Source organism: Macrobrachium rosenbergii, chromosome 21 (genome assembly GCF_040412425.1).
Source record: "Macrobrachium rosenbergii isolate ZJJX-2024 chromosome 21, ASM4041242v1, whole genome shotgun sequence".
NCBI classification, from domain to species: domain Eukaryota; kingdom Metazoa; phylum Arthropoda; class Malacostraca; order Decapoda; family Palaemonidae; genus Macrobrachium; species Macrobrachium rosenbergii.
This window is the reverse complement of record NC_089761.1, coordinates 60,607,682-60,896,039: the sequence shown is the minus strand read 5'-3', so window position 1 is coordinate 60,896,039 and position 288,358 is coordinate 60,607,682. Positions and strand designations below refer to the sequence as shown.

The window sequence follows — 288,358 nt, the reverse complement described above, 5'->3', positions numbered from 1 at the left end:
TATATATATATATACATGAGAGAGAGAGAGAGAGAGAGAGAGAGAGAGAGAGAGAGAAACAAATTTTGATCCACGGGTGGGATGGTATATATTGAGGGAAATTCCCTGCACAACAGTCTTTTCATAATATTTTTGTGTTAACATATTTTCATAGGACCTATTTCTTACTGTAGAGTTATTAGTAGCGTTTGTTGTCATAAGAAAATTACTGATTTTATTTTACGTTGTGACTGATTAATTGTGGGTTATCTGGCGTCACAACTACCAGGGTCACTGACGCCGATTTTACGTTGTGAATTGCCTTCTGTTAGGTAACCGACAGACGAGAACCGTGTTATTCACATCTGTTATTAAAGTGAATTAAATCCAAATGTATTTACATGTTTATGAATTTAGTAGAAATAAGTACGCCTCTATTGCATGTCATGATAATAAGAGTGAAAGAACCACATCTATTCGAGAATGACGCTCTCACATCATTTTGTTTGCATTTTGCTACGATTCTAGCACGCAGTATCTGTGGTGCGGTGAGCACCGAAGGATGTTTTTACACACATGCACGTCAGTAGACGTTTTAGTAACAAAGTCTAGAGCACTGTTTTAGTTATAGTAATTCATTTATACTTACATATAAGTAAGTGCTCTTGATGACCGTATTGCAAATAATACGTATGGTAATAGATGAAGGTGTTATTACACCGTGCTTATATCTCTCGTCAGTGAAGCCATCAGGAGAGGTCAAGAGGCAGGAGGGTGGAATTTAAAGAAAGGGTAGATGTTTGCGCCATAGATATAGAGGGCTTGCGCCTCCGTGTGTGTGTGTGTGTGTGTGCGTGTATGTATGCTTGCGTGTACTGTATTGGCACGACATCGCCTAAAATTATGTTGTCGCACACCAACAATTAATTCATTACATTTGACAAATATGTTGAAATTTCCTAAGTGTTATGTTTTAAATTTCTTTTTGATAACGAACTTGAGAATCATCTTAAAGTATTTTATGTTAATATGAACTTTATAATTCAGCTCTGTATTCGTGGTAATTGTATAACTTCTCTTTTTCCCCAATAAAATCCGAATGCAGAAAGGAATGAACAGCTTCTTGGCTCGTTTTTTGAGGTGATTCTTATCTGGTGTCGTGTAGTGATGTGTGTATGGGCTTGGAAAGGGCGATTTCCCCTATTCATTGAACCTTATTGTAACTGGTTCGTTTGAGTCACTGAACTGAGTAATTCATTTTCATTTATTCTCTTATATAATTACCCATTTGATACGTTTAACCTTTAGTTACTAGGAAATTTTAAGTTTAAATTCAGTAAGTGCGTTTCAATATCCCTCCAAATTTTTTCATGTTTCCTATGTTCCAAGTTTAGTGAATGATGAATATAATTTGATCTGATAAACTTTCTAGTGTTCATACTTTGAAGACATATAGCGAGTCTTCTAAGGTCTGAAAATCAACTCACGGTAGAAACAAGGTGACATAGCGAGCCCTTGTTAATACTGTTGGGTTGAGAGATATCTCCCCGTAATTTAGAAACCGCAAAGGGAGCGTGGTGCTGTAGCTACGTAAGGCTTTTAGCGGTTTTTGACCAAGTAACAACATTAAGTATACGGTCCACTTTGTCTCTACAGTTGCCTGAAAAGGTCCCACAATTAGCAAAACTGGACATACTGAGCCATATCGAGAAGGGCTGCGACAAAGTAATGATATGAAAATCATCTTGGAACGGCATTGTAGTTCCTTCCATTCTGTATGATATTAATGTAATAAATTTGGCAGAATTAGAAACTGAAAGGTTCCAAAGGGTGGAAAATGGGGTGAACGGGAAAGCTGTAGGTGCCGCAAAACGTTACATCACTGTCTCACCAAGGAAGTCTTTTCAGAATTCAGAAATTCAGATTTTGATTTGGAAAAGTTAAAGCACTTCAGGCATATCAGTCCTAAAGAAACGTTTCCAGAATAATGGTGATAACACTTAACATCGTTTACAGTGTATGTGGAAATATGAAAAGTAGGAAGAAGCAAAAGTGGAGGAATCCAGAGTGAGAGATTCAAATCTCTTTCCTCCGAGGAATTTGATTGATCGCTCCAGGTTTATGTGATACTTACCCGTAGTCGTGTCTCTCTTGCTTAGCATTGTCTTCGGTAGCCTTCCCAACAGAAAAGTCTGTTTCTTTCAGCTAAGGCACCATGTTTCCTTCTTTGATAAACTTAATGGTGCCTTCTTAGCCTGTTACCCTCAAGAGGCTACTCGGAATAAACACTTTCTTTTCCTTATATCAATAATTGATTCCTTTACCTGTCCTTGTCGTGCGTGTTTATGTTCGGACGCCTCCTTATCAAGTGACTGACCACCTTTCGGTTCACTTTGGTTTTATGCAGATTCATTTTTTTGTATCTAAAAATTTGTTAGCAAACCAACGTTTTTGTCTTTCCTTATGTTGCCGAAAAAGAAATCGGATAAGAACATGACAGGTGTCCTTATAAAAGACCAGCCAGCAAAACTTGAGGGTGCATTGCTAGGAAAAATAGAAGTGAAAGGCAAAGTAGTTCATGTTTCTAAAAATGAGAATATATACATGCTTTAAAACAAAAGAGACAGTCAAGCGAAAATATGCGTTGCAAAGTGTATACCTGTGTGAATTCATTTTTTATGTGTGTAAAGAAAGAAACTTCTTAAAATTGATAAGGCGAAAATCAAAACACTGCAACAAAATCACACACATAGAACTGAATGTACTGATGAAATGACGGTGAGATATGAAAAAGTGACATATGAAACATCATACTGGGAATAAAGATAGACAGAAGTAATATGAGCATTAAACCTAATACAGAAGTGTATGGTGCACAAAGGGAGATTTGATAATATGAGACTGAGAATAAGACTCCGAAGGAATTAAGGGACCACTCACAATGCAAGCAAACTACGAGATGTTAGCAAAGATAAAAATGCCGCTAACTTGCAAAATGCAAAACTGTATTTCGGCATAAGATTTTCAATCCAATTAAGATAAATAATTTTGGAAAAAATTACAATAAACTTATTAAGTGGTGAAGTACAGGGAAATTACTAGATAGAATATAAAACAAAGTATGTCTGAGATAGCTGAAAGATTTTTTGAAACGGTGTTCCTATGGAAATGGAAAACAGTTATATAAGTCCTGATCACAACAATTATAGGCCAATCTTAACCCACCCAGTATTCTCAGAGTTCCTTAAAAGTTTATCTTTTAGCCCTGACATAAATACATTGGTAAAATCAAAGGTGCTTACTTCCTAACCTCGTATGTCTGACGGGAAAAGTAGACACCTGTGATACCCTTCCAGATCTGATTGCCTACAGACAAGACAGCATTCACGACTTGTTCAAGCTGATTTAAGTGCTGACTTTGATATGGGTAGTGTTCATAGACTTTTGCATCTTTAGTGGTCATTAGTGTCATAATTACTCTAGATTATAAAGTGTCATAGAATGCAGACGATGCTACTCTTGATATACTTATTGCCTTCCCGAATATTAAATGAAGTTGCTGTTTACCCTAACAGAGGTCTGGAAAGGGCCATTAAGTGGAATAACCAATGGAATGTGAGGTTGAATTCCAGCAAAACTGAGGTTTTACTGATTAGCCAACCTCGCTTCATGTTCCTACCCCTTGACTCACGTTTAATTAATCTGATCATCTAATAATACTTTGCTTTCCTTCCGACCTGACACTTTCTTTCCCGACGCCTTGAACATCTGAGGATGCCAGAACCATGGTCTCACCAACATCCCCACCCAAACGTTCCCCTTTCTATATGGAAATACTTCATCACGTGCCCTGTCGAGTCCTGAAAGATCCATCTTTCCCGGAAGACCTTAACCTAAGAACCAGAGGGACTGAATCTAATCATTCAACGATAATTGGTTATCAAGTTTTCAAGTCTCTGAAACCACAACTCTTAATGTATGGTTTTGGAAACCTGTCGTTATTATTATTATTATTATTATTTGCTGTGAAAATATGCTTTTTTCTTCCTTGAATTAAATTGCAAGTGAATGCACCTTTTAGTCATGCGCAACTTGTAACAACTATATAAAAGATGTATCATTTTTAATTTGTTCCATATACACCTATTTTCAAAAGTGAGATTTATAAGTTTAGAATTAGCTATTCATGTGAGATAGATATTTGGTAGGTCAGTGAACTTTTATAGCTGTGTTCTATTTGCCTGTCAGGCCACATCCGTAAAAATACTTTTGAGAATGGGAAATTCATTATTGTTTGAAATAACGTATTTTCCACTCGACTTCAGCCGCACAATGAAATGATTTGTTTTACTGTAAACCATGCAATATAAGACTCAGTTTCTTCTTATGATGCCCACAAAACCTTCACACATTAATCAAGCGAAGTGCTCGCAAATACCAATTCTGCAGAAGGTCATTTTTGAAGCATACAGGGAGAGTGAGTGTAAGGAAAGTAATCGAAAGTATGTAAGAGATAAAGGAAAGATGTCTGTGCGGACGTGCTTAAAGAAGAGAAAACAAGCACAGAGGAGGAAAATCCTCGGAGGACAGACTAATATTAGACTGACAATAAGTAGTGAGAAGGGGAGCAAGAGAAGCAAAGTGTAACTGAAAAGCAAGAATATGCAAGATAGTTAGCCAATGAGCAATAGAGCAATAAAAATAAATGACGGGGAGGTATCACAAGAGTAAGAAAGTATTAATAATTGATACAGAGGAGGTGGCCATAACCCCGGAAGAGGAGAATAAAATAGGGAATTTCACCAGTAAACAAATCGGCATTAAGTACAGTAAATTTGGATACCAGAGGAGGGGTTTTCATAATAAATACAATACAAAGTTTTTGAAGTATTAAGGTTGGAAAAAATTAAAGTAGGAATGAATGAAAAGATGAGGGAAATCAACAACAGATCATTTTGTTTACACTTAACGCTATGACTGATTACAAGAGGCACTCAGCGGTATCTAGGGGATCTCTCCCTGATTGTGACCCCCCATGGGTTTTCGGTGGTCGTTATCTAGGACTAATATTTCTTGGGGTCATTATCTTTATGATATTTAATCTTTTATGTTTTTTTTTTTACGGTAGGCTACTCCTCAACGGACTTGTATTAAATACGCCGCAAAGGTGGGAGTCACTATCTGGGAAAGATCCGTATCTAGGTTTGTATTAATTGGATGCACCCTCAAGTTCTTCGAAAAAACTTAGCCTGATAGGAAAAGCCAAGTAAGGTGCAATATTTGGACCAAAGCTGTGCTCAGTAGCTACTATCAAGATAAACACTATGCCAAAGAGGCCTCACACTCATTGAAGACAGATAGAAAAGTGATGCTATTGTGAGAGAGGTGCGAAATAATGAGCAGGAAGACAAGTACTGCTGGTTTATTGTTGTTGTTGTTGTTTCAGATTTAGCTGGCCTTGTGCCAGCACGGGCTCTTGCTCCTAGAGCAGCCCATAACTGGTTTATTGATGAAGTGACCTGCTTATAAAGCGGCATGCAGACGTCTGCGTATAATGCAGAGACCGTGGGTACAAAGATTTACAGGTGACCTGAGGTCAAACTATTTCTCTACAAAAACAGGACAGGCACATACAGAAAACGTAATGATTAACAATGTCTGGTCTGTTATAAAAATACTCTGTTACATATACATAATGCATGGTCACTCGAACAGACAATAAAATATACAATTCACAATAATAATTTGTGTTCGTCCGACCCTAGGTCGAATGTGAAGACACTGCAGAAAACAGGATGTTCATTACAGAGAACGCGTTGAGCGGCGACTTAACAATGCATTCAGACGTTGCTGAAGTCAGGAGTGCTAGGTATAGAAAATATGAAGAAACGGGAAAAAGTGGAAGGTATGGTAAAAATTTGTGAAATACACAGTAGCAAAATAAGAATGCCTGGGGGAATGGCACTGATAAAAATAATCATAAACTAAGTTTTAAAAAATGGAATTCATGATTCATAAAAATATGAAATTTGGAAATGTATTAATAGCAATAGCTATGGCCCTAGAAATAATTATTATTATATGAAGCTGTGGTAACCCTTACTAACTTTATTAGCGTAAAAAACCTACATATTTTGGGAGTTGATTCGAGTAGCTGGAACGGGTATATTCTTAAAGAAGTAAAACATTAAAACAAAAGTTTAAAATGGAAATGAAAGATGTGGTTGTCAAGGAATTTGCAAGATATTTGTTAAAGAATGAGGTACAAGGGAGGTATAGCAAAATCCATGGACTATAAAGGAAATATTTATACTCTAGGCAATAGATGGCGTTAAGGGCTGAGTAGTTAGTTGCTTCTCCTGTTGGTGGACTAGGAGATCCATGTTATGGGAACTATTGGGAGAATTGTGTTTTGGGAATTGTGCGTTCTGGATTCTGGTTGACCAACCCACCTGGCCTACTTTATGCAGTAAGTAAAAGTTTTATTAATATTAAAGTGGTAATCTGGTAATCTCGAAATTGGTGGTATTTTGGTTACAAATTATGATAATCAGATTAAAAATGTATTGTTTCTTGTTCAATTTGAATATAATGTGTCATTTCAAATTGTAAGAGTGATGTTTCCTTTTTGGCAGCTAGCCCAATGTGTGATGCCCAGCATAGTGCTTGTGTGCTGCAGTAGCACCATTGCAGGCTGTAATTAGCCAGAGGTGCCTGAAGTAGGAAGTATTTTACTGAAAGGGATATACCACTAGTCTACTAGTTGATGATACGACATGTTAAGTTTTTTTTTTTATAACGAGCTGAGGTGGTTTTTTTTTAAATTGCAGATGGAAGGTTTTGGCCTAGGGTATTAAGATCATTGATTTAAATTATATTTTCCTTATGTAATTATGATAAGTGGTGAAGGGTATTTAAAAATTCGGTAGATCAAGGTAATAGATACACAGCGGGTATTTAGCGAGAAATGGCAGTTTATAGTATTTTGGTTGCTTATTTACAACTTAACATTATTTTTGGGGGGTCGGCTGTAATTAACCCCTTTAGTCCATCCAACAAGGGGTTTCCATATGCGATCTTCACAAGACAGAGCACGGCTACGTCTGTTTCGAACAGTTCATATCCCGTCCGGCAAGTGCAATAACTTGTTAACGTATTGGTACTGGCCCCCCTGGGCCAAATGGAATGTCCCTTCGCCGTGTTTAGTACTGGCCCCCCTGGGCCAGTACTAAACACGGCGAAGGGACGTTCCATTTGGCCGACAACAAACAAATGCACTGCCAGTGTCAGAAGCCATAAAAGTGGAGAAAAAACCAGTTTCCAAGGTATTGCACTTGCCAGACGGGATATGAACCCTTTGAAACAGACGTAGCCGTGCTCTGTCTTGTGAAGATCGCATATGGAAACCCCTTGTTGAATGGACTTCAGGGGTTAATTACAGGTTAATTACATCCAACCCCCCAAAAATAACATTAAATTGTAAATAAGCAACCAAAATACTATAAGAAACTGCCATTTTTCGCTAAATACCAGCTGTGTATCTATTACTTAGAAATACCAAAAATTCATATGAAAATTATTGTAATGTATTTTAAGGTGGTTATATCTATCCCTCATCCAACTTACTTGAAAACTGATTTTGTTAATTAAATATCCCTGACATATTGTGGCGACCTTGCCAGGATTTGAACCTCACTGAGTAGGTAAACAAATATATAATAATTATGTACAAATTTAGTCTCGACTCAGCAAGCCAGCAATGTGGTTGTTGATACCTGATACATGAACCACCTGAAAATTAAAAGGCTGCAATGACAGTGACCATCTCATTAACCGACTGTTAGAACCCTTTAAACTTTCAATATACTTTAGAGGCTTATGATCTGTCTCCAAGACAAACTTCCTTGCATAAAGATAGTACATGAAATGCTTCATACCCCGGACTATTGCAAGATATGTGAGGTTGGCCGACATGGGCTAGCCTAGCCTAGCCTAAACACGTGTGAACATAGCATAAATTAACTCTCACCTGCCGAAGGAGAAATATCTTCATTATTGATACTGTCTTATCATACGCTATTAATGGTTTGATGTATTCAGTTAGCATAACTCAGGCTATCCCATCTTCATTTATTCGAGGTGAGAACGATACGACAACATGCTCAGCATGTCCTTTATTCTTGCTAGCTGTTTACAGAGTGCGCGGGAATTCATCCTGCACGAGTAAAATTCACAACATTACAAAACAGAACCATACCTTTTTTGATACATATGTACTATAAAAGTTATTTTTACAGAAGTGTGAAAATACAAAAATACACAAATACAAACTATCACATTCGTGAGCAATAACTGAATACTGAAACAAAACAATTATTAAAGAACTTCACTCCTACCATGGCATGGAACCACAGAAAGGAAGCTCACTGCTGATACGTAACAATATTCTAGCTCTATAGCAGAGTATTTTCACTCATGTTCCAATAGTTTCTTACTAGCATAGGCCACTGGCACGGTGTAACCACATAGTACTGGAAAAAAACCGCTCCTAGTCAAGTAGAAAATGCATCTGTCCTTAAATTCTATTAGAATCAGGAATCTTAAGGACTGGAGGTTTAATTAACATATACTTCAAATTTTCAAATTCTACTTTAGCAGTGTCTGACAGTTCAAAAGGTTCTTTTACTTGTTTAGTGAGGCAACTTGTTAAAGTTTTATCTGCCAATTATGGTAAAAATCTACGAAAAAAATTTACAGATCCTAAAAACTTCTTTACAATTTTTTATGTGGACAAGAATTTTTTTTTTATATCCATTAGTTTATCACTGAGTGGCGTAATATTATCACCAATCTTTAAACCTAAATAGCAAATTTCCTCAAAACCTAGAAAACATTTACCAGTTTAGCTGTTAAACCATGGTTTCTGAGACTTAACAAAACTGACCTTACATCCTTCAAATGATTATACCAATCTTTGGAAACTACAAAAATATTATCAAAATAAAATACATTCTCATTCCTTGCTAGAACATTGTTAGGACGAGCATAATTAAATACAGGGCCGGATACAAGGTTTATTGTGAATCCGTTACAACAACTTGCCGCCAAGGACCAGCACACCGGCCGCATGACAACACAACCCCGGAACCGAGAACTCAAAAACAAAAGACGTTCACAGCAGGGAATAGAATCAGAATTAACAAAGGATTACTTTTTTTTGCTCCAGTCAAAATATCTTTTGAAGGGACCGTGACTGGAGCGAGAGCGGACCGTGAGCACCAGTGTGAATGCTTCCATTGAAATTCACGTAACATTATTGGACCGGAACGAGAGCGGAGCGCGACCGAACCTATAGTGTCAAAAATTGCCATTTATTCCCCTTGAATAAAATTTGCTAGTTTTCTTGAATACTTATTTTTGATGTATTTCCCAGTTTCTATGAAAAAATACGTTGATGTGATTGTTTTGCTCCACAGAAGAAGTTTTTTATTGTATTAACTATAGTAATGAAGTTTGTATAAATTAGTACATTAATATTTAAAGTAGTAAAACACCTTTTTCGCAAATTTTATCCATCTCTATAAAATTAAATGACGTCTGATTGCAGTGTTGTCAAACTTCTTCCTGTGGAGAATGTATATGTTATTTTCTTGTTGTAAGGGCACATGCCAGTAGTTTAAGCTTGCCTTCTGGACGAAACCCCCTTTTTTTTTTTTTGTATGTTGGGTTACGATTAAACAACTTAATGTTTGTGTTTTAGTTGATGGTTTGTTACGTAACCGTAGTTTTACTAATAGATGTGACAACTGTACTATCAATGTACTGCTCCGAGTTTTCTTCCAGGGTGAGAACGCAAGCTCTGCACTGTTTCGCAGCAAACTCCAGAAAGGCAAGTTATGAAGAAATTCTCGTAAAATCCAGCCCCATCACCTCACGTGAACTGTCGTCGTCATTGCAGTAATTCCTTCATAAGAATATTCTGAAATTCGCCTTTTTTTAGCTATTATGTTTTCCTCTATCAGAAGTAACGTAACGTTTGTCAAATTTGCAGTAATATGTTAATGTTTTCTTGCTTCTTAATGTAACTTGGATGATTGTTATTGTCCTTTAAGTATTAATTATATGTATTAAACTTTTTAGTGCGTATTTGTGAACCGTGTGGCATCACCCAAAAAGAATTAGTGCAGGAAATATAGTTGAATTGTTTCTCAACTGCACTTTGTTGGAAAGAATATAATGTTTCTTGACTTCTGAGTACATTAAGTAAGTTAGTGAAACTCCTCCGCACTGTAACTTGGTCTCATTCAGAAGCTAGGGCAGGAGGGCTTAGGTTGAATGAAAACGTGCGAATGGGCCTAAAACTTTCAAAGTTTCACCACATTCTTTGCTAGTTATATTAGTATTTTTGCTTTGGTCCTTCGAACGAACCGGATGCCATAACGATTCACAAAGGATTTTTTTGGATGTTAAAGATAATTTACGATAAAGTTCACGTTGGTGATGGATGGCTATTAAGTCATTTTAGTGTAGCTGGCACGTGTCCAAAGTTATTTGGTGAGCAGGGTAAGGTATTGAATTACTTGGAGTGTTTTGCCCAGAAGTAATCTATTGTTATGGAACATTGACATTCGTATTTAGTGATCCTCTCTGTGAAGAAATTCTTGTTGAATTTCGTAGCCATTTGAACTTAGTTTTTCGTGACCAGATGTATTTTGTGAAGTGATGATTACATGGAGTGTTTTGCCAACTAATCTATTGTTTATGGAACATTATTGTTCGTATTTAGTGATTACTCTGTGAAGAAATTCTTGTTGAATTTCGTAGCTATTTTGAACTTAGGTTTTCGTGACCAGATTTATTTTGTGAAGTGATGAAAGAGCACGTGGTCCATTATATCATTCGATGAATGTTATTCGACCTATGAATAAGATTAGTTATATTTTCAATCGAGTTAGATAATTTGCCATACATTTTTGATATTTGAGCAAGTTTCTTATTGATCCATTAACGAAAATGGATTCCAAGATTGGGAGTAGTTATTAGAAAGGAAATTATTTCCTTACAAGATTTGTGATGGACAGATAACGCATTGGTGATACTGATACACAAAATCGACCCTTGCTGTAATGTATGAACGTTGTCTTATTGAGGTCTACGACGTTTGAAGATAGTTGGTCACAGATGTGACGATTATTTCACAGGATAGTGAATATGATAGTTTATGTAGAAGTTATAGAGCAACTAACTAGATGTGTAAGGAAAGCTATTGCTACTGCACAGAAAACTATGAGCAGTTGGCTTTGGGAGATATAAATCAACAGCCCGCTTTGCCTCCTTCGGCTCCCATTAACCCTCTCCCTCCCCCTAAACTCCCAGCAATTAAGATACCCGAATTTAGCGGTGGGGAAGAACAATGGCTTGCATTTTGGGATATATTTAACAGTTTAGTTCACGATCATGGGATATTTCCAATGTGATTAGTTTTCTACCCTCAGAGCTAGTTTAAGGATAACATAACTAAAGCCATAGAAGGTTTGCCTGTCACTAATGCCAGTGTTCAATGCTATTCAGACCCTTAAGAGAGTATGATAATGAGACAAATTGAAACGTAGACTTATGTCCAAATTAACGCATTTAGTCCCTCAGTCATACAATGAGGATTTGAACACGTTCAAATTGGAATATGAAAGATTATTTTACAAATGAACACAATGAATTTAGATGTAGGGCCATGAACCCCATTTTTCTCTAGTATAATATGCAGAAATTATCACCTGAAACACATGGAGGCTATAGCTAATAAACATAATAGTATGTCTCTTGATTTTAAAGCAAATTTCCTCCAGGTTTGAAATATGTTTGTGAATTAATGGAATTTTTATTTACGAGGTGAGAATTCTAATAAGAGAAAACGTGATCAGGGTAACTATTCTAAAGTGATTCCCTCAAATGTGCAAAACGTGCAGAGAGCACAACAAAGTAACAGTAAGCCTAGTAATAGTAGTTCTTGCTGGTGTGTGTTTTGCTCATCCGAACTCACATGCCTCTCGCGATTGTAAGACTTTCAAACCATTGATAGTAGAAGGGACGGAGTTAAATATTTAAGATTGTGCTTTGCTTGCCTCAAAGAGAGTCATTTTATTCTCTGAATGTAAGAAACAAACCGAAATGTAATATATGTGATGAGCCTCATTGCCCGATGATTTGTAAGAAAACAGAAAACCCTGTTAATCCTGCTCACAAGAAGTTGAGTGTAAATAGTACTAATGTTAGTAAGTCAAATATTAATTCCTGGGAAATCTCATAATGATTCTAAAGTGCTGTAGTAAAGGTGATTCCCCAGTAAGTTATGACTGCTTCTTTGGGTATTGATCATTCTCAGACTAATAAGATTTCTGTTTCGACTGCTCTTCTACTGCTAATGTAATTGTGTCGAGGAATGGACATCCGTTCCTTTGGGAGAGCACTCTTTGATTCTGGTGCACAAGAATTTATTGCAACGGAATTAGCTGTAAGCTTAGTCTACCGTCCATAGCAACAGTAGCCTTAAAAGGTAAAACCATTTGGCAGTGAATGCCATGAGTTAATTGTAATATAGTAAGAGTTGTGGGTGAGACTAGGTAAGATTCGTACTGTCATTAATGCCATTGCATTCGATAAGAGTTAATTCCAGAATTTATTCTCAGGTTTAAGTAAAGTCAGCTGCGTTCTTGACGAGTAAAGGCATAAAATTAGCAGATAATGATTTAAATTCAGATGAAGTGAATGGTATAGAATTAGTCATTGGAGCTGATTACTGGAAAGTGTTCACAACAGTCAAATTGCTCTGGAATACAGATATTGAATAATTTCTGGTGGTGCACTAATTTTGGACCTCTTCCTAGTTGGTCTTATGACAACGTAGAATCTAATGAGATTACTACATCAAATGTATGTTGTTCAAGAATAGAAGTAGAAGAAATCCCTATTAATTCTTGTTGTGAAGTTAGAAAATTATGGGATTTAGAAAGTGTTGGCATTCGTCAATCTGAAATTAGTCCTGAAGAAAGAGAATCAGTTAAGTGTTTTAAGGATAAAGTAAAGGAGTTGACAATAGAGTATGATGTCATACCATTTTAAAGATGAAAATAGACCGCCTGTCAACTATAGAATAGCCATTGGTCAATTAAATTCCTCGCTACATAGATTCGAATCAGCCCCTCCTTGTATACTCATTATGATAAGATTATCAAAGATTGTTGGTCAGGTTTATAAATTGTTCCTCAGACTCCTATTATAGGGCATTATTTACCCCACCATGCTGTATTGAAGGATTCAGAAACAACTCCCATTCGAATAGTTTTTAATGCTTCTTCCAAGGCTAAAGGAGAACTTTCCTTAAATGATTGTTTATTAACTGGTCCCTCATTAACTACTAAACTTTTTGATGCCCTGTTGAGTTTCCGTACAAACCCAGTAGCTGTGATTTCAGATATCAGTAAAGCCTTTTTAAGGATAGGCATTTCACCTGACTGTCATTGATTGTACCCAGATTTCTATGGATAACTGATCCCTCGATTTGAAGTCTACTGTAACTTACCGGTTTTGTGTAGTTTTGTTTGGAGCTACATGCTCCCCCTTTCTCTTGCAGCAAACCCTTTTACATCATTTATCTTTACATGACAATCCCCTTGCATCATCTCTGATAGAAGAATTTCTATGTAGATAATTTTAGTAAAACTTACAAGGATGTGTCAGTCTTGATGGATGAGTATCCAGTAATAAATGAGATTCTTGAAGATGCTAATATGCCTCTACAAGAATGGGTCAGTAATGATTCAGAGTTTAACAGAACCATAGATGTTATCAAAGAAAGAGTGAACGTTTTGGGTTTAGAGTGGTATCTAACACAAGATGAGATGTCACTGAAGTAAATTGTGAGTATGAAGGACCTTTAACCAAGCGAAAGGTTTATCAGTAATAGCTCGAAATGTTTATTCCTCTGGGATTATTGTCACCAATACAGGTGAGAAGTAAATATTTTCTTAAATGTTTGTGGAGTAACTACGGGTGGGATGACCCTTTGCCAGAATCATTATGTTCAAGGTTTGATGAAATTTGCAAATGTATTAGAAATGTAGAAAGTTTAAAGTTTCCTAGGTTTGTTGTACATCCTGAAGGTTCCCACTTACATGTATTTTGTGATGCCTCTAACAAGGCATATGGAGCTGCTGCCTATGTGATTGATTTCAGGAGAAGTGTAAGCAGTTTACTGGTCAGTAAGTGTAAAGTTACTGCAAACCTAAACGACTATTCACTGTTTGGAATTGACAGCCTTGTCCTTGGGTGCAGAAGAAACTTGCTGGAGAAGATTAATGCAGAATGATGATTTGAGATTGAGTTCTTGCACTCTCTGGAGTGACTCCATAGTTTCTATTTGTTGGGTGAAGAACAATAATAGTAAAATTCCTAATATGCAGAAACAGAGTCACTGAAATTAATGAATTCAAGTTTCCTCTACAGTATACCCCCTCTAAGGATAATCCAGCTGATATTCTATCCAGAGGTAGTACTAGTAAAGATTTAGCGCAAAATTCCTTATGGTGGAATGGCCCTAAATGGCCTTTAACTGGTGATTATCCCCAATCTTGCTTCTAGAAACTGTGCATGTTAATGAAATTCTTTCCAGAACCTAAGTTTGTGCTCCCTCCAACCCATTAATTGACATCCCACGTTACAGTAATTTAAGTAAGCTTAAACGTATCATGAGGTCAATATTGCTTTTTCTTAATAAATGCAGTAAAGGTTCTAAGTTTGTTAACGAAATGAAAGCACTTGTCCTCCTTGAACAGAAGCAACATTTTTCTACTACCAGAATGTACTTCTGAAGTAAGGTACATGCAGTGTCCATGGATATTAAGAATTTCTGTAATCAGTTGAACTTATTTGTTGATGAGGAAAATCTAATTAGGTCTCAGGGTCGCATGAAAAACCTTCCATGTCTTATGATACTCAGTGCCCAATGTTATTGCCTTCAGAAGTTATTTAACAGTGTTGATAGTTAAACATTTGCATAGACATCATCACCATTGTGGTGTCAATTCTGTGGTATTGTTGAGGAGAAACTTTTTGGGTACCGAAAGCACGACAAGTTATCAAATCAATTCTATCAAGGTGTGTTTTTGTGTCAGAAGTTAACCAAGAAACAGTTGTGTTTGCCTCCTCCTCCACCATTACCCACACAAAGAGTGAGATATGATGATAGATCTTTCCAATCAGTAGGAGTTGATTATACTGGTGCTATTAATGTTTTTGATCATGAGACTGGCTTGGAGGAGAAGGTCTTTGTATGTCTATTTACCTGTACTACGAGCAGGGCAGTTCATTTTGAATTGACTCATTCCATGACTGCTTCCGATTTCCTACTGGCTTTTCGACTCTGCCGAGTCTGATTATATCTGACAATGGTAGGAATTTTGTTAGTTAATCATTCCTGAAGGAAATTATGGATGTACTCTAAAATGTATGTTTGATTTAAATTTGATGTGTTAAGATGGTCACAGCTGCATAGCGTTATTCAATTGAATTCGCTCTGGGTGCAGTTGTGATTACTTCTAATTATATGATTTCACCGAAGACTCCTTGAAGACTCCTTGAAAACTCTTTCTTCAGCAGTATAACAGGTGTCATTTTTCAATTTCAAGGGTAATTTCTACCATTAATATAGCTGGTAGCCTTTCATCATTGGCACTCTGTTGTAGTATTCCATGTGTCATTTTTCAGTTTCAAGGTTCCTGTAGCCTTGTAGGTAATGCTGGTGTCATTTTGAAATTTCAAGGTTAATATGTAAAATTAACAAAAAACACCTACTTTGAGGTCCCATAGCCGAGAGGGAACCCTGCCACGGACACGAGGCTCCAATTAGAGCCCCTTTATTTTTGTCTGTTCTATGAAAAATTCATACAAAACATCAATACGTTCAGGCCTTGCTGAGTTTGAATTTTTATTGTATAAATTAAAAGGCGACTTTGAGGCCCTGTAGCTAAGAGGGAACCCTGCCACTGAGATGAGGCCCAAATACACCGCCAGTATTTTGGTCCGTTCTAATAAAAAATTCAAACCGCACATCAATACGTCGCCGACTTCTTGAGTTATGGACGCCTGAATTTCTATTATAAAAATTAAAAAAAGCGACTTTGAGGCCCCATACCTAAGAGGGAAACCTGCCACGGACATGAGACTCTAACCACCCCAGTATATTTGAAATCCCCCTCTTTGGCCATTTATGTTTTCCTCTATCGAAGTAACGTAACGTTTTGTCAGTTTTTTGCAGTAATATGTTAATGTTTTCTTTGCTTCTTAATGTAACTTGGATGATTGTTGTGTCTTTAAATATTAATTATATGTGTTAAACTTTAATTGCGTATTTGTGAACCCGTGGGCATCACCCAAAAGAATTGGTGCAGGAAATATAGTTGTTTCTCAACTGCACTTTGTTGGAAAGAATATAATGTTTCTTGACTTCATGGTACTTTAAGTAAGTTAGTAAACTCCTCAGCACTGTAACTTGGTCTCATTCAAAGCTAGGCAGGAGGGCTTAAGGTTGAATGAAATCGTACTGAATGTACCTAAAACTTTAAGTTTCACCCACATGCCTTATGCAATTAGCCAGCATGTGATGTGGGGAAGACGTGATCTGTGATAGCCTCAAGGATATAATCCACCTTCTGGTAGAACCTGTGACGTAAATCTTTTATGTTTTTGCTAACTTTAGAAACCTTGATTTGGATGAGTATTTATGGCTGCTTGCCTACCAAAATGGCAACAGATCGGGATTCTGACTCAGAGGCTTGTTTCAGTTTTTGTTGGTGATTACAGTGCTCATCCCGCTGAGTGGCTGAGTTCAGTTGCTGTCACAGATGATCATGATGTTGCTGCTTAATGTTTTTCCACTGTTTCTAGTTGTGAGCACTTAATAGATGAACCCAAACATCGGTCTGACAACAGTCTTGACCTTGTATTCACAGATGTTACAGGGATTGTACCTTGTGGACTAGGTTGGCCGGTGGGCTCATCTGATCATCGTTTGATTAAAGTTAATGTGGAGATGGACCAGGTTGTTCCTGATGTTAGCTTTTCAAGAAAGGTATACTTGAAATCCAAGACCAGTTGGAATGGTATTCACCACGAGCTTCTTGAGCTCTGATGGAGCAGCGTCTAAAGAAGTCCAATATTACTGAATGTTTAAATGATCATCTTAGCTCTAATATCTTTAAGATAAGCCGTGGTTTAATGCTGCATGTAAGCTTGCCTACCATGAAAAACGAGAAGCTTATCACTTATGAATGAACTATCGATCAGAGTTTTTGTGGTGTAATTTCAGCTATCTTAGAAGCCAAGCTCAGGCTGTCTATGAGAGAGCTAAGAGAGTTTATGATCTTGTTCTCCGGTGATGATGATCATAAACTGTGGTATAACCTTAGGTCATCACTCTCTGGAGTTGATTCTATCATGCCTTCCTCTGTAGGGCTGACAGAACTTCAGTATATTGCTCTTTACAGAAGGCAGAACTTTTGACTTGAGTCTTTGTGAGCAAACAGTGTGGTGAGTCCTTGGTGTTGCCTCAGTCATGCTCTCCAGAGCGTAAGTTGTGTTCAGTGACCTTCAGACCCAGGGAAATCAAAACTTTGCTTCTGGAGGTGACACTTACATTGCCATAGACCCAAATAGGGTTTTTTTCAAAAATAATTTTAAATATTTCTGATTCCACTGCTCCTAAGATTACTACCATTTTCAGAAAGTTACTTGGGATTGCAAGTTTCCTTCCTGTTTGGAGGAAAGAAAACGTTACTGCAGCCTACCTAAGGGACTAGGTTCGTCCTCGTGCTCCTAAGAATATGGGCCAGTTCCAATTACCCCTCTTTTACCTAAGGTTTATGAGAAGCTAACCTCTGCGCATCTTTGTAGGTCTGCTGAAGATAATAACTTTGTAGAGTTTTAGATAAAAAAAAAGGTAATCCTTTGTTAATTCTGATTCTATTCCCTGCTGTGAACGTCTTTTGTTTTTGAGTTCTCGGTTCCGGGGTTGTGTTGTCATGCGGCCGGTGTGCTGGTCCTTGGCGGCAAGTTGTTGTAACGGATTCACAATAAACCTTGTAAACGGCCCTATATTTAATTATGCTCGTCCTAACAAATGGCGACGAGAATCCATGCAGAGGAGCATAGGGTCTACAAGAACTTCATGTGGATGTAAGGATTTTCCAGGAGTTTTGATGAGTTCAGCATAGCCTACCGGCTCTGAGGACACTTCCGTAAGGCCAGTTGATTGACGGCGATGGTGCGGAGGTTAGGCAGAGGTCGCCTATGCTAGGGGTGAGGATTTTCAATTCCCAAGCTGTACTAGTTGATGCTTCGATTTATTGTGGTTTTACCCTGCCTTACCTGGCAGTTATGGCTGCTACCTACAGTTTTGCTTCATCTTGCAGTTTTGTTCACGATGGCGACGACTACTCAGATTAAGATTGATCCTTTTAATTCTTCTCAGATAACCCTGGATCTTTGGCTTAGTTTATTAGAAGCTAATTTTAGTAATCTTGGAATTGAGGAAGATAACAAAAAGAAAAATGTTTTGCTAGTGTCGATTGGAACTGATGTTTTTAGTGTACTGGGTAATTTGTGTGCTCCTGATTTACCCCATACAAAGACTTGATGACCTTGTAGCTGTATTGAAATCACATTACATTGTGAAACCTTCTTATCATCGTAGCCTAATAGCTTTCAACAAAAAAAAAGGAGGGATGAGACAGTGAATAGTTTGTATGCTGACCTCAAGGCTTTAGCAAAAGATTGCAATTTTGGTAATCATTTCGATTCAAGAGTCAGAGATCAGTTGTTTATGGCAGTGGACAATGAAGTATATTTTCCAATTTAGTTGCTTTGAATATTGATCTCAAGCTATGACCTCTAGTGTGAAGAATTTTAGAACATGGAAAAGCTTTTGTGGGTGAGAGGAACGAATCACAGCCACAGGTTAGTTCAGTGAGAAAAGAAAAGTCATCTTGTAAGCATTGTGGTTTTTCTCATGAGAGTATAGACTGTTGGTTTAAAGATCTGACTTGTAACATTTGTAAAAGGAAAGGTCATCTAAAAGGGTGTGTGTAGAGGCAAACAAAGATTTGTCTCTTCATAGGCCTAGTAGTGTTAAACCTAGGTATAAGGCTTCCAATAGTAGGGCTGAAGGTAAGAAGGCTGTAAAACTATTGATGATTATGAAGACAACAATGATGATAGATTGTTAATGGTTAAAGGAAAGATTTTGCTCTTAATTCTGATGAATTTTATTTCAGTATTAATCAAATTTAGTTCCATTTGAGATTGACAGTGGCGCTGCTGTGTCTACTATAACCAAAGAGTGGTACATAGGTTAAAACTAAATATGGAACAATGCAATAAAAAGCTAAGAGGTTATGATAATATGAAAATTGATGTCTTGGGCAAAGTGTTAGCTCCTGTACTTTATAATAGCACAAAGGTTTCTCAGGTATTTTATGTTGTTGATTCTTGTAATACAAATTTGTGTGGTAAAGATTTAATGCAGCAAGTAGGTATTTATCTGGCTGGAATAGATGAAGGTACTAGAGTAATAAAGGTTGCTAATGTGAGTGCAGAAAAGCTGCTAGATAATTACTTGGTAGATTCAAGTAAACCTATTGCTGGTGTTTTTTGGCTAAGATTCATTTAAAAGGTAATGCTACCCCAAAGTTTATGAAAGCACGCACAGTTCCTTTTTATTACAAGAAAATGATTGAAGATGCCTTAGATAAGCTAGTAGCGGATGAAATGATGGAACCCATATCACATAGTGAATGGGCAGTTCCTATTGTACCTGTATTGAAAGAAAATAAGGTTGAAATGAGGATTTGTGGAGATTTTAAAATTTTGAATAAACAAATTCATTGTGACAGACCCGTTACCAAGATAGAATTGTTATCTGTTGTTGGTAAGGGAAAGTTTTTTCCAAAATTGATTTAAAGAATGCTTATCTTCAAATACCTGTTGATGAGAAAAGTCAAAGTATTTAGTAATTAATACTCATAAAGGATTGTTTAAATATAAGCGTTTACCTTTTGGCTTGTCCTCATCTCCTGGTATTTTCCAAAGGTTTATTTCTCAACTGTTGGCAAATGTGGAGGGTGTAGCTGCTTATTTAGATGATATTATTGTAAGTGGTGCTACAAAAGGAGCATGATCACCGATTAAGAAAGGTTTTGGAACTTTTGCAAGCACATAATGTACAAATAAATAAGACTAAGACTGTTTTGGAGGCTGAATCTATTGAATATTTAGGATACCACATCTCAGGTGAAGGAGTCAAGCCATCTTCAAAGGGACTGAAAGCTATTTTAGATTGCCCATGTCCTACTTCTGTTGAAGAGAGTTCAATCTTTTTAGGTATGATTACTTACTATTGCAAGGTTGTAAGAATTTTTCTTCTAAGCTAGCTCCCTTGTATGATTTGTTGAAGAAAAATGTAAAATTTAGATGGACTTCAGTACAGCAGTAGGCGTTTGAAGGCATTAAAGAGATTTTTCCGAGTCCAAAGTGCTGACTAGTTTTGATGGGAATAGTCCTTTAATCATTGAAGTGGATGCGTCTCCTGTAGGTGTGGGGTGTGTTTTGTTGCAAAAGGTTGGTGACCAAGAAAAACAATTTATTTTGCAAGTAAAAACTGTCTAAAGCAGAAAGGAACTACTCTCAGTTAGATAAAGAAGGATTAGCTCTTATTTTTGCTGTGAAACGTTTTAGATATTTTTTGCTTGGCAGGAATTTTGTTGCTAGAACTGATCATAAACCATTACTGGGACTTTTTGGAAGAGGGAAACAGATTCCATGTAATGCTAATTCTAGAATACAAAGATGGGCTTTGTTGTTATCTCAGTATGATTATGAATTAGTTCACAAACCTGGGAAGGAAAATGTAATTGCTGATGCCTTAAGCAGATTGCCACTTGATGATGATTTTCATTCTGGTACACCAGCTGAGTATGTTAAATTGGTTGAATTACTTGATTTTGATGACATCTCTTTTCAGGCAGTTAAACATTTCACCAATAAGGATGCTGTATTGTCTCAGTTGAAAAATTGTTTGAAGCTGGGATGGTCAAGGAACATAATATGTCACTTCTGGAATATGCCTCTGTAAAAGATTATTTATCTCTCCATAATGGTGTAATATTGTATAGAAATAGGGTTTTGATTCCTGTTGAGTTAAGATGTAAGATTTTGAACCATTTGCATTGTGGGCATAATGGTATAAATGCTATGAAAGCAGAGGCAAGGAATTGGGTATGGTGGCCAAAGATAGACCAGGACATAGGAGAAGTCACAAAGAATTGTAGCATTTGTTTTAAGAATTTTACAAATCCTCGAGCTCCTACATTGTCTTGGCCTATTGTTGGTAAATCATGGTCTCGACTGCACATAGATTATGCAGGACCAATGGATGGTAAATATTTTTGATAATTGTAGATTCTCATAGTAAATTTTTGGATATTCATTTTTCTAGTTCCACTACGTCAGCTGTTACCATTGGTCATTTGAGGAAGACATTCTGTAATTTTTGGTATACCTGATATCATTGTATCAGATAATGCTCCAAATTTTGTTTCTCAAGAGATGGAGGAGTTCTTGTGTAAAAATAGTATTAAGCATGTAACACCAGCTCCTTATCATCCATCCTCAATGGTCTGGCTGAAAGGGCGAGAGAAATTCAAGGAGAGCCTGGGAAAAATTTAAGAAGGGAGATATTCAGACCAGAATTTGTAGATTTTTGTATAACTATAGGAGGACTGTGAATTCTTCCACGGGTAAGGCCCCAGCAGAAATGATGTTTGGAAGTTGTGGGGACTCAGGTCCTAGACTCACCTGTTCAAACTTCCGAAACCATTGCCTCCTCTGTTTTGCTCACCAGTTCTGGAGCCTTTAGCGTGGGCAACCAATGCCATGCTTCAGGACTGGTCAAACAGTCATCTTTATGCATTTCTCCCCTTTAGCATGATAAGACAGGTGATCAACAAATTCCAAACTCACTGTGGCGGGAATTTTAACCCACAAACAAAACAACACCCTGATCTTCGGTTGCTGGAGATGGGTAAAGGTCCACGGTCGCCAATCACAGCACACAGAAACCACAAACAAAATTTCGCTCTGACAAACCTCCACCAACAACGAACGAAAAAAAGAGACACATGCACAAAAAAAAAGAGACACATGCACCATCAATATCGGTACCGGTATCCAAAACAAAGCCAGACAACTCCGTTCACTTTCAAGGTTGGACCTCAACTGCCCAAGACCTCCCCAAAAACGAAAAACTCCCGACAGACAGAGAGACAGCCATAAAAACCAACTCCAACAACCGAACCACACTCTCAACGACAATTACACACTCTCTCTCTCTCTCTCAAAACGTTGGGAAATGCTAAATAAAACAAATTTCTTCATCCTCTATATCACCAAAATCTGTCAATGATCCTAGTGGCCCCGTTTTGGCCAACAAAGAAATGGTTCCTGGATCTTCTTGACCTCCTGCAGACTTTCTGAGGCTACTACCTCAAAAATCTCATCTACTAAAACAACCCCACTTCTGGCATTTTCATCAGGGATTGTCTACTCTGGCCCTGACAGGATACAGACTGTCAGGAAACTTCTTAGAAAGAAGGGGTTTTCAAGATCGGCTTCACAAGCTATTGCCAAATGCAGGTGACAGTCTTCTGTTAGAGTATATCAGGCTAAGTGGACAATTTTTAGAGAATGGTGCAGGGAAGCTCAGGCTGTCATCTTCTCAGACATCTATAGCTGACATAGCAGACTTTCTATATCTTAAGACCGACAGGAACCTGTCATCCTTGATGATCAAGGGTTATAGGGCCATGTTAAGCTCTGTCTTCAGACATAGGGGAGTGGACCTTTCCTCTAATCACGACTTATCTGATCTAATTACATCGTTTGACACTATGAGACAGAAAGAGGTAGCAGTGGTGCCATGGAACCTGGACGCGGTCCTTAAATGGCTTTCTGGTCCCCAATTTGAGCCTGTGCATTCGGTTTCCCTGAGAGATCTAACTAGAAAGACCCTCTTTCTAGTCACTTTAGCGACCTCAAAATGAATCAGTGAGGTCCATGTAATAGACAAAAGAGTGGGTTTTTCCCCAAGAGAATGCTGTCTGTTCCTTCTCTTTGGGTTTTCTAGCCAAGAATGAGTCCAGCTCCAATCTATGACCTCATTCCTATGCAATTAAAAGCTTGTCTGAGACTGTAGGCCCAAATGAGGAAGAGAGAGTATTGTGTCCTGTGAGAGCTCTGTTTTATCTTCACAAACAAAGAAGATTTGTGTCCTTCAAACGTCTTATGGTGTTCTGTTAGAATCCTTCTCGGCTACTTTCAAAGAATGCCCTGGTATTCTTTTTTTCAAAGACCTCATCTTGGAAGCCCATTCCTCTGTTGAAGATGAGGTTTTTCCATTGTGTAAAGCAAGAGCTCAAGAAATTAGGGCTGTAGCCACTTCATTGGCGTTCAAGCGTAATTTGTCTCTCTCCTCAATATTGCAAGTGACTTTTTGGATATGTAAGTTGGTCTTTGCAACTCAAATGAAGGAAATTGAAACAGTTTACGATAATTGTAGTACTTTGGGTCCATTTTCGGTGGTTGACATGGTGTTTGGGGAAGAAGCGTAGGAAGCAATCCTTCCTTCCTTCCTTTCTTCATCTTGATTTGAGGTTGTTGAGTTTTTTAAGGGAGCCTGGGGATACAGTGTACCGAGAGCCCTCCAGTCCTTCGTAGTTGGGCAGTGGTTTTTAACTTTTACGGTATTAGTGACATTTATTTCATTGTCGATTTTTCTGTACTGCACCCGGGCAGGGGCAACATTATTACCTTTGTCAGCAATTGAACTATGCTTGCTACAAGGTACCCACTAATATAGTAGGTGAGCCTCGGCTATACCGCTGTGCCACTATACAATAAGGAGAGCGCCAATAGAGGCAGTACCTTCCTGCAGCAGCCCTATCAGTTAAAGAAACAACAGGCATTTTTAAGGCTAGCAATCCTTTCTATTCTCAAATTCATTACCACTGTTAATGTTTTGGGGTAGATATGTTAATGCATCCCACCTCCTGTCCATGTGGGAATCAGCAATGTCATTACTTGGCAAGCTACTTACATAAAAATTACATTTTTATGATAAAATAAAATAAAGTTATATGGATACTTACCAAGTAATTACATGATTGGAGCCCTCCCTCCTCCCCTCACATGAACAATATGGCACAAACAAATTGAATACTTTTGCTAGTGGTTCCTCTCTTACCCCAAAAGTCGGTAGGGTTAGTCACCTAGCCAAACAAAATAGCGCGACCCGTGAATTCGAAAATTTTTAGCTGCCGGTCAATAGAAACTATAGCAATGTAATTACTCTAAGTATATACAAAACTTTATTTTATCATAAAAATGTCATTTTTATCCTTTCTCGACATTGAAGTACACCAATCAGGTAATCAGTTCGCATTTAATGTACTGCATATAGGAAGGCCACCCAGTCAGAGAGATATACATGCATTACTTTTCAGATCACTCAACCTTTGTTAAGTAAAGTGTAATTTCAGGATTGTTCCTTCGAGCTTATAGAATTGTGACCCTCAGTTTTAAGAGAGAGATTAATCACATATAATACATTTAGTCAGGTTAGGATATCCAAAACATTTCATTTCCATAGCCTTATCTACCACTAAAAGGTCATTCTACAACAACAGGAACAAAACCCAGGCGAACTTCAAAAACACTTTAAAACTACCTTACTCCAAAGAATTAATATTGTTAAAAAGAAAAACAAGGAAGATTTTGATCAACAGAAAATTCATATATTTTCACCTTTAAAAACTCGTTAAACAGAAGCTCTGCAAGAATTCAATTACGAATTTCTGAATTAAATTCTGATGTCTACATTATGTCTTCCTGGTGAAGATTGTGCCCTAGTCTATGTCAGGAAGACTGTAAGAGACTGCTCAATCAGATCAGCTGAGCATAAAATACATGTAGGGTTGGTGCCAGTAGCAGCGCCATCGCCAACCATCGTCTTGATTTGGGTCATCAAATTTCTTTTGACAAGGCATAATGCACAATACCAATAAAAGAAGAATAGTAGAGGGAGCATTTCCTTTGTAAAGTATCAAGGCCTTCACCTCCGAAGAGTTTTTCGCAGTCTGGTTAATATGCCTGGCAGCCAATCTACAATTATATGTTTGGGAGGAAATTGCTCCTTCAGCCAGCAAATGGCTCGATTACTTACACAAAAACAAGAAGACGCCTTCAAGATATGATGATACTCAAGGAAAACCCCCCGGACTGATAGTTTCCATTTTAATTGTTCTTTTAAGTGCTTTGTATTTTTCTTTTTATTTCTTTGTAAACTTTGTCTTAGTATATTTATTCACTTAAACTTGATTGTCTACACAGGCTTTTTAACCATTCAAAACAAAACACAAAGAATGTGTTTTTATTGCCAGAGGGTATGGTTGATGTCAGGATTAATCACTCTTTTGTTATATATTTGTGAAAAAAATTCTGTATACAAGTTTGAAACTACTAATCACACCACCCAGTTTTGATGTTAGCCTAGTATCCTGTACAGCTGCCATCATACACCTTCAAGTAGACTCTTGTGGTTAATATGTTGCTAAACAGAGTGTACCACTGGGGATATAAGTCAGGCTAATTGCACTGCTGACATAGATGTAGCCTGTGGCACTGCACTGGTTAGGCTGTATCAGTGTTATTCTGCAGTATGTAAATTTTAAATGAATCTTATTTCTCTCTTATGATAGCTATGTGTCTTGCTAGCAGCAGGAGACGACAGTGTAAAAACAAAAATTTTACCTACATCATCTAGTTATACCATTTATTGACCCCCATGGTGAACTATGGTTCATGCATCTCTTGTCCTCAGTTTTGATTCTGTCATTACAGGAAGAGGATTGATAGACAGTATTGTTTAACCCTTTCACTGCGAGCCTGTTTCCACCATTAGTGATGAGATCAGTGTCTTGCTAATTGTGTAACTGACTAATTTTAAACATCTAACTTACCTGGTAAAGTTATATATATAGCTTAAGTCCCTGACGTCACGGCAGAATTTCTCAAAACTCGCGGCAATCGCCGATCGGTAGTCAGAACCACCTGTGCGCCCTCTACCCAGGTACCTGGAACCATTCCAACTATTCCCCAGATCTTCCTGCCGCTGTGTCGGTAATATCGATGGAATTTCGCTCGTAGCCTGTGTTTTTTCGCAACTTATTTTGGTGAAGTACACTTGGTTTGGCTTTCGCTTGTTCGCTTTGGATTTCCTTCTTTCTTTTATGTAACATATCTGACTTCATCGAGTGTGAAAATATGCGGTGTGGGGATGCAAGTAATGCTGTGCCCTGGATCCCCACTAGTATGTCTGAAGAACGGAATGAAAGACCGGCTCAGAAGAGCCAAGAGTACTGTTTCACTCTTCGATATAACCAGGAATAGTTCATTCTTTTCCATAACTATCCTATTGGATCCCTTTCTCCCCAGTGCGGTAGTCTCTGAACCCCTACTGAAACACGCACAGCCGGAATTTTAAGAAACTTTTCGAAAATGGACGCCAACACGCCAGGCGTCAAGAGACGGACGCCAGGACGCCAGGCGTCAAGATGATATTTTCACCGAAAGACGTCGCTACTTCCGTCTTCATAAAATCGCGAAGAAGAGAATGGTGGCAGAGCACGTATTCACCAACGAATACCTATTGTAGAGATTTCTGACGAAGACAATATAAAAGGCCATCAGCCCATCGACTTGAAAAGTGCTTATAAGATATTTTCGGAAATTTTTCCCAGAGGCTAGTCAATGCCTAATAATACCACAGCTCCCAAGACATACACAACGTGAAGCAACATGGACAACCTAGCTGAAATGCGTCAATTATAGCTATAGTAAGTACGGATAGGTAGAAATGTTACAGTCATTGAATATGTGCAGGCATGTTATTGCTGGCAGATTGCAATGATTGCTGCAAAGCACTTAGAGGAGAAAAAATGAAAAGAGGGTGTGGCGTTTTCCTCAGAAAAAGGATGGGAGCAAGTCACATGGACAACCTGATGGAGTTGTCAACCGAAGCCCCAGACCTGGTACAGAAATTTTACTCGGAAGACAAGGACCCATTTTCAATGAAATTGTTGAACGGGGTCACACCAATCAAATTCAGAAGAAAGTGACATTCTGGAGGAAACCCATTGAGCCAGGCTTACTCTCTCAACCCTATGCTTCCTTGCTGGTGATTCATACAAGAGTCTGCAATATTCATTCTTGGTAGCCCACAAAACCATTAGTCTAATCGTCTAAAAGACCAAGAGGGCCATTGTTGTTGCCTTTGGGGATGAAGAAAGAGGTGCCACAAACACCTGTGTTTCAGAGGTATTTAGGGTTTTGAGGAACGGTGGAACTTCCTAGACGTTAACTGGAGCCATAGATGAATGACAAGGCTCCAACCTCTACAAGGGCGGTACGCATTACTTCAACTCCAAGGCAGTTTTACTCCAGGTAGCCGGACTTGCAGCCTGATGGCTTTGCCACAAAGTTCCTGACCTTTCGCCAAAATGCATTGGGTCAGAGCCAAGGCAAATTTGCAGCCCAACAAGTGTCTGCTGTTGCAAGAGGAAGCAAATCTTCCCCAACCGGATGCCCAGGTCAATTCCCAGGATCATTCCCAGTGATCCCTACTATTTGGGGGGCTATGATGCCTTCTTCCCTGGAGGAATTACCCAACTTTTTTGTGCCCTAAAAGAGGATCTCTCTAGTAAGGAAACGGATTTAAATCAGGTTAAGTAGGGCACGCAGGACGGTGGAGAACGCCTTGGGATTCTGGCAAACTAGATTCCAGAGTATTCCACACTGCCTATGCTTGAAGTCTGACCAATTTTCTGAGACATTAGTGTGATGTCCACATGTGTTCTGCACAATATGATCATAAGAAGAAATGCACGAAGACAAGAAGGAGATCTCAGGAGCAGGTGGGTGATGGATCGTCATGATAACACTTCATAGAGTGACAGATTGTAGCCTTGGGAGCAGCCCTTCCAACCTTCCAACTGCAACGAGGGATGACCGGCAACAAACATGCAACGAATACTTATTCAGTCAGGATGCAGCAAGACTCTCATGCATACCTGATTGTTGCCTTAAATGTCTGTTCCTGCATTTATTTTGGACTTATTTAAAAATTCAATAATGTATCAATTCAGGATTATTTTGCCCTGTGCATTTGTGTACTTCCGTTTATTTTAGTTGATTTAATAAAAAGATATTGCTCAAATCCATGATATATTACTCTCATCAATACTTGGTAAATGGGAAGAGGATAGGGCGGGCCATGACATTTGCAAATGTATGTTTAATAAATATGAAACAAACATATATATAAATAAAAGGAAGAAGATGTTTATTTTGCCCTTTTTAATAATTTCTTAACATGGAATCTATTCTGATATGATAATTCTATCATTTTTGAAAGTATTCTTTCTCTTAACATTGTTTCTATTCTGATTTTAGTTGATAATTCTATCATTTTTGAAAGTACCTTCTCTTAACATTGTTTTAATTCTAACATGGTGATAATTCTATCATTTTTGAAAGTTCTCTTAACATTGAAAGTACCTTTTTGCTTTAACATTGTTTTTATTCTGAGACAGTTTACATTGTTGATATTCTGATATTCTGATGAAAATTCTATCTTTTTGAAACTACCTTCTCCCCGATATTTTTGACATTTTATATGACTTGCTAATATTTTGCCTGTTGTCATTTTCTTCTGTGCACATATGTTACATAAAGTATTTTGAACTTATTTCAAAGTCAATAATGAAATGTTAGTGTATTCAGGTTCATTTGCCTTCTTTATTTGTGTACTTGTATTATAGCTACTTCATTGAATACATGATATTTGAGCAGAGATAGAGCTAGACATGATATTGCAAAATATATTTATTTAATATAAAATAAAAACATACACATACATAACAGCAAAGGAAATACAACAGTATATAAATTAGCCCTGCAAATTGTTGAGGAATGTCGTGTCAAGCGACAGGTTGCTGAGGTCTTTTGGTGTGGATGTCACCAACTGTGCTTGCAGGAGCGCCAGCTGCTGTGCAGTGGTGCCCGCTGCTGCTGCGATGCCGACAGGCTGGCAGGAACTGCAGGTGCCTGACACTCTGTTGTCACTGCCATGGTGTGGGTCATCATGGCCCTCGACAGCACCGTGGAGCCCTTTGGTGGCATCGGATGTATCTCTTGAATGGCACCGAGCACCTCCATTTTCAGGTGCAGGTTCAGCTGTTCTGACACCTGCGCGCACTCATCCTCGACCTCTTGAAAAATGTCCAGTAGAGGATCAGGGGGTTACCTAGGGTGCACAGTGGTCAGCATATCCCCGGTGGGCCTTGTCCCTCGTGTGAAGGCGAAGTCGAACGCTCGCGAAACTTGGTGTTTCCTCCTTGGTTGTCTGCTGATCAATCCCGAGAGGGTTTAGGCGTCGGTGTGGGGCCTCGAAGAAACAGGGCAGCAGGCGCTGCCTGAGCTTGGGCACCAGGGCAGCAGCATTCAGGAGCCTGTAAAAAGAGGGCAACTCAAATATGAGAACCTGGTATAAAACCTACATTGAATGCATGGGTCCTATGGCATAACATTATATTGCTGCAGTTATGCATGGAAACACTGAGCGCATAACATGCTGGCCAGAAGTCCCAACATCTGACCTTTGACGCACAATGTGCCTGCCCCTTTTAGGAAGGGAAAATGTTGAGAACATTTTCTCCCGGTCTGTCAGCCGTCTGCCAACCCTTGGCCACACTCTCTCCACGCCATGGAAACCAAACGACTCCTGAGGACGAAACCACGTCCTCAGTTCATGTGCCCCCATGGAGGAACAAGTGACAGGCCCTTCTCTGAAGGGGCTCCACACCTTGGCCTTGTCGCTTTGGGGTCGGGCCACGCTACCTGAACTTGACCTGGCTCAGCCACTCGCCAACAAGCCTCTCGTTTCCCCTCCGCAAGGATCACTGAAAGGTTCCTGCCCTGACCAAATGAATACCATCAGGCCCATCTCCTTCAGGTGTGTCCGTAACGGTGTCGGGGCGGCATCCCCCGCATGGGCGTTATCGTCCGGTACGGCGGCGGGGCCGCATTTACGTTGTGTTTGCGTTGTCTTCCTCCTCCTCTGGCTCGCTCCCGTTCAAAAAGCCGTGCGTCAAGATGCAGCACCACAGCATCGCTGCCTGAAGGGGGACCATCAGCAAAGGCTTTGCGTTTTGTTTGCTCCAGCTGCCAGGGCTCCTGGAGTTCTCAGGGCCCCTTCCTGGTCCTCTTCAGCATGGGTCCTTTGGGCATCTTGGCTACGGACGACGAAGACGGAGGCACTGGCACTCAATTTAACAGGATGCTGGCCGGAGAAGCACTGACCTAAAAAGCGGTTTGCCTAAATTTATCCCAGGTCAAAGCGTTGTCACATCTCCGCGGTTGAGGGGTGCGCAGCGTTGCCACATCTCCCATCTCCATTCTGACAGACTCGCTTACCTTGAATTGGGCCCCAGGTCTGGAGCTGCGCAGTCAACCCGCGGGATGGCGCCTGTGCGCGGGTCGGGCCAGGCTACCTGACAGCTGACCGGCCACCCCGCAGGGTTGACAGCAGGTCGAAATTTGTAACCCCTGCGCATGGCCAGGTGGTCCGTAATGAATGCCGCATGCTGACCTTGACACAGTACTGGTACAAAATCGTTGCAATTCGTTGTGTTTACGTACTTAAATGGCTCCAGCCCCGTTCGTGGCCGTGCTTGGGCATGCGTGAATGATACAAAATGTCTTGGAACATATCATATTTTTAATTGTCCCGCCATAAAGCACGAATCCATTTCTCAGAAATAAATTGCAACTTGTTTCATGTCACGGAATTAATATCAGAATTTCAAAAAAGTCATTTCTTTATTTCTGTTCATATAATTAATCAAATTTTATGAAATTTTTGACGACCGTGTGTTATCAAAATAACCGCCGATGATTGCTTATCATGAAATAATTTTAATTAATTTTCTAATTACATATCTATTATCTTTATAATGTTTATTTTCATATCAAAGTTTCTCTTGCTCCTAAACAGTTCTCTTGTACCGCAAATTCAACGCCCTATGAAAATATTCTTTTACGTTACCAACCAGAGGATCTGGACCTCTACGATTCATTCTAAACGATAATAAAGGAATAACAATTGTAATCACTCTTGCAAATCTCATAAATTAACCAGTCACAAACAATAAATGGTTGACTGGTACCCTCAACAGGGCAACACTAATCGCTTTAAAAAACACAATGGTGTAGAAATCAAGTCATACTACAAAATCCACTGAAACAAATGATTTTAACTTTACTGTGTCCTTGCAAAAACCAAAGATGCCTTAAATTCCAAAAGTATCTATCTTAAACTTCTTATTTTTAATGACGTACAAATAACTGTAACTGCCATTTTTTTTGTAACGTTCAGCCCTATAACTCCGGAATGTTAGGCTTATATTTCAGATTTGTTATGAACAAACTGGTTAGTATTTCAACAATTTCTTCAAATGTCCCTAAATCTTTAAAATGAATAAGCAGTTTGGACTTTCACGAAATCATTCTCAGTTGAAGAAACATATGTCAATTCCCAGTGAACTGTAACCGAAACCTGTGGATTTTCATTTATGATCCGTTTGCACGACAGAGGTATACACTTAAATGGAGATTTTTTGATTTAAACACTTTTTCACTTTACCAAAAAAAAAAGAAACAATCTAAAAAAAAAATTTGAATTTACAGCATGTACGGGAAAATTCCATTAAGTTTAATGATTGTCAAAATCTTTTGAGCGAAATCAATTCCAGTTCAACAGTTCTTTTTACCTAAATAATGGAAAAAAAGTATGGAAATGAACTGGTAATCTGCCCCAAAATGATAAAGAGTTTTTCGTTAACGATACCGAAAATCACATGCATGTTTAATTATAATGGTTAAAACTTAATTACTGAAAAATGAGACAGTTTTGAAATGTACTATATGATATGCCATCCGAGCTGGGGGTATACCATCATCCTATATATATATATATCGAAATTGTAACACAAGAGTGGAACTATATACTCATAAATATCGCGCGTTATCGGGTTTATTATTTATATAAATATATATATATTTATATATATATATCTATATATCGATAATATCCTATCATATATATATATTAGCTGACCAACCTGGTGCTGCCGGTAAAACTGGAAAGGACTCAGAAAGAATTTATGGCCCAGACTCCTTAACGTTCTGACTGCTCCCGTTTTAAGTCAAGATTCAATTTGTGGACTCGACTTTCCTTTTAACCAGAAATAACTCTGGAAAGATTTAACACTATCCAAATTCAGGACTGTAACTGACTGTCCCACTTAAGTCTCATGTCTAACACAAACATTATTGTCCAAGGACAAAATGCAGGAAAATTCTGTCAAAACTGTCCATTTTATCCAGTAACAGTTATATAGACAATGCTGTACTGACTTTAATCCCTAAATATAGGTATTACTGTAATGAGTCCCATTTATCCAGTTATTACTGTAGAAATGAATTTTGCATAGGTAATTAATGTGGTGACTGTACCCTTTTAAAGCCAGGTGAATTACTCTACTGACTTAACCCATTTATGAAATAGTTATTACTGTATGACATGACTGTATACACATTTTGTCAGTAATGTATTACTGCGGTGATTGTCCCATTCATCCATTTATTACTGATAACTGTCCCAATCATTATATGCTGACTGTATATTATATCAAATATTAATGTACTGTTTTATATTATTATCCAGATATAAATTTACTGTGCTTACTATAACTCCTTTTATCCAGGATTACTGAGGTAACTGTAAATTTAAATGGATTGGTACTGAGGTGACTGTCCCCGACAGAAAATTACTGTAGGCCATTGTCCCTTTTTACCTCAACCACTGTCGTTCTGTCTGTCCCTTTTATCCAGGTTTTGTTTTGAAAACGTCAAATTTTTTCCAGGTATTACTAATGTCAGTGTAAAAAAATAAACCTTAAATACAAAAGGCTGCTAATCACAGGAAAGAAAAATATTTTTTCAATAATAAATTTCTATGGTAAGCCAAGTAAACATGAATGAATCAAAATGATAAATCATTTTCAAAACTGTATTTACCCCAAAGAAATAACCTGTGATAAGAAACAGAGGATCCCTTTGGGGTTTACCACATAAGTTACAAAGGGACGAGGGATGGGAGAGGCCTACGGGTAACCAATTTTGTCTAGAAGAAAAAGGAAGCAAATAATCAAAGAGGTTATTAACTATAAGACTTAAAAACGTTACAGACATATCAACCATTTACAAATATACAAAAAATCAAAGTAAAAGCAAATGCAGTAAAATGGATAAATATATTTTATATGAACAATTTAGAAGAATATATTTATATAACAGGTACATTAACTATTCACGTTGTCATATATATATATATTTTTCTTTCCTGGAACTAATTTATTCTTGTATCACTTAAATCAACTGTCACCGACTCGTTATCACCTGGAAAAATGGACATTCATCAAACGGTCTGGATAAAAACATCCAACAGTAATTAAACTAAACCCATTAAATTTCCTATCTTAGCAGTAATACCGCCACTAAATAAAAGGCCAAACAGTCACCACAGTTATACTGATGATAAAATCTAAGGCAAGACATAACATCGTCTTCAAACCATTGAGAAATCTTCATAATGTATTCCTGGATAAATCGGAACAGATAATAAATACATATGGGATATATATATATAGATGATATATATATATTTATAGGACCAATTATATATAGGATATAAATATTTATCCTATTAAAATATATATATATACATATACACTGAGGAGAAATACGGTATAGGTTTCGAAGTAACTCACTTGTTTTATGTTTTCCATTTACATAGCAGAGAATTAGCTCATATAATTGTCAATTTTATTAGCCTAAAAACGGTTTAATCGTGACATTGAATTATCATTTAAAAACAATAATAATTAAATAATTTTAATAATAATTATTCCACAAAAGAATAATAATTTAAATTAAAATGCATATAATAATAACCCAAGAAATGAACGAAACCCAAAAACAAAGAAAATAAAAAAAAATCACAAGCAGAAGAACAACACACAACACACGTGAGAAAAATAGACTAAAGGAACACCATCTAAATTTATTGGCATAGAGCAACATTCGAAAAAACATGGTAAAATTCTTGCTCCCGCAAGAAAGTCAGCCAGCAAAAACAAATGGTACAAACGTAAGAGAGATATTATGATTAATGGCATTGTCAGTCAAATGAAATGAAATGGTAGCTTAAACAAATGCATCCTGAAAGTAGTGATGAGCTAAATTTCGATTAACCCACTGTGACCGAAAAGGAGGATAAATTTCTTCCATTGAATAGCGAAATGTACATGAAGAGATGACAGTCCATTGGTAAATAGATCACTTTCACTTAAAAGAGATGGTGTCCGAGAATGCTCAAAACGCAAATTCTGAAATTAGTTTCATTTACAATGTAACATGTAAAAATTCAAGGTATGGAATCAAATTATCAAAAATATATTTCGAACGAAACAATTCCAGTTCAAAAATTTTACATTAATCGCAAAAAATTTAGATAAACGGACTGGAATCTGCCGGCCAGTAGTAACCGTTTTTCAAGAACTGCCACAAATACAAAAAAAAAAAGTGACCTTCAAACAGACTGTTTTGAAATTATTTATGTATGAAATGATGCATCTTGCTGTACGTTTTTTACTTGAATAGAGATACAAGATTGTAATCGCAAAGAAATCTAAAAGAATCTACAGCATGACGAGGATAGATGACATTGTGATAAATGCATATCTTAAATATATTTTCCAAATAATTTATCGATAAATCAAATATGTAATTTACGTACATGGATGCTGCTTTCATAAGCGAATAGAGCAAGGGAATATATGTTGAATGCTCAATAAAGCCGTTTACCGATAATAAAAATATCCTTTTCAGAAAAAAAACAAAAATATCCTCAGAATAAGGCTGGAAGTAATAAAATGAAGACACATCCTTCTTTACCTTTATCATGCAATAATTTCAGGACATACCTAAGATATTCGTGTTTCGTACCAAATACAAAAAGAAACTGTATCATAATTATTGCTTTATGAATACAAATGTCTATATATAAAAAGCTTTCCAATATAATCTGAAATTCATAATGCACAAAAAAATCCCGGTAAAAAAAAAAAAGTTAATGAAAAGATGGATCATTGCAGAAAAAAAACGTGCTCAAAAATTATCGTATATATTGTAATTACATGTAAATGATTGGATCATACATATGAAACAGTTCGTATTTAGACCTTCCCCTATATTATATATATATATATAAGGTATATATATCGTATATAAATATATATATATATACATTATTAAAAAATATATACATACAAGGCATAGTCATATATTATATAATGGGCAACTATACTAGAGGCGGTTCCATTATATACACATATATATACATATATTCCTATGCCATATACATATTCATAACGATATAATAATATATAGTATAATAGGTTGGCAAGCTATATTGGTCTGCATATATTGTTGAAAGAACACTGATTCTTTTTTTATATTCACACTATTACGCTTCTAAAATGAATTCAACCGAGTTCACTGTTGTTCCTTGGGGATTAACTTACATCGAAGGAGAATTATAATTGATGGACCTTTCTTCAAAAACTCAATTACTGTATTTGTTTTAGAAGGTAAAGATAGACAGGGATAATAATACCAGCTCTCTAGAGTTAATATTTGACATCTGGTATCTTCAAACCACTGTTGAATTTTAGGGGCATGTACAGGGACGAGGCACTCAAGCGTTATGATTCCTCGTTTTGTTGAAGCTTGGTAATAGATCATATATTAAACCTTTGTATATGTTATATATATATATATATATATATATCTATATATATATCTATATATATATATATTTGTATATATATATATATATATATATATATATATATATATATATATATATTTATTTATTTATATGTGTGTGTGCTTGTGCGTGTGTTTTGTACGTATATATAACTTGGAAATATAAAACTGAATTCACGTGACAAAATATTTGCTCCCCTGACCATGTGTGAAGTAAATGTGTGTGTCTGTAGGCAAAGAGCGTGAATAGATAGGGGTGTCCCTGACCATGGACAGCTTCAGGGAATTCATGTGATAATATCATTAAGCACACCTGTCAACTAATTGTTACAACGAATATGTCAAACTTCGTGGATTAAAATTACTCCACATCGTGCGAACATTTGCATATCTGCGCCATGATTTAGAAACAGGATCATCTAAAGGTGGAGATGAAATCATGAAGAATAGAAATTAGACTGGAAAGTAGTTATGATTACAAATCCATTTTGTCGACTGGTATTTTGTTATAGAGAAACCAGGTAAATGAATCCCCAAAGTGCTTCTTGAGGGATACGACTTAATTTGCACCAGAGAACACTTCATTGTTTCTTGCACTTTCCATGTTAACCGCGCCATAAGATTGGTTAGTAATCAAACGCGGTTTTTGTTAGAGAATGTATGTTTCTTCATGACACCCCATACTCTTATCAGATTTACATGTAGTGATTACTTTGGTAAATTTATTTAGGTATTCTTACAAACCTGGGGTGGGGTGGGATGGAATGGACATTTAAAAGTCAATTTTCTTAAAATTGGTTATTACAGGTGTTCTGTTTGAAATTTTGATGAGTCTTGGATAAAGAGAAGACGACATAGGTTTTGTTTTTAATTTATTGCAACGCAACCTCATGTTTGTTTAAAACTTTTACAGCATGTAAGAATACTGCACCGATGGATTAGGTAAAGACATTTAGTTATCGGCATGTCACTGGAACGAAACCTTGACACAATCCAGCATTGCCATATGTACAATAATCATCTGTCAGAAGGAGAGATGGCTATAGAAAAAAACAAATGTCGTGTAGAAAGATTTTTTTTTTGTAACTATGAATAAAAAGAGTTTGATTTACATACCAAACCTTTTAAGAAGTAAATACAGGAAACCGACCAGTATGATTTTCTGTTAATGAGGTGGACTTATAGAAAAAACGATACTTATGATGGAACTGATGAGAGATGATTTAAACTAAAGCTGAAAGACACTGGTTGAAGGAAAGATTCTGAGGGAGTGAGTAAGCATGATAGCTGTTTCATCAGTGTAAGAGATCCCAACTTTGGGACTCATAGAGCATAACATCGCAAATATACTAAAGGAAGTGTTTGGCAGGACCTATTAAATTTCAGCTGTTTTGTTAAAAGACGGATCGAAAAGAAATGCATTGATTTAGAGAAGAACCGGAAGGGGGATCTAAATGTTAATAATTTGACATTTATTTGAGAAGTATGAAAGAAAATAAAAGCTGTATGTTGAAAGCATGAAATTATAACGTTCCCCTGAGAGGGTACCGAGGGTTTGTTGTTTAGAAGACGAGAGATATTAAAAATTTTTATTGAAAGATTTTTTTGGGGGGCCAGGTGACGTTTTGAGTAGGTTGGTGGCAATTCATGTGTAGTTGTCTACTAAAAATGAGGTCCTATGATTTTTATGTCAATATAATGTTCGATTTACTTCCTTTATACCATCCCGTGTTCCTAGGAACTCAGTCAGGGAAAACATTTTCATAATAATTTTTAAACCTGAAAAGACTTACTTCATTTTTGCATAAGTACAATAATATTATAAAACAAAACATGATTTATTCTAGTAGTATAATTCAAAGTATATATATATATATATATATATATATGTATATATATATATATAATATATATTATACTGATATATATAACTATATATATATATATATAAACTTTGATTATACTGATATATATATATATATATTATATATATGCATATGATTGTTCTATATATTAGTAGAATTGTATATATATATATATATATATTAACTTTATCATTCAGACTGCGCATTAGTAGAATATAAAACGACCTCAGACTGTGTGGTATCCCTGTTTGAATGAGGCCCTTTAGTATATAATATATATATATATATACATATATATATATATATATATATATATATGTAGATATATATATATATATATATATATAAATATAAAATACATATATATATGTATTATTATATATATATATATATATATATATATTTATTTATATATATATATTTATGTATATATATACATTTTTATCACATCACCGTGATTCATATACAATCAGTAAACTACAAACGTCCTTTAATATCAATTCGCTCTACCTCGGAAATAATATATTTTTCATATAACCCCTGTTACCGAAGGGGAATTTCTTTTAGTTGATAATAAGTTCGTCGTCACGTGCCTGAACCAGCTCAGGACAAGAACTCAGACTATGGTACGCATTTAACCCACCAACTTACAATAGACCAACTTCTTTTTTCTCCATCTCTTTATTCCATCTTTTAGTTAAAAAGTAAGAGAATGATAAAAGTATTGTTAGTAACCTTATACTCTTGCAAAAATGCATACAGCCATAAACAACCGAACGAGAAACCGTTGTTTTGCCAATAACCGAATCGGATAACAACTGTTTTGCTTGTATTTCAACCATCGTATTTGGTTAAACAATTATTGTAGTTATGTTAAAATGACGTTAAGTAATTGATATGTTTTACACTACCCTTATCCGCTTTGGAGAAAAGATCAGCAAGGAAATATACTACAGTAAATTTAAGCTGCAAGTTGTAGTAGTTGAAGCTGAGAAAAGAATATTCAGGCTGCTAATGACAATAAATTCATCGCGGCATCGGGCAACATGGATGCCAAACTCGACATCAAATAAATGGAAAGTATTTCAATCAAAACTACTGGGCATGAAAGAACACATATTACTGCTGTTTTCACGCCGATAAAAGATAAATACGAACTGAACTAAATGCCTTACTGACATATGCTATCACTCTATCTCTTTCAATCCATTCACCACTTGCTTCTGCATCAAACATCCACCCGTCAACACTCCACTCCCCTCGCATCTGTACACACTTCCAACTTACTGGCATCTGTACTATACTCAGGGTAAGCCAACTCCACATCCTTTACTATTTCATCTTTCAATTTCTCAAATGCTTTCACCATCCTTTCATCCCACCTTACAGCTGTGTTCTTACAGCCTGTCCATTCTGACAACGGCTTTGCAATCCCCTAACAATCTTCCACAAATTTTCTACCAAACTCAATCAATTCCAAAAATCCATGCAACTCTCACACAGTCCTGGGTCGAGGGAAATTTCTCACTTTCTCCACAAACTTTCCCGCCTTTCGTACCCCAGACTCACTCACCTTATGGCCCAAAAACTCCACCTCTTCCATGAACCACTCACACTTACTCACCTTGACTTTCACCCCAACTTCCTCTAACTTCTTCAACACTACCCGCACCAACCTCTTGTCCTCTTCTATTGTCTTACTCATCACCAAAATGTCATCAAGAAACACCAACACATTTTCGCAGAAAAAACCACTCAGTACCACATTCATTGCTCTCGGAAATGCAGCTGAGGCATTAGCCAATCCAAAACTGAGATTGCAGAACTGATACTGTTTTTTCATAGTCAAAACATGGGCGTCATCTGCGGGCGGACAGGGGTTCATATCCCCCACTTTTAATTCAAGGGAAGGATGACATTTCAATTGTCCCCCCCCTTTTTTCCTCCAAGTTTTATATAACAGATGCTGGAAATGAAGCTATTGATGATAATATGAAATATATACTCAACACAAACATATGTAAAATATTAAAATAGTAAAGATAGTTGGTAATTTTCAGTAGGTTCTACTGTGATCAGATTAATTGTATCATTTAAACTTTCACTGCTCACATCCATTGTTTTTTAAGAAGTCGGCAAATGTTGGGGCTCTGCATCAGCTGCCTGTGAGTTTATTATTATTTTCCTGCATCTAAGTCCTTTGATTTTCCTATTAAACGGTTTTTTCTACAAAGCTCATTATGTTTTAAAGTTAAAACTAGCAAAATGGTAGACCTGAAATTGGAATGGCTCAGTTTGGAAGCTACACTATCGCTAGGTTATAGGCTGTAAGCGGTACGCTGCTGGACAAGCCTCTTCCAACATACAGTAAAACATTCACCATAATTTCAGTCAGGAACCACCTTGCTAATTGATTGCTGGTATTTCACCTATCATTCTGGTCTACTCCTAATGGCCGTATGACTGACTATTATTGATAAATCAGTTATCCTTTTCCCTTAATATCATCCATATATTCTTATTTATATGGCATTAAAATACACCAAATCATGTTCATTTTCAGAATGTCCCCCCTACTTTTAGAGACCAGGTGATGCCCCTGATTTGAGAAAGCAGTTACTGGCCTATAATCCTCTGCCACTGGCATCTGATAATACCCCCTTACCAGATCCATTTTGCTAAACACTTTCATCCCATGCATACTGTACACAGTCAGACACCACACACACACACACACACACAATCTTTCTTTCACTGTCACTTCATTTACTGTCTGATAATTGACACACATTCTAAGTCTCCCATCAGCCTTTCTTAACCCTGGACAGGTAGCCTTGTGCCATTTTAGAGCACAGGTTCCTCCAAAACCCATTTTTTTATGGCGTCCATACACCCTTCAAGTAGGTGGACTCATTTTTCTGGAATAGCTAGTCTTTGTCAGCTGACATTTCAACAACGTTCCAACACAATCTGAAGTCCGCCACAAACACAGTATTTTCTCCCCAAAAAGTTTCTTTTTGTGTATATTTCAGCACTACCTTACCTTCCACGTAAGTAAAAGTGATTTTCAATACTTTTGTAAAATTTATTGCTGCATCATTGTTATTTGGACTATAGTGATAATTTTCGGTGGAAATCTTAACGGATGGTTGCTCTACAAGGCCAACTGCCATTTTGGAGATTGCTCATGGCCAAGATGGTTTTTTGGTACTTTTTCTAATTTTCCATTTTTTCATGTTTGCAGGTTTCGCATGTCGAGAAGAAATTTCGTGAAGGAGGAGGACTACAATAAGCTGCTTTTTCTGAGGATGACACCAGTGATGTGGAGGACCCTCTGAGATTGTTATCGAAGCAGACAGGGTGTTTGATGACCTGCCACAGCGCCACACGTGGGAGGATGAGGAAGCAGAAGAAGTCACTCATGAAGACTTGGAAGATCACTAGTTGAATGCCTCATTCTTATCTGAGGACGAGCCTTCTCACATTCGAGGGCTGCAACAGCTTTTGCCCTTCCTAGCCCCTCTGAGTTCTGAAGCAGGAAGAGGAGGAGAGGACCACACATCCTGCAGCTGGTGAAGCCCTCAAGAAGTTACCACAAGACATATACAGAGGAAGGGACAAAACAGTGTGGCACTGCCCAGAGCCAAACCCTGCCATGCCATCTATTTCAAGGAGTGACAACATTGAGGAGGGTGCTCTACTACAAACACACTAACTGCTAAGACACCCTTGGAGGTGTTTTAGTTGTTCATGAACGACCCCTTGCTGGCAGAAGTGTTTATGTATACAGGTGACAAAATCACGTCTTTGCGTGATAAAGTGAAACGCCAAAACAACCCCACCTTCAAAGACCTCCAACTCATGGAACTGAAGGCACTACTTGGTGTGCTTATCATGGCAGGGGCACGCAAGGACAACCACCTCACTACAGAAGAGATGTTCTCCCCAGCATTAGGATGCCCCTTCTACAGGAGTGCCATGAGCGAGAGCGGCGCTTTGCATTCCTCATGAGGTCCTTCACGGTTTGATAATGCTGGCACAAGGACAGACCGTCTGAAGACGGACAAACCCGCCCATATCAGGAAGTTTGGAATACTGTCATCCACACTGCATAGGCAACTACTCTCCAGGGCCTCATCTTACTGTAGATGAACAACTCTAGCCTTCAGGGACGTTGCCCTTCCCATGTTTATTCCAAACAAACCAGCAAAGTAAGTAAATGTTTTCTTCTGTGAATATTTGTAAATATTTTGTATCATTAATTATCATTATCAGTAATACTTTTTGTTTTACAATTTTTCAACATTTCTGTTATTTCATTATAACAAATCTTTCAAGTTTTGATTTATAACTAATGTTAGTTTTCTTCTTTCCTCTTTAGGTATGGTATCAAATTGGTCATGGCTTCTCGATGCAGAAACACATTATATGTGCAATTCAATCCCCTACTGTGGCAAGACCACTGGTGCTGACAGGGTCATATCGCTGGGGAGTTTTTACTACAGAGTTGGTCAAGCCCTTCAGGACGTCGGGGCGTGTTGTTACCACGACAACTGGTTTACATCCCTGCCCTTAGCAAAGAGCCTGCAGAAATATGGGATGCACTTGGTAGGCACTATTCGTCCAAACCCTACATGCCTCTGGAATTGCTAACATTTCCAATGGAGTTGGGACAGTCGGTTGCTGTCTACAACTATGAAGATAAAGCAACCCTGATGTGCCAGCGTGTGAAGTCAACCAAGAGGATGCAGATTTTATCCACAGTCCACCATCACCCACAAACTTGTGGAACTCCAAGAATACGCACATCCACATGTACTATAATGCAACTAAGGTTGGGTCGACACTTTTCGACCAGCTGTGTGCTGCCATGACCTGCAGCAGGAAGACCAGATGTCAGGTGAACTTGTGTGTCTTCTTTGGCCTACTCAACATCGTGGTCAATAACGCCTTCATAATATATCAGCACCAAACAGAAAATGCCAAAGTTTCCCGAAGAAAATTTGCTATGGATTTGGCAGTTGAACTTTGTCGTAACCCTGGGCATTCAACCGCCTGCAGCAGAAGAGATATCTTCCAAGGGATGTCTCATCCCTGATTTGTTCTGTGTTTGAGGTGGAAGACATCACCGTTATCAAAAATGAAGGCCAGGGACGCTCTCAACAGCGGCAGAGATGCCATCTTTGCCCTTCCTCCTCTAATGCGAGATCAAAAATTTCCAAAGCAACTGCAGGAAGACAACCTGTGCCCACCACCTGACGTACACCTTTGAAAAGTGCTCCAATTCCTGGTAAGTGTTCCCAAATTATTATTATTATTGTCTATTGTTTATTTTTATTATATATTACATTTAAAAACATTTAACATAAAAATAAAACCTTTTAAGCCATGTCATACTCATTTTTACATGAAAAATATTTTGGCACTGGATGGCAGTGTGGTGCCATCCAAATGTACCTGTTTTGACCCATTTATAGCTTTCAAATTATTTTATTTTATTTTTCCCATGATTTTAGATGCTTGCAGAATACTTTATAAAAATTTCATCCAAATCCATAAAGATTTAGTGGTAGAAAAAAATATTTTTTATGCAAAGTTTTCTCTTGATTAAAAAAAAAAAAAATGTACATATATTTCTCCTCTTTCCAGATTTTGCAGTTTTTGAGCTATCACAGCCTGACTAGTCTCAAAATGGTGCTCAACCCTTCGTATTTCAAGCCTGCCTCGTATTTCTCAAGAATTCTGAACCTCAGGATACTCTTTTGTAGTATAAATGTATGTAATTTAATTTTGATACTTATTGTCAGATTTTGAATAAATAGGGTATTGTTTTTATTACTAGAGTTTTTTTCTCCTACACCAGTAGAAAGAAGAATACTTGCTCAGTAGTTTAAAAAAAAAAAAAAAAAAAAAAAAAAATTGGTCCCATACTGTGAGTAGTCGATTGCCAAAGTTCGTGTGTCTAAAAGTACACTACATTTACCTGTCGTGTGACAGGTTTCGAGAACTACCTGTCCAGGGTTAACAGCACAGTTGGACTGTTCCAAGCACTTTTACTGGGTTCAGTTACTCCTATCCTTTCTAATTCCTCACATTGCTCTTTGATTTCTCTCGTTACTGGAGTCAGGAAATGTCAGGGTCTCTGATAAATCGGTGTGTCGCCTGTCAGCCAAATACGGAATTCTGGCAACCTAGCTGTCCCAAAGTCCTCATTTCTTTGACTCAACACCCTTTCTTTCCCACAACAACTCACACCTGCTCTTTCTTTTTCTTGCTCAACTTCTCATTCAATCTCACCTTTACATAAGATCTTCTTGCCCAATCCTCTAGGCGACCTAAGGAGGTGCCCGCTCATACCTCCAGGACAGTCTTCCCACTGCAGACTCGGCCCTTTCATGGCAGCAGACAAAGATCCCTTTCTAGATCCCGTTCGTCCAGCAGATTCGTCTCCAGAGCCATTAAGAGATCCTCATCCCGTACTGCCTCTCACAAGTGAGAATTTCGTCCTCTGAACTTCTGTAGGAGCCAGGCTCCTTCTCTTCTGGGAGGAGTGGAGAGAGAAGGGGCCAGAGCCTTGGATTGTCAACATTCTGAGGGAAGGCTATTCTATTCCCTTCAAAGAAAAGCCACCTTTAAACAGCTCTCCAATAACATTGTCAGCATACTACAAAGGCTTGAAGAACTCTTTGGCCCTCTCAGAAGAAGTGTCGTCCCTTCTCAAGAAGGAGGCGATACAATTAGTAGAGAATGTGGGCTCCCTGGGGTTCTACAATCATCTTTTTGTGGTGCCCAAAGCTTCAAGGGGCTGGAGGCCCATCCTTGACATCAGTGCGTCGAATGTCTTTGTTTAGAAGACAGCGTTCAAGATGGAGACAAATCGAACCGTCATGTCATCCATTCACCAGGGAGACTGGATGATGTCTGTAGACATGCAGTATGTGTACTTCCACGTCCCAATACATCGGGAATCGAGGGAGTTTCTGAGGTTCATGTTTGGGAACAAAGTGTTCCAGTTCTGCACTCTATGTTTCAGGTTATCGATGGCGCCTCAAGTGTTTACCAGAGTGCTCGCTCCCTTAGCAAAATGGCTCCATCTGATGGGAATCAAGATCTCCCTTTACTTGGACTGTTGGCTACTTCAGGCCCAATCGAAAGAGAAATGTTCGGAGGACCTTCAAAAGACTTTTCTCCTAGCCCAGGAGCTGGAATTAATGATCAGCATTCAGAAGTCTCGGTTGATTCTGTCACAATGGATTCTTTATTTAGGAATGATGATAGGCTCTGAGAGTTTTCAGGTTTTTCCCTCACCGAAGAGAATACAGTCTTGCTCAAGATAGTGCACCGATTTCTTCTTCTGGAACAATGCTCCGCCAACGAATGGATGAGTTTTCTTTGGACGTTATCGTCCGTAGAACCATTCGTGCTCCTGGGCAGACTTCATATGAGACCGCTCCAATTCTTCTTAAGAATCAGTTGGAACAGGAAAAAATACCCAGACTCTTTCGTGTTCCGAGTAACTCCAGAGATAAAAGAGGATCTGCGTTGGTGAAGCTTAGAAGGAAGGTGGTCGCAAGGGAAATCTCTCCGTCTGTTGAACCCCAACCTAGACTTCTCAGATGTGTCAAACCTAGGTTGGGGAGCTCTGTTGTGAGACAAGGAGATTTCAGGGACCTGGTCTCCGGAACAAAGAAATTGGCAAATAAACGTCAAGGAGTTGAAGGCAGTTCATCTGGGGTTACAATTTTTCAAAGAAGTGTACAAGACAATCACAGTGCACTCCGACAGTAAGACTTCCCTGGCGTACATCAAAAACCAAAGGGGGACACACTGTTTCTCCCTTTATGAGACAGCAAGGGGTCTTCTGCTTTAGGCAGAGCAATTTCAAGTCAAGCTTCTTACTCACTTCATTCAGGGGAAGCTCAATGTTCTGGTGGACAAGCTAAGTCACCGAAGACAGGTGTTACTCACGGAGTGGACTCTGGATCCTCATGTTTGGTCGGATCTTTGGAAGTTTTGGGGACTCAGGTCCTAGACCTGTTCGCAACTTCCGGAAACCATTGCCTCCCTCTGTTTTGCTCACCAGTTCTGGAGCCTTTAGCGTGGGCAACCAATGCCATGCTTCAGGACTGGTCAAACAGTCATCTTTATGCATTTCTCCCCTTTAGCATGATAAGACAGGTGATCAACAAATTCCAAACTCACCAAAATCTGTCAATGATCCTAGTGGCCCCGTTTTGGCCAACAAAGGAATGGTTCCTGGATCTTCTTGACCTCCTGCAGACTTTCTGAGGCTACTACCTCAAAAATCTCATCTACTAAAACAACCCCACTTCTGGCATTTTCATCAGGGATTGTCTACTCTGGCCCTGACAGGATACAGACTGTCAGGAAACTTCTTAGAAAGAAGGGGTTTTCAAGATCAGCTTCACAAGCTATTGCCAAATGCAGGTGACAGTCTTCTGTTAGAGTATATCAGGCTAAGTGGACAATTTTTAGAGAATGGTGCAGGAAGCTCAGGCTGTCATCTTCTCAGACATCTATAGCTGACATAGCAGACTTTCTACTATATCTTAAGACCGACAGGAACCTGTCATCCTCGATGATCAAGGGTTATAGGGCCATGTTAAGCTCTGTCTTCAGACATAGGGGAGTGGACCTTTCCTCTAATCACGACTTATCTGATCTAATTACATCGTTTGACACTATGAGACAGAAAGAGGTAGCAGTGGTGCCATGGAACCTGGACGCGGTCCTTAAATGGCTTTCTGGTCCCCAATTTGAGCCTGTGCATTCGGTTTCCCTGAGAGATCTAACTAGAAAGACCCTCTTTCTAGCACTTTAGCGACCTCAAAATGAATCAGTGAGGTCCATGTAATAGACAAAAGAGTGGGTTTTTCCCCAAGAGAATGCTGTCTGTTCCTTCTCTTTGGGTTTTCTAGCCAAGAATGAGTCCAGCTCCAATCTATGACCTCATTCCTATGCAATTAAAAGCTTGTCTGAGACTGTAGGCCCAAATGAGGAAGAGAGAGTATTGTGTCCTGTGAGAGCTCTAAGGTTTTATCTTCACAAAACAAAGAAGATTTGTGGTCCTTCAAACGTCTTATGGTGTTCTGTTAGGAATCCTTCTCGGCTACTTTCAAAGAATGCCCTGGTATTCTTTTTCAAAGACCTCATCTTGGAAGCCCATTCCTCTGTTGAAGATGAGGTTTTTCCATTGTGTAAAGCAAGAGCTCAAGAAATTAGGGCTGTAGCCACTTCATTGGCGTTCAAGCGTAATTTGTCTCTCTCCTCAATATTGCAAGTGACTTTTTGGATATGTAAGTTGGTCTTTGCAACTCAAATGAAGGAAATTGAAACAGTTTACGATAATTGTAGTACTTTGGGTCCATTTTCGGTGGTTGACATGGTGTTTGGGGAAGAAGCGTAGGAAGCAATTGAAACTTCCTTCCTTTCTTCATCTTGATTTGAGGTTGTTGAGTTTTTAAGGAGCCTGGGGATACAGTGTACCAGAGAGCCCTCCAGTCCTTCGTAGTTGGGCAGTGGTTTTTAACTTTTTACGGTATTAGGTGACATTTATTTCATTGTCGATTTTTCTGTACTGCACCTGGGGCAGGGGCAACATTATTACCTTTGTCAGCAATTGGAACTATGCTTGCTACAAGGTACCCACTAATATAGTAGGCGAGCCTCGGCTATACCGCTGTGCCACTATACAATAAGGAGAACGCCAATAGAGGCAGTACCTTCCTGCAGCAGCTCCCTTATCAGTTAAGGAAACAACAGGCATTTTTTAAGGCTAGCAATCCTTTCTATTCTCAAATTCATTACCACTGTTAATGTTTTGGGGTAGATATGTTAATGCATCCCACCTCCTGTCCATGTGGGAATCAGCAATGTCATTAGCCTTTTGGCAAATTACTTACATAAAAAGGGATTTTGACAGAGGAAAATCTATTTCTGAGGAAGGTCCCGTGTCACCCGGTGAAATTCCATTACAGCACGAATTTCTAGGTATAACAATGCTAGATATACCAGAGAAAAAGAGCTTTCAGGAAAGCTGGGGTTACTACCCCCAGTCGACCGTCTTTTAGAAGACGTCGGTATAATGAAGGGTGAGTGAAATACCACTACCACGGAAATATACTCGAAAGATCTCTCCTTATCAAAACCCCCGTAAAAGAGCGGTGAGCCGTTACAGCTCCCACACTCAACACCCGCCAGGACGGCGACACCAGCGCCACCTACTTCATTCCATGCTAGCACTAACCCCAGACTTGGCATGTGCAAGAAGGGGAGGGAGTACTAGACTAGACAGGGAGGGTCACCGGGTGACACGGGACCTTCCTCAGAAATAGATTTTTCCTCTGTCAAAATCCCTTTTCTGAGTCCAGTCCCGTGTCAGCCGGTGAAATAGTGATAGAGAATCATGCCAAGACTGCTACTACTGGAAAACAAGGGGGGGTAACCTGAAGAAAAGGCAAAATTGTAACGAAAATAATTTTAATTAAAGAATCTCTTCCATGAAGCCAGAATACTTAAAAATAAGGCAACTTAATTTTAAGGCACACCAATAAACTTAACACTACAAAACACTGGAGGTCCCCTGACTGATGGGGAGAAAACCTCAAAAATCTTAAAATTACTTAAAAGTAGTGAAACATGAAATGTGCACAGAACAAGAAATACAACTTTAAAACTATATATGTAAACTTAGGCTTAAACATGTAAGAGGCAAGACTAATGAAAATAACACACACAAATATCCGGTACGTGGAGCCAACAAAAACTGTCCAGTACCCATAAACGAAACAATTATGGCTAATCAGGTTACAGTTTTCCATCATAAAAACACAAACATATCAACATGAAGAGCTAGGCAGTGAGGCATAAACTACCAGGAAAACAAGCAGAAAAGCAAATGAGGTAGGCGGGCGGGGGAAAAGGAAAGGATATAATTATTTAATGTGGGGAGATGACACTTCCCACTGCTACAGTAGAATATTTCAGGGCTTGAGTGATTTTAAATAGTGGCGTTTAAACACTAGAGGTGATTTCCAACCCGTATATTTTGATAACTCTGAAAAGTCCACATTATGAAAATAAAAATAATTAGAATATCATGAACTTTAGGAACTGAGTCTGGGTTGGCTTGTTTAATGAAATACAGAATTTGTTGTCTTATAGCAGGAAAGAAAGAGTACCACCTTTCTCCCTGATAAAAAGAGGACCCGACTTACTCTGTGGAGTTCTTGAGAGATAAGATTTAAGTGTATGGACTGGACATAAAGATTGATCTTGAGGAAGGGCACCACCTTCCAGGGAGACCACCTGTCCTGTGGGTCTTCGTTTTTAGCTAAAAAACTAGGGTCAGGGGAGAGGAGGACTTCTCCGGATGGGAGGAAGTTAACAAAATTATCACCTCTAGTGAGAACTGACAGCTCTGAAATTCTAGCACCTGAAGCCAAACTAAGTAAAAATAAGGTTTTCCTTAACAGATCTTGATAAGAGCAATTTAAGTTATCCAACTCTGACGCTAATTTAAGGACGTCGTTGAGAAACCAAGTAACCGAATGTGGACGTGAAACTGGTCTCAGACGAGCACATGCTCTGGGGATGGATGAAAAATAAGAATCTGTAAGGTCAATTTTAAAGCCGTAAAGAAATACTTTCTTCAATGCCGACTTGACTGTGGTAATAGTGGCGGAGCCAGGCCTTTCTCAAACAGTGACCTAAAGAAGGAAACTCCTAAATTAGTCGTCATAATTTTGGCTTCAGATGCTTTCAGGAAGGAGGCTAACTTTTTGACTGCTGAGTCATATTGCCTAATAGTAGAATCTCTTTTATCTGATTCTAAAAACAGAGTGTTGACAGGGTCAATGTTTGCTCCTTTTGAGCTGCGAACTTTATAAAGTCCATAAAGCTAGGGCATCTTGAATCCTTGAGGAAGCTGACACAGTCTTGGTTTGTACTGTCTGGGTCAGAATGGGCTTGGGAATCCGAAGACTCCATAAGCCCAGTTCCTGAAGGAGAGGGAACCAATTGCTCTTCGGCCAATGGGGGCTACCAGAGCTGGTTGACCTTTGAATGTCCTCAGTTTGTGTAAAACTTTCAGCAGCAAATTTATTGGAGGGAACAGATAAATTCTCTCCCAACTGTTCCAATCTACTGTCATTGCTCTGTGGCGAACGCCTGAGGGTCCAGGTTGGGGCTACGTAACAGGGGAGCTTGAAGTTGCTCTCTGTTGCGAACAGATCCACTTGGAGTCCCGGGACCCGGCGGCAAATCCACTGAAAGATTCCCGTCCAGGGACCACTCCGTCTCCAACGGAGTAGTCCTGGACAGAGAATCCGCCACCACGTTCCGGACACCTGCCAGGTGGGTGGCTGACAGGTGCCAACCGTGCTTGTTCGCCAGGGAGAAGATAGCTACCATTACTTGGTTTACTCGACCTGATTTGGAGCCGCCCCTGTTGATGCAATGAACCACCACTGCGCTGTCTAGCACCAACCTGATATGAATCCGATTGGGAGGGCGGATTTTCTTCAGCGTCAGAAAGACCGCCATGGCTTCCAGGGTGTTTATATGGAACTGCTGAAACATTGTGGACCACGTTCCTGTACTTTTTGTTTTGGTGAATATCCCCCAGCCGCTTAGAGAAGCGTCTGTGTGGATAACTAGTGCCGGAGGGGGAAACTGAAGTGGGACTGTTTTGGACAGGCCCTTGACTGTGGTCCAAGGTCGAAGCCTTGTCTTTAAGATCCGAGGAATAGAGGAGACCCTGTCCCTGAGCTTGGTGTTTGCTCGGCTCCGCCACACCCTGTTTATGTCCTTTTAACTTGGCTTTCAAGAGCAGGTCTGTTACTGAGGCAAACTGGAGAGACCGAGGACCCTTTCCTGGGACCGGCGGGATGCTGACTGATTTTTGAGAAACCTCTTGGTGAGAGATGCTATCTCTTTCCTCTTGGAAGGAGGGAGAGACAACGTGTGGGAGGACAGGTCCCACTGAAGACCCAGCCATTGAAACCGAGACTCGAGTCAGGCGGGACTTCTCCCTGTTCAGCTGAAAACCCAATGACTCTAGGAAATTGGTGACTATGGACGTGGCTTTCTGACACTCCGGCACAGTTGGAGCCCAGATTATCCAGTCGTCCAGGTAGCTGCTAGGGAGATTCCTTTGGGACCGGAGCTGCTGTACTACCGTATCCGCCAGCTTGGTGAATATCCTGGGTGCAATGTTCAGACCGAAGGGCATGACCCTGAAGGAGTAGGCTTGGTTCCCGAGTCTGAAACCGAGGAACTGAGAGAAGTTCTGCGCAACTGGGACGTGATAATAAGCGTCTGAAAGATCGATAGAGGTGGTGACGGCTCCACGCGAAGTAGAGTCCGGACCTGAGCTACCGTAAGCATGCGAAACTTGTCGCATTTTATGTAGAGATTTAGACGCGACAGATCCAGGATCACTCTTAGCTGATCGAGCCTTTTTGGGAACAGTGAATAGCCTGCCTTGAAATTTTAGGTGCCTTGCTTTCTTTATTGCTCGTTTGTTGAGCAATTCTTTTACATAATCCTGTAGGATTGATGTGGGTGGCTGGTAAAATCTGTTTGGAGGGGGAGGATTCTTGATCCAGCTCCACCCCAGTCCCTTGGACACAATGCTGTGTGCCCAAGGGCTGAAGGTCCACTGGTCCCTGAACCAATACAGGCGACCGCCTACCTGTGTTTTCTCAGTGGGAGGGGCGGGTTTGTTCCCTCTACCACGCCCTCTCCCCCTTGGGGTGGTGTTAGATTTTCCTCTGTAGGGGCCTTGCCCCTTCCCCCCTTTGCAACCCTGTTGAGGCCGTGAAAAAATCCACGACCTTCATATGTAGGGTTGTATGCTGGTGAGGATACATAGGAGGGCGCCGCTGGTTGAACCAAAACATACTGCTGGGGTTGGGACTTAGAGGTAGATGGCTGGGCCACTGCCGAGACCGGGACGGCTTGAACCATCGCCTGATGAGGCCTCTTATGCCTCCTGAACCTTTTTCCTCCTCTCGTCTGGGGCCGGCCGATTCTGGGGTCTTGCGCTTATAAGTGGGAATTCCCCACCGAGCGAAGACTCTGATTGGCCCGTGTAGCCTCGGACATGACGGATGTAACCTCTCCTTCAGGGAAGAGGTTAGGTCCCCAGATTGAACTTTTAATGAGCTTGTTAGGCTCGTGGCGGATTGTGGCGTCAGCAAAAATAAATTTTCTACATTCCAGCCTAGCCATAACAAACTCATGCAAGTCTAACTGGAAGGTCGCCAGGAAAGACTTAGCCAGGACCTGGAAAAAGGGTTCGTCCGAGCCGGAGACGGCAGTAGCCTCGGTAAGACAGCCGGAGCTCAAGGACCAGGCTAACTTAGTCCGGGTCTCAAACTCCGATTTTAACAAAGATTCCGGCAGCTTAGGAGTTGCTCACTAAACTGCGTGGAAGCGCAAAGAGGGTCCAGCTTGCCTACAGTGAAAGTGGACGGGCGCCCACCCAGAACTCGTTACTTCCTGGGAATACCAGGGAAGTAGGGTCTGTTTCCCTCAATTGAGGAAAGGGGTTCCCATCGAGGCATGCTCGGTCGTGGCCAGAGCAATTTTATCCATACAAGGAGTGGGAAGATCTTCACCCAGGGTGAACATCGTGAAATTGCCCTTGAAAGGGGTCAATTTTGTGTTCACTGCCTGCCACTCCGTCAGAGTGCGCAGGAGAGCCGACTGGGCTTGGTCTCTAGGGATGATGACAGTTTCCTAGGAACCTTGTCTGACCGAATCCAGGCTTCTTGGTAAGCCTCACGAAGCCAGGATAAGGGGGCAAGAGATCGGGGGGAAGAACTCCAACTCCTCCAACCGCCTCGTGCCCAGACCGTCTAAGGTGAGTTTGCCATCATGTTGGATGGCCCGGAGTGCGAACCGCCAAGGGTTTCCAACATAAAACGGCGGGAGGTCCGCAGTGTCGGGGATAGAGTACTGCGGTTCGGCTTTAGGTTGGCGAGCCAAACCTTCCAGTACACTGTCATAAGTGGCAAACTTTTCGGAGATCTTCTCAAACCTCGAGTCTAGATCCTCCGTGAACTGTTTGTACAGTTCAGTGGCCAGGGCTTGTGCGTCAAAAGAGGCTGGGGAGGAGGGCTTGGTTTGCAGCCCTCTTACTCGCGCCCTTGCCGGAGGAGCTAGACTTACTCCCGGAGGCTACCGGTCCTGGGACCTTAGCCTTCGACGGGGGGAAGGGCAATGCCTTCTTAGAAGTCGAGGACTTATAGCCCTTCGCCTTCCATGAAGTCTTCAACTTGGGGATAGCAGACGGAGCTCTATCACCCAAAGAAGAAGACTTCACAAAACCTGAAAAAGATGACACAGATGAATCAGGGGAGTTAAACAAAGAGGGGCCCGCCCCAACCTCCTCACTTACCTCTCCACTTACCACCTGGTCCTGCTCCGTATTCATAGGTTCCAAGTCGAGATTTAGTGCGGCAACATCCTCCGAGACCTCGGCGTACAAAATGTCCACTTGAGGTGGCTGGGTCGCATCGAGGATCTGCTGGATAATAGGGGTGGCAAGTTCTTCCGAACTGCTGCGCCACCCGTGCGCCGGGTAAAGCAGATCCTCAACCTGGCGTCGAGGACGTAGGGCTTCCCTGACGGAACATTTCTGCGAACCCAGCCACCCAGGCCCGGAGGGATTCCAAGGCAGACTTCTTGGAATTTTCATCCGCCTGCAAGGAAACCTGTGGTTAGTCAGGAATGCAAAGACCGACGGAAGATATAATCAACGAACGTATGAGGAGCATGGACCGGAGGAAAGAAGACTTTCACTTACCGACTCGTCTTGGATGGTTGAGGAGAGAGCGAAGCAAACCTCACAGCCATCGGGTGCCAAACAACCAGGTCGTCTAGCCGGACCGCACAACCAGCGTGGGTCCGACACACCACGTGCCCGTAGGGTTGTTGAAGGGAGGCGGTACACCCGGCTCCTCACAAGCGAACAGTCTGTAAAGGTAACAGTACATGAACCTCACACTCTAAGCAAAATAAAGCCGGCAAGGCCGGGAAACTCAACTACAACCGGAATACTCCGATTGTAGAAGAACTACCAAATAAAAATTGGGCCAATAAGCTTTAAATGCAACAGAGTGGAAGTTTAAGATTCATACCCCGGAGGACTCCGGGAATGAAGGAACGAGAAACCAGGAACCAACCATAAGGGCTGCCAGAAAGTGCTTGGCGGAGCCCCAGGTGTGGGACCGGAATCACGTAAATGGTAAAACAAAATAATAATAATAATAACAATAAATTATAATAATAATGACAATAAACAAAAAATAATGATGGTAACCCGAGACGGAGGTCCGAATACTAGCATTACATGGAACCACCTCACACCTATCTCCCGCCGGAGAAGCGAATGGGTAAAGGAACAATGTTCATAATATACGGCAGGGCCACACCTAAACCCAAACTTCGTGAGCTCGATGGGGAGACGAGAGGCGAGACAGGATCCGAACACGCTCGAGCAAACGAACCACCCACCCCACCACAGCAGAAGCTGGGGACGACATGGGAGGAGCGAATCTCTCAACCAATAGGAGAAGTCCCTGACTCGGAGAAAACGCCATCTAGCGTCACCCGCATGAGTCGCAAGGCTGAGGGGGTAGTGGAGAGGAGTAGGCTACCAGAAGGGGAGAGGAGACAAGGAGAACATGATACCCGCTCAACTGCAACCTTCCTTCCCAAGGAACTTGGAAGGGAAGCCTACTCCAGGAGCTACACAGCCCAAAGCCCAACATCTCCCTAGGCGTAGCCTAATAAATCCAAACCTAGCATAGGTTAGGAGGGAGAGAGGGGTGCAAAAGGAGAGGAGTAACCAACAGGGAGAGAAATTTTGTGCCGAGAGCCAGCAGGGAACGAGCAGGGGATAAGAAGGCGACTAGCCTAGAGGAACACGTCCAAAGAACTCGATTCCCCGAAATTGGGGAAGAGGACAAGGGGCTCACTCTGACCCACAAACGGACCCTGAGGAACAGCAACAAAACTCCCTCAACCTGATCTCCACACCCAGGGCAAGGGATGGAGCCTACACTACGACCCATCACAAAAAATAAAATAAAATTACGTTCACAGGAAGTGTAGCCTACCACGAGAGTAATTCAAAACATTTTATAGGGCTCATCAGAGGCAAACTACACAACAAAAACAAAAAACAAATAAAACTAAAAACATTAACTCAATTTAAGAGCACCATCTTCAAGAATAACATAATAGCCTATGAGAGACTAAATGAAAAGGAACCCAACCTGGTGGGGTACAAGATGGGGCAACTCCTATGCAAAACAAAAATAAAGTGGAGGGAGAGCCACCGCACGGAACCACCAGGAAGGAATTCAAGGGCAAAAATCTAAATATATATAGCGACTGGGAGAAAACTCCGACCGAAAAGAACAGAAGGAGTCGCCTCGCATCTCGCCATGGCTGATAGGGGACGCCGTGGCGTCATACGAAGATCTCAATATTTATGAAAATACGAGACCAAAACAGCCAACAATAGATCAAAAGCCCCACAAGAAGATGGTACTTAACTTAGAGATGGAAAAGGTGCTCGAAGCCATCGTAGATGAAGAAAAATAAATCCAAAATAGGGACGAGCACACAAAAGAAGCGAACGGATCACGTGCTAGAAAATGGAATGAAGTAGGTGGCGCTGGTGTCGCCGTCCTGGCGGGTGTTGAGTGTGGGAGCTGTAACGGCTCACCGCTCTTTTACGGGGGTTTTGATAAGGAGAGATCTTTCGAGTATATTTCCGTGGTAGTGGTATTTCACTCACCCTTCATTATACCGACGTCTTCTAAAAGACGATCGACTGGGGTAGTAACCCCAGCTTTCCTGAAAGCTCTTTTTCTCTGGTATATCTAGCATTGTTATACCTAGAAATTCGTGCTGTAATGGAATTTCACCGGTTGACATGGGACTGGACTCAGAAATTACATTTTTATGATAAAATAAAATAAAGTTATATGGATACTTACCAAGTAATTACATGATTGGAGCCCTCCCTCCTCCCCTCACATGAACAATATGGCACAAACAAATTGAATACTTTTGCTAGTGGTTCCTCTCTTACCCCAAAAGTCGGTAGGGTTAGTCAACTAGCCAAAACAAAATATTCCTTCTTCCATTTCTGAAAATTTTTAGCTGCCGGTTAATAGAAACTATAGCAATGTAATTACTCTAAGTATATACAAAACTTTATTTTATCATAAAAATGTCATTTTTATCCTTTCTCGACATTGAAGTACACCAATCAGGTAATCAGTTCGCATTTAATGTACTGCATATAGGAAGGCCACCCAGTCAGAGAGATATACATGCATTACTTTTCAGATCACTCAACCTTTGTTAAGTAAAGTGTAATTTCAGGATTGTTCCTTCGAGCTTATAGAATTTGTGACCCTCAGTTTTTAGAGAGAGAGATTAATCACATATAATACATTTAGTCAGTTAGGATATCCAAAACATTTCATTTCCATAGCCTTATTTAATGCTAAAAGGTCATTCTACAATGATAGTAACAAAACCTGGTAAACTTCAATATCGTTTTAAAATTGCCTTCTTCTAAAGAATTAGTTCCGCTAAAAAAAGAAAACAAGGAAGATTTTTGATCAACAGAAAATTCATGTAGTTTTCACCTTTAAAAACTCGTTAAACAGAAGCTCTGCAAGAATTCGATTAAGATTTCTGAATTAAGTTCTGATGTCTACATTATTCTCTGTAAAGATTGTGCTCAGGTGTATGTCAGGGAGACTGGAAGAGACTGCACAATTGGATTAGCCAAGCATAAAAGTGCATGTAGGACTGGTGCCAGTAGGAGTGCCGTCACCAACCACTATCTTGATTCAGATCATCAAATTTCTTTTGACAAGGAGAAGATTATCTGCAAGATATTTAATACATACCAATAAAAGAAGAATGGTAGAAGGAGTACTCATCAGGCAGTTGGATATTTTCCAAGGAAACAAGGCCTTCACCTCTGGAGACATTTTCACAGACTGGTTCACATGCCTGAAAGCCAATCTACAGTTAGATGTTTTGGAGGAAATTGCTCCTTCGGCCAGCAAACAACAATTACTTATAAAAAACAAGAAGACGCCTTCAGGAAATGATTATACTCAAGGAAGACCCCCCCAGACTGATGGTTTCCATTTTAATTGTTCTTTTAAATACTTTGTATTTTTGCTTTGTATTTCTTTGTAAACTTTGTGGTATATTTATTCACTTAAACTTGATTGTCTACACAGGCTTTTTCTTAACCATTCAAAACAAACACAAAGAATGTGTTTTTATTGCCAGAGGGTATGGTTGATGTCAGGATTAATCACTCTTTGTGTTATATTTGTGAAAAAAAATTCTGTATACAAGTTTGAAACTACTAATCACACCACCCAGTTTTGATGTTAGCCTAGTATCCTGTACAGCTGCCATCATACACCTTCAAGTAGACTCTTGTGGTTAATATGTTGCTAAACAGAGTGTACCACTGGGGATATAAGTCAGGGCTAATTGCACTGCTGACATAGATGTAGCCTGTGGCACTGCACTGGGTTAGGCTGTATCAGTGTTATTCTGCAGTATGTAAATTTTAAATGAATCTTATTTCTCTCTTATGATAGCTATGTAGTCTTGCGCTAGCAGGAGGACGACAGTGTAAAAACAAAAAATTTTACCTACATCATCTAGTTATACCATTTATTGACCCCCCCCATGGTGAACTATGGTTCATGCATCTCTTGTCCTCAGTTTTGATTCTGTCATTACAGGAAGAGGATTGATAGACAGTATTGTTTAACCCTTTCACTGCGAGCCTGTTTCCACCATTAGTGATGAGATCAGTGTCTTGCTAATTGTGTAACTGACTAATTTTATTCCATTTATATTTTTACTTTGATTCTTTGTTATTTTCATTACTGTTATATTATTACACTGTACTACCCCCTCAAATTGGGACCACCTTGACGTGGTGAGGGGGCTCTCGAACCTAGGGATCTATTTTCCCTAAGTTTGATCCCAAGTGTCCCACATATATATAAATACGCTTCAGGAATAATTTCGTGGATTTTTCCACTTTTTTCAAAATTACCAAAATTAATAAACAGGAAAACATATCATGGCATGGAGTGAAGTTGAATCTGAAGCTAAATAGTGGGAACTGTGGTAGAACCATCATCTACCTGATAATGTTGGACCTGGTTTTTCAGCTGGAACTATTCTGTGGAGCTGGACCACGGATTCCAGGGGGCCTGGTTCTAGGAATAGGACTCTCGGCTTTCTGTCCGTTTTAGCCCATATTGTGATTAGGATGGGGATGACTGTATTATTACAATACACTCAATCCCTTGCCAAGCGGGTTTTGCTTACACTTGGGCCATACTAATCATGATGTGCCTTCCCAGTGTTTGGGGTAGGGTAGGGACACGGACATTTGGGAGTCAGTTCCCACTTGTGCCATTAGTGGAACATCCAACTTCATAAAAGCCAATGATATCTTTTCAAGATTTATTAAATTTTTAAATATTTATATATATATATATATATATATATATATATATATTATATATATATATATAGGATATATATATTATATATATATATATTATATATATATATATATATATATATATATCTTTTATTCAAAGTAGTCTTGAGGATGTTAGTACCCCTGGACCCCATGATGGTAAAATTCTGGCAGTGTTGTGATGACTAATGGAACGTCACTGATGAATCTCTTAACATAGATAGAAATGCTAAATCAGAACATCCTTTTCCAAGTAAAATATCAATCACTAAAGACTGAAGAGTCTAGAAAGTCAAAAAGAAAAAGAAACAAATAATAACAAATTGGTAAACTCCAGTATTGTAACACTGGAACCATACATTAAGGACAATAACTCTAAAATAGAAACAAGTAATCCCCTAAAACCCCATCAACACAAGACAGCTCATCACCTGATGAATGTGAAAAAATTAAAAGAAATAACTATCGACTAAATCCAACACTAGTTCATTTTGAACATATTTTTGGACCAGACAATTGGTCCAGATTTTTAATATTAAAAGCAGAAAAACAGATCTCACCAGCCATTTTAGAGAACAGATTATTAAATATACACCCCACACAAGACATGGAATGTAGACATATCAAAAACAATGAATGGCTAATACAAAAACAACAAAAGCCCAATCAACAATTATTTCTACAAATAACCAACATAAATGAAATAAAAGTAACAGTAAACAGCCAGTTGAAACACTTAATTATACACAAGGAAACAGTAATGCTCCCAGACAATGATGAAAAGAGCTACCATCAAAACAAATCTTAATTGACTCCCTTAAACTAAGATACAATAACATACATGATTGGAATTATATGCTGTCCCAAGTAGAAGGGATGCAAATAAACATATTAAAATAGTCAAAATAAAATTTACAAACCGGGAACTACTGTGAAAAATAAAAATTCTGGGACTGAATAGAGAGTTTCATCCCCCTTTGTCCCTAAACCTCTCAATTTCTAACTGTCAAAAATATGGCCATTCAACCAAAAGATGTAGAAATAACTGCTATATGCGCTGTATGTTCTGAAAACCACACAACAAATTGGAAATGCAAAACCTTCAAATGTGTAAATTGCAAATTAAATCATCATGCTAAATCTAAAGACTGTATATTTTATCAATATTATACAGAATTACAAATGTTAATGGACAGAACTGGTATGCCCGTTATGAAAGCCAAACTCGAACTGAAGGTGAGAGGAATCAATGACCCAGCAAAACTCCATTCATATTCAAATATTGTAACAACTCATAATAAACATAAAGAATCTCAACACAGAATAGACGTAACACATCTCTCCCCCTCCTCTACTATTCATAAAAGCCCAAGAGTACAGTTGCAACAGGCCTTCCCAGTAACATGCCTTAAAGTTAATCGTTCAGAAATTGAATTCCAATGATATGGAAAAATCAACAGAGGTTAATAATCCAGATCTGGAAACTCATAATGCATTAACATCATCCACAGAAAACTTAATTGACAAAAATAACCATAATAAAAAAAGGAAAGTAATTGATAGAACTCCCCCTAAGGGAAAAAACCTAACATTCCATTCATAGATCGATCTAGCAAAATCCCAGTCTCACCCATTAATCACAAAAACAGATTACATTAACTGCATCACAAGTGGAAATCCATAGTGTTCCACAATCCAAGACAAATATAAATAACGATTCCCCAAATATGGATAAATCAACTAACTCTTCTGCACTCTTATCACCGAAATCAATGCAGAAACTTTCAGTTAAACATCCCACTGAAGAACCAAAAACCCATAAAATTAATCAAATTACAACCACATCAAATCAACCCTCAACAAGACCAAAGAATAGTAATAATAATAAACCTAAAAATTCAAATCAAAATTTTGTACCAGCACATCGGAGATCCAGTATGCCTATACCAGAAATTCCTAACAAAAATATTACAACATCCAGTTTGGAGCATAGATGGGACCCAGAGATTAGAACCATTCCTTCAACACTGGAACATGATTTATCTTCTGGATGTCAAGAGTGTTTCATCATTAATACAATCGTTTACCTAACAAAAATGAAAATATAAATGAAATTTCATAAATAACTTTACTAGGTTCCGAAAATGTTGTTTTAACATGCCATCAAGATGGCGAACCCTCAGAATCCTTAAAACTAAAGAAAAACATGATCAAAACTCAAATAGATTTCCTAATAAGGAAATATGAAGAAGAACCGATCAATGCATCAAATATTCAGCAATCAAACCTAGCTGCAAAGAAACCACAAAGCAACACAAACTCTTAAAATGTTATGGGATGTAGCTAAATCATCAATTAACTTACAAAATCTAACGCCAATCCCCCAAACAATGACCAATAAAATAATTCAGTGGAACATGAATGGATTTTTCTTGCATTGTTAGGTGAAATCCAGAGAATACTAAAGGAACATAAACCAGTTTGCATATGTCTACAGCATATTGGTACAACTCTAAGGACTTTAGAAACTATAAATTAGCTTGCCACTCACCAATAGTGGATGGCAAGCTAGGAACAGCTATATATGTTCATATTGGATTCAACTTATGAAGTTTGTTTAAATATTACATCACTGTCATATCAAATAACTGCAATCAAATTGCATATGCCAGACAATCAAATTATCTCTATAATAAATCTATATAATCAGCCAAATTTTAACTCAAACTTTAGTGATTTTTACAAATAGTAAATAATGTAAATGGCCCCTACTAATAGTAAAAGATTTTAATGCCAGTTTCATTGTGGGACAGCGCACATGCTAGTAACTTGCCAGCTCAAACATTGAGAATTGCAGTATGTTCAGAATTTACATTGCCTGAATGAAAGTGATTCACCAACAACTTCTCAAAAACTCATTTAACCTTCTCCTCAATAGATATTTCATTATGCTCACTGGAATTTAGTTGAGAGACTGGAATGGAATGTCCTAGACGACTCATATACTAGTGATCACTTTCCAATTGTTTTGAATTATTTGAACAACAAAAAACAATCATTTCCCATAAAATATAACTTAATGAAAGCTGACTGGGATAAATACAATTTACAAACTAGAAATATCCCTCCCTTCCCATTAAATCAAAACAATAATGTCACAAATGATTTCTTTTCCAGTTTTGTAATCAGTGCTGCAGATAAATGCATCCCCAAAACTTCTTCAACCCCTAATATATCCCCCGTTCCATGGTGGTCTAATAATTTATCTCTCTTAAATAGAACCAAACACACACTGGCACGTAATTTGGTAGACTAAAGTCCAGATTAAACACCCTTAATAAAGGCCCTTTGTAATATAAACAAACTAAACAAGATAATAGTTATAAGTATAACTATTGATCACATTAAACCACTTTTCAATAAATATAATGCAAAATTTCGAAAAAACAATAACAAGAAAAAGCTCAGTCGTGGAAAAATTATATATCGGAATTGTCACCAAATACTTCAATTAAGGAAATATGGCACAAAAATCCGTAAAACCAATGGTAAACATGTAAGACCACCTAGAAGCCCAATACTATATAATGGCAAACTAAATCATAACCTACAAGATATTTCAAATATATTAGCCAAACATATAGAAGATATTAGTGCTTATTCTAATTTAGATGAACACTTCAAAAGAATTAGAACACAAAAAATAAATCATACACTTAATTTTGAAACTGATGAGGACCTTGATTATAACCAAGAATTCAATATGAACGAACTTAATTTTGCCCTAAAATCATGTCGATCATCAGCTACGGGGCATGATATGATTTCTTTTGAAATGATCAGAATTTAGCCACACTAGCTAAAGAATTCATATTAAAATTATATAATAGCATATGCTCTTGCATGTCTTCCCAACTAAATGGAGACATGCAATAATCATACCCATCAGTAAACCAGGAAAAGACCCTAGCAACCCCACTAATTATAGGCCAATATCTCTAACAAGTTGCTTTGCAAACTGTTGGAGAAAATGGTTAGTTTGAGATTAACAAGTGTCATAACAAAACACTCAATTTTATCACCTACCCAATCGGGATCAATAGCTGGTAGATCTACACTAGACCCGTTAACTCAAATAGAAGATCATATTAAAAAGGATTTGAAAAGAAAAAAGCTGACAGTGGCTATTTTCTTTGATATAGAAAAAGCATATGATACCACATGGAGATACAATATTATGCACAAACTCACAGGTCCAATATTCGAGGTCACCTTACCAATATTTATCAATAATTTTCTAACAAATCGTACATTTCAAGTACTGCATAGAAAATACATATTCAAATTGTTTGCTCTGCATCAGAGGAGGGTATCCCCCAAGGCAGTGTTTTGAGCTGCATCTTATTTGCCCTGGCAATAGATGACATTACTATGAACCTGCCTGAGGGTGTACAAAATAGTTTGTATGTGGATGATTTTGTAATTTATTATTCAAGTTATTCTTTGAGACATGCTGAAAAGAATGGTTTAATATAACAAAAAAAAATATAACCACTTGGACCAATTCCGTTTTTTCAAGTTGTCGGTAAATAAAACAAATGGCATTGTCTTCTACAAAGACAAAAGATGGTTGAAACAACAACTTTTAAGTTATATCTTTATAATGAAGAGATAAACATGTGCAATAGTGTTAAATATTTGGGTATAATTTTTGACCAACATTTAAATTGGAAAGATCATTCAAATATATCAAAGCCAAAGGATCTAAAGCCCTTACTTTATTAAAGAAAATCTCACACACCAAATGGGTGCAGGACAGACACAATGTTAATGTTATACAATGCAACAGTACTATCAGTTATAAATTATAGCTGTCCAATTTATTCAGTGTGGGGTTCAGAAACAACTTTAAAATCTCTAGATGCATTACATCTTTCTCACTATATATGTACAGGAGCCTTCCGCTCATCTTCAACTGTGTCTATCCTAGCAGAGGCAGGCCAGCTGCCTTTAAAATATTACAGAGATCTAATTACTTTAAGAAGAGGCTTATCCCTTCAAGCAGGCACATCTCTGCATCAAATAAATTTCTCAATCAATCAAAATACAAATAATAACCCAAATCAAAACTCATTTACTAAAAAAACTAATCATCTATTGAATTTACATAACATGATACCCAAATTTACCCAAGAAATAAATCCGGTCACACCATGGACACTAAAAAGGGCAAAACTATGCACATATTTATCATATCTTTCAAAGAAATATATGTCCAACACAGAAATGTACCATCAACATGCCATGGAACACATAAGACGGAAGGGTAATCCCTTCATAATCTACAGATGGATCCAAAAATGAAGGTGGAGTGGGCTCATCAGCCTATTCAAGTGATAAAACTATCCAAATGGGCCTTCCTCTAATATCATCAGTATTTACAGCAGAATTAACAGCCATACAATTGGCTCTCAAGATTATAACAAAAAAGGAATTCCTTCAGCACTCATATTGAGTGACTCAAGAAGTGCAATTGAAGCAATAGGATCATTTAAATCAAATAATGACCTTGTCCAAAATATACAACGGGAAATACATCAGTTAATTACAAACGGCCTTCAAATTCAAATTTGTTGATCCCAGCCCATGTAGGCATTGAGGGTAATGAGAAAGCAGATAAAGCTGCAAAAAATTGGCTTGTACAATCCCCCAACTACTATGAAAGCACCCATATCAGACTGGCTAGCATCAGTTAAACCCTTAATTTATAGGGATTGGCAAAATGATTGGACAAATATACCCCCACAAAACAAACTAAAACAAATTAAGAACGAAGTTAAAAATGGCATTCTTCTACCCAAAAGCAAAGAATCAATGAGGTTATTTTAACAAGACTCAGAATAGGACACTCCAGACTCACACATGGTCATCTGATGTCAACTCCGCACACAAACCCAATAACTTGTGAAAGATGTAACATCCCAGTAACAATCAAACACATCTTGATTGACTGTCCCAGATGGCGTCATGAAAGAAAGACTTATTTACAAAATAAATCAATAAAGGATATTCTAGCTGAAGGTAATAACTTTTCAATTAATAATATCATTCTCTTCTTACACAAAATTAAATTGATAAGTAAAATATAATCTTCCCCCTTTTTTTCTATTTTTTCTCGATTGTTTTTTCTAATTCCCCCTTTTTATTATTTATTTATTTAGTTAACTAACTTTTTTTTTATGTACTCTTTCCCCCATTCTTTTCCCAGCCCGAGAAGAACCCTAAAAGAGTTCAGAGGTCTGGTTAAACAAATCATTTATAACTAACTACACTGTACTATTATGTTATTATAATGGTTTATTAAAGAAAAGTGATAAAAAATGCAAATGATATGTAGGTAATAATGCAGATACTGTACCGTACTCAAATATGTAGCTTTTATTGTTGATTCATTTCAGTGTGATGCCTCTCAAAGCATGGAGTAAAGTAACGCCATTTTCAGGATTCAGTATGAAAATGTTTATTGCAAACTGAATGCTTGCTTTTGGTGAAAAATTTCATCTGGAAAAACCTCACCAAAAAAAATAGACTTGGCATTCTGTAGAAAATGAGAATTTATTATCTCCAATAGTATCAAAGCACCAATTTTTATGATGTGAATATTTAGTGGTCTTCTATTCGCATATTTTATCACGTTTTCATTGTTTACCAACACCACCTTTGGTGCTCGACAAAAATGCTTCCTCCTCTGTCATTTCCTCAGATTAACCCTTTAACGCCAAAGCCCTATTTACAAAAACGTCTCCCGTATGCCGGCGGCGTTCGGTGAGTTAGCGCCAAAGCGGAAAAAAAGTTTTTTTCAAAAAATCACAGCACGCTTAGTTTTTAAGATTAAGAGTTCATTTTTGGCTCATTGTTTTTGTCATTGCCTGAAGTTTAGTATGCAACGATCAGAAATGAAAAAAAATATCATTACCATATATAAATATTGGAATATATGACAGTAAAAAAAAAAACTCGTATATAATTGTATACAAATCGCTGTAAGCAAAACGGTTAAAGCTAATGAGTTAATTTTTTTAGTTGTATTGTACACTAAATTGCGATGATTTTGGTATATAACAAATTTTAAAACGATCAAAGCAACACAGAGAAAATATTATCACAAAATGATGCATGAATTAAGTAACGCTCAGGCGTAAAAAAATGTTTTTTCAAAAATTCACCATAAATCGAAATATTGTGCTAGAGACTTCCCGTTTGTTGAAAAATGAAGCTAATTGATTGAATATTACTAGAATGTAAGTGTTTTAGCTTACAATTGCAGTTTTTGACCATTTCGGTCGAGTTAAAGTTGACCGAAAGTCAAATTTTTTCTATTTATCGTGATTTATATGGAAATATTTCAAAACTGATAAAAGCTAAAACCATGAGTTATTTTTTTTTGTATTGTACATGAAATTGCGCACATTTTCATATATAAAACTTTATGTAACGACTAATATAAAGTGGTGCAAATATTACGACAACGAGACAAAAGAATTTCTGAGATGTTCGCCGAGTTACCAGCAAGAGACATAAGGAAAATGTTTTTTCAAAAAAATTCACCATAAATCGAAATATTGTGCTAGAGACTTCCAATTTATTGCAAAATGAAGTTAAACGATTGAATTTTACTAGAATGTAAGAGTTTTAGCTTACAATTGCGTTTTTACCATTTCGGTCGAGTTAAAGTTGACCGAAGGTTGAAATTTTGGCAGTTATCGTGATTTATGTGAAAATATTTCAAAACTGATAAAAGCTACAACCATGAGCTATTTTCTGTTGTATTCTACATGAAATTGCGCACATTTTCAAATATAAAAGTTTATGTACCGACTAATGTAAAACGATGCAAACATTACGACAACATGACGAAAGAATTTCTGAGATGTTCGGCTGAGTTACAGCGCAAGAGCGTAAGGAAAAAATTTTTTTTTTCAGAAATTCACCATAAATCGAAATATTGTGCTAGAGACTTCCAGTGTGTTGCAAAATGAAGGTACATGATTGAATATTACTAGAATGTAAGAGTTTTAGCTTATAATTGCGTTTTTTACCATTTCGGTCGAGTTAAAGTTGACCTGAAGCTTGAAATTTTGGCAGTTATCGTGATTTATATGAAAATATTTCAAAACTGATAAAAGCTACAACCATGAGTTATTTTCTGTTGTATTCTACATGAAATTGCGCACATTTCCATATATAAAACTTCATGTAATGACTAATATAAAACAGTGTAAACATTACGACAACGTGATTTAAAGAATTTCTGGCGCGGACGTAAGGAAAAAGTTTTTTTCAGAAATTCACCATAAATCGAAATATTGTGCTAGAGACTTCCAATTGGTTGCAAAATGAAGGTAAATGATTGAATATTACTAGATCGTAAGAGTTTTAGCTTAAAATTGCGTTTTTTGACCATTTCGGTCGAGTCAAAGTTGACCGAAGGTTGAAATTTTGGCAGTTATCGTGGTTTATATGAAAATATTTCCAAACTGATAAAAGCTACAACCATGGGTTGTATTTTGCTGTATTGTACATGAAATTGTGCACATTTTCATATATAAAACTTGATGTAACGGCTAATATAGAATAGTGCAAAAATTACGACAAAATGACGAAAGAAGTTATGAAATTTTCAGCTGAGTTACCACCCGTGCGTAAGAAAAAAGTTTTTTTCAAAAATTCACCATAAATCGAAATATTGTGCTAGAGACTTCCAATTTGTTGCAAAATGAAGGTACATGATTGAATATTACTAGAATGTAAGAGTTTTAGCTTACAATTGCGTTTTTCGACCATTTCGGTCGAGTCAAAGTTGACCGAAGGTTGAAATTTTTTGTAGTCGACGTACAGTACGTCCACTCGGCACCCAACAGACAATTTTAGTCGACGTATGATACGTCCAATAGGCGTTTAAGGGTTAATGATCGTCTCTCATAAAACCTTTAGCCAAAAATGATCTAAGGTAGGTTTGTCCATGACTATGATATAATAAACATCAATATATTCACTGCTGTCACTATCAGAACTATCTGATAGTTCAGGTCTACTACTGTCATTTCCGAATAAAAATCTCTGTACTATCTTATTATCGAGAGGAGCCTCCTTCCTTTGTAGCATTTTGATGGTTACTGAGGGTCTAGCATTTATCCTGAGATTATCCTGTAAGTTGGAAATCAAATGTTGCCATTTGTTGCTAGAATATAGAAAAAAATCTCCTTTAAATGACAAGAGAAATGGGTTATCTATTACAAGCTGCATAACTAGAACCAAAAGAATGAGGACTGAGGAGTTCAATCCTATGTCATGGACGGGACCTTTCAGTGACTGAGATCAGTTCCACGCAGCGACAGGGTTAATTTGACTTTCTGTTGCTGAATCAAATTGTTTTGGGATAGTGGTTTGATATTGGTTAACTTTGTTGACTCTGTAGGATATCTACTAAAGAACTGATTGATAAATCCTGTACAGCAGTTACTACTTCTGCTTTTCAGAAACTTCTTTGTCTCTGCATCTAAGGTCCTAATGTTTTCGAGGTCCTGGTAACCAGGACTACAGGTCACTTAGGGCGGCCAGGTTGGGCTAAGGGCTGATCCCATGCCATCTCCTAAGCTAGCCAAGTTGGTGCTTAATATGTTGGACTCTGCCACAAAATTACTTCTGAAGAAAGTTTCTCTGTCTTTCTCAACCTTATTCAGTTTTCAGTTCTTCATTAAGAGAAGGAGAGCTTTATCGCATAAGATGAAGCAGTTTCTTTGGCTGTCTCCTCCTTTTAAGGATTTGAGGATTTTTTCTTTCCAAAATCCCAACAAGAAGAAGGCTGTCTCTTGGAAAAGTGGTGTAAGTCCTGCAGAACTGGAATTTTTTGTTAAATCAGCTTTCCACGCACTAAAAATCATGTCATTTACCAAACTGTCAATTGCAGCTACTGATGTGGTTGCCAGGGAAATAGTTTCAGCTCCTCCTCTGGAGCAGCAACAGTTGGGTAATGATCTCATAGACTTTTTTTTGAGTGTATAGACAAGGCTATATTTGCTGCTCTTGGAGAGTCTGTTCATTCTAGGCATCCAAGAAGGATATTAAACTTCCTGGAAAGAATCTGCCTTTTGGAAGGAAATGGTTTGACCTATCAGGATCAAATCCCAACCCTCTTTTATTCAGTTTAGGAGGATCTGGAGGTAGATCCCAGGGTGGTGAAAATATTGAGGAAAGATTACGAACTTCCCCTTCTACCGGCTACTCTGGTGGTTCCCTCTGTTATGTACACAATGAGAAGAAGCTCCAGACCCTACAGCAAGAAGTGGACTCTGTTGACAAAATGGGTCAGTAAATATAGTCTCAAGTTCTTCCCCAGAGTTTTACAGTCATTTGTTTCTTGCACCCATAGGCCTTTGGAAGATCAAGACCAGTCTTGGACATCACCAGGATGAACCTTTTCATCAATGAGACTCCTTTCACAGTGGAGTCAATGACCTCAGTTCTTGTTGCCATACAGAATGAAGATTGGATGATAACGGTAGCTGTGTTGGATGCATACTTCCTTATACCAATTCATCATAGCTCAAGGAAATATCTTCACTTTATCTTCAAAGGAAAGTTTTATCAATTTCCTCCATTTCCATGGGCACTTGCACCTGGAATGAATCAGGATACACCCACTTGTCCCAATGCTTCATGAGGTGAAATTGGATGGGTCTTAACCTGGCTCCAGGCAGGCTTCAGGGAAGCCATGTAACCTAGGCTGGTAAGGGAGCAAAGAACAAAAATTGTACAAGATTGACAAAGTTGTCTACTCTCTTTTTGGTTAGAGAACCCATGAAATTCTTGGTATCCAAGATCATCCCTAGTTAAGTAATTCTGTATTTTGAGCCACAGTGAGGGATGACTTCTGGAAGTTTATCATTATTTCTGGTACCTTTTACAATTTCAGTATGAAATGTTTTGCTGCTAGGGTACCCTCTAGCCTGGACAAGAGAAGCAGCCAGTTTTCTAGATAGCATAACATTTGAATGCCCGGAAGGTTAGTCCATTTTCCCAACTGGGACAGGACTTGTGTGAAAACTTTAGGGTTGGGACTGAGACCAAAGCACATGTGCTGGGCATCTGACAGTACCATAATACCTCTACCTCATTCTAGCTGAAGGATATCACCCACATGCCCTTGGACATCTATTCTTTAGGACCTGTGGTCATTGCTCAACAGATTGTGCAATCATCAAAGCTTCTCTTAGACCAAAAAAGTATAATACTGTATGTATCTAATGCTGGATTGTCTGGGAGGTTACTGAAGTCATCTGTCCCTGACTTATTATTATGATCGAGAACATAGTGAGTCTCTTATATGAAAGGCAGTGGTTTCAATTTTTATAGGAATAATATGAAATTTATGAAGTAATTTGTATTCTACCCAAATATACAAACCCAAACCTTTTACTAGCACGCCTCCTTCCTAGAAGTTACCTATGAAATGCTTAAAAAAGTATTAATGACATATGCATTAAGAAATTTGTCTTGTTATTCTTTGTAAAATTGTTTTGATGCCCATTAAGTTACTACTTTATTGCAGGTGTAATCATGCTGAGTTTGTGGAGAAAAAGGATGCAACGTTACTTGCATAGGGTTGTTAATCTGCCTCAGACAGTTAGGTAAATATAAGAGATCCACTTTGATAATATGGTAGGAAGTTACTGTATAACTGTTCTTTAGCAAGTAATTCTTTATCTTGTTTGATGTACGTGTTATCGTAATTTTTTTTTTTTTTTTTTTGTGGAATTTGTTACTCATGATGGAACCCTGTATGTATTTGAAAATGAACATTTTTGGAGAAAACGCTTGTTTGTTCTGACACGATATACAAACCATCAGTACTTTACATTAGGAATTACTTACGGCGAGGCTCGACACGGCCATTAAACTCTTGAACAAGGTGGTTAGGCAGCACCTACCATCATGTAGGCAGGAATACCCGCCTGCCCAGATGTAAACTTTCCAGTTTGCTTTCGGCCATCATGCGTTGCAGACATGTTTTCGGATCACTTTGCCTGACTGTCGTTAAGCTCTTTATTCATCCCAGTGGGATCTTCCTGTATTTTTTGTATATATTGTGTTTTTGATATTTATTAATACAAACCCATGTTGTTCCGACACAATATACAAACCCTCGGTCTTTTACATCAGGGATTACTTTCAGGTGTAGGCTGGAAACGGCCGTTGAACTTCAAACAAGGTAGTTAGGCAGTTAACTACTGTCTGGGAGGCGGGAGTACCGCCTGCCCGGATGTAAACATTCCAGTTTGCTTTCGGCCGTCGTAGCGCACGGACGTTGTTCTTCGCCGCTCTCTGCCTGACAGCTTTCTTTTCTTCATCATTTGGTGGGAATATTACCTTTTCTTGTTATGGATAAACCAACCAAGCCTTCCTATCCCCAGCGTGTATGTCCTGGGGTAGGGGGGAAAAAATGTAACTCTTTTCGGTCTAGAGTCGACGTGGACCCACACGCCCTCTGTACATCTTGCAGGGGATGTGTGTGTTCACGCGAAGACCCTTGTAGTGAGTGTTGCTCTTGGTCCCCCGAGCAATGGGGGAAGTTCGAGGGGAGGAGACGTTACCGTCGTAAGCCTACCAAGGAGTCGTCCGAGGGAAACACGCCCCCAACGACTCCAGTGGTGGCGAATGTGTCGGGCTCGTTTCTCCCTCCCGGCGAACTTCCCCTTCTTGCTCCCTCTCCCTCGGGTGAGGACTCCCCCTCCCCTTCCTCTTTCGTTTCATCGTTTGTGGAAGGGCGTGGGGAGAGTTGGACCAGGACATCCTCTCGGAGGTCTCTTCCCGTTCCGGAGGGGAGTTTTTTCCTTCGGAGCGGGTAGAGGCTTCTTGTACTAACCCGACTCTCGCTTCAGGTCTCGGGCTGGATAGCCAGGCTACGAACCCAACCTCAACCTGGCTACACCTGGGCCTACCTGGCACGTCACTGGAGGGATTGGCTCCACTGCCCCCCGCTCCAGTTACCACTCACTCGGCAACGACAGCCACTACTACGACCATCACCATGTCCAGGTTTGCACAGCTCCCAGTGTCAGTAGCATCACACCTTGACACCCAGGTATCGGCGTCCCCTGCGTTGCAACACGCTGTACCGCTGCCGCCTGGCTTCCTGGCCCCGTTCACGCGAGCTGGCCCTGCCTACATGGTGACGGCATCATACCCGTATGTGACTGTCGCTGCCCCCGTTGCTGACCCTGGCCTGTCTACATCCACTGTTCCTCACCTTACGTTCCAGCCCGGCCCTTCGTCTGTTCCTGTTCCCATCCCATCGACTCTGGCGCGGCCTGACACAACTATCCATGTGGGAGGGGGCGGCGCCTGCATTCCTGGCCCCCCCACTTTTGTTCCTGGCCGACGCACGGCTGCCTCCACCCAGGCAAATGCTGGCTCGAGCTCCGCGGTCTATACCCGGGATGTACCTTCTGCTGCAGCCCCTCCTGCTGTTCCTGAGTCTTCGGCCACGCTCTCCTGGCTTGGGGACCTGACAGCGTTCCTGAAGCAGATGGTGAAGAAGAAGAAGAAGAAGAGGTCTAGGAAGGTGTCATCATCTTCATCTTCGTCTTTGTCATCATCGTCGTCTTCATCTGCTGCCTCTTCCGCTTCTCCTTCCGAGGCTTTGCAGCCAAAGAAGAAGAAGCCTGCCTCTCCCCCCTCTAAGAAGCCTCACACCGAGGCTTCCAAGGGTCTGCCTCCTTCCACAGGGAAGGCAGTGGGATCTGTCGTCGACTCTTCCCGATCCTCAGATCAGGGAACCACTGCCCTGGCCTCCGGGTCAGTGTCATCGGGAGCCAAAGGTGTGCAGACCAAGGCCTGCACCGCCCCGCTGCGCCTAAGAAAATTCCTGCTTCGAAGGCCAGCGAGTCCGCGTCGGACACTCGTTCGCGAGTTGCTCCAGTACCGGGTCCCCAAGGAGACCGGGTACCCCAGTCTGATCGGGAGAAACTTTTCGCCCGTACAGACCAGGGCGTGGGTGAGAGAAAGAGCCGGGGCATACAGGTGCTCCGGCTCTTCCTGCTGGCACTCCTTTAAGTGCAAAGTCAGGTTCCCGGGATAGTGCTTCGGCCCCGCGGGGCTGAACGCAAGGAGAGGTGGAGAAGAGGTCCCCTGCTCAGTCTTCCCGAGAGGCTATGGCCTCGAAGAAGACTGGGGCGCGTCCAGAGGACAGCACAAGCTCGCGCCAGCCAGCCGCACGCTCGACTCCTCCCAGTCCCCGGCCACGTCCACGTGGCCAGCCTGGCTCAGGGGAGGCAAGCGCGCGGCTCGGCTCTCGCGAGCCGCTCCACTCTCCTCGGGAGATTGCTTCGCTAAGGCTACAGCAGTCTCCTCGACCCGGGAGCTCGTCATCACCGCTGGTTGGTGACCACTCTTGGCCCACTGCCTCTGCTGGTTCTGGAAGTACAGGCAGTCCCCGATTATTGGCAGGGGTTCCATTCTGATAGTGTGACGATAAGTAAAAATCTGCGATTTTCTGCGCGTATCAGCACCGATAACCGGAGATCAGCGTCATTACCTGATTATCGGCACCGGTAAGTGGAAATCAGTGCGTATCGGCACTGAAAATCGCAGATTTTTGTCATTAGACAAGCACCATAAAACCAGATCACCGATAACTAGGGACTGCTTGTATCTGCGGTTCGTATTCCAGGGCAGGGTCCTTCAGCTCAGGGCCCCTGTTTCAGCCTCTCTACAGCTCCGCAAGTATTCACCCCGTGTTCTCGCCCCTTTAGCAAGATGGCTCCATCTCATGGGGATCAACATCTGTTTATATCTGGATGACTGGCTGCTACGCTCCCATGGAGGACAAGGTTCATGGAGGACCTTCAAAAGACTCTGGTACTGGCCCAAGATTTGGGTCTTTTAATCAATGTTCAGAAATCCCAGTTTACTCTGACAGTTGATTATGTATTTGGAGGAGGGGATCGATGCTCTGACCTTTTGGGCTTTTCTGTCCCACCAAAGGATTCAAGACTTCCTGAAGAAAGTAAGGAACTTCATATCACCCATCGTGCACAGCCAAAGAGTGGATGAGTCTGCTAGGCACTCTCTCGTCCATTGAGAAGTTCTTGCCTTTAGGAAGGTTACACACAAGAGTCCTGCAATACTTCCTGAAGGCCAATTGGCAGAGGAAAACTCTCCCAGATGCCTTCATTTTCCACATCACTCCTGAGATCAAGGAGGATCTTCAGTGGTGGCTTGCAGAGGAGTAGGTTCTTGGTCATTGCACCCGCTGAGCCCCGACCTAACTTTGTACTCAGACATGTTGGATGTGGGTTGGGGGCGCTTTTGAACAACATGGAAATATCCGGGAAGTGGTCATTAGAAGAAAAAAGATTACATATAAATGTAAGGGAACTGAAGGTTATTCACTTGGCCCTTCAGCATTTTGCAAGAGACATGCTGCAAGGCAATCACAGTCCACCTGGACAACACGACCGCATTGGCCTACATAAAAAATCAGGGAGGGACTCATTCCTTTTCCCTTTACGAAGCAGCCAAGGATCTTCTTCTCTGGGCAGAGATCAACCATACCAGGATAATAACTTGCTTCATCCAGGGAAAGTTAAACGTTCTTGCGGATGAGTTAAGTCGCTGCAAACAGGTCCTTCTGACGGAATGAACGCTGAATCCACAGGTGTGCACTGACCTGTGGAAATGGTGGGGAATACCTTCGCTAGACCTGTTTGTGACATGGAGGAACCATCGCCTCCCTGTCTACTGATCTCCAGCCCTGGACCCTTGGGCATGGGCGATGGATGCCATGCTCCAGGACTGGTTGGATTTGGATGTCCATGCCTTCCCACCGTTCAGAATGGTGAGAGAAGTCCTAAACAAGTTCATGACCCACACCGTGTCCATGACACTTGTAGCTCCGCTTTGGCCACAGGAGTGGTTTCCAGACCTTCTCAGTCTCTTAATAGACTTCCCCAGACTTCTCCATCAGAAGAGAAGCCTTCTAAAGGAGCCTCACTTCCATCACTTCCATCTAGGCTTATCCACCCTCACTCTGACAGGCTTCAGACTGTCAGCGAGCTTGTCAGAGTGCAGGGCTTTTCAAGAAAAACTGCAGAAACTGTTGCCAAGTGCAGACGTCAGTCTTCCACTAATGTCTACCAGGCGAAGTGGACAGTCTTTCGTGGCTGGTGCCAAAGACATGGCATATCGCCTTCTAAAACCTTTGTAGCACAGATCACTGATGTTTTAATATTTCTGAGGTCCTCCCGCAGCTTGGCCACCTCTACAATCAGAGGTTATAGGTCTATACTAAACTCTGTGTTTAGACATACAGGTCTCGATTTGTCTGCTAATCAAGACATAAGTGATCCAATAAGTGATCTCATTAAGTCCCTAGACAATTCCAAGCAAGGGAAGTCTACATCAGTCACCTGGAATCTAGACATCATCCTCAAATGGCTCTCTGGCCCTCCATTTGAGCCCCTTCATGCTGTATCACTGAAAAATTTAACCAAGAAGACTCTTTTTAGTTGCTTTAGCTACAGCAGGATCAACGAATTACACACCTTCAGTAAGCAAGGAGGTTTTTCACAAGATGTGGTCAGCTCATCATACTTGGATTCCTGGCAAAGAACGAAACCCCGTCCAACTCTTGGCCTCGTTCATTCACGATCAAGAGTTTGTTAGATATCCTTGGGCCAGCAGACCAGGAGAGAACTCTTTGCCCAGTGAGAGCACTTAAGTACTTCTTGGATAGGCCCAAAGGGATTAGAGGTCCCTCTCAGAATCTGTGGTGTTCGGTAAAAAACCCCCTCTCGACCATTATCTGAGAATGCCTTGGCCTTCTTTTTACAGTGTTATTTCCAAGTCACACTCGAAGATTCAAGAAGATGACCTAGTTGTTTTTAAAATAAAAGCTCATGAGATCAGATAAGTCACCACTTTGTTGGTTTCTAAGAAGAACTTGTCTCTCTCCACGATTCTCCAATCAACTTACTGGAAGTCAAAATCAGTGTTCGCCTCCCATTATTTGCTCGATGTGGAGACAGTCTATAATAATTGCAATATGTTAGGCCCATTGGCCTTGGCTGGCATGGTATTGGGGGAGAAGGATGGGAGATATCCCTTCCAATCCTCTATCTTGTTGCCTTGGTAAAGGATGCTGAGTTTTGGGATGCCTGGTGGTGCTGTGTACCAGGAGTACCCACAAGTTGTTTTTTTTAATGGTTGGGTTATGGTTTTAATGTTGTGGTAACGAATTTCTGGTTGTATTCATTGTACTGTGTGCAGGGCAAGGGCATTTATTTTGTAATGCCCTGTCAGTCTTCGGAGTACCTTTGACTGCAAGGTTCTCCCACTGAAGTAGAGACGACTCTCAGCTTTACTGCCACTTCACTACAGGTCAAGATGAGTGCCAACCAGAGGCAGTATCTTCTTGCTGCAGTTCTCTCACCAGGTAAGGTTACAACAAGCATTATACCAATGCTAGATACCTTTCTATTTCAAATTCATCTCCTTTAATGAGTGTTTATGGATGGAAAATGTCCTTGCTTCCAACCTCCTGTCAACGTGGGATTCAGGTATGTAGTTACTTGGTAAGTTACGTATATAAAAATGACATTTTTATGGTAAAATAAAGTTTTACAGTATATATACTTACCAAGTAACTACATGATCAAAGCCCTCCCACCTCCCCTCTCATGGACATAAGGCACAAACGAATTGGGCTCTTCAGCACTGTTTTGCCTATTCTTCCCAGGTAGTGGGCGGGGTGTAATTACCTACACTAAAACAATTGCATGTTACCGCGAATTTCAAATTTAGAACTGTCGCTGTTAAGTGAAACTAATAGTTACTTGGTAAGTACATATAAAACTTTATTTATCATAAAAATGTCATGTTTGTTTACTAAGTTTGTGCAGTGTTTCATTTATTTAAATTAGGTATTGTATAAGTGAAAAAGCCAGGTTGTGTCTTGTTGACTTATTGTAAGCATCCTGATCTATTGATTTGTTTTGTATAATTGAATCATGGCATTTTCTTTGCTTTGGTGTGTAATTCAAGGATTCTCTTTAATTTTGCTGTTTTTGCTTATACTGTTTTATGTTACCATCCATTATTAATGTCTGCAATGTATCCTTGTCTTTCTGCAGTAAAAGTGCATGTTCTTTATTTCACTTACATTGTAGCTTGGTGTCTATGGTATTACTGTATGTCACTTGTGTTGTACTTTGTGTTGCAGAGTTAGTGAAGTGTTGTGTTTGTGTACAAAGTTTTGTGCTGTGTTTCATTTATTTAACCCAAGAGATGCTAGGGGGATGCCACTTAAGGATGACGGCAGTATTATGCATTTGCAACTTCAGTAATGGAACCAATATTTTCTTGCTCATTTTTTAACTTATCACCTAATGTTATACATGGTTGTAATTGCCTTGTGTTGCAGATTAATAATCAAAAATAAAATATAAGATACTTTTAAAAACTTATATTCAAAAAGAATATTTTTGGAAAGAAAACATTTTTTCAAAAGCCACTTTTTAGTTTTGGAATGCTTCATGCAGTATTTTCTGAGACAATTTCCAATTTTTTCATGACAATCTTACTCCTTAGCTATTCAAGAAACACCTATAAAAGTAAAAAAAATATGCAACAGTTATTAATTGGTTGAATTTGCGTATGTGTGGGTATGTTAACTATCCTATGCACACTAACTTTAAAACCAATATTACTGTCATCACTGTCATTGTAATTATCTATCTCAACATCACTATTTGATGAAAATTAATATGCATCATCATCAGAAGCCATTATCTCCAAAATTCACAAAATAAACAAAGATTTATAAAAATTTTCGACTGTCGTTCAACTTCAAGATACAAAAGCCTCCCTGGCCCTGCCCCCCTGGCTGACGGAAGGTTTACAATTTTGCTATTTTGATACCTATGATTAAGAGAAATCTGGCATCTTTTATGTTCAGTAGTGAGCTGAATGGCTGGTGAGACTGTTGACATCACTCAAACAGAGCCAAGGGGAGGGACTAAATTTACCGCGATATTTGTAAATAAAGCATCGATAATATCAACGTCGTCCTTACACAGCATATAAAGCAACGATTTTAGTGACGCGCCGCACCTTGTGGGTTAAATTAGGTATAAGTGAACAAGCTGGATTGTTCCAGATAGGGTCTGCCATATCTTTATGATTTCCTTTGCAGTACTTGTTGAGGCCAGTGCTGCTTTACCAGAGTCACTTGAAACATTTAGTCATCTTACCAGTGGGCTTACTTCAAGAAGAGGAGGGCTTATCAGGCAAAAATGACGAATGCTCTGCTTTTAAATTGTTAGTGTTATGGTTAGCCTTGGGATCTCTGAATTTCATTGTTAAGGTCAAGTAATGCTAATCTTCTAGTGACATCCTGTTTCCTGCTGCTTATTATTCTTAGTGCTTTAACCAGGCCACTGAGCTACTTTAGCTATCACAGAGCTGGCCTGTAGGATTTGCACAGATCTGCTTGAGAACTTGGATCCTTGTGTGGACCCGAATGCTGATGTTACCACTTCTCAGCCACATGGAAGGAGATTGTCCTCCCCCAGATGAGTTTGAGGTGCACAAGACTTTGGTGGAGGTGCATGCAATTCCAGCTACAGTTTGTGGAACTCCAAGGATCCTAGGTTTTTATTATTTTGTGGCAGTTCTTCACAGGATTTAATGCTGTCTGTTGACGTGACAATTGATGTTGGTGATGAGTCATTCACTTCCCCTACCTCTGCTCCCTTGAGAATTAATGAAAACTTGGGAGAGATCTTAGCTTTATCAGAAAAAAAAAGGATTCCAGGGGTGCTCAGTCAAGAGTTTTTTCCTACATGATATACAAACTTTTCAGTCTTTATTATAGAAATTACTATCAGCGTAGCTGGAACTGGCCATTAAACTTTTTAACAAGGAGGTATGGTAGTTAACTACCGAAGGACCGGTGGGAGTCCTGCCTGCCCAATCAGCAGAGCGTCACTTTATTTTCGGCTGCGCTTGTTAGTGGTTGTGCTCCACTGCCTTCTGCCCTGCTTGCCGTTGCTCACGCCATGTTTGTATGGAACATCGCTTCTTTCCTGTTGGGATTTTTTCTTCTTGTTTGAGTGAATTTATGTGTTTGTGTGTTTGCCTGACATGGATCACCAAACCCACAAGTTGTATGACCTTTGGAGCATAAGCCAATTACCACATGCAAATGCCCAGGTACCGCAGGTAAGGCATGTAGCCATCATTGCTCCTCTGTTGATGTAGATTCTCATTTCCTTTGCACATCGTGCAGGGGATTTGAGTGTAACCCTGGCTCTGTTTGTGAGGAGTGCCCTGACTGGACTCCAGAGCAACGGACTGTGTATTCGTTGAGGAGGAAGTATCGGAATAAACTTCCCTAGTCATCATCTGAGGGTAATACGCCCCTGATAACTCTCTTGGTGAGTAATCCTTTGGATGCTTTTATTCTGCCAGTGAAACTTCCATGCCTTGCTTCCTCTCCTTCGGGAGAGGTTTCCTCTTTGTTGTCTTCACTCACCTTGTCGGGAGGAGATTGTTGTTGGGGAACTGGAAGCTGGGACAACCTCCCTGTGGTAGCCTCCATTCACCCCGGGGGAGGGGGGGGGAGAAGCATCTCCTTCAGTGCGAATGGAGGTGTCCCTCCTGACCCGACTTTGTTTCCAGGCGTGGAGGTGGAAGACCTCCTAGAGACCTGGCAGTCTCTTGGTCTCCAAGGAGTTCCTTGGATGCGGGGCATTCTGAGTCACCTTTGAGCCACGCACACTCCTGCCCTCTCTCCTCTGACTCGTGCCTCTGCGACAGTCATTAAGTCGACTGCCAAGGTGACCACCAATTACTAAAATGCCCGTGGCGGTATCTGTGCATGCCACACTAACAACCCTGGCAGTAGTTCACCATTGCTTCTGCTGTGGCCTCTGTGGTGCCCATTCCTGCTCCCCAGATGTATGTTCCTGAGACTTCCACCAACCTCGGAGAGCAGATCCTTCACGCCCTCTTGAATAAGAAGAAGAAGAGGAAGAAGTCCAAGAAATCCAAGAAAAGAGCAAGGAGAGTGTCTTCTTCATTGTTGTCTTTGTCTGCTCCCACCTCCTCCCCTCCCTCTTCCAAAGCCCACAAGGGGAGGAAGAAGGAGGTCGCTTCTTCCTCCCAGAAGCCCTGAACTGGGTCTTCCGAAGGGGTGTCTGTCTCCCTGAGAGAGACAGAGGGATCTCTTGCTGGCTCTCCCAGGTCTCCAGACTCAGGGACCGTGTCATGAGTCTCTTCAAGACCTGCTGATTTAGGAGCCAAGGGTGTGTGGACCTCCGAGGAGAGCCAAGCACCCAGCACTTCTGCTCAGAGCTCTGTCTCTAAGTGTAGTGCTGTGCCTGCCTCTCCTTGAATCTCCCCGGACTTTTAGGCAGAGAGGTCTTCTGTGGAACCTCTGCGTACCGTGGAAGCTTCAAGTACACGGACCGCCAAGAAGGCGAGTATATACCAAAGGGCTCAGGTTTCTGTGAAATCTCAAGTCCCATCTGTAAGGGCGTTGGTTTGTTAACCATCAAGATGATACCCAAAATATATATTGATACTAATTCTTTCCTCACCCCTTAACCATCTCTCAATGGGACAAATGTCCATATAAACTTAAGTGACAGGTTAGGTAAGATAAAGAAACAGAAATTTTATGCACTTTTGCTAGGCTGCCACCAGCTGTGGTGTTTGTAGCACACCAGCAGCAAAAAGAAACAATACAAAATAGTAAAAAGCAATAAGTGCACTGAAATGTACAGTAACATATTCTAAGGAGATGTTGGTAGGTAATGATTTGCAACATAGGTTTGTACTAATACCACCTCGTTACTGCTTGTGGGTGACAAATGAAACTGGCTTTCATACAAAATTACAAAAAAATCTTTATTACCACTAAAGGTACAACACAGCATTCACGAAGTAAAAATATACATGGTCTCAACCACTGAATAGCCAAAAGAACTCAAAAATAACCCTAACACTACAATGGCTTCCGACACAAAATACACCTATACAGTACAAGTGAGAAATTAGTGAGGTAGCACAAAAAAATAAAGTTTTGCCAAGGTTAGGGTAACGCCAAAATAACTTAACCTAGCTACACAGACATGAGATTTGGCTTGCCTTAGCCTACAGCACCAGGTACCCTTATAACCACCAATTCTCAAGATTCCATTTGGACCACAGAAAATATTCTCTCATACTGACACCTTTGAGAATACAGGGTATAATATACAGTACTTGGAGAGATGCTTTCTTGTCGTACGGCAGTCCTACTGCACTGGCGGTTCTCCCCAGACAAAATATTACGAGTCTTGGATTTTCTTTTAAATAAAGGACTAGACTTGATTTCACCCTTAGACGTGATTGGGAACATCACTTTCAGAACTCGTATTTCACCCCAGAACTTGTTATTTCACCCTGGAACTTGTTGCCTGAGAGGGAAAAGAAAACTCTCTTTTCTCTTATAGATAAATTTAACTAGGCCAGCACAAGGGGCCTACAGTAGGGTATGACTCTTATAACAATGACGAGGCGGAAACGCGATTAATAGTTAAAAAATTACATTACAGTATCAGGTTGTAACAGCTTCCCATTTAATTGTTTCAAGCTCCATTAAACAAACTTTCATTATCTTCAACGTATGTTATGGCATAATTTTGCGTGGTTATAAATGAAACAGCCAGTTATTGCCCTTGCTACTGGCGTGAACAAAAGGACACTGTTAACCCCTAGTGGCTCGTTTTTGTTGCTTCATCTCCCTCACTACCTCTCAGATTAGGAGTGGGAGTCATGCTTCTTATTTTTTTCCCCACTAGGAAACACAACAAACAACTTGACAAAACAACTACATCATGCAGACATCTCGAGCACACCCCCGAACTCAGTTCTTACTACCAAGGCACAAGCGTGGTATTCCTCAGCGTGGGTAGTACAGGCAGTCCCTGGTTATCAGTGGGGGTTCCGTTCCGACAGCGTGACAATAAGTGAAAATCACCGATAATCGAAAATCAGCTGTTTTCGGCTCATGCGGCGATAACTGGGTATCAGTGCTGATAACCAGAGATTGGCACCTCTGTTAGGTATGTATTGGTGCCAATACCTGATTATTGGCGCCAGTAAGCGGAAATCAGCGATTTTCAGCCCCGAAAATTGCTGATTTTCTTCGGTAGACAAGTGCTGTAAAACAGGGTTGCCGACAACCAGGGACTTCCTGTACTATGCAATTTTCCAAGAGACTCGAAACACTTTAAAGTTCAATGCCACCTTCTAATTTAATGGATGGGCAAAACTCGATGAATTTTGGTGTTGCTTATGTTACAAGTAAAATCACATAAGGTTCCTGTCCGCTCTAGCCTGCGGCACACCCACATCGACCAGTAATGTGGACTCAATTCCACGGTCTGGTTCAGGCACACGAGAGAGGACGGGGTCCAAGCATGCAGGTGCTTCCCCTCCCCCTTCTGCTGTTGCCGGAGTACATATCCAGGGTCCTGTGAGGGTGTTGCTGACTCGAGAGTCCACTCACTGGGAGTTGTGTCGAGGAGGTCCCCCTTACAATTGTCTTCTCACCAGGAGGCCTCAGCCTCAAAGATGATTGGAGTCCGCCGTGAGGACGGTGCAAGCTCACACCCAAAGTGCGCAACCGCTCTCCCCAGGCCGCCTCCCGAGAGCCTTCGTGGATGTTCGCGTGAGCCTCTGCTGTCTCCTTGTTCGCACGACAGGAGGAGCTGTCTTAGACCCGTGAAGCCATCACCACCCCAGGTTGGTGATTGCTTTTGGCCTGCCTCCCCTGTCGGAACCTCCCCCTTTCTTTCCCCTCGACTTCCTGGGGGGTCTACTCAGAAAATACGAGTCGAACAGAAGGGCCTGCGATTCGGACTCAGTATCCAGTCATAGCCCTACCATGAGGACTTACGAAGCGGGCAAGGTTCTTGGACCTGCCCATTCATACACTCAAGTGGTTGAGCAGGGAGCCTGGGATTCAGGTGAGATTCTCCCACCTGCAGGGAGAGTATCGAGGGAGCTGCAGATCAGAAGGACCCGAGGGTCCCCTCCCTCGAGAGACAGATTCTCTTGAGATGCAAAGGACTTTTTCAGAGATCGTTGCCTTGATTTGTCAACACAACGATCTCGGAGAAGGGACCATAGCAACGTTCATTGATCGTCCTTCTGGCCTTGAAGTCTACTGGGGCCCAAAAAAGGAGAATGCAGCGATGCTGAGGGAACCTACTGTAGAAGTCGTGACAGATTGGCCCCCAGGCTTTTACAGCTGATTCTTTCCTGTCAAGAAAGAATCAGAGGGGTGAAGGCCAGTTATCTATCTCTCCCCCTTGAACCGGTTTATTCGCCAGACCCTGTTCAAGATGGAAACAACCCATTCAATGCTCGCTTCCACCAGGGAGAACGACTTCATGCTTACAGTTGACCTAAAGGATGCATATTTTCAAATACCCATTCATCAGTCCTCTTGTAAGTACCTTCGCATTGTCCTCGGGAAGATGGCATTCCAATTCAGGGTACTTCGTTTCTGGCTCTTGACCACTTCCCAGGTGTTCACGTGAGTGTTCACCCTTGTGTCAACTTGGGCCAATTCACGTGGGATATGTCTTGAGGTAACTCGGCGATTGGCTAGTCTTGGCGAAGTCTCGTCTACAGTTGTTCCAAGAGAGGGATCTCCTTCTCGAGTTTTGCCGTCACCTTGGGCTTGTAGTAAATCTCGAGAAGAATGATCTTGTGCTCAAGCAGAGGATAAGGTACCTGGACATGCTGATGGATATGGCAGCAGTAAGAGTCTACCCTTCATACTTTTGTATCAGCAGGTTCAGGGAAACAGCGCAAACATTCCTGTCCCGGCAGGAACAACCAGCACGGCAGTGGCAGGTCATTCTCAGTCACCTGTCATCCTTGGAGAAGCTGGCCCCTCATGGGCAGCTTCACCTTCGTTCTGTCCAATGGAGAATGAAGGAGTTCTGGTTGACGGCATGGGCTCTCCCATCTTTTTCCATCCCTCTCTTGCGGAGGGTGAGACAGGACTTAGCCTGGTGGCTGGATGACAGAACCTCGTAATAGGAGTGTTCCTACACACTCCCCCTTCCGAGATGTTCCTGTTCTCAGACACTTCGTTTGAGGGATGGGACCCACACCTGGAGGAGTTGCTGATCTCAGGTGTGTGGAACTGAGAGGACAAGCACCTTTACATCAGTATTCTAGGGCTCAAGGCGGCCTTCCTGGCCCTTCAAGAGTTTTGGGATTTAGTGATGGGACACTCGTTGGTTTTGATGAATGACAACAGTACAGTAGTGGCATATGTCAACAAACAAGGAGGCGTAGTGTCTTTTTCATTACATTACACCAGTTTACAATGCAGGTGCATGAGTGAGCGGTAGCCCACTCGGTGGAGCTGTCAGCCAGATACATTCCAGGCAAGAGGAATGTAGTGGCAGGCATGCTCAGTCACCAGGGATAAGTGATAGGGACAGAGTTGTCCCTCCACATGGACGTCATGGAAAGGCTATTCGACCTTTGGGGGCTCCCATCGATCAACCTGTTCGCCACCTGGCATGCCTGGAAGCTCCAGGTGTTTTGCTCCATTGTTCCCAACCCATGGGCAGCAGCAAAGTACGCCTTCTGACACCCATGGGACAACCTGGACGCTTACCCCTTCCCACCATTCTGTCTGTTCCGTTCTGTGATCGATAGGGCAATGATGACCAAGAATCTCAGGATGACCTTGGTGGCTCCCAAATAGCCACATGCCCCATGGTATCTGGACCTGCTAGCTCCTCTTGTCGAGGCACCCAGAAAGATTCCCTCCTGGTACAACCTCCTGCATCAACCACACATAGAACGGTTCCACCAGTCCGTGGAGTCGCTCGCACTTCAGGGCTGGAGACTATCCAGCATCTCCTGCGAGTGAGAGGCTTTTCTCGCCATGCAGCAGTAGAGATGTTTGGCTATCTGTGAAAGTCCTCTGCCACAGTCTACCAAGGGAAATGGGCCATCTTCTGTGGTTGATGTCGTGGACGGGGTCTCTCTCCAGTCAGAGCCACTGTTCAGCAGGTAGCAGACTTCTTCGTCTTCCTTCGCTGAGAGAAGCTCCTCTCTGTTTCAGCTGTTAAGGGCTATAGGGCCTTAACAGCCCTGGGCTTAGTCCCCTGCCTGAGGGTTGTGGATATCGCCTCCTCGCTGGAGATATCATTGCTGATGAAGAGTTTCAAAAGGCCTTTCCCTCCCAGGGAACAAAGGTCCCCCATGTGGAATGTGATTCTTGTACATAGAAGCCTGACTTGTGCACTGTGCAAGCCCTTACGAGAGTCATTAGACAAGGATCTGACCCTCAAGACCGTTTTCCTGCTAGCCCTGGTATCAGTGAAGAGAGTAGCCGAACTACACAAACTTTCCTTCGACATAAAACATTCGAGGGGATGGGGATTGGCTACGCTCGATTTCATCCTTGATTTCATAGCGAAAACTCAGAATCCGTCGGTCGCTGACACCAGATTCGAGTCCTTTATAATGCCCTCCGTAGAGGACTTTGTTGATAATGATCCAGACGAGATGTTACTATACTGAGTCCTGTTAGAGTGCTGCGGTGCTATCTGAAGAAGACTAGACATCTCCAGCCTGAGTGTTGACAGCTCTTTGTTAGCACTGGCTCGACCAAGAAAGAGATGTCCAGGAACACTATATCTTTCTGGCTTCGTGAGACAATCAAACGGGCGTACTCTGTGTCAGGCAAGGAGAACTCCAGTACGTTCCGTGCGAGAGCTCACAAAGTTAGGGGCATTGGTCCGTCCCTTGCGTTCAGGAAGAATCTCAGTTCCTCAGGTTCTGACAGACCACTTTCACCTCCTTCAACCTTCAGGATCCACAAGTCCCTGGACACATTTTTCTTGGGTCCTGTGGTGGCTGCTCAACAAGTTGTGTAGTTTACCCGGCTCCTTTAAGAGGACAGGTAGCATCTCGCCTAAGGTGTACAGTTGCAGATGAGAGAGTGTGTGTTGAGTGACTGGTCCTCTCCCCCTCCCTCTTCCTTTAACATTACCCTCCCCTCCTGGCAGAGAGTAGGTTATCGAGGCGTCACCAGCTGGAATGGGCATCGATGCAGGTGAGTGTATATAACTGAGCATCCTTTCTATAATTGCTCAGATGTATAGAAGCAGATCCTCCCCTCTCTCTAGCAAGGGCAGTGAGGGACAGACAATGTGAACCCATTGCTCATACATGGCCGTATCATTGTCTCCAACACAAAGATTCAACTTAGCCTTTCTTCTCAAATGATGTTGCCTTTATGCCCATCTATTTTAGAAAGTACCCAAAAGTCTGACAATTGAACATACAGTTCCTATACTTCGTTCATTTTGTCAGAAGCAAGGTCCTCTTCCTCAATCTGTCGACCAAGAAGAATACCTGAGCATGGTGAACTACCAGTCAGTTCAAAGACTTACCCAGCATCCTCCCTCCAAGAAGTAAGTCTTCCTATAATAAAGACCAAAAGGTTTGTATATCGTGTAGGACCAAATGACAAATTTAAAAATAATTTGTATTTTTCCTAACTATATTAACCTGAGGTCTTTATAGTTTAATGCCCACCTCGTGTCACCCCTCAAGCTGACACAAGTTGACCTGGGCATAAAGTGAAGTGACACTCTGCCGACGGGGCGGGCGGGACTCCCACCTGGTCGTTCAGTAGTTAACTACCATACCACCTTGTCAAAAGTTTAATGGCCGGTTCCAGTTATGCTGATGGTAACTCCTATAATGGAGACCTCAGGTTTATATAGTTAGGAAAAATACAAATTACTTTTAAATTTGTCATTTTTGAAGTCTTTAACTTTGAGAAGCAACTACTGCAGTGCCTTTCTGTTTCCATGGGAGAAGAATGTGATGGCATATTGGCACTTCTTAGACTTTGAACTCCCAGCAGCTGATTCAGTGGGAACTGCACTGGATTATTCAAATGAATGGGTGGAAAGGAAGGTACTAAGTCAAGCTAAGATAATCACTTGATATAAGTGGGCCAGGTGCTCTACTTCTGCAGGGCAGTGAGAGAGAGGCAGGTTATTGCTAACTAGCAGAAGCATGTCTAGGGTATCATTAGTAGATTAATAGACTATGTCTGTAAGAGCCCTAATGACCTGTCTAAGACTAGAAGATTCATTGCCTAGTGAGGGAGTTTTGATTTAGAATAATCATATCATGGTGAATACCATAGTGAAGTAGTCTTCAAGAAAAGAGATGTAGACCTTAGAATCTTCTCAACCTCCTGTCATCCTCATATTTTAAGAGCATAAGGATGGCAGACATCATGAGTCAGCTTCTTTCCTCAGGAACTGATTAGGAAGAGTACAGAGAGGCTTGATACTTCTATATCAAGTGGTAATGAGGTGTTGTAGCAGCTTAAGACCTTTAATGCCCAGCCAGACTCCAGCTAACCATCCTTTCAGTGACTTTTGTTTACAAGTCACATTCTTTTCCTTCACTTTCTTAAACTTAGCAGCAGTGTGGGACTCCTGGGACCCCAGTCAGAAGACCTTACCAGTTTATGCCTAATAAGCCAGCAACTCCTTAGAGGCAGCATGCTCTGTTTGGTCAGAATAGGGAAAGAGGGGCTGGGTAGCCCCCTTCTTTTCCAGATAGAAGATGAAGTTCACAACATATCCAGTGGGACTTGTCTCCACAGCTTCTGGGTCTCTTGGGTAGTACAAACCATGAGAAAAGATTACAAACTTTCTAGGATTCGTGATAGACTCTCTATGGGTCCTTCCACTTTAGGACAAGCTGATGCATCATCCTCACTTCAGACAATTCCATCAGAATCTAGTGGGTTTGTATTAGAAAATTAATTTTATGATTTTCTAAAAAAAAATTTCATTTTTAAAGGAATGGTGTGTTTCCAAAATGTGTAATTTGTTAAAATAGATTTATTTTGTAGCCATTCAAGTACTTTATTGTGCAATATCTTGTAAACTGATAATTTCACATGTTTTTATGGTACAATTTTTACATATTTCATATAACTGTCTGCATGTGAGTGTATGAGAATTGGTTTTACTTATTTGGGCAGTAGCTTTAAGTTCATCGTTGAATAAATTATTTCTGCAATTTTTCAGAAAGTGGCTTCGATGGAAATATGACTTAGTTGTACTCACATTCCAAGTAACATTTTATAATGAGTTTATGAATGGCAGCTATATGCTGGAAGTATTCATGGAACCTATGGTCTGGGTTGTCGATCATTTCACCAAAGCTTTGGGCCCTGTGAGTAATAATAGTACTGTACAATACTATTTTTGTAATACAGTATATCCTGTATAAGAGCTGAATGAACAAGTGTTAATAGTCTGGCTTAATTATGTATCCCAGCTATAGCTACACAATGGCAACTTTTTTATGCAAAATCCTTTCTTAGACATTTTGATTTTATAGGTGAACTACAGGACACGTGAATAAAAAGCTTGTAGTGTGAAAACAACATATTCTACCAAGCTCCAATACTTAGGGTTTTTTTACAGTTTGACTTTGCTCTTTACAGATATTGGTTGGTGGAGTGATAGTCTTGACAAGTACGGTTGTCTTCATTGTTTACTGGGTTGGATTACCTTACTACTGGAACAAGTCAAAGTTACTTACATCATTTCTCATAGTTTTAGGTCATTGGTTGTTGATAAATGTTGTCTTCCACTTCTTTATGGCAGCCTACACAGATCCTGGTACACCTCCTCAGGTAAGAGGTTGCAGTTTGTATCACTCATTTTCTTGATTTGAAGGGCCAAAACATATTTTTAAAATGAACCTTACCCTATCATTATATAGATTTTACTTCCACATCAGCAGGAGTTTGACAGATTGCAAAAGAAAAATGAGAACCCTCGGTTTACTGTGAATATGCGTTCTATATCCATCTACTTCCCCCATCCCCACCAGGGGACCAATAGGTACAAACACTTGTTGCCATTATGCCCACTTCTGTCGCTGGTTTTGATAGGAGGTATAGTCAAGCCAAATGAAAGTGGTGCGTGAGAGACTGAATGTATCGTGATGAAATCTAAAGAGTTCGTTCATTTTACCTGGAGAGCGCTGTTTAGAGAAGTCCTGAAACCGAAGATGCATTAAGGTCTTAAAGGTGGGAGGGTTGCTTTGGTCATAATCCCGGATGTATTTTCCTTTTCGACTTTTTTTTCCAGGTGGTCAGTAGAAAACAATTAGGAACCTTGGGAGAATTGTCATCCCAGTTCAATCAAAGTCACACAGGGAGCACTTTAATAGATTATAAGTGTTTTCTTCCTTCAAAAATACATGTATCCTTAAGACCCACATGTCTTCCGTATAGGACTGTTTCTCCCTCTTTAATTTGTGTGTGTATATATATATATATATATATATATATATATATATATATATATATATATATATATATATATATATATATATATATATATATATATATATATATATATATATATATATATATACATATATATATATATATATATATATATATATATATATATATATACATATACACACACACACACACACACACACATACATATACACACACACACACACACACACACACACACACACACACACACAGATTAAACTGCCCATTGACTCGGTACCAGAATACCTCAAAGATGAATTGCATAAACTTTATTTTCATTGAGGAATATTTTAAACAAAGATTTGGTATAGCAGTGGGAAACCCACTTTCACCTGTTCTTTCAAATTTATATATGGAATTTTTTGAATGCCTGTACATCCCCAAGATTTTCCATTTTCCTGTAACATGGTACTGTTATGTTGATGATATTTCAGCCATCATACCCAAGGATTTGGATGTAAATAGCATATTGGTTCAAACTCGAGGGAACCTTTTAATTGTAAACGTAGTATTTATTTATAAGAAAAGACAAATAATTTGACGTGTGTACAGCATTATTCAGGGCATCATATAAATAGAAGGATTTCATGTAATATTACGAAGTAATGAAACAATTTTCAGGAACTTGTTTGAATCTGTTATGATTCAGTTGACATGGCAGAAGAACTGAATATAAGCCAAGGATTATTTTATTTTGACCCTGTAATAAAACATATGTTCCAGAAGGATCTGAAAAACTAAAATAAATAGGATTACCAATAGGTAGATTTTCAATGTTAATCCATTGGCATTTGTGTGACCTCCCAACCCATTTTTATTCCCTTAGGACGTATACCCTCCATATACTGTATACTGTATATACATCCTTGCCAAGATTTTTATTTTCTTTTGACCCTGTAATAAAACACATAAGTTCCAGAAAGATTTGAAAGACAAAATAAAGAGGAATACCAATAGGTAAAATTTGATGTTAATCAGTTGACAGTTGTGTGACCTCCCAACCATTTTGTATTCCCTTAGAACTTATACTCACCATAATACACTTTTCCTTCATGCTTTAAATATATATATATATATATATATATATATATATATATATATATATATATATATATATATATATATATATATATATATATATATATATAATATATATATATATATATATATATATATATATATATATATATATATCAATATATATTTTCAATATATATATAAATTTCTGACTCACATCAGGATCAAACCCAGTTTTTCAATTGAAAGGCAAGGGTGCTGCCTACTAGGCCATACAAGTCTAAAAGAAGTTGGAACCTGATAGCAACTGCACCCAAGGAATTACCTGGGCAAGCTAACTGCTTGCATACCAGCGAGTTTTCCCCAACTTCCCGACTCAGCAATGACCCAATTGACAGCATTTCATTCGAATTATCCCTTCTGAGTGAATAAGATAGAAATAATCGACACTCAATCACGTGTGGAACAGAAATAAATTTCTGACTCCCATCAGGATCGAACCCAGGTCTTTCAATTGAAAGGCAAGGACACTGCTCACTAGGCCATACAAGTCTAAAAGAAGTTGAAATCTGAGAACACCTGCACGTAAGGAATTACCTGGGCAAGCTAACTGCTTGTATACCAGCGTGTTTTCTCCAACTTCCCGACTCAGCAATGACCCAGTTGACAGCATTTCATTCGAATTATCCTTCTGAGTGAATAAGATAGAAATAATCAACACACAAGTCATGTTTGGAACAGAAGTAAATTTCTGATGTGAATCAGGATCGAACCCAGGTCTTTCAGTTGAAAGGCAAGGGCGCTGCTCACAGGCCATACGAGTCTAAAAGAAATTGGAACCTGAGAGCAACTGCACCCAAGGAATTACCTGGGCAAGCTAATTGCTTGCATGGAGGAAAAAAGGAGGAAGGAGTAAGGAGGAAGGAAGAGGAGGAGGAAGAATCGTTGTGAATCATAGTCAAACAATATTGTGCAGAATTGAATGTTCACTGGGCATAAGTTTTGCATTTTTTTTTTTTTTTTTTTTTTTTTTTTTTTTTTTGCCTATGCTACCCTCCCTTGGGTCTCTTAAGTTTGGGTATTTCCCTGCTTCAGAGGAAGGTTTAGATGACGACTTCTTGGAGTACTTGCAGAAGTTGTGGTTCTCCCTCAGTACTCCAGCGAGCCCATCTTTTGAGCTTTCCTGGACCGCTTAGCTTAGGCTAAGCATTCTGTAACTTTGTCTGCTGTTGGTGTGCCACTGCTGAGTCGCTAAAGGCTGTAAAGCCTCCTGTAGTGGTCATCATCCTTGTGGTGGGATGTCTACCATAAGTAGGGTTTACATGGAGGATCCTAAGTGTTTCTGTGGTTTCTTGGATAGGGTGACTGCTCCAGACTCTTACCCCTGTACCTCTGCAGAGATACGGGGAGTGGCGTCAGCATAATCGTGCATCCCTTGGTTCACAGTTTGTCCAGAGCCTCCTATGTGCACATGCATGGTAGCACTGGCTGGGTGTCCTATAGCCTCTACTCTTTGGCTTTGGTTGATCATAGGTAGTCCTCTGAGAGGGATGACAACAGTTTGGACTCTTCAATCAGTACTGTTGGAATTGATCATGCACCCGTTCCCTTGAGTGATCACTGGGGCAGGCTAGAGTGTCGTTCTCTCTTGGGAAGGGATCCTTCTGAAGTTCTTGGGGATCTGATGGGACCAGAGGGTCCAAGGGTAGGTGACATGACACTCCATCTGAGCCCAGTCTTATCTATTGAACTTACCACGGTGCACTCTTGAAGAAAGAGTTTCATTTAGTTTGCCTTGGTCATACCTTGCTTTTGGTTTCTTGGACCAGGTGAATGGTTTGATCTCTGGATCGGAAGGTTTCCTATTTCAAGTAGATTGAATAAGTGCCTCCCTCTGCTGTTGACATGCAAGAGGAGATTCTACATGCTGCAGAATTCAGACTACTCCTCATCTGTGGGATTCATCTGTCTGCAGACTGACGAATGATCTCATCTGGAGAGACTCCAATAATAAGGCCATTTTATTCATGGAATCAGTTGCCATGGCTCCCTTCCAGGCAGCATCTTGACTTGACCTATGGTTGAAAACACTTGCTAACTTTATCGTTACTGGTTTCTCATCCGAGGATTATAAGGAAACGTTCCGGAGGTTGTTAGTGCTGGGAGGAAAGACACTGACTTCCAGAGTGCCAACCTTTTGGCAACAATGTTTTGAGAAGGTGTGGCACAATGTCCTCTTTCTTCTCCAGACAAGGTTTTTGACTGAGATTAGTCTTTTGTTACAGAATTGTTTGATTCTTAAAACCTCCTTACTCCTTCCAATTGGTCAGGTAGTGATGGCTCTGGAAAAAAGGCGTACTGACAACTGAGACTCATTGATCCTCTGTGCAGTCTCCTTTATCCTGTGAGGTGACAAAGGGAATAATAGCCAGACTAAGATGAAAGAATTGGATGTCTCTAGATTTAAATACTTAATGTGAATAGTGTGGAGGTCAGAATTGGGGAAATTAGTGTTCTAATACTGTCTTCTTAATTTATCTTAAGCTCTTTAAGCTCAAGATAAATTAAGAATAGTTCTTTAAGTTTTATATAATTTCCCAAGTTTCATATTTTACAAAGTAAAATAACTTTTTTCCTTTTACTGAAAGCTCTCTAAGCACATGATAAACTGAGAAAATTGGATTTGTCCAACTATGCCCACCAAATTGTTTCAGTTCTTTTATATTTAAAGATAAATACTCCTTGACTTCCTTCAGTTTTGTCTTACACAGCTTTTGCCCTCGCCTCAAATAATGAATTGTAGCCATCTGTCTGCTGCTTTACTTGACTTTGAATTCATTGTTCTTATTAATAAATATATTGCAATACACTCCCTGAACACCTGAATTAGCCCTGGTTACCTACCAGCCCGAACTATATCCCCAACTCATTACCCACTAAGTGGGTAATTAACTGTCAGCGTTACCAACGCTTACAGGAAATTCTTGTCAAATGAGTTACCTAGTGTACCGTTGGCAACGCTGCTGCAAGTCCCGGCTGTGTATGGCTGAGGTCCCCAATTGCTTTTTGTTCGCCGTGCTGCTAGGACTTGTCCTACATCAGGTGAATTTTTGGTTATAAGCCCGACCCCCATATTTTCGTTTTTTGGATTGGATAACGACTTGGACTGGTTTTGATCGCCCCTTTCTCTCCTAGATTGTTCTTTTCTCTGGATTTTTGGACCTTCTCTCCCGTTTTGACTTGGCCTGGTTTTGGATTTTTGAAATGGATAAAATGGATAAGACACCACCCTTGGACAACACCTCGGCTTCCACATCTGCTTCTGCCGTGACGACGGAGATCGCTACCGCTGGAGAAACTGCAGCCCATCGTTCGTGCACCACCTGCAAGAAAAGGATGAGTACCCTTAAAAACGACAGACATTCGTTTTGCATAAATTGCAGGAAGGTACAATGTAGCGTCACATTGCGATGTGACAAGTGTAGGTCTTGGTCGACAGCACAGATGGAGGATTATCTCAAGTATAGGAAATCATTAGCTTCTAAGAGTAAACGTAAGAATTCAGCGGTAGAGACTCAGGGTTTTGACAAAGAGGCTTTAGAGTCAGAATTATTTAGGAAATTAGAAGACAAATTGTCAGCCAGCATGTCTAGTTTGTTTTCCAGTTTCATGTCAAAACTAACAGAGATAAAAGATCAGGATAAAGGTAATAGGGACACAGAACCCAATCGCTCTTTTTCAGCTCCCCTGCCTGTTCCAGAACCAGCCCTAATGGGTGCCGGGGGTCATGGAGAACCGCAAACCTGAAAGGTAGGATCTACCGGCCCCCCCGGCGCGGAGCAGGCAGTGTCAGCAACAGATTTCCCCTTTCACCCTGGTAACGTAAGTCCTAAGGTAATATCAAATTTAGGATTGACGCAGACAGTCAGGGATAGGACGGTAGTAGAGAATCAGGAAGATAGGTTGAAGGTGCAGTTGGAGTCAGGTGTCATTAAGGTTGTGGCTCCCTTGTTGGATCCAACAGCGGTTCTTTTTCCCGCAGTAGGCTCTCTGCAACAAAAGGTTGCGAAATCGGTAGAGGATGATTCAATTTTGGTTCCTAGCTCTTCTGGTTTGGATAGGTTGGAAAGTATCCCTTCCTCTTCTTCAAAGTTTCTGTTTCCCCCTGGGGACAAACCTTCGTCCCTTTCAGAGTCTAATTCAGTAGATCAGTTGCTGAACATTGCAGAGTATAATGCTGATCTGTTGGGACTCTCTAAAGGCTACAGATCTTTGGTTAGAAATTGTTTTAATATTGGTTTTTCCAACATTTTTGAGCATGTTTTGAAAAATCTACCGGAATTCACAAATGATGCTTTACAGGATTATCAGGGGGGAACAGATTCAGTCTATTTTCTTTCCTTAAAATCTATGGCCTCTTCTGTATCTACAGACATCTCTTCCCCTATGGTTTCAAAATCTTCTATGGCTTTTTCTCAACCTTCCGTTGCAGGTCATTCTTCGGGGAGACTTTCGGTTTCTTCTCTCGCTCATCCGAGCTCTGTACCATTAACGGACTTGCCTTCGGGACAATCTTCCACAAATCATATGACTTCTCATCCTCCGGAGATAGTTGCTGCGGCATCTGGCAGTGCGACTCTTCCCGTGTTCAGTGTTTCGGCTCCGGTAGTCTCAACAATCACTCCGGTAGCTAGGTTTACTGGCAACCTATCATCCACAATCGCTTCGGGTTCGGTACCTTGCAGTTTCCCATGCGAAACTCCTGTGAGTTCCAGCCCGTCTGGTACGTTCTCCACATGTGTGACGTCATCGGCAGGGTCTCCGGTGGTTACCCTGAGTGTGGCTTCTTCTCTCTTCCCTCCTACTGTACCTTCCTTCTCTACCTTTCCAACAGGTTTCCCTGTTCCTCCGGTTAGGACGGTTTTTGTAGGTTCGGGTTTGGTTGCGGGTCAGCAGGGTTTTTTCCCACCTTGTTCTGCTTCCGCAAATAGCGGAGTGTCTGCTGCTGCGGTTCCTCATCCGCATGCTTCTGTTATTCAGCCTAGTTCGGGGTTGGTGAGTGTTGCAGCTTCTCCGTTTTCTGAGGTGGGCGTGGTTCGCCCAGGTGTGTCTGGCTCAAACGTAGCTCCACCGTTGTTGGAGAGTGCGGGTTTTGCGCAACCCTTCTCAGCTGCCCACAACATGATTGCGACTGATCCCTCAGGTGTTCGTCTTGCGCACTCAGGTATTTCATGTTCCGGGTTAACTGATCCAGCGTTTTCTAGGGGTCAGCCTGTCTCTGTTCCTGTCTCGACTCGGTCGGATCTTTCTGATAAGGATTTCTCTTGCGAGGAAGAGGATCTGGTACCGGAAGCCTGTTCTCCTTCAGCGAACGAGAACGAGTACAAGCGGATGGTGGACTTCATTCATGCTCTTTATCCACAGTCCAAGGCTCCGGAAGAACCTTTTCAACCTAATCAGGCGATATTTGAGTCACTGTCTGTCACGAAACCAGTGGTGGCTCATGCACCAAAGAATCTAGTTTGGTTTGGCCGTGTCGAGCAGGTATTGAGGGAGGCGGACGGTAGGTTAGCGGCATTAATTGGGTCGGGTAGACAGGATTCCACCTTGCTTCCTTCTCGTAAGGGTTTTTACAAGGTTGCGGGTAACCCGTCTGCGGGTGTTAGGGTCCCCCTTAATGAATCAGTGGAAGCTCTTCTATCTAGGGTCCCTTCTTCGAATCGTTTGGTTTCTGTCACGGCAAGAGAAGCGGGTATTTTGGAAGACACTTTTCGTACTCAGTCGGAGGCTCTATCTCATTCGATGTGGATGTTATCTGGTTTAATGGTGTTCCTTAAACAGGACGGTTATTCTCCCTCGGACCCAGCTTTGTTTGACAACCTCATCACTTCGGTGTCAATGGGACTGGCCTATCAGGCAAACATTTCGGCCGGTTGTACAACCTTCTTCGGTAAGAAAAGAAGGGATTTCTTTCTGAACCATCTACCTCCGCATTATCCAGATATTCACAAGAGGGCTCTGTTGAGAGCTCCTTTGGCGCTCAGCAACAGTCTTTTCAGGGAGGAAGATGTAGCGTCGATGGTAAATTTCGTTTCCTCTTCTTCAGCTGTCGAGTCACAGCAAGCCATGATTCGGGTGGCAGCACAGTCCGCTAGATCACGGAGAGGTTCCAGGATGACATCACCAGCCAAGCGTTATGTCAGCCAAGCGGAAGCGTTCCAAATCACCAACCAGGTCCCCTAAGAAAGTCCGCTTCTCATCCAAGACTTCAGCTTCTACTTCAGATCCGAAACCTTCTGTCCTTAAGAAGGGTTTTCGGAAATAGGAGACACTTCCCTCGTCTGCACCGGTAGGAGGTTGCCTAGCTCCATTCTGGGAGACCTGGAAGGAGTGTGGCGCAGAGAGTTGGGTAGTGGAGGTGTTAAGGAGGGGGTACAGAGTCCCTTTTCGTTCTCTTCCTCCGCTATCCAGCTCACCGGTTCATCTTCCCAGTTATTCCCCTATCTCCATCAGGGGAATAGCTTTAGCAGCAGAAGTCCGAGCCCTCTTGGAGAAGGGAGCATTAGAACCCGCTCCTTCTTCCCCAGGCTTTTACAGTCGGATTTTTGTGGCTCCAAAGTCGGGAGGATCTCTGAGACCCATCATAGATCTCTCGAGTCTCAGCCGGTTCATCATCTCCCCGAAGTTTCATATGGAAACTTCTCAGTCGGTGCTGCGGTCGGTCCGGAGAGACGACTGGATGATTTCAGTGGACCTCAAGGGCGCTTATCTCCAGGTTCCAGTCCATCCTGGAATCTCGGAAGTTCCTTCGATTCTCCGGTCCAACTGGAACATTTCAGTTCAGAGTCCTCTGCTTCGGTCTGACCACAGACCTCAAGTCTTTACGAGGGTGATGTCTCCTATTTCAGAGATAATGCATCGTCGGGGTTTCAGGATGAGGCGATACCTCGACGATTGGTTAGTTCAGGCTTCGTCAGTAGAGGAAGTTTTGCAGGCGAGGGACTTCTTACTGAATTTGTGTCAAAAGTTGGGAATACGCATCAACTTGGAAAAGAGTTCTTTGATTCCAGCTCAGACAAAACCGTATTTAGGAATAACGATTCAGACGCGTCGTTTGACGGCTTTCCCAACGGAGGAACGAGTTTTGGCAATTCTGAGCCAACTAGAAACATTCAGATCGAACAGAGCGCAACCTGTGAGCCTATGGAAGAGCTTGCTGGGCAGGATGGCCTCCGTCTCTCCCCTAATTCCAGGGTCTCGTCTCCGGATGCGTTCTCTTCAGGCATGTCTTAGGAATCACTGGGACTTTCGGGAAGAGAACGCGTTCATAGTCTGGGACGATTCTTGCCTGAAGGATCTTCGGTGGTGGTCAGAAGAATATCATCTGACCATCGGCGAAGATTGACTCCCCATTCCAGATTTCCATCTGTACACAGATGCCTCGGATCAGGTTGGGTAGCAACCCTGGAGGAATGTCAGGCCAGAGGCCTTTGGACGAATCTGGATCGGAGGGAGTCCATCAACCACAGGGAACTACGAGCAGTAGAAGAGGCTCTAGGTTGCTTCGCAGATCAGATAAGCAACAGGACGGTAGCGCTCTTTTGCAACAACATAACTGCTGTGTCATACCTCAAGAAAGAGGGGGGGACAAAATTGCAAATTTTGAATCAAGTCGCCCAGAGAATTCTCCGCTGGTGCGAGTGCCACAGGACTACTCTCGTTCCTCAATTCGTGTCGGGAAAACTCAACGTTTTGGCGGACGCCCTAAGCCGATCGCAAGAGGTTCTAGGGGGGGAATGGACGCTAGTGCAGGAGGAAGTTCAACTTCTATTGAAGAAATGGCTAGCAACCATAGACCTATTCGCTACAAGACTAAACTTTCGCCTCCCAGTATACTTCTCCCCAATAGAAGATCCCATGTCGTTCGGGACGGATGCCATGTTGCACTCTTGGAACGACATGCAAACATATGCATTCCCTCCATTCGGAATGATTCAACAAGTGTTGATGAAACTCAGGAACTCCTACAACGCCGAGATGACGTTAATTTGCCCTTTCTGGCCTCAAAGACCTTGGTTCCTGGACCTTCTCGATTTACTGATAGATGTTCCGGTTTTCCTTCCAGAGAGGAAAGATCTTCTCAGACAGCCGCACTTCCACCGTAACCTCCGCGTGCTGAAGCTAGCTGCGTGGAGACTATCCAGCGAGCAGCACGTCATGCCGGACTCTCTAAGGCAGTGGCTCGCCAACTGTCTTTCTGTCTGAGAAGATCATCCAGAAAACTATATCAGGCCAAGTGGGCGGTTTATCACAGTTGGTGCCGGAACCAAGGTCATCGTATTTCACTTCCAACGGTAGCGAAAATAGCGGATTTTCTACTTTTTCTGAGGAAAGAAAAGAAATTATCGTACTCTACGATCGCCGGTTACAGATCAATGCTTAGTAGTACTTTCCGTTTCCATCTTCCGGAATTGGCGACCAGTAGAATACTTCACGATCTCTTAAGGTCTTTTAAGATAGAACGTCCAGTTCTTCCTCTTCGGGCGCCATTGTGGGATTTAGCGGCGGTATTGACTCTCCTTAGGTCATCAGAATACAAGCCATTAGAAGCACTGTCATTAAGACAGTTAACGAAAAAGGTATTATTTCTAGTTGCTCTGGCCACAGCTAGAAGAGTAGGAGAGATTCAGGCTGTCTCAAGAACTGTATCTTTCTCAGGGAAAGATATTTTTCTGTCATATTTGCCAGAATTCATAGCTAAATCGGAATTGGAATCGAATCCTTTACCCAGAGCATTTAGAGTAACATCTTTAGAAGATTTCGTAGGAGGTGACGCTTCAGAAATGCTATTATGTCCAGTCAGGGCACTGAAGGCTTATTTATTACGCACAGAAAAGATGTTGCCTCGCCCGAGAACGCTATTCGTTTCTCCCAGACGTCCTTCACACTCGATCTCGAAGAATGCTATTAGTTTTTTCTTAAGAGAGGTGATACAACAAGCGTCGGCAAATTCTTCGACTCTTTCGGAACCATCAAACTCCTCTGAGCGCCCAAGAGCTCATAGTATTAGAGGGGTGGCGACATCGTCGGCATTTCTCAAGAATTTCTCGGTGTCGGCAATCTTAGAAGCAGCTACTTGGAAATCAGTATCAGTTTTCACTTCTTTCTACCTTAAGGACATTCAATTCTCATCGGAAAAGGGTTACTCGCTGGGTCCTTTTGTGGCGGCCAATTCAATTCTTTAGTAAAGGGTAGACTAAGGGTGGGGGTGGGGAGAGTAGGGGCAAGGTTAGACAGCATAAGATAGGTGAGTAGAACTGTCAGTGAATCGGAATTCATTTACGGAACACAAGATGTTTTTACAATTAAATGAGGTTAGGTATATCCAGGTGGTTTTCAGCTCGATTTATTCACCCTCTCGGCACAGCATCGATGGCAACGGACGGCAATGATTCGGAAGCTCCGACTGCACACTCAACTTATCCTCCGTACATGAGAGGCTACAATAGCCACATGGGAGGCTTGTCGTTCCCCTCCATACATGAGAGGCTACCAATAGCCACGTGGGAGGTTCGCCAGACTCCGCTACATGCGAGGCTTTGATTAGCCACATGAGTTAGTTTCCCTTCTTCCGTGGGAGGTTTTCTTTGAATACCACATGGGAAGGAGCTCGACCCAGACAGTACCGTGACTCGAGACTGACGTTAAGGGTACTCTCTCCTTTCAGGCATCCCCACCTGCCGAGTAGACAACCAGGTGAGGTTTGTTTTTTTTTATGCATAGTAGACGATAATGAGTTACCTGCTTTACTTGTTGGTAGGTCGGTCTGACTTAATTGAACCCACCTCCACTAAATTTTGTTAATCGGGCTAATTCAGGTGTTCAGGGAGTGTATTGCAATATGAAGTTTTCATAATAAAACTAATATTGTAATACTTACCTGAACACCTGAATGATTCCCACCCTCCTCCCCACTTCAATCTGATTAATGAATAACGCAATTGGGGACCTCGGCCATACACAGCCGGGACTTGCAGCAGCGTTGCCAACGGTACGCTAGGTAACTCATTTGACAAGATTTTCCTGTAAGCGTTGGTAACGCTGACAGTTAATTACCCACTTAGTGGGTAATGAGTTGGGGATATAGTTCGGGCTGGTAGGTAACCAGGGCTAATTCAGGTGTTCAGGTAAGTATTACAATATTAGTTTTACTATGAAAACTTCATATCCTTTCAATTATTTTTTCATTAGTACAAGTTTATTATGTTTATTAATGTTTGTTCCTTTAAGTTTATGAAAAGTACTTTCAAGAGAGGCAGTCATCAAAGGGATAATTAATAATAATAATAATAATAATAATAATAATAATAATAATAGCAAAGTGTCTTTGGATCATAACAAATCCAGATCAGTAAAGTTTTACTGATAGTTTAAAATTAGCATTGTCAGTAAAAGAAAATTATGTTTATTTTGCAGGGTATTCTTATAAGTGAAGCAGTTAGTGTATGCAAGAAATGCATAGCTCCTAAACCTCCACGAACACATCATTGTTCTGTGTGCAACCGCTGTGTTCTTAAAATGGATCATCATTGTCGTATCCTTTTATAAGATTAATATGTTGATCATTGTAAGTGTTTAAAAGTATAATGTCCAATAATTGCTACTGTATAAATGTTTTCAATATTTGTGCATGCATTAGGTCTATAGTGTACAGATATATTATTACCATAAATTTTACCTTAATTGTATGTAGCGTGGCTCAATAATTGTGTTGGCCATTATAATCATCGGTACTTCTTCAAGTACATGGTGTATATGACTGCTGGAACTATTTTCATCATGTCCCTTGGCTTTGAAATTGCATACCAGGAAATATGGATTGGCGGAGAGAGTGGCCCTGGTCTTAGTGAAGCATTTGATTATGTGATGGAAGAGGAAGAGGAAGTCCTTGAAGGCTACCCAGCAAGAGTCAATGGCACTCACATGATCCCAGTGGTGTGTATAGAGTATTACAGTTTTTCTTAAGGTTACTGCTATTGTTATAATTAATTATTAGTGTCTATTCTGGTAGAACTACTGCACAATTTACATATTCCTTTTCTAGTTTTGTTCCTTAGCAAGCTAACACTTATAGTGTGCGGTACATGACTCACTAGGGACTTTACCAAAGATTTCTTTGCAATATCCTTTCAGCCCAATTCTAATGCTTTCTGCCATTTTCTTTTCTCCATTTCTGTTGGTCTGCTCTCACTTATCCATCTAACATCTTTAACTAAACCTCCTTCAGTTTTTGTTTCTCATTTATGAGGAACTCCTTAGAGAAACTTGTATGAAAATGTAGTATGTGAATTGGTCTCAAAGTATTTTAATCAAATTTTTCAAATATTGAAAGATATTGCAACATTGCTTTCAGAGTCTCTGTATTAAGTCTCCTGGATTATATTTTGAGTTAAAAACAACAAAGACAATTAATATTGTATTATTCATATTGTAACTCTATTGTTATTGTTGACTTCCAGCTTGCTACTTAACAGTCATATAGTCTTTGATAACTTAAATTCTGTATAAAAACTTAGTGGTCATTCTGACATGGAGACAGTCTTCCCACAGTGAGACCGAAGCTCGTTCCCGATTTTGATTGCTCATGGATGGGAGGCAGGGATTGTAGAAGAAAACTTCTCATTTTTTCCTCAAGCAGCTGAGGGCCAGGGAATCCATATCTTAGTTGGGGTAGAAATGAGGTGAATATTGAGACTTGGATACATGAAGCTAATAAAATTCTTTGCTATAGACAAAGGAAAGGGGAGAGCTAGCTTGTTCCTTTTCCCCAAGAGTGCATTATCTTTAGCCAAAAAAAAACCCATCATGAAAATTTTTCAAGAGGCAGCTTGAAATTGCCATAGTCATTGGTTTTGTGAATAGAGTGAGTTTCTGGTTAAACTACTAAATAATAGCAATTGATAATTATTTTACAAATTAATAGAAAATCAATGACAAAGCTAATCAGCTAAGCATTTTTAGAGAAGTAGGAAGTTGAATGATGATAGTGAGACAGCAACTCCTGAGATTGAGTTTCTGTATCAAGTGAAGAGAGCTAAACATGGCCTGCTGTATAAATCACCAACTGCTTTAAAACAGCAGGAAGAAATCTGTGGTAATGCTTGGTATCAGGACCCCAAAAGAAATGGAAGCCTTCTGGAAGAGTTACAAATATGATTCTTCAAAGAAAAGACAAGGGAATCAGACCCACAGATTCATGAGGTGACCCCTAAAGGAAGATGGACTGGAGTGATACATGTTGTATTTGCAGATGTTTTGAACAGAAAACAAGAGCAACAAATAAAATACAGTTAAGAAATCGTAGGGTGTGTGACTAGGACCTTCTACATCCAAGACAAATCCTGGAGCTTGAAGGAAATGTTTGAGAGGCTCTTCTTGCTGAAAGAAAGATACAGTTGCTAGTAAAGAACTGCTAGCACTGGAGCTAGCACGAACTCTTGAGTGGCATCTGTTACCACTTATGTAGGTTGATTATATTTTGATCCAAGGGCAAAACCCCTATCCAGATAGCAAGGAAGGCATGCCAATAAACAAAAACAGTTCAAAGTCAGCAGAAACAAAGTTACAGTGAGTACTTGACAGATTGCTGCATAGCCTTCCTGAAGTCTTTGTTGGTTCGTGATAAGTCAAGGCAAGTAGAGGAATGTAGAAGGATATTTGGACGAGAACATACATACAGAGACAGGCTTGTGAAAGCTATACAGTTTTTATGCAGATAGGAAGAGCTTGACAGGAAAATAGATCCCAAGCTTGTTGGTTTAAGGCAAGAACTTGAAGAATCACTTCCCATAGGGTTGTGCCATCAGTATACTTCATGTGGTGTACTGTAGGCATTACTAAAGGGTGTTTGCAGTGTCCCTCTGGTCCCAAGCTGCACCTGCATTTTAGCCATTTACTTTACCTCCAATCCAGCTTCCTTGCTTCAGTCTTGCTGTCCAACATCTCTGACTATGACTTCCAAGTGCACCTGTGGGGTTTTCCCCCAGCTCCACTTCTTAACTCTTGCATTTCAACTCCTTCGTTTTCTTGATCTTTATTTTGCTGTCTTGTTTTTCTTTGTTTTGATCTTTACCTTGCTGTCTTATTTTTATGTTTTAAAATTTTCAGTGAGTTCTACATTGTTTATGTATTAGCTGTTTACTGCAATCCAGATATTGACAATTCTGTGTATGACTGTCTGTTGGAAAGGATTAGTATGACCCAGTCACAGTATTCAAAAGCTTCAGTTGTTATTTGTGGAGACTGTATTGCAAAGCACAGCGAGTGGCTAAATTCAAATTCCACAGATCAACATGGCTGGTCTGCTCTTGAGTTCTGTGTATCCTCCAGTTTTGTCCATCCTCCAATTTTGTCCAGCTATTTAAGGAACCCATGCTTATATCTGGTAATAGATTAGACCTCATATTCATAGATGTTCCAGCAAGTGTCAAGCCCAAGGTCTGCGAATGTATAGGCACTTCTGATCATTGTGCCATTGAGATGGACATATCTGTCAATAAGAGTCACATCCCACGCAGGGGGGCCTGAGGTCCCTGAGTGGGCAAGACCTCTCGAAGCTTCTCATCAGTAGAGATATCTCAAAGGATGAGGAGATATCTATCCCTTACAGCTGCAAGACTAGGCCGAGTGCGGCCCAATAGCCTTTTACAGCTGAACAATTGCTCTGACCAGAGAGATACCCTGTCCACGATACCAACCACAGAAGACAGACCACTTTCCCTGGTATACGGTGTGGAGGATCAGCTGAGGTACCCAGCCATCGCCACTGCTGTGCGACGCGAAAAGCCTCTCGCTCACAGATGGTGGATAACATCCAGCCGTGAAGACACAGGGACTGCACTGCCAGGTGATACTGCTTGACGTGGGGTTGACACAGCAGGTTGGACCCCGGGGGGGGGGAAAGACTTTCGCTGCTACCATATCTATCAGCATGCCCAGGTACTTTATCCTCTGCTTGGGGGCAAGATCCAACTTCTCGAGATTTACTACGATCCCAAGATTGCAGCAAAACTCGAGGAGTCGATCCCTGTCCTGTAGCAACGGTGAGCTGGAGCTCACCAGAACCAGCCAGTCGTTGAGACACCTCAATAGACGTATCCCGTGCGAATGGGCACAGGCTGACACCAAAGAAAACACTTTTGAGAACACCAGGGGAGCTGTCGAGAGCCCAAAACAGAGTGTCCTGAATTGGAAGACCATCTCCCCAAGGATAAAGTGGAGGTACTTGCAAGAGGATGGATGAATGGGTATTTGAAAATACACATCTCTCAAGTCCACTGTAAGCATGAAGTCATTCTCCCTGATGGAGGCGAGCACGGATCCCGCCGTCTCCATGTGAACTGAGTCTGACGAACAAAACGGTTTAGGGGAGAGAGGTCTGTAACCGGTCTCCAACCCCCTATGGCTTTCTCTACAAGAAAGATTCGGTTGTAAAAGCATGGGGACTGATCCGACGCAACTTCTACAGCACCTTTGCTCAGCATGGCTTGCACTTCTTGCATTAGTGCGATGTCCTTTGGAGATCCAGGAACATAGGTGCAGAGACGGACCGGTGTGATGGTGGGGGGTGGCTGAGACTCAAAGGGTAGTAGATATCCCTCCCTAAGGACATCCACTATCCAGGTCTCGGCTCCATGTCACTGCCATGTTGCCCAATGGCTCAATAGGCACCCCCTCACCTTCAGCGGCAGTTGGAGGGGAACGCCGCCCCTAATGTTTCCCCCTCCTCTTCTTCTTCCCCTTGCCCCCCTTTACCAGACTGGAAAGCAGGCTGAAAGGGGCACGAAAACCCACCCTTTCTGGAGGAAGAAGAAGGCTGGGTGTTCCTGCGGGATCCCTTCGAAGACTGGGACTTCTTAGGGGCTGAGAAAGTGCTAGCCTGGCCTGAAGGCTGGGTCACAGTGGAACGCGAAGACCCAGAGGTCTTAGCCACTGCCTGGTGGACAAGGCAGTCGCTGTCATCGGCCCAACGCTTGTCCACCACAGCATCTACCAATTCTCTAAGGAAGAGCGAGGCAGAACCCAACAACAGTCCGTTCCACAGGGTCATTGCCGACTTGGGTCCCGCAGACCTGACGAAGCGAGAAAGAACAGCGTCTCTTCACTTAAGAACCAGGTTGGCCCACAGGTTTGCCATCTGGTGGGTGAGGTAGGAGATGGTTCTAACTCCAGACTGGCACAGTCTCCTGAAAGCGGAGTCTTCCCCGGGTACAATAGTGCCCGACGAGGCAGCCACTTTGGGTACTGTGAACAATCACAGATCCAACTAGGAGACTGCCTGGAAAGCTGCCGTGGTGGTGGCTTCCAGGGTTGCTGCCTCTTGCTACGAAAGAGAAATACCCTCCGCAGTAAGTTGCTACTACAACGAGAGACCCAGGCCTAGACGAACCAGGTCCGGGTCAACCTGCTTAGGTGGCAATGCCCCCTTCTGAGGACGTGTAGAATTGTTTCTGTCGAGGCAGAGGAGGGGGAAGCAGCTTGTCCAAGTGGTTCAAACAAAGCGAATTGTCTTGCCCAGACACAAGACTATTTACTTGGTCGAGAAACCCCCCCCCCATCAAGCGTGGACTACACGGCAGCCCCACTGAAACCTTGGGTTCCTTTTTCAGACCCCAGAAGGATTCGAGGTGCGAAGGACAATCCACAGACGAGGCTGCGGTCCCTTCCCCAGTGGTGTCTGCGTCCTGGGGAAGAGGACCCTCAAGTCCTTCCAGGGTGCGGTCCTCCCGATCTACTCTCCCTGCAGGAGGAAGAACCTCGGCAGGCCCTTGTGATCCTACCTGAACCATGCAGGCATACGATCTGGTCAGTCCAAGAACCGTGCCAGAAACGTAAGCCCTCGCAGTTGAACTCTGGGGAGACGACTCACCGGAGTTCCTCCTGTCCAACTCGCACCTCCTAGGGGGAGCCCAAGGAGGTTGAGGGGACAGGTGAGGAGGATTGGGTACCCCAGCCAGTCTTGCTGGCGGAACCAGCAGGAGCAGTGGGCCAAGAGCGGTCACCAACCCGCGGTAATGACGGCAACTCAGGTCGAGGAGAACGCTTTCGCCTCGACGAAGCATTGTCCCAAGGAGAGCGGGGCAGTTCATGCAAGTCGAGCTGGGTGCTTGCTCTGCTGAACCAGGCTGGCCACGTGAACATGGCTGGGGACTGGGCAGAGTCGAACATGCAGCTGGCTGGCAAGAACTTGGGTGTTCCTGTAGACAGGCTCCAGACTTCTTCGAGGCCGAAACCTCACGAGAAGACTGAACAGGGGACCTCTTCTCCATCTTTCCAGGTGTCCGGACTCGAGAGGCCAAAGCATCTTCCCAGGAACCTTGCTTGGCAATTGTGGAAGTGGCATCAGGAAGAGCTAGGACACCTGCTTGTCTGGACTCTTTCTCCCATCCTGTGCCCGAGTCGGTACGGAGAGAGGTCTCTCTGGTAGCAGTCCAGGACTAGAGACCCGGGTACTTACCGCAGCTCGAGAACGGGTGTCTGACACAGTGCCAGTCTTAGAAGCAGACCTCTTCGGCATGGCAATGGGAGTGCAAACCGAAGTCTGCATGCCCTTGGCTCCTGAGACGACTGACCTAGGGGTCAACGAATTGGTTCCCTGACCCGCGGACCGGGAAGAGCCGATGAGAGATCCCACTGCCTTCCCTGTGGAAGGAGGCAGCCCCTTAGAAATCAGGGTGAGACTTCTTAGAGGGGGAGAGACAGCCTTCTTCTTCTTTGTCTGACAAGCCTCAGAAGAAGAAGAGGTAGCAGACAGCGAAGACGAAGACAGTAAAGACAACGACACCTTCCTAGACCTCTTCTTCAACTTCTTCCTTGTCATCTTCTTCAGGATGGCAGTCAGGTCCCCCATCCAGGAGGGAGCAATAGAAGACACAGGAGCAGCCAGGAGTGCCAGGGAAACAGGAGCAACCCAGGCAGTGGAGACGTCAGCGATCAGGCCAGTAACAACCTGGGTAGGTGGAGGAGTGCGGGAGCCAGGTAAGCCAGGAGCCGGGACATGGGTAGTCGGCACGGGTAGAGCAGGAGCAGAAGCCAGGCCGGGCCGAGAGTCAGGAAAGCTAGGAGCCGGGACCAGAGTGGGGAACGAGCAAAGGTCTACAACAGCAGGAACAGCAGGAGCAGGCACTGTGATGTAAGGCACCGATGCTGTAACCATACTGGCGGGGCCAGGTAGGGATAACAGGACCAGGAAGACAGTTGGCAGTGGCACAGCATGGAGAGAGGCAGGCACAGCTGATACCTGGGTACCTAGGTGCAAGGCGACAGTCACAGGTAGCTTGGTGAAGGACATCATGGTGACTGTTGAGGTGGTGGAAGTGGCCGTGGCGTGGGTGGTCACAGGAGCACCGGACAGATGGGAGATCAGGCCTTCCAATGACGGAACACCAAGTAGACCCAGGTGAAGCCAGGTAGAGGTGAGATCTGCAACCTGCCCACCAAGAGAAGTCTCCACTGCCAAACCTGAAGGGAAAGTCGGGTCAAAGGAGGAAGCCTTTGCTCGCTCTGGGGGGAAAAATTCCAGCCTGGAGTGAGGAGAGACCCCGAGAGGATGTCCTGATTGTCCACTGTCCCGTGGCCTTCCACACCCGATGAAGCAAGTGAAGAAGATGAGAGGGAGTCCTCACCCAAAGGAGAGGCAGCAAGAAGGGGAAGCTTGCTGGGATGGAGAAATGATCCCAACGGGTCAGCCACCAAGGGAGTCATTGGGGCCGTATAACCCTCAGATGATGCCTTGGCAGACTTCCTTCGGTACTGTCTCCTCCCTTCAAACTTCACCCATTGCTCAGCAGACCAGGAACAACACTCTGAACAAGGTGAAACGAGAACACACACGTCCCCTGCAAGTGGAGTAAAGGGTGTGTGGGTCTATATCAACGTGAACGGAAACTATTGCACTCCTTACCCCCTACCCCAGGGCATACATGCTGGGCGAAGGAGGGCTTACGAGGCTTATCAACATTCATAGCAAAAACAAGAAAGATCCCACCGGGAAAACAGTTCAACAGCAGTCAGGGCAGAGAGCGAGAAACACGTCTGCACCGCATGACAGCTGAAAACAAATTGGAATGTTTATATCTGGGCAGGTGGTACCCCCGCCTCCCAGACGGTAGTTAACTGCCTAACCACCTTGTTTGAAAGTTCAACGGCTGTTTCCAGCTTCGCTGAAAGTACTGTAGTTCCTAATGTAAAGGACCGACGGTTTGTATATCGTGTTGGAACAAACACAGATACACATGAAAACAGTTACAGTATGTCATAAAAAATCTCTCTGAAAAGGGTTTCTTTAAGTGAATGGATAAATGAGTTCATTGTAGGAAAATACAAAACTTTCATGCATTAAAAACAATGTACTTTACTGTGTAAATAAAAAGTATAATTCATGAAAAGTCTTACAGAATTATTACATCTGAAGCGGACTGATTAGCAGAGATACAGAAATAAACGTGAGGAGGACCCAAACAGCTTATGAGCTCATTAACAACCCTGGTAGTTGTGACGCCAGATAACTCTCAATTAATCAATCAATCAATCCAACACAAAATTTGCTATAGATAAGTTAGGCAAGAACGTATCATTGAACCCTAGCAGAGAAATTAATTAACACTCCACACTTCACAAGTAAATATTGGAAATAACATATTAGATAAAACCCTCTGCACTATTTGTTAGACAAAACTAACTAGTCAGTAACTTGAAACAAAAGCACCAACTAGCCAGAAGTCACCTGCTAGTTAGACACAAACTAACATTTATTAGAAAATAAGAAAAATTAAACCAACAAATATTACAGAAGCAAAGCAACAAAGAGACTTTAGAGTTCATCACTGGTGAGTGAAAGTAGTAAAGTGCAGTAGTCCCCTCTTCCATACAGATGACCTTAGGCAGACCACTTGTGTTGCATGATTTTTGTGTATATTCATATGCTAAAGGTTAATCAGTAAATGAACATTTTACTTTATCATTCAACATTAGCACAAGACTTTTCCTTATATTTTAGCAGTTCATGAATCAAAGATTCATTCTTGTCACACTTCATGGCAGCCTCCACATACAAATTATTTTGTATTCCAGTCATGTCAAGAGTTTATTCTAACTAAAAGGAAGCAGTTCATGCTTTTCCTTGGGCTTTAAGCATTGTCTTCATTGCAGCACTTATGTTTTGGGGCCGTATTGACTGGATACAGTTTGTGGGGAACAGGCAAGTGTGTGCATAGTTATAAGTGTGGCATTACCCAAAAAATTTCCAACTTGCCTTTTGGGTGGATGGGAATTTATGTAATGTTTACTTTTCTTCTGGAATATTCCATTTCAATTTTTTCAGGCCATGAAAAACCATGGGTGAGTGAAACCGTGGATATTGGAATTGCTGACCTTTTTTGTTGGGGGTACTACTGTATTGACAGAACTTTCAGTTTAGAGAACCAGGAAAGTACCAGTGTTGTTCACAAGCTGAGCATGGGTTGACTAACTTGATTGAAAATCTTTGTAATGTAATTAAAGTAATCAACAGCACAAGAAAAATAATTTTAAAAGGATATTGAATTTAATGAAGATTAGAGGACAGTACAATGATCCTAAATGGTTCCCAAGGCCTAGGAGTTAACCCTTAAACGCCGAGCCTCTATTTACAAAAGTGTCTGCCGTATGCCGGTGGCGTTCGGGAGTTAGCGCTGAAGCGGAAAAAAAGTTTTTTTTTTTAAATCACAGCACGCTTAGTTTCTAAGATTAAGAGTTCATTTTTGGCTCCTTTTTTGCCATTGCCTGAAGTTTAGTATGCAACCATCAGAAATTATAAAAAATATCATTATCATATATAAATATTGAAATATATGACAGCGCGAAAAAAAAATGTCATAATTGTATACAAATCGCACTGTGAGCAAAACGGTTAAAGCTAATGAGTTATTTTTTTCTTTGTATTGTACTCTAAATTGCAATGATTTTGGTATATAACAAATTGTAAAACGATCAAAGCAACACAGAGAAAATATTATCACAAAATGATGCATGACTTCGTAATGTGCGGACGTAAAAAAAAGTTTTTTTAAAAAATTCACCATAAATCGAAATATTGTGCAAAATGAAGGTAATTGATTGAATATTACTAGACTGTAAGTGTTTTAGCTTAAAATTGCAGTTTTCGACCATTTCAGTCAAGTTAAAGTTGACCGAAGGTCAAATTTTTTCTATTTATCATGATTTATATGAAAATATTTCAAAACTGATAAAAGCTACAACCATGAATTATTTTGTTGTATTCTACATGAAATTGCACACATTTTCATATATAAAACGTTATGTAACGACTAATATAAAATGGTGCAAACATTACGACAAAGTGACGAAAGAATTTCTGGGATGTTTTCCTCTGAGTTACCGCGCGCGGACGTAAGGAAAAAGTTTTTTTCAAAAATTCACCATAAATCAAAATATTGTGCTAGAGACTTCCAATTTGTTGCAAAATGAAGGTAAATGATTGAATATTACTAGACTGTAAGAGGTTTAGCTTACAATTGCATTTTTCAACCATTTCGGTCGAGTCAAAGTTGACCGAAGGTTGAAATTTTGGCACTTATCTTGATTTATATGAAAATATTTCAAAACTGATAGAAGCTACAACCATGAATTATTTTTTGTTGTATTCTACATGAAATTGAGCACATTTTAATATATAAAACTTTAAGTAACGACTAATATAAATTGGTGCAAACATTATGACAAAGTGATGAAAGAATTTCTGAGATGTTCGGCCAAGTTACCGCGCGCGGATGTAAGGAAAAAGTTTTTTCAAAAATTCACCATAAATCGAAATTTTGTGCTAGAGACTTCCAATTTGTTGCAAAATGAAGGTAAATGATTGAATATTACTAGAATGTAAGCGTTTTAGCTTACAATTGCGTTTTTTCACCAATTTGGTCGAGTCAAAGTTGACCGAAGGTTGAAATTTTGGCACTTATCGTGATTTATATGAAAATATTTCCAAACTGATAAAAGCTACAACCATGGGTTGTTTTTTGTTGTATTTTACATGAAATTGCACATATTTTCATATATAAAACTTTATGTAACAGCTAGTATAAAACGGTGCAAAAATTACGACAAAATGACGAAAGAATTTCTGAGATGTTCGGCCGAGTTACCGCACGGACGTAAGAAAAAAGTTTTTTTCAAAAATTCACCATAAATCGAAATATTGTGCTAGAGACTTCCAATTTGTTGCAAAATGAAGGTAAATGATTGAATATTACCAGAATGTAAGAGTTTTAGCTTACAATTGCATTTTTTTACCATTTCGGTCGAGTCAAAAGTTGACCGAAGGTTGAAATTTTTTGTAGTCGACGTACAGTACATCCACTCGTCACCCAACAATCAATTTTAGTCGACTTACGATACGTCCAGTCGGCATTTAAGGGTTAATGGGGTTTTTCACTCATCAGCAGAACTATATAGTAAGATTCAGTTAGGTACCTATGACCCAAGGGGCCATATTCACATCTGCTAAATTACCTGAGCTGCACAGTAAGGCATGAGAAAGTAATGGGTGTGTGATAAAGTACAGGCAGTCCCAAGTTATCGGCAGGGGTTACGTTCTGAGGGTGTGATGATAACCGAAAATTGGTGATTTTCGGGGCTTATTGGCATGAAAAGCTCCGATTTTCGGTTATCGGTACCTCTGTTAGGTATGTATCGACACCAGTACCCAATTATTGGCGCCAAAAAGTGGAAATCAGCGATTTTCTGCACCAAAAGTTGCCGATTTTCGTCGCTAGACAAGTGTCATAAAGCCAAATCGCCATTAACTGATCCCGCCGTTAACTGGGGACTGCCTGTAGTGTGAAAATGTGGTTGATTTTTACTATTAAGTGAAAATCATCCAGATTTTCACATTGAATCAAAATACTGTAGTTAATTCTCATAGGACTGGTCATTGGCAATGTGTATGGCAGCTAGGTTGTTGTAGTGTGATACTACACAGGATCCTTCTCAATGATGGCTACAGTTACACTGTAGATTTCTGTATATTGTATTCAGTATCAAATCATTTCCCATGAGTTGGCTCCTGAGAAAAGCAGACATTGATCACTACCTCATTCATACTTTAGCTGCTTAATTGCAGATGAAACTCATGTGCATGAAACTTTTATAACACCACATGTTTTATATACTTACGCAGAAGGTTCACCAGCAGTGTGTCAAACCCTCATACATGAGCAGTGCCCCATGTGTCTCTGTCTTGCATTGGCTCTCTTGCTTCTGGGTGTTGTGGCCCATTCTTTATCAGTACTTCCTCCACCATCTCTCATCCCTTACTAGGTCTTCCTCTCCTTCCTCCCAATATTTCAGAATCGTATACTCTTTCCACCAACCTTTCATCTTCCATTCTTTCCACTTGACTAAACCACCTCAAAACAAACTGATCCATCCTTTCACCTATGCTAACTATTTTACCACTCTTATATTATATTGCTCCACCTTTCTTTTCCTTTTCTACTTCCTTTCTTTACCTTTTGTACTTCTTATAACGATGTAATACTGTATATAGTCCTTTACATTTACCCCTTCTTCCTTTCTCTTGCATTCAACATCCACAATTCAGTTCTGTTGAGGAGCTTTGGTTCAAAATCACTTTTTACATTCTAATCTTGGCTTCCATAAGACTTAATTTTTTTCTCATCATATGATTATTCAAAATATTTGCTTCCAAATATCTGTAAGGTTATACAGCTTCCAGTCTTTCACTCTCCATATTAACATTCATTATTGCAACTTCCTGGTTCCCGTTTACGGGTACATTTACCCTCATAATCTTACCCTGCTCTTGTTTACTCTCAACATGTCCCTCTTGTAAAGACTTTTCAGTTCTTCTACTAGTCTGTGCAATTCTCTTCACTATCCCCATATAATTAAGCATCATAATACATGTACCTGTGATCATCAGACATTCCACACTCCATTTACAACCCTTTTCTTATCCCATAATATTATAACACATCTAGTGTCCTTTCTCAGCACTTCATGCATCACTTCACTGATAAAGATATTAAGCACCCGTGGAGACATACAGGTATTATGCCTTTTCTGATCCCCATTTTTACACTAAATCAGTCAGTCGCCCTTCTACATACTCTAACACATGCTTCACTTCCATTACAAAAAGTTTTATTGCCCACAGCAAATTACTGTTCATGCTATATGTCATCAACACCCTCCTTATTGCCTCGTATCATTTCTGTCATGAACATTTTCTTAGTCCATGCATGCCACTTACAACTCTTTCCACATAAAATTCTTACATTACTGTTTCATGAGCATTTGGTCAGCCATATGTTTTAACTTCTTAACGAGAATCCTGTAATACACCTTCCATGTTATACTAAGTACAGTTATGACTGTATAATTCTTGCAGTTTCCTGCATCACCTTTACCCTTACACTGGGGAACAATTATTCCTCTTACCCCGTTTCTTTAGAACCTTTACCTCATCCAGACACACATTAAACACCTAGTCTGTCACTCAGTCAGTCACTTCCACCACTGCATTGCAGCATACCACTTGTAACCCCATCACCTCATGGAGTCTTTCCATTTTCAGGCTCTTAATGTCTTTCCTTATGTCTTAAACTGTAACTTTCACAATCCTTTTCAAACTTTCCCCTACACTTTATGTCGTGAGTCAGTGTTATAGGCTTCTTATCAACATTTAACAAATCCTCAAAATACTCAATGCACACTATCCTTTTACATGTTTTATTCTGAAATACATTTGCTTAATAACTACTCTCTTTTGTATTTAGTATTTCTTTGTAGAACATCTTATTCTCCATGATGTCTTTGCTTACTGTCTTCCCTCCCCCTTCCTTTTTTTTATTACTTGCTTTCTTTTTCTCTCAGATCCCACTTGATTACCTTATTTACCTTTCTGTATTTGTGCACACAATCTTCCCCTCTGTCTTGCAGTTACACCACAAATAATCTTTTCTTTTCTTCACTAAACTAATAATTTTCTCATCCCACCAATCAGTGTTGTTATTCCTTCTTCCCACCCTCTTAAACTGACGAACACCCCATTCTGACTGTATGACGCCATCCTGAAATTTTACATCATTCATGTAATCCTTCAGCCTGTGTGTATTAACACTAGCCTGTTTGTCATCCATTTCTTCCTTATACGCCACCCTTACTTCTTCCTTATCAAATTCACTGGTCTTGATTATCTTTATAAATTCATTTTCATCCTTTTGTCTCCGGCATAATTTTCTGTCTATATTAACTTTTAACCTACAGCCACAGCCTCTTCTTACTGTGACTTCCATCAGCTTGCTCCTGTGTCTACTCTGAACTCTGAACTCAAACCCTGCAAGAGATAGATGCAAACCCTTCCAAGTATAACCCTTTGCTCTCATCTTTTCCCAATCCTGGACCGCCCACACTCGCTATCTCAACATCTTCTTGTGCCTTGTTCAATCTTAATCCTACAATATTTGAACCAACACATTTACATTCATTCTTCATCCTTCAAGTTTTCTTGATAACAAAAATGCCATACTGGACAAAACCAACCTATGTCCTTCTCATTTCTGCATCTGTTGCACCTTCATCTCTGTCCTGCTTAGTGCCAAAACATCCAGTTTTCAGGATTACACAGTATACTGTATAGATAAAGTTACCTTATATAAGGTAACAGCAAAAATAATTGTAAATATTTTTTATTGTTATCTAACTTGAATTTCAGTATGGTGGGACAACTGGCAGTCCTGTTCCCTTTGAGCCATCTGCAGAAGAGACAGAAAAAGAGAGAATTCATTACTGGTATCGATTTTCCATCATGTATTGCGGCATGCTTACTACAGGTAATATTGTTTTAGAATATTTTTTTTTATAAAACATGTCCTTTAAATTTGTAGTCATGCCCTGTGGTCTTTATTTGCACTCAGTTGTATGATTTCTTTCTAGTATGTTTAATTTGCCTGTGTTTATGAATGCACAAGGTAGTCCCTGAGTTATGGCTGTCTCAACCTACAGCATTCTGTACTTACAGTGCTTTTTCAAATACAGTATATTCATAAAAAAATCAGGCACCTTATTGGCGCCATAAGTGCCATAACTCGCTGGCACTCTAACAAGGTGATGTGGCGGAATTCAAACCCACAAACAAAACAACAAACAACACTCACCCTGATCTTCGGTTGCTAGAGATGGATAAAGGTCGCCGTAACAACCACAACCACAAACAACCACAAACACAACAAGGAAATACAAAAAAAAGAAACAGAACACACACACAAATAAACAGCACACCAACAAGAAAACCAACAACTCCCGGAAAAGCATACGACAAAACTGTCCCACACAAGAACCACTGACCGGCACTAGCTCTGACTAAAGACTCACTCAAAACCGAAAAAAAACTCCCTCGACATTTGCACAGACAGACAGCACCGTAAACAAACTCGAACTAAAGACCCTCATCCCTCTTCCAACAACCAAAGCACTCACTAACGACAATTACACTCGCTCTCTCTCTCTCTCTCTCTCTCACAAAACGTTGGGAAATGCTAAATACAAACAAATTTATTCATCCCTCTATAGTGAGAAAACCAGTTTAGGGAGCTGTAGCCACCAGGAGGGTTCACTATAAGGAGGTCCCTCCTATGGGAAGGTTCACTGTAAGGAGGGGAGAAAACCAGTTTATTTCTAGCGCAAAGCTTACAAACCTTACATAAGTCTCTCTCTCTCTCTCTCCCTCATTTTCATACATTTTCCTTATGATGCTCCAGGTTACGGTGATTTCCAACTTACAGCAGGCCGCTGGAACAGAACCCCCTCTGTAACCCAGGGACTGCCTAGTTTAATGTTTACAATGTTTAGGAGGCTAAATTTAATATTTGAAATGAACTTTACCTCTGCAGTATATAGCTTTTACTTCTGCGCTAGTGGTAGTTCAACAGATTGAAACAAAAAACGATGAGAACACTTCGTTTTCTTTGAATATCCATCTTCTTCCCCCACCCCCACAACAGGGTACTGATAGGTACAAACACTTGTGTTGTAGCTGGTCAACCTACCTCTGTTGCTGGATTCAGTAGGAGGTTGGGAGATTGTTAAATGTACTCGGGTTTTCTGTTGGTTTGTTTTTGGATGTTCTTTTATTTTATTTTGATTATTCGTTCGGTAAGAACCTGTAAGGTAAGAGTTACTGTAACATGCATTATTCGAGTTTTATTGACCCTCATGATATGTTTTTGCTGAGGGAAGGGTTATGATTGTGACTCATAGTTTAACAAAATGCAGAAATTGATTGTGAGTGAAGAGAGCTTGTTAGACTGTATACAGTTGACTGCCAGTAGTTGCATGGGTTAGGGACCACAACCACTCGCAAATGGCGAAAATCCGCAATATGTTGGAACCTCCCTCTAAAATTGCTTATAACTGCCTATTTTAATAGCTCAAACACCAAATAAACCTTAAACTAAAATACTTGTGACCACCTATTTTACTAGTTAAAACACCATATATACCTTAAACTATCATCCTAAAACACCATAACATCATTTTAATATTTCAATATTGCTTTAATATCATTTTAATATTTCAATATCAGTTTAACATAATTTCAGTATCATTTCTGAGCAGCATAGCTGTAGGCATTATAACGAGGTGAGAAAACCTGTTTAGGAACCTGTAGCACTGGGAGGGTTCACTATAAGGAGGTCTCTCGTATGGGAAGGTTCACTATAAGGAGGGGAGAAAACCAGTTCATTACCAGCACAAAGCTTAAAGCCTGTTTATTTCCCCAGGTTTACGTAAGTCTCTCTCTCTCTCTCTCTCTCTCTCTCTCTCTCTCTCTCTCTCTCTCTCTCTCTCTCAGTTGAGTACTTTAACTAAATATTTAAATATACATTAAAAATACATTTTATTGATATTTTGCTGTTACATTAATATTAATATTTAAAAATTAGTAAATATTTTTTTTATCATAAAAAGAGTATGTATTCACAAAAATAAAATGAAAATATAGAAATTAGTGAATATTGCTTCATGAAAAAAAGGGATTTTGACAAAGGAAAAATCTATTTCTGAGCTCGGCCCGTGTCACCCGGTGAAATTCCATACTAACACGAATTTCTAGGTATAAATATTGCTAAATATACCAGAGAAAAAGCTTTCAGGAATGCTGGAGTTACTACCCCAGATCGAGCGTCTTCTATATTGAAGACGTCGGTATAACCAAGGGTGAGTGAAAGAATCACAACCACAGAGCCACACTCGAAAGACATCCCCATGTCAAAACCCCGGGAAGAGCGGGAGCCGCACCAGCTCCCACACTCACCCGCCCGCCAAGCGGCGACTCCAGCGCCATCTGAACTCATTCCATTTCTAGCACGTGATTTTTGTGCACTCATTATTTTTGTGCTCGTGCTTTTGGCTGTTTTTCCTGCTTATCAGCATGTCTTCCAGCAAGTTTACCGTCACCAAGTTAAGTACCATCTTATTGTGGGGTTTTTATGATAAGTTTGGCTGTTTCAACCGTATCTTAATATTATTCGTGGTTGTTGTTATGATGCCGTGGTGTCCCCTCTGTCAGCCATGTCCATCATGAGATTCACCCACCCAGCTTGTTCTGTTTGGGGCTTCTCCTTGTCGTTTACATTTCTTATCATTATTCCCCTAGAATTCATCCTGGTGGCGTTTCCTGGGCGGGTTGTTTTGGTGTTCCTCTGCATTATTTTTGTCGAACCGCATATCGGGGTTCCTCCATTTGGGTTCCCGTCATTTTCCCGCTTAGGTTTCTCCCCAGGATGTTTTCCGCTTTGACAGTCTTAGCTACATTATTATTTTAGTGTGACGTGCTGGTGCTATCAGTCTTTTATTGCTTTGATTTAGTTATGTGGGGGAGCGCCAGGTACAGTTTTATTGTTTACTTACCCTGTCGCTCCTCTCAGTTAGGCTATGCGCCTTGCACGAGCACAAGCTTATATTATTGTTTTATGTATATATATTATTCTTAGTGATGGTGATTTATTTTTATCTGGTTAAGTTGTGTGGGGTTCCCCTAGCCTGCCTATGTCACGTTAGGCTTGTAATTTGCTTCCTTTGGCCTCCCGCTCTCCCTTTTACCCTGAGTTAGGTTAGGTGTGAGGAGGGGTTCAGCAGGTAGAGAGAGTTTCTGTTGTTGTTCCTTCCACTGGCCGTTGTTTGGATTGTAGAGTGAGACCCCATTGTCCTAAAAAATATGCAAATTACTGAATTTTCCTTGATTCATTGAAAAATACGTTCCACACAAAGATCTGTGAATAACTGAATCCACAAATGCTTAACTGCAAATAAGTGGGGGTCCACTTTACAGGATGGACCTTGTAAGACTTGAGTTAAAGAGATGCATGTTTTGTATGCTGCCCCTTTTGGTAACTGGTTAGGTCCTCTGCCGCTTCTCTTTGATCTGTTACTCTACTCGAGCTTCCCATTGATTCAGGATATTAGATTTGATAGGATAGAGTCAATTTTGATAGTACAGTCGCTTGTTTCACCCTCTAGGAGGTACCTTCCATGGGTCTGTCAGAGCTCCATGGTGACCAAGCTAATATCAGAGAATTCTTTTAGTTGGTCTTGTGGCCAGGTATTGTGTTGTAATGATAAACGCTATAACACGTGATGAAGTATGTAATGAACTCAAAGATAAGAGAGCTCTTTCCCTTAACCCATTCCTGTCCAATTGACGTAATATTACGCAATAACCCCCTACCCCCCTTCTTTTCTGACTGACGTAATTTTACGTAAAATTTACCAACATTTTTCGTACGTGTGGTAGGGGTAAATTCTTTTTATTTTCGGACAGTTGGTGGTTTCCATAGGCTAAAGCATACCTTGGACCGTGTAACTCAGGCATCGATACGCCAGGCAAGCAGTCCCTATACTACGCATGCGCAATTCCCTGGCATAGTAAATTTCTCACAATGAAATCAGCTGATCCTACCCACGTTTCTCTCTCGTATCTTACATTTTTTTTTATAAAATGTAGGATTACATTATTGGAAACACTCTGTTTCGTATCCTCTATTTTCTATAAATTTTTTAGTTCCTCTACTGTGCATGCGCAAATCCATGGCGTAGTAAAATTCTCACAATGACATCAGCTGATCGCACCCACGCAGGCCTGGCAGGCCACACTTCTGTCAGAGACCATGCGTACGAGGTTGGGTGAACACGTGTGGCTGTTTACATACAGCGACGTCAATCGAGAACAGTTTCCAACATGCTTTCGCAAAGTTTTTACGGTAAAACTAGCGGAAAACGTGTTAGTGCATCACATAAGAGACGTCTGGATTTTAGGCAGGGCTCTGAATCTCATTTTTCATTATCATATATATCGATATTTAGAGAATTTTGTTGGCTTTCTCATAAAAAATAATTCATTCACGTAACTGTTATAGCTTTTGAGCTACGAACGATAATGTTGACAACGGTAACATTTTTTTTCGTTTCGAACAGCTTATAACGTCAAAATGAAACTGTTGCTGTTACCAAAGCCATTTTTCTTGACTCTCACTTTATTCCTCAACCTTTCCTCTACATTTTTGTATTTTTACAAAGTAATTTCTATGAAAAAATCCGAGCTAGGGCTCTTCAAAAAAAATGTCTAGCAATAATTCTCACCGTATGCTGGGCAGCGTGCTCTGTTTCTTACCCACTCTTCTATCAATTTTTCACCAACTGGACTTATTCGTTTTTCATTGTTTTATATGTCGATATTTAGAGAATTTTCTTGGCTTTCTCATAAAAAATAATTCATTCGCCTAACTGTTATAGTTTTTGAGCTACGAACAATAATGTTGACAACGGTAACTTTTTTTTGTTTCGATCAATTTATAACGTCAAAATGAAACTGTTGCCGTTACCAAAGCCATTTTTCTTGACTTTCACTTTATTCTTCAACTTTTCCTCTACTTTTTCGTATATTTACAAAGTAATTTCTATGAAAAATAACCGAGATAGGGCTCTTCAAAAAAAAATTTTTTCTAGCGATAATTCTCACCATAGGCCAGGCAGAGCGCTCTGTTTCTCACCCTCTTTTCTATCAATTTTTCACCAACTGGACTTATTCGTTTTCCATTGTTTTATATGTCAATATTTAGGAATTTTATTGGCTTTCTCATAAAAAATAATTCATTCACCTAACTGTTATAGTTTTTGAGCTACTGAACAATAATGTTGACAACGGTAACGGTTTTTTTTTTTGTTTCGATCAATTTATAACGTCAAAATGAAACTGTTGCCGTTACCAAAGCCATTTTTCTTGACTTTCCCTTTATTCTTCAACTTTTCCTCTACTTTTTCGTATATTTACAAAATAATTTCTATGAAAAATAACCGAGATAGGGTTCTTCAAAAAAATTTTTCTAGCGATAATTCTCACCATAGGCCAGGCAGAGCGCTCTGTTTCTCACCTCTTTTCTATCAATTTTTTCACCAACTGGACTTATTCGTTTTCCATTGTTTTATATGTCAATATTTAGGAATTTTATTGGCTTTCTCATAAAAAATAATTAATTCGCCTAACTGTTATAGTTTTTGAGCTACGAACAATAATGTTGACAAGGTAACTTTTTTTTTTTGTTTCGATCAATTTATAACGTCAAAATGAAACTGTTGCCGTTACCAAAGCCATTTTTCTTGACTTTCCCTTTATTCTTCAACTTTCTTCTACTTTTTCGTATATTTACAAAGTAATTTCTATGAAAAATAACCGAGATAGGGCTCTTCAAAAAAAATTTTTTCTAGCGATAATTCTCACCATAGGCCGGGCAGAGTGCTCTGTTTCTCACCCTCTTTTCTATCAATTTTTCACCAACTGACTTATTCATTTTCCATGGTTTTATATGTCAATATTTAGGGAATTTTATTGGCTTTCTCATAAAAATAATTAATTGTCTGACTTTCATAGTTTTTGGGTTACTGAACGAAAATATAAAAATAAGTAAAGAATTTTTTTTTTTTCGTTAAATAACTCACATTTTTTCGTATTTAGAGGGCTGGGACTCTTATTCTGACTATTTCACTATAAAATGTAAACATTTAGAAAAAAAGGACAGCAAAATGAACGTTGTTGGCATAAAATTTCTATTTTTGCTGAATTTTTGAAATAATTATTTTTTCGCACTGTCGAGCGCTCCCAGACACATCGGGGCTCATGTACCCTCAGTGATGTGATAACTATACAGATATGAAAGGGTTAACTTACAATGAAGCTGTACCCTGGTTCTTTCCTTCGTCAAACCTGCTAGAAGAGGAAGTGATTATTGCACATGTGCAGTCTGCCATATTGTCGACAACAGACTGGCAAGAGACCAGGAAGCCATTACCTTTCTTTGGTCGATTTAGGATGGATTCATTTGTCTTCAGCACTCCAAAATTCAGTAATTATGGAACACCTAACAAAGAAGCAAATTAAGTGCTTAGTTGTTCCCACACAATACACAAACCCTCAGTCCTTCACATTAGGAATTACTTTCAGCAAAGCTGTAAATGGCTGTTAAACTTTTGAACAAGGTGGTTAGGCAGTTAATTACCATCTGGTAGGCGGGAGTCCCGCCTGCCTGGATGTAAACATTCCAGTATGCTTTCGGCCACCGTGCAATGCAGACGTGTTTGCTAGCTCTCTGCCCTGATTGCTGTTTCGATGTTTTTCCGGTGGGATCTTTCTTGTTTTTGCTTGTTCTTGTGTGTATTTGTGTGTTTGATATTAATTCTGAATTATGCAAACCCACAAATCATCTAATCCTGTTCGGAAGGCCGTCACCCAGCGTGTATGCCCTGGTGATGGCAGCAAGGGTTGTTCCCGCTTCCGATTACCAATCGATGTTGACCCTCATGTCCTCTGCACTACTTGCAGGGGACATGATTGTAACCCTCAATCTACTTGTGCTGAGTGTTGTTCTTGGTTGCCTGCACAGTGGGCAAAGTTTCTGGGAGGAAACAGTATATGAGGAAGGCTGCCAAGGTGTTGTCGGAAGGATATATGCTTCTAACTACTCCCTTGATAGCTAACCCTCTTCCTTGTTTCTCTCACCTAGTGAACTTCCCTTTCTGGCTGTCTCTCCTTTGGGAGCAATCTCTCCCTCATCATCTTCACTTGCTTTGTCAGGTGGAGATCGTGGGGGAGGGGGGGCAATTGGGACGATCTCTTCTCGGGCCTCCGCTCGCTCCGAGGGGGAAACTTTTCCCTCAGAGTGAGAGGAGTCTCTTTCTACTCACCCAACTTTGCTTGCTTCTTCAGGTTTGGCGGCTGAGCACTGTGAGGCAGCTGAACTCCAGAAAACGTGGATCTCCTTGGGACTCTTAGGCACTCCATCTGTGCAGGGTATCTTGGCATACCTGAGCCATTTTGCAGCCGAGCTCTAGGAAATGTGGATCTCCTTGGGGCTCTTAGGCACTCCATCCGTGCAGGGTATCTTGGTATACCTGAGCCGTTTCCTGGTGGTCACCCATGCTGTGACCACACTGATGACGACCACGGTAACCATGACGGCATTTGCGAAGGTCCCCCTGTTGGTGTCAACACACTTTCCAACTCTGATGTCCCCATGTCCCCAATGGTGGTGGACCAGACTGCCGTTCATGCTCTGGCACCCCAGTATGCAGTCTATGTCTCCTGTTGTACCCTTGGTCCCGACTGCTCCTGCTGTGCTTCCTGTCCTGATTGTTCCTGTTATCCCAGTGGCTCCTGCTGTTCCTGTCGCCTGGGCCGCTTCTGCTGTGCCTCCTACCCCAGCTACCCTGGTTTCTCTTATTGCTGCTCCTGCTGCCCAGCTGCCGTGGCTGTTCCTGTGGTTTCTGCTACTCCCTCTTGGATGGGGGACCTGGCCTCCATCCTGATGAAGATGTCGAGGAAGAAATCGAAGAAGAGGTCCCGTAAGGTGTCATCGTCTTTTTTGGCTTCGTCTTCGACTTCGTCATTTGCTGTCTCCTCCCCTTCTTCTGAGGCTTGTCATGCCGAAGAAGAAAAAGGCTGCCTCTCTCTTCCCCCCTCTAAGAAGTCCCACCTCAGGCTTGTGATCTGGTTCACATACCCTGCCAGGGTCTCTTGTCTCCGGAGCCTTGGGTGCACGGGTCTCCCAAGGCAGCATTCCTGATACCAGTTTGAAGAAGTCCACTTCTAAGAGCAGTCAAAGAGGGATCCCAGGGGTCTGCCAAAGTTCTCTCTCCTGCAGGGAGAGTAGGTTGGAAGGACCACACCCTGGAAGGACTTGAGGGTCCTCTTCCTCAGGATGCAGACTGTGCCTGTCTCTTCCCAAGTTTCTTTGGACACTCTAAGAGGAGGTCGCTTCCGTTGATCGTTCTGTACAAGATTTCGGAGTACCAGGCACTTGGCTGAGCCAAGTCACACTGAGTGCTCGGGATTTTGTGGAATCCTGTGCACCCCAAACCAGCACTGGTGAGTCCACTCCCCAGTCTGGTTTAGGCACAAGTGCTTGGCTAGATTTCCAACCCGGTGTCTCGGACCCGAGGGTCCGAGCACTCTGAGATGCAGAGAGGAGGTCCCTTGTTCAGTCATCTTCTTGGGAGGTTTTGGCGTTGAAGAAAACTGGAGCACATCGAGAGGACAGCGCAAGTTCACGTCGGGCACCTCCCGAGCACTTGACTCCAGTTAGCCCCCGATTGTGTTCTCATGATCGGCCTCGCTCACCAGAGGCGGTTGCTTGGATGCACTCGGGTGAACCTCTTCGCTCTCCTTGGGACAGTATTTCGCCAAGGTATAGGCAATCTCCTAGATTCATGCTGCCATCACCACTGAGAGTTGGTGACTGCCCATGGCCTACCTCTCCTGCTGGTTCTTTTGGCAGGACAGGCAGGAGTGCTTGATCCCCCTCACCTGTCCCCTCAGCCTCATGGGGCTTTACTGGGAGGTGCAAGTCAGACAGGAGGGACTCCGATCAGATTGCTTCTTCTTGGAGTTCGGCTGCGAGGGCCTACGCCCCGGGTTCAGTTCTCGGACCGGCTTGGTCGTACGCTCGAGCAGTTGAAGAGGGATTTTTGTTTTTTTTTTTATTTGACACAATTGGTGCAGAATGATGGGAACAGATTCAGAGGTTAAAGAAAACTCTTTTCACCTATCCTAATTTATTAACCTTAATATTACAGTGGCCTGAAGACCTTCAAACAGAACCTTATCCTAATTTTATTTACATTTGCCACAGTTTAGCAATTATCATCTTATAATACTTAACCTAACGTATTTCCCACTTACCACTAAAGTTTACCAAAACAACACTAAAGTTTACCAAAACAATCTTCCTATGCTTAACTTAGCCTTACTTAATACTATCAATAGTCAAAATTATTATCAACAAATAATCCAACTCTGGCGTATATTCCATTCAAGTTCCTTATCTTTCTCAGCACTTCATCTCAGAATAATCCAAGATAATCATGAAAGTCAACACACAATTTGGGGATCACTATGGAGTTTATTTCAGCTGTGACATCCAAGCTGAGGGCAGAAATTACTTTTGAATTTCTTCATGCCATCTTTTTCTACAGAAAAGCCATTTTTTCCTTCCAAACGAGAATCTGAGATCTCATTCACACTAAAATCATTCTGCAGATATTTAGGCATTTTCTGTAACCCTGATCCCATTTGGGACAGTCACTGTCTTTAGTAACTGACATATGAAAACTTCATACTAAGGCACTTGAAAATGGTTCGGTGTCACCAACTGTTCAACTACTTTCTTAGTTGCCAATGTCAATTTCCTCTTTCAGGTAAAGCTTCTTCTGGTTCAGGTGAAGGGAAACCAATTACTCTACCCTATCACACTCAAGCAAACTGCAAATAAAAAAGAAAAGAAAAAAAACATGGAAACATACATCAGACATTCATAACAAAGACACAAAATAAACATAATAAAAATCACAACAACAAAAATTAATCAATCAATTCGTACAAATCACTTTTCGTCATACAAACCCAAACTAGCCTACCACAGGATCCCAGGGGTCTACCGAGGTTCTCTCTCCTGCAGGGAGAGTAGGTTGGGAGGACCTCACCCTGGAAGGACTCAAGGGTCCTCTTCCTCAGTATGCAGACACCCCTGAGATACAAAGGACCTTTGCAGAGATCATTACGCTGATTCGTCAGAACAGTGATCTCAGGGAGGGGACCACGGCCTCTTCTGTGGAGCATCCTTCGCGCCTCAGGTTTTTTGGGGTCCCAAGAAGGAACCAAAGGCTTTGTTGGGGCTGCTGTGGTCTGCACTTGTCAAAGGGATACTCAATCAGGTGAATAACCTTGTCTCTGGGCAGGAAAATTCACTTCATTTGAACTGCTCTGACAAGCTCCTTCCCCCTCCTCTGCCTCAACAGAAGTGATTCTACAGTACATGCCCTCGCAGGGGTCTTTGCCGACTAAGCAGGTCGACCTGGACCTGGTTCTTTTAGTTCCGGGTCTCTCGCTGCAGCACCTTGCCGTGGAAGGGGTCTCCTTCTTGCAGCAAGAGGTAGAGAACCTGGAGGCCACTGCTATGGCGGCTCTCCAGGCAGTCTCCTGGTTGGATCTGTGGTCATTCACAGCTTCCAAGGCTGCTGCGCACTCGGGTGTGATCATCCCTGGAGAGGACTCTGTGTTCAGGAGACTGTGCCAGTCTGGAGGTAGGGCTATCTCCTACCTAGCCCACTAGACAGCAAAGCTGTGGGCAAACCTGGTTCTGAAGAGGAGGGACACTGTCCTGAATTGGATCTCCAGGTTTGTAGGTCTGGAATCGGCATTGGCCCTTGGGAACAGACCATTGCTGGGTTCTGCCTCTCTCTTCCCCAGCGAGTGGTAGATGCTGCATTGTACAAGAGACGTGCCGAAGACAACGATTGCCTTTTTCACCAGGCAGTGGCCAAGACCTCCGGGTCTTCGCATGCCGCTGCGGCCCGACCCTTGGGTCAGGCTAGCACTTCTTCGGCCTTTAAGAAGACCCAGGCTTTGAAGGGTGCTTGTGGGAACACCCAGCCTTCTTCTTCCTTTGCCAAGAAAGGCGCACAAGCACATCCCTTTCAACCCTCTTTCCAGTTGGGAAAAGGGGGCGAAGGTAAGAAGAAGGGAGGACGCTAGGGGTGGCGTTACCTTCCAGCTGCTGCCATTGGTGGGGTGGTTGCCTGTCGAGCCATTGGACAACATGGCAGCGACATCGAGCCAAACCTGGGTAGTCGATGACCTTCGGGAGGGATATCTACTTCCCTTCGAGTCTCAGCCACCTCTCACCAACAACCTGGTCTGTCTCCTTACCTACATTCCTGGCATCTCTTTCGTAGAGAAAACCTCAGGGGGTTGGAGACCGGTCATAGACCTCTCTCCCCTGAACCAATTCATTTGCCAGACTTGGTTCATGATGGGAACAGCACGCTCATTGCTCGCCTCCATCAGGGAGAACAACTTCATTCTTATGGTTGACTTGAAGGATGTGTATTTCCAAATACCCATCCATCCGTCCTTTCGCAAATACCTTCACTTTATCATCAGGAAGCGGTGTTCCAGTTCAGGGTACTGTGTTTCGGGCTTTTGACCACTCCTCAGGTGTTCACGTGAGCATTCACCCTTGTTTCACCTTGGGCCCATTCGCATAGGATACGTCTTTTGAGGTATCTCGATGACTGGCTCATCCTGGAGAGCTCCCACTCGCAGTTGCTACAGGACAGGGATCAGCTTCTCGATTTCTGCTACATCCTAGGGTTCATAGTAAATGTCGAGAAGTCTGATCTCATCCCCAAGCAGAGGATAAAGTACCTGGGCATGCTGATAGATACAGTAGCAGCAAGAGTCTTTCCTTTGGACTCTAGTATCAGCAGGTTTAGGGAGGCAGTGCAGCTGTTCCTGTCTCAATGGGAGCAGCCACATTGACAATGGCAAGTTGTCATTGGTCACCTGTCGTCATTGGAGAAGCTGGTCCCTCGTGCCCCCTCCACTTGGGACCACCTTGACGTGGTGAGGGGGCTCTTGAACCCCAGGAATTTCTTGCTGGGTTTGAGTCCAAGAGCCCCATATATCATTATGTTTCTTTGGATTAATTCTTGTGGAATTTTCCACTTTTGCTCAAATTTATTGGACCTGATAAATAGGAAAAGATATCATAGCTGGGAATGGGTTTATATCCAAAGCTAAATAGTGGGAACTGTGGCAGGACCATCAACTACCCGATAATGTTTGGACCTGAGAGATATCACATTGATAGCTCAAGGGCAGAACTATTTAGCAAGGCTAGGCCATGGATTCCAGGGGGTCTGGTTCTGGTGATGGGGCTCTCGGCATTCTGTCCGGTTTGCCCATGATAGGATTAGGGTGGAGACGATTGTATTCTTGTAATACTCTCAGTGGGTTTGGCTTACAGTTGGGCCACTTAATCATGTGCCATCCCCTGTAGTTCATTATCATTGATAAAAAAAAAATACATTTGTTTTCATTTATACTCAGTGAAATGAAAAGAGTATTTAATGACAGGAAATGTAGTAAAAATAAATGAAGAAAAAGTAAACGTATGCATTCTTTATTTATGACATGAACTAAATGAATAAGAAGTTTCTTATAGAATAAGATTTTATATAACACGACACAGTGGACGGTACCCCACACGGGCTGCAGTCACTCTTAACAAACACTTCTTGTTCAAAACCTGGTGCAAACTTGTGCAAAGCATATGCTTTGTTGGGACTGCTTCGCATGATTACCGTCCCAAATATACAAAATACAGTATTAGGTAAACAGTAATACTACATATCCACATGATAAATAAGGAATATGTTCCTCTTGAAAAATCTGCAAACTTATACATGATTATTTTTTCACGGTTTTATACCCCTGTCCCCTATAGATTTAGTTACTGCAATAAACTGGAAACACTGAAACAGATGCTTTATCTTCCCTCCATGGATTTATTTGACAGGCTTTATCTTGCAAAAGCGTTGCAACTTGAAATTTTACAAGATTTTAGCAATTTTAGCAAGATGCTGTGGATGGGAAAATACAATTCACTGGAAATATAAAGGGATTTTGACAAAGGAAAAATCTATTTCTGGAGAGGGGACCGTGTCACCCGGTGAAAAAGTCCATTCAGCACTTATTTCTAGGTAATTCTGTTGCTAGATACCAGAGAAAGCTAAATGAAATGCTGGAGTTACTACCCCAGAGCGAGCTCCATTAGATGGAGTCGTGTATGGAAAAGGGTGAACTATAAAAACACGGAACCTTATCGTATAGAGATCCCAAAGTCAAAAGTCCCACAGAGAGGTGCCGTTACAAACCCATGCACCACTCGCGGACAGCACACAAAACACCGCTAGCCGCATTCCATGAAAGCATCACCCCACCAGAATGATGTTTACTATGGAGGGGGACATGATGACACATGATGGAGACATTACTGGGACATGACACATGACCGAGGTCCAGAAATAGATTTTTCTTTGTCAAAATCCCTTTTCTGGGGTCCCGTGACCGTGAAAAATTAACAGAGAAATAAATATCATTCTTAAACTGGAAGAGATAATAAAATCCAGAAAGGTCCACCAAAAAAATTTTTAATTTTCAATAACAATAATTAAAATTAAAATTAACATGACAATATGAAAAATATACATAAACAAAATAACTATACAATATTGAAAACATTATAACCTAAATGTGTCAATTAGACAAACATACAGATAACACAGTCAGGTGAGAAAGTCAAGGCAAGCCTGACTGAAATGACCGTAAGGGGATAACTGAGGCAGTGGAGGAAGAAATGACTAGGAATCAGAAAGGGAACCAGAGGGAGGAACAACGTTCCCTGCCGCGACTGCTGAGAATTTAAGAGCTTCTAAGGATTTCAAATAGTGACGTTTGAAAACCAAGGGTGACTTCCAACCAGTGTACCTGGTAAGATCCGTGAAATTCATGTAATGAAAGTAGTTAATGGAGGTGGCCACAGCTCTAATATCATGAACTCTTGGGACTGAGTCAGGATTAGCCTGCTTGATAAAGTAAAGGATTTGTTGTCTAATAGCAGACATAGAGATATTACCCCCTCCTTCCCTGATAAAGAGAGGCCCAGATGAGATGTGAGAGGACCTGTCTAAATAAGCCCTCAAAGTATGAACTGGGCACAGGGACAGGTCTTGAGGCAGGGGGAGAATTTTCCAAGGCTACCACCTATTCTGCGGATCTTCATTTTTGGCCAGGAAGTTAGGGTGAGGAATCAGCAAAACCTCCCCTGATGGAAGGAAGTCGACGTGGTTGGGCTCCCTAGAGAGTGCAGACAGCTCTGAAATTCTAGCACCCGAAGCTAGGCTAACTAAGAACAACGTTTTCCTCAATAAGGAAAGGTAGGGGCAAGACTGATTATCAATATCTGAGGCTAACTTCAACACGTCATTCAAAAACCAGGAAACCGTATGTGGACGGATTACTGGCCTCAGACGTGCACAGGCTTTAGGGATGGAAGAAAAGTAAGGATCTGTGAGGTCAATTTTGAAACCATACAAAAACACTTTTCGTAAAGCCGACTTGACTGTAGTAACAGTACTAGAGGCTAAACCCTTCTCAAACAGTGATCTAAAAAAGGAGATTGCTAAATTTATGGTCATTACTGTAGCCTCAGATTCTTTCAAAAAGAGTGCTAGCTTCTTAATTGCTGAGTCGTACTGACGAAGAGTGGAGACCCGCTTATCTGATTCCAAGAACATGGTATTGACAGGATCAACGTTAGCATCCCTTTGAACCGCAAATTTCATAAAGTCCACAAAGCCAGGGCACTTTGAATTTTTGAGGAAGCTGACACAGTCTGAGTTTGTACTACTTGTGTTAGTTTTGGACTGGGGATTTGGATGTGGCGAAGTTTCAGTTCTAACAGAAGAGGAAACCAGCTGCTCTTTGGCCAGTAGGGAGCCACTAGAGCTACTTGACCCTTGAATGTCCTTAGTTTGTGAAGGACCTTTAACAACAAGTTTACTGGAGGGAACAGATAGACCTTCTTCCACCTGTTCCAATCCAATGACATTGCGTCCGTGAAAAGAGCTTGAGGGTCCAGGTTGGGAGCTACGTAATGAGGAAGCTTGTTGTTGAGCTTGGTTGCGAACAAATCTACCTCCAGACCCGGAACTTGTTTGCAGATCCAATTGAACGAGACCCTGTCTAGGGACCACTCCGACTCGAGGGGAGCTGTCCTTGATAGAGAATCTGCTACGACGTTCCGGACCCCTGCAAGATGAGTGGCAGACAGGTGCCACTTGTTCTTGCACGCCAAGGAGAAAAGTGCAATCATTACCTGGTTGATCCGGCTCGATTTTGAACCTCCCCTGTTTATGCAGTGGACTACCGTGGCGCTGTCCAGAACCAGCCTTATGTGAATCTTCTTGGGGGGAAGAAGCTTCTTCAAGGTAAGGAAGACTGCCATGGCCTCCAGAACGTTTATATGGAACTGGCGGAACATGAGGGACCAAGTCCCTGTACTTCTTGGTGTTGAGAATATCCTCCCCACCCGCTTAGGAGGCGTCTGTGTGGATAACCAACGCCGGAGGAGGAAATTGCAGGGGACTGACTTGGACAGGCTCTTGACAGTCGACCAAGGCCGAGTCTCTTCTTCAAGATGTGAGGGATCAGAGACACCTTGTCTCTGAGACTGATATTTGCCAGACTCCGCCACACTCTGTTGATGTCTTTCAGTTTTACCTTCAGCAACAGATCTGTCACCGAAGCGAACTGAAGGGAGCCCAAGACTCTTTCTTGGTCCGCCGAGAGGCTCGTTTGGACTTGAGAAACTGCCTGATTGCTCTGGCTATCTCCTTCCTCTTGGGAGGAGGAAGAGAGAGCTTGTGAGAATTCAGATCCCACTGGATTCCTAGCCATTGAAAACAACTGCTCGGAACCAGGCGGGACTTCTCCCTGTTTACACTAAAGCCCAAGGATTCTAGAAAGTCGACCACCACGGATGTAACTCTCCGGCATTCCTCGACGCTGGATGCCCAGATGATCCAGTCGCTCAGATACGCGCCAGCGTAATCCCCTTGAGACCGGAGTTGTTGTACGACCGTGTCTGTCAACTTGGTGAAAATCCTTTGGGGCTATGTTGAGGCCGAAAGGCATCACCTTGAAGGAATATGCCTGCCTTCCGAGCCTGAACCCCAGAAAGGGGGAGAACCTTCTCGCAACCGGGACGTGATAATAGGCATCAGAAAGATCTAGAGAGGTGGTTACGGCTCCACGGGGCAGTAGGGTCTGAACTTGGGAGACAGTAAGCATCCGAAACTTGTCGCAACGAATGTAGGAATTCAGACGGGACAAGTCCAGAATTACTCTCCGTTTGTCGGAACCCTTCTTGGGAACACTGAAGAGCCTGCCTTGGAACTTCAGAGTCCTCACTTTCCTTATAGCCTGTTTCTGTAAGAGATCTTCCACAAAGTCCTCGAGATCCTTGGTCGTAGCCTGATAAAACTTGACTGGTGGAGGGGGATTGTCGATCCAACTCCAGCCTAGGCCCTTGGAAACTATACTCTGAGCCCAGGGACAGAAGGTCCACCGAGCTCGAAAATGGTACAGCCTCCCGCCCACAGGATGTATGTCATCGGTCCTGTGTTTGCTTCCCCCCTCTGGAGCCTCTACCTCCCCTGTTCCTGGGAGAGGAGCGGAGGGCTCCCCTTCCCCTAGCAAAGCCACGGGGCTTATTGCCTCTGGTTGATTGTCTGGAGCGAAATTTCCCTGACTTTCATATGCAGGATTGAAAGCTGGGAGGAGACATAGGAGGGGCAGCCAAAGATTGATGCGCCGGGTTCACCAGGACATACTGAGGCGGAGGATGGGAGGAAGAGGTCGAAGGCTGACCCTGTAAAGGAACCTGAACCAAGGACTGAGCTGGGAGGCGTTTGAAATGTTTAAATTTCTTGCTGGACTTTGTGGGAGTGCTGGCAAGATCAGACTGTTTCCTTTTATAGGGCAGACCCCAACGGGAACGGAGACTCTGATTGACCCTAGCTGCCTCAGATAAGACTGCATCAACTTCTTCTTGTGGGAAAAGATTAGCTCCCCAGATCGAACTCTTAAGAAGCTTATTTGGTTCATGCCGAACTGTGGCTGCTGAAAAGATATGCTTCCGGCAGGCCAGTCGGGCAGTCATAAAGTCAAACAGGTCTTGTTGAAAACTCGCCAAGAGAGATTTCGTCAAGACCTGGAATAAAGAATCTTCCCTATAAACCAAAGAAGTTGCTTCCGCTAAAGACAAAGAGTTCAAAGACCTGGCGAGTCTTTCCTTAGTATCAGCCTCTGCTTTCAAGAGCGACTCCGGGATCTTAGGGAGCTGCTCACTGAACAGATCAGAAGCGCAGTCTGGGTCAAGCCGAGTCACTGTAAACGTATTAGGGGCTCCCTTCCAGAATTCGGTGCCCCCGGGAAAGACGAGAGATGTCGGGTCCGTCTCCCGGAGATGAGGAAGGGGTTTACCTTCGAAGCAAGCCTGACTAGTCAGAGAGGCCACTTTCGAAGTGCAAGGAAGAAGGAGAACATCACTGAGAGTGAACATAGTGAACACTCCTTAGCTGGTGTAAGCTTAGTGTTCTCTGCTTGCCACTCCAGAAGAGTCCTCATCAAAGACAACTGGGCTTGGTCCCTAGGATAGATAACAGTCTCCTTAGGGACTTTATCAGACCTGTTCCAAACCTCTCCCTTCAGCCTGGCAAACCCAGTGTAGGGGATGTCAGGTCCGGAGGATAGAACTCCAACTCTTCCACTCTCCTTGTGCCCAAACCTCTATGGTAAGAGTACCTTCGCACTGGAGCATAAAGGGCCAGACGCCAAGGATTCCCCAGATCGAAGGGGGAGGGAGAGTGGAAGGGTCAGGAACAGAATGAGATCTAGAACGAGAACCTTGTTGTGATTCCACCTTCTCCGAAAAGAGACTGAAAAGAAGTAGCAAGACCAGACAGCTTGCTGTCTACCCGCGTGATCTTCTCAAACCTCGCGTCGATTCTTTCAAGGAATTGCTCAAAGAAATGAAACGTATCCAAAGAAGGAGGAGGGGGAACTACCTGACGTGACTGAGACTCCGCCAGACCCGGAAGGGAGGCTGTACTCGTTCGGACGGAACGGGCTCGTCGCCGTGCCGCGCCGGAGGGACCCCATATCGGCCTGCCGGAGTAGGTAAGGCTTTCTTCCTAACGGACTTCACCTTCGGGGCAATAGATCCAGACATGCCCGTAAGGTATGAAGATTTAGAGAAGCCTTTAAAAGAAGCAACAGAGGAAGAAGGAGAGCTAAACAGTGAAGAACCTGCCTCACTTACCCCCTTACCTGCTTGATGCTCCGGGATAATGCTCGGAGATTCAAGGCCGAGGTCGAGTTCCGCCGCGTCTTCTGGAACGCCACCGCTCAGAGCCGAACCGTCTGGAGAGGGCTGGGTCAACTCCCGAATCCCGGCAATCAACGGAGCAGCAACATCATCGGTGACTGAAGCTGTGATCCAAGCGCCAGGAAAAAGGACATTGCAAATGTCCTTCGAGAGTATGTAGGGATTGCCAGCTCCTACGTTGCGTCCAAAGCCGCTAACCCAGACTTTAAGGGCCTGAAGCGAAGCATCACGAGACTTGCGGTCAGCCTGCCGGAAGAAAAACATTATTGCGGTTTACCGAAGGCGGGGGGAATCGGTAATATGTAAAGAATACAGTTGGCTAAGAAGGAAAGATGCATGACCACCTACCGAATCATCGATAGTTTGCTCGTAAAGAGCGTAGCAAACATCACATCCGTCAGGGTGCCAAACAATAAGATCCCCTACGTGGACCGCACATCCAGAGTGAGACCGACAAACTTCGTGGCCGCTGGCCTGATGGAGGGCTGTGGAGCACCCCTCTTCTTGACAGCGTACAACCTGTAAAAGTATGAGATTATGAGTACACTGTGTAAGGTGCCGGAGTAGTGTGCCGGAGCAACACAGTAGTAAATAAAGCCGTGAAACCAGCCGGAAAGATCCGGGAGGTAACCGGATAAAATATCTCACACAAACAAAATAATAAAAGTAATAATAATAATAATAAAATAATAAATAAAATAAATTTACCGGAACTAGCCGGAGTAACATGCCTTAAAAGTAAGTGACGGATACAAAATAAAATGGGAAGGTTAAACTGTCCGGAGAAAGCGCATTCCCGGCAACTAAAAATAAAATGAAACTAGCGATAACGGAAGACCGGTAAACGCTAGAACCGCCGGAGCGGGAAGCAAGGAATGCGCCTCGATAGTAGACAGTAGTTAGCTAAGGGCAGGGAACGTCAAAAGTCCGAACACGAAGACAGTCAGGCGGAAAGCACTAACTGGCCACGAAAAAGGGACTAAACCGGAGTGTCGCCAAATTAAACGACACGCCGGAGAAGACGTATGAAGGGGAGGAATGAAAACCCAGGAGGAAGAACCGAAAAGGAACGACCAGAGAGTGGGAATGCACAATCCGGGCGCTCCGGGTCCTCACGCCCACTCGCTGACTGAGACGTTACCCAGCAAGCGCGAGAGAAGCAGGAGAGGAACAGGAACAACCTCCATGGGGGGGAGGGGGGAAAAGGGAGGTAAAGATGGCCAAAGATGGTGGATGGAAGAGGGGGAAGCTCTCCCAGCCACCAGTAGTCCCAGGAGGGAGAGTAAGTTGGTAAAGTCAGGGACCGTACCAAGGAAAGGCCAAACAATGCAGAGGAAGGGGGCACAAGCTATAGGCTAAAAGGAAAGGAATGCTCCCAATCCTTGATAAGTTAACAAGACTGAAAACAAATCAAGAGAAGAGAGAGCACTCGGGAGGAGGAGGGGGAAAGGGTGGGTCGACATAACCAAAAACTGGAAACTAACCTTAAGAAAAGACCAAACTAGGGTAGGCTACATGAAGTCCCTCGCTATCCCAGCTTAACCAAGAGGCTCATTAGCCTAAATGAAAAGCCAAAACAGGGAGAGGGAAGCAACATGAGATCCCTCGCTATTTCAGCTTAAACGAGAGGCTTATTAGCCTATGCAAAAAGCCGAAACAGGGGAAGGGAAAACATAAGATGAGAAGACCCTAGTTAAAACTTAAGGAGAGCGCCGCATTGGAAAAGACGTACACAAAACCTTATGAAGGGCATGTGAACGAAATGAATGAACGACCCCCCCCCCCTTTTTTCATGGAAAAAAGGGGGGGCAATAGCCTAACGCCCCCAAAAAAAGGAAATCCAAAGCTAACAACCAACCCATGAAAAATGGATAAAATAAAAACTCAACAAAACAAAACAAGAGGAGGACCATACCCAACGCGATGTGGACGTGAAGGGAAATGGCCGCCTCTTAACAAAAGAAACATCCATAATAATCATCAAATATCAAATGCATCCGAACACAGGGGTAAAGATAAAACAAAAAAACTTAAAAGTACTAACGTAAATAAAATTCCCAGAAGCTAAGAGAAGAGAAGGGCAAAAATAAGGCATGTTAATGAATTGATAAGAAGCGAATAGGCTCGAGGGGGAAGCCCGAAGCCTAAACACCAGCCTTCACTCTCGAAGCAAAGGGAATCAAAAGTTAATCAATCAAAATCACTAATTAGACTTCATGAAAAGGAAAATTATCCTAAACACGAAGAGGAACAGTGAGAAAGATCGAAAAACAGGGCGACCCAAGATCACGAACCACACATGGAGGTCACGTGAGGCCGCGAGAGGAGATCAAGAAGGGCGTTATAAATCCCCTTAATTATTAAACTAAAGGGAAATAAGGAGCCTCAATCGCCTCAAATAAAAAACGAAATACTGGTACTCAACTTAGGTGAAGAAAGACCTTGTGAGGAAGCCATAATGATGCAAAAAAGCACAAGATAAAAAGCACAACGAAAAAAACGTGTGACCGTAGGTGCTTGCTGAAATGGAATGTGGCTAGCTGTGTTTTGTGTGCTGTCCGCGAGTGGTGCATGGGTTTGTAACGGCACCTCTCTGTGGGACTTTTGACTTTGGGATCTCTATACGATAAGGTTCCGTGTTTTTATAGTTCACCCTTTTCCATACACGACTCCATCTAATGGAGCTCGCTCTGGGGGTAGTAACTCCAGCATTTCATTTAGCTTTCTCTGGTATCTAGCAACGGAATTACCTAGAAATAAGTGCTGAATGGACTTTTTCACTGGCTGACACAGGACCCGATCCAGAAAAGTATTTTATATAAATTTCAAAACAGTGACATAATCCAGACATCTATCATTATTATCATAAGGATAATGACAGAAATTGTCTGTATTTACAGTATATAAAAATATACAAAAAGACTGCAACCACACCCAGCATACTTAGGTAAGTCACTACGGAACTTCACCCTAAAGATGCAAGTTCTTGTTTAGTTTCTTGTTTCTTGTTACCAAAACCCCAAAATGTTTTTTAGAATAAGGATTGGGGCTTGAAACTTGTGGCTTGACCTCGGACCATGAATGTTTTTCTTTGGGTTGTTTGGGATTAAGATTTTGAGAGCTTAAGCCTTTTGTCACCTGTCAATTTCTTTTGTAAAGCTCCTTGAGGACGAAACAAGCGACTAAGCCATCAAAAAATAGGTTTTGATGTAGGAAAAAACTATTTTTGGTAGTTGCTGTTGAGTCCTCAAAACCCTCCCACTTCCCTGACAAAAGGCATGGGATTTTGGCAAGGGATCATCCTACATTGACCAGCAGAGAGTAATGGAGCTGGTCTTTTGCCTGCCCTGGTTGTAAACAAGATGGCAGACGCGCATGCGCAATAGTCACTTCTTGCATTTTTTGACATAGGGAAAACTGGGTTCGGCTTCGCTGAAGATAAGGGAAAATGCCGTCTTATCGGTGAGTCCATTATACTTGATCACATGTCATAGTGTTTTCATTGCGATACAATACCAGGCTACAAGACCAGGCTAGAAAAATATCTCTTTGATACTAGTCTAGTCACCATGGAGCGTTGGCACACCATGGGGGTTAACTCCTTGAGGACTCAACAGCGACTACCAAAAAGGGATTTTGACAAAGGAAAAATCTATTTCTGAGGAAGGTCCCGTGTCACCCGGTGAAATTCCATTACAGCACGAATTTCTAGGTATAAAAATGCTAGATATACCAGAGAAAAAGAGCTTTCAGGAAAGCTGGGGTTACTACCCCAGTCGAGCTTCTTCTAGGAAGACGTCGGTATAAGGAAGGGTGAGTGAAATACCACTACCACGGAAACATACTCGAAAGATCTCTCCTTATCAAAACCCCGAACAGAGCGGTGAGCCGTTACAGCCCCTACACTCAACACCCGCCAGGACGGCGACACCAGCGCCACCTACCTCATTCCATGCTAGCACTAACCCCAGACTTGGCATGTGCAAGTAGGGGAGCACTAGGTGAGTCAGGGAGGGTCACGGGTGACACGGGACCTTCTCAGAAATAGATTTTTCCTTTGTCAAAATCCCTTTTCTGAGTTCAGTCCCATGTCAGCCGGTGAAATAGTGATAGAGAATCATGCCAAGGCTGCAACTACGAGGAAAAGAGGGTAATCTGAAGAAAAAAACATAAATTACGAAAATAATTTTAATCAGGGAATCTCTTACATGTAGCAAGAATACTAAACCTAAGGCACATCAAAAACTTAATACTATGAAAAGTGGGGAAGTCCCCGGCACGACGGGGAAGAGGCCCCAAAAATACTTAACACTACTAAAGCATATTGAAATATGAAATTTGCATAAGATAAATGCATATACAATCTTAAAGCTACACACGTAAACTTAGGCTAAACACGTAAGAGACAAAATCAATGGAAAATAAAATATACAGTACATATACATATATCTGGGGTACATGGAGCAAAATAAAAACTGCCCAGTACCCCACAAGAAAAAACAATCATAACATGTCAGATTACAGTTTCCACTCAACAGAGACAAGATACATCAATATGAGGAGCCAGGCAGTGAGGCATGATCAACCAGGAGGATAAGCAGAGAAGTAAATGAGGCAGGCGGGCGGGGGGGAAAGGATAGGATAAGGATATGATTAGTTAAGGTGGGGAGATGACACTTCCCACAGCTATGGTAGAAAATTTCAGGGCTTCGAGCGATTTTAAATAGTGGCGTTTAAACACTAGAGGTGATTTCCAACCCGTATATTTAGATAGTTCTGAGAAGTCCATATTATGAAAGTAATTAATGGAAGTAGCAACTGCTCGAATATCATGAACCTTAGGAACTGAATCTGGGTTGGCCTGTTTAATAAAATACAGAATTTGTTGTCTTATAGCATTCAGTGAAAGAGTACCACCTTTCTCCTGATAAAAAGAGGACCCGACTTACTCTGTGGAGTTCTTAAAAGGTAAGATTTAAGTGTATAAACTGGACATAAAGACTGGTCTTGTGGAAGGGGCACCACCTTCCAAGGAGACCACCTGTCTTGTGGGTCTTCGTTTTTGGCTAAGAATCTAGGGTCAGGGGAAAGGAGGACCTCTCCGGACGGGAGGAAGTTCACAAAATTATCACTCTAGTGAGAGCCGATAGCTCTGAGATTCTAGCACCTGAAGCCAAGCTAATCAGAAATAAAGTCTTCCTTAACAGATCCTGATAAGAGCATTGAAAGTTGTCCATCTCTGATGCTAACTTAAGGACGTCATTGAGAAACCACGTAACAGAATGTGGGCGTGATACTGGTCTCAGACGAGCGCATGCTCTGGGGATAGATGAAAAATAGGAATCTGTAAGGTCGATTTTAAAGCCGATAGAAATACTTTCTTCAGGGCTGACTTGACTGTGGTAATAGTGGCCGGAGCAAGGCCTTTCTCAAACAGTGATCTAAAGAAAGAAACTCCTAAATTAGTCGTCATGATTTTGGCTTCAGATGCTTTCAGGAAGGAGGCTAATTTTTTGACTGCTGAGTCATACTGTCTAAGAGTAGAATCTCTTTTATCTGATTCTAAAACAGAGTGTTGACAGGGTCAATGTTTGCTCCTTTTTGGGCTGCGAATTTTATAAAGTCCATAAAACTAGGGCATTCTGAATTCTTGAGGAAGCTGACACAGTCTTGGTTTGTACTGTCTGGGTCAGTATGGGCTTGGGAATCGAAGACTCCGCAATCCCAGTTCCTGAAGAAGAGGGAACCAATTGCTCTTCGGCCAATAGGGGCTACTAGGGCTGGTTGACCTTTGAATGTCCTGAGTTTGTGTAATACTTTCAGCAGTAAATTTATTGGAGGGAACAGATAAATTTTCTCCCAATTGTTCCAATCTACTGTCATTGCGTCTGTGGCGTACGCCTGAGGGTCCAGGTTGGGGGCCACATAACAGGGGAGCTTGAAGTTGCTCTCCGTCGCGAACAGATCCACTTGGAGACCCGGAACCCGGCGGCAAATCCATTTGAAAGACTCCCCGTCCAGGGACCACTCCGTCTCCAACGGAGTAGCTCTGGACAGGGAATCCGCCACCACGTTCCGTACCCCCGCTAGGTGGGTGGCTGACAGGTGCCAGCCGTGCTTGTTCGCCAGGGAGAAGATAGCAACCATTACTTGGTTTACTCGACCTGATTTGGAGCCGCCCCTGTTGATGCAATGAACTACCACTGCGCTGTCCAATACCAGCCTGATATGAATCCGGTTGGGGGGGCGGATTTTCTTTAGAGTTAGAAAGACCGCCATAGCTTCCAGGGTGTTTATATGGAACTGCTGAAACATTGTGGACCACGTTCCTTGTACTTTTTGTTTTGGTGAATATCCCCCCCAGCCGCTTAGGGAAGCGTCTGTGTGAACAACTAGTGCCGGAGGGGGAAATTGAAGCGGAACTGATTTGGACAGGCCTCTGACTGTGGTCCAAGGCCGCAGTCTTGTCTTTAAGATTCGAGGAATAGAGGAGACCTTGTCTCTGAGCTTGACATTGGCTCGACTCCGCCACACTCTGTTTATGTCTTTTAGTTTCGCTTTTAAGAGCAGGTCTGTCACTGAGGCAAATTGAAGAGACCCAAGGACTCTTTCTTGGGATCGGCGGGATGCTGATTGATTTTTGAGAAATTTCCTGGTGAGAGATGCTATCTCTTTCCTCTTGGGAGGCGGGAGAGATAACGTGTGAGAGGACAGATCCCACTGGAGACCCAGCCACTGAAACCGTGACTCCGGAGTCAGGCGGGACTTCTTTCTGTTCAGTTGAAAACCTAACGACTCCAGGAAGTTGATGACTATGGACGTAGCCTTCTGACACTCCAGAACTGTTGGTGCCCAAATTATCCAATCGCCTAGGTACGCTGCTAGGGATATCCTCGACCGGAGTTGTTGCACTACCGTGTCCGCCAGCTTGGTGAATACCCTGGGCGCAATGTTTAGACCGAAGGGCATGACCCTGAAGGAGTAGGCTTGATTCCCGAGTCTGAAACCGAGGAACTGAGAGAAGTTCCGCGCAATCGGGACGTGATAATAAGCGCCTGAAAGATCGATAGAGGTGGTGACGGCTCCACGCGGAAGTAGAGTCCGCACCTGAGCTACCGTAAGCATGCGAAATTTGTCGCATTTTATGTAGAGATTTAGACGCGACAGATCCAGGATCACTCTTTGCTGATCGGAGTCTTTTTGGGAACAGTGAATAACCTGCCTTGAAACTTTAGGTGCCTTACTTTCTTTATTGCTTGTTTGTTGAGCAATTCTGTCACGTAATCCTGTAGGATTGATGAGGGTGGCTGGTAAAACCTGGTTAGAGGAGGAGGGTTCTTGATCCAGCTCCATCCTAGTCCTTTGGACACAATGCTGTGTGCCCAAGGGCTGAAGGTCCATTGGTCCCTGAACCAATACAGGCGACCACCTACCTGTGTTCTCTCAGTGGGAGGGAGCGGGTTTGTTCCCTCTACCACGTCCAGGCCTTCCTCTTGGGGTGGTGTTGGGTTTTCCTCTATGAGGGGCTCTGCCTTCTTCCCCCTTGCGATCCTATTAAGGCCGTGAAAGTATCCACGGCCCTCATAGGTGGGGTTGTATGCTGGCGAAGCAACATACGAGGGCGCAGCAAGGAATGAGCTGGTTGGACCAGCACATATTGTTGGGGGTGAGCCTTTGAGGTGGAGGCTGTGCCACTGCCGAGACCGGGACGGCTTGAACTACCGCCTGATGGTGGGGCCTCTTATGCCTCCTGAAACGTTTGCCTCCTCTCGCCTGGGGGCCGCCAGATTCTGGGGTCTTGCGCTTGTAGGCAGAAATGCCCCAGCGAGAGCGCAGACTCTGGTTGGCCCTTGTAGCCTCGGCCATAACATTCGTAACCTCTTCTTCTGGGAAGAGGTTAGGGCCCCAGATCGAGCTTTCTTAACGAGCTTGTTAGGCTCGTGACGGATAGTGGCATCGGCAAAATGAACTTTTCTGCATTCCAGTCTGGCCATGATGAACTCAAAAAGGTCAGACTGAAAGCCAGCTAGCAGGGACTTAGCCAAGACTTGAAAAAATGGCTCGTCCGCGCAGGAGACGGCAGTAGCTTCCGTAAGGCAGACGGAGTTCAGGACCAGGCTAACTTAGTCCGGGCATCAAACTCCGCCTTTAACAAAGATTCCGGCAGCTTGGGAGCTGCTCACTGAACTGTGAGGAAGCACAGAAGGGGTCCAGTTTTCCGACAGTGAAAGTGGACGGAGCATCCACCCAGAACTCGTCACTTCCTGGGAATACCAGGAAGTGGGGTCTGTTTCCTCAGCTGCGGTAACGGATTACCTTCAAAGCACGCTCGGGCCGTAGCCAGAGCGACTTTGTTCAAGCAAGGGGTGGGCAGGTTGTCTCCCAGGGTAAACATTGTGAAGTTGCCCTTGAAAGGAGTCAACTTCGTATTTTCTGCCTGCCACTCCGTCAGAGTGCGCAGGAGAGCCGACTGAGCTTGGTCCCTAGGGACGATGACAGTCTCCCTAGGAACCTTATCCGACCGAATCCATGCTTCCTCCGTTAATCTCACGAAGCCTGGGTAGGGGGGCAAGAGATCGGCGGGGAAGAATTCCAATTCCTCCAACCGCCTCGTGCCAAGACCTTCAATCGTGAGTTTGCCATCATGTTGGATGGCACGGAGGGTAAACGCCAAGGGTTACCGACATCGAATGGCGGGAGGTCCGCTGTGTCGGGATGACATACTGGGGTTCGGCTGGGGTGGGCGAGCCATTCCCGCCAGTATATTATCATGACTGGCCAACTTTTCAGAGATTTTGGTGAATCTGGTGTCCAAATCCTCCGTGAACTTTTTGAAAAGTTGGTTTGCAAAGGCCTCCGCATCAAAGGCAGGCTGGCGAGGAGGGCTTGGTTTTGCAGCCCTCTTACTCGCGCCTTTGCCGGAGGAACCAGACTTGCTCCCGGAGGCTACAGGTGCTGAGACCTTAGCCTTCGACGGGGAAGGGCAATGCCTTCTTGGAGGACGAGGACTTATAGCCCTTCGCCTTCCATGAAGTCTTCAACTTCAACTTGGGGATAGCAGATGGAGCTCTATCACCCAAGGAGGAAGACTTCACAAAACCTGCAAATGAAGAAATAGATGAAGCTGGGGAGTCAAAAAGGGGGGGGGCCCCGCCCCAACAACCTCACCTACCTCGCTACTTACCACCTGGTCCTGTTCAGTGTTCATGGGTTCCAGGTCTAAGTCTAAGGCGGCGACGTCCTCCGAAACCTCGGCGTAGAGGATATCCACTTGGGGTGGCTGGGTCGCATCCCGGATTTGCTGGATGATGGGGGTGGCAAGATCTTCTGGCACTGCGGCCGCCACCCGTGCGCCGGGTAGAGCAGGTCCTCAACTTAGCATCGAGGACATAGGGCTTCCCGACGGAACATTCCTGCCAAACCCAGCCACCCAGGCCCGGAGGGATTCCAAGGCAGACTTCTTGGAAGACTCGTCCGCCTGTAAGAAAACCAACAATTAGCCAAGAACGAAAAACAGTCCGGGAACCATGTAAACAATATACAATATGAGGAGCATAAAACGGAGGAAGACTGTCACTTACCGACTCATCCTGGACGGTTGCGCATAAGGCGAAGCAAACCTCACAACCATCAGGGTGCCAAACTATCAGGTCGTCGAGCGGACCGCACAACCAGCGTGGGTCCGCACACCACGTGACCGTAGGGTTGTTGGAGTGAAGCGGTACACCCGGCTCCTCACAGCGAACAGTCTGTAAGTAGAAAAAGTACATGAACCCACCACTCTAAGCAATCTAAAGCCGGCAAGGCCGGAAATTTCGACTACAACCGAATACTCCGGCGGAGAAGAACTCCCTTATCATAAACTAGGCCAATAAGCTCTAAAATACACAGAGTGGAAGGTAAAAGCTTCCAGACCCGGAATACTCCGGGAATGAAAGGAATGAGACAACAAGAACTCACCACAAGGGCTGCCAGTAAAAATAACGGCGGAGCCCCCGGTGTAGAACCGACTCATATATATATATATAAATGAGGAGAGTACTCCGTTAGATAAACACACTTATCTAAATATGTATATTCATAAACAATAACATTAAACAAGTGATGGTACAAAGGGTAAATACTCCGGAGACCGGAGGGATCCGCTCCCCTTATATAATATAAATCCCTTCCTCACTTACTTCCCCGCCGGAGAAACAAGGTGGGCAAGATGCTCGTATGTTCATAACATAAGCCGGAGCAACTATATATTACCCTATCCACGTAACCCGACGGGGAGAAAAGAAGTGTGGGATAGAGTGTCGAACACATTTGAGCTAACGAACCACCAACACCAACACAGCGATGCTAGGGACTGTATGGGAGGGAGCGAATCCCTCTACCAAATGGAGGAGTCCCTGAACTCGGAGAAAACGCCATCTAGCGTCACCCGCACGAGTAGAGCAAGGCTGGGGGGGTGGGGGGGGGGGGGTGGAGTAGGGGAGAGAGGTAGGCTACGAAGAAAGGGAACAGGAGACAGGGGGAAAAACATATCACCCGCTCAACTGCACACATACACCACTCCAAGAATAATGAAACTTGGGAGGGTAGCCTACTACTAGGGGAAGCTACCCAGCCCGATGCCCGACTCCTTCCTAGGCGAAGCCTAATAGGGACCTAACCTAGTATAGGCTAGGAAAAAGAAAGGAGTGTGGAGGGGAGGAGGAAGCAACAGGGAGAGAAATTTTGTGCCGAGAACCAACCGGGATCGAGAAGAGGGGCAAGGAGGCGACTAGCCTAGAGGAAACACATCCAAAGAACTCTATTCCCCCAAATGAAGGAAGAGAACTAAGGGGCTCACTCTGCCCACCAAAAACGACCCTGGAGGAAACAGCAACCAAAACTCCCTCAACCTGATGATCTCCACACCAAGGGCAAGGGGATGGAAGCAAAACAAGCCTACTCCACTAAATAACCATCACACATAAAAATGGGAACAAAAATGTGCTCAATAGGGTGTGTAGCCTACCTCGGGAAGCGGTTAGATCTGAGGCTGCCGCCACCACGAGGAGGTAAAACAAAGAATAAAATAAAATAAAAAGAGAGCACCATCTCCAAGAATAAAATAATTAGCCTAATAGAGACCAAAAATAATAAAGGAACCCAACCTGGGGGGTACCTGGACGGGCATCACCTCACAAAGGCCGACAGGCCAATGATACGTAAATTCGGAAAAAAGGGGGAGCCACCGCAGGGAACCCACCAGGATGGGAACCAAGGGGCAAAATTACATCTATAACGACAAGGAGACAACCCCAACAGAAAAGAACTGATGGGGTCGCCTCGCGGTCAACATGGCTGGCGGAGGACGCCGTGGCGTCATAATAAGATCTCAATATTTATGAAAAGACGAGACCATAACAGCCAAAAAATAGAACAAAACCCCACAAGAAGATGGTACTTAACTTGGAGATGGTAAAGCTGCTCGATGACATGGCGAAGATGAAAATAAATCCAAAAAAGGGGCACGAGCACACAAAAGGAAAAGGTCGCAATCACGTGCTAGAAAATGGAATGAGGTAGGTAGCGCTGGTGTCGCCGTCCTGGCGGGTGTTGAGTGTAGGGGCTGTAACGGCTCACCGCTCTGTTCCGGGGGTTTTGATAAGGAGAGATCTTTCGAGTATGTTTCCGTGGTAGTGGTATTTCACTCACCCTTCCTTATACCGACGTCTTCCTAGAAGACGCTCGACTGGGGGGTAGTAACCCCAGCTTTCCTGAAAGCTCTTTTTCTCTGGTATATCTAGCATTTTTATACCTAGAAATTCGTGCTGTAATGGAATTTCACCGGCTGACACGGGACTGAACTCAGAAAATGGGTTTTTCCTATGTCAAAGCCTTTTTTTTACACAGAGGTTTTAATATATCATTCTCTAATAATAATATACTGTAGTCAGTTTTTGTAACTTTTCTTCTAATACTAGTAATTTTTATTTATTTTACTGAACTTTCTATTCAAATCATCTAATCATCCTCCAATTTGATGTTTTATTTCTATTAATTCTGTTAGTTTTTCAGACCACCATGGGACTTTGTGTCTTCTTGTTTGAGATTTTGATTTTGGTATTGCTTTTTCAGCAGCACTTTTAATGAAATCAACAAGAAATATGTTCGTTTCATTATGATCTTGTATATACTCAAATGGTGGAATATTACCAGTGTGGAATTCATAGAGTTCCCAATCTGCTTTATAAATGTTATATTGAAGGACATGCTTGGTGGGATTATTTTGTAATAATTAAATTAATATTGGTAAATGATCACTGGTGTGCAAGTCATCAACTGCATTCCAATCCAACCTGTCTACTATACTTGAGGCACACAGAGTTAAGTCTGCTGAGGAAAACATTGCCATGTGTTTTTGAAAAATATTTGCTGACTTCATTATCATTTATACAGAACATGTTGTTTGAATCCATGAATTCTTCTATTTTACTTCCTGCTCTATTTGAGTTTGTACAATTACAGTCCCATATTGGGTTGTGAGCATTAAAATCACCTACTATTAAAGTAGGTTCCTTGGCATTGTTAAGTAATTCTTTAAGTTTATCAATGTCATAATTTTTATTAGGTCGGTTGTATAAATTATAAATTACACAATTATAATTTTTTATTCTGATGTTAATACCTGATATTTTTAAGTCCAAAATGTTTACAGGTACTCTGTCATACACTACTTTGTTATGTACATATATGACTGTACCTAAATTCCCTTCTTCCTTTTGTGATGTAGATGCTATGGTGTATTTACCTACTGTTGACACAGTTTTGTTGACATGTTGTAAACATAATATCATTGGTTCATATTCTTTTAGCAAACGTTGTATTTCTCCCAGGTGTAATTTGGTCTGTAGACCATTTATGTTCCACTGTATAATATAGCTCTCGAAAATATTTTGTTATAGCAGTCGAGTTTTGCTTTCTTTTTTGTGTTCCACTGTATAATACAGCTCTTGAAAATATTTTGTTATAGCAGTTGAGTTTGGCTTTCTTTTTTTTTATTATCAACTTGGATTTTTTTAATAATTTACTCGCGACATTCATTTGTTTTTCTTCATAATATATTAAGTGCTCAATGCACATGCAGCCTTTTTCATGGGTACTCAAATCTGTGTTTTCTTTTTTGCTATATTTCATAAAATTTCTTATAATGTCTGTTAAACCATCTTTTGTTATGTTTTTGTTATTTTTACACAATTCAACAAAATGATCATTACATCCACATGTGTTTTCATGTACATTTCTTATTTCATTTGCTCATATACCAATAATTGGTGATGGTGTAATCTCTTCTCCCTTGACAAAATCATTGTTATCTATGGTATCATTCTCTTCCACTTCTTCAGTGTTTTGGATATCTGTATCCAAAGGTTTAACTATTATTTTAGGAGATAAAGGTATATTCTTAGCTTGTTTTTGTTCCTTCTTCATATCCTTTGTCCTTGGTGTAACCGGTGTTGCTCTAATAATAGTTGGTTTTTTGTTTTGGGTGGTGTTCTCTCCAAAGGTCTCTTTTCATCTTTATAATTTCCCGCCCTTCACAACTTTCCTCTGTTACTTCTATAGTAGTATCTTCTTGAGCTCCTAATTGCAACAACATTCCAAATGAATTTGATAAAATGTTATCCATATCCTTTGTGCTTGTTTCTTGATTCTTTACCATAGTAGTTTTTTCTGTAAAGCATTAATTTCTTGAGATTTATTTAACTGCATTTTATTACTTCTATCTGTATGTGTTTTTGTTTCATTGTTGGTTTTTGTTATCGAAGAATATGTAAGTTTCTTAGCAGGATCTTGAATTCCTCTCACTTTCAGTTCTAATTTAGCCTCTTTTATAGACATCCTTGTTCTTTCTTGTAACATTTTTAATTCCGAATTGTATATGTAGTACATGCATTCTTTGGATCTTGCATGATGATTCTGCCCATGGTTCATTGCACTTCCATTGTGTGGTATGTTCAGACCCACAGTAAGTGCATACCAGTTCATTTCTACAATATTTCTTTGTGTGATCATACTTACTGCAATTTTGACACTGTATTGGCTTTGGCACATAAGGCCTTAACTCTCTGTTTTGGTCTAAAATTTTTATTTTTTGTGGTAGGTCTTCACCCTAAAATTTTATATTTGCTATTTTTAATAACTGTTTACTGCTTTTTTTACTTGGTACAACATATACCTCAAAATCCAGGCCCTAACAGTATCTTTTTGAGAGAGTTTACAGTAAACCCCGGTGTTCGCATTCTCACGATTCGCGGACTCATGTATTCGTGGATTTCTCTGTGGAACATATCTACCCATTATTTGCGGAAAATTTGCCCATTCACAGTATTTTTCACTGCGAAATATTCACTAATTACTGTATTTTCATATAATTTTCATGACTAAATGCACTTTTTGTAATAAAACTATTAAAATACTCAGGTATAAGCATTTTTAGAGGGTTTTTCTTCTGTTTACACTATCAAAACAGGCAGCTCTAAGTGTCTTTAGAGGGGTTTTAAGTATTCGCAGATTTTAGCTATTTGCGGGGGGCGGCAGTTACTGTAATAGCATTTTCTTTTCGATTGGTTCATTGTTATTTTCAGGAAGTACAATGGTACTCTAAATGCTGTTCATAGTTCATAGTATGTGTTTTTTCACTTTTACGTTAATGTTATTTATATTTTTTGAAGGCAAATACTCTTCAGACTGACTTTTTGTCGTGACTTCTGTAAGCCAAGTCTTCTGCTTTATTTGTTTGAATAACATTTCTGCCATTGGATGCCTATTTAACAAATAATTTTCTAATTTTAAAGCTGAAATATTTTGGTCAGCTTCCATGGTTAGAAACCTTGACCAACTTCTACTCCCAAAGAGGGAGCTACCTTTGGGACATTGCCCACAAGTCCTTGGACACTCTTTCCTTGGGACCTGTGGTGGCTGCTCAACAAGTGATGTAGGTAAGTTCACACTTTGAGCATCCATTCTATTTTTCTATCATTTTATAGAAGCAAACCCACTCCTTCCTCTAGCAAGGGGAGAAAGGAGACCCTGACAATAAGAGAAACCCAATAAGTACTCATATTTTCCTTACTGTCACCGACTTTTAAATTCATCTTAGCCTATTTTCATATGAGGTTACGTTTCCCTCACTCATTCGAAAAGGCCCAGAAGTCTGACAATTGATCATGCAGTTCCTATGCTCCAATCAGTGTGTCAGAGGCACCGTACTCTTCCTCGCTCTATCAGCCAGAAAGAGAAACCCAGATGTGGCGAACTCCAATCAGTTCAGAGACACTCAGATTCCTCCCTCCAACAAGTGAATCTTCCTATGTAAAGGACTGAGGGTTTGTATATCGTGGGAACAAATCACAAATTTTTAAAGTACTTTGTATTTTTCCTAATTATACAAACCTGGGGTCCTTTACATTACACTTCATGCCCACCTCATGCCACCCCTCAGTCTGATACCTGGGCTGAAAGGCAAATTGGAATGTTTACATCTGGGCAGGCCGACCAGACGGTAGTTAACTGCCTAACCACCTTTTTTGAAAGTGTAACGGCCGTTTCCAGCTTCATTGAAAGTAATTCCTAATGTAAAGGACCTCAGGTTTGTATAGTTAGGAAAAATTTTTAAGTCCCAGTTAAGGTTTTAATTTTAACCTTTTGTAATTGGTAGTTTATTTCGTGTGTGAAAGCTGAAAACCCGGCTTTTCTTGCTAACACATGGCCAGCATTAAGTCGTAATCACAGGGTGTTAGTTGTGAAGATTGCAAATTGTTTTATAAATATGTCATTTCAATTAGGTGTTTTAACTAAAGAAATTTCCACAATTTATCATTAATATAAGAAATCCTTCCAAATTATATGATGTCTACCTAGATCAGATTAAGTGAGAATAACTTAGACTAGATAAATAGTGGATGTTGTCTGTAGCCTATAACCTAGGATTACATATTCTTAAGAGTGAGGTAAATAACCTGGATTAGGTAGTAACCTAAATTAGAGTAAGTAAGAACCTTTTATGAAATATCCTATTATGGGCCTAAGCAGTAGCTTAGACCAAGGACCTTAGGATTAGATAATAGCAATAATCTGGGCAAGATAAAATGGTAGCCTAGCCATAAGGCGACTTATTAGTAAAATTTTTATTTTTTATATAGCCTATACAGAACACTTAAGTATGATCTAAATAATCTGGATTAAGCAGTACCTTATATTGGGTTAAGTGATAACCCTTTACAAAACATCCCATCATTGGGCTAAGCTTTACCTTAGACCAGGTAGCCTAGGGCTAGATGAACCAGTAATCTTGGCTAGATGTAATGGTAGCCTAGCTTTAAGGCTACATATTATAGTAATTTTGTTTTGTGTAACCCATACCCATAAGTGTTAACTTAATGACCTGGATTAGGCAGGATCCTAGATAAGAGTAAGTAAGAACCCTTTAAGAAATATCCTATCATTGGCCTAGGTAATAACTGAGACCAGGTAGCCTGGGATTAGATAAAAACAGTAATCTGGGCTAGACAAAATGGTAGCCTAGCTATAAGGATACTCATTAGTGAGTTTCTCTTTCATATAGCCTAAACTTTATGAGTGATCTAAAAGTCTGGATTAGGCAATACCCTACACTAGGTTAAGTGAGAACATTTTAAGTAATATCCTATTATTGGCCTAAGTTGTAACTTAGACCAGGTGGCCTGGGATTAGATAAAAACAATAATCTGGGCTAGACAAAATGGTAGCATAGCTATAAGGTTACATATTAGTGAGTTTTTGTTTTATATAACTTATACATTTAAGAGTGATCTAAATAATCTGGATTAGGCAATATCCTATAATAAATTAAGTGAGAATATTTTAAGAAATAAACTATTATTGGCGTAAGCAGTAGTTTAGACCAAATGGCCTAGTATTAGATATAAACAGTAACCTAGGCTAGATAAAATGGTAACCTAGTTTTACTGCTCGGTAGCATATTTGTAAGGCTACATATTAGTGGGGTTCTTGTGTAGCCTGTACCCTTAAAGGTGATCTAAACCTAGACCAGGCAGTAGCCTAGCTAGATTAAGTAGGAACTCCTTTAAGGAACATCCTATTATTAGCCTAAAACAGTAGTTTAGATTAAATAAAGCAGTGGCCAAATATCAGACAAAAAAGTAGTCTCGGCCAGGTAAAACAGTAGGCTAGATTATAAGAGGGTTCTTTCCTGTATAATTTATATCCTTAAGTGTGATTTAAATAAGGCTAAACTAGGCAGTGGCCCAGAATAGGTTACGCAAGAACCCTTTAGGAAATCCTCTATTCTTAGCGTAAAAGTAGGTTATGCTAGAAGCATTAACCCAAGCCATATAGAACAATAGCCTGGGTTAGATAAACAAATTACAGTAGTTTTATAGCAGTTAGCCTGAATGCCATGACTTTCAAAAATTAAATTTCATATAGCCCTTGCAAAAGGACGAACAGTGTATAGTAATACAGCTATATACTGGTGTCAAAATTAACCTAAATCATAGTGTGTTTAAGCTAATATAGATGTTCAACACATAACAGTTTGGTAAATAAAATATATTACAGCTACACACTTGTAATCAAGTTAGTCTGTAATATTGAATATACTATCCATATAAGGATTACATACAATTGGTACTAACTAGTTTCTAACAAAAACTTTTTTATATCACTACAGGGCCGCCATTATGCACGGCATTTAGGTCAAGTGTTCCACAGCAAATTGCTCAGTTCTCTTTTTACTAGTGGGTACAGCCCACACTACCTGCCATGAGCATAGTCCTTGCAAAAAACAAGGAAAATTTGGTTGGTTACTAGATATGTGCAAAATTTGTAATGCTCCTGGCAGCAAGTTTTAAGGGTGAAACAGCTCATTTTAAACTGTCTTGATGGGTCCTAGGGTGAGGAAGGGGGAGATTATATCTTTCCGGCAGAACATCCGCAGCAGATATTTAACCATTTTTCAGAACAAGATCCATGTTTGGGCCAAAACCCAGACACATCAATCCTGGATACCCCCCAGGTTAACCTCGCTGAGGAAGTGGAGGAATCTTTACTTTTGGGTGACATCCCTATTAATGGACATAAAGTGGACATTGCCACTGAAACGGCCCTGCTGAACTCTGAAGGATCAGGGGCACAAATTTCAGCTAATCATGGGAGAAACTTTACAGAAGGAAATCTATTCCTCATGCAGCTATCAGATGCTGAAGAGGATCTTCCCCACAAAAGGGATACTAGGATCCACCTAATCCCGACTTAAATGACTACTGTACATTCTCGGAGGGGTGTAGTAATTCCCCCAGGATTTCTGCCCTTTGGTTAACAGGCAGTCACAGTTCAGTTGTTGAAGCTCAGTAAGATTACATAAGCTCCCCCAAAAAGGGATACACAGTTTGCAACATTTGATAAATTCAGTAAGGAAACTGTGAGCAGCATCAAAGATGTCCTTGCCACAGAACGGCAATAAGGGACATGATACATGATTCCGAAAAGGAAATTAGGTCAGTCCTGTACACCCCTAGGTGTAAAAATACTTCATCCTGCAACCAAAAAGTGAGAGTGGATACAAATTCTGCCCAAACAGAATCTTATTGTTAGAATTCTGACTGGAAACAACAAAATGGCCAGCTCGGACTACAAAACTTCAGATCAAAAGATAATAGCGGCTCCAATATTCACCCCTGATGACACTGATAATCCTTGGCAAGATGCCTTAATGTGCATTTTCTCTCCCGATGGTAAGTATCTAATTAATTAGAGAAAAACCATGATCAAAGTTGTACATGTAGATTTAGAGACAGTACAGCATTCCTTAATACAGAATGGCACCAGGTACCACCTTCAGCAGACATTGAAAAACCACCAAAAGAAATGGTTCTCCTACCTGTCTTTATAGCATTAAAAGCTATAGAAGATACCCTTTACCAGGTCAACGGAAGGTGGATCTGTACTGGTATTTTGGATAAGACCCAAATTTCTCACTGAGTAACCCCAGCCTTCTGTCCCCTCACTTTTAAAGTAATTAATCAAGTGAAGGCAGATTTTCAGAATTTTGCAGCGACTAGAAAACGAGAGATGATGTAGGATTAAATTCATTTGCCCAGTCTCTAATAATTCCACCAAGGAATGAGCAACACTTCAACTCCCTTTTGAAAGGAAAAAGCTCCCTGTAGATATAGCTACTCAATAGTTTGGGACCACTATGAGAAGAATCTCAGGGGGGACAGCCTCGGCAGAATTTCATGCTAGGATCCGCCTCCTTAGTTTTATAGCCTCTACCATCTTGCTGGAAGTGGCCACCAAAAGACTTCCAGAAGATTTCAGAACAATTTTTGCTGTTGTAGCCAAAAGTCTAATGAGAACCCTGTGGGAAACACTATATGACATTCGCCCCAATGTGACTTCATTATTACAGTCTGACCCCTTCTGTAAGGACCTGTTTGAGGAGTCTGTTGTGGCTCAACTTAATGTGCAAGTCCATAACAGAACTGTACAGTGTACGCTCTCCTGGGAAAAGGGGGATTCAGGAAACAAAAAACCCGAAACTTCCCTTTACCCAACCCAAAAGAGGCTCGCTGTGACCAAAAATCGTATAAGCCTTCAGTCACCCCCAAAAGTTTCCCTCAGAAATAGGTAGGTGGTCAGAAGGGACAACTCTCTACAAAGGGACAACAACAGCAGCAAGGACATCTTTTTCACAGGGTCCAAAGACACTCCTACAGGGGAAAAGGAAAAGCAATGCCTGGAATGCCTGTCAAGGTCAAAGGCAGAGGAAGAGGTGGATTAGGAATGGTATGGTCGGGGGTCGGCTTCGACAACACCACAGGCAATGGAAGTCTTCCCCTTGGGGACACAGCATTATTTTCAAGAGGCTGGGGTGGAAATGGTCTCATCCCCCCCTCATTTAAAGGGAGTCCTCCAAAACCAGACCCCTCTCTGGAAAATTACATGCAGAAGGCCCTGTTAAAGGGAACCATAGAGAAACATGCTTATATTTGCCACCAAGCACATCTCTTTTGTGTCCCCAAAAAGGATTCCTTCAAGGAAGAGTGATCCTCAGCCTATCAACATTGAACAAGCTTACTGTTTGCCAGAAGTTTCGGACGACTACTGTTGCCCAAGTATGTTCAGTCATTCTGCAAGGGACCTGGACAGCTTTATAGATCTGAAAGACACATAATGGCATGTCCCTGTTGCTGTTCCCTTCCACCCCTTCCTAGGATTCCAGATAGGGAAGGATACGTACAGGTTCAAAGTCATGCCCTTGGGCTAAACATTGGCCCCAAGAACTTTTACAAAATTAGCAACGGTAGTTGTTCGAAAACTCAGACAAAAAGGATTACAACTCATAAACCACCTAGACGACTGGTCAATCTGGGGCCCCACAAGAAAAGAGTATTTAAGAAACCTGAAAGCAGTGGTCAACAGACTTCAGTCAAAAGGTTTTATAATAAATTGGAAAAAATCCCACCTCATGCCCAGCAGATGTTTTCAGTGGCTGGGACTGTGTTTGGATACTCTTCATGGCCAGTTGTCTCTCCCCTCAATGTCAAAACAGAATAAGGAAAGACCTCAACACATTCCTTGCACAGCCCAGAGTTTCCAGATGGCAATTAGAATGTACGATGGGCCTGCTGCAGTTCGCATCAGTAATAGATCCAATACTCAGATTGCAACTAAAAAATGTGAACAAATTCTGACTATCGCATACAAGAAAAAAGGTGCAGGACCGACCCCATCAAAAGAATAAAAAAGTTGGGGAGATACTTCGGCCTTGGACCCGGAAGGAGTCTGGCGAAACAGGTCATGCTGACTCCGTCTGTATTAGTGACAGTACATATAGATGCCTCGTTGACGGGTTGGGGAGGACATTGGAATGATCGTTAGGTGGCAGGGAGGTGGTCAGCTACTCTGAGGAATTGTCATATCAATTTCCTGGAGCTGATGGCTGTCTTTTTGTCTCTCAAAAACTCAAACCTGTAAAGAGACACACATTTTGTTGGTTCTAGACAATGTGACTGCAATGTCCTGCATCAAGAGGCTGGGATCACGTTCACCTCCTATCAGTATGGTAATGCTAGCCATCCTTCAGATGGCGCAAGCAAGGAAGTGGTACTTGTCTGCAGTTCTCCTCACAGGGTCTCTCAATGTAATAGCAGACTCTCTGTCAAGGAAAATGACAGCCTCAACTGAGTGGATGTTGGACAACCACTCTTTTCAAACAATAGCCAACATGCTTCCACAACCAGAAGTGGACCTGTTTGCCATGTATGAGAATCACAAACTTTTAGTGTATGTGTCTCTGAACTTGGACAATCAAGCAAAAGCAAGAGATGCCTTCCTAGAAGACTGGAATAAATGGAAGACAATACTGTATACCTTTTTCCTCGATTGTCCCAGATTTTGAAGGTTTTGAGCAAGTTTCTAACCTTCTAAGGAACAGCTTAATTAACAGCCTCAAATTGGGTAAACAGGCATTGGTTCCTATTACTCCAACAGCTGGCAAAGAGATCAATTCCACTACTGTCTACTGTTATATCCCAGACAGTAGGAGGGAAAGTTGTCTACGCATCCTCCTTTCTGAGCTGAGACCTTCAGGTGTGGATTTTTGTAAACATTGTCTACTGTGAAAATTACTCACCCAACATTGTTGGTACCTAGTGCAAAAACTACGGACATAATCTGTCCAATAATACCAGTCTATATGGAAGATATGGTTAGATTATATCCATGCTGAGAACCCAGTTGAGATCCCTATGAAACACTTTTAAATTTTCTCATATACCTTTTTGAAGACAAATGCCTTGCTGTTACAACAATCCTGGCACACAAGGCTGCATCAACAGAACCCTTGTTTTATGGATTCGGTATTGACTCAAGTATAGAAATTGTCACTTCCCTTCTCCGGTCTTGTGCACTACAAAGACCCGCTTCCAAAAGGCTTCCAATTACTTGGTCCTTGAACAAGGTGCTTAGACTTCTGTCAACTCCTCAATTCAGCGGACCCAATACAACCACAACCCATGCTGCAAAAAGTGATCTTCTTGATTGCTCTAGCATCAGGAGCTCGTATTAGTGAACTAGGCTCTCTTAGATAGGGGATGATACATTATACAAACAGCTGACCAATCAGTTATTATTGTCCCCTGGCCCATTATTCCTTGCCAAGAATGAGAATCCTTTAAGAAGGAAACCCCCTGTTTTGATAAGAAAACTCAGTTTAGCAGACAAGACATGCTTACTTCAAGCATTTGAGGTTTACCTAGAGATCACAGCAAATATCCCATATGGTCCAATTTTCCTACACCCCAGCACAAACAAACCACTCTCTCTACAAGGGCTGAGAACAATTTTAGTACCCCTCATTAAAAAGGCAAATCCACACACCTTTCCTAGGTTACATGATAATAGGAAAGTAAGTGCATACGTTGTTGGCCTTCTTCAGAAATGTCTCTTTCGAAGAAGTCTCCAAATGTACAGGGTGGTCATCAGAGACAGTATTCTTAAAACATTATTGCCATGAGTTTGAACAAATTTGGCTACACTGTGTGTCAGTAGGTAGTACGGTTAGTCCTGACCCCACAGGTGCTACAGCGGAAAACCAGGGGTCTTTCTGATGGGTGGGTATGCTAACTATCGCTGGGGGAAGGTGTGACAATACTGCAACCAAACCCAGTATGCTTAGGTAAGCCACTGTAGAACCATATCCTTAAACATAAGTTCGTGTTTAGTTTCTTGTTCTTTGTTACCAAAATCTAATGGGTATTTGGAATAAAGAATGGGTCTTGAAACTTGTGGCTTGACCTGGGATCAGAAATGTTTTTTCTTTGGGTTGTTGGGATTAAAATTTTTGAGAGCTTAAACCTTTTTGTCACCTGTCAATTTCTTTTGTAACACTCCTTGAGGACGAAACAAGCGACTAAGCTATCAAAAAACAGATTTTGACATAGAGAAAACCTATTTTTGGTAGTCGCTGAGTCCTTTAAACCCTCCCACTTCCCTGATGAAAAGGCATGTGATTTGGGCTAGGGATCATCCTGCATTGACCAACAGAAAGTATTGGCTTCTTGGTCTCTTACCATGCGCATTAATCACTTCCTCTTCTTGCAGGTTTGGCAAAGGAAAGAACCAGGGTACAGCTTCATTGTAAGATAATGGAAAGAGCTCTCTTATCTTTAAGTCCATTACATACTCCATTATGCGTTATAGTGTTTATCATTACGACACAATATCTGGCTATGAGACCAACTAAAAGAGAATTCTTTGATATTAGTTTGGTCACCATGGAACTTTGACAAACCCATGGAAGGTAACTCCTTGAGGACTCAACAGCACTACCAAAAATAGGTTTTTCTGATGTCAAAACCTGTTTTTTAACAGATCCCTTAAATTGAGGTCCACACTATCTATAAGTACAATAATTGACTAGTGATGAAAAAATATGATTTTTTTGGAAACCCCTTACTTCTTCATACAGTTTCCAGTCCCCAGCCCTGTTTGTTTCTTGCAGTTCAGGGCTGAGTCAGTAAATAAGGAAACTGTCAGCTGGCTGAGACTGTGTGATCCAGCAAATGTGCAATGCGGTATTTCCTTTCTTTTGAAGGGGGACTGAGACTTCTTGGATAATTTCATGGCACTTGTAAAGTCTAATTATAAGTTCAGTAATGGTTTTGTATGAGAAAATAAATTTTTTTCAGTGGATGGAAAAAAATGTTTTTTTGCATGTACTGCCTCATTATAACCGTTTTTTTCCACAAGAATTTCCTTATTTTGGCATGGAAACTTTTTTAATTTCAGGAGTGTTTTTCTCTCTTGGTGGACTGGCTTCTTGGCATAGTCGCTTAATTTCCCGTGGAGAGACAAGTATTGAAGCCCACATCAACAAAAAGGAAACAGAACGTCTTGCCAAAATTAACCAGGTTTGTTTGCTGTGCTAAATGTGAGATAATTTTTATGTAAACTTTATGTAGTCTTTGCATTATCCTTTCATTTTCTTTTTCATGTGGAGTGATGTATTGTCAGTTATTTATTTGCTGTAGATCATTCATTCCTTATGTCCTCCTTGTGAAAGACACACCTAGTCACATTGAAGAATTTGCTGAAGGTAAACATTAAAGGCATTCATTCTTTGATGGACTTGGAAGTTTGTTTCATAAAGCATCCTTTTCTAATTTCAGACTGCATTTGTTGAAATATTTATTTAATGTTTTATGATACACAGATTATGTAAAGAAGATGGCTGATTATCTTGACAGAAAATTCATATATTTTTTTTTTTGTAGCATATCTAGATATGGATTCAGAGTTATGCAGCTTTGAGCTTGCCCATCACATTAATTTTGTGTAGTACTTTTTTTTCTGATGATACTCTTAAGCATTTTTAATTTCTACTGTTAGGAGAAAAGTACAATCTAGAATGTCTGCATAGGCATAGGAGGTGGGATTTATTTTAGGGGGAACACCAAATTTGCCCAAATTTCAGAAACCCCTCAGAGTTTTTTCAGACTGCAATATATCTGTGTAATAAACACCAAACAGCTATTAAATTATGTACATTAGGTACGAATTTAAAGAAGTTTATCTAAACCATGTAGCTACTATCCTATTCTTCATTCAGTGTGTTCATGCATGCATCTTATGTGTGTTTTAAAAGTACCAAAAATCTCTCAAATACAATAAAATGCAGGGGTAACTTTTAAAATCTTATGCAACTTATAAAGGAGATAGTATCAACAGATTATTTTTACATTATTTTTCATGATATATGGCGTGAATAACAGATCACCAACTACATGTGGAAAAGATATAAAAATACAAATGAAAATCTGTATTACACTGGTACAGTTAGTGTATTTGGGGATAAATTAGGAGGAAATTTTGTCTCACCCCTTTTGTGTGCCAAATACATCCACAGTAGTGTTCATGACTGCCCTGTTGGCATGATCTCTTTCAAGGCAGAGAAGTCCTAATGCTGAGAGCTTATCTTGGTCCATAGTAGATCTAAGGTAGGTTTTGAGTCTTCTCAAGCATGAGAATGACCTCTCTGCTGAACAAGATGTTGCAGGTATAGTTGCCAGGGTTTTTGCCACCTCACTGAAGTGTGGCAAAGTTTCACACAGAGAATTTGACTGGAGATAGTTTACCACTGTATTTGCAGTTTAAACCTCCACGCCTTCCAGATTGTGAAAAATGACGGTTTCAGCCATAAGGATGTCTTGAGCTGCATTGTAGAATTCAGACACTGCCTTGAAACTATCGTCTGCTACTTTACCTAATGCTACAACTGCCAGGGATGTCTGGATACGTGTATCCCTGTTTGCAAATCTTTCTCTCATTTTAGTGAGAACTCTGTCTAGAGCGTCATAGTATACAATCCTGGCTCTCTGATGGTCTGTAAAGGAGATAGATTCTTCAGGAGTCTCTCCTGAGAGAGCTTGCAGCCTAATGGTTGGCTTCTTTTGGCATTTTGTAGTTTCCACCTCAATGTCTGGTGTCATTTCAATTTCATCCCTGCACTTATTGAGGGTTTGCATTGTAGCATCACAAGTGACCTTTGCAGCCATCACATCAACCTCATGGCCCTGCAGGTAGCTAGCCAAGGCATTTGTGTTGGTGAAGACCACGTTTAAAGTGTGCAAGCCAAGGATGAACTGGAAGTCAAGCACAACTTTGGCGGGACCCTTAGCATCCACAGAAGTTTTGGCATCTTTATCCTTGGGCAGCTGTATTAGAGCAAGTAGAATTCTCTCAGACTGTCGCTCCACAGCTTTCACTGCCTCCCATCTGCAGGCCCAGTGTGTCTCACTCAGAGACTTCAACTTGATGTATGGACTGTACGGTGCCGAGTCATCATCTGGAATGTGTACAGAATGGAGAACATTTTCTCGCTTTGGTTATTAAAGATGTGGATGGACTGGACAACTCCTAGTGCATTCCTGATGACAGAATTTTCCTTCATTGTATCTTGTAGTGCAAGGTTGAATGGGTGCCTATGACAGTGGACATGGATAGCCTTAAGTGAGACCTCCTGCACTCTTGTGGCCACACCCTTCTCTTTGCCAGTCATGTTAGATGCCCCATCAAAGCACTGGCCAACTACATCCTCAATTCTCAGCTCCATGTTGTGAAGTACATCCAGTATCAATTTGAAGAGTACCTCTCCCTTTGTAGGCTTTACTTCATAGAAGCCAATGAAGGTTTCTGTTGGCTGACATTGTATATATAGCGCAAACACATGGACACTTGCTCCATGTTGCTGACATCTGCTGTTTCATCCACCATGATGCTGAACTTCCCAGCTTCTTCCACAGCTTTAGATATGTCCTTCAGTACAAGGTCAGATGCAATATTCAAAATCTCATTCTGAATCTTCGGTGACAGCCATTGGTGATGTGCTGCCAGCTGTGAAGTTAATCTCTCGGCAAGCCATGGGGGATGTCTCTACGTTGAAGATGCGGAAGTTCTATCAAGTTTTCATCATTTACATCTGATTGCTGTCCAATGTTGGACCTATCTTCTGAATGCCCTCTTTGGTGAACGTTTTGTTGTCCAGTGTAAAGGATGGACTCTACAATCACTTTGAGATAGGCTCTATTCTTTTGACCATGTCTTTGTGAACACTATCAAGTAGGACCAAAACTGATGTTTCTCGTCTTTTGTTTATCTTCAATGTGATCCATTTTGATATGGCTACACTGTGACTTTTGCTCTGAGCATGCTTTGCCAGTCTTTCAGGCTTTTTGCCCCTTGCTAAATGTGAAGGAATGATCAGAGAGAAACTTCTCACAGGGGAAGCCCACAATTGACTTTGACTTGTGGAAGCTGGTCCAGGGGTATTTCTTGAAGAGGTTTGGGTTGAAGTCTCCTGCTCCCTTTTCATAGGATGTTGTTTCCTGTGATATTCACCCAAAAGAGGTTGATTTGGACCATCTAGTATTTCAGTATTGCTCACTGCAGATTTCTCCTCTGAGCATTCTTCAGTTTCTTGGACAGGACCTTCTGTCTCCTGTGCCTCCCTTGCAGGTGTCTTCACATCTGGCACAGCAGGCGCTGGGATGTGGATCTTATCTTGTTCATCTTCAATATCAACATTAATATCTTGGTCATGAGTGGATTCAGCTGCAGAGAAAGCAGCTTCTGTTTGCTCCCTTTTCTCCCTTGTCTTTGTACCAGTTAACACTCCAAATGATATTTTCCTTTGTTTTGGATCAATCACAGTGTGGAACTTTACTTGAACATTACATTTTCATGAGCTCTTTTCAAGTGTTCACTTTTATAATCGCCTTCAATTTCCTTGCTGCATTTTTAGCATTTAATTAAAAATGATTACCAATATTTTAGTCCAGCATTTTTACAAATATCAATAAAGCATAATTAACCCTTAAACGCCAAAGCCCTGTTTACAAAAATGTCTCCCGTATGCCGGCGGCGTTCGGGAGGTAGCGCTGAAGTGGGAAAAAGTTTTTTAAAAATCACAGCATGCTTAGTTTTTAAGATTAAGAGTTCATTTTTGGCTCCTTTTTCTCATTGCCTGAAGTTTAGTATGCAACCATCAGAAATGAAAAAAATATCATTATCATATATAAATATTGGAATATATGACAAAAAAAAAAAAAGATTGTATATAATTGTATACAAATCGCGCTGTAAGCAAAACGGTTAAAGCTAATGAGTTAATTTTTTTAGTTGTATTGTACACTAAATGGCGATGATTTTGGTATATAACAGATTGTAAAACGATTAAAGCAACACAGAGAAAATATTATCACAAAATGATGCATGAATTGTAATCAACATGACGTAAAAAAAGTTTTTTCAAAAATTCACCATAAATCGAAATATTGTGCTAGAGACTTTCCAATTGTTTCAAAATGAAGGAAATTGATTGAATATTACTAGACTGTAAGTTTTTTAGCTTACAATTGCAGTTTTTGACCATTTCGATTGAGTTAAAGTTGACCAAAGGTTGATTTTTTTCTATTTATCGTTATTTATATGAAAATATTTCAAAAATGGTAAAAGCTAAAAGCAAGATTTATTTTTTGTTGTATTCTACATGTAATTGCGCACATTTTGATGTATAACACTTTATGTAACGAATAATATGGTGAAAAAATTACGACAAGGTGACTCAAGAAATGCTAGGATTTTTAGCAGAGTTCGCACGCGCGGATGGAAGGAAAAAGTTTTTTTAAAAAATTCACCATAAATCGAAATATTGTGCCAGAGATTTTCCGTTTGTTGCAAAATGAAGGTAAAGGATTGATTGTTACTAGAATGTAAGAATTTTGCCTTACGATTGCGTTTTTCGAGCATTTCGATCGAGTTAAAGTTGACCGAAGGTTGATTTTTTTCTATTTATTGTTATTTATATGAAAATATTTCAAAAATGGTAAAAGCTAAAAGCATGATTTATTTTTAGTTGTATTCTACATGAAATTGCGCACATTTTGATGTATAACACTTTATGTAACGAATAATATAAAACAGCGAAAAAATTACGACAATGTGACTCAAGAAATGCTAGGATTTTTTGCGGAGCAAAGGAAAAAGTTTTTTCAAAAATTCACCATAAATCGAAATATTGTGCTGGAGACTTTCTGTTTGTTGCAAAATAAAGGTAAATGCTTGATTGTTACTAGAATGTAAGAATTTTGGCTTACGATTCCGTTTTTCGAGCATTTCGATCGAGTTAAAGTTGACCGAAGGTTGATTTTTTTCTATTTATCGTTATTTATATGAAAATATTTCAAAATGGTAAAAGCTAAAAGCATGATTTATTTTTTGTTGTATTCTACATGAAATTGCGCACATTTTGATGTATAACACTTTATGTAACGAATAATATAAAATGGTGAAAAAATTACGACAAGGTGACTCAAGAAATGCCAGGATTTTCAGCGAAGAAAAAAGTTTTTTTCAAAATTTACGGATGCCCTCAGGACACCCAGATGCTTCTAGGGTCGTAAAGGCACGGATGTGGTCCTTGGTCCCCTTCGGTCACATGTGGCCGCACAACACGGCGTTGAGAAGCTGGGTCATCTTGGGTGCTTGGTCCTCTCCAGCATCCCAGTCTAAAACTCGTCTCACACGCTCACTACCGACAGGCAATATGCGCTTTCACGGTCCTGACGACGTTGGGACATCTCTGCAAACGTCCTGTTGCCTCACAAATACGCAAACACTCGCCAAAGTTCTGCAAAACACAGATGCGTCAAAAAATCGCTCGGACGATGCTGCACCGATGCTTTCTGGTACGGGAAGGAGGAAATTCGGCAAGATGCGGCGTCTGGGTTTTTATAAACAAAACAACAGCTTGATCCGTGAACTCCCAGCATCCTCAAGGCGCGTGATTTAAAACCTTTCGCAAACTAGGCCTATAATTATTTTTCGCGAATATTTAAAAAAGCATTTTTAGTCGATTTATGGTACGCCCACTTGACACCCAACAGACAATTTTAGTCGACGTATGATACGTCCAGTAGGCGTTTAAGGGTTAATAGATAATTAATTATGCAAGAAACAGATTAACAATGTAGAAAATGTACAGAAACTAGAAAAAAAGATTTACTTATATGTCCAGTAGAGTAGTAACTTCCTACTATATAAGTAAACAATAAAAAATACAGTAATAAATGAATGTCAGGTTTAACCATACATTTATACATTTGGCAAATATCGATAGGATTAAAAAATATGGACACCACCTCTCTCTCTCTCTCTCTCTCTCTATATATATATATATATATATATATATATATATATATATATATATATATATATATATATATATTATACTCTATAATATTTTTACAAATTTCCCTGGGGCTATGTGATTTCTAGTGATTTTTACAGGCCAGCAATGGACACTTCATTTAATTGGCCTTGGAGTTCTGACTTGCGTAAAGGGAAATCGTAAAAAACAAAGAACAAGGGATGATTTTAGGAGGTGAAGGCTCTACTTCATAAGGAAATGTTATGTAAACACTTGGGATAAATTAAGGAATTATTTTTACGAAAGAAAGCATTAAAAGGGAAAATGAGTAATTGAATTGGTAAAGGGCTTGCAGCACCTGAAGATCCTCCTACTGCGAATAGGTCCCTCTGCAAGAGAGAGTTACACATTACATGCCAGTAAAGGAAAGTATAACACAGAATATGACTCGAGTCTGCACTAAGGGTGCCAAGGACTCAAGGAATAACTGAACACTTTACACTGGAACAAGAAACACTGCAAAAGGTACTGAACAGATGACACAAGGATGAGAAACAATACTGGCACTTGGTAGCACTTCAAAAGGGCAAACGGTCGTGACTGAAACGTCTTTACTCGCACTTTACCTTAGGGGAAGCGGGACTCTGGCTAAGGATGACGAGGGACAATTACACACTTGACATCGTACTCAGGTTCCTGGGTAGGTCCTTTCGAGGATGACGGGTATTACTGGGTTCACATCAGGAGTCTGGTGTGGACATCTGGGTGGAAGGGTGGAGGACAACTCTCAGCGTCTAGTATCACTCGCCTGCGTGTATGGCTAACTGCAAACTACTAATTGCTAATGGCCCAACTGCATCATGACTGACTGCCCAACGACTACTATTCGAGATGTCTCCTGTCCTTCTCTTTTTAAGGCCTTGGCCGAGTGTCCTGACCGAGTGCAAAGATTGGTGAGCGTGTGCAAAAGATGTCATTTGCCCAGGTGTTCAGCCATCTGGCTGCCTCTTCCCAGGGATCCTGCGAAAGGAAAGACAATTCACTAGCTTAATCTGCCTTTAGAAGGTTGTTTTAAGCAGCTTAGTTGGGCTAAGCTGCTTAAAGGAGTGGCACCCAGCCTCTCATCTTTGCCCCTTTTGACCGTGCTATCTCAATGTCTGTTTCAGGTAAAGGAAAGGGACAGATCAAACTGTTGATAACTTTAATTGTTGTGATATCTAGGTCCACTAGGACTGGCCATGCAGTGACGATTCTACTCTCAATAACTAAGGGCAAATTAAGGTCGTCTTCAGTGAATTCTTATATTATAATAATTATATTATATAATAATAATATATATATATATATATATATATATATATATATATATATATATATATATATGTAGATCTAGATCTATCCATCTATCTATATATACGGGCAGTCCCCAGTTATCGGCGGGGGTTCTGTTCCGACAGAGTGACATTATTCAAAAATTGCTGAGGTCAGAAAATCACGATAATCAGCGATTTTTGGCATTTATTGGCGCTGATAACCCCAGGTATCGGCACTTTGTTAGGTATGTATCACCAGTACCCGATTATCCAGCGCTGATAATGGAAATTGGCAATTTTCAGCACCATAAATCATCGATTTTTGGCACCAAAAATCACCGATTTCCTTTGCTAGACCAGCACCATAAAACTGGATTGCCGATAACTGGGGACTGCCTGTATATATATATATATATATATATATATATATATATATATATATATATATATATATATATATATATATATATATATATATATATATATATAGATTAATGTTATGTGTATGTATATACATATATATAATGTTATATATATATATATATATATATATATATATATATATATATATATATATATATATATATATATATGTGTGTGTGTGTGTGTGTGTGTGTGTGTATATGTATACAGTAAACCCCTGTATTCGTGGGGGATGCGTACCACACACACACCCCCGCTAATAGCTAAAATCCGCGAATACTTACAACCCCTCTAAAAACACTTAGAACTGCTTATTTTGGTAGTTTAAACACATGAAAAACCCTCTAAAAATGCTTATACCTGAGTATTTTAATAATTTTATCACAAAAAGTGCATTTAATCATGAAAATAACATGAAAATACAGTAATTAGTGAATATTTCTCGGTGAAAAATACTGTGAATTGGCGAATTTTCCACAAATATTGGGTAGTATGTTCCACAGAGAAATCCGCGAACATGTGAGTCCGCGAATCTTGAGAACACGAATACGATTGGTTTACTGTATATATATTTATTTATATATTTTCATGATGTTGCCTTGTAATATGTATATCATGCAATATTATGCTATATTTACTCTTTTATTTATCATGTATTATGTGTAATAATAATAATTATGGAAATGTCACAGCAGATCTCAAAAGAATTAATGCTTTAGATGACTTAATAACGTAGTTTAGAATGAATAGTATCTTTATTGATAAAAGCATAGTATATGAACACGTGTGTGTGTTCAGCGAAGACATGTTTCATTTTAGTTGTCATCAGTTGAGATAACAGAGAACACTTTGTTGTGGGTTAATGTGAGGATAGTTTTGAATAACAATTGCCGATTCGTTCAGGAAATCAACTCAGTTTTTTGTCTTGTTTATAAAACACTTCAATCATAATTAGCCAGTTGCTGTATGTTTCGATTGTGTAGAGGTTTCTGTAAAAGATTCGTCCTGTACGAGAACAAGACAAGTGATTTCACATTGGTACATGCATTGTTCGAGTCACGTACGCCACTCTGAGAGAAAGAGTAACGTCTTGATTTAGTTACGTCATGTTTTGTCCCGATTGCATTCAAAACATTTTGCTGGAGTGATGTCACCTTCTTTCTAGAACTTTGTAACGTATCTCATTCCCAAAATGCCGTAGTGACGTCCTCCCTGCTTCTAGAACTTTTCTTTTGTATCTCGGAACCAAAATGCCTTAATGACATCATGTAATTGTTTCATGTGATACTGGAATTCTGAAATCTATTCATTCTTATTCTTGAGACCGATCAGTTTGGTTCCCTCTCTCTCTCTCGTTCTTAAAAAGAGATTATTTTCAACGCAGTATATTTGTGGTCACGTATTAGCGTTAACTTTTGAGATCTGAACTTAGTAAAATTATTTAATTTGTAACAGCGCCTGGTGAAAAGGTGTGTTTAGTGAAATTAGCGCAGCTGCAAAGTGATTTTACAGAGATTTTCACAAGTTTGTGTAAGGTAACGTGAATTTTACTTATTAATACCATGGTATAATAAGTTAGGAAATTTTGCCTTAGTGAAATTATTATTGATAAATATTATGTGCATTTTTGTGTGTTTTTCTGTTTGCACATTTTTTTTTTGTATGTGATGTAACATTTATTTATGTATCATTTTAAATACTTCTCGATAATTTAACATTGCATACCTAATTTAATTTTTCATTTATTATGATTTTCTTTCAAAATCCTGAATAATTCTTGATAGCTTAAATTTTTCTTGATTAATTTAAATTCCTGATAAATTAAAGTTTTTGTGAATTAGTTTTGTTTCATAATTTAATTCAAGAATTAATTAAGTTTTATGTTATTTTCAAGTAATAGTAAATTTTTCAGATTGTGAATTCTAATTATAAATTTTGAATTTAAAAATAAATTTTTGTATTTAATATTTTTAGAAAAACATTGTTTCATTTATTGACCACCAGTGAATAGGATTGATTGTGTGCATAAGACAAGTGATAAACATGTTTTGTTCTGTTAGTTTTGCTAAAGTGAATTAAGACCAGGGGAAACAGTTAAAGTTATTTGATGGAGTGATGCCCTTTTGCTCTAGAATATTTCTTGTTTAATTGTTGATACCTCACACATATTCTGACAAACTTAGTTTGATTTTTCCAGTGATTAGTAAGTTTTTTAAGGGATCACTGTTACCTTTAGAGTATCCAGTCGTAATTCCTATTGTTATGAGAGTTCAGGTATCTGGTTGAAGTGAGGTAAATTTTTGAATTTTGAAATTAGTTGTGTAATAACCAGGTACTTGGTATGCATCATGATATATATATATATATATATATATATATATATATATATATATATATATATATATATATATATATATATATATATATATATATATTTTGACAAAGGAAAATCTATTTCTGAGGGAGGCCCTGTGTCACCCGGTGAAATTCCTATTGTGCACGAATTTCTAGGTATAGATATTGCTAAATATACCAGAGAAAAAAGCTATCAGGAATGCTGGGGTTACTACCCCCAGATCGAACATCTATAATGAAATAGACGTCGGTATAGGTAAGGGTGAGTGATTGTTGTCACTGCCACAGGACTGCACTCCAAGATATCCCAATGATAAAACCCGGAATGTGGGGAGCTGATCCAGCGCCCGCACTCACCTGCCTGCCAACCGACGGCACCCCAGCGCCATCTGAACTCATTCCAGGCTAGCACCCCCACAAGCTTGGTATGCCTACCGGGAGGGAAACCTAGATCCTGGGGTCACTGGTGACACAGGGCCTCCCTCAGAAATAGATTTTTCCTTTGTCAAAATCCCTTTTCTGAGCTCGTCCCTGTGTCAGCCAGTGAAATCATAACAGAGAATCATACCAAGTCTTGGTGAAAGTCTAAAAGTGACAAACATTTAGGTGATCATGTATAAAAACACCATTATTAAAAATAGTTTTAATTATCCCCAAAATATAATTAAATACTATAGGTATAGCAGAACAACTGAGTTATGACTAGGGATATAATTTATACTATAGTAAAGGACATGAGAAACAACTATGTACATCATTAATACTATAGTGGGGAGGTACTGACACTAAATAAATGACAAAACTTATAAAGGTACCTCCGGCCTTAAAACTAAATCACAGTGAGTATAACATATCACACACTTAAAAACTAACACTGCAAGATTGTACATCATAATATTAGGAGCCAGGCTGTGAGGCATGTCTGGTCCAGGAGAAAATGGCAGGGCAAATAAATGAGGCAGGCAGGCGGGGGGAGGATAGGAATTAAAGGTTAATTTAAGGTGGAGGGATAATGCTCCCTACAGCCACTGTATGGAATTTCAGAGCTTCCAGTGATTTCAGATAGTGGCGTTTAAACACTGATGGAGATTTCCAGCCTGTGTACTTCTTCAGCTCAGCAAAATTCATATTATGAAAATAATTAGTAGAGGTAGCCACTGCTCGGATATCATGAACCTTAGGGACTGAATCCTGGTTAGCTTGTTTAATGAAGTACAGGATTTGTTGTCTTATAGCCTTTAAAGAAAGTGTTCCACCTTTTTCCTGATAAAAAGAGGACCAGACAAACACTGAGAAGTTCTTTGTAAGTAGGCCCTCAAGGTAGCGACTGGGCATAAGGACAGGTCTTGTGGAAGAGGGACAACCTTCCAAGGGGACCACCTATCCTGAGGGTCTTCATTTTTCACTAAGAATCTTTGATCTGGGGAAAGCAGAACTTCTCCTGACGGGAGGAAATCTACGTGATTGACACCTCTAGAGAGAGCAGACAGTTCTGAAATTCTGGCACCTGAAGCTAGACTAATTAGGAACAAGGTCTTCCTTAACAGATTCAAATAAGAACATTGATCGTTATTAATTTCTGAGGCTAATTTTAGAACATCATTAAGAAACCAGGAAACCGTATGTGGACGGGTCACTGGTCTCAAACGAGCGCATGCTCTAGGAATGGACGAAAAGTATGAATCTGTTAAATCAATCTTAAAGCCATGCAAAAACACCTTTTTCAAAGCTGATTTTGCTGTGGTAATGATGGCTGGAGCCAGACCCTTTTCAAACAGTGACCTAAAGAATGATATTACCAAATTGGCAGTCATGATTTGGGCTTCAGATTCCTTTAAAAAGGATGCCAACTTTTTAACTGCTGAATCATACTGTCTGAGAGTAGAATCTCTTATCTGATTCAAGAAACAGAGTATTAATGGGATCAATATCCGCCCCTCTCTGAGCGGTGAATTTCATAAAGTCCATAAAGCCAGGGCATTCAAAATTCTTGAGGAAGCTGACACAGTCCTTGTTTGCACTATTTGAGTCAGCTGTGGCTTGGGTATCTGATGACACCGTAACTTGAGCTCCAGAAGAAGAGGGAACCAATTGCTCTTCAGCCAGTTGGGAGCTACCAAGGCCACTTGGCCTTTGAATGACCTGAGCTTGTGCAACACTTTCATCAGCAGGTTTATTGGCGGAAACAGATATATCTTCTGCCAATTGTTCCACTCTATGGACATTGCATCCGTGGCATGAGCTTGAGGGTCCAGGTTGGGAGCAACATAACAAGGGAGTTTGTGATTGCTCTCCGTGGCAAACAAGTCCACCTGAAGGCCCGGAACCTGACGGCGGATCCATTCGAAAGAAGCCTTGTCCAGGGACCATTCTGACTCCAGCGGAGTTGTTCTGGACAGGGAGTCTGCAATAACATTCCGGACTCATGCTAGATGGGTAGCTGACAGGTGCCAGCCATGTTTCTCTGCTAGGGAGAAGATGGCTATCATCACTTGGTTTATCCGGCTTGATTTGGAACCCCCTCTGTTTATGCAATGTACTACTACCGCTCTGTCCAACACCAGCCTGATATGAACCTGGTTGGTGGGGCGAAGTTTTTTCAGGGTTAGAAACACTGCCATCGCTTCCAAGATGTTTATATGGAACTGACGGAACATTGTGGACCATGTACCCTGTACCTTTTCTTTTGGTGAGTATCCTCCCCAGCCGCTTAACGAAGCGTCTGTGTGGATTATTAGAGCTGGAGGAGGGAATTGAAGGGAATTGAAGGGGAACTGACTTCGAGAGACCCTTGACCATGGACCATGGCCGGAGTCTTTTCCTTAGCACATGAGGAACTAATGACACCTTGTCCCTGAGTTTGATATTGGCTCGTCTTCGCCACACTCTGTTTATGTCTTTCAGCTTTGCTTTTAGGAGCAGGTCTGTTAAAGATGCGAACTGAAGAGAACCCAAGATTCTTTCTTGCGTTCTGCGAGAGGCTTTCCTGTTTTTGAGGAATTGCCTGGTGGCTTTGGCTATCTCCCTTTATTTGGCTGGTGGAATAGACAGTTTGTGCGAGACCAGATCCCACTGGATACCTAGCCACTGAAATCGAGCCTCCGGAGTTAGGCGGGACTTCGCCCTGTTTATCTGAAAGCCTAAGGATTCCAGAAACTCGATCACTATGGCCGTAGCTCTCCGGCACTCCTCGACGTTGGATGCCCAAATTATCCAATCGTCCAGGTATGCGGCTAGCGATATCCCCCGGGACCGTAACTGTTGTACTACCGTTTCCGCCAGCTTCGTAAAGATTCTGGGTGCTATGTTGAGCCCGAATGGCATGACCCTGAACGAGTAGGCCTGTTTCCCCAGTCTGAAACCTAGGAAGGGAGAGAAGTTCTGCGCAATCGGGACGTGATAATATGCGTCTGAAAGATCTATAGAGGTGGTGACGGCTCCACGAGGAAGTAGAGTCCGCACCTGCGCGATTGTAAGCATGTGAAATTTGTCGCATTGTATATAAAGATTGAGACGTGACAGATCCAGGATTACTCTTTGTTGACTGGAGTCTTTCTTGGGAACGCTGAACAGCCTGCCTTGAAATTTCAGGTGTCTCACTTTCTTTATGGCCCTCTTTAGGAGTAATTCCGTCGCAAAGTCCCGCAGAGCTTTGGAGGACGGTTGATGAAATCTGATCAAAGGGGGAGGGCCCTTGATCCAGCTCCAGCCCAAACCTTTGGAGACTATACTGTGGGCCCATGGACTGAAGGTCCACTGGTCCCTGAACAGATAAAGTCTGCCGCCCACCTGATCGTTCTCACTGGGAGGGTGCAGGCTTGCCTCCTCTACCACGGCCTCCTCTTCCCCGGGAGAGGGATCGCAAGGCAGCCTTGCCTCTGAAGGAGGCTCTCGCTCTAGTCCCCCTTGCACTCCTGTTAAGACCTGAAAACGACCCTGGCCCTCATAGGAGGGGTTAAATACAGGAGACGTTACGAAGGAAGGAGCGGCAAGAGAGTGCTGAGCTGGCTGCACCAGCACGAACTGTTGGGGTTGGGCCTTCGAGGTAGAAGGCTGGCAAACTGTTGAGACAGGTACAGCCTGGACAACAGCCTGCTGTGCCTCCTGTATCTCTTACCAGGTCTACTCTGAGGGCTGACGGACTCGGGGGTCTTCCGCTTAAAGGCGGGGATACCCCAGCGGGAGCGCAGACTCTGATTTGCCCTGGTTGCCTCCGCCAGGACATTATTGACTTCTTCTTCCGGGAAGATATTAGCCCCCCAGAAGGAACTTTTCATGAGCTTATTAGGCTCATGTCTGATGGTAGCATCGGTGAAGATGTATTTGCGGCAATTCATCCGCGCTACCATGAAGTCAGACAAGTCCGCCTGAAATCCCGCCAATAGGGACTTCGTTAGGACTTGGAAGAGTGGCTCCTCCGAGAACGTCACAGCGGTTGCTTCCGCCAGGCACAGTGAGTTCAGTGATCGGCTCAGCCGACACCTAGCCTCAAACTCTGCTTTCAGGAGAGCTTCCGGCAATTTGGGAAGCTGCTCGCTGAATAAGTTAGATGCACACTCTGGGTCCTGCTTACCCGAAGTAAAAGTGGCCGGGGCATCCTTCCAAAATTCATCGTCTCCGGGGAAGATCAAAGAGGTGGGATCAGTCTCCCGGAGCTGAGGCAACTGCTTACCCTCCGAGCATGCCTGGGCAGTCGCGAGGGGCACCTTAGTCATGCAGGGGGTCGGGATCCTGTCACCCAAGGAGAACATCGTGAAGTTGCCCTTGAAGGGGGTCAACTTCGTGTTCTCCGCCTGCCACTCATTAAAGGTGCGCATCAAGGTAGACTGCGCCTGGTCCCTTGGGAAGATCACTGTCTCCTTTGGGACCTTATCCGTCCTTACCCAAGCTTCCTCCGTCAGCCTGGCGAAGCCTGGGTAGGGGTGCAGCAGATCAGGAGGAAAGACTCCAACTCCTCGAGCCTGCGCGTGCCTAGACCCTCGATCGTTAGGGTACCTTCATGCCGGGGAGCATGAAGGGCCAAACGCCATGGATTTCCTTTGTCAAATGGAGGGAGGGCGGAGGCATCCGGAATGGGATAATGCACAGTGGACCCACTGGAGCGCATGAACCCGGAGAGCATACTCTCCTGGCTCTGCAGCCTCTCCGTAAGCTTGCTCAGCTTAGCATCAACCTCCATGGAAAATCTTTGTAAGAGCATCCCTGCAAACGCCTCCAGGTCAAAGGCAGGCTGACGAGGAGGGCTAGCCTTAGCTGCTCTCGAACTCGCACCCTTAGCTGAGGGAGTGGCCTTGCCTGCGGAAGCCACTGGACTAGCATCCCGTGGCTTCACCGGAGGGAAGGGTGTTGCCTTGCGGGAAGTCACGGACTTATAGCCCTTTGCCTTCCAAGTCTTCTTCAACTTGGGGACAGTGGATTGCGCCCCGTCCCTCAAGAGAGAAGACTTATGAAATCCCTGAAAGGAAGAAGCGGTGGAAGAAGGGGAATCAAAAAGGGAGCCTGCCCCCACTGCCTCACTTACCTCCCCACCTACCTCCTGGTCCTGTTCAGTATTCATAGGCTCCAGGTCGAGATCTATGGCCGCTACTTCCTACGACACTGCCGCGCAGAGACTTTCGTCCTGGAGAGGCTGGGTTTCTACCCGGATTTGCTCGATGACAGGAACAGCGACTTCTGCAGGTACAGCCGCTGAGATCCAGGCGCCGGGGTAGAGTAGGTTCCGGATGTTCTCGTCGAGAACATACGGCTTCCCCGACGGAACATTTCTCCCAAACCCAGCCACCCAGGCTCGAAGAGAACCCAAGGCGTCGTTCCGGGAAGCTTCGTCGGCCTGGAAGAGAGGAGGGACTTAACGACCGAGCGTTTGGTGAGAGATATATAAGCCATATATTAAGCCCATAACGTAAATAAAACAAGTGAGGATACCAGGTAAACTAAAAGCAGTAACTATAAGCTTACCGACTCGTCCTGGACACGCTCGTAAAGAGCGAAGCAAACCTCACAACCGTCCGGGTGCCACACGATGAGGTCATCAAGCCGGACTGCACAGCCCGCATGGGAGCGACAGACGACGTGCCCATAGGGCTGGTGCAGCACTGCAGAGCACCCGGGCTCCTCACAACGCACAGTCTGTAAGTGTAAAACGGTATATGAACCTACTAATTTAAGGGACCTTAAACTATAGTAGGTATTGGAGTATGTTAAATAATTTATACTGGACCGCTGGAGCATTCCGGCGGGACGATAAATTAGAGCAAAACATGACCACACTAAATCAAGGAGCACCGGAGATAGTTGGCGGAGCAGGACCTTAATCTAGGATCATGCAACTCTTAATTGTGAATCTACTTAAAGAATAAATACTGCCGGAGCCCGGCAGCAGGCCTTAGTTTATACCGGATCCACCGAAGCATTCCGGTGGGGTAATAAACCAGAGCAAAACATGATATATACTAAATTAAGGAACGCCGGTCAACGGAGTAGGATCTTAATCTAGGATCATGCATTAATTATAATGGCACAAAGTAACCGGTTAACAATATAGGATAATAGTACACTGTAGGTCGCCGTGTTCCGGCGCAGACCCCTCCGGGATCCCGTACCTCCGACACTTGGTTACAGTCATTACGCAGCTAGAGAGCTAGGTGTGACTAAAGCCAACCCACTGAAGACCAAAACCACCGGAGCGGTAACCGGTACGAAGGCAACGGGAGGGCCGGGGACGGCAGAACGGAATTAGCAAGCGTTTGAACCCTGAAAGTGATTGGAGTTCAGCTCGATCCACAGGAGAGCGAACCAACGAAACACTAGCCGAGCGGATGACACCAGGACGGGGCCCAGGAGGGTGGGTGACTCGACTGGGAACCAGACCAGTCCCCCCCTCGGGTGACAGTCGGAGAGACCGGACGTCCGCACGCGAGAGATGACACCACTGGCAAGAGAGAGAGAGAGAGAGAGAGAGAGAGAAGAGAAAGAGAGAGAGTGAGACTCTGGAAGGTTTGGACTTGGAAGGTGGGATCGAGTTTTATTTTTAACAGGACGGGGATACCCCCATACACTGACTGTAACTCCCCGCGGGGCGCCGAAACGGACGTATCGACTACCTATTCATAGGGAGACTCATGACACTCACCAAAGTACTAGAGAAGGATAGGGCAACAGCACTATTCTAAGGCAGTCACCAAACTCTCACCCTCATCTTGAAGGCGCAGCCCAGACAATAAGGGAGGAGAGAAGGAAGAGGGAGAGGGTTGAAAGGGAGAGAAATTCCTGTAACGCAGTCCAACCAACAACTGACCCATAGGGTAGAAGGGCAATGCATGAAGAAGATTCCCCATATTGTTTTTCTTCTCTCTCTCCCTCACCAGAGGGAGGAGGGAACAGGGGTTTCGGATACTCCAGCAAACCCAAAAACAAGTGGTAAGGTGGATGGAACAACAAACAGGAACTCCCTCGACCAACCTACCCCTCCCTCCCTCGCTCAAGCGACATAGTCGGGAGAGATGGGAGCTAAGATAATGCAAAAACCTAACCTGAATAGCCTAATCCACCGATTGGAGCGAGAGGGCTAGGCTAGGATCCCCAATTTCTGATAAATATCGTTAAAGTTAACCAGTAAACATATAAGTACCCGTAATATGAATAAATATACAAAAATATAAGGACTTGTGCTAAGCGTATAGCCCTAACTGAGCGAGGCTTAACAGGAAGTAGGCAGCCAGTAGACTGCACCTGACGCCGAGCCCGGATCATAATAAAACCAAATTATCCATGTCATCCAATACACTATAAATCAGAAAACTGACAAAAGAAAGCACCACCCTGGAGAGGGAATCTAGCCTGGTAACGCTATGAATCAACTGCAAGAACCAAAATAAGGAGGAAGCCTCCGTGAAGGAATAACGCTAATCAAGGTACCAGGACCCGCCCGACATAGATAAACGCCTCCAAAGGGAACTTCTTGAAGGGGAATTATAAAACATGAATAAAATTGTAAGCGACCGAGAGAAACCCTTGCAGAAACCAGCTGTAAGGGTGTGCTTCAAGGTCATCATGGCTGACAGGGGAACGCCGGGAGCGCCTGATATATGACCCTGTAAATATTAATTTACGGGCCTATAAGAGCCTCACAAGTAGTAAAAACCCCACAAGAAGATGGTACTTAACTTAGACACGGTGAAATTGCTTGAAGACATGATGAAATTGATCCAAATTTCGTCAAAAAAGGCCAGCACAAGAAAAAGCTTTCTAATTTGAACACGTGCTAGTTTGGAATGAGTTCAGATGGCGCTGGGGTCGTCGGTTGGCAGGCGGGTGAGTACGGGCGCTGGATCAGCTCCCCACATTCCGGGGTTTTGTCATTGGGATATCTTCAGAGTGCGGTCCTGTGGCAGTGACAACAATCACTCACCCTTACCTATACCGACATCTATTTCATTATAGATGTTCGATCTGGGGGTAGTAACCCCAGCATTCCTGATAGCTTTTTTCTTTGGTATATTTAGCAATATCTATACCTAGAAATTCGTGCACAATAGGAATTTCACCGGCTGACACAGGGACAAGCTCAGAAATATATATATATTCATGAAGCTACAAATGTCGCTTAACCCTTTAATGCCGAAGCCCTATTTACAAAAACGTCTCCCGTATGCCGGCGGCATTCGGTGAGTTAGCGCTGAAGCGGAAAAAGTTTTTTCAAAAATCACAGCACGCTTAGTTTTTAAGATTAAGAGTTCATTTTGGCTCATTTTCTTTTGTCATTGCCTGAAGTTTAGTATGCAACCATCAGAAATGAAAAAATATTATCATATATAAATATTGGAATATATGACAGCGAAAAAAAAAAAACGTATATAATTGTATACAAATCGCTGTAAGCAAAACGGTTAAAGCTAATGAGTTAATTTTTTTAGTTGTATTGTACACTAAATTGCGATGATTTTGGTATATAACAAATTTTAAAATGATCCAAGCAACACAGAGAAAATATTATCACAAAATGATGCATGATTTCGTAACACACAGACATAAAAAAATGTTTTTTTCAAAAATTCACCATAAATCGAAATATTGTGCTAGAGACTTCCCGTTTGTTGAAAAATGAAGCTAATTGATTGAATATTACTAGACTGTAAAGTGTTTTACCTTACAATTGCAGTTTTCGACCATTTCGGTCGAGTTAAAGTTGACCGAAAGTCGAATTTTTTCTATTTATCGTGATTTATATGGAAATATTTCAAAACTGATAAAAGCTACAACCATGAGTTATTTTTGTTGTATTGTACATGAAATTGCGCACATTTTCATATATAAAACTTTATGTAACGACTAATATAAAGTGGTGCAAATATTACGACAACGAGACGAAAGAATTTCTGAGATGTTCTGGCCGAGTTACCAGCGCGCAGACGTAAGGAAAATGTTTTTTTAAAAAATTCACCATAAATCGAAATATTGTGCTAGAGACTTCCAATTTATTGCAAAATGAAGTTAAACGATTGAATATTACTAGAATGTAAGAGTTTTAGCATACAATTGCGTTTTTTTACCATTTCGGTCGAGTTAAAGTTGACCGAAGGTTGAAATTTTGGCAGTTATCGTGATTTATGTGAAAATATTTCAAAACTGATAAAAGCTACAACCATGAGCTATTTTCTGTTGTATTCTACATGAAATTGCGCACATTTTCATATATAAAACTTTATGTAATGACTAATGTAAAACGATGCAAACATTACGACAACATGACGAAAGAATTTCTTGAGATGTTCAGCGAAAGTTATCATTGCTCCAGACGTAAGGAAAAAATTTTTTTTTTTTTCAGAAATTCACCATAAATCAAAATATTGTGCTAGAGACTTCCAGTTTGTTGCAAAATGAAGGTACATGATTGAATATTACTAGAATGTAAGAGTTTTAGCTTATAAATGCATTTTTTTACATTTCGGTCAAGTTAAAGTTGACCAAAGCTTGAAATTTTGGCAGTTATCATGATTTATTTGAAAATATTTCAAAACTGATAAAAGCTACAACCATGAGTTATTTTCTGTTGTATTCTACATGAAATTGCGCACATTTCCATATATAAAACTTTATGTAACGACTAATATAAAACAGTGCAAACATTACGACAACGTGACAAAAGAATTTCTGGCGCGGACGTAAGGAAAAAGTTTTTTTCAAAAATTCACCATAAATCGAAATATTGTGCTAGAGACTTCCAATTGGTTGCAAAATGAATGTAAATGATTGAATATTACTAGATCGTAAGAGTTTTAGCTTACAATTGCGTTTTTTGACCATTTCGGTCGAGTCAAAGTTGACCGAAGGTTGAAATTTTGGCAGTTATCATGGTTTATGTGAAAATATTTCCAAACTGATAAAAGCTACAACCATGGGTTGTATTTTGCTGTATTGTACATGAAATTGCGCACATTTTCATATATAAAACTTTATGTAACGGCTAATACAGAACAGTGCAAAAATTACGACAAAATGACGAAAGAATTTATGAAATTTTCAGCCGAGTTACGCCCGTGCGTAAGAAAAAGTTTTTTCAAAACTTCACCATAAATCGAAATATTGTGCTAGAGACTTCCAATTTGTTGCAAAATAAAGGTACATGATTGAATATTACTAGAATGTAAGAGTTTTAGCTTACAATTGCGTTTTTCGACCATTTCAGTCGAGTCAAAGTTGACCGAAGGTTGAAATTTTTTGTAGTCGACGTACGGTACGTCCACTTGGCACCCAACAGACAATTTTAGTCGATGTATGATACGTCCAATAGGTGTTTAAGGGTTAATATCCAATTCATGCTACTTCGGGGATAGCCCCATTGGGGAATTATCACCGTAGGGGATTTTTTAAAGTAATAAATGGATTTTCACTTTAAAAATTCCCCTTCGTTGATAATTCCCCATCGGGGATATTCCCAAAGTAGCTTGAATTGGATATTAAGCAACATTTGTAGCTTCATGAATGTACATAAATCACGGTGTGATAAAAATTTCAGATAATATATGTACAGTCACTCAAAAATGTTTTGCAACATGTTCCAGAAGTTTTCGTTCACCTGACAGTAATTAGTTCTTCTGATATTTACAAGGAAATGTTATTTTCTTATTCAACTTTGGTTATTAATCATACGGTTAACAATATAAAAAAGAATGGTGAGTGAAAAATTCATATTACAAAAAATGACGAAACATTTTGAAAAATTTCACTTCAGAAGATTGGGCAAAAGAGTCAAAGAAGAAACTATATTTCAAAACCAGATAAAAGCTTATTGACTAAGAAAATAATATTGAATAATCATCAATGAAATTATATATAAATAAAGAAAGAAAGAATTCAACCATTATAGCTGTCAAAAACAAAAAAGAAAAAATCTCATAACATTGTATGTTATCGTGTGACTACACATTCGGGCAGGAAAGCTAAACTAAACTGTCTCATCACTTGCACCGGTAAGATCTCGTCACTTGCACCGGTAAGATGGGCAACAGACTCAGCTGCACCACTGTCATTAGCTTGCATAAGACTAATGTCTCTATTGTAGATATTGCTCGGCAGCTTAGTGTAAATAAAACAACCGTGTATAGAGGGAGACAACCACAGAGAGAACGAGGAAATATGATAAATTTATTGTAAAAAGTGGAGGACGACCCCATTGTTGCACTACTGTTAGGATCATCATCGGATGATCACTGAAGGAGCTCTGCCTAACAGTCGTAGGCCTATGTGTACAAAGTTCACACATATGAAGGAAATAAAAAAACGATAGTGATGGCAGTTGGAGATGAAAATATTAAAACATAAGAACAGCGATGACCTCTGAAGTATTATAGTAACATCCTTTAATTAAGTAAAGTATGACAACAGTAAGCAGTATCAGAAAAAGCCCTGTTTAATGGAAACTGGAGGTAATTTCTTGGACCCACCACTAGTGTTGAGTTGTTTCATGCGCTTACAACTGAGTTGCCAATTATCACCAGATGTCGCTATTATAAGCTGTTGTCCGAAAAGTTTTGAAGTATGTTGCAAAACATTTTTGAGTAATTGTACATGTGTGTGTGTATGTATATATATATATGTATATATGTATATGTATATATATATATATATATATATATATATATATATATATATATATATATATATATATATATATATATATATATATATATATATATATTATGTGTGGGCTTTGGCTGATGAGTTTATTAAGTAATTAATGTAATTTATGTAGCCCTGCTTCACCAGTGACACACGTAACCTGTCAATTAAAGCTACAGTTAACCTCAAAGACAGACAATTACTTAATTGAATTAGGTCGCCAGCCAGGAACTACGTAAGGGATAATGGATTACATCAAACCCCTTTACTTCCCACTTAGTCCTGACAAAGAAAGAGTATGTGGTGATAGCAAGGAAATTACATGAACTTTCGGCAACATCGGACACGGTCCATTTTCCCTGCTCCCTTAAGAAAATATAATGTAGCGAATGTCTGTACTAGTAGATATCGTACGCAGTTTTAGTAATAGGAAGGTTATTTCTCTTCCAAACAATGGGATCGAGACACAAGGCTGCCTGAAATTTACTTACACTTAACTTTCCCTAATTCCTACTTACTGCACGGGAATAGTTTATGCAGTTTTCACTAGGCAATATTAATTATTCATACACTAGGCTTCATAAAAGAAATATGATTATACCAGGGTCTGGTAGATGGTGGCAAAGTGGTGAAACAATGGGAAAAGATGAAGTACAGTGGAAGAATACTAGTAAACCGATGAAAAAACTGTCAAATTTCAGACTTTCCGTTACATAAGCTGCTTGCGCACTGCAACTGCCGATCGGGGTTCTCAGTTAACACTTCTCGACGGTTCACTGAGTAAAACAATACAAAGACAGGAGGACAAAGGATACAGTTAGCCTGAGCAAGACTCGTGCTCTTAGTCTGAAGGTTAGCCTCTCTCTGCCGGCTTTCGTGGGTCAGGTTAGGGCGCTGTGTTCGTCAGTAACGCTTGTGGAAGCCTCCAGCCATCTGAAAGAATTGACAAAGCATCGCTGAAAAATTAAGTATACCTTAGTTTTACCAGACCACTGAGCTGATTAGCAGCTCTCCTAGGGCTGGCCCAAAAGATTAGACTTATTTTATGTGGCTAAGAACCAATTGGTTACTTAACAATGGGACCTACAGCTTATTGTGGAATTCGAACCACATTATAGCGAGAAATGAATTTCTATCACCAGAAATAAATTCCTCTAATTCTTCATTAGCCGGCTGGAGACTCGAACTCGGGCCTAGCGAGTGCTAGCCCACAACTCTATCAACTCGCCTACGAGGAACTAAAAACACTGAATGCATAGGACAGAGGAAGAGGAAACTTGAGACCACCTTCACTAAAGGCGGCTTGGTAAAACCCTCCCTGTTGGGTAGGACTCTAATGGTAACTTATTCCCTACTAAGACATTACTATTTTTCCAAAACACAATAACAACACACTCTGCCCGCTTTTTTCCCTTAACCTCGGCAGAGACGCCGTCTTTGTTAGGATCACATTCTTACTAAATAATGCTGAGAGGCAAGCAGCAGAATATTTATACAAGCTCCCCTCCTTAAGAAGGCCTTCACTCCCTTTCGGGCATGAAGGTCTGTACTAAGCGAGCTGTTTGCCTCTATGTTTTTACTCTTCTCCCCTGAGCAGATTTGTCCCATGCAGTCTAACTAGCTAGTGATCTACCTAACTCTAGATAGGATATGAGGTTTGATCACTTCCTTACAATACCCTAACTGTACTTAAAGGTGCTTATGGTATTACGTGCTACCTCCTATAATTGTGATGTTTTAGACCTAGCCAAATGGTACATTCTATGGTATCCCCTATCCTAACCTATCCTAACACTAATGTAAGGGACAATGCACTAGCTAAATTACAAGGCTTTCTGTACTACAATTGGTAATTACTAGTTGGTACATGAGGTTTGCCTCATATGATAAATGCTTGCCTCAATGAGGTCTTAGGCCATGCGTGTCTTGAGCGTAGTGGCTCTTTTCACCATAGTTTAGATTGTCTGCTTTCAGTTACACTGTACTTACGTGATTACTGTGGCTCGATGGAAGGTGTAAGTGATAAGGGTACTACTCTGATGTACACAATCAGGTCTAAGCTATTGTATGAGAAAGAGATCACGCTGGCTGCCTCCTTTGGGCAAGGGGCCAGGATCACTCTAAGATGGTAAGGCACTGTGCCGAGAGGGCACTAGTGCCAGGATGATCTCATGGCTCTGCAACTACTGGGCTCTCTTCTGCCCCTTCTTCTTCTTCTTCTTTGGGTTCCTCCAAGGCCTATCTATGTCAGACCTTGGGGGTAATGGGGGCACCGACTCTGGGGAAAGACCAGAAGGGCTAGCAGGTGCGAAGTCAGAGGTAACTTCAGAAGCTACCGGAGGGCTCCCTACCCCGACTGCTGCGACAACCAGAGCGAGAGCAATCTCGACCTCTGCATCTGAGGAGGTCAGTTCCTGGTCTCCCAGAGAAAGGTGTGACAGTTTGGTCCACCAGGGGTCCATCCCCTGGGGACAGATTGGGTGAAGAAGAAGCATTGGGTGCTGGAGCCTCTCCAGTTGCCATGATTAGTGCCGCGAGGGATCCTGGATCTCCCGAAGGAGGATCTGCCTCATGATTTGGACCAGGCACAGGGTTCATCTTAATTGATGGCTCAATGTCCGTGCCCGACGGAGCATGGCACTGCTCAGTGCTTGCAAGTGGCACTGGCAGTGGCTGAGGGTCAGGCATGCCTGACAAGGGGTCCAGAGGTGCAATACCTCGCGGATAGCTTGAATTTGGCTGCAGCAGAGATTCCTGCCCCAGGTGGAGATCAGAGCCTCTCGGAGAGTCTTGCTCAGGGGTATCCACTGGGCATTGCTTACTTGGGCAACCCTCCCAATTTGTGGAGTGGCCTGTCCACTTACACGTCCTACAGCGGTACTGCTCCTCCTGAACATCTCTTTGGGGAGAGGGAGGACCTCTTTGTTGGCCGCCCCTTCGCGAGTGGAGAGGGCTAGGCCGAGAATGGTTTGGTGCATGCCTCTTCCGCTGGCCACTTTGGTGGGTGGAAGGAGGAGGGTTTTGGTCTTGATGGGCTCCTACAGTCTGAGCCTCCATGGAGGAGGTAGCGTGGAGGCGAAGTGGTGTTGGGGAAGGGTTTCCCCAGAGAAGGTCCCGACCCAACAGGAAATCCACTCCGGGCCGAGGCGGTGGGGTAGCTTGCCCCAAGGTGTCATGACCTGGAGCTTGACTGTGGGAACAGTAATGGTGTGGCCCTCTATCCACTTCATCTCCCACCGGGTTTTCTCATCAACCGTGGCACCGGCTGGCTCTTGGGCCCTAGAGATTAAACTAATGTCTGCTGCAGTGTCCACTGTGACCAGAAGGGTCATGGGCAGGCTAGAGCCCATAAGGGGGGCCACTGAGATGAACTGGGTCTCCAGTCTCTCGGGGTAAGGGATCTTTTGCGGCCCGGCCGCAGAGAGTGAGGTGCTAACGAGGTTGACGAACTTGCTGGTGGGGACTTGATGTGGACAGGCCGGATGTACAGCACTGTAGTGGCCTGCAGCACCACAGGATCGGTACTGGCCTTTTGTAGGGGCTCGGTGGCCTACGGTGACAGTTGGTGGAGAGGGTTGAGTGGATGTAGAGGGGGAGTTCTGGCTGTTAGTAGGAGGCTGCTTGTTAGTGCCGAGCTTGTATCAGCACTCAGCTTCAGTGTGTTCCGCCTTCTTACAGTGGGTGCAAGGAGGCTTGCTTGGCAGTACATTCTTCGGGTGAGTCGAGCCTGAGAGGTACCCAGGTGGCACTATGCGCCGCTGAGATGTGCTGTGAGACTGGTTGAAGGTTTCCCATGAATCGGCCATGCGACAGGCTTCCATAAGGGTGGTGGGTTGCTTATCATTTAGATATACAGCAAGGGGCCCAGGCACACGTTGGTAAAGATCCTCCTGCATGGTCCAATTGAAGAGGTCCTGTAACGTCGTGCAAGCCAAGGAGTCGAACCAGCGGTTGCCAGACTGGGTCTTGTGACAGGCCCGTTCAATCCAGGACCAGCCGACTTCCTTGGCAAGACCTCGGAACCGCTGTCTCCATTTCTCCGAGGTTATTTCGTTGGCCTTCATGATGACTCTATGCACTTCAGCCATGTTGCCTCTCTGGCTCTTCTCCAGTGCACGAAGGGCTGCTTTAGCTTTTCCCTCCATGTGCTTGGCTAGTACTAAGGCCCTCTCTGTCTCGGTGGTACTATAGTTATCGAATAGTGCCTCTATTTCCTCTCAGCATGCTTCTGGCTTGTCCTCAGTCCACTTGGGGACGAGGGAATTAATGCTCGAGATTGGAGCATTTGGTGCAGCAGGTGTGGGGTCGGAGGCTTGATGTCTGGCCGTAGCTTTGGCATTTTCTTTCCTAGTTCTTTCCAGCTCGAGCTCCTTTTCTTTGGGAGCAATCTCACTCTCCTTGAAGGCTAACTCATGCTGTCTTCTCCTTTCTTCTCTTTCGTCTTCCAGCTGCCTCTGTTCAGCCTCATACCTCTTCCGTTCTTCTTCATACCTCCTTTGCTCGGCTTCATAATTCCGCTGCTCGAGTCTTTCTTCCTTCTCTTGCTTGGCCAAGTCATCCATCTGCTCCTTGACCCACTTGGTGAGGTCCAATCTGGTGAGACCTGCTGCCATCCTCATCTCCATGAATGCTTTATAATTCTCTGCTGCCATGGTTCGGGTGGGGAAGGGCGTCTATCCGGGTCGACTGGACGTACTTGGGTAGCAAGGGAGTGTCCCTCAGATTCCGGGTGACTCTTCAGTGATATGGCACCTTTTCAACAAGATGGCACTGTGGTTGGGTGTGCTGTGTAAAGGTCACACAGGTGGCACTCAGTATCCTTATGTACTGGTGTAACTCAGGTACCAAAAGGACTTTTCTTCTGTGTTCATTTTGTCTGGTGTTGTGTTTCTTCTTTGGTTGGTGGCACTATGGTGCCAGTGCATTCCTAGGAACCCTTTACTTGAGTCCACTAGTTTGTATGTCAGGGGAAAATGCACTCTACCCCAGCAGAGTGTAACAAATGAGTGAGAGAGAAGGGAAGGTAAGAGAGAGAGATGTAAGCTATTCGGTTGATGACAGTGCTTCAGATTAGTGGCACTGTGGAAAAGGAAAATGAATGGTGGTTGCTTTTGAGGCCCTCGTGAGACTAGTCCCAGTACCCGCTGTGCTACTACCCCCTTCTCATGCAGAAGGGGAAAGGCTACTTTCTGCTTAAGCCTGGGTAAAAGACCTCACTCGTGACCGACAGTTTCTAACTGTAATTAATCTTAACTTGTCCTCAGCTATTTGTGGGACAGAGGTGTTTCTTTTATTTTGGTTTAGTTTAATTAATTATCCCTGTGTCGGCCCGGACTTTCTATGAAGAGGGTGCAGGTACACTCGGTTAGGTTAGATTGAATACTTACTTGAAAATATGAGAGAGAGAAGAGAGAGAGAGAGAGAGATTCAGCCAGCAAAGTCGTGCTTCCTGAGAACTTAAGTAAAATTGTTATAACTGCACACTGGCAGGGTTCTTATTGGGAGATAAGTTGCCTTGGGCTCTTTTTTAGGGGATTGTTTTAACAATCGTAACTTTCCTGTGGCCCGAGTCGTACGTCTTACTCTGAGAAGTTATGATTTGAAATATAAGTTCTTTTCTTTCATATAATTTCTTACGTTGGGGTATTTGTATAAGAACTTTTTTTCCTTCTGTTATATATCTCCTAAATAATTCCTATCATTCCCTGACTAAATTATGTCATGTTTTTATTTATTGTATGGAACCCTATCCTATTTTCTATCTATCAAAGTCTATGTCTGGCTAAGATTTTGCTAGGGGGGGATTACTACGCACAACAAAGTAGTTCCCAAAGTGGTAATGAGGCTAAGGCTAAGGTGACTGTGGCGCTCACAAACCAACACAACAACCACAAGGGTTTTAAGATGGCAGATAGTGAGTGGTTAACCCGTTTCCCAAAATGTCGGACAAATCCCGTTAGAACACAGCAAAATTCAAAACAACCGCGGCTGAGCAGCAGTCTCGGCAGATGAATACACGACGTCTCGGGCGCCTCTTTTGTTTACACTTGAATCACACAAAGCACTCGAATTCCTCTCACAAAACGAACGAAGGAAATGCAGGAATACAGATTTAAACTAAATACACCAACAATGCAAAGGATTGTACTTTAGGGAGATGGAAAACGAAATTACTATGAGCTACACTTTTTTTTCTTTTTGCTTTTTTGCACAGAATTAATTTCTTCAAGCGTCCGCCATGCTTATGGAGTGGCCGCTAGCGAGACAACAAGGAAATGGATTCGTGATGTCTTGACGGGACTGAATTTACTTTACAGTAAACCCCCCATATAGGTGTTCTCATGATTCGCGGACACACGCATTCGCAGGTTTCTCTGTGGCACATATCTACCCATTATTCGCAGAAAATTCGCCCGTTCGCGGTATTTTTCACTGAGAAATATTCACTAATCACTGTATTTTCATGTAATTTTCATGAATAAATGCACTTTTTGTGATAAAACTATTAAAATACTCAGGTATAAGCATTTTTGCAGGGTTTTTCTTGTGTTTAAATGATCAAAATTGGCAGTTCTAAGTGTTTGTAGAGGGGTTTTAAGTATTCGCGGATTTTAGCTATTTGCGGGGGGTGCAGTACTCATCCCCTGCGAATACGGGGTGTTCACTGTACTTAAAAATGCAAATTATTATAAAATTAACTGTTGCCGTTCGCTCACTATATTAACTTTTTAACGCCGAAGCCCTATTTTCAAAAATGTCTCTTGTATGCCGGCGGCCTCCGAGAGGTAGCGCCCGAAGCGGAAAAAAGTTTTTTCAAAAAAATCACAGCGCTTAGTTTTCAAGATTAAGAGTTCATTTTTGGCTCCTTTTTTCTCATTGCCTGAAGTTTAGTATGCAACCATCAGAAATAAAAAAATATTATCATATAAATATTGGAATATATGACAACGAAAAAAAAAACACGTATATAATAGTATACAAATCGCGCTGTAAGGAAAACGGTTGAAGCTAATGAGTTAATTTTTTTAGTTGTATTGTACACTAAATTGCGATGATTTTGGTATATAACAGATTGTAAAACGATTAAAGCAACACAGAAAATATTATCACAAAATGATGCATGAATTCGTAATGAGCGGACATAAAAAAAAGTTTTTTTCAAAAATTCACCAAAAATCAAAATATTGTGCTAGAGACTTTCCAATTGTGCCAAAATGAAGGAAATTGATTGAATATTACTAGGCTGTAAGTTTTTTAGCTTACAATTGCATTTTTGAACCATTTCGATCGAGTTAAAGTTGACCGAAGGTTGATTTTTTTCTATTTATCGTTATTTCGATGTAAATATAAAAAAACTGTGAAGAGCTAAAGGAATTATATATTTTTGTTGTATTCTACATGAAATTGCGCACATTTTGATGTATAACACTTTATGTAACGAATAATATGAAACGGCGAAAAAATTACGGCAAGCTGACGCAAGAAATGACAGGATTTTTCAGCGAGTCATGTTGCATGAGGCGAAGGAAAATTTTTTTTATCAAAATTTCAGTAAAAATCTACATATTGTGCTAGAGACTTTCCGTTTGTTGCAAAATGAAGGTAAATGATTGATTGTTACTCGAATGTAATAATTATGGCTTACGGATGCGTTTTTCGATCATTTCGGTCGAGTCAAAGTTGACCGAATGTTAAAATTTTGTCAGTTATCGTGATTTCGGCGAAAATATTAAAAAACTGTGAAGAGCTAAAGGAATGACATATTTTTGGGTCTATTCTACATGAAATTTCGCACATTTTGATGTATAACACTTTATGTAACGAATAATATGAAACGGCGAAAAAATTACGGCAAGCTGACGCAATAAATGACAGGATTTTCAGCGGAGTACGCGCGCGCAGAGCGAAGGAAAATTTTTTTTTTCAAAAATTCACCAAAAATCTAAATAATGTGCTAGAGACTTTCCGTTTGTTGCGAAATGAAGGTAAATGATTGATTGTTACTCGAATGTAATAATTATGGCTTACGGATGCGTTTTTCGATCATTTCTGTCGAATCAAAGTTGACCGAATGTTAAAATTTTGTCAGTTATCGTGATTTCGGCGAAAATATTAAAAAACTGTGAAGAGATAAAGGAATGACATATTTTTTTGTTGTATGCTACATGAAATTTTGCACATTTTGATGTATAACACTTTATGTAACGAATAATATGAAACGGCGAAAAAATTACGGCAAGCTGACGCAATAAATGACAGGATTTTCGCGGAGCGAAGGAAAATGTTTTTTTCAAAAATTCACCAAAAATCTAAATAATGTGCTAGAGACTTTCCGTTTGTTGCGAAATGAAGGTAAATGATTGATTTTTTTCAATCAAATTCACCGAATGTTAAAATTTTGTCAGTTATCGTGATTTCGGCTAAAAAAATTCTAAATAATGTGAAATTGCGCACATTTTGATGTATACACTTTTTCCGTTTGTTGCAAAATGAAGGATTTTAAATGATTGATTGTTACTCGAATGCAAAAATGAAGGTAAATGATTGATTGTTACTGGGATGGCGTTTTTTGATCATTTCGGTCGAATCAAAGTTGACCGAATGTTAAAATTTTGTCAGTTATCGTGATTTCGATGTAAATATTAAAAAACTGTGAAGAGCTAAAGGAATGACATATTTTATGGTGTATTCTACATGAAATTTCGCACATTTTGATGTATAACACTTTATGTAATGAATAATATGAAACGGCGAAAAAATTACGGCAAGCTGACGCAATAAATGACAGGATTTTCAGCGGAGTACGCACGCGCGGAGCGAAGGAAAATTTTTTTTTCAAAAATTCACCAAAAATCTAAATAATGTGCTAGAGACTTTCCGTTTGTTGCGAAATGAAGGTAAATGATTGATTGTTACTCGAATGTAATAATTATGGCTTACGGATGCGTTTTCGATCATTTCTGTCGAATCAAAGTTGACCGAATGTTAAAATTTTGTCAGTTATCGTGATTTCGGCGAAAATATTAAAAACCTGTGAAGAGCTAAAGGAATGACATATTTTTTGTTGTATGCTACATGAAATTGCGCACATTTTGATGTATAACATTTTATGTAACGAATAATATGAAATGGCGAAAAATTACGGCAAGCTGACGCAAGAAATGACAGGATTTTCAGCGTGAGTCATGCGCGCGGAGCGAACGACAATTTTTTTCAAAAATTCACCAAAAATCTAAATAATGTGCTAGAGACTTTCCGTTTGTTGCAAAATGAAGGTAAATGATTGATTGTTACTCGAATATAATAATTATGGCTTACGGATGCGTTTTCGATCATTTCGGTCGAATCAAATTTGACCGAATGTTAAAATTTTGTCAGTTATCGTGATTTCGATGTAAATATTAAAAACTGTGAAGAGCTAAAGGAATTATATATTTTTGTTGTATTCTACATGAAATTGTGCACATTTTGATGTATAACACTTTATGTAACGAATAATATGAAACGGCGAAAAAATTACGGCAAGCTGACGCAAGAAATGACAGGATTTTCAGCGGAGTTCGCGCGCGCGGAGCGGAGGAAAATTTTTTTTCAAAAATTCACCAAAATTCTAAATATTGTGCTAGAGACTTTCCGTTTGTTGAAAAATGAAGGTAAATGATTGATTGTTACTCGAATGTAATAATTATGGCTTACGGATGCATTTTCCGATCATTTCGGTTGAGTCAAAGCTGACCGAATGTTAAAATTTTGTCAGTTATCGTGATTTCGATGTAAATATTAAAACACTGTGAAGAGCTAAAGGAATGATATATTTTTGTTGTATTCTACATGACATTGCGCACATTTTGATGTATAACACTTTATGTAACGAATAATATGAAATGGCGAAAAAATTACGGCAAGCTGACGCAAGAAATGACAGGATTTTCAGTGGAGTTTCGCGTGCTGCTGAGCGGAGGAAAATTTTTTTTCAAAAATTCACCAAAATTCTAAATATTGTGCTAGAGACTTTCCGTTTGTTGCAAAATGAAGGTAAATGATTGATTGTTACTAGAATGTAATAATTATGGCTTACGGATGCGTTTTTCAATAATTTCGGTCGAGTCAAAGTTGACCGAATGTTAAAATTCACTTTGGATGCTGGGTCCTTCTCCAGCATCCCAGTCTAAAACTCGCCTCACACGCTCACTTCCGACAGGCAGTATGCGCCTTTCACAGTCCTGACGCCTTTGTGACATCTCTGCAAACGTTCTGTTACAGCACGAATACGCTAACACTCGCAAAAGTTCAACAAAACACGTCTGCGTCAAAATATCGCTCCCACAAGGTGCTGCTCTGATGCTCTCTGATGCGAGATGGGGAAATTTCGCATGCGGCGTCTGGGTGACGCTCAGAAACAAAACAACAGCTGGATCCGTGAACTCCCAGCATCCATTTTTGAAGGCGCTGGTTTGAAATCTTCCCATAAACTAGGCCTACAATTATTTTTCCGCGAATATTTAAAAAAGCATTTTCAGTCGACGTTTGCAACGTCCACTCGGCATTCGACAGACAATTTTGGACGACGTTTAAAACGTCCAACAGGCGTTTAAGGGTTAATGACACAGGATTTTGATATGCTTCCCACTTTATGAACACTTACTAATTTAGTTACGCTCGATCAGGGCCTCTTCGTAGGCTGAACGGTTACTGATTTTGAAATTCGATGAACTTCGCAAATATTTGTCCTCCCTACCTACGAGAGACATGATAGGCACACTTACTATTATACCTTGTCCTGTCCCCTTGGTTGGAAGAATAGCATGAATTAATGTAACCTAACTTTTCTCTTTGGAATTAATGTGTAATTAATTTTGATCTAGATTCTTTTATCTCTAAATTAATTAGTGATCCAAGGCAAGATTGCCAATGTTATGTGTGGGCTTTGGCTGGTGAGTTTATTAATTAATTAATGTAATTTATGTAGCCCTGCTTCACCAATGACACATAACCTGTCAATTAAAGCTAAAGTTATCCTCAAAGACAGACAATTACTTAGTTGAATTAGGTCGCCAGCCAGGAACTACGTATGGGATAATGGATTACTCTGTAACAAATTAATTACATCGAACCCCTTTACTTCCCACTTAGTCCCGACAAAGAAAGAATGTAAGGTGATAGTGAGGAAATTACATGAACTTTCACCAACGTTGGACACGGTCAATTTTCTCGGCTCCCATAAGAAAATAAAACACAACGAATGTCTGTACTAGTGGATATTGTTCGCAGTTTTGCAGTTTTAGTACTAGGAAGGCTATTTCTCTTCCAAACAATTGGATCGAGAAACAAGGCTACCTGAAATTTACTTACACTTAACTTTCCCTAATTACTACTTACTGTACGGGAATAGCTTATGCAATTTCACTAGGCAATGTTAATTATTCATACACTAGGCTTCATAAAAGAAATATGATTATACCAGGTTCTCGTAGATGGTGGCAGAGTGGTGAAACAATGGGAAAAGATGAAGTACAGTGGAAGAATACTAGTAAACCGACGAAAAACTGTCGAATTTCAGACTTACCGTTACATAAGTTGCTTGCGCACTGCAACTGAGTAAAACAATACAAAGACAGGAGGACAAAGGATAAAGTTAGCCTGAGCACGACGCATGCTCTTAGTCTGAAGGTTAGCCTCACTCTGCCGGCTTTCGTGGGTCAGGTCAGAGCGCTATGTTCGTCAGTAATGCTTGTGGTAGCCTCCGGCCGTCTGAAAGAATTGGCAAAGCATTGCCGAATGCATAGGACAGAGGGAGAGGAAGCTTAAGACCACCTTCACTAAAGGCAACTTGGTAAAACCCTCCCTGTTGGGTAGGACTCTAATGGTAACTTATTCCCTACTAAGACGTTACTTTTTTCCAAAACACAACAACACTGCTGCCCGCTTTTTCCCTTAACCTCGACAGAGATGCCATCTTTGTTAGGATCACATTCGTACTAAATAATGCAGAGGGCAAGCAGCAGAATATTTATAAATATACAGGGATATATATATATATTTAGATACAGTAAATATATATATATATATATTTTATTTGGGGATGCATACCGCACCCCCCACGAATAGCTAAAACCCATGAATACTTAGAACCCTTCCAAAAACACTTATAACTGCTTTTTTTGATAGTTCAAACACACACAAAACAAACTAAAAATGCTTATACAGGTATTAACCTACTCCCGATGGGGTTAGGTTCCAGAAAAACCCATCATTTGTTGGAAATAATGTAAGAAATACCAAAACGTATCTCGAACATAGCCTAGCCTACACTACGGCATTCGGTACCATGTAGAGTATACATATATGGTGGCCTAGCCTACACTATAAAGTATACTCTATACATACACGGTATAGATTATTAACCCTTAAACGCCGAGCCTCTATTTACAAAAGTGTCTGTCGTATGCCGGCGGCGTTTGGGAGTTAGCGCCAAAGCGGAAAAAAAGTTTTTTTTTTTTTATCACAGTTTTTAAGATTAAGAGTTGATTTTTGGCTCCTTTTTTTGTCATTGCCTGAAGTTTAGTATGCAACCATCAGAAATGAAAAAAAAAAATAATTATCATATATAAATATTGGAATTTATGACAGCACAAAAAAAAAATTTCATATATAATTGTATACAAATCGCACTGTGAGCAAAACGGTTAAAGCTAATGAGTAATTTTTTTTCGTTGTATTGTACACTAAATTGCGATGATTTTGGTACATAACAAATTGTAAAACGATCAAAGAAACACAGATAAAATATTATCACAAAATGCATGAATTCGTAACGCTCGGATGTAAAAACAAGTTTTTTTCTAAAATTCACCATAAATCAAATTATTTTACTAGAGACTTCCTGTTTGTTGCAAAATGAAGGTAATTGATTGAATATTACTAGACTGTAAGTGTTTTAGCTTACAATTGCAGTTTTCGACCATTTCGGTCGAGTTAAAGTTGACCGAAGGTTGAATTTTTTCTATTTATTGTGATTTATATGAAGATATTTCCAAACTGATAAAAGCTACAACCATGAGTTATTTTTTGTTGTATTCTACATGATATTGTGCACATTTTCATGTATAACACTTTATGTAAGGCCTGATATAAAATGGTGCGAAAATTAAGACAAGGTGACTAAAGAAATTCTGAGATTTTCAGCAGAGTTAGCGCGCGCGGACGTAAGGAAAAAGTTTTTTTCAAAAATTCACCATAAATCAAAATATTGTGCTAGAGACTTCCAATTTTTTGCAAAATAAAGGTAAATGATTGTTACTAGCATGTAAGAGTTTTAGCATACAATTGCGTTTTTCGACCATTTCGGTAGAGTCAAAGTTGACCGAAGGTTGAAATTTTGGCACTTAACGTGATTTATATGAAAATATTTCAAAACTGATAAAAGCTACAATCATGATTTATTTTTTGTTGTATTCTACATGAAATTGCGCACACTTTCATATATAAAACTTTATGTAACGGCTAATAGAAAACTGCAAATATTACGACAAAGTGACGAAAGAATTTCTGAGATTTTCGGCCGAGTTACCGCGGGCGAACGTAAGGAAAAAGTTTTTTCAAAAATTCACCATAAATCGAAATATTGTGCCAGAGACTTCCAATTTGTTGCAAAATGAAGGTAAATGATTGAATATTACTAGAATGTAAGAGTTTTAGCTTACAATTGCGTTTTTCGACCATTTTGGTCGAGTCAAAGTTGACCGAAGGTTGAAATTTTGGCACTTATTGTGATTTATATGAAAATATTTCCAAACTGATAGAAGCTACAACCATGGGTTGTTTTTAGTTGTATTTTACATGAAATTGCGCATATTTTCATATATAAAACTTTATGTAACGACTAATATAAAACGGTGCAAACATTACGACAAAGTGACAAAAGAATTTCTGAGATTTTCGGCCGAGTTACCGCGCAGACGCAAGGAAAAAGTTTTTCCAAAAATTCACCATAAATCGACATGTTGTGCTAGAGACTTCCAATTTGTTGAAAAATGAAGGTAAATGATTGAATATTACTAGAATGTAAGAGTTTTAGCTTACAATTGCGTTTTTCGACCATTTCGGTCAAGTCAAAGTTGACCAAAGGTTGAAATTTTGGCACTTATCGTGATTTATATGAAAATATTTCAAAACTTATAAAAGCTACGACCATGGGTTGTTTTTTGTTGTATTCTACATGAAATTGCACACATTTTCATACATAAAACTTTATGTAACGGCTAATATAAAACGGTGCAAAAATTACGACAAAGTGACGAAAGAATTTCGGAGATGCGTCGCTGATGCTCTGTAGTGCGAGAAGGAAGAAATTCACGCATGCGCGGCTGGGTAACGCTTGTAAACAAAACAACAGCATGATCTGTGAACTCCCAGCATCCCTCAAGGCGCATGATTTAAAATCTTTCGCAAACTAGGCCTATAAGTATTTTCCCGTGAATATTTAAAAAACTTTTTGTAGTTGACATACCATACGTCCACTCTGCACCCGACAGACAATTTTAGTCGACGTACGATACGTCCAGTCGGCGTTTAAGGGTTAATATCAGCTAATTCTGGAGGTTCATGCAAAGTGACCTATGATAATTCAGTACAAAGAGAAACTGAATAACCAACAAGAATTAACTTAGCCTACACTATGGTATATTGTATACATATACGGGTAGCATAGCCTACATTATACTGTACTCTGTATTCACATATCACAGTACGCAAACATCAACATAAGGAATATGCATCTTTTCAATGGATATTTTAAAATTTTATGCCTTAATTCATTGTATCTAGTAATATTGTACATATTCTTATATTGCCTTTGTATTATAAATTGCAGTCATAGCGATTTTGGTTTGGAAATCGTTTATGCAGTGTTTATTTTGCCGTATTTAATTCAGTTCAGAGGCTCAGAGCCCTTTTCTTGCTTCTAGTTAGCGTAAATGAAATGAATGAATCTCTAGATAGAAAATGTTTTTAAGTTGAAATGTAACTAAAATACATCTCATGAAATTAATTTATCTATTATTTTCATTAATAGATGACAATGGCCGTTGGTGGTATTTGTTTTGTGTAAAAAAAAATTCAAGATTCTGTTTACTATTTTCACTTGATTTCATCATAATACAAGCTTTATGTATTTATCGTTTATCAGGGTAAAAATAGCAGTAATGTGTTCTTTCATGCCCAGTAGTTTTGATTAAAATACTTTCTCTCCAGTTTTAATTACAGTCGAGTTTCATCTATGTTGCCGATGCACAATAATTTACAGTATAGTCATTAGCAGCTTGAACATTGTTTTCTCAGCTTCAGCTACAAATTGCAGCTTAAATTTAGCAGTATATTTCCATGCTGAATAAGGATATAATGTAAAAATATTCTACTTAACATCATTTGTGCTATAACCTATGATAATTGTTTATTACCGTACAGTTGTTGAAATACCTGGTAAACAAGACGTTGTTATCCTATTCGGTTATAAGCAAAATAACAGTTTCTCGGTCAGTTGTTTACGGCTGTATGCATTTACTCAAGAGTGTAACATTACTAACAATACTTTTCTGAGTCCAACCCCGTGTCAGCCGGTGAAATTCCATTTATGCACGAATTTCTAGGTATAAATTGCTAGATATACCAGAGAAAAAAGAGCTTTCAGGAATGCTGGGGTTACTACCCCCAGATCGAGCGTCTTCTCCAAGGAAGACGTCGGTATAACCAAGGGTGAGTGAAAGGATCACAACCACAGAGCTACACTCGAAAGATATCCCTATGTTAAAACCCCCAGTAGAGAGCGGTGAGCCGTTACAGCTCCCACACACCGACGCCCGCCAGGCCGGCGACACCAGCGCCACCTACCTCATTCCATTTTCTAGCACGTGACTTGCTTACTGCAGAATTTTGTGCTTGTGCCTTTGTTCGGATTTTTCATCTGTTTCAACATGTCTTCGAGCAGCTTTACCATCTCCAAGTTAAGTACCATCTTATTGTGGGGTTTTTTCGATATAATTGGCTGAAATTGTCTCCTTTTTCACAATTATGAGATCTTTGTTATGACGCCACGGCGTCCCCTACCAGCCATGTCGACCGCGAGGCGACCCCATCAGTTTTTTCTGTCGGGGTTGTCTCCTTGTCGTTATATGTTTTTATCTGCCCCCCGGTTCTCCTCCTGGCGGGTTTCCTGCGGTGGCCCCCTTTTTTGAGTCTTATTAAATTTCGATAGACCTATACGAGTCCCTGTTAGGTTCCCGTCGTGCCCCGCTTAGGTCTCCCCCCAGGCTGAGTTCCTAGTTGGTATTACTTAATATTAAGTCTAATATTAAGACTATTTTATTATTCTTGGCATTGGTGCTCTTATATATATTATTATTTTGTTACCTCTTCGAGGTAGCGGCAGCCTTAGATCTAGCCGCTTCCCCGAGGTAGGCTACGCACCTCGCATGAGCACATTATTCTTAGAATTATTCTTAGAATTATTCTTATGTTTTTGTGTGATGGTTTGTATATGTGTGTGGGTCTTTTTCCCTTGCCTATCACATTAGGCTCGTATTGCTTCCTGTCCTCTCGCCCTTATAGGCTAGGTGTGGAGTGGTCCATCGGGTCGAGGGAGTTTTGGTTGCTGTTTCCTCCGTGGTCGTTTTGGGGGTGGCAGAGTGAGCCCCTTCGTTCTCCCCCTTCTTTTCGAAGGAGTAGAGTTCATTGGGTGTGTCTCCTCTAGGCTAGTCGCCTTTTTGCCCCCCTCCTTTCGGTCCCGGTTGGTTCTCGGCACAAAATTTCTCTCCCTGTTTTACCTTCCTCCACCCTTCCCATACTCCTTCCGTTAGCCTAGGCTAGGCCTAGTTCGGATTTTTATTTAGGCTTTGCCTAGTCAGGAGTTGGGCGTTAAGTCTTGGTCGCATCCCTTCCCTAGGAGTAGGCCACCCTACCAAGTTTTATTATATTCTTGGCGCGGCGTGTGTTTGCAGTTGAGCGGGTGAATCATTTTCCCTTGTCTCCTGTTTTCACTCTCGTAGCCTACTCCTCTTCCCTACCCCACCACCTCCCCTCCCCCCCCTACCAGCTCTTGCTCTACTCGTGCGGGTGACGCTAGATGGCGTTTTCTCCGAGTTGGGGACTCCCTCTGGTGGAGAGATTCGCTCCCTCCCAGACCAGTCCCAGGCAGCGCTGTGTTTGTTTTGGTGTTTCGTTTACTCGCTCCGACTCGAGCGGTTTCGAACATTCTCTCCCACATCTTTATTTCTCTCCGTCGGGTTTCTTGGTTGGGTTGTTGACACTTGCTCCGGCTTATGTTATGTACTTGGCCTGTCATGACGAGCATCTCACCCACCTTGTTTCACTGGCGGGGAGGTCCGAGAGAGGGGGAGTGTATGAGATAGACGGATCCCTCCGGTCCCCGGAGTGGATTTCTCATTTTTACCATCACTCGTATATTTTATTATTTGTTTATTATATATGTATATGTTATCTAGCGGAGTGAGCATCTCACTCCGTCACTACATTATTTCATATGTTATTGAGTCCGGTACTCCACCCTGGGGTTCCGCCATCGTTTTTGCTGGCAGCCCTTGTGGTGGGTCCCTGTTGTCTCAAACCTTTCATTCCGCCGGAGTATTCCGGGGACTGGAAGTATTTTACCTCCCACTCTGTTTAATTTGGAGCTTGGTGGCCTAGTCCTTGACGAGGGGTTTCCTAACCACCGGAGCATTCCGGTTGTAAGCTGAAATACCCTGGCCTTCCAGCTTTAGGTTACTTAGGGTGGTAGGTTCATGTACTTTTTACACTTACAGACTGTTCGTTGTGAGGGCGGGGTGCACCGCCGTTGCAGCAGCCGTATGGACACGAGTGTGCGGACCACGCTGGTTGTGCGGTCCGGTTAGACGACCTGATTGTCTGGCACCCCGACGGCTGTGAGGTTTGCTTCGCTTTGTGTGCGAGCATCCAGGACGAGTCGGTAAGATATAGTTTTTTCTCATTACGCTCCTCATATCGAAATAGTGTTTATATGGTTCTCGAACCATCCTTTCGTTCAACCCTAATTGTCTGTTCTCTTACAGGCGGATGAGTCCTCCAAGAAAACTTCTCTCGAATCTCTCCGCGCTTGGGTGGCTGGGTTCGGGAGGAACGTTCCGTCGGGGAAGCCGTATGTCCTCGACGCTAAGTTGAGGGACCTGCTCTACCCCGGCGCCCGGGTGGCGGCTGCTGTGCCGGAAGAACTTGCCACCCCCATCATCCAGCAGATCCGGGATGCGACCCAGCCACCCCAAGAGGACATCCTGTACGCGGAGGTTTCGGAGGACGTCGCCGCGTTAGACTTGGACCTGGAGCCTATGAATACAGAACAGGACCAGGTGGTAAGTAGCGAGGTAAGTGAGGTTGCGGGGGCGGGCCCCCTTTTTGACTCCCCAGCTTCATCAATATCTTCCTTTGCAGGATTCGTAAAGTCTTCCACCTTGGTGACAGGGCTCCATCAGCTGTCCCCAAGCTGAAGTTGAAGACTTCATGGAAGGCGAAGGGCTTTAAGTCCTCGTCTTCCAGGAAAGCCTTGCCTTTCCCCCCATCGAAGGCTAAGGTCTCAGCACCTGTAGCCTCCGGGAGCAAACCTGGTTCCTCTGGCAAAGGCGCGAGTAAGAGGGCATCAAAACCAAGCCCTCCTCGCCAGCCTGCCTTTGATCCGGAGGCGTTTGCTAACCAGCTTTTTGAGAGGTTCTCGGCGGAGGTCAAGTCCAAATTTACACAGATTTCAGAGAAGCTTACCAGCCATGACAATATACTGGCGGGGATGGCTCGCCCTGGCAGAGCCGAACCACAGTATGTCATTCCGGACACGGCGGATCTCCCTCCCTTTGACGTCGGGAACCCTTGGCGTTTCGCCCTCCGTGCTATCCAACACGAGGGCACCTTAACTGTAGAAGGTCTTGGCACGAGGCGGTTGGAAGAACTTGAGTTCTTTCTCGCCGATCTCTTGCCCCCTTACCCAGGCTTCGTTAGGCTGACGGAGGAAGCCTGGGTACGCTCAGACAAGGTTCCTAAGGAGACAGTGATCTTCCCTAGAGACCAAGCTCAGTCGGCTCTCCTGCGCACTCTGACGGAGTGGCAGGCTGAAAATACCAAACTGACACCTTTCAAGGGCAACTTTACAATGTTCGCCCTGGGTGACAGGTTGCCGACTCCTTGCTTGAACAAAGTCGCTCTGGCTACGGCCCGAGCGTGCTTTGATGGCAATCCTTTGCCTCAGTTGAGAGAGACAGACTCCACATCCCTGGTATTCCCAGGGGGTGATGAGTTTTGGGTTGACGCTCCGTCCACCTTTACTGTGGGAAAGCTGGACGCTTTCTGTGCGTCAACACAATTCAGCGAACAGCTTCCTAAGCTACCGGAAGCCCTGCTGAAGGCGGAGTTTGAGGTCCGGACTAAGCTAGCCCAGTCATTGAACTCCGTCTGCCTCACAGAAGCCACTGCCGTCTCCTGTGCAGACGAGCATTTCTTCCAGGTCTTGGCTAAATCCCTATTGGCAGGATTTCAGTCGTACCTGTTTGATTTCATGATGGCCAGGCTCGAATGTAGGAAATTCATCTTTGCCGATGCCACCATTCGTCACGAGCCTAACAAGCTCATGAAGAGTTCGATCTGGGGACCTAACCTCTTCCCTGAAGAAGAGGTTACCAATGTACTCAGGGAGGCTACAAGAGCCAACCAGAGTCTGTGCTCTCGCTGGGGTATCTCAGCCTACAAGCGGAAGACCCCAGAATCTGGCGGCCCCCAGACGAAAGGAGGCAAGCGGTTCAGGAGGCACAAGAGACCCCATCATCAGGCGGTAGTCCAAGCCGTCCCGGTCTCGGCAGTAGCACAGCCCTCCACCTCGAAGGCCCATCCCCAACAATATGTGCTGGTTCAACCAGCCCATTCCCTTGCTGCACCTTCGTATGTTGCTTCGCCAGCATACAACCCAACCTATGAGGGCCGTGGATTCTTTCACGGCCTTAATAGGAGCGCAAGGGGGAAGAAAGGGGCCCCTTACAGAGGCAAATCCAACACCACTCCAAGAGGTAAACCTGGACGTGGTAGAGGAGCAAACCCGCTCCCTCCCACTGAGAACAAACAGGTAGGTGGTTGCCTGTATTGGTTCAGAGACCAGTGGTCCTTCAGCCCTTGGGCACACAGCATTGTGTCCAAAGGTTTAGGATGGAGCTGGACCAAAGATCAGGTTTTACCAGCCACCCTCAAGAGTCCTACAGGACTACGTGGTGGAATTGCTCAACAAGTGAGCAATAAAGAAAGTAAGGCACCTAAAGTTTCAAGGCAGGTTATTCACTGTTCCCAAGAAAGACTCCGATCAGCAAAGAGTGATCCTGGATCTGTCGCGTCTAAATCTCTACATAAAATGCGACAAATTTTGCATGCTTACGGTAGCACAGGTACGGACTCTACTTCCGCGTGGAGCCGTCACCACCTCTATCGATCTTTCAGACGCTTACCATCACGTCCCGGTTGCGCGGAGCTTCTCTCCGTTCCTGGGTTTCAGACTCGGGAATCAAGCCTACTCCTTCAGGGTCATGCCTTTCGGTCTAAACATTGCACCCAGGATATTTACAAATCTGGCGGACACGGTAGTTCAGCAACTCCGGTCCCGAGGGATATCCCTAGCAGCGTACCTAGACGATTGGATAATTTGGGCTCCAACAGTTCTAGAATGTCGGAAGGCCACGGCCACGGTCATCAACTTCCTGGAGTCGTTGGGTTTTCAGCTGAACAGAGAGAAGTCCGCCTGACTCCGGAGTCCCGGTTTCAGTGGCTGGGTCTCCAGTGGGATCTGTCCTCTTACACGTTATCCCTCCCGCCTCCCAAGCGGAAGGAGATAGCGTCCCTTACCAGGAAATTTCTGAAAAACAAATCAGCATCCCGCCGGACCCAAGAAAGAATCCTTGGGTCTCTTCAATTTGCCTCGGTGACGGACCTGCTCTTAAAAGCAAAATTAAAAGACATAAACAGAGTGTGGCGGAGTCGAGCCAATGTCAAGCTCAGAGACAAGGTCTCCTCCATTCCCCGGATTTTAAAGGCGAGACTGCGGCCTTGGTCCACAGTCGGTGGCCTGTCCAAGACAGTTCCACTCCAGTTTCCCCCTCCGGCGCTAGTAGTTCACACGGACGCTTCATTAAGCGGCTGGGGAGGATATTCGCCAAAACAAAAAGTACAAGGGACATGGTCCACAATGTTTCAGCGGTTCCATATAAACACCCTGGAAGCTATGGCGGTATTTCTAACCTTAAAGAAAATCCACCCCCCCAGCCGGATTCATATCAGACTGGTATTGGACAGCGCAGTGGTAGTTCATTGCATCAACAGGGGCGGCTCCAAATCAGGTCGAGTGAACCAGGTTATGGTTGCCATTTTCTCCCTGGCGAACATGCACACCTGGCATCTGTCAGCCACCCACCTAGCGGGGGTACGGAACGTGGTGGCGGATTCCCTGTCCAGAACTACTCCGTTGGAGACGGAGTGGTCTCTGGACGGAGAATCATTCAATTGGATTTGCCGCCGGGTTCCGGGTCTCCAAGTGGATCTGTTCGCAACGGAGAGCAACTTCAAGCTTCCCTGTTATGTGGCTCCGAACCTGGACCCCCAGGCGTACGCCACGGACGCAATGACGATAGATTGGAACAATTGGGAGAAGATTTATCTGTTTCCCCCAATAAACTTGCTGTTGAAAGTATTACACAAACTCAGGACATTCAAAGGTCAACCAGCCCTGGTAGCCCCGTATTGGCCGAAGAGCAATTGGTTCCCTCTTCTTCAGGAACTGGGGTTGCGAAGTCTTCGGATTCCCAAGCCCAAACTGACCCAAACAGTACAAACAAAGACTGTGTCAGCTTCCTCAAGAATTCAGAATGCCCTAGTTTTGTGGACTTTATAAAGTTCGCAGCCCAAAAGGGAGCAAACATTGACCCCGTTAACACTCTGTTTTTAGAATCAGACAAGAGAGATTCTACTCTCAGACAATATGACTCGGCAGTCAAAAAATTGGCCTCCTTTTTGAAGACATCTGAAGCCCAAACCATGACGACTAACCTAGCAGTTACCTTCTTTAGATCATTGTTTGAAAAAGGCCTTGCCCCGGCCACTATTACCACAGCCAAGTCAGCCCTGAAGAAGGTATTCTTATATGGTTTTAAAATTGACCTTACAGATTCCTACTTTTCATCTATTCCTAGAGCATGTGCTCGTCTGAGACCCGTATCACGCCCACAGTCTGTTACGTGGTTCCTCAATGATGTTCTTAAGTTAGCATCTGAGATTGACAACTATCAATGCTCTTATTTGGATCTGTTAAGGAAAACTTTATTTCTGATTAGCTTGGCTTCAGGTGCCAGAATCTCAGAGCTATCGGCTCTCGCTAGAGGTGATGATTTTGTTAATTTCCTCCCGTCCGGAGAAGCCCTCCTTTCTCCTGATCCTAGATTTTTAGCTAAAAATGAAGACCTTCAAGACAGGTGGTCTCCTTGGAAGGTGGTGCCCCTTCCACAAGACCAGTCTTTATGCCCAGTTTATACCTTAAAGTCTTACCTTTTAAGAACTCCACAGTGTAAGTCGGGTCCTCTTTTTATCAGGGAGAAAGGTGGTACTCTATCGTTAAATGCAATAAGGCAACAAATTTTGTATTTCATTAAACAAGCTAACCCGGATTCAGTCCCTAAGGTTCATGATATTCGAGCAGTAGCTACTTCTACTAATTACTTTCATAATATGGATTTCTCAGAACTCTCCAAATACACGGGTTGGAAATCACCTCTAGTATTTAAACGCCACTATTTAAAATCACTCGAAGCCCTGAAATTTGCTACAGTAGCTGTGGGGAGTGTCATTTCCCCACCTTAATTAGTCATCATCCTTTATCCTTCCCCTAACCCCCCCCCACCTGCCTCATTTACTTCTCTGCTTGCCCTCCTGGTTGATCATGCCTCACTGCCTTGCTCCTCATATTGATATTATTATTGTCTCTGTTATGATTGGAAACTGTGATTTGACATGTTGTGATTATGCATTGTCTTTGGGGTACTGGGCGGTTTTTATTTTGCTCCATGTACCCCATTTATATATATATACAGGCGGTCCCCGGTTTACGACGGGGGTTCCGTTCTTGCGCCGCGTCATAACCCGAAAATCGTCGTAAACCGGAAAATCGTCGAAAATCGTCAAAAATCATAAGAAAACCTTACTTTTAATGCACTGGGTGCATTGAAAATGATGTAAACTGCATTATTATTGAGTTTTACATCAAAAAAACCTTCAAATTATGATTATTCTGCCGTTTTGGGGCCAAATTTCTTCCGTCGGATCGGCGTACGACGCGTCGTAACCCCGGAACATGCGTCGTAAGCCGGGAAATAATTTCTGATGAATATATTTGAAAAGCGTCGTAACCTCGGAACGTCGTAAGCCGGAACCGTCGTAAACCGGGGACTGCCTGTATATATTTTCCCCATGTTGTATTTGTCTCTCATGTGTAGCTATAAGGTTATATTTACTCTTTAGTCTAAGTATTTTTTTGAATGTACATTATACCTTTGTAGTCTTAAGTATTTTTGAAGTATTTCCCTGCCATGTTGTTGGCTATGTCAACTTCTACCCTAATGTTAAGGTTTTTTACTGTACTTTTGATTTAATATTCAATTTTTCATGTGAGAGATATCCTTATTAAAACCATTTTCATAGCTTGTGTTTTTTTCTTCAGGTTACCTTGTTTCCTTGTAGTTAGCAGTCTTGGCATGATTCTCTATCACTATTTCACCGGCTGACACGGGGCTGGACTCAGAAAGGGATTTTGACAAAGGAAAATCTATTTCTGAGGAAGGCCCCGTGTCACCCGGTGACCCTCCCAGAAGTACCTTCTGCTCCCCCCCTACTTGCACATGCCAAGCCTGGGGGTGGTGCTAGCCTGGAATGAGGTAGGTGGCGCTGGTGTCGCCGGCCTGGCGGGCGTTGGTGTGTGGGAGCTGTAACGGCTCACCGCTCTCTACTGGGGGTTTTAACATAGGGATATCTTTCGAGTGTAGCTCCGTGGTTGTGATCCTTTCACTCACCCTTGGTTATACCGACGTCTTCCTTGGAGAAGACGCTCGATCTGGGGGTAGTAACCCCAGCATTCCTGAAAGCTCTTTTTTCTCTGGTATATCTAGAATTTATACCTAGAAATTCGTGCATGAATGGAATTTCACCGGGTGACACGGGGCCTTCCTCAGAAATAGATTTTTCCTTTGTCAAAATCCCTTTTATCATCCATTTTTTTTACTTTATTTTTAAGTAGAAGATGGGATAAAGAGGTGGAGGAAAAGTTGTCTATTTTAATTTGGTCTCTCTCACTGCCAGATTACGCTGCTGCTTGCGCCCGCGTGAAATTTGAAAATATTTTATAAATATTGTCGTTTCAGTATTAATTGCTTACCCCATTGCAAAATCAAATTATCGTAAGGTGAATTATTGTAACTTGAGCATTACCTGAATATTTTAATAGTTTTATCACAAAAAGTTCATTTAGTCATGAAAATGAGATAAAAATACAGTAATTAGTGAATATTTCTCAGTGAAAAATACTGTGAATGGGCGAATTTTCAGCTTAATAATGGGTATATATGTTCCATAGAGAAATCCACAAATAGGTGAGGCCATGAGACCATGAGTTTACTGTGTATATAATATTTTATTTATATATATATATATATATATATATACTATATATATATATATTTTATATTATATATATATATATATATATATATATATATATATATATATATATATATATATATACATATATATATATATATATATATATATATATATATATATATATATATATATACATACACACAAACCTAAAATTAATACTGTAATAGGAAAAAAAATTGTTAATAACATAGAACTAGATGTAGAAAAAAGCTAGCCTAAAGCTATAGGCCTATGTCTCAGACAAATGTAGGTCTGCATTTCATTATCTTTCATATAAATACATCATCACACTATGAAAGAACTAGAATAAGCACTAAACTAGGTTCCTGCTGTTTTCCAGTGCCGTACAAGTATCAGACATAGGCAACTTGCAGAAAATTACCTAACTTGGTTCCCATGATTGTAAAAATGAAGTCCAATAAAGCTATTACATGTTTAAATGAAGGCCTGTGTTCTATTATCGTTCATATAAATACATCATTACACCATGAAACCCCTAAAATAAGCACGAGGAAAAATTTATTGTCATACAATAGAAGATAAAGAGAAGTGGCTCGGTCCCTTAACTTTCTTTTCCTTGATCGTAAACATGTTTGACCTTGACAGGTTCACCATAAATGTACAGCTAAAAATTCTAAAATAATGATTTTTCATAAGTTATCTTCCTATTTCCACATACCAAACATAAATTATTCATAATGTTAATTGAATTGTTGAAATGTTAGAAATTTACATAAATAGCTGATAAATAGCCCCTGGGATATTCTAAAGTAAATGATAAATTGATAATCATAATTCATGTGCAATTAGTCATTATCTGGTTAACTTGTAAATACAAATTTATCATCATTTTTATTCTTAGTCTTGTTATTTTTTAAATTATAGAATTTTTTTCTTCCCCTGAATGCACGAATATTCCAACCCATTTGCCCGAATTTTAGCAGATTCCCAAATCCAGGGGGGCAGCTCCCCCCCACCTCCTACGTCTGATTATCTGTCATTTCCTAAGATATTGCTTATTCAGTGTTGTATTTCAGATATATCAAAATCCATATGACTTCGGAGCAAAGGAAAACTGGAGAATATTCCTTGGAATGGTGAATGGCAGGTAAGCTTTAGTGAACAGTAGCCACAGTTAATACCTGAGCTGTAATTACTATCTTGAAAATTAGGGGTATGGTAAAATGGATTACACAATTCTCTAAAGAATTTGAATCTCTTGTCTTCAGTTTACTTCCTGAATGTTATTTCAAATCGACTGTTTTTCACAGTGATTCTGTGTTAGTATACAGTAAACCCCCCTTATTCACGGGGGATGCGTTCCGCACCCCCCCCCTGCGAATAGCTAAAATCCACAAATACATAAAACCCCTGTAAAAACACTTAGAACTGCCTATTTTGATAGTTTAAACACAATAAAAACCCTCTAAAAGTGCTTATATCCGAGTATTTTAATAGTTTTATCACAAAAAGTGCATTTAGTCATGAAAATGATATGAAAATACAGTAATTAGTGAATATTTCTCAGTGAAAAATACCGCGAATGGGCATATTTTCCTTGAATACTGGGTAGATACATTCCACAGAGAAATCCGCGAATACGGGAAGTTTACTGTATGCTGTTAGATGTGCTTCCTGGAAGTTTTGTATCAGATATTTTCCATTTTATGCTGTATGTAAATTTACATCTTCAGTGGATAAGTAACATAATTTGCTGGAATGCTCAATACTTTCGAACTGAACTATATAAAATAAGTTACAATTTGGTTTTGGTATTTTTGTGAACAAGTCAATCAGAGCATCAGTTTTCCTGCAGCATTTTCTAAATGTTATAGTATAATTATGAGAAGAGTTGACTGTTAGGTTAGAACACTAATCACTGTTTGGTGAAACAAGTGGCTTAACAAATAACTTCACTGTGACTTGCCTTGTCCTAGTCCAGTGGTCATGACTCTGACATCACCAGCCTGAGATCCCAGGTTCAATCCCTGAGCAAAGAGAAATGGTTTGGGCTCATCCTAGTAAATTCCCTTTATTTTGCACCTCAGTTGACCAAAGCCATAAATTATGCACTTGTAGCTAGTCACGTATGGTGGGCTATAGCCATCACTTTACAATTGGCCTTGGTATGTCAGCTCTGTTTGTAGACATACTGAAAAAAAAAAAAGCTGCCACCCATACATCCAGGCTTCCTTGTCCCTCTGTTATGGAAAATTTTTTGTGAAACTGCTGGGGGATAGAGGTGGACGTGGACATCATGCCTCTCTATCTGCAAAAGTGGAGTACCTGATGATGTGAGAGAGGTGCAAAATAATGAGCAGGGAGACAAGTACTGCTGATTTATTGATAAAAAATAGCTGCTTATAAAGCAGGATGCAGTCCTCTGCGTAGTGCACAGAGACTGCTGGTACAAAGATTTACAGGTGACCAGAGGTCAAATTAGTTCTTTAAAAAAACAGGAAAGGTTCATACAGAGAACATAGTGATAAACATTGTCTGACATATGAAATAAATAACTTGTTACTTGTACATAATAAATGATTGCTTGGAAAGACAACATATACTGTACATAGTTTATAATTTTGATGATAAATGTATATTCCACTCGACCTTAGGTCACAGAAAGGCACCGCAGAGAACATGATGTTCTCCACAGAGAATGCATTGAAAGGGGACTTTACAGTACTCCCCCACCCCCCCAAGATGGAGGTAATGTCTGATTAAGCCAGGTACCTTCTGGGGTGACAAATGGGGCCTTTCTTCCTTGATGTCAACTGGAGAGGGTGGTCGCCTTCCCCGATGTCCTTTGTAGTGGTTTGTTGTGGTGTAATTTGGTTAGGTGTCTGGGTTTTCTGGGGACGCCCTCGCCTCCTTCCTGAGACCGGGATTGTTTGAGGGGCTGCTGTATCCTGCAGGAGATCTTGGGGTCCGCCTCCGTTGCCCCCCTCCAGGAATGCGGGTTTGAGGCGATCTACTGACACCCAGTCTTCCCGCCCATGGATGGATATTCGGAATGCCTTCTTTTTCCTTTCCAGGACTAGCAAAGGTCCTCTGTAGTGTCTAGTCAAGGGTGGGCATACGGCATCGTCCCTGATGAAGACGTTGGTGGAGGAGGACATCTCGGGGGCATGAAGGGCAACATCCTGTCTGTGAATGTCTTTTGGCAGGGGGCGAACTTTCCAACCCTGTCTCGGAGCCTCTGTATTCCTATGTCATCCCTGTTCTCTGCGATGAGTTCCCCTGGGACTACCAGAGTCTCCCCGTAGACTTTTTCTGCTGAGGAGGGGTCACCGTTGGTTCTGGGGGCGGTCCTCAACCCGAGGAGGACCCAGGGTAGTTGGTACTTTCAGTTTTCAGAAGAACAACGAGCCATGAGGGACGCCTTCAGAGACCTGTGGAACCTTCCCACCATTCCGTTGGCTGCAGGGTTGTAGGTGGTGATGCTGTGGTGAGTGGTCCCCATTAGACATGCCAGGGCAGTCCACAGCTCAGACAGGAAAGCGTGTCCCCTGTCCGTCGTTATGTCGTCCGGGACACCGAACTGGCTGATCCAGCTGGAGACGAGGACTTCCGCGCATGCGCTGGAGGTGGCCTCTTCCATGGGCGTAGTTTCAGGCCACCTGGTGGAGCGGTCAGTGACTGTCAGTAGGTATCTGGCTCCTGATGGGTGAAGAGGTCCTACTACGGCGACATGCATGTGCCCAAAACGCCTCTTTGGCTGGGGGAATTCGCCCACCCCCGATTCGGTGTGCCGCCCCACTTTACTTGTCTGACACTGCATACATTGTCTTGTCTAGGCCGTCGCGTCTTTCCGTATGCTGTGCCAGATGAACTTCTCTGTCAGCAGTCTGGCTGTTGTCCTTCCGGAGGGGTGGGATATGCCGTGGATGATGTCGAAAACCAACCGACGTCTGGAGGGGGGTACCGGGGGGCGGGGGCATCCAGCACTAATATCGCTTAGTAATGTTGATCCTTCTGAGCCAAAGGGCACATCCTTCCACTTCAGCGACATGACGGCTGTATGGTAGGCTGGGGTCTCAAGGTCAGCAGCTTGTTCGCAGGCGAGGTCCTCGTAATCGATCCCGAGCGGTACGGAATCGATCTTGATCCTCGAGAGGGCGCCAGCTACCGGGTTCTTCCTGCCGGGGAGGTACCTGATGGTGCAGGTGAACTCCGCGATGGCTGTGAGGTGCCGCTGCTGCCTAGAGGACCATGCATCGCCCAGCTTCATGAAGGCGTGGACCAGCAGCTGGTGGTCAGTTCATATTGTGAAGGACGTCCCCTCCAGGAGGAACTTGAAGTGCTGTATCGCCTGGTATGCTGCGAGGAGTTCTCAGTTAAATGTGCTTTAGCAGGACTCGGCGGGGTTTAGCTTCCTACTGAAGAATTTGTTCCAGCACTGCCCTGCAGGCAATGTTGCTGGCGTCCGTTGCCAGTTGGAGGGGAGCACTGGGATCCTGGTGGGCCAAAGATGTTGCTTTGGCGAGGGAGGCCTTCGTCAGGAGGAAAGCCTTCTGCTGGTCGGGTCCCCACACTAAGGTCTTTGGATGCCCCTTCAGGACCTCCGTCAGGGGGCCCATGGTGTGAGTGATCCCTGGGATGAATCTTCTGTAGTAGTTGACCATCCTGAGGAATTCTTGTACGGCCCTGATGGAGGTAGGAGTGGGGAACTTCTCAACGGCTTCAACCTTCAATGACACCGACTGGACGCCCTCCAGGGATATCTCGTGACCCATGAACTACACCTTCTCGACACCAAAGGTGCATTTGTCAAACCTGACGACGAGGCCATTCTCCTGTAGACGCTGCAGGACCTTCCGGATGTGTCGCAGGTATTCCTCCTGACCTGGAAATGATTAGGATATTGTCAACGTAGCAGACACATAAGTCCAGATCCCCTAGGATGCTGTCCATCAAACTCTGGAAGGTCACGCCCGCATTCCTCAGGCCAAAGGTGGAGAAGGCGAAGACGTAGGATCTGAAGGGCGTGACTATCGCGGTCTTGGGGATGTCCTCTGGAGCTGCTGGGACCTGAAAATAGGATTTTAGTAGGTCCATTTTTGAGAATACCCTGGCCCCGTGGAAAGAGGCCGTCAGGTTCTGCATGTTCGGCAGGGGGCAGTGGTCTGGTTCTGTTGCCAGGTTCAGCCGCCTGTAGTTGCCGTAGGGCCTCCAGGTGCTGTCTGCTTTCTGCACCATGTGAAAAGGGGAAGCCCATGGGCTGGGAGCCTTTTTGCATATGCCCATCCTTTCCATTTCTGCGAAGGCCTTTTTGGCCTCCTAAAGGCGCTGCGTGGGAAGCCGTCGAAACTTCGCGTGCGTCGGGGGCCCTTCGTCTTAATATGATGGTATATCCCGTGTTTGGCAGGAGTCCCAGGTATCTGGCGGAGCTCGGGTTTGAAGACCTCCGGGAACTCCTTCAGGAGGGAACCATACTGGTGGGGCGTGATGGAACAGATGGCGGGCTCCCTGGGGCCTGGCAACAAGGGCAGGGACTGACAGGACTGGGTGTCTAGCAGGCGTTTGCGGCCGATTTCAACTACCAGATTGAAGTGGGCGAGGAAGTCCGCCCCCAGGAGTGGAGTCCTGACGTCCACGATGATGAACTCCCAGTTGTACCTCCAGCCAAGGATGGAGATCGACAGGAGCTTGGTGCGGTAGGAGAGAATGGGGGACCCGTTTGCAGCCATCAGGCAGGTAGTCGGGTCCGGCGGATGTCTGAGGTCCTCTCCTGAAGGTGGAAACACCGAACACATGGCTCCAGTGTTGACCAACATCATCCTGCCGGAGGTTGCGTCGAGGACGTAGAACCCTACTGGTAAGGGGCCCCCGGGTATTTTTGTTGTTGCTGCCACAGTGGCCTTTGGGGTTAGCCGCCGCCGCCTCCATTTTTTGAAGGGAAGAAAGGGCAGGGGGCTTCGCACTTCTGGGCGGCTCTCCCGAACCTCCAGTGGAAGTAGCATAGCTCAGGCCCTTCCCTCTTCCGCTGGTCGGACGACCTTTTCTGCTAAATGGAGTTGACGGACTCTGTGGTGGGGTCCTCTGGCAGGAGGCAGTTGGCAGAGTGTGTGGGCGTGGTCCCCCGTTTGGCCGCCTTTGTGGAGTACGTCGGCTGCTGCGCCAGCCTCATTAGGTCCTCAACCGGCAGGGTGTATGAGTCCATTATTGGCCCACGGACCTCCGGCAGCAGCTGCCGCAGGAAGATCTCCCCCGACAGACTGATTTCCTTGTGCCTGCTGCTGCTGTCAGTCACAGGGAGGAGGAGGAGGAGGTCCTGGAGGGCGTGCCACACTTCTAAGAGGTTTCCCTCGTGCTGGGGGTTGAGGGCTAGGTCGAGGGCACGGGCAGCTCTCTTGGAGACCGGCATGGAGCAGGTCTCGATGAGAGTGGATTTCAGTTCGTGGAAGGTGGCGGGGACTGTCGTCGTCATCAACCATGGGGTGATCTTCTTATAAATCTCCTACGGGAGGGCGTTAATGACAATGTCTGCCTTCAACACCTCGTCAGTCAGGCCTGCTATTCTGAATTGCCCCTCAACCCTGTAGAACCAAGATACTGCGTTCTCCCTGGTGAATGGTGGCAGCCTTATGTTATGTTTGGTTGGTCAGGAGTCATCGTGTGGGGCGGTGGTACCGGTGTGGAGGTGCACGCAGGAGAGGGTTGCGAGAGGGAGGTGTCTGCCTCCGAGAGGTTCGCGGTAATTTGTACGTGGTTGGGAATGTCGTCGTCCATGCTCTCTTCGCGCTCTCACTTGGAGTGTGTGGGAACACTCACGCCAATACACGCTGGGGGAGCATGCCTTGTGGGTCCACTAATGACGTTGGCAACCTGCTGATGAGGGTCGGTTAACGCCCGAACGCTTTGTTAAAGCACTGTAGTTAATCCGTTAGGAGCGTGGATTAGGTTCATCGGGCCAAGACTTAGTCACCGTTTGGGTCCGTTAATGACTTCCGAGAACCACTACGGGGTTCATCACTGTGAGAGAAGTGCGAAATAATGAACAGGGAGACAAGTACTGCTGATTTATTGATAAAAAAAGCTGCTTATAAAGCGGGATGCGGACGTCTACGTAGTGTGCAGAGACCGCTGGTGCAAAGATTTACAGGTGACCTGAGGTCAAACTAGTTCCTTAAAAAAACAGGACAGGTTCATACAGAGAACATAGTGATAAACAATGTCTGACATATGAAATAAATTTGTTGCTTGTACATAATAAATGATTGCTTGGAAAGACAACATATACTGTACATAGTTTACAATTGTGATGATAAATATATATTCCGCTCGACCTTAGGTCACGGAAAGGCACCGCAGAAAACGAGATGTTCTCCACAGAGAACATGTTGAGTGGGGACTTTACAATGTGGCTAAGTGAGAGGAAACATTCTGTCAAACCTTGCCTTTGTTGCTTGGTCCATTCTCAGTGCACTGATTGTTTAGTGTATATTCATGTAGGAACCCCCTGGTGTGGTAAGGGGGCTCTTGAAACCCTGGAATTCATTCCTGGGTTCGAGCCCAAGAATCCTGTATATGGTGTTACTTATTAATTTGGATTAAGTGTTATGGAAATTAACATTTTTGGCAAAATTTATTTGACCTAATAAATAGGAAAAGGTGTCATAGCTGGGATTAGTGTTTATAGATGAAGCTGTTACGGGTAGGTGTTGAGTTATGACGGAGTTAGGTTCTTGCACACATGTTGGAAGTCAGATTTTGACATAAAATTGGTTTGTAATTAGTCTGCAGGTATATATAGGCTACCCAATTGCCTAACTCCTTTTACCTACAGCCTACCATGGTTTTATCACCATGAGTATATTTTTATACAGTAACTTTCTTATCATTCTTTACAATAATGATTATATTCTTTTGTTTTACGTAGAATTTAGTAAATTTGCTTTTGTTCCTACACAAATACAATCCTGAAGGTCTTTACATAGGGATTTCTGGGATTTACCTGTGTCACCGAGTGAAATGTCCCATATAGCACACATTTCTAGGTATAAATATTGCTAGATATACCAGAGAAAAAAGCTATACAGCTAATAGGATGCCAGAGTTACTACCTCTGGATCGATCATCCTTATAGGATGTCGGTATGTCATCTAAGAGAGAGTGGAAGCCACTACCACAGATGCTTAACCCAATAAATCTCTCCTCTCCAAAACCCCTCTACCTAAGAGGTGCCGATACAGCGGTCCTTCTCTGCTCACTACTACTAATTCTACCCATAATCCCCATCCGCTTATAGCACACCTTGACGACAACACGCGTTGTTTTTCGTTGTGTTATCTTGCATCCTTTTTTCCCTTTTTGGATATTTTGATTCTTCATGATGGCTTCCATCGATCAGGGCGCATCTTCATCTAAGTTGAGTATTCAATTTTGGTTGTTTTGGGACTCGGTTGGACTAATTAAGTCCCATTTATTTACTTGCGCCTGGTCGGCTCGGGGCCGCCATTTTCGTGTTCATTCGTGGCTGTAGTCCCCAGCCTTATTATGCTCATATCTTTCGTCGTAGACGTTTGAAGATTATTTTATTATGCTCCTCTTTTTAATGATAGTTTCAATTTTCGCTCGATCTGACGCGATCGGCTGTTATTATATTTTAGTTAGTGGAAAGTGAGGCCTAGCCTAGCCTTTCCTTTTTGTGCTTTATGTAGGTGCATTTTGTAAAATGTTTTGTTATTATACCATTTCAATTGATTATGTATCAATATCCTTGTGTCTGATTTTTGGTAGTGTTTTATTTTAGCCTACCTGACCAGTTTGGCTCTGCCAAATCTCGGAAGGTAGGCTAAGCTGGCCCCAGTCTTTCTCCCTACTTTGGCTTCTAGGCCTAGGTAGGTAGGTTTTCTTGGGTGGCCTTCGTTCGAGTTTGGGTGCAGGCCCGTCCTCCCTGACCAGTTTGATTCATCAAATCTCGGAAGGTGTGGTTTGGTGCTAGCGCTCTTTCTCGTTCGTCCCTCTGGCGTGTCTTAGCCTCCCTGACCAGGCATTGACTTCGGAAGGTTAGGCTAGGCCATAGATATTATTTTTATCTATCTATTTCGCCCTATTATGTTATCTCACTCCCATTTTATCAGAAATTATCTACTTGGCTCTCCCTTTGGGGCATTTTAGAGCAAAGCTCATTTGCCCCTTTCGGTTGAGATGACGCTTCGTGGAAGGTGCCTAGGCACCTGACCTGTTGCAGTCGCCATGTTTTCTCTGCTCCCGCTTCTCCGCCGTTCCACCATCCGGATTCGTTCCGGCAGCTATCGTTAGCTCGCTTTTAGCCCCTAGTAGGAACTATAGCTTGAGCGTCGTTGCCTTCTGTTTACGGCGGAATTGTAGAGGGGCCGGGATGAATACTATGTTTATTATTATTTTTACTGTAGTTTCCGTGAGCGGTGTTCTGAGGAACCGGTCCCGAACCTTCGCTCCGGCGACTAGCCCTCTCTGGTTGTTGATTCCTGTGTGGTTAATTTTTCGAGACGCTCCGGCGTCATCGGAATTGCTTTCCGGTGTGATCGGCTTCAGGTTTGGCCTACCTGTTCAGATTGCATTGGAGCGTTCCACCGTAACCCCACTTCTCAACTCCGGTGTAGAGGAATATTATTATTTGAAGTTTTTCCTAGTTTAGTTTTTTACCACACGTAAGCTGTTCCGGCGCTTCTCCTTGATACTCATGTATCAATTCCTCTTACAGGTGGTTCATTGCCAGGAGCCAGGCTGCAATGCTTACCTCCAGCAACCCTGTGGCCACGTAGCTTGCAGGTCGCATGCCGGCTGTGCAGTCGAGGTGGGCGATCATCTCGTCTGGCATCCAGATGGCTGCGATGTGTGCTACGCTCTCTATTTGGATATAATTGATGATTCGGTACGTTAACCTTTTATTTTATGCATGAATATTTCAAGCAACTTCGAAGTATACCTGATTAAACGATAGAATCTATCGTCAATTCCTTATATTGACATTATATCTGGTTACAGATCCCTCGGTCCCGTCAAGCCTCGTCTCTGGCTACTTTAAAGATCTGGGTCGGTGGCTTCGGTCGCAACGTTGGTCAGGTTCGCCCCTATGTTCTGGCGGAGGACATTTGCAATATCCTCTACCCTATGGCTAGGGCCTCTGCAGCAGTAGCCCCCGAAGTGGCGGAACCCCTGATCAACAGGATTAGACTCGAGACTCAGATCCCGCCGGAAGAACATCAAGAGCTGTGCGGGGAAGTGGCCGAGGAAGTGGCCAACATCAATCTTGACATCGAACCTATGGCCATCGACCCAGAGGAGGAAGGTTGGGAAGTAAGTGAGGCAGGTAAATGTAAGAATTCATTGTCTCTTAGCTCACCTGTGTCTTCGTCTTCATCCTTTCAGGGATTCTCTAAGGTCTCCACCCTGGGAGCCCGTTCAGGGTCGGTGATCCCCAAGGTGAAGTCCTTGTTGTAGACGAAGACTTTACCTAAATTGTCAAAACCCCCGAAAACCCCATCCATGCCGAGCTCCGCCAAGGCGTCGTTGGCCCCCAAGCCTTCGACTTCCTCCCAGAAGGCTACTCCCCCTTCTAAGGGGTCGAGATCGAAGACAAGTAGGTCTAAGAAACCTGACTTTGACCCTGAAGCCTTTGCGGAGGCTATGATGAAAAAGCTCTCTGAACAAGTCAATTCTCAGTTCGAGGCGATGTTTCGCGATCTTGCCTCGAGCCTTGAGACGTCAGGTAAATACGTCCAATCCTTGGCGGAGAGACGCAAAACTCGAGGAGTTGCTTGCCGGACTAGTTAGTTCAGGTCTGGTACAGCAACAAGGTTACACCAGCTTATGAGGATTGTAACCCTTGGCGTCTCGCCTTTAATGCCCCCTTCGCAAATGAAGTTAACCATCGAAGGTTGTGGCACCCGCCCTGTGGAAGACTACGAGTTCTTCCCGGCGGATCTTGTTTTTCCCTTCCCGGGGTATGCTCGTCTATCCGAGGAAGCCCTGGTAAGGGAAGATAAGGTTCCAAAGGAGACGGTGATCTTCCCCAGGGACCAAGTGCAGTCGGCATGGGTTAGAGTTCTCTCTGACTGGGAGTGCGCAAATACGAAATTGACTCCACACAAAGGGCGGTTCACAATGTTCGTGGTCAATGAGGATGTTCCCACTCCTTGTACCTCCAAGATCGCTGAGTTAACTCTTCAGGCCGGAACAGAGGAGAAGCCGATGCCACAGCTTCGTGAGACGGAACCTACATCTCTTCTTTTTCCGGGAGACTTAGATTGCTGGGTTGGGGCTCCGGAAACTTTCACTGTGGGTAAGCTAGATCCGGAGTGTGCTTCGAATCTGTTTAGTGAACAGTTACCCAGGATTCCGGAGTCTCTGATCAAAGCAGAGTATGAGGCTAGGTGCCGTCTCAGCAGATCCATCAACTCCGTCACCTCGGCAGAGTTGACATCTGCCGTGTATAAGGACGAACCTCTGTTCAGGATCCTGACTAAGTCACTTCTGGCCACGTTCCAGAGTGAATTATATGATTTTGTGGTGGCAAGAAGGTACTGCCGGAAATTTGTACTGGCCGACGCTACCATCCATCATGAGCTGAACAAGCTCATCAAATCTTCTGTCTGGGGTACCAACCTTTTTCCTGAAGACATGGTTAACTCGGTCATCAGTGAGGCCTCAAGGGCCAATCAAAATCTCAGAATTCGTTGGGGACTTCCTTTCAAGAGGAAGTCTTCAGAGTTTTCGGGCCCTCAACCTAAAGGCAGGAAAAGAACAAGAAGGTTCCACCCTTACAAGGCACCCCAGACCCAGACAATTGTCCAGGCAGTTCCGGTAACCCAGATTTCTCAGCCTTCCACCTCCAAGGGACATCCTCAATATGTTTTGCTGAACCAGCCAGCTCACCACCCTGCTGGTTCAACAACGTATGTTTCCTCCCCAGCCTTCAACCCTGCTTATGAGTCTCAGGGGTCCTTTCAAAGCTACCGCCAATCTAGGGGCATTAGAGGTCGAGGAGGTTTTCGATCCAGACCCGGTCCCAGACTCCAGTCTAGAGGCAGAGGCTCAAGAGGAGGCAGGGATATTAAGCCCTCTAACAAATGAGCCTCCTCAGGTAGGTGGAAGATTACGCCTCTACAGGGACCATTGGACCTTCAGTCCATGGGCCCACAGTATTATTTCAAAGGGCCTAGGGTGGAGCTGGATAGGAGGACCTCCTCCACCAGTCAGGTTCTATCAGACCCCAACACTGGATCTGTTAGATTATGCAAAAGACCTTCTTTTAAAGAAGGCAATAAAGAAAGTCAGGCATCTAAAATTTCAAGGACGCTTGTTCAGCGTGCCAAAGAAAGACTCAGACAAGAGAAGAGTGATATTAGACCTATCAACTCTAAATTCTTATATCCAATGCGACAGGTTCCGTATGTTGACCGTCTCTCAGGTGCGGACCTTACTTCCCCATGGGGCCGTCACCACCTCTATAGATCTTACAGACGCTTATTATCATGTTCCAATAGCGAGAAATTTCTCTCCCTATCTAGGGTTCAGACTAGGCAAACAGGCTTACTCGTTCAGGGTGATGCCCTTCGGGCTCAATATAGCACCCAGGATCTTCACCAAACTGGGAGAAGCCGTGGTGCAGGAACTGAGATTGCAAGGTATCAAGTTCGTGGCTTATCTAGACGACTGGCTAATTTGGGCCCCCAACGACACCGACTGCCGGAAGGCGACCAGGAAGGTCATTCAGTTCCTAGAGTATCTAGGGTTTCATATAAATACAAAGAAATCTCGTCTGACTCCGGCAGCCCGTTTTCAGTGGCTGGGTATCCAGTGGGACTTAAACACCCACAAACTTTCAATTCCCCCAGCAAAATGCAAAGAGATAGCCAAAGCAACGAGACAGTTTCTCAGGTGCAAACGAGCCTCTCGTCGCACTCAAGAAAGAATCCTACTGTAGGTTCCCTTCAGTTTGCGTCAGTAACAGACCTACTTCTCAAGGCAAAACTGAAGGACATAAATTGGGTGTGGCAAAGACGAGCCAATTACAAATTCAGGGACAAAGTCTCCCTCATACCTCCAATCTTAAAGAAAAGACTTCGCCGTTGGACAACGGCCAAAAGTCTTTCCAAATCAATTCCTCTACAGTTCCCCCCACCAGCTCTGATCATCCATACGGACACATCTCTCACCGGCTGGGGAGGTTACTCACAATACAAGAAAGTTCAAGGAACCTGGTCGAATCCTTTTCGTCACTTCCACATCAACATTCTGGAAGCAATGGCGGTTTTCCTGACTCTGAAACGCTTACGTCCAGCCAGGAACATACATGTCAGATTAGTTCTGGACAGTGCAGTGATAGTTCATTGTCTGAACAGGGGAGGTTCCAAGACAAGTCACATAAATCATGTAATGATAGCAATCTTTTCATTAGCAATGAAAAATCATTGGCACTTGTCAGCCACGCATCTGTCAGGAGTAAGGAACGTGATTGCAGACTCTCTGTCAAGAACAACTCCTTTGGAATCAGAATGGTCTCTGGACAAGAACTCCTTCAACTGGATTTGCCAACAGATTCCGGGGCTCCAGGTGGACCTGTTTGCCACGGAATCGAATCACAAACTTCCATGTTACATAGCTCCGAACCTGGACCCTCAGGCTTACGCCACAGACGCAATGTCAGTAGACTGGAACAAATGGCAGAAAGTCTACCTATTCCCTCCAGTAAATCTTCTGTGGAAAGTTCTACACAAACTCAGGTCATTCAAAGGTCGAATAGCCTTAGTAGCCCCCAACTGGCCAAAGAGCAACTGGTTTCCTCTTCTGTTAGAGCTGAAACTCAGAGCCTTTCAGATTCCTCATCCAATATTAACCCAAGTAGTACAAACTCAGACTGTGTCAGCTTCCTCAGGAATGCTGAATGCCCTAACTTTATGGATTTCATGAAGTTTACGGCTCAGAAAAATGCTAATGTTGATCCTCTGAACACAATGTTTCTGGAATCAGATAAGAGAGAATCTACTCTCCGTCAGTATGATTCGACAGTAAGAAAACTTGCTAACTTCCTGAAAGAATCAGACGTTCATACTATGACTACGAATCTCACAATATCATTTTTTAAGGCCCTCTTTGATAAAGGTCTGGCTGCTAGTACCATTACTACGACTAAATCCGCCTTAAAGAAGGTATTTCAGTTGGGATTTAACATTGACCTAACGGATTCATATTTTTCCTCTATTCCTAAAGCTTGTGCTCGTCTTAGACCAACAACCCGTCCTAAAACGGTTTCTTGGTTTTTAGATGACGTTCTAAAATTAGCCTCAGACACAAATAATGAATCTTGCTCTTATTCGACTCTTCTTAGAAAAACCCTGTTTTTAATTAGCCTGGCTTCAGGAGCTAGAATCTCTGAACTTTCAGCCCTTTCTAGAGAGTCGAATCATGTGGATTTCCTCCCATCAGGAGAAGTTCTACTTTCTCCGGACCAAATGTTTTTAGCCAAGAATGAAGACCCTCTAATTAGGTGGTCTCCCTGGAAGATTATACCTCTTCCGGAGGATCCTTCCCTATGTCCGGTAGTTACCTTAAAAGCTTATCTTGAAAGGACTTCTCAAAGGTCTTCAGGTCCACTTTTTGTTAGAGAGAATGGTGGAACCATCTCCTTGAATAGTATTAGACAACAAATACTTTATTTTATTAAACAAGCCAACCCGGATTCAATCCCCCAGGTCCATGATATCCGGGCTGTAGCCACCTCAGTTAATTACTTCCAGCATATGAATTTTGATGAAATTAAGAAATATATGGGCTGGAAATCCTCTAGAGTCTTTAAACGTCACTACCTTAAGTCCTTGGAGGCTCTAAAATTTTCTGCTGTCGCTGCAGGGAACATTGTTTCCCCAGAGTCAGCCTAATATTATGTTATTTTTGTAATTTGTAATTTTGTAACTTGTAATTGTAATTGTATTTTGCTTGCCCTACCAATTGGTATACATCTCACCTACCTGCCTCGCTTGTATTCCCGTCCTTTCTACCTTGTTGACTGGGTTTGGGTTGCTTCACAATCCACTCCTGTCTTTGTATATACCATCCTTGTTGAAAAATTTTTTCACCAAATCTTGTTATTTTAGGTGATGGTTTTTAGTTTAACTGTTAAACCTATTCTTGTAGCTACATTGTTTTGTATTGTCTAGGATAGTAAAAACTTATTTGTGCATATTTATACTTGATTATTCTATTTTGGATAAGTAAAAAGCATATTCAAAATTAATTTTATTTTTCCTTAGTAAAATTATACATTTTGACAATTAATCCTTTTTATGTTTACAAGCTTTTTTGACCAATTCTCTGCTACTATTTCACTCGGCGACAGGTAGATCCCAGAAAAGGGATTTTGACAAAGGAAAAATCTATTTCTGGGTGAAGACCTGTGTCGCCCAGTGAACCCTTCCCTCTCTAAAAAATTTTTCCCACCCTAAGCTAGCCAAAAGATTGGGTGCTATTTCGGGATGGGGATTATGGGTAGAATTAGTAGTAGCGAGCAGAGAAGGACCGCTGTATCGGCACCTCTTAGGTAGAGGGGTTTTGGAGAGGAGAGATTTATTGGGTTAAGCATCTGTGGTAGTGGCTTCCACTCGCTCCTAGATGACATACTGACATCCTATAAGGATGATCGATCCAGAGGTAGTAACTCTGGCATCCTATTAGCTGTATAGCTTTTTTCTCTAGTATATCTAGCAATATTTATACCTAGAAATGTGTGCTATATGGGACATTTCACTGGGCGACACAGGTCTTCACCCAGAAATAGATTTTTCCTTTGTCAAAATCCCTTTTAGCTTGCAGATGCAAGCTGGAATGGGCATTTAACTTTCAGACAAGGTTGTTAACTACTGACGTTTGGGGGGAAGCTCTGCCCAGTCATTGATCTGCACTCCACTTTGCTTTTGGCCACTGTTGTTTGATGACATCTTTCTGCGTTTCTCTGCCTGACTGCTGTTTGCTTTCTGTTTTAGGTTTTTTTGTTGAATTATTTTTTTGCATGATATTATTTATTATATATATATATATATATATACATACATATAATATATATATATATATATATAGTATATATAGTGATCATATATATATGGTTAAGTGATACTGGTTATTACACAATTAATAAGGCCAAAAAGTTACCTCACTTCAGCCAGACACTTGAAACCTCATAACAAAAATATTAAGAGTGAATATTCTAAAGGTACAGTGATCCCTTAAAACTTGCTTATCACTTGGAAAAATCAATCTAACTTTATCAAGTTATGGGTGAGGTAACAATAATAAGATACAAACAGACTCGTGGAAAATGGGCATCACTTCATCAAACACTATAACGGTTTCCCTGGTTCTATTTCACTTTGATAAAGGAGAACTATACAGATATATCACTTACCTTGTACACATTCATTAATTTCTCTAATCACTGGTGGTCAAAATGACACACTGCTTTTAAAACTTTAAACAGACAAACTTCATCAAACACTATAACGGTTTCCCTGGTTCTATTTCACTTTGATAAAGGAGAACTATACAGATATATCACTTACCTTGTACACATTCATTAATTTCTCTAATCACTGGTGGTCAAAATGACACACTGCTTTTAAAACTTTAAACAGACAAATTTATTTCTAAGTTCAACAGTTATAGCAGAGTTCACAATCTCAAAAAGATTTACTGTTACTTGGCAACAGTGTAAGATTTAAGTATTTCTTAATCAAGATTAATTGACAAAACTGTAATTTATCAAGAAAGCAATTTGGTTAAGTAAAATTCAAACCATTAACACTCACTCAAGTTTTAGATACATACCTGATTAACTAAACTCAACACAAGTGTTCACCAAAATATTACTGACTGCAATCCATATAAGTATTCTCTGAAATCTCAATAATAAGTATGCACTAACAAAATGCTAAGCAATCACCAACACAAAACTTTGGAACACACTGTGTAATTATAAAATTAGAGTAATATGATACCACAGACATATAAGAATGAAATATGCAAAAATGGAAATATACCAACAACAATTTCACTAAGACAAAAATATGTTTAAAGATTATATCAATCTCTCAAAAGATTACCTTCACTTTAAAAAAACTGAAGTCACATCTTTCTATAACTTCCTCAAAGACAACACTGCCAAGTCACAATGATATGCACTTAGTAAAATATAGTTAGCAGCAAGACACATTAGAACTCACTACAAGAGATATTATCCACCTCTTATCAAAACAATAATTCTCTATCACAGTTCCGTTCTCAGCTACCACTCTGTTGGTCATGAGTTCGAATCTCTGACCGGCCAGTGAAGAACAAGAGGAATTTGTTTCTGGTGATAGAAATTCATTTCTCGCTATAATGTGCTTCGGATTCCACAATAAGCTGTAGGTCCCGTTGCTAGGTAACCAATTGATTCTTAGCCACGTAAAAATAAATCTAATCCTTCAGGCCAGCCCTAGGAGAGCTGTTAATCAGCTCAGTGGTCTGGTTAAACTAATATATACTTAACAGTACAAAATATATCAAGTAAGAATCTTACCTTCTTCGACAGAAAGTATTAAAACACATTTTCTCAATGCTTGCACAATATAAACACCTTTGATCATTCTTACAAAATGTATACACTTCGTGTCCTGAAACTCAAGGCGGCATTTTTTTTAGCCCAGCAAGAGTTTTGGTGCCGAGTGGTGAGGCACTCCATGGTGTTGATGAGTAACAACACTATGGTAGTGGCACATGTCATCAAGCCTTGGGGACTAATATCCCTCCAGTCGCACAGGTTTGACAGTGCAGGTACATGAATGGGCAGTAGCACACTTGGTGGAGCTGTCATCCAGGTACACACTCCGTGGTTCTCAGAATGTAGTGGCAGACAAACTCAATTGCCAGACCCTGGTGATAGGGACGGAGTCTTTGTACAAGACATGGTGGAGACGCTCTTCGAGCTATGGAGAGCCCCAACCGTCATCTCTTTGTAACTGGTACGATAGAAGTTATCCAAGTATGGCTCATTTGTACTGGACCATGGGTTGTGATGGAGGACATTTTTCCTGCACCCAGGGGACATTTTAAGGCTTATACCTTCCTCTCCATTTTTGTCTGATTTGTTTGGTGATCAGCAGGATCACCCCAAATTTCAGTTTGACTCTGGTAGCTCCCAGTGGCCACACGCTGAGTGGTTCCTAGACCTGCTGGCTCTGTTTAACGTAGTCCTGAGAGGGATTCCCCTATTGCGCAGCCTTCCGTGCCAGCTGCACATTGAGAGGTTTCACCAGGCAGTGGAAGTGATGGCACTTCACACCTGGAGACTATTCAGCATCTCCTGCGAGTGAGGGTTGTTTCTCGGTACATATCAAGATTCTGGTTACTGTCTTCTATAGTTGGTGTAGTTGATGGGATATCTCTCCAATCAGAGCTTCTCTGTAGCAGGTACCCTACTTTCTCGCCCTTCTTTGCCATGAGAAGCTTCTCTTTGTTTTGGCCATTAAAGGCGATAGAGCTGCCCTTGGCCAAGTCCTTTGGTTGAAGGAAATAGCTCTCTCATCCTTGTGAGGGATCTTTGTGCTTCTGAAAAGTTTCTTACAGTCTTGCCCACCCGGAGGACTCAGGCCCCCGAGTGGGTTGTGATTCTCATCTTTAGGAGCCTAGCTTGTACGCCATACAAGCTGTTGAGAGGGTCATCAGACAGAGTTCTGACTCTAGACTGTTTTTCTTTGCTTATCCTAGCTTTGGCAAAGAGAGTAGGCAGGCTGCATAGCCTTCAGGCTAAGCACTCGAGGGAAAGGGGTTCTGTTACACTTGAGTTGGCCCTGGAATTTGTAACTAAGACTCAGAATCTGCAGGTCCCTGACACTGGATTCGAGTCCTTTTCCAACCTCTCCCAGAGGACTTTGTAGGTATAATCAGGATGAGATGCTACTTGTCTGGTTAGGGTGCTGTGGTACTACCTCTAGAGAACTTGGCATCTCAGGCACCTCTTCATTAATACCAACTTGGCCAAGGAAGAGGTTTCCATGAGCAAATTCTCTTTTGAGCTTCATGAGAGCACAATGGGCCCACTCTTTGTCTGACAGGGTAGACGTGAGTTCAGTGCGGGCGAGAGATCATGAAGATAGAGGCATCACCCCATCCCTTGCATTCTGGAAGAACCTGTAGGTTCAGCAGGTAATACGGAAAGGTTTGTGGTCACGCCAGAATCGTATGCACCTTGTATTATCTTCAGAACTTGCCCATAAATCCATGGACACATTTTTTCCTTGGTTCTTGTGGTGACTGCCCAACAAGTTGCGTGGCTCATCTGGCTCCCCTAGAGGACAAGTGCATCTCGCCTAAGGTGTTGAGTAAGTAGGAGAGAATGAGTTTGAGTGACTGTTCTCCTCCCTTCTATCTTTTACCTGTATTTCTGGGATCGACCTGTGTCGCCCAGTGAAATGTCCCATATAGCACACATTTCTAGGTATAAATATTTGCTAGATATACCAGAGAAAAAAGCTATAGAGCTAATAGGATGCCAGAGTTACTACTTCTGGAGCGATCATCCTCATAGGATGTCGATATGTCATCTAGGAGCGAGTGGAAGCCACTACCACAGATGCTTAACCCAAATAGACCTCTCCTCTCCCAAAACCCCTCTACCTAAGGGGTGCCGATACAGTGGTCCTTCTCCGCTCGCTACTACTACTTCTACCCAGAACCATCATCCTCTCATAGCACGCTTTCTCGTTCACACACGTTGATTTTTGTTGGTGTGTTTTTGTGCTCTTTTTTTCCTTATTTGGGATTATTGGTTTGCCATCATGTCTTCAATCAATCAAGACGCATCCTCATCTAAGTTGAGTATTCATTTTTGTTGGTTTGGGACGCGGTTGGACAATTAGGTCCCGTTTTATATCTTACGCTTTGTCGGCTCGGAGCCGCCATATTTGTTTTCATTCGTGGTTGTAGTCCCCAACCTCTTGATGCTCCCATATCTTCTTGGAAGATTTTTTTATTATATGCTCCATTTATTATAATGATAGTTTTAATTTTCCTTCGTTTCTGACGCGCACGACTATTATTATTACATATAGAATAGTGGAAAGTGAGGCCTAGCCTATCCTTTCCTTTCTGTTCTTTATGTAGGTGCATTTTAATTTTTGTTATTGTATCATTTCAATTTATTATTATTATGCATTCTTATATACCTTTAGTCTGATATTGGTAGTGTACCCATTAGCCTACCTGACCAGTTTGACACTGTCGAATCTTGGAAGGTAGGCTAAGTTGGCCCCAGTTTTCCTTCTAGCCCTGGCTTCTAGGCCTAGGTAAGTTAGGTTTTCTTGGGTGGCCTTCGTTCGAGTTATGGGCGCCTGCCCGTCCTTCCTGACCAGTTTGATTCATCAAATCTCGGAAGGCTTGGTTCGGTGCTAGTGCCCCTTTCTCGTTCATCTCACTGGCGTGACCTAGCCTACCTGGCCAGGTGTTCACTTCGGAAGGTTAGGCTAGGCTATAGATATTGTCTATTCCGCCTTCACGTGTTTTTCTCTCACTCCTATTTTATCAGACTATTGTCTACATGGCTTCTCCCTTTAGGGCATTTTAGAGCAATGCTCATTTGCCCTTTTTGGTTGAGATGACGCTTCGTGGAAGGTGTTTAGGCACCTGACCTGTTGTGGTCGCCATGTTTTCTCTGCCCCTATTTTTCCGCCATTCCGCTATCCGGATCTGTTCCGGCGGCTGTCGTTAGCTCGCTGTTTAGTTCCTAGTAGGAACAATAGCTTGAGCGTCGGTGCCTTCCCTTTTATGGTGGAATGGTGGAGATGCTGGGCTGAATTTTAATTTTATCTTTAGTTTTTTCCTATTTTCCGTGAACTACGTTCCGGAGAATCAGTCCTGGAATCTCGTTCCAGCGTACTAGCTTCTCCTACACCCGGTTGTTGATTTCTGTGAGGTTAATTTGACGAGACGCTCTGGCGTCATCGGAATTGCTTTCGGGTGCGATCGACTTCAGGCCTGGCCTCCCTGTTCTGATTGTACTGGAACGTTCCGCCGTAACCTTTCTGTTTACCCCAGATCTCAACTCCGGCGTTTGGGGGGGGAATTTATTATTTTATTTTATTTTAAGTTTGTACTAAACCTCAGCCGGAAACTGTTCCGGCGTTATCTCGTTGATACTCATGTATCAATTCCTCTTACAGGTGGTTTATTGTCAGGAGCCGGGCTGTAATGCCTATTTGCAGCAACCCTGTGGCCATGTAGCATGCAGGTCTCATGCCAGCTGCGCAGTCAAGGTGGAGGATCATCTCGTCTGGCATCCAGATGGCTGCGACGTATGCTACTCCCTTTACCAAGACGTGATTGATGATTCGGTACATTAACCTTTTGGCATACTCGTATGAATATTTCATATAGGTCTGAAGTGCATCTCCTATAACGAAAGAATTTATACGTCAATTCCCTATATTGACATTATATCCGGTTTCAGGTCCCTCGGTCCCGCCAAGCCTCATCTCTTGCTACTCTGAAGATCTGGGTCGGGGGCTTCGGTCGCAACGTTGGTCAGGGACGCCCCTATGTGCTGGCAGAGGACATTTGTAACATCCTGTATCCTATGGCCAGTTCCTCTGCAGCAGTAGCTCCCGAAGTGGCGGAGCCCCTGATTAACAGGATTAGGATCGAGACCCAAGTCCCGCCGGAGGAACAGCAAGAACTATGCGAGGAAGTGGCCAACATCAATATCCACGTTGAACCAATGGCCATCGATCCGGAGGAGGAAGGTAGGGATGTAAGTGAGGCAGGTAGACCTAAAAATTCAATTTCTTTCAGTTCTCCTGCGTCTTCGTCTTCCTCCTTCCAAGGTTTCTCTATGGTCTCCACCCTTGGGGCCCGTTCGGGATCGGTGATCCCCAAGGTGAAGTCCTTAACAAAGACGAAGACATTACCTAAAATGTCTAAACCCCCGAAGATCCCGGCCATGCCGAGTTCCGCCAGGTTGTCGTTGGCCCCCAAACCTTCGACTTCCTCCCAGAAGGCTACTCCCCCTTCTAAGGGGTCGAGACCCAAGGCGGGCAAGTCTAAAAAACCTGAATTTGACCCTGAGGCCTTCGCAGAAGTCCTCATGAAGAAGATTTCTGCCCAAGTAAATTCCCAATTTGAGACGATGTCTCGAGATCTCGCCTCGAGTCTAGAGACATCTGGCAGGTTTTTTCAGTCTCTGGCTGAGAGACTGAAAACACAAGAGGATTCGCTTGCCGGACTCGTTAATTCCGGTACAGTACAGCAACAGAGTCACTCCATTTCGGATGCCTCAAAGCTACCTGCGTATGAGGACTGTAATCCTTGGCGTCTCGCCTTCAATGCCCCCTTTGCCAATGGTAAATTAACCATTGAAGGTTGTGGCACCTGTCCTGTGGAAGACTACGAGTTCTTCCCGGCGGATCTTGTTTTTCCCTTCCCGGGATACGCCCGTTTATCGGAGGAAGCCCTGGTAAGGGAAGACAAGGTCCCCAAGGAAACGGTGATCTTCCCCAGGGATCAAGCACAGTCGGCATGGGTCAGAATACTCTCTGACTGGGAGTGTGCTAATACCAAGCTAACTCCTCACAAGGGGCGGTATACGATGTTCATTGTCCACGAGGACATTCCTACTCCTTGTACATCTAAGATAGCGGAACTAACTCTGCAGGCCGGAATAGAGGAGAAGCCGATGCCACAGCTTCGTGAGACGGACCCTACATCTCTTCTCTTTCCGGGAGACCTGGATTGCTGGGTTGGGGCTCCTGAAACCTTTACAGTAGGTAGGCTGGATCCGGAGTGCGCTTCGGATCTATTCAGCGAGCAATTGCCCAGGATTCCGGAGTCCCAGATCAAAGCAGAATACGATGCTAGATGCCGTCTCAGCAGATCCATCAACTCCGTCACCTCGGCGGAGTTGAAATCGGCTGTGTACAAAGACGAACCTCTATTCCGGATTCTGACCAAATCACTTCTGGCTTCGTTCCAGAGTGATTTGTATGATTCTGTGGTAGCAAGACGGAACTGCCGGAAACATGTGCTGGCTGACGCCTCCATCCGGCATGAGCCAAACAGGCTCATTAAATCTTCTATCTGGGGTACTAACCTCTTTCCTGATGACGTGGTCAACACCGTCATCAGCGAAGCTTCCAGGGCCAATCAGAATCTTAGGATTTGTTGGGGACTTCCCTTTAAGAGGAAGTCTTCTGAGTCTTCGGGCCCTCAGCCTAAAGGAAGGAAGAGGACAAGGAGGTACCATCCATACAAGGCACCTCAGACCCAGACAGTTGTCCAGGCAGTTCCCATTACTCAAGTTGCCCAACCTTCCACCTCCAAAGGGCAACCCCAGTATGTCTTGCTGAACTAACCAGCTCACCATTCTGCTGGCTCAGCGACTTATGTAGCTTCCCCAGTATTCAATCCCACCTATGAAACTCAAGGTTCATTTCAAGGTTACCGCCAGTCCAAGGGTGTTAGAGGTCGAGGCGGATTTCGGTACAGGGCTGGATCCAGACCCCAGTCTAGAGGCAGAGGCTCAAGAGGAGGCAGAGACAATAAGCCCTCAAACAAGTGAGCCTCCTCAGGTAGGTGGGAGTTTACACCTTTACAGGGACCATTGGACCTTCAGTCCATGGGCCCACAGTATTGTTTCAAAAGGTCTAGGGTGGAGCTGGATAGAAGGGCCTCCTCCACCAGTCAGATTCTATCAGACCCCAACACCGGATCTGTTAGAATACACAAAAGACCTTCTTCTAAAGAAGGCAATAAAGAAAGTCAGACATCTAAAATTTCAAGGACGCTTGTTCAGCGTGCCAAAGAAAGACTCAGACAAAAGAAGATTGATATTAGACCTATCAACTCTGAATTCTTATATTCAATGCGACAAGTTCCGTATGTTGACCGTCTCTCAGGTGCGGACCTTACTTCCCCATGGGACCGTCACCACCTCTATAGATCTTACAGACGCTTAGTATCATGTCCCGATAGCGAGAAACTTCTCTCCCTACCTAGGGTTCAGACTAGGCAAACAGGCTTACTCCTTTAGAGTAATGCCTTTCAGGCTCAACATAGCACCCAGGATCTTCACCAAACTAGGAGAAGCTGTGGTACAGGAACTGAGGTCTCAAGGCATCAGGCTCGTGGCTTATCTAGACGATTGACTAATCTGGGCTCCCAACGACACAAAGTGCTGGAAGGCGACCAGAAAGGTCATTCAGTTTCTAGAGTATCTGGGATTTCACATAAATACAAAAAAATCTCGTCTGATTCCGGCATCCCGATTTCAATGGCTGGGTATCCAGTGGGATTTAAACACCCACAAACTTTCAATTCCGCCAGAAAAACGCAAAGAGATAGCCAAAGCAACGAGACAGTTTCTCAGGTGCAAACGAGCCTCTCGTCGCACTCAAGAAAGAATCTTAGGTTCTCTTCAGTTTGCATCAGTAACAGACCTACTTCTCAAAGCAAAACTGAAGGACATAAATCGAGTGTGGCTGAGTTGAGCCAATTACAATTCCAGGGACAAAGTCTCCCTCAGACCTCCAATCTTGAAGAAAAGACTCCGACCTTGGACAACGGCCAAAAGTCTTTCCAAATCAATTCCTCTACAATTCCCTCCACCAGCTCTGATCATCCACACGGACGCATCTCTCACCGGATGGGGAGGTTACTTACAATACAAAAAAGTTCAAGGAACCTGGTCGAATCTTTTTCACCACTTCCATATCAATATTCTAGAGGCGATGGCGGACTTCCTGACTCTGAAACGCTTACGTCCAGCCAGGAACATACATAACAGATTAGTCCTGGATAGTGCAGTGATAGTTCATTGTCTGAACAGGGGAGGTTCCAAATCAAGTCACATAAATCATGCAATGATAGCAATCTTTTCATTAGCAATGAAAAATCAATGGCACTTGTCCGCCACGTATTTGTCAGGAGTAAGAAACGTGATTGCAGATTCTCTGTCAAGAACGACCCCTTTGGAATCAGAATGGTCTCTGGACAAGAATTCCTTCAACTGGATTTGCCAACAGATTCCAGGACTTCAGGTGGACCTGTTTGCCACGGAATCGAATCACAAACTACCATGTTATATAGCTCCGAACCTGGACCCTCGGGCCTACGCCATGGATGCAATGTCAGTAGACTGGAACAAATGGCAAAAGGTCTACCTATTCCAACCAGTAAATCTTCTGTGGAAAGTTCTACACAAACTCAGGTCATTCAAAGGTCGGATAGCTCTAGTAGCCCCCAACTGACCGAAGAGCAACTGGTTTCCTCTTCTATTACAGTTGAAACTCAGAGCCAATCAGATTCCTCACCCAAAGTTAACCCAAGTAGTACAAACTCAGACTGTGTCAGCTTCCTCAGGAATGTTGAATGCCCTAACTTTATGGATTTCATGAAGTTCACGGCACAGAAAAATGCTAATATTGATCCTTTGAACACAATGTTTCTAGAATCAGATGAGAGAATCCACTCTCCGTCAGTATGATTCGGCAGTAAGAAAACTTACCAACTTTCTGAAAGAATCAGACGTTCATACAATGACTACGAATCTCACAATATCATTTTTTAAGGCCCTTTTTGATAAAGGTCTAGCTGCTAGTACTATTACTACGACTAAATCCGCCTTAAAGAAGATATTTCAGTTGGGATTTAACATTGACTTAACAGATTCGTATTTTTCCTCTATTCCTAGAGCTTGTGCTCGTCTTAGACCAACAACCCGTCCTAAAACGGTTTCTTGGTTTTTAAATGACGTTCTGAGATTAGCTTCAGACACAAATAATGAATCTTGCCCTTATTTGACTCTTCTTCTGTTTTTTAGCCTGGCTTCAAGAGCGAATCTCTGAACTTTCAGCCCTTTCTGAGTCGAATCATGTGGATTTCTCCCATCCAAACCTTTTTAGCCAAGAACGAAGATCCTCAAATTAGGTGGTCTCCCTGGAAGATCATACCTCTTCTGGAAGATCCTTCCTTATGTCCAGTAGTTACCTTAAAAGCTTACCTTGAAAGGACTTCTCAAAGATCTTCAGGTCCACTTTTTGTTAGAGAGAATGGTGGAACCATCTCCTTGAATGGTATTAGACAACAAATCCTTTATTTTATTAAACATACCAACCCGGATTCAATTCCCCAGGTCCATGATATCCGGGCTGTAGCCACCTCAGTTAATTACTTTCAACATATGAATTTTAATGAAATTAAGAAATATACGGGCTGGAAATCCCAGAGTTTTTAAACGTCACTACCTTAAGTCCTTAGAGGCTCTTAAAATTTTCTGCTGTCGCTGCTGGGAACATTGTTTCCCCAGAGTCAGCTTAGTATTATGTTAGTTTAATTGTAATTTGTAATTTAATTTGCTTGCCCTACCAATTGGTATACCTCTCACCTACCTGCCTCGCTTGTATTCCCTGCCTTTCTACCTTGTTGACTGGGTTTGGGTTGCTTCACAAACCACTCCTGTCTTTGTACATACCATCCTTGTTAAAATTTTCACCAATATTTGTTAATTTAGGTGATGGGTTTTTAGTTAGACTGTTAAAACTGAATCTTTAGCTACATCACTTTGTTTACTTTACTTAATTAATGCAGATTTAAATAATTTGTTATTCTATTTGGATAAGTAAAAAGCATATTCAAAATTAATTTTATTTTCCTTAAAAAAATTTTTGAATCTGACATTTAACTTTTTATGTTTACAAGCTTTTATGGCCAATTCTCTGCTACTATTTCACTGGGCGACACAGGTCGATCCCAGAAAAGGGATTTTGACAAAGGAAAAATCTATTTCTGGGTGAAGACCTGTGTCGCCCAGTGAACCCTTCCCTCTTTTTTCCCACCCTAGGCTGGCCAAAGCTTGGGTGCTATTTCGGGATGATGGTTCTGGGTAGAAGTAGTAGTAGCGAGCGGAGAAGGACCGCTGTAACGGCACCCCTTGGGTCGAGGGGTTTTGGGAGAGGAGAGGTCTATTTGGGTTAAGCATCTGTGGTAGTGGCTTCCACTCGCTCCTAGATGACATATCGACATCCTATGAGGATGATCGCTCCAGAGGTAGTAACTCTGGCATCCTATTAGCTGTATAGCTTTTTTCTCTGGTATATCTAGCAAATATTTATACCTAGAAATGTGTGCTATATGGGACATTTCACTGGGCGACACAGGTCTTCACCCAGAAATAGATTTTTCCTTTGTCAAAATCCCTTTTCTCTCAGGACAGAGGCAGGTAGATAGCTGCCATGTGCTGGTTGGACAAGTTTGTGGGTGACTACATGACAAGGGCATCCTGATCTTCATCTTGTGGTAGATGCTTTGGATGTATGTCCCTCCCTCTCACTAGACAAGAGGAGAGAGGGATAGACAATAAAACAAACCCGTTGGTTTTATTGTCTCTGACACTCTTGGGGTCTTCCAAGCCTTATTCAAAGTAGTGATGCAATTCATTACTTTTAAGCCCAGAAGTTAACAGCTGCAACATCCCACATGTCCAACAAGCTAGAGGTGTGGGATTCCTTCCTCAGCTCTTCTAGATCAGGAAGGTATTCCTGGTTGGGTAGAACCAACCATTTGGTTCAGAGATCTACTCAGACTCCACTTCTAATAAGTGGTCTCCTACGTAAAGACTGAAGGTTTGTATTTGTATAGGAACAAATAGCAAATTTCTAAAGTAATTTGTATTTTTCCTAACATACAAACTTGAAGATCTTTTCACTCATGGCCCACCTCAGCCACCCTTCATTCTGATAACAGGGCCAAAAGGCAAAGTGGAGTGCAGACCAACGGAGTGGGCGGGGCATCCCCTTACCATCGGTAGTTAATGACCTTGTCTGCAAGCTAAATCCCTGTGTAAATATCTTTGGGTTTGTATGTTAGGAAAAATACAAATTGCTTTAAAAATTTGTTATTTTTACATTGTTATATTCCCTAATACTTAGCAAGTATTGTGTCATTCACATTGTGCTATAGTATGTTGTTTTAGGAAATGTAATTAAAAGGCATTATTAATCTCCTGTTATATTGTAATCATCGATTTTCCATTTCGCCTTGGAACTTAACATGTGTTTACATCTATTTCTGCCAGAGATTTATTTCTTTTAGATAGAGTGGTTTGTGGTAAGTTCCTGTTACCTACCATTAGCAGTTATGACTTGGACCTATGATGGATGGTCTCTTGTTTGTCAGTTTTTCATAAGTTGTATTTTAAGAGAGATCTTTCACATACACAACTGATCCCTGATCCTCTCTTCCTGCTGAGAGCAACCAGATTTGTTGAACAGCAGCACCAACATGCAGTAACTGTGCCTTTATTCATCACACTATTGGACTGTGGAAAGTCTCCCATGGGATGTTGTGCAATTGGAACCTCAAAATTTCAAGCAAAGATGTAATGCATTACTGTACTACCATAAAATAATTCTCCTTTTATTTTACTTTCATTTTTATGTACTGTATTTAATAAATTGTTAAATTATTTTTTCTCTTCTAATAACTGATCTCTTCATTCTTTATTTCTTGTTACCTTCTGTTGCTTCTTTTAAGTGAACACTGCTTATTCTTGAAGCTTGAAAAGTAAGAAGACCATATTCTTTGGAAGCTTAGATTTATTTTTACGTGAATGAACAACCCAGAAATGAATTTCTTGTTCCATATCTATTTAATAAAGTTCATCTTATGAATAATAATGATAATAATAACTTAAGGAATGTTAAAAAGCCCTCTCAACTTAAGGAATGTTAACCCCTTAAAGGACCTGGTATTTAACAATGTGTCAAAAAAGATTCTAATTATTTTATTTAATTAATTGAAAATATAATTTGTTTAGACACTAAACAGTAAACCCCCCGTATTCGCGTTCTCACGATTCACGGACTCAAGCATTCGCAGGTTTCTCTGTGGAACATATCTAGCCATTATTCACAGAAAATTCGCCCATTCGCGGTATTTTTCACTGAGAAATATTCACTAAAATTAGTGTATTTTCATATAATTTTCATGAATAAATGCACTTTTTGTGATAAAACTATTAAAATACTCAGGTATAAGCATTTTTAGTTTTCTTGTGTTTAAACTATCAAAATGGGCAGTTCTAAGTGTTTTTAGAGGGGTTTTAAGTATTCGTGGATTTTAACTATTCGTGGGGGTGGGGGTGGTATGCATCCTCCGCAAATACGGGGTGTTAACTATACTTCTTAATTTCAACATAAATTTATGAATATTTTATGTAAAATAGTGATTTTTAGAAACTTAGTTTGAGACTTTTTTTTATGGTCATTAACGAGTTATCTTGTACAAATTATACTTATTTTGGTCTGTCACGAGATATCTCGTATGCTTAGTTTTAGTAATTTTGAAAATAGGCGTTGCAAGACCAGTAAATGAATCTTCAGTATCACTCTCGTCATGGTAACTTGCCATAACTGGTCTAAAATAATAAATAAATAGTCAAGAGACTAACAGATTACATGACATCAACGTAATAAATCAATAATATATCATATAAACAGTCTAAAATGATAAATAAACCAACCAAACTTGCCTAAAGTAAGTATACCTTAGTTTTACCAGACCACTGAGCTGATTAACAGCTCTCCTAGGGCTGGCCCGAAGGATTAGACTTATTTTACGTGGCTAAGAACCAATTGGTTACTTAGCAATGGGACCTACAGCTTATTGTGGAATCCGAACCACATTACAGCGAGAAATGAATTTCTATCACCAGAAATACATTCCTCTAACTCTTCATCAGCCGGCCGCGGGAACTGAACTCCGGTCCATCGAAACTTGCCTAAAAACAGTCAAAAAGAAGAAACAAAACAAACAGATTCTCAGAGTCACCACTGGAGAGCTAGTAATAGTGCGTACTCAGTGTAAATAAAAAAAAGATTATACTTGATGTATCACAAAATGGCCAAGAGACTAACAAAAGACACGACATCAATGTAATAAATCAATAATATAACATATAAAGTGTCTTACCTAAAAACAGGCAAAAAGAAGCAAGAAAGAAACAAACAAATGACCAGGATGGCCAAGGAAGTGCTACTAATGACGTGTAGTTGGTGCGAAAAAAACAAAAAAGTCATTCTTGATAACTCACGACTTCCAGTAGCAGGTACCACTGCCAAACGTATGATATAGCACAAAATATCTCAAGAGAGCCTTAAAACAACACTGTGGATCACGTGACATCTCATATTAGTCCTATATTAGCATTTAACTTTTTTACGAGATATCTCGTGGTAAGTCCAAAATTTTTAGAACACTGATCACAAGGTATCTCGGGTTAGTCTGGTAAGGGTTGAAAAGCCCTTTCACTCTACCATAAATGGTTATCACTTTCCTCTCTCTTCTGACTTCCTTCGGCATGACTTAAACTTAAGAAATGGTAAAAACACTTCAGACCTGGTTTATCGTTTTGCCCACTCAATCCCACAGACTACGAGTAAACCTTCCATTTTTTTTTTACTTGACCTTGGCACTATGCAGCCTCATGAACAACTAACTTCTGCCTCCTTGTTGGATATAACCCATGGTATTGTATTTTAGTGAGCTCTTTTTCTTGTCAGGTGTTATGTGTTATTCCAGCCTTCAGTCCCTTGCTAGTCCTTCCTCTGCCCCAGAGTCCATAGACAAAATACAATATCTTAGTAAACTTGTCTTGTTCTAGAACTCTTTTGCCTTCTCTCCTCTTCTAGATTCAAATTATATGACGTTAGGCATAAATCTCCTGTTGTTCTTTGTTGAGACCAATTGTCAAGGCAGGCATGTACATACTGTATTACCAATTGGGAGGGATTTGGATTAGTTATCCTCATCTCATCTCTTATGGATCTGGTGCACTGGAGGCATGTATAATCGTAGAGTACCTGCCATTACCCTTCACGTACTTGGTGAGTGTATTACTTTTTGGTTTCATATAAGTAACTTACTAATAATTACAAAGATGTTAGTTTCTAATTATCGTGGCAGCTTAAATTCTGAAATTTGCGCTAGCGTTTCCTTTGTTTTAGTGTAAGTGGTTAGCCCTCCCACTTTCGGGGAAGAATAGGAACTTCAGTTGTCTTGAGCAGCTTGATTTTGTATTTTGGTTGCCGGATGGATGTACTTGTTCTCTATTAGGTGAAGTATTCATTGTTTTCTGTAGCCTTCGTGCTATTTCTAGATAGCTTAGGTTTATCTAGACCTAGTTTTCACGGATTACGACTTTTTTTCTGATGATGTCTGACTCTAGTGCTTCTAGTGTTCGTTTTTTCAGCAAAGGATGCAAGACTAGAATAACAAAAGCCTCCCATGATTCAAACACAATCTGTAGTGATTGTAGAGGACAGAATTGTTCAGTTGATTTGACTTGTGTTGAATGTAGGGACTGGGATCAGGGGAAATGGAAGACCTTAAAAGCACATCTAGATAAGCTTGAAAGAGACAGGAAAAGGAAGGTGGCCGCTAGAGCTGAAGCTAGGAATTTAGCCAGCTTAGAATGTACTCCTAACTCGGGTGTAGCCAATTTACCTGTTGTCATCTCCTTTACCTGCTTTTTCCCCATTAACCAGCCCTCTGATTATTCCACCCACTCCTTTACCTGGCTCTCATTCTTCCGACCCTAATGCCATTGCTAGTCTCGAAGCCTGTGTTGACCAGAAATTTGGTCCCATAGTTTATTCTATTGCTCAGTTAGGGGCATTGGTGAAAGTCCTTATGGACAAAGTGAGTGTTCAGAGTGCAGTGTCAATGGAGGAGGTGGCTACTCATCTCGTCGACGCTCCTAGACAAAGGTCGCTGTCAGACTCCCATAAACCTGGGAGGAGGCATACTGAAAGTCCAAGGAAGGTCATTAGGATTTGCCCACGGGCACTTGCCCCTTCAGTCGAGCCTGTTGACCAGTCCCAGGCCTTGGCAGCGGACAGGCATTGGAAAGGCATCCGAAAGGATGTGCTTGAGCTTTCTTCCAGTGCTTCGGATTCCAACCCAGATAAGAGGTGCCTAAGGCGTTTCTCTGCTGAATCCCAACCATTGAAGAGGCGTGCAGTGGTTACAGACCACTCTTCTCCGCCTCCTAGTAAGCATCTTTAGGAGCCTGAGCGCAGTCCTCAGCCGCCCTGTAGGTTTTGGGACAACCCAGAACATTTTTCTCCTGATCTTTGAGTGGAAGAGCGCCAGTATTTGGCACCCAAGCACTTGTCCAGTTCCCAATTGCGCCCATCATCGTCTTCCGCCTGTTCACCCAACGCCAGTTTCGGAGTGCTCAGTGATGTCTTCTGCCCACTTGGCGCCACCTTCCGTCTGCCCAGTGCCAGCTGTCAAGTGCCCAGCGGCACGCTCCAAGCACCCGGCACCTCTCTTCAGTTGTCTGCTGCAATTACTCCTGCTCATGTAGAGCATGAGCTTTCACTGGTGCCCATTAGCACCAACTCGTTGACATTGTAGGCCTTCTTCAGAGGATGCCCGCAGTCACAAAGGACCCTCCGGACTTAGTCTCCTTCTCCGATTTCTTCAGAAGACAAGACTCTCAACCAGGCACCTACTCCCACGGAGTACGCAGCTCTTCTCAGATGTTTTTTGGTCGCTTTCCATCTTTCTTCTCTCCAGCTGCCCTGGCTTCTCCTGCCTCTGCATTCTTGATGAGGAACCAGCCTGTTGAGAGTTCCAGGCTTCCTAAGATGGTTCTGCCCTCCTCGTCCAAGAAAGCCTTAAGAGATGTTGGAGAGTGGCTCTCAGAGAAGATAGACCAGGGCAAGGCGGTCTTCTGTTCGCCTCCCTCTCATCTTTCACGTAGGAGATATCACTCTTATGCCACCGGAGAAGCTCCTTCTCTGGGAGTCTCTGCTTCCTCCCAAAGGGACTTCTCTGGCCTTATTGGTTTGTCCAGAAGGTTGGCCTTTGCGTCGGCCAAGATCATGTTCTCATCTCATCTACAGCGTTAGGTCATTTAGTCAAAAACCCTTTTTAAAGTATTTGAAGTACTTAGCCTCTTAGACTGGACTGTTGGCACTCTTGTCAAAAAGATTGAAGGCTGTGGCAGTCTCGCAGAGGACTTGTCTGCAGACTGGCTAAGTGTGCTTTCTTGCACAGACAAAGCCATCAGGGACGGCTCCCTGGAGTTGCTTCCTTGTTTTCCACCAGTGTACTGAAGAAGAGAAACTTTGGTGTTCCTTCACCACCAAAGTTGTTACTTCCACCCAGAAATCTTCGCTCCTGTTTTCACCTTTGGATCGCCTTCATCTTTTTCCTCGAGCAACAGTACAAGTGATAGCCTCAGATCTTCAAAAGAAGTCGACCAAAGATCTTCTGGCTCAGTCAGCCAAACAACCAAAAGAGCCAGCCTCGTTTGGTGCTAAGACGGTCTCTCCTCTACAGCAGCACCCCTTTCATGGCAGTAGGGCAAGATTTCAGCCCAGACCCTGCTCTAATGTGCACTAAGTCTGACCACTTTAAAAGGCCCCCACAAAACCTTCTGCTCATAAGTGAAAATCCTGTCCTCCGTGTGCCAGTGGGAGCCAGGCTTCTCCACTTTTGGGAGAAATGAGAAGCCAGAGGTGTAGAGCGGTGGATTTCAATAGTTCTGAAAGATAGCTATTCCATCCCGCTTATGGAGAATCTTCCTTCAGTGGGCTCAGAGAGGTATTCAGCCTTTGCGGAAGAGGTCTTGTCTCTTCTCAAGAAAGAGCTGTGGAGATGGTCGAGGATGTCAGCACAGGGTGTTTTTATAACCGTCTGTTTGTGGCATCGGGGGGTTGGAGACCTGTCCTCAATGTCAGCACCCTGAATTTCTTCATTCAGAAAACAAAATTCAAAATGAAAATGAGCCAATCAGTTCTGTCATCCATTCACCAGGGCGACTGGATGGTAACGATCGACATGCAGGACGCATATTTCCATGTCCCCGTACATCCGGACTCCAGGAAGTACCTAAGGTTCGTGTTTCAGGGCAGTCTTCCTGTTTCGGGCTCTGTGTTTCAGCCTCTTTACAGCTCCGCAAGTTTTCCCTCATGTTCTCACTCCTCTCTCGAAGTGGCTCCACCTCATGGTCATCAACGTCGCCCTGTACCTTGATGATTGGCCTCTTGGCTCTCCATCAAGAGCACAGTGCATGGAGAACCTTTGGAAAACCCTCCTTGCCCAGGAGCTGGGTTTGCTCATCAGCGTACCAAAATCTCAACTGACACTGACTTAAGTAATTCTCTGTTTGGGGATGATGATCGACTCCCTGAGTTTTCAGGCTTTTCTGTCCCCCAAAAGAGTCCACTCATGCCTTCAGATGGTCTACAGTTTCCTCTCCCTCCCATCTTTTACGGCCAATGGGTGGATTAGTCTCTTATGAACCCTAGCATCCGCCAAGAAGTTCGTCAGTCTTGGAAGACTCCACATGAGGGTACTGTAATTCTTCCTGAATGCCAGTTGGAACAGGAAAAAATACCCAGACTCGTTCATCTTCCCGAAACTCCAGAAATCAAGGAGGACTTGCAGTGGTGGCTTTCAGAAAGAAGGCTTTTAGAAGGGAAGTCTTTCCTTCCTTTGAACCCCAGCCTAGCCTTGTACTCATACGCTTCAGATCTGGTTTGGGGGTGCTCCTCTGGAAGACTTGGAAGTTTCTGGGATTTGGTTGCCAGAAGAGAGGAACCTTCACATCAGCATGAAGAAATTGAAGGCCATCCAATTAGGTCTTCAATCATTCGCAAAAGAGACATTCAACAAGGCAGTGGTGGTCCACTCGGACAACACCACTTCTCCGCATTACTTAAAGAATCAGGGCGGCACTCACTCCTTCTCCCTCTATGAAGCGACGAAGAATCAAATCAAGGTAGTGACAACATTCATTCAGGGCAAGCTGAGTGTACTAGCGGATGAGCTGAGTCGTCGCAGATAGGTCCTGCCCAGAGTGGACTCTAGATCCACAGGTATGCACCAACCTGTGGAAACTGTGGGGAAAGCTGTCGATAGACCTGTTTGCAATGTCGAGGAACCATCGCCTCCCGTTGTTTTGCTCACCAGCCCCAAACCTTCTGGCATGGGTGATGGATGCCATGATCCAGAATTGGTCAAACTTGGACCTGTATGCCTTCCTGCCATTCAGCATGGTCAGGGAAGTTTTGAAAAAGTTTTTGTCTTATCACAATGCTTCAATAACTGTAGTGGCTCCATTCTGGCCTTGAAAAGAGGTTCCCGGACCTCCTCAGACTTCTAGTGGATTTTCCAAGACTCCTGCCACAGAGACCAAGTCTTCTCAAACACTGTTGATTCCACCAAGGTCTATCTGCTCTTGCTCTGACAGGATTCGGACTGTCAGCAGACTTGTCAGAGTGAAGAGTTTTTCAAGACCAGCTGCAGAGGCTGTTGCAAAGTGTAGATGCCAGTCTTCTTCTAGGGTCTACCAAGCTAAATGGGAAGTATTCTGCAACTGGTGTAGAAGACAACATCTCTTCTATTCAAACCTCTGTTACGCAGATTGCTGATTTTCTGCTTTTCTTGAGGACTTCCAGAGGTGTATCTTCTTCCACCATCAAGGGATACAGAGCCATGCTAGGTTCGTTATTTAGGCACATTGGCCTGGATCTAGGATATGATTAGGACACCAGCAATTTGATTAAGTCCTTCAACACAACCAAGCAAAGTACAACAAACTCAGTCGCCTGGAATCTGGATGTCATCCTCAAGTGGCTTTCGAGTCCTCCATTTGAGCCCCTTCGCTTCATCTCTTTCAGAGACTTGACGAGGAAAACTCTCTTGTTGCTTTGGCTGCGGTCAAAAGAGTAAGCAAGCTGTAAGCCAAAGATAAAAGAGTTGGGCTCTCCCAGGAGATGCGGTCAGCTCTTTTACCTTGGGTTTTCTGCCTAAGAATGAGACTCCTAAGCCTAGCCCCTTTCTTTCATTATCAAGAGTTTGGTGGACATTCTTGGTCCAGAAGAAAAAGAGAGAACTCTTTGTCCTGTAAGGGCATTTAGGCATTACCTGGACAGGATGGAAAGGATCAGAGGTCCCTCTAGTTAATCTCTGGTGTTTGGTTAAAAATCCTTTCCGACCACTTTCCAAGAATGCTATGTCATTCTTTCTAAGAGATATTATCACTGAGTCACACTCAAGAATTCAGGAGAACCTTTTACCTGCTTTTAAAGTTAAACCCCACGAAATTAGAGCTGTCGCTACCTCGTTGGCTTTTAAACATAACATGTCCATATCTGAGATTCCTCAATCAACTTTTTGGAAGTGTAAGTCAGTGTTTGCAACACATTATTTACAAGAACTAGAGACAGTGTTTGATAGCTGCAGTACCCTGGGTCTGTTATTTGTGGCTATCATGGTATTAGAGGACAAAGCATAAGAGTTATTCTCCTATTCTCCTTCTCTTTGCCTTGATATAGGCTGTCGAGTTTCGGGGAGCCTGGAGGTACTGTGTACCTGGAGTACCCACCAGTCTTTGAATGTATGGGTAGAGGTTTTTTAATTTGGTGTAGGTGACAGTGTTGTTTGGTTGTCTTTTATTATGGTACTGTGCCCAGGGCAAAGGCACTTTTTGAAATTTTGCTAGCCATCGGATAACTCCTTTGCTGCATAACTTCCTATGATGCTTTGCTAGCCATTGGAATACTCCTTCGCTACAAAGCTCCCACTGAAGTAGAGGCGTCCACACCTATACTTCCACGCCACTACGGGTTAAGATGAGCACCAACCAGAGGTAGCATCTGCTTGCAGTAGCTCTCTTACCAGGTAAGGTTACAACAAGCATTTTAATCAATGCTAGCTACCTTTTCTATTTCAAAATTCTTTTCCTTACTGAAATTTTTGGAGTAGAATATGTCCATGCATCCCACTTTCTTGTCAATATGGGATTCAGGTATGTAATTACTTGGTAAGCTGCTTATATGAAAATGGTATTTTCACATTAAAATTAAGTTTCATATATACTTAGCAAGTCATTAGACAACCAGAGCCCTCCCTCCTCCCCTCTCATGGACATAAGGCACAAATGAATTGAGCTCTTCAGCTGTGTTGTACCTATTCTTCCCCAAAAGTGGGCGGGACTAACCACCTACACTAAAACAATAGAAGCGCTAGTGCAAATTTCAAAATTTAAGTTTCCACAATAATTAGAAACTAATAGTTTTGTAATTACTTGGTAAGTATATATGAAACTCAATTTTATTATGAAAATACCATATTGACTCTCATTTCCCATTCATTATTTATGGAGGCTCTCATGAATTTGATTTGTCCATTATTGCTCTACTGCCTGTCTCTTATTTCATCATCCTTTCTCCTAAATTTCTATTCAGCTTATGATTAATGGGTTTGTAAGAACACACAGTGTTTTACAATAAAAAAATGTTTTTATACCAACCCGTCAGTCATCTGCTGGTGCCCTCCTTTCTTCCATGAACTCTTCAAGATGGAGGTTGACCCGGAGGACTAATGCCCTCTTTCCATTCTGGGCTGGTAGACCATGAGCTGGGCATGCATAGTAGATCTTTGCTCCTCCTTGTGTAACTGGGACCATTTCACATGGAGTAAGGCTATTTTATGATTATTGGGTTAGTAGAAAACATGTTTAGTTGTAAAAATATTTTATTTGTTCCTTCTAAGGTGACCTTCAATTGAGGCAGGGGAGAAAGAATTATAATTGTAACCTCACCACAGTTTTGTTTCAAGTGAATTTTGAATGTTCTTCATCTCTTCCTCAGAGGTTTACTCCATGTTTTGTTCCCCTCCACGCACTTGGCCAGTGGAAATGGTCTCACCTGGCCCAACTCCGTCCTCAGCAAGGCTACTCATGATAAGGCTGCCTGACAGTTAATATGACTATCGTTGTTTTTGCTTTTGTACATATCTTTCTTTTGGTGCTATTTTGTTTGTACTTTAGTTAATATTTTATAGTAATGATTAATTGATAGTATTGATAGCAGTATTTATCACTGTATATTTTTATCATGTTTTAATTTATTTTTTCCTGTGGATCATTTATGACTGCAAAGTGGGAAAACAACATTTCACACTTATCAGGTAAATTACACTGCTGATGTACAAAAGATAACACCTTAAGAGTTCAGTCATGTGGTTGATGCTTTTAGTTACTAGTTCATATTAGTTAAATATGCTTAGTGAATGTTCATTTTATATGATGGAAAATACAAATTATTTAGTTATTCAGTTCATTAGGCCTTGTAAAATACAATACTATTTTTTTCAGGCAGAGGAACTGTATATAGCCATTGTTAAACTTGAAATGCATTCCTTGTACTTAAATAGATGTAAACTTGCACTGAGCATTCTGAGCAGTTTAGAAAATATTGTAGAATTTCTTGACACAAAAATGAAACACTTGGAAAAATTAGTTTCAGATTCAAGGCAACTTTCACTACTGGTTTTGATTTTTGGATTCAGTAGGAAAGACATCTCATGTCTCTAGTTTCATTTTGTTGCATAAGGTACATAAGGTACAAAAAAGGTTTTAGTCTCAATATTGTAGTTAAAGCATTGATATAATATTCTGTATTTCAGTTTCTGGAAATGATTCTGAATAGACTTTGTCAATTTATAGATGTCTCAGCATTGCTGTCAGACTGCCACTATGTTAATTGTTATTTAAGTTTTAGATTTTAAGGAATCTTTGAAGTAGTGTTATGTGGTATGTGATATGCAAAAAGAAGGTTGAAATGGGTGAAAAGTCTGCTGTTTCCACACTAATACAAAACTTTGACTTAGACCTTAAAATACAAATATTATTATTTGTACATGATCTAGAGAGTTCAGAGTGAAGTAATATCTTGTGAGTCAGCACTGGTTAAGGGAATTAGTGCAAGTGGCCAATGGGAGGAGGGTTTCCCTTACCTTTGCTTCTTGTCTCATTTTTACTTTGTGTCTTTGTTTGAACTTGCTTTATGTCTAAATTGCTGAATTTTTATCTCGATTTTAGCCTCATTTTTCATTTCATATATTTCTTCATAAATATCAGTGTTTATGCAGGAATTGTTGTTATGTAATTGTTTTCTTTTTGTCAGTTTCCTGTATGTTAGCCAGATGACAACAGTATTTTTTGGTAGAACCTCAAGTGCAGGTTTCCATGTACAACAAGAACAAAAAATGTCCGGGCATTCAATTCAGTTCTCATTAAATGCCATTCTTCATTGCTGCGTGTGGATGAAACAAATCTTGATATTTACCAGATACCTTAGGATAAGGATCATACCCGTACTAATGTTGTTTATAAGTAAGATAATTTGAGCTTTGCTTTAGTAACTTCATGTTATTTTGAAGGTTTTAATTGCTAAGGATTTTGTAAAAAAATTAGGTTTTCATAAAAGAAAAATGATTACTCTTACAACTCATTCCACTTGTAGTGCCCTTTGTTCATGGTCCAAGTGAGCCCTCTCATGTACTGTAGATTCTGAAGCCACCACCTTGGTGATTATTTAGTTTGTGATCACAAATTAGTTATGTATCAAGAATTTATTAATTGCATATTAATATGTAAATTATATAGTGGAAAAAGAAAAAAAAGCAGAATTCACAATACAGTACAGCAAAACTGTACGCTGAAGATACAAACAGGTAACAGCTTGACAAAAGCTGAAAAAAATAAAACATGGAAAAAAATTATTGATGATGAAAACATTAATTAAAATAAGCAGAGGACAGGTAAGGAGCAGGATAGAGATGCATTTGTATGTCTACAGGGAAGGAGGAGGAAGGCTAAAAGGCAGGTGGCAAAGGAAAAGGGGTGCTGGAATGATGGAGACAGTGTTTTGAAAACCCTCTGGATGAAAAAAATGAATGGAAACTGGAGGATGTTGGCATAATAGAGACACCAATGCAGAACATAGCAGCTGTAGAGGACGGAGACACACACACAAATAGACTAGAACATATATTGTTCCTACACGATATACGAACCATCAGTCCTCTACATTAGGAATTACAGCGAAGCTGGAAACTGCCGTTGAACTTTCAAACGAGGTGGTTAGGCGGTTAACTACCGTCCGTTAGGCGGAAGTCCCACTTGCCCAGATGTAAACATTCCAGTTTGCTTTCGGTCATCATGCGGTGCAGACGTGTTTCTATCCTCTCTGCCCTGATTGTCGTTGAGCTGTTTTTTCCCGGTGGGATCTTTCTTTCTTTGTATTGTTTGCTGAATATATGTGTTTGTGATTTTATGAGATGCAAATCCACGAATCAGACAAGCCTGCTTGCAAGACTGCCTTCCTTCAGCATGTGTCCTGGGGTTGGCGGCAAGAAATTTGGGAGCTTCTGCTTTTATATTGATGTTGATCCTCATGCCCTCTGTTCCTCCTGCAGGGGGCGTGTGTGCTCTCATGACTCCACTTGTGCCGAGTGTTGTTCCTGGTTGGCTGAACAGTGGGTGAAGTTTGAAGGGAGGAGACTGTAACAGAGGAAGGCCGCCAAGGAGTCGTCTGAGGGTTATACACACCCGACTACACCCTTGGTGGCTATCCCTTCTTCGTCGTTACTCTCTCTTTGCAAGCTTCCCCTTCCGGAGAGAACTCTCCTTCGCCTTCTTTGCTCGCTTTGTCGAGTGTGGAATGGTGGAGGGGAGTGGACGGTCAGGATGACCTCCTCTCAGGGTCCTCTCCTCGCTCCTGAAGAGAAATTTTTTCCCCCTGAGCGAGTAGAGTCTCCCTATACTAATCGTCTTTTTCGTCTTCCAGTATGGTGGTCAAGTCTCTCCTTGGTATGCAGGCAAGTGATTTGAAGGCAGCCTGGCTCTCCTTGGGTCTTACTGGCACTCCATCCCTGCAGTCTCCTGTCCCACCTGGCGAGCGCACTCTGGTGGTGACCCACGCTGCTGCTACTGCTACGACATCCAGAGTGACCATGACAGCATTCGCTAAGATGCCCGTTACCATCTCGTCTCACTTCGGTACTCAAGTGACTGCTGTTCCGGCATCCCAGCACGCGATGCCCCTGCCTCCAGGTTTTGACATGGTCCCACCATCCCAGGTTGTACTGTCGATAATGGTGACCTCCATCATGCCTCATATGATGGTTCCTGCCCTGGTTGTCGTGGCCTCTCCTGTCACCGCACCTGTTTCTGATGTTCCTGCTGCCCAGGCTGCTCCTGTTGCCCTGGCTGCTCCTGTGATGTCTGCTGCTCCCTCTTGGATGGGGGACTTGACTACCATCCTGAAGAAGATGAAGAAGAAGTCGAGGAAGAGGCCCCGTAAGGTGTCATTTTCGTCGTCTGCTACCTCCTCCCCTGCTTCTTCCGAGACTCGTCGTCCAAAGAAGAAGAAAGCTGTCCCTCCTCCACCTAAGAAGCCCTGCTCTGGGACTTGTAAGGGGCTGCCTCCCTCCACAGGGGAAGCAGTGGGATCTCTCGTCGGCTTTTCCCGGCCTTTGGGTTCAGGAACCAGATCGCTTACCTCCCCAGGGTCTAGTGTTTCGGAAGCCACGAGCACACAGACCTCGGTTTTGCGCTCCCATCACCAGTCCTAAGAAGTCCGCTTTGAAGGCTGGTGCTGCGTTGGGTGCTTGTTCGTGAGTCACTCTGAGTACTCAAGTAAGTCTCTGAGGAGGCTCGAGTATCCCGAACCAGTGCCGGAGAGACCTCTCACCATCCCGGTTCAGGCACAGGGTGAGAGAAAGAGTCAAGACATGCAGGTGTTTCAGCTCTTCCTGCTGGCACTACCACCAGTCCCTGGCCAGGTTCCAAACCTGGTGCCTCAGTCCCTAGAGTCCGAACACCCGGAGAGACAAGAGGAGGTCCCCTGTTCAGTCTTCTTCTTGTGAGGTTTTGGCCTCGAAGAAGACTGGGGCATGTCAAGAGGCCAGCGCAAGTTCTCACCAGCCAACCTTGCATTCGACCCCACCCGGTCCCGATTGGCCTGGCTCAGTCGAGTAGATTGCTTGGCTCGGCTTAGCTCAGCTCGTGGCTCTCCTAGGGACAGTGCTTCGCCGAGGTGTAAGCGCTCTCCTGGACCTGTGTTGCTGTCATCACCGTGGGTTGATGACTGAACGCGGACCGCCCCTCCTGCTGGTTCCGCTGGCAGGACTGATGGGAGTGCCCGATCCTCCTCACCTGTCCCCTCAACCTCCTGGGGTTTTACTGGGAGGTGCGAGATGGACAGGGAGAGTTCTGGAGAGTCCTCTCCAGAGTTCAACTCTGAAGGCTTACATTCCTGGCTCGGTCCTCGGATTGACTTGGTTGTACGCCTGAGTAGTGCAGGATGGATTGAAGGGATCTGCAGAGGCTCTCTCTCCTGCGGGGAGTGTAGATCAGGAGGACCGCACCCTGGAAGGACTCAAGGGTCCTCTTCCTCAGGATGCAGACACCCCCGAAATACAGAGGACCTTTGCAGAGATCACGTGATGATTCGTCGGCATAGTGATCTCAGGGAAGGGATCACATCCTCTTCTGTGGATCATCCTTCATGCCTTGAATCTCTTTGGGGCCCTAAGAAGGAACCAAAGGTTTCGTTGGGGCTGCCATGGTCCTTGCTTGCCGAGGGGGTGCTCGACCAGGTGAATAAAATAATCTTGTTTCTGGGCAGGAGAATTCACTTCGGCCGAACTGCTTGGACGAGCTTCTTCCTCCTCCTCTGCCTTGACAGAAGTGGTTTTACTGTACATGCCGTCAGAGGGGTCCTTGCCGACCAAGCGGGTTGACCCTGACATGGTCCGCCTAAGTCCGGGTCTCTCGCCGCAGCACCTTGTTTCAGAAGGGGTCTCCCTTTCACAGCAAGAGGCAGCAAGCCTGGAGGCTACCACCATGGTGGCCCTCCAGGAAGTCCCCTGGCTGGATCTGTGGTCGTTCACAGTATTCAAGGTGGCTGCCTCCTCAGGTGCTGTTGTTCCTGGGGAGGACTCCACCTTTGGGAGACTACTGTATACCAGTCTGGAGGTAGAACCATCTCCTACCTCACCCACCAGACAACAAACCTGTGGACAAACCTGGTGCTGAAGAGAAGGGATGCTTTCCTGTTTCGGATCACCAGGTCTGTTGGTCCTGAGTCAGCAGCACCTTAAAGGAATGGACCGTTGCTGGGTTCTGCTTCTCTCCTCCCTAGAGAGTTGGTGGATGCTGCGGTGGACAAGCGTCAGGCTAAAGACAGCGACCGCCTTGCCCTCCAGGAAGTCCCCTGGCTGGATCTGTGGTCGTTCACAGTATTCAAGGTGGCTGCCTCCTCAGGTGCTGTTGTTCTTGGGGAGGACTCCACCTTTGGGAGACTACTGTATACCAGTCTGGAGGTAGAACCATCTCCTACCTCACCCACCAGACAACACACCTGTGGACAAACCTGGTGCTGAAGAGAAGGGATGCTTTCCTGTTTCGGATCACCAGGTCTGTTGGTCATGAGTCAGCAGCACCTCAAAGGAATGGACCGTTCCTGGGTTCTGCTTCTCTCCTCCCTAGAGATTTGGTGGATGCTGCGGTGGACAAGCGTCAGGCCAAAGACAGCGACCACCTTGTCCATCAGGCAGTGGCCAAGACCTCTGGGTCTTTGTGTGCCACTGCAGCCCAACCACCAGGTCGTGCTAGCACTTCCTTGGCCCTTAATAAGACCCAGGCTTCGAAGGGTGCCCTCGGGAATACCTAGCCTTCTTCTTCTGCCAGAAATAGCATGCAATCGTGCCCCTTTCAGCCCACTTTCCAGTCCGGAAAAGGGGCAAGGGAAGAAGAAGGGGAAACGCTAGGGGCGGCGTTCCTTTCCAGCTGCTGCCATTGGTGGGAGGTTGCCTATTGAGCCATTGAGCAACATGGCAGCGATATGGAGCCGAGACCTGGGTAGGGGATGTCCTTCGGAAGCGATATCTACTCCCTTCAAGTCTTGGCCACCTCTCGCCAACTCTCCGGTCTGCCTCCTTACCTACCTTCCTGGTTTGCCAAAGGACTGCACACCCAGGCAAGAAGTGCAAGCCATGCTGAGCAAGGCTGCTGTGGTAGTTGTGTTGAATCGGTCCCCAGTCTTTTACTGCCATGCCTTTCTCCTAGAGAAAGCTTTGGGGGGTTGGAGACCAGTCATAGACCTCTCATCCTTGAACCAATTTGTTCGCCAGACTTGGTTCATGATGGAGACGGTGCACTCCTTGCTTACCTCCATCAGGGAGAATGACTTCGTGCATACAGTGGACTTGAGGGATGTATATTTTCAAATACCCATCCATCTGTTCTGCAAGTACCTTTGCTTTGTCCTTGGGGAGACTGCTCCAGTTCAGGGCACTCTGTTTTGGGCTCTCGACCGTTCCTCAGGTGTTTACGTGAGTGTTCACCCTGGTGTCAGCTTGGGCCCATTTGCATGGGATACGTCTGTTGAGGTATCACGATGATTGGCTTGTCCTGGCACGCTCCCATTAGCAGTTGCTTCAGGATGGGGATCGACTCCTTGAGTTTTGCCATGATCTTGGGATATTGGTAAATCTCGAGAAGTCTGATCTCACCCCCAAGCAGAGGATAAAGTGCCTGGGCATGCTGATAGATACGGCAGCAGCAAGAGTCTTTCCCTCAGACTCTCATATTAGCAGGATCAGGAAGGCAGCACAGCTGTTCCTGTTTCGACGGGAACAGCCAGCTCGACAATCGGTCACCTGTCGGCATGGGAGAAGCTGGCCCTTCATGGATGTCTTCACCTTCATTCCCTTCGATGGAGACTGAAGGAGTACTGGTCCCAGCTTCCAAGACCCTCAGTCCTTTCTCATTCCTCTCTTGGGGAAAGAGAGAGGATCTAGACTGGTGGTTGGACGACAGGAACCTCTTAATAGGGTTATGCCTGCGCATACTCCCCCTCCAGACATGCTTCTGTTCTCAGATGCATTGACCGAGGGATGGGGCACGCACCTGGAGGAGCTGTTGACTTCGGGAGTGTGGAACCGAGATGACAGATGCCTTCACATCAACATCCTGGAACTCAAGGCAGCCTTCCTGGCCCTCCAAGAGTTTCAGGATCAAGTGATGGGACACTCCATGGTTTTGGTGAGCGACAACACCACAGTAGTGGCATTTGTCAACAAGCAGGGGGGTCTTGTATCCTTTCCGTTCCACCAGCTGACTATGCAGGTGCACAAGTGGGCAGTGGCTCACTCGCTAGAGCTGTCAGCCAGATACATTCCAGGCAAGAGGAATGTAGTGGCAGATAAGCTCAGCTGCCAGAATCAAGTGATAGGGACAGAGTGGTCCCTTCACTCAGACATCACAGAGAGGTTGTTCGATCTGTGGGGGGCGTCCAGTCATAGATCTGTTCGCCACCCAGCACAACAGGAAACTTCAGGTCTTCCGTTCAGTCGTGCTGGACCCATGGGCCACTGCAGAGGATGGCTTTCAGCACCCATGGGACAACCTCGATGTCTGCGCCTTCCCTCTGTTTTGTCTGATTTGTAGGGTGATCAGCCAAGTGTTGGTTACCCCGAATCTCAGGATGATTCTGGTGGCCCCCAAATGGCCACAGGCTGTTTGGTATCCCAACCTGCTAGCTGTGTCTTCCAAGGCACCGGGAGAGATTCCTCCCTGGCCCAACCTGCTGTGTCAACCCCAGTACCACCGCAGAGCAGTACCACCAGGCAGTGCAGTCCCTGTGTCTTCACGGGTGGTAGTTGTCCATTGTCTCTTGCGAGTTAGATGCTTTTCACGTTGCACAGCAACAGAGATGGCTGGATACCTCAGACAGTCCTTTGCAGCGGTATACCAGGGAAAGTGGGCTGTCTTCTGTGGGTGGTGTTGTAGACGGGTTCTCTCTCTGGTCAGAGCTTCTGTTCAGCAGGTCGCGGACTTACTTATCTTCCTTCGCCGAGAGAAGCTTCTCTCCGTTTCAGCTGTAAAAGGCTGTAGAACTGCACTCGGTGTAGACTTGCTGCTGAAAGGGGCAGACATCTCCTCCTTCAAGATTTTGCTATTGATGGGAAGCATCGAAAGGTCTTGCCCACCCAGGGACCTGAGGCCCCCTGTGTGGGACGGGACTCTCGCCCTGAGGAGCTTGACTTATGCACCATACAAGCCTTTACAAGATTCATCAGACAGGGATCTGACCCTCAAGACCATCTTCCTGCTTGCCCTGGCATCAGCGAAGAGAACAGGAGAACTGCATGGACTTTTCCTTCAACGTTAAACACTCGAGGGGGATGGGGATCAATTAAGCTCGATTTCATCCTGAATTTCATAGTGAAGACTCAGAACCCATCGGTCCCTGACGCTAGGTTCAAGTCCATAACGATCCCCTCTCTAGAGGACTTTGTAGATAACGACCCAGACAAGTTGCTAATTAGCCCCATTAGAGTGCTGCAGCACTATCTGAAGAGGACTCATCATCTCCGGCCTGAGTGTTGACGACTCTTAATTAGCACTGGCTTGTCCAAGAAAGAAGTGTCCAAGAATATGATTTCTTTCTGGCTTCATGAGACAATCAGGAGAGCGTAAACTGCTGCTGGCAAAGACAACACCTGTACCTTCCGCCTGAGAGCTCACGAAGTCAGGGACATTGGTCCGACCCTTGCATTCCGGAAGAACCTGTCAGTTCCTCAGGTATTGAAAGCGGAGGTGTGGTCTCGACAGACCACTTTCGCCTCTTTCTACCTTTTGGACATTGCCCACAAGTCCTTGGATGCTTTTTCCTTGGAACCTGTGGTGGCTGCTCAACAAGCTGTGTAGCTTATCCAGCTCCTCTAACAGGACAGGGTTGCAGGCAAGAATGAGCATGGCAGTGACTGGCCTCTCCTTCTCCTCCCTTCTCATCCTTCGTCTCTTCCTTTGGGCAGAGAGTGGACGAGCCATTACATGCTGGATCTGGTGGTCAATGCAGGTGATCCTATACTTCAAGCTTCCGTTCTATTTTTCCTTCCAGGATTATAGAAGCAAACCCTCTCCCCCTAGCAAGGGGAGGAAGGAGGTCCTGACAGTAAGACAAACCCAGAGCTTGTATTTGCCTTACTGTCTCCGACTTTTAAGGTTCATCCTAGCCCTTTTTTGTATGAGGTTACAATTACCTCCCTCATGCAAGAAAGCCCAGAAGTCTGACGATTGATCATGCTTTACCACACCCCGATCAGTTCATCAGAGGCAGATTTCCCTTTCTTGCTCTATCAACCAGGAATAGAATCCCAGGTGTGGCAAACTCCAGTCAGTTCAAGAGACTCACTAAGATTCTTCCCTCCAACCAGTGAGTCTTCCTGATATAAAGGACCAATGGTTTGTATATCATGTAGGAACAAATCACAATTTTTTAAAGTAAATTGTATTTTCCTTAACTATACAAACCTGAGATCCTTTACATTACATTTTATGCCCACCTCATGCCCCCCCTGAATCTGACACAAGGGTTGAAAGGCAAATTGGAATGTTTACATCCGGGCAGGCGCGACTTCCACCTTCTGGATGGTAGTTAACTGCCTAAACACTTTGTTTGAAAGTTCAACGGCCATTTCCAGCTTCACTGCAAGTAAATCTGAATGTAAAGAACCTCAGGTTTGTATAGTCAGGAAAAGTACAATTTACTTTAAGAAAAATTGAGATTTTGTGGATCCTGAAAGGCTTTTAACCCTTGAATGCCAAGCCTCTATTTACAAAAGTGTCTGCCGTATGCTGGCGGGGTTCGGGAGTTAGCGCCGAAGCGGAAAGAAAGTTTTTTAAAAAAATCACAGCATGCTTAGTTTTTAAGATTAAGAGTTAATTTTTGGCTGCTTTTTTTCTCATTGCCTGAAGTTTAGTATGCAACCACCAGAAATTAAAAAAATATCATTATCATATATAAATATTGGAATATATGACAGTGCAAAAAAAAATTTCATGTATAACTGTATACAAATCGCACTGTGAGCAAAACGGTTAAAGCTAATGAGCTATTTTTTTTTCGTTGTATTGTACACTAAATTGCGATGGTTTTGGTATATAACAAATTGTAAAACAATCAAAGCAACACAGAAAATAATATCACAAAATGATGCAATGAATTCGTAATGCGCAGACAAAGTTTTTTTCAAAAATTCACCATAAATCGAAATATTGTGCTAGAGACTTCCCGTTTGTTGCAAAATGAAGGTAAATGACTGAATATTACTAGAATGTAAGAGTTTTAGCTTACAATTGCATTTTTCGACCATTTCGGTCGAGTCAAAGTTGACCGAAGGTTGAAATTTTGGCACTTATCGTGATTTATATGAAAATATTTCAAAACTGATAAAAGCTACAACCATGATGTATTTATTGTTGTATTCTACATGAAATTGCACACAATTTCATATATAAAACTTTATGTAACGGCTAATATAAACTGGTTCAAAAATTACGACAATGTGACTAAAGAATTTCTGAGATTTTCAGCAGAGTTAGTGTGTGCGGAGGTAAGGAAAAGGTTTTTTTCAAAAATTTACCATAAATCAAAATATTGTGCTAGAGACTTCTTGTTTGTTGCAAAGTGAAGGTAAATGATTGAATATTACTAGAATGTAAGAGTTTTAGCTTACAATTGCATTTTTCGACCATTTCGGTTGAGTCAAAGTTGACCGAAGGTTGAAATTTTGGCACTTATTGTGATTTATATGAAAATATGTCAAAATTGATAAAAGCTACAACCGTGAGTTATTTTTTGTTGTATTCTACATGAAATTGTGCACATTTTCATATATAAAACTTTATGTAAAGGCTAATAGAAAATGGTGCAAAAATTACGACAAAGTGACTAAAGAATTTCTGAGATTTTCAGCAGAGTTAGCTGATGCTTTCTTTTGGGATAAGAAAGAAATTCACGCATGCGCAGCTGGGTCACGCTTGTAAACAAAACAACAGCGTGATCCGTGAACTCCCAGCATCCCTCAAGGCGTGTGATTTAAAATTTTTCGCAAATGAGGCCTATAAGTATTTTTCTGCGAATATTTAAAAAAACTTTTTGTAGTTGACGTATTTTACGTCCACTTGGCACCCGACAGACAACTTTTGTCGGCGTAAAATACGTCCAGTCGGCGTTAAAGGGTTAACAGAGTACCACAACAATTGATTAAATGAACATTACAAAGCTAGAATCTATAAGTTAAATTACAAATGAAAATAATAAATATCTGAATTATATGTACACACCAAGAAACAGCATTTGACAATTAAGACAATAAATCAAATATAGTAGCAGGCAGTAGCAGCTAAATCTTATGGTATTAAAAAGACTCATTAAGTTAGATCTGGAGTGAAGGGAGTGACCGGTGTGTCAGGAGAATTTGAAATAAATGTTGGTGTCCATCAAAGATCAGCACTTAGCCCATTGTTGTTGATTATAATAATGGAAGAAGCTACAAAAGGGTGAGGGAAATTTGGCTCTCTTAGGGTTGCTGTATGCATGTAACCTAGTTCTAACAACAGAATCTGAGGAAATGGTGGAGGAAATATTTAAATGGTGGAAAAATGGAATGGAGTGAAGAGGACTGAAAGTCAGCATAAGCAAAACAAAGCAAATGGAAACTGGAAGGTAGGAAAGTGGCCATTTGCTTATGTTGGGGATGGTACAGTGGTGAACTTTGTCTGTGCACTGAGTGTAAAAGTTGATATTGCAGTGAGTGCTTGTGATCATAAAAGTATACATGGAATAATAGATTTTTGATCCCTGAAGTGTATTACAAGAGCCAGTGGGGGAGGGAAGAAGAGAGATGGGAACCTACTGTGATAGACGGGAAAGTCTTAGAAGGAGTAGGGCTTATCTTTTGTCTTGGGAATACATTGAACAGTGAAACAGGAGTTGAGAGAGTACTGAGAAGGAGAGAAGCTACAGTATGGACAAAATGGAGAGAGATAGCTAGACTACTGGTAAAAGAACATGTCTCATTGATAGAGAGTAAAGACTTTGTTGGCATTTGTTGCTATGTCAGCAGAAAAATGGGCACTGAAAAGGAAATTGGAGAGCGTAACCATAGAATATTAAGATTCGTGGCTGGAGTACAGTGGGGAGATTTTTTATATTAAGAATAAGGAATTGGCAGAGAGGTGGTGTTAAGAGGCTGGAAAAATGACTGAGATCTCAAAGAGTAAGATAGTTTGGACATACAATGAGAGAGGATGAGGATGGATGGATGGATGTATGAGTTTTAGGGCAAAAGCCCAGGCACTGGGGCCAAAGAAGCCATTCAGCGCCGTAATGGAAACTAAATAAATTATATTATGAAAAATGAGTTAATGAGTGTATGATGAAGATGGTTCATAGATAAATTACAATATGATAAATGAATGAATTAATGAAGAAAATGCTTAATAAATAAATATATATATATATATCTATGATGTGATTAATAAAATATAATTAAATTTTATTAAAAATGTTTATAGACTTTAAAAAGGGATGAGCAGAAATATCTGCTTCATCTCCCAAAAATATCACAGAGGGATTTACCTCTAAAATATCTCTCTCTTTGGTTAAAATATCTGGGGCAAGCAACCAGAATGTGCTCCACTGTTAGCATCTCACCACATAAGCACACTCTGGGAGGCTGCCCCCCTTCTAAAATAAACTGATGGGTCAAATAAGTGTGCCCAATCCTCATTCTGCTTAAAACTATTTCTGTTCGTCTATCCGACTGGAAAGACGAAAGCCACGACAATATACTATTTCTGATTTTTCTATACTTTCTGTTATTGGCAAGAGAAGAAGTCCATCTTTCTTGCCATTTGTTTAAAATATAAGATCTAAAAGGACCTTTTAGGTCTGTATGAAACACTTTACTAAAGGCTGTTTCTGAATAGACACTAGCACCTTTAAAGCTTCCCTATCTGCCATCTCATTTCCACAAATCCCCCACATGAGAAGGGACCCAACAGAAAGAGACAGATTTACCCAGATAATACAAATGGAAGAGCGATTCTGAACTTTTGAACTAATGGATGGAAGCTATTGAATTTTTTTATTGCTTCTAAAGTGCTTTTGGAGTCCGAGTAGATGACGAAATTAGTGTAAGCTACTTTCAAAAACTATATCCAGGGCAGAGACTATGGCTGTTAGTTCTGCTGTGAATATGGATGCAAAGTCAGGTAGTTTAGCTGTATATGCTGTATCACCAAGGATAACTGCACAGCCAACACCACTATCCGACTTTGATCCATCAGTATAGATTTTTGTCACATTAGTATGGGCAGTATCGTGCTCCAAGAACTTTCCCCTAATCTCTTCCTCCAGGACAGTCTTTTTTTGTTATATGCTTTTTGCACACGGATGCTGCTGGGATAAGCCATGGAGGATACACAGGATGTTTCACTTCCATGACTTTCTGGGATTTAAGATGACTATCCCTAACATCTTCATTTAGTCTAATTTGGAATGGTCTAGAGGCTCTTGTACCAGAAAAGACCCGTGAGTCTGCTTCCCTCAGCACTTGGAAGGAGGATTTTTGGGAGCACTTTTAATTCTAGCCATGTATCTTAATCCTAGTTCTTGCCTCCTTAGATCAAGGGAAGTTGGTCTGTATCAACATATATGCTTTCAACAGGCGAAGTTCTAAAAGCTCCTGAGCATATTCTCAGCCCCATATTGTGTACAACGTCCAGTTCCTTCAGCTTGGTTTTACAAGCTGAGGAATAAATCTGACAGCCATAGTCTAGCTTGGATCGACACAACGAGTCATACAGTCTCAGCAGGGATTTTTATCAGCTCCCCAACTAAATCCAGAGACAACCTTTAAAATATTGAGAGATTGTTTAACATTAGTCTTTAAGGCATTTATGTGGCTGGCCCATGTCAATTTCTGGTCAATGGTCATTCCCAAAAATTTTACTTCCTTTTCATAAGGAATGATAGATCCTTTTAAACTAAGGGTGGGAACCTCTTCCACACGCTGGCACCTAAGTAAATCTTACAGAAACTGTTTTCGAGGAAGAGAATTTAAAACCATTCTCATCAGCCCACTTTGTAATAGCATTAACAGACCTTTGCAAATGTTTACATACTGACGAGGCATCATATCCTGTGCAGTATATTGCAAGGTCATCAACAAAAAGTGAGCATTTAACAGGTGATGATATTTGTTGCACAATACTGTTTATTGCAACTGAAAAAGTGTCACACTTAACACACTTCCTTGTGGAACACCCTCCTCCTGCACAAAAGGTTGGGAGAGTGTGTTGCCCACTCTAACCTTAAAATCTCTCTGTTAAAAAGGAATATATGAATTTAATCATTCTTCCACATATGCCCATTTTGTGCAATTGTTTTAAGATGCCAATTCTCCAAGTAGTGTCATATGCTTTCTCTAGGTCGAAAAAATACCCCGATAGTCTGACATCGTTTGGCAAATCCTTGCTGGATTTGATTGGTCAGCCTCAGCAAAGGATCAAGGGTGGAACGATTTTTCCTGAAACCAAATTGAAATGGAGTTATTAGTCCTTTAGTTTCCAGGTGCCAAACTAATCTGGTGTTTATCATTTTCTCCATCAGCTTACAAACACAGCTGGTAAGAGCTATTGGTCTATAGCTGGTGGCTTGGGATGAGGAACAGTTGGTCAGAAGAAACATTGGGTATGGAAGTAGCAGGTTGGAGATCTGCAAGAGGGCATAGGAAATCATGGAAAAGGACTTAGATGAAGACCTTGATTTAATGGGAGTTCGGGCAGAAAGAGCTAAGGACAGGAGGGTTTGGGAGAAAGAACACAGGACAAAAGAGAGTGAGAATTCATTTTATGCCTAAACCTGTAAAAGGAAAATGTTTATGATAAGATGTTGATGAAGAAAACTTACTCCAGATGTCAAAGCAGAAACCAGGTAGTTACTTGCATTTGTTTTGAAAACCCCTAGAGACACAAAACAATGAGAAGAATAGTTACTATCTGCCAGTGGGTCATGAGCTTGCATATTTGATCAGTTGCTCTTATCTGCTTTGATCCTTCTGTCTTCAGGACTTCAGCTTATTCATGTCTGAGGCCATTCTGACCATGAGTTAAGGACTCTGAATGATTAACAGGTTTGCTATGAACAACTATAAATGTATATTTACAAAAATATTACCAGAGGTGGACCTCATGACTGGCAAAATGATTATATATTGTAAGAGGTCCAAATCTGGATACTGGTTTTTTTTTTTTTTTTTTTTTTTTTTTTTTTTTTAAGATTCTACACCACTGGGAAAATAAACCCTTTGATAGAGGTTTTTGTCTGTGATCACTCTTGAGTTTTGAAACTTGGACCTGGAAATGGCTGTTCATTAGCAATTCCTTTGCAGAGTTTCAATCACAGAGTATCCTCGCAGCTTTCACAGCTCCAGTTATATTAAGGTAGCTTAGTAAGTGGTCCTTGCTGTGCCTGTCCATGTGGCAGTTCAGTTCTTCTTATTGTTTTATTGAATGACCAAAGCATCTAGTGGTATTCCCATCAGATCTTCCTTTTGCTGTTTTGCTTGGCCCAAACATAATAGTTTATTGTATAGTAGTTATTCATTGTTTTTTTTTTTATTTTTTAGTGGGGGAAATCATTGCCAGGCAGGCATTGATCAAGCTACTAAAAAATTTATCAGCCCATTATATATCTTCCTTTCTACTTGAAGGCCTCAGTTTGAGATATTGTGGCTTTAGTAACTTTATTGAAGATAGTTTTAACAGCTATGGTATTAAACATAAGTAGTACTGTTCTTTATTGCTGTAGCCTATGTGTTATTTTTTTTTTTCTGTTTATCATAGTCATCCTATTTGACTGGGTGGTTTTTGTAGTGTGGGGTTCTGGGTTGCATCCTGCCTCCTTAAGTGTCCATCACTTTTCTGCTAGAAACAGCACGCTCTTCTGCATGAGTCCTGGAGCTACTTCGACATCTAGTTTTTCCCAATTCCTTTTCAGGGATCTTAGGATCATGCTTAGTGTTCCTGTGATTATGGGTACAATTTCCACTGGCATGTCCCATATCCTTCTTATTTCTATTTTGAGGTCTTGATACTTATCAGCTTTTTCTCTTTCTTTCTCATCTACTCTGGTGCCCCATGGTATTTCTGGGTCTTCATCTACTTTACGAGTCCTTTTTCCCATGCACTCCTTAGCCACTCGTCTTCACTGGTTTTCAGATGTCGCCCCAGTGCTCTGCTCTTGATGTTGACGCAGTCCTCTATGCTTAGTAGCCCTCTCCCCCCTTCCTTTCATGTTATGTTTAGTCTGTCTGTGTTTACTCTTGGGTGTAGTGCTTTGTGTATTGTCATGTGTTCCCTAGTTTTCTGGTCTATGCTGCAGAGTTCAGCCTTCGCCCACTCCACTATTCCTGCGCTGTATCTCATTACTGGTATTGTCCATGTGTTTATGGCTTTTGTCATGTTTCCGGTGTTGAGTTTTGACATGAGTATTATTATTATTATTATTACTATTATTATTTTCTTCAGAACATGAACCCTTCTCATATGGGATAAGCTCACAGGGGCCAATGACTTGAAATTCAAGCTTCCAAAAAATATAGTGTTCATGAGGAACAAGTAAGCTGAAATATGAGTTAATCTCATACAGTAGTTCTCTTATCTGAATCCCTTGTAGAGGGTACAGTCTGCTTCTTTTCAGTCTTTTATTAAGATGGATTACTATTTTAACTTTAGACTTTGCTTACCATGCAGTTACTTTACTAAAATTACCTTCTGTTTGATTCTTGGTTGGCAGCAGAACACAACAGGGCTGAGGTCAGTGACTGACTCCTTTTTGGAATACTTACTATTTTGATTTCAACCATTACTTTGTTCTGGATTTTGTATAAGCAGATAGACTCCGCAGTTTAAGGTTTATGTAAAATCAATGTTTGTTTCATGACAACACCATTAATTATACACATATGCCTATTTCACAATCCTGCAGTTACAAGGTTCACCAGTTATTTGTCAGACAGCAAAAGGAAGTCTTAGTGTTCATGCTTCCTGAAGAACTTCAGTTATTTTCCAGCCATTGACCTCATTTTTCATGAGCTTGCTGTCATTTAAACAACTCTTCAGATTATGTTCCATGTATTTGCTTCAATGGAAATTGTTATGTCAGCACTTTTTTTTACTCTGATCATGTGATAAAAAGTTGATTCTTCAGTTAGCACCATTGCAGTAACTAGCATCATGCAGCTCACAGACGTCACCAATTGCTACTGTATTTTAATCAACATGAAAATTCAGCCTATCACTCTTGCTTTATTTCAGTCAGTGATTACTGTCTTTTGTAAGTAATTCTATCATCAGAAGCTGTTTTTTGTGTTGTAGTAAAGGTTTTATGGGTAAAGTTTTGGAGCTACTCAGCCAATGATGTGTTATCTAGCTAGTACTTAGAATTGAGTTTTTGTTCTCGCAAACCACTGTCTCCTGCTTTGATATACTATGCAATAGCAGAGAGTTGGTAGGCTGTCATTTTGCTTTTTCTCTTGACATATATTACTAGGTATTTTTGAAATTGAAGTTACAGGCAGTCCCCAAGTTACAACGGTCTCGACCTAAGTCGGTCCGATCTTACAAAACTTTTAAAAAATATTCATAAAAAATTTGTCTCCGACTTAGGCAAAAATCCAAAGTTAAGGAGGTCCTGAAGTTCAGGTGACATTAAACTGGGTACTAGTTTGTGAGCTCCCTCATGTAAATAAGTACTGTAAGTGTTGCCATCCTTCCAGTGTGCAAGTCAACCACAGGATTAAAGGTAAGGCTTTCATCACTTTTTTTTATATTTTTATAGATTTTTTCAAGTTAGATCCGAGTTAAGTCAGACTTGACTTAAGTCGCCACCTCAGGAACTGCCTGTACTTAATTTACTACAGTATGCATTTCTAGAATTTCCTTCCTGCATAAATGATGCACTTCAGTATCTCTAGATACAATAAGCTATTTGTTTATCATTTCTGTTTAGTCTGTCATTCACATCTGCTGCTGCCTATAATTGTGCACAGTTTATTCATGAATGATTTTTCATTAAAGCAGTGAGATATAATGATTCCATACTAACCACTTTTTTTTCCAGAGTAATTGTGGATTGTTACAATAAATTTTTTTATTTAGTGATTAGAAGCCAATCTGCACATTGACTAGTGTAGTTTGGTATGCTGTAAGCTTTATGGGACATTCTAATCGTGCCACAATATACTTGTCCAGAACTTGCATGTAAGGTGTATTTGCCTTTATGTCCTCCCTTCATAGGAATCTTCAGTACCTTTGTAGCCACTGATGTAGCCAGATATGTTTGTGGATTCTTGAGTGTGAGACCAGGATTGATTCTTCAAGATGAGATTCCCTTCTTGGAAGTATTAGATTGGGTTTGTGAAGTCTTTAGGCTAGAAGGACTCCAAAAACCCAATAATGAAGTCTTGGCTACTGGATTTCAGAGGGATTCTTCCTTTGAAAACCCTGTCAAGTGTGTAACTGTCTTTTACCTGCCCATGGTTGTTACTTTTCTAAAGGAATGCAAACCATTGCTTTTCAGAGTAAAGAATATCTTTCACTCGTAGAACTGAGCTGTTAGATGAACATAATTACAAGGATAGCCATTTGGCAGCACTGGTTAGTGGGTAAGGGGAACCCCACATCCTCCTCATAGGTTCCTGTTCACTTTATCTTCAACCGTTCCATGTGAGGTTACATGCTGCCACTCTCCCTCTTCCCTTTGATGAATGTAGCTGAGTTTAGCATTACAATTTTTTTTTTACCTTTTTTTCAGGTTACAGTGTTTTTTCTAATACAGTATTGAGAAGAGGCAAGCAACATAAATGTGAGGGTCTTGGGCAGGACCCCAGTTACCTTCCAATAAGTGTCCAAGGGATTCCTCCCAGTGTAGTTGTACAACTGCTTGCAAACACACTGAGTAAAGGTTGGGTGCACACCTGCTAGTTCATCAAGGGACGGAATCTTGAATGTCTCAGGACAAGGATTTGCATATCAACTTCCTTAAATTAAAGGCCCACTTCCTACACCTCCAAGCTTGCACTAAGTATTTCAGCTGAACATAGGTTTTTCAGAGGAGTTTATAGATGCTAATATTGCCAGCACTTTGTGAAGTAGGCTATTAGCATGTTGCTCAAACCATTTGTTCCCTACTCTCATATTTTTTTTTGGAGTTTGCATCTTTGAGATGAGTCAGTAAAGATTCATGCTGTGCTGGGTAAGGTCAAGCACACCAGAGGTTGACCATCAATATGGGTGTCATTTGCTCCTGTTTTCATAACAAAACCCAGATTACATGTAGCTAGGGCCATACCACAGCACCCTTTGCCATTCCTTCCTTATTGTCCTTTCCCAGTTATGATGATCTATTCAGTGAAGGATATTAGGTGTGGTGTATGTAGGACAAGGAACTCTGGGAACAACAGTTCCAGAACTTCCTTTCCACTGGCCATAGGAAGAAGCAAGTAATAAGAACAGTCCATGTTACTGGGTGCAGTAGGTAATTTTGAGAGCTTGTTGTGAGGTCAAAAAGGGTGAAGCAGACAAGGTTAGAGTGCAAGCCCATGAAATCAGAGCACTCTACTTTTCTAACTTTTAAAACACAGTTTAAAATTTTTTTGCAGGTACTTAGAGATGCCAGTCTGGCTTTGCTGTTTTTTTCTTTTTAGAGGTGCATTCTTTGGGACCAGGTTTCATAGTGGACTGTGTTTGAATAGTGGGAGAGGAAGGTTGGTATTCATCATCTTCCACTTCATCCTAATTTATCCTCATCTCTCATTCATGGCTTCTTTGTTTCATGTTGCTGGTAAGTGATCTTTTCTTAATCTGAAAGACTTTCACTTGATGCAAATGTCCTTCTTTACACAACATATGGTCTCATCACAGTACATCTTACAAGCCTGTGAACTTTTAGTCTGGGTCCCTGGCCCATATACAGTAATCCCCAAGTCCTCTACTGGATTCTTCAGGCATGTGCAAATACTCTGGAATATTCAGCATCTCACGCTCCCTAAAAATAGTGATTCAGGTAAATGCAGATGTTCATATATATGATTTATGGGGTTGCAATGGAACAAACTGTGTTTTTATAACACAAAAGTATTTTGATGCAAGCACATAAATCATATCATGAGTTCCTATGCCAGGCACATAGTCTACATGAATAGTGAGGATACAGGTTGATACAGTACTCCCTTGAGGTGTGGATGGAGCAAGTGCAGTTAGACTTCCTTCTTCTGTTAGACGAAAGACTGGTGAACCTGGGAACAATGGGGATTGTGGCATAAGTGTATGTACTGTTTATGATCAAGGGGTTATGACAGAATATGTTTTTGTATTAAAAAAATTTTATTTCTAACATTTTTATTAACCAGTCTGACATATTCTGTACAGCCTGTCTGTATTAAGTGAATTTACAAATTAATTTTTTCAACACTCCATAGAAAAAGTTTGGTGATTTTTTATGATTTTTACATCATACCTAGAAGAGATGTAAAGATTATTTGCAGATTCCCATTTGAATGACAAAATCTCACTGAAAGTTCTGGGAATTTGTTCAAGTGAGTGAAGAAAACTGGATGAGGTGCTGTCTGCAGCATAACCAGTAACATTTTTTTGTAGTTTTTAATTATAAGTATGTAAAAGGACTTGTTTTCTTGATAACCTGCCACAGGAGTCTAATAATAATAAGGGGTTAGTTAGTGATATAAGTGTGTCAAACTTGATAATTTTGAAAATAATTTCATGTAATCTAGACCTTACAGCAGGTAATCATTATCAGTTAAGATATTCATCAATCCTAAGTGTTGAAAATTTCATCAATAATTAAGAATGTAATATTTCAGTTGAACAAAATCAAAATAAGAATAATAGTAAAAACATATTTGCAAGGCAGGTAAGTTTTAAATATGTATTGTATAAATTTAAGGCTGGTAATCAAAAATTTACATTTATGTTTTCATCAAATACTGGTGATACTTTAATCAAGGTATTTGCATATTTTATTATAAAATTTTTCTTGTTATTCAGGTACTTTTTTCTTATATAGAATGGATTGTTTGCTTTTCTCTCAGGCTTTTATCTGCCCCCTGAGTAATTTAGGAAATTTGCCCATAAATGTTTAAATTTATAAAGGTTCAAGAGCAAAACTGTCTGTACTTACAACTAGTCTTAATATTTGGTTGCATACAAGGTTTATTTATATATCAATGTAGCACAGAAAATTCACCCATACATGGTTCCAGTGTTTCAAGGTTGATGAATTACATAACCTGAGTCTCAGAATTGTATACATTGTGTGCAAGTATATCAGGAAGCTTCTAGGGGTCAAGCAAATTCATTCAGATCTGTTGTCTGGAGGTAATTTCTTTGAAAATTAATACCCCAGTTCTGAAGATACTGTGATTTGGCCCTGATCACCCTAGTCAGTAGAATTTTTGCACCATGTCCACCAATACTCTGCTCACTGCCTGTTCAAATAGAGCATTGTTTAGCATCTAATTGATTTTCTCCTTGTCCATATTATTATTATTAGTATTATTATTATTACTATTATTACTATTATTATTATTTAGAGATAGTAGACCATCTTTCAAATAGGTCCTGTTGAAAAGAATGGCAACATCAGTTGAATTGATTTTATAGGAAGTCTTCATTTTTTCTTATTACTCCCTTTTCAGTGCTAATATCTGCTAAAATTTGGCCAGTGTTCATAATATGGAAGAGAGGAAAGGCAAGAGTTTTGGATTCTGTTCTGTTTTTATTAATGGTTCTGTAGAGTTTTGAGAGGGAGGCAACTAAAATCTGAAAGTTATTCTCAGAAGATAGAGAATCTTTGTAGGGGTTTTCTAAGAATGTCAGCATTTCAGCCATCTTTTTTGCTATCTTCTGGATGGGGTCAGTTGGTTCTGAATTGAATGGGCTCATTAGTTGATATATAATGGGTCCCAGGTTGCATGTGGGAGAGGAGCTGAGTTTTGATTGGCTGTTAGGGGATTATTGCCCCTGAGCAAAGTCTTTTTCCATACAATGATGGCTGCACCTGCCTCTTCATGCAGACTTTGGAAACGGAGGGTGATTGTACCTGGAAGGTCACTCACATCGGATGGAGGCTGCCAGAGAGTGGCATTCTACATGCCACCATTGGAAAATGGGAAGTTTCCTGGGTGGTATTAAGGCTTTACACCTTGGAAAGGAAAGGCCTAGTCAGGGGTACTAATCCCCAAACAGCCAATCAAAATTCAGCTCCTCTTCCACCAGCGACCTAGGACACATTATATATCAGCTGATGAGCCCATTCTATTCAAAGGAACCAGTCCCATCCAGAAGATAGCTAACAAGATGGCTGAAACGTTGACACCTTCAGGAAACCCTTGCGAAGATTGTCTACCACCTGATAATAAGTCTGAGATTTTGGTTACCTCATGCCTCCCCACTGGAAGCACCTCACCATATTCAACTTCTGCCTGAGTGTATACGAATAAAGACGTGACAGAATCCAGAACTCCTGCCTTTCTTCTTATCCATGAACATGAGCTAAATTTTAGCAGATCTTAGCACTGAAGAAAAGAAGAGTAATAAGTTAAATTGGCAAGACTGTATAAAATCAGTTCAGCTGATGCTGCCATTCATTTCAAGAGAATCAATTATTATATATTAAATAGTTTAAACAGACTAGTGAGTTAACATTCTTCACTCTCGCATGGCTTGCCCAAAGAGTGTGTACTTAATGATAATGTCAGATCTCATTCACTGCATTGTATGTCCTTTTCCATAACCTTATTTTCAAAGTAGTTAGGAAAGAGCTCCACATGTTGACCTTCTTGGTCTGGTTTGACCAGCATATTTTGAGTTGTTTTGTGGGCAGAGGTACATGGTTATTGTTAGATGAAGATGGCCATATGCCAGCGTATGTTCTTGCTTGTATGAGGAGCCTTTAGGAATAACATTTTCTGGGAAAAATGCAAATGACCCAGGAAAGGGTTGAATAGGTTCATTCTAAAATGATAGGAGTGCTGAATAGGAGACAGATAGTTTCTGGGTGGACTTGAATGGGGAAAAGGGTTGAGTGAAGCAGACAAAGGAACCATTTTTGAGGAGACCAACAGGCACATCAGTCAAAGTAATGATGCTATAAGTCATGTCCATGGTGAATGTCAGCATCTTTTATTCTCATTCACAGGTTCATCATTACTGACGATGTTGTGCAGTTATGTGGTCCCAAGGGATGACTTTGCAATTCTTCAGTTTCACCAAATCATTCCTTCTAGAAGATGTCATTCATCTGACTAGATCCTGCAGTGACAGAACACATGATCACTTACAAGATCTTTTGGGACCGTTTAGCTAAAGAATATCAGTTAGTAGTGATGAACTTTTGACTGGGAATAGATGAACTTTTGACTGGGAATAAAAGAAACTAAGAGGAAATGCACTGGTCCAAGAAAATCAAATGGTTCAGGCTATAATAGCCAAATTTAGCATTAGGAGGTTGTGCAAAGAAAGTGTATGGGAAGAGATCCTTGGAGGGATAAATAACATCAGTGACTGGCAGAACCGGTCAGTGGACATCATGGTGAGACATGGTAAGGACATCCTTGGAGAAAATAATAGAAAATTTTGAAAAATAAGGAAACTTTGTGGTTAATTGAGGAAGTACAATATGCAAAAGCAAGAAGAAGTGAAGAAGAAATGGGAAGAGACACAGAAGAGGATAAGAAAAATTATTTACCTTGTAAAATAGTATGGAAGCTAAGTATAGTCTATACGTAATTGGTTGTATATTTACCTTGTAAAATAGTATGGAAGCTAAGTATAGTCTATACGTAATTGGTTGTATCACTGTCTAGAAATGGAAGGAGGCAAAGAAAAGATTTTTAGGGTAACCAGAGCAAGAAACTACAACACAAAGGATGTAACCCACGTAAAATAAATTGAGAACAAATGGAAAACTGCTTAGGAAAGAGGGAGACATTATTAAGAGATGGAATATTTTGAAAAACTTCTAAATTAAAAGAAAAATGACAGATTCATAAGGGGAGATGGGCATCCAAATTTTGAAATGGTTAATGAGATAACGAGAGGAGAGGTAAAGGAAGTTCTGAGAAAGGTGAAGAGTGGGAAAGCTTCTGTACCAGGTGGCAGTCTTGTTGAAGCACGGAAAACACAGGTTGAGGAGAGAACAGGTATATTGTGGAAGCTAATGAAGAAAATTGTGAAGTAAATTTTTCCAGAAAAATGGGGAGAGAGCACAAAAAAATACCAATTTTTAAAGAGAGAGAAGACATGCAAAATTGTGAGAAATTTAGAGAGATTAAATTAATGTCCCATACCCTGAAAATATTTGAATGAATTGTAGGCTGAGGACATAGACAAGATGTTAAGGTCGGAAGACAGTAACTAAACTTTATGAAAGGGATTGGTACAGTTGGCAGAATATTCTCCTTATGCTAGGTAATGGAGAAGTATAGAGAGAAGCAGAGGTGACATGTATAAAGAGGTTAACCATCCAATTCAAGCCAGATTAAATAATTGGAATTCAGTATCAAGCTTTTTTTTGCAACAGGCAAGGAACATTAGGTGGTGTTAAGACCTGCTGTGTTGCATGTGCTAGAAGCAGCACCACTGAAGAAATAAGTTACATGTGGCAGATATGAGAATGCTCATATACATCAAGGGATCAGGAAAAGTCTTTTGAGTGTCAAGATTGAGATGGTTTGTGCACCTGATGAGGCAGGGAGAGGGTGAGCAATATGTTGCAGGAGACATCATGGAAATGTAAGTGCTACAGACACAGAGGAGAGGAAGATGTAAGAGAAGTTGGAGAGACTGCATTCTTGAAGTTAAAAGAGATGAAGTAAGAAACAGAAAAAGGACACAAGATAGAAACACCTGGAAAAGGCTCATTAAACAATGTGACCCCAGTGAGGGAAACATGGTGAGTTTCTATGTATATTGGTAGTGTCTTACAAGCAGAAGAAGGAAGCATGATGTGTAAACACAGCATATCTGAGGCATGAAAGCAGGACTTATGACGTATGGAAGACCAAGGCCAATCAAGATTTACAGCAGTCCCATAAATAAAAGTGAACCAGGTGTGAAAGTACAGGTTTTAGTCAAGGGAACTAGATTCTTTAGGCTGTGAATGCATCAGACAACTACCTACTAGAGCAGAGTACCAAAATGTAAAGTGCTGTTCCTGGCACAGACTAAACCACTAACAAATGATGCCAATGCAGCAGATATTTAAGAAAAGTAGCTTTGGAAAATTAAAGCTAATGTAAGGCCATCTTGCACCTTATGATGGAAATTAAATGAAATCTGCGGATCATTCATACAGTAAAGTGAATGAGAAAAGGATGCTAGGAAATTTACATGGATTGGGTGTTTGCTTCAAGTGATAGAAACTCATGAATGTCAAGTCAGGTCATGTGGCAGCATATGGAGCTTATGTGGTATTGCTATTATATTAATTTTTTAGTAATTAACTCGCCTGTTTCACCAGGTCACCAATTTTCTTTCAGGGATATTCTGATCTAACCATTTTATTGAAGGATTTATCTTCAGACAGTAGCTCTGGCCATTATGGCTTTCCCATTACTCTAGAAGGCTTTTATATGTTAGGAATTAGATGAAATTAGATTTCAGATAAGAAATTAAAGCTATTTCTATAAGTATGGTATTTTTAATCCACTGATGTGAATGTTTAATATGCAGTATAATGGTTTTGTGTTAATGTCCTGTCTGCAGTAATTCATATTGTATCTTATTAAGTATTTTACTGTAAAGTATTTTGGAAATGTATCAAGACATTTTCAGTGAGCTGTGAGCTATATTTAAACTTTAGGATAGCGTGAAGTGGAAGCTTTACCTTACTTTAGAATAAAAAACTGATTAAACTATTCTTTATCTTGAAATATTTATTAATTTGTGTGAATCTTCCTTACTGATTATTTTGGATGTCTTAGATGTTGGTGCTGAGGGGAAAGGGATGTACTAGTTATATGACACATTTACAAGCACCGAAGCAAGTTAAAAGATGTAAAGCAGGAAAGAAAAACAATTTTCTAGTCTCCCTCTTTGAATCGTTCAAAGTTTTTACCTCTGTGAACAGTGTGGTAGGAACTAGAGCATTTTATATTTCGTACCATATTTTATATATACCACTTCTGCTATTGCACTGTTAACTTTGGTCAGTTGCCAAGAACTGATTGTTGCACATTACTCTTTTAATGTCCTTTTGACTTCAGACTATAGGTAGACTTTTTAAACAGATTTGCATTGATATGTGTCAAATATCATATGCAGTAGTTTTAGGGTCTCACACAGTATATTACCTGTGTATTTTATATAATGTACAATATTGTATACTTTCTACATGATGATGCAGTGAGGGGTTTTTCTTGAATTTGTATCTAGCGTAAAGAGTGGTAGGAGTGTTTTACAAATGCATTCTGAATGCTATGGTTTTTAAGCTTTAATGCATTAATGAATGTGTACTTATGAGTGTATATAATGGTTACAGATACCTTATGCACTTTACTTCATTGTAGTATGAAATTAGATGTGTCCATATAATGTAAAACCTCTTTATTTCAAGCTATAATGCCTGGTATACTATGTTAGCCAATATCTGTCAATCATGAGACCAGAAAATCTTGAATCTTTCTCTCAGAGGAGTATTCTCTTAGTAGGTGGAGCCTTTTTTACTCATTACAACACAGTTGTCATTCATTGCTTGGATAACACATGATTCACGCGTGAAGAAAGTCACTATAGTGAATTTATATTTTGTGGAAGTCAGTAAATGTACAGATACTATTGTTATAACAATTCTTATTTAACCAAGTACCAGAAACCCTACATGATCAAGAGGAGTCATGGTATACTGTATGAGTCAAAGCTGCAGCTCTTTTTAAAATGCTATACTGTAGTTGTTATGCCTACATGGCAGGTAAAATAGTGTTGAGAGTAACCTTTGTTTAGTGCCTTATGTTTATAATGTAAATATGTTTATAATATTCTTTGTTTTTCTTGTTGAACCTAGGTTCCAGGGGAAATAACTACTCTGTTTATGCAAATGTAGTTGCGAGATTATTTTGCTTGTACTGTACTGTTTTTCATGTGCATATTAAAAAGCCCGATATCCAAAATCCATCTATCAGTTTTTCAAATAGTTGGTTAAAATTTCTAATTAAAATGCACATTTGCTTCTGGCAAATTCCCTCCCTCACCTAGTTGGCTTAGCCAAAAATATGTTAAGCAGTGTAATGTCAAGTAAATATTTTACCTTATATTAAGAGTAAGTTTTATTTTATTAATCTTAATTTACATTAAAGTGAGATAACTTGAAGCAAAGTTAAAGTGAAAGAACCTGCTATCTTACACCTCCTGTTGTATTTCTGAGTGAAGTTTGCTCAACAAAGCATTGTCAGTTGTTGCAATTTCTTTGCTTTGAGAGTAGTGGTTTACAGTTTTTGTCAGCCTGGATAACTGAAGGGCTTCTAGGGGCTACTGTAATGGCCGAGTTTAGAAAACAAACACACTTCAGAATTTTCAGTGCAGTTGTCAAGATGTAACCCTTCATGCCTAGACAATTGGGTTTTTTCTAAATGTTGTGATGTTCAAATGAGAATGATTCAACTCATGGTTTACACATGCTGTACTGGCTGTTATAGCAAATGCAAAATAACCACAAGGGCCATATTTATGAACAATTACATTTTTGTTTCTTGCTATTGAAGACTTGTGTACACCTCTTTTAATCATTGAATTTACTACACAATGCCATAAACACATTTTTAAAGATGACATTCATTGCACAATTGGCATGAATAGTTACAAGATATAGTAGTCTTCATGTAATGATGCTCAATTTCCTAAGATGTAGAATAAAAGGATTATTGTTGGCATGATGTAACCAATGACTTTAGCAATTAATATAAGATACTTTAACCTTGCTATGCAAAGGTCATTGTAATATTTTTGGTGTGATGTCCATCTTTTTAAACTTTATATGTTCCTGTAAGAGATTTTTAAACATATGCTGATGATTATGTGAGTTGTGGTAGGATAATTTAGTTGATTAAATTTTTCTATCCAACCTATGGAGTTACCAATATCCTTCAACACACTGCTTTTTGGTGATCTTCAACAATGCTGTTTGGAAACCTCTCTGTTTTATCTGATTAGAAAACTTATCTGTAATGGCAAGGGGTGATCTAATGACAAATTTTAAAGTAGGAGCATCCTTCAGCACAAGCTGGAAACAGTTGTTGAACTTGGTAATGTGAATTACCCGATGATAAATGAGGATGATTGGGGAATACCCCTCAGTCATGCTATCACCCGGCACCTTTTCCTTTGGCACTGGGGACAAAGCAGGATAGTTTAAGTGGGCTATGTGATAACACGATCTGGGAGTATACCTGGGAAGAATGTATATGTCATTTATTTCTACAGAAATGTAAACCACTGCTGTGAATATAGAATACTCACTTATTAGGTGAGAGGTTGTCTACTTCAGCTGACTGATATAAGCCAACCCAGAATTTGTCGTAATACTGGTTGCAAAAGCAAGAAGGGGAGCATTGACTCCTGTAACCTCCTACTAGGTTCTGACACAGGGATACCAAAGCAGTAGGATCCAGGGCCTAAGTATGAGTGTATCACCTTATTTTAGTAAGGAAAAAATTGGAGAACCTTGTGCTACGCTCATAAGGGGGTTAAGGGTTCAGACTGTAGCTTTACTGCCAGCTTCTCTTATTAAAAGGAAGAATAGAGAAAGATACATCTTAATTGCATAAGCAATAAAGACTGGTTTTTCGATTGAGTAGCCACATAGATCTACACCCAGTCCAGCAGGTACTTGGGCTGAGCTACTGCTTTGCAGTGATAGGAACAAGGAAGGCTGGAGAGAAGCTCAACACTACCATTCAACCCCAGCCTTACATTTCCAAATGCTTTAGGCGAGATGTTCTGTCTGAAGTGAACTAGGTGCCTACATACCTTGAGATCAGAGAACTCAGGCCCCAGGGAAAAGGAGGCAGGGAATCTGTGGGTGAAATCCCCTGGTAGGATGAGGTAAAGGTGGTCTGATGCTTTAGAACCTTTCCCTTATTACCTATGTTACCAAAAGGTTACTCCAAAATCCCAGGAATGTTCTGTGGCCTTGACTTTGTGAGTTTCCTACAAACTTTACAACCAACTACTTATGAGGAACTTAAAATCCTCTCATCTAGACCAGCAGCAGGTCATGGAGGAGAGAGGAAACATAATTCAAGTCTCTTGTCAGACTGATAACATTTTGAAATGAGTTTTTCTACAAACCCAGGAAAATGAGCATGAAAGTGGTTCCAACCCTCCAAGTACTGGACAAGAAGGCTGAGATATTCAACGAAACACTTTAACTGGGAACCACAGTCCTGCGAGTGAGGTTTTGGTTCAAGGCATGTTGCAAGGGCTCATACAGAACCCGAGCTAGGCTGTGGAGGGTGAAAGTTACGTCCTTCCCTCCCTGGAGAACAGGACTTATCAAAGTCTTGTTCTCCAGGATCAGTCAAAGTCTTGACTGACCCTAACTGGTATAGACAGCTCAGCCACAACCAGGAGACCTATGCTAATATTCCACCACAGCACCCAAGATTAGCTTGGTTCAATGAAGGTAGATAAGAAGGTCCAAGATCTGTTGAATGGTAGCTCTGATGGGAGAGACAGTCCTCTGTATCAACCCACAAGACAGTCCGCTTCCCTTGAATGCAAGAATGGGTCACAGAGAATCTCTCTGGGAGACTGCCAAGAGCCTGCAGATTGGGGAAATCCCCTACGCATAAGGTCATGAGGGGCTTCCAAAGTATATAACCCTGGAGTGATCAACATGCCCAGAGGGACAGAGTGGGGAAAAGGTATAGAAGTCCAGAAAATCTTAGGGTTTCTGGAAGACATCCTCCTGGGCCTTACCAGAATGTGGCACCAGAGAACAGATTACTGTATAGAGAGCTCCTTGTTAGTTGTGTGGTAATCAGGTCAATCACTAGTGATTTTTGGAGCTTAAACAACCATCAGCCCTAGAAGATGTAAGGCAGGGGTCTGCAACCTTTTGAAGAGTGTGGGCCAGACACCTGTGTAGTGTCTTGGAGAGAGGCCATGATATCAAATGTACTATAAGGATCACTCAACACCTTAAACTAGGTAACAACTTTTAGATAATTAGTGTCCAGTTGTTAAGTTGGTGGGCTGGAATGACATCCCTTGTGGGCTGGACATGGCCCATGGGCCGGAGGTTGCCGACCCTGATGTAAGGACTACTAGTCTTTACTACACGTCCCTGGTAGCCGAGTTGGCTCACGAAACATTCCTCCTACAAGGAATCTATCTGGCTAACAGCTTGACAGCATGGTGAGCTTTCCACTCATGTATCTTCTTTGCCAATTGATGGGTGAAGGGAAACCATCCTGTCACCCTGCTCAAGGACATAAGTCACTATAGGTGTGCTGTCACTCAGTAACAGTACAAAATGACTCATCACACAGTCTTGGAATTGCAGGGCTAGCAATGCCTCTTGCCTTCCCAAAAAGTTGATATGCAGATAATGATCGCCCACAGCCCACACCCAAGATGAATAAGCCCCTCAGATCTCCCTTCAATGTAGCTGTGAGCAGGCACATTTCAGAAGGTGGAGAGTTCAAGGAAATTCCCAGGAGAAGGTTCCTGTCAACCAGCAACCATGCAAGATCCTCTCTGATCTCCCTGCTCATTACAGGTGTGATGGACTGCTGGGTCTACAAGTGAAGGTAGGAGACTAAGATCCTATTAATCAATGTGCATATGCCCTGAGAAAATAATTTTGATCAATACAGCATGACCTTAGGTGAGTTACACAGTATTATTCACAATTCTACTGCTGATCATATACTATGTATAACTGGGGACCTTAATTCTCATCCCACAAAACAATTTTACAATGAACTTACTCTCTTCTGTCAAAATCACACTCTAAATTAGTGATGTAATACTCCTCCCCCCGTCTCTTCCTATACCTATGTACAAAATAGACCAGACACAATTACAACCTCCTGGCTGGACCACTACATCACATCTTTGCTATGATTCAATTGTACCCTGCAACATTCGCTACAGTCTTGCAACAGGCTATGATCATATCCCCTTACAGGTGTCATTCAATACCCTGTCCCCTCCCTACCGTGAACCCCCTAACTGACCGCCTACCTGCTGTAAACTAGACTTTAAAAGCTAGATTCTTGAGAGAGACCGCAGAAAACAAATTGTGGTTAATAGCTCAACCGGCAAATGCCATACTCTGCACCAACTCAAAATGTAGAAATGACCACTACAGGAGAGATCTCAAAGAATTCTGTTCGAATATAATAGCTGCTATGCTTGCCTCCAGCAGGGACACCTTTTATATTTTGTCAAGGCAGTGCTCGCAGCATACCTGGCTGGAATGACTTGGTTAAAGATCAGTTTGCATGTCATGGGTAGATTCAATAATGTTGAAGTGTATTGAAAAAGAAATATCTTTTCCAAGGTGTGACTGCTTCCTATGTTTGCCCGAAGATGTCATCACCAGTCAGTTACTGTTGTCGACGCCTCGTGGACAATTAGCAATTTGATGAAAACCCTTTCTTGTGGAAACAACACCACGTGGTATCTCATGCCATGCCTTTGTAACGTGCAATATTCGATCCACATTGCATCAGAAAATTTGTTCTGGAAGCTTCTATGGTGTGACCAGAAGGGGGGGGGAAAGGTCTTGAGGAACTAATCAGTATGCAAAAAAAAAAAAAACTCCTTATATGGGAATGACGATTGTCTGTCGTCATTAGCTCTGCCCATACAGTGGTACTGTATATAAGCTTCCAGAAGAGACTTCCCAAGACATTATAGAAACAGATAGAGACAGAGAGGACAATAAGAGGTCTGACAAAGTAGGGTTCTGATGGGAGTACCCTCTTCAGATGACTTTTACTTCTATCTCCATAAAAATCTTGTTCTGCCCGAGATGAAGAGAAGCAGCCAGCCCTTCCTGCTTATGATGAGAAGTCTCTAAGCCCTCCATGTTTGAGATGAGGTGAAGCAGCAAGCCCCACATACCAGTGATGAAGAAAAGCAGTCAGCCCTTCCTGCTTGTGTGGAGGAGAAGTCTCTAAGCCCTTCCTGCCTGTGACAAGGAGAAGTAGTCAGCCCTTCCTGCCTGTAGCGAGGAGTCACTAGCCCTGCCTGCCCTCCATTTGCACAATCTCTAGATTCTTGGAGAAACAGCATTTGCTGCCTCATCCTGAAGACATCCTTTTTGTAACATCTACGAGCCCGTGGTCGTCATTCCAGCAACATCTCTGCTGGGTTCCCAGCCACCTTTCTGTGACGTCTTCAAGCCCAAGGCCATCTTGCCAGCATCATCTCTTCAACTGAAACCCCCAGCCATGAAGGATAACTCACCAACTCGCCATATAAGTATTATAGTTGCTCTACCTTCCAACATGTTCCCCCTATCTATAACTGCTTTGATTTATTTTGTAGTGTCACACTGAATGAAAGCCAAAGGGGAAGCAACATTTTGTTTTCTTTGTAGACAAGGTTGTGAATAAATGTGTTGTAGTGTTGTGGGAGTTTCTTTTTATATTCATTTCCCGTATTTCAATTGCTGGTGTTGAATCCATGTTGTTTAGAAGAACCTGCAACGATTCTTGGATCGTGACAATACACACTCACGAGAAATGTTATTGCTATAGAGGCAAAATGGTAGCCCGAGGGAAGTACACTTTGCATTGTTAATGAGACAGGCGAGAGCACAGTTCAAACTTGCCCTTAAGCACTGTAGACTGAATGAAAAGCAACTAAGAACAGATGCATTGTCTAGAAAATTAGAATCGGGCAATTTCCCTGGTCTCTAGAATGACATTCAGTCCCTAAATCCCTAAACTGAGAAGCTGTCACAGAGTAGGAGAAACTGTTGGCGACAAGGTTATCACAAGAATGTTGGGCGATCGCTTCAGCGTTATTCTGAATTGCATAAATGTTCAAGACTCTCAAAGGGAAGTAGGTAACTCCTTACTGATAACATCCAATTTCAATTCACCGATCGTATTATGCCAGGTAACATCAGTGATGCCATAAACAATTTACCCAATAATAAATCGCCCGGTTGCGATGGCCTTCCTGCAGAAGCTTTCAAATTCTGCTACTCGATAATCTACATCTTGTTAGCACTATTCAGTCCAGGCATAATTCAACAGTTTCTTCCAGACTCCCTACCCTTTGTTCACTTAATTTCATTCATCAAAAACAAGCTAAAGGATGCAGCAGACCCTGGTAACTATTGCCCGATTGCAATCACTACAATTGAGTCAAAGATACTAGAGTCACTTCTTCTAGTGAGACCTCTCCCCTTTCTACACACCACAGGCAACCAGTTCAGATTTAAAGCAAACTACTCAGCCAACATCTGCATCTACATCCTAAAGAATTGCTGAACCTGTCAGCCTCTCCTGTATTCCTATGTTTTGCAGATGTGAGAAAAGCATTTGACAGGGTAAACTACCTGAAGCTCTTCCTGAAGCTGCACAAAAGAGGCACACCTCTACATTTAATTGGCATTTTATATTGCTGGGTCTCCACACAGCAGTTCTGTGTCAAATGGGGTATCATATTGATGTACAACTTTGGCTCCCTAAACGGGTTCCAACAAGGGGGCATTCTCTCTCCATACCTGTTTAATACGTACACAGATGCCCTGAGTGTCAAACTGAACTAGCTTTCAATCTGAAACTCTGTCAACAAAATAACAATAAACAACCTCTGTTACGCCAACAATATGGCTCTGATCTCCCCATCAATGCAAGGTCTCCAGCAACTAATCAACACTTGCTGCCAATATACTGAGGAATTTGATATACAACAAAAGACCAAGTGCATGTTGCTGCTTCCAAGATCGCTTAAGCATATAGCAGAGCCACAAATTTTCCTTGGAAATCATTGGCTGAAATTTGTGCATGAATTTCTGTATTTAGGCCACATTATCACAGACAACCTAAAAGATGCAGCATACATAGACGAGAGGCGTCTAAACTATGTGCAACTGGCAACATGATTGCAAGGAGGTTTGCCTTTTGTCACCAAAACACAAAACTGCTGCTCTTCCGCTCATACTGCTACAGCATTTATGGGTGTACCTTTTGGACAAACTATACACAAGAACCCATGAGACGTATCACCGTGGTACACAGTGACATTCTGAGACCTCACACCAACACACCCCACTACCAGTCTGTGACACAAATATCCATAGAAAACCGCCTGGATAATCTCAAATTCATTATCATGTGAACAATGCCCAGTCTGATCACCCGACTGAGAAACGACAGTAATTTGCTCATTCGTTTCATCCTAAGTAGTGAGGCAAGAAGATCAAAATTGTGGGAAAGATAGGATAATGAGATGTCTGTACCTTAAATTGGCATTATCTCCCTTCTCACTGGGATGGCTTGAGTTCTGTGTATTGTTACTGTACTCTGTCTTTGCAATTCACTGTTAGAATTATCTAACTCGTATCAATTTTAGGCAAGTCTTTATCTTTCAACTTACCTGCACCGTCTTCAAGAACAATTTCTTCTTATTCTTCGAATTTTAAAATCCTTATATTCACTCTTTAAGAGAAAGAACACCGGTTCTTTTTTCTGACTGGTACCGCAAGACTGAAGACTCCTTGTCGGACCAAAACCGCCAACAACTCCGTTTTCTTTCACTTTGTCCGAAACTCTCAAACAACATTGAAAAATAAAGACGGGAAAACAAAACTGTTTCCTTATAAGGAATACATTTAACATTAAATTAATTAATTCAATTAGAATACAAAAAGGGGAAAGTTAAGAATTTACATTTAATATTAACAAATGGCAATCATTCAGTTTACTTTCCGTCCATAAACGAACACCAAAAATGGGGACAAAAAGTAAGAACCAAACGAACTAGTCAATTCGACTATTCTCCCACGAGTGAAATTACCATTCTCCAATCAACTATTTCTACATCTTCCCCAACAACAAAAAGAAAAGTGGTTACACAAAGAACCATTTTGACAGATTAACTCGACAACAAAAGACAACTTTTATAAAACAAAAACAAACCACTGTTTACAATCTACCCTCCCAAGCTAAACTTCTTATTAGGTTTCTGGAGGCAAGAGCAGTACTACGGGTAGGCCTAGTAGATGTTTCATTGGGCAAAGCTGTTTCAGTGTCAGGTATTTCACCTGTCTCCAACTCGCTAACATTTTCTTCTTGTTCTTCAATTTGAACATATAAATTAGGATCATTAAGTTCAGAATATAATTCTAAAGGTATTAAAAAACTAACATTAACTTCACTTTCACTTTTATCAGGCTTAACAATACGAACAGTACGTACAACACCTTTGTTATCACTGAATGTTTCAACAATTCTAACCAATGGCCATTAAGTTCTAGATTTGGAAGGTAATTTAAAGAGAGCAATTTCCCCTTTTTCCCACTTTCTTGGAAGATGAAAAGAAGATTTATCCTTTTCTTTCAAACTTACTAGATATTCAGAAAGCCACCTTTCCTTAAAGCTTTCATAAAGCCCATCCCTAGTTTCCAAAGTACGAGCAAGGAGAGAAGAATACTCATCCTCCTCACCATACTCCCACTCAGGAACTTGTTCAGAATCACCAAACATTAATGAAGGAATAAATCTGCCAACCAAGAAATGATTAGGAGAAATTATATCTAACTCATTTTCACAAGATCTATAAGTTAAAGGCATATTATTCAAAATTTTCTGAATGTCAGAGAGGAAAGTGACAAATTCAGAAAATGAAGGAGTAAACCTACCAAGAGTTTTAAAAAGGCAATGCTTAACTGTTTTAATTAATCTTTCCCAAACAGCACCATACCACGCTGCGTACACAGGGATAGTCTCATGAGAAATTGAAGCGACCCTAAACTTCTCCTCAAACTCAGAAGTAGTAAGTAACTGTTCAATTATATTACCACCCTGAACAAAGGACTTGGCATTATCTGAATAAACAGCAACAGGAACACCAACCCTATTAGAAAATCTAATGAAAGCTAATATAAATTCCGAGGTTGACATAGACTGGACAACTTCCAAAAGTATGGCTCTTGTATTGAAACAAGTGAAAATAAGAATGTACACCTTAAATTTTTCTCCATTTTTCTCCCTCAACCATAAGTGGCCTGTATAATCCACACCAGTATGAGCAAAAGGCACACTCAAATTAACCCTGGAAAGCAAAGAAGGAGAAGGATACTTCACTGTGCTAGCATTATAACACTTGCATACAATACAATCCTTAAGGACAGACAAAACTGCTTGCCTAGCCTTCACAATCCACACACCATGCATGCGCAAAAAACTAAGAGTGGATTGCAAACCCATATGCATAGACTTACAATGGGCATAATAAATCAACAAGCGGGTCAAATGATGCTTCTTATCCACAAGAATAGGATTGACAATATCAAATTTTAAAGTAATGTTTTTATCAATCCGACCTTTAGTTCGCATTATACCATTGTCATCCAGAAACAAATTAAACTGCCTAACTAAAGGTGGAACTTCAACTAAAGAATTTCTACTCTTTAGATAAGATAATTCAAGAGGAAAAGCTTCCTCTTGCATTAACCTTATACGGTAATTAGAAGCTGCCTCAACAGGGTCAGCTTGAATTTTCCTAAACTTCTATACAACAGTAAATATCTTAGAAACTACACTTATAAGCCTAGAAAAACTAGAAAAATTACTAATATTTACAAGAGGTTCCTTTTTAGGGAACATTACAGGAGAAATTAAGTCACCCTTCATATTATCAGGAATACAACCCAAAAGACCCTTAGGCCACTCGTCATGAGAATTCAACCAAGAAGGCCCTTTGATCCAAAGACTGAAATTTTCAAGAAAATGCTTACAAGTACAAGGTTTAGTAAGTAAATCAGCCTGATTGCTAGATGAAGGAATATAAGCTAATGAAACTCTACAAAATTTATCAGAAATCCTATCTAACAGATTAGAAATTTCCTTCAACCTATTATTCACAATTGTGTTTCTCTTAGGAGCCCTATTAGAAAGAATCCAACTAAGAACTACTTGGCTATCTATAAGAGTTATGCTTTCAATTTTAGTACAATAGATTATTTTAAAAAATAGTATCAAAACACTTCAAAGCTAATTGAGCAGCCAAAAGTTCTAAAGTCGGGAGAGTTTTCTCCTTAATAGGGCTAACCTTAGTCTTAGCAAATATCAGGAACTATGACCACCTTGCACAGCATGCATAGCACAACCATAAGCTTCCTTAGATGCATCTGCAAACAAAAACAGCTTGACAAGAGCATCAGTTTTATAAGTTTGTCTGGAAAAAGAAGCTTGACTAACCTCACTGTAAGAACTACAAAATTTACTCCATAACTTAGAAATTTCAGCACTAGCCGTTTCATCCCAGTCCGAAACTTGTTGGCACAACTTACGAATAATAAGCTTGTCCTGCAGCATTATAGGTGCAAATATGCCAATAGGGTCAAAGACAGAAGACAAAGCTGACAAAATCTGACGCTTTGAGGAAGCACCCTTGTTCAATTGCTTAATCTTTAATTGTAAGGTATCCTGGTTAGAGTCATAAATATATCCTAAAATCTTCATTTCAGAAGAAGCTACCTTTTCATCTTCATCAAGAGTAGATAACAAAGCAGGACAATTAGAACCTCCACTCCCATAAAGGCAACCCCCCTGAATTCATAATTTCCTTATTAGAATTGATAAATGGCAACTGGGCTCCCTGATTAGAAAAGAGCACCAAGTTATCCATATAAAATTTGTCTTTAATCAGAGAAGCTACTTCATTCCCTCTATAACTAGACAAATGATTTTGAATAATATAATTCAATATAAAAGGAGAACTTACAAATCCAAAAATTATGGTATTATACCTATAAGCAACAAACTTCCCATTTATCTTTCTAAAGAAACAAAATCTATTTCGATCAGACTCTAAAGATAACCTAACTTTGAGAAAAGCCTTCACTATACCAGCTACTACTACATAATCATTATTCCTGAAATACAAAACTAATGACAACAAGTTGTTCATCAAATCAATACCAGGAAAGGCGGCTTCATTTAATGAAGGAGCTTTTCCCACCTTTAAACTACAGTTGAATACAGGACGGATTTTAGTGGTGGCATTTTCATCCTTTCTCATGACAGGACGATGAGGAATGAATACTTGGCCTGCGGCTCTATTTTTAACAGGCTCAATAATGCCAAGCTCCTCCTGTCTATCAAAAACTTCCTCATATTTAGAGGATATATTCTGATCTTCTAATTTAGAGTTAATCCGCTCAGCAACTGCCAATGAAATCTTTAAATTGTTAGGACTTTTTCAATTAAATCCTTTTCCATGGTAACTGAACGTGATAATGTCCTTCATGAAAAGAAATTGATTTAGCAAATTCAGCAACTTGTTGATCTTCATAAGGAAGGGAATTTTCATCTTTAATCCCAATCGATTCCGAGTTGTAGAAATTGTTGAGTCCATACTCGACACAAGAATCAGGAAAGATATTCAATGGATCGAACTTATAGCCTACTGGATTAACTGCAAAATTTACTAATAACTTCTGTTTTCCAAGTTGCTTAGGAGGAACAAATTCCAGAAGTCTAATCTTATCAGGCTTAGAAGTCTGTTTAATCTCCAAATTAAGGGAAGAATTATAAAAAACTCTAGATTCTCTGTTACATTCAGGTACATATTTAATCTCCTTATTAGGAATAAACCTAACAGATTCAGTTTTACCATTACCTCTTGGTCTATTTTCCAAGATTTTATTACTATCAACTATGGGACAAGACTCTACCTCCCTTACTGGTTTATCTCTAACACAAGGTTCATAAGAATCAATTCTCTCATAAAAGAGCTTCCTTTGTGAAGGATGAACAAAACTGACTACTGTACCAAATGGAATAACCCCATTGGCCAACTTAATTACTCTAACTTTAATATTAAATAACTCTACGGAGTCTAAATCTAACTGACTAAATTCCTGAAGGATATCATTCCCTAGGATACCTAATATATTTACAATTTCAGAATTCCTTCCTGGGTAATTATTACATACAGAATAACCTGCAGATTCCAAATTTTTAACTACAGAAGGCAACATAGGAATTTGGAGGAAAGACTAAAATTTCCCAATGCAAAAAAAAAAAGACAACTAGACTTTCTCCCACAAGGCATTGTTAAATCAGCTACCAAATGAAATCCCTCACTAACTCTAGCTGGCAACCCAAAAGAAGAAACTAACCTAGATAAAGGAGCACCACAATAATCTCCTAATTTACAATCAACAAATTGTTTATTAATAACACTAAACTGGGCTCCAGTGTCTAATAGAAAACAACATTTAAAAGATTTCCAACCCTTACCAACTTTGAGTGTAATAAGGGGAACAAATATTTCAGACCCTGATTGACAACTTAATACTATTTTTACCAAAATCCTTAATAGCATGAGGACACATTGCTCCATGATGTTGATTTATTGCAAGAAAAACATTTATAAGGTAACAATGATTTATTTCCTGGACATTCCGAGGCTCTATGCCTATCATTCAAGCATTTAATGCATAAAGTTAGTTCTTCCGCTCTATTCTTCCTAGCTTGCAAAGTATCAAACCTAGTACATTTAGAAGAGTTATGACCTGTTTCTTTACAAAATTTACATCTACCAGAAGATAAAAGTTTACTGGTAAATTGAACTTTATTAGAATCATTACTAGCAGTAGATTTATTACTATACTTTGATTGTTGGAAATTATGGTCTTTACCTTCATATTTAACTTTAGGTTTTGCACCAGAATTTTCATTATGACCTAAACTAAGGCGTGCAATAATACTCTGATAATTATCTAACAACTGGTTAAAATTAGAATAAGAAGATCCTGTAGTTCTAGAGAGTTCTATCAAAAAATTTCTAGGAAGTTTCCTATTTACAATTTTGCTAATTAGCAATAGAGCAGCCGAATCGACTTCAATCAGATCTATACCAAGTCCCTTCAAGTCAATAAATTTATTATTCAAAGATCTAACCAAAGATTCTACTTCACTAAGAGATTTTACTTCAGAAGTGTTCAAAACTTCACCTATTACTTGATCAATTGTGTTGTCTTCATCCAGAAAATTAAGATCTAATTGCTTAAAAGCCAAATCAAAACCCTCATCATTTACTGTAATGTTTTCTACTATACTTAATGCTTCATCTAACAAATAACCCTTTACATAAATAAACTTTTGAGCATTAGTTAAGTTAGGCATACCAGCCAAAGCATTATTAATTAAGCCTTCTTAAAGTTAAAATAGGCAAACAGATTAACTGCATTGTTTTCAAACTTCTGAATTTGAATAGGAGGGAGAGGTAATTTTACAATTTTACTAGAGCTATTTTGAGGAGTATTCTTATCTCCAAACAAATTATCAAATTTTACTCTAAATTCTGACAGAGTTTTCAGTATTTCATAATGATAATCTCTTGCTGCTTGCATAATACTATCCAGTTCATCTTCAGCAGCAATTTCACAAATGCTTTCGTCAAAATTCTCAACTATTACTAAATTAGCATAAATTTTATGAATAAACTCTTGTAACAAATGACTATTAATTTGATCGTCCTTTAAAGAGTTAACCTTCTTAATATCAAGAGTTATTAGCCTAAACCCTTAACATAAGCCCTCCTTTTAATTAACCTTTTTATTTCAGAATTAGTCATCTTGAACAATGCTATTAACCAATATTAAATTACCCAAAGAAAAAATCTAAACTTAACTTAATCAAGTCAATGCAAAGCAAGTTATCATCAATTACTTCCTAATGAAAAAAAAATATACAACATACTATAATAACAGCAAAACTAGGCTAGCCTACCTCAAACTTGATCAAAAATAATTTAGATTACACTTAACATCAGCTAGGCTAATCAACAGGTTATTTAAATGAAAAGGTTACTAACTTAACCTAAATAAACTTGGGTGAATGTCCAGAAGAACTCCACATGCATAAAGTACCAAAATTAAAAAATGTAATATTTTTCATATTTAAAGCGTTTTAGACCACTTCTTATGATGAGGAAACACCCACAATTTTGCCATATTAGCTATGGAGGGGGTTGGGGGACAGGTATTGTCTAACCTTATAAGTCAAAAATCGAAAACCATTCAATGGGGAACTAGTTTTTCTGAGAAACATTACACTCTTTCTGAGAAACATATACAGTAAAAAACCTCATTTTCGAACTAACTCCAGTAAGATGAAGTACACGAAGTGCTACTGGATGTAAACAAACGACTTAGAAAATTTTCGAGGATGCCGATTAGATAATCATTAATATCTCGGATATGGTGAATCTCCTCAAAAAGTGTTCAGAGACAAAGTTTTATTATTTTATATTGTGAAAAAATTATAGTGTGACCTATTTTCTTATATCTCACCGTGGAGTTGTTCTGGACATTGACCTAAACTTAAGCTTAAATTAATACAAGTATAAATAAGGACCAATACTGCTCCTTTCCTTATAAGGAATAACAACAGTATACAAAAAATCCTAACATTACAAAAACCAAATGAGCCTAGAGAAAAAAAATATATACTTGACACTAGAACAACTAGACTAACTTAACTTTAGGCTTTTGCTCATACTAAAAGTCAGCCATTCTCCGAGCCAACTTCACATTACCATCAATATTGAGGTGTACTCCATCCCTGGCATAAAGGCGTGGGTCGGAAAATCCCTTAACCCCTTTCATTATAAACAAACTATCCTTGTCCGACCATTTATTCAACCACTTATTGACTTTATTAGATTTTGCCTTGAAATCCTGCCGCAACGCGTCAAAACTTTCACAGTGGTTTCTAAAGAATCTATCCTCTATTTGGGCAAAAATTAGTTTAGCATCAGGACACAACTTTTTCAGTAATTCAGCAAAAGCCTCACAACACTGCTCTACTTTCCATACCTCCGCAGTACTGTGGATAGCACCCAAATCATTGCTGCCCAGGAACACAAAGATGCGACTAGGCCTAGACCTCCTTGATGTTTTCAAAGGTTGCGCCCCCTTTGCAGATGTAATTAAACCCGTCACATTCTCTTAAGCATAACTCGAACAACCTACGCACCCAGCTAAGCCCAATAACAAGAGTCATAGCCAAATAAAAACAAAACAAACAAGACGAAAAAGTAAACTGAAATCTTACAGAGTAATTTTAAAATTCGAATATGTTAGAATTATCTAACTCAAATCAATTTTAGGCAAGTCTTTATCTTTCAACTTACCTGCATCGTCTTCAAGAACAACTTCTTCTTATTCTTCGAATTTTAAAATCCTTAAATTCACTCTTTAAGAGAAAGAACATCGGTTCTTTTTTCCGACTGGTACCGCAAGACTGAAGACTCCTTGTCGGACCAAAACCGCCAACAACTCCGTTTTCTTTCACTTTGTCCGAAACTCTCGAACAACGTTGAAAAATAAGGACGGGAAAACAAAACTGTTTCCTTATAAGGAATACATTTAACATTAAATTAATTAATTCAATTAGAATACAAAAATGGGAAAGTTAAGAATTTACATTTAATATTAACAAACGGCAATAATTCAGTTTACTTTCCGTCCATAAACGAACACCAAAAATGGGGACAAAAAGTAAGAACCAAACGAACTAAAGTAGTACCAATCTAAGGTGAGGGTTTTGTGGGGACGAGAGACATTTACGTGCGTTGCCAAACTTCCATTCTAAGAAAAATTTCATGGAATATAGGTCGTTGTTATATAACAAAACTGAGTGGAATTACTCTGAAATATTTACTAAACATGATTTTTATGTATGAAGTTGTTATTGATCAATATTTTAAACAGTTTTTCAATATCATATTTACGAAACGTGGCATACATGTTGCCACATCTACAATCTCGATTCTCAGGTCAAGTATTGACATCTGTATCTGTCAGTTAAGAAACAATAACCCTTCGTTAATCTCTTAAGAATGGTCAAATCTTATAAGCTGGGTCCTTTATGGTGAAGGTGAGAATTAGCGGATGCAAACATAGTTGAAGGACAAACACGTGTGTGTGTGTGTGTGTGTGTGTGTGTATGTGATTAAATGGTTAAAAGATGTTTGTTGACTGAACTTTTCTGTAAATAGAGAAATTTTAGTATGAAAATGTTTTTTCCATCTTTGACGTTATTTTTTTTCTTGTGTATATTGTTCCAAGACAACAGTCAACTGAATATGGAGAAAAATATTCGGGGATAAGATGAAAAATAAATCAAATACCGTGGTTAGGATTGAAACTGATCTGGCATTGCCAAACATCGATCTGGCATTGCCAAACATCAATCTATTAACATTTTTAATGAGGTAAAGGGAGTAGTTTAGTAACTGAAAGTAATAAATTTGCTCCAAGAATGATTGAATCGTGACTTTTGTACACAGAGCCCGATGACAATTGTGTTAAACCAGTCATTAACATTAACCTTATAAAGTGAAGAAATGTGGCTTTCGTATGCACTTCTCTGACCTCGTGTCTCGGGCCAGGCGCACGGGTATATAATGAGCTACAGTTGTCATTATAGGACAATACAGCCTTTTGCAGTCGTCATGGATGGTCAGAGTTTCTCACTGGGAGTCATTCAAGGACAAGCAAGGAAAATTATTCATAATGTGTCAAGGTACTTCACAATGGAGAAACAAAACAGAGGACCCATTACTAATGTTGCGAATGCAACTCTTCGTACAGCTGAGGCAACAAACGTCAGTAAAGCTACTGTTGAACGAATATGTAAAGAAGCACGAGAGTCGCAAGAATTATTTGGTAACCCAGTTTACGAGATAAAGAAGAGGAAAAGATCAAAACCTGTGACTGGTTTGGATGACTTCGACAAATGTTTGCTTCGTCGGATAATTCTCCAATTTTACGAGAGGAAAGAAATTCCAACCATTAACAAAGTGTTGTCTGAAATGAGGGAAAGAACAGGATTCAAAGGTGGTAGAGAATCTTTAAGAAAAATAGTGAAAGAAATTGGTTTCAGTACGCAAAACTCGATGGTAGAAAATTTTTGATGGAACGATATGACGTGCAGTGCTTGCGAACAAGATTCCTAGAAAAATGCAAAACGTCAAAGAGAACCGAAGAAATGTAATTTATCTAGATGAGACTTGGGTTAACCAGAATTATACTGTGGGGAAATGCTGGAAAGATAATAAATCAGAGAATGCTTCTGGAATTAAAGTGCCGTCAGGAAAAGGTGGCCGACTTATAATTCTACATGCAGGCTCTGCATGTGGTTTCATTCCAAACGCTGAGCTTACATTCACTGCAAAAATGATGGTGATTATCACCGTCAAATGAACCACGAAGTATTTGAAGAATGGTTTCGTTGCCAGTTGCTCCCGAACATACCTCCAGCTTCAGTTATTGTGATGGATAATGCTCCATATCATTCAAGGAAAGTAGAAAAAGTACCAACGATGTCAAGCAAAAAGGCAGTCATTACAGAGTGGCTCATCTCTAAAGGTGCGAAACCAACAGAGAAAATGTTGAAAAGTCAACTTTTAGAGATGGTAAAGGAGTACTCTGTTAAAATAAAAACCACGTATGTCGTAGATAAAATTGCAGCAGAAAATGGGCATGAAATTATTCGGCTTCCTCCCTACCATTGCCAATACAACCCGATAGAACTAATTTGGGGCCAAGTGAAAAGTTTCATATGAAACGAAACAATTTTAAGATGACAAATCTATCGGAACTTACTAAAGAAGCTCTGGATACTGTGACACCTGAAAATTGGGAGAAGGCCGTAAGACACGCCGAGCAATTGCAAGTGGAAGATGCAGCAAAAGATATTTTGATAGACAAATATATTGACTCATTTATTATAAGTCTTGACTCTTCAGATGAGGAGTCTTCCGATGAGGAGTCCTCTTAAAATCTCTCTCGTCTTTATACGCTGTTCTGTATTGTTCTCATTGTAAACCATTGTACATGTATATGATCACAAACTGAAATAAAGTGAATCATTATCATTCTTATTTATTAGATATACTGTATTTATTACTTGAATGCTTCTGAAAATAAAGAAATGTTTAATGTATGAAATTTACCATATCCGTGATTTCCCTTTAGTTTTGTCTCTTTTGTAGATTGTTGATAAATAAGTTAAGAATAAAAGAACTGTTTCATAACTCTGAATTTTTAATACCAATACACACCATATGATAAATATTTATCTGAATAAAGGAAAAATAAACTTATACCAGCGAACCCTTCTAAGACAATTGGAGTGGGCATTCCCCTCACCTGAGTCTGAAAGGAGGATAATCTGTACTGGACATAGGTTTTGACCTTAGGGTAATGTTTCCCTTGGGGATTAGTAAGGAATACAGAGCTTTGACTTTGGCCACCTCTACAAAGAACTTAAAGATATGGCAACGTGTGTTTTCGGTTTTAGACACGCCTAAACCCTCACCTTAGATTGGTACTACTATAGTTAATTCGACTATTCTCCCACGAATGAAATTACCATTCTCCAATCAACTATTTCTACATCACTAGTCATGTGCTGATTCTGCTATTAATATTATTTTATTACTATTATTATTATTGATGGTGTTGTTTTTATTATATTGTATTATATGTTTACTAATATGATTACTTATTATTATCTTTAATATTATTATCATTGAGATTTGCTTTTTTCACCTTTTTTGTATTTAACCTTCTGGGCCTGACTTCCGTATTCCACCTAAGGTCCCTAGCAGAAAATTAGTTTGTAGGCAATCTGTTTTTAACTGCTATCATTTTTTTAATATGCTTTTTGTTAATATTTTTACTATTATTAATATTTTTACTATTATTCTCCATAATAATAGTCACTACCAATAATATAATTATTTTTTCTGCTACCTCAGCAACTGTATGGATATTGCCAATTATCATTTTTATCACTTTAACTTATGTATCTAGTTTGTGTGCATCTATTATAATGCCTCTACTTTGTATATTCCATGTACGTACATGGCCTCGTGCTGAAAATAATGTTGATGATGGTTAAGCAAGCTGAGAGGAAGGATTGATCAGAGCTGACCAGTGCTGCTTCAGATTTCACTAAAGCTAGTGGAGAAGGAATCACTAATGTGGGACAAGTTCCAATATGACAGGTGGCTAAAGAAGTTCTAATATGACAGGTGGCTAATGAAGTTCTGGTATGATGGGTGGCTAAAGAAGTTCCAATATGACAGGTGGCTAAAGTGACCTTCCTAAACCAAGGTGGTTGACAGGAAAAACTACCCAGGTGCTTTGTTTGCACTTGGCGAGACCCGACTCTCCCAATTTAACACAATCTCAAC

The 288,358-nt window shown here is 41.5% G+C and overlaps 2 protein-coding genes across 2 annotated transcripts; both read left to right on the top strand.

The window, feature by feature from the left end:
* Nucleotides 1–70,087: 70,087 nt before the first annotated feature.
* LOC136850228 (palmitoyltransferase ZDHHC16) lies at nucleotides 70,088–243,454 on the top strand. The gene is made up of 9 exons (XM_067123867.1): nucleotides 70,088–70,220; nucleotides 87,732–87,879; nucleotides 88,154–88,345; nucleotides 100,499–100,616; nucleotides 100,776–101,017; nucleotides 114,816–114,933; nucleotides 157,270–157,391; nucleotides 205,188–205,258; nucleotides 241,824–243,454. The coding sequence occupies exons 1-9, from the start codon at nucleotides 70,150–70,152 to the stop codon at nucleotides 241,927–241,929; spliced, it is 1,188 nt and encodes a 395-aa protein (XP_066979968.1). The 5' UTR covers nucleotides 70,088–70,149; the 3' UTR covers nucleotides 241,930–243,454.
* Nucleotides 243,455–244,806: 1,352 nt separating this feature from the next.
* On the top strand, nucleotides 244,807–245,592 carry LOC136849514 (uncharacterized). The gene has a single exon (XM_067122858.1). It carries the CDS (start codon nucleotides 244,807–244,809, stop codon nucleotides 245,590–245,592), a length of 786 nt encoding a protein of 261 aa, XP_066978959.1.
* The last annotated feature ends 42,766 nt before the right edge of the window (nucleotides 245,593–288,358 follow it).

What these genes read in the sequence shown, in the direction of transcription:
- LOC136849514 (XM_067122858.1), top strand. Translation starts at nt 244,807, where the DNA reads ATGGTGGTCAAGTCTCTCCTTGGTATGCAGGCAAGTGATTTGAAGGCA.
- LOC136850228 (XM_067123867.1), top strand. Translation starts at nt 70,150, where the DNA reads ATGCTGAGTTTGTGGAGAAAAAGGATGCAACGTTACTTGCATAGGGTT. An exon ending in TCACCAAAGCTTTGGGCCCT is followed by an intron (nt 87,880 to 88,153) that starts GTGAGTAATAAT and finishes TGCTCTTTACAG; the next exon opens with ATATTGGTTGGTGGAGTGAT. An exon ending in CTTGGAATGGTGAATGGCAG is followed by an intron (nt 205,259 to 241,823) that starts GTAAGCTTTAGT and finishes TCTCTTCCTCAG; the next exon opens with AGGTTTACTCCATGTTTTGT.